This window comes from Triplophysa dalaica, chromosome 3 (genome assembly GCF_015846415.1).
Source record: "Triplophysa dalaica isolate WHDGS20190420 chromosome 3, ASM1584641v1, whole genome shotgun sequence".
Lineage (NCBI taxonomy): Eukaryota > Metazoa > Chordata > Actinopteri > Cypriniformes > Nemacheilidae > Triplophysa > Triplophysa dalaica.
The window spans coordinates 22905694-23113169 of NC_079544.1; the positions used below are offsets into that span (position 1 = coordinate 22905694).

At 38.8% G+C, this 207476-nt stretch overlaps 6 protein-coding genes across 11 annotated transcripts in view; 2 read left to right on the forward strand and 4 right to left on the reverse strand.

The window, feature by feature from the left end:
- LOC130418189 (junctional cadherin 5-associated protein) overlaps positions 1-19901 on the reverse strand; it is a 22593-nt gene extending 2692 nt beyond the window's left edge. The window contains exons 1-4 of one of the 2 annotated variants that reach the window (XM_056744186.1): positions 19650-19901; positions 14107-14599; positions 2417-7849; positions 1-1705 (exon numbers count right to left, since the gene is read on the reverse strand). The exon at positions 1-1705 is cut by the window's left edge and continues 2692 nt beyond it. In XM_056744186.1, the coding sequence (XP_056600164.1) occupies positions 1666-1705; positions 2417-7849; positions 14107-14471 (5838 nt within the window). In that variant the 5' untranslated portion in view covers positions 14472-14599; positions 19650-19901 and the 3' untranslated portion in view covers positions 1-1665. The remainder of the gene's footprint in view (positions 1706-2416; positions 7850-14106; positions 14600-19649) is intronic. The other variant, XM_056744187.1, reaches the window with a different exon arrangement.
- A 3174-nt stretch (positions 19902-23075) lies between these two features.
- On the reverse strand, positions 23076-36273 carry kcnj9 (potassium inwardly rectifying channel subfamily J member 9). 4 transcript variants are annotated; one of them, XM_056743781.1, is made up of 9 exons: positions 35740-36273; positions 30030-30442; positions 29543-29756; positions 28260-28461; positions 27237-27429; positions 26186-26383; positions 25957-26087; positions 25588-25885; positions 23076-23607 (listed from the first exon to the last, which is right to left on the reverse strand). In XM_056743781.1, exons 2-8 carry the CDS (start codon positions 30322-30324, stop codon positions 25610-25612), a joined length of 1509 nt encoding a protein of 502 aa, XP_056599759.1. In that variant the 5' UTR covers positions 30325-30442; positions 35740-36273; the 3' UTR covers positions 23076-23607; positions 25588-25609. The 4 variants fall into 4 exon arrangements, with proteins under 4 accessions (XP_056599759.1, XP_056599758.1, XP_056599757.1 ...); XM_056743780.1 differs by having other exon boundaries at positions 23076-25167; XM_056743779.1 differs by having other exon boundaries at positions 23076-25885.
- An 8606-nt stretch (positions 36274-44879) lies between these two features.
- On the reverse strand, positions 44880-56703 carry cdc34b (cell division cycle 34 homolog (S. cerevisiae) b). Its single transcript, XM_056743128.1, has 5 exons — positions 55994-56703; positions 53446-53532; positions 49166-49263; positions 47108-47242; positions 44880-46211 (listed from the first exon to the last, which is right to left on the reverse strand). The coding sequence occupies exons 1-5, from the start codon at positions 56177-56179 to the stop codon at positions 45992-45994; spliced, it is 726 nt and encodes a 241-aa protein (XP_056599106.1). The 5' UTR covers positions 56180-56703; the 3' UTR covers positions 44880-45991.
- Positions 56704-58283: 1580 nt separating this feature from the next.
- Positions 58284-67807, forward strand: abhd17aa (abhydrolase domain containing 17A, depalmitoylase a). 2 transcript variants are annotated; one of them, XR_008906309.1, is made up of 6 exons: positions 58284-58482; positions 59208-59639; positions 59848-60042; positions 63869-64048; positions 64289-64612; positions 64719-67807. XR_008906309.1 is itself a non-coding variant. In XM_056744292.1 (5 exons), exons 2-5 carry the CDS (start codon positions 59227-59229, stop codon positions 64506-64508), a joined length of 1008 nt encoding a protein of 335 aa, XP_056600270.1. In that variant the 5' UTR covers positions 58284-58482; positions 59208-59226; the 3' UTR covers positions 64509-67806. The 2 variants fall into 2 exon arrangements, 1 of the variants encoding a protein (XP_056600270.1); XM_056744292.1 differs by having other exon boundaries at positions 64289-67806.
- Positions 67808-71844: 4037 nt separating this feature from the next.
- On the forward strand, positions 71845-189335 carry sema6ba (sema domain, transmembrane domain (TM), and cytoplasmic domain, (semaphorin) 6Ba). The gene is made up of 17 exons (XM_056743689.1): positions 71845-72381; positions 122601-122714; positions 127675-127789; positions 130946-131006; positions 131128-131190; positions 138205-138303; positions 142811-142901; positions 143201-143320; positions 146071-146159; positions 147474-147691; positions 153767-153898; positions 154575-154724; positions 156705-156884; positions 159926-160066; positions 163052-163129; positions 165464-165522; positions 183729-189335. Exons 2-17 carry the CDS (start codon positions 122609-122611, stop codon positions 184655-184657), a joined length of 2631 nt encoding a protein of 876 aa, XP_056599667.1. The 5' UTR covers positions 71845-72381; positions 122601-122608; the 3' UTR covers positions 184658-189335.
- An 8030-nt stretch (positions 189336-197365) lies between these two features.
- Positions 197366-199753, reverse strand: gpr35b (G-protein coupled receptor 35 b). Its single transcript, XM_056743000.1, has 2 exons — positions 199537-199753; positions 197366-198235 (listed from the first exon to the last, which is right to left on the reverse strand). Exons 1-2 carry the CDS (start codon positions 199537-199539, stop codon positions 197366-197368), a joined length of 873 nt encoding a protein of 290 aa, XP_056598978.1. The 5' UTR covers positions 199540-199753.
- Positions 199754-207476: the final 7723 nt, after the last annotated feature.

Sequence of the window (207476 nt, forward strand, 5' to 3'; positions counted from 1 at the left end):
AGTGAGATATGCGATTTAAAATAATGCAATAATGCTTAATAGGGGGTGACACAATATACCAGCTTTGACAATAATGGAGATATTAAAAACCATGATTGTAGATATTGTGTTAAATCTGCACATATGAAACTATCGTTATTACGAAAATTAACCATGTTTTTTTTTTGTGGTACAAGTTTAGTAGCCATGTTATTTTTGGTGCATTGTTTACTTAGGGCAAAACCATAGTTTACTGTGGTTTTTACAAAACCATTTTGTGATAACCTTTGTTTGACTAAAGTAACCATGTTTTTTTCAATTTTATCTTTAGTAAAACCGTGGTAAATTTTCGTAAGGGTTGTTCAGCACTTGTGTTAATGCGAAAAAGGAGAAAACACAAATGAAACTAAATTTAAAATGAATTCGACTGACAGCTTATTTGTTTATAAAAAAGTATTTGTTTATAAAGTTAATCGATATCGTGATATATAAATTTGACCCTTGTTACCATTAAGTTGTGACAGCCCTACTTAATACAAATAAATAATTATTAATATATATTTCATAAACACAGGGTGTTTGTTCAAATCTGTTATTATGTCTAAAACTGTCTTGCAAACCATTACGAAATCATATTGCATATTCTGGTATGCATATTTGCAATATTTATGCCATTTCAATATATTGTGCAGCCCTACAAAGACCAATATGGACAAACTGCTTTTGCCTGGTTAGAACAGAGAGTGGTGACTGATTAGTAATATGGGTTTAACTCAACTTCAACGCTTCTAAATTAAATGATCTGTGGTCATAGTAAGAAGCGAAGCCAGTTGAACGATGAGGACGATGAGGACACAGCTATACACATTGCAAGGTTTTCGCAAACATTGGTGTGCAGAGATAACACTGTCTAGACGAAGGAGAAATTAGTAAGCGTAAGCAATGTTGGTGAGATGAAAGATTACGTAAGAAAACTGAGACTGAGGGGAACATGCAAATATGTAAGGAAGGGATTTGTTGAGTTGGTTGTGGCTGGTTTTAAACTCCACTGATTGTTCTGTCATCCTTTTTAGTCTGTAGTTTCTTGGAAAACACAGAGACTTCATACATTTTTGGTTATACAACAACAACCTAGCACTGTTGTTGAGTAACGCACCAAACCATATTCAATAAACCAACCTTTACATCATTTGTGGGGAAAGACCGCAATGGCGACAACTGACAGAAAAACCAGGACATGATGACAACAGTAACATATGGAGGGGGGGCATTGTTGGGAACTTGCCTCCTTCTGGCAGTGGAACAGCAACACTTAGAAAGCCAGCAGAGCTGGAACAGAGTGGGCGTGGAGTGGAGTTGATACACAATGCTATTGTCGGAATAGAAGGCCATTTCAGATGTCTCAGTGTGGCGAGGTGTTTGAATGTGTTCTGAATGCATGTGAGCGTCTGCGTACATGAGAATGAGTGTCCGTGTGTCTGTTGGGCGTGTCTATGTGACGTGTATGAATGTTTCTACAAATATTAGCATTGGAGACACATCTCTCAGTGTTTTCGTATGTGTATCTGCGTGCAAGTCAATGTCTGAGGATGTTTCGGTAGCATATGAGGATGAAGGCATTTTGTAGACAGCCAGGTCACAGTGCTGGAGGCTGGCCCTTAGCTGGATGACCTCTGACCTCTAGGATTAAGCTACGACCTCTCTGCCTGGCTGGGCTCCTGGGAGTCTGACAATGCAAATTGACAAGAGCACATCATGAAATAATAGAAAGTGTCTACTAATTTAAATAAAGTCACAAATAGTTTACAATATCCCAGAAAGATACAAATATATAAATATTAAAATGAGATGGAATGATTGATTTAACATTGATCCCAGGGCTCCCTCTGTTGGCTATACAGCATACATACAACAACCTAACTAGGTGTGTCAAAATGCAAGTTCAAGTTCACCAAACCTATAAATATCAAAAACATTATTAGATCCAGCCATTGTTTTACTACAAACATAATACTACAAACTTAAACATTTAATTTACAGCTCCTTTAGCTAAGAAAATTTGTTGTTTTCTGACATAGTGCGACAACGGGAAATGTAAAAAAACATGTCCATTGTGTCCACAGAATTGAATTATGCTCTAACCTAAGTGTTTAATTTATATTAAGATGATACCTAAACAACAACAATACTAATGATTTAAAGTTATTTGGATAAAAAAGGTATGTCCATTTATTTGAGATTTGCAAATGTGGTCAATAGCAATTGTATTATATCATTTAATTTAGTTTCAAGTATGTATTTCAGATCAGTAAATAAGAGAATCAACCTGGTACTGTATGTATGAATTGAACATATTAATGCCAAATTGCATGAAATCGGAATTGTACAATTTATTTTAAATAACATTGAACTATTCAAAACTATCCCCAAATGTCACCTTGAACTTTTCACACCTTCTGGAGTTGCCTGATCATTTGTAGATTCTTTAGGTTCACTGTTAACTGCAGGAAGGACATCTTCCTTTGTGATGTTTGAAGGTTCCTGTGAGCTTAGAAGGCGGATGTCTTCCTCTTTCCCGAACTCGACCCACCTCCCCACCCCCTGCAGTCCATCCCATGAGTCTGAGCTGCGAAGACTCAGTCGTCTCATTCGTGAGACAGTGTCCACCTCCCTCATGCGGGCAAGCCTCTCCTCTGAGCCGTGCCCGGGCGGGGCTATAAAAAGAGCCTCTATTCTTTGGGAAAGTCCACGGCTCCGTCTCTCTATACTTGAAAACTGACTCCCTTCTGGACCTCGAATCTGCCCCTTATCACTGCCCTCTTTAGCAGCGTCTTGTTTATGCTGCACTTTATCAGTGCTAGAGGCTGGGCTGCTACAATCTTCTCTAACTGTTATCTGTTTCATGTCCGAAACCTCCCTTTTGTCCCCAATGTCCTGTTTATTAGTATCCGTCTCACAGTCTGAATCATCTGTACCTTTCCCATCTATCCCACACCCACGCCAACCTCCCAGACCCAATTTTTCACCAGCTCCTTCCTGTTTGTCACCCCACGTCCCCTCATCAACACCCCATCGTTCAGCATCGAGAGACCGCCTCTCTTTGGACCAGAAGCCACCTTGGCCCAAACTTTCCCCTTCCCACCCACTTTTCTCCCAGTCCAGCCCTAGAGACAATCTACGATTAGTGGAAGGTAACACAGATAGGGGAAGGTGTTCTGGTGGAAATTCAGGTCGTTGCTCTGCATCCAAACCTGAATGAGTCCACATTGCAGCCTTATTCACCCTCAAAGTCACATCTGTTTCCTTCATTGTCTCTGTGATCTCATTACTCATTTGCTCGATTTCTTCAGCCTTGGTGCATTTGTTATCACATTTTTCCTCTGTTTGTGTCTTCTCTTTAGAGGTTTCCTCTGCTGTGACATCCTCTATCTTTTTAGGTGGTGAACTTTCAAGTTTTTCCAATTGGCTTATATCATTCTCTGGCACTTCTAACTGTTTCTGCTCAGAAGCTGCAAGATCATATTTAACATCACTCCCTACAATTTTGCTAGCTTCATTCTCGGCTGACGCACTGCCAGGAACATCTTTATCTCCATGAACTTTTTTTGTTTCATCATGGTCCTCTCCTGAACCCTCTCCTGTAATAAGTGTTGCAATATGTTTCTCAGCTAGCGATAGTTGCATCTGCCAATCAGCGGGTACCTCTGGATTAGCCTCTAAACCTGCTTTATCACCACTAGGCTTTCCAGTAGCAATGCCAGACAGTGCTCCCCTGTTATTATGGAATCTGTTAGACTGACTTGTTACCCTCCTAAAGCCCAAGCTTCTTTCCTCACTGAATAAAGTGACAGGCTCCTGTCTTACCTCTAATGCTGAAGAACAACATGGCTGCTCTGAATCTATGGGTGGCCTACCGGGTATGGGCACATGCTGAGGGGTTTCAATGCTCAAGGCGCTTCCTGGTTTGGATTTAACAGATGCTCGGCTGACAGCTCCAGACTCACGAGCCATTTGAAGAGTTTGACAGATGTGCTCATAGTCTGGGGGACTGGTCAGTGTGGACGCATCTTGCATGGGCTGTCTGTCTGCCCACGGGATCTCTGCTCCCAAGGAAGAGGAGGAGGCTGTTAGGACGATCAAATCCTCATCTCTTTGGGTCTCTCTGGAAGCTATCATTTCCAGCTTCACTGACCTGCAGGCTTTGCGTTGTGTTATCTGGGACATGACCGCTTTATAATCTCTGAAACCTGGTTCTGGAGGGGGAGGAGCAGGACAAATCTCCTCTCTCAGCTGTTTGCTGAAGCTAACGCTCTTCCCAGTCGATGGTCGGGAAAAGGCACTCTTCACCTCCCTGTATTCTGGGTCACTTCCTGGCACCAAGCTGGGGCGAAGTGCAGTTACAGGCATTCCAAGTGGATCTGTAGATAGCCTCGATTTGATGCGGTCAGGAATTTGCATGGAGGGACGGTTGGGAAGAGTAGGAAGGTTATTGCTGGCAGTACTGAGCTCCATTATATCTTTGTAGGCTTCATTAAGATCCTCAATGCACTGGTCCACGCTGGGTCGTTTACCTGCTTGATCTTGCATCTCTTTATTAATGGTCTCAAGCTCTTCAATGGCATCCCAAGGTCGCCGGCTTATTGGCTTCAGCAAGAACTGACCAAAGGCCTCTGGATTTGGGCCCGTGGCTGACTTTGCTTCTTCAGTCTGTTCTGATGGTGGGGACTGAGCTGGGGGCTGTGTTGGTGGGGGAGGTGGAGGTTGAGATGGAGGCTGGTTTGGAGGCGGTGGTGGAGGGTGTGGAGGGGGATGTAACGGAGGTCTGTGAGAACCTGTGCTCTTGGAGAAGGTACCTGTCCGTGAAAAGGCGCTGTTGCTGGATGGTTTTAGGCTTTTCTGGCCTTTCATAGGATAACCGTAAGGAGTGCTGGGGTCGGGAGCTCCTGAAGCTGCTGTAGCTGTTGGAGCTGGTGGACCTGATGCAATCGATGGAGCTGATGGAGCCCCTGGGGCACTTGGGGCAGCCCCTGGAGCCACTGTTGTACTCTCAGCAGGAGCTGGTACCTCTGGGGCGGCAGGAGCATCTTGTGCTTCTGTGTTTGTAGGACCCTGGATTGCATTGCTCTTTGTTGGCTCAGGGCTTGTCTGGGTCTCCTGATCACGATACTGATCCCCTGGCCAAGCCCCTGAATACCGCCTGAGCTCATCGTGCGGATTTGGCTTAATGATCCTGGAGCGCGAGTTCCTTCTGCGATGAGCTCTTCTTGTAGCTATGCTACTGGACCCACTGCCCAGTCCAGAAGAGCCTAGCGTGAGCGCTTGCAGCTCCAAGTCAGTAGAGGTGGTGGATGTGCTTTTGAGGCTTTGGTTTGGAAGGGAGCCGAGAGTGTTGCTGTTCTCGCTGGAGGAGCTTGGCGGAGGAGGGGGAGGAATTGGAGGAGAGTCTGGTTCTTTCTCTTCATTGTTGTTTTGATCTCTAGATTTTGCACCGGACTGTGAAAGTGGCACTGACACAAGGCAGAAAATAGTTTCACTGAGTTTCTTTTTCACACTCTTCTTCTCAGGTTCCTGAACTGGTTCCATCTTTACAGTAGAGGCACTCTCTGAAGAACCTTTATCTTTTCCAGACTTGTCAGCGTTCTTCTCTGCTTTTATCTGGTCTGCAATACTATCTGACTTTCCCTGCTTGTCAGCCTTACTCAACTTGTCAGAAAATTTGTCAGATTTTATCTGTTTTTCTAACATTTTATCTGCTTTAAGTTGTTTTTCTAGAATTTTATCTATCTTTAAGTGTTTTTCTAGAAGTCGTTCAGCTTTACTTTGCTTGTCTGAAATTCTGTCTGCTTTAACAGTCTTTTCAGGCATTTTCTCTAATTTGATTTCAGGCTTAATTTGTTTATCAGTATATCTGTCGGCCCTGACTGGATCTGGGATCCAGTCTACTTGTATAAGATCGGCTAATCTTTCCACCTTTAGTTGTTTGTCTGTGAACCTGTCAGGTTTGACTTCTGTAGGTTTTTCCAATTTGATTTGTTCTGCAACTCGATCTGTTTTCATTTGCTCTGTTCCTTTCACCTGATCTGTTCTTATCTGTTCAGTACCTCTCTCAACTTTGACCTGCTCTGTTATTCTCTCAACCTTTACCTGGTCTGCAACTCTGTCTACTTTGTTCTGCTGGTCTGGCACTGTTTTAATGATTGGTTGCAGGGGTCTGGATTGAAAGGCTGCGGGGTACTTGGCACAGCTCTGATCAGGTACTGCAGCGTCACTGCCTTTATTCATCCCCTTGTGCCAGCGGTTAGCATTTTCCTGTTCAGTGGGAGCCGGTTTGCTAGTGTCCATGCTAAGACTCTGTCCCTGTGAAGGGAGAAAGGCACTATCATTTGTGGATTGTCCTAAAGTTGCAGCGCAGGGAAGCTCTTTGTTGACGTGTCTGATCTTGTCTGCGTCTGTGAGAGAGTTTCCACAGGCCCCCCCTGAGACGTGCCTGATGCGTGGGTCATCGAATGGGACATACTGGGCGAGTCCCTGGCGACTTGGCACAACAGGGCATGGATGGACAGGCCTTCTCGGAACTACTGCCATGCTTCGGTCCTCACGGCGTTCTGACCACGACAATCCTGAAGTCCTAGAAAACCACTGTCCCATCTCTGCACTCACAGGCTCACGCTTCCATCGAACAAGTGCAGAGTCTGCTCGGTAGTTCTGTCCACTCCTGGGTGGCAGGAATCTCCTATAGGAGGGAGGTGGGATGTAACCAGGCGGCTCCATGCCAGTAAGTTCATGATAAAAAAGATCTGCCCTGTATGCTTCTGGTCTAAGAAGTTCTGCACTTTGGGAGTAACAAATGGACCTGTCACGAAGCAGTTCTGAGCTCTGAGAGTAACAAAGTGATCTATCCCTCAACAGGTCTGCGCTATGCGAGTGGGTGAAAAAGCGGTCCCGTAGTAGTTCTGCACTTTGTGAATGACCGAGAAATCGGTCTCGTAGTGGTTCAGCACTTTGAGAGTGGCTCATCAAGCGGTCTCGGAGTGGTTCTGCGCTTTGTGAAAAGCAAATGGACCGATCTCTTAGAGGCTCGGCACTCTGAGAATAACAGACAGACCTGTCTCTGAGCGGTTCAAAATTCTGAGAGAAGCACACTGGCCGCTCTCTGGGCTTGGACACAGGTTCAGACGAAAGAGTTTCCCAGCTCCCCTTGTTTTGCTGGTGAGTCTCATAAGACGGAGGTTTGACGGGGCGGCTGAACCGTGGCTTTGGTACAACTGCGGCAGGGCCGTGACTTTGTGTCTGACCGCTCCACCTATCCCCGGCTGGCCATTCATTGTGATATCTACCATATGGAGCAGAGCTGCTGCTTCTTTGTGTGGGGGGCTGATTTGGGGCACCAGTCTGAGGCAGTTCTCCATAGTGTGGGTCCTCGGGGGAAAGAACTCGAGGGAGGGATTGGGACTTGGCTCGCACTGCGGCAGACACACCGCTCTCTGCTGGCCGAAGGCGGTGTTGCTGCTCCAGAGACCAGTGTTCAGCCTCCCCATCTGAAAGCTGCCGGCCCAAGCCCACTGCAGGGCGCCACTCCTCTGTGCCAAGGCTCTGGCATTTGCGCTCCCCAGACACTCGTAAAGTCTCTGGGCCTGAGTCTATTTGTTCTCGTATCCATGGCCCTTCCTCCCACCGTGCCATTGGTCTCTCGGCTCTCAGCTCCTCGACAGCTAGCACGGGGCCTCGCCACAATCCCCCAGACACTCGGAGTTCCCTGGGATCAGCATAGTCCAATAGAGCACTAAAGTCCTGTCCCCTCCTTCTCCAGAATGAAAGATCCCTCTCATCTGCATGCTCAGACAACGTCAGGCTGGGAGCATCATAGAACCTAGAGACAGAGACAAAAATAGATCATTAAAAAAAGTAGATCATGTATAAAATTGTATTATTTCAATTAAAAGATAAAAAACATTACTTTTATCTTTAAAAGCATTTATGCACTTTACAGACATCAATGCCAATGTCAATGTTTTTAATAATAAAAATATCCTTTCCGGTATACATTTCCATACTAAAATGCAAAGATTGCGAACATTAAAGTGATAAGGAATAGGTGGACAATATGTATTCAATTATTTAGATCTATGAAGAAAATTTGAAAACATTTCTTTTTCAGATTCTGCTAATAGAACTGAAAAACTCAATACTATTTGTCCACCTTTTTATAAAGTTTGGAAAACATCAGCTTTTAAATCTCAGATTAACATCATTGTAGTAGAGTAGGCGGGGCGAGACCGTGGTTCGAGTCCGGTGAGTAATTGTGAATTAGCGCCAGCTGTGCGCACACCGGCCTCGAATCACGTAGGAGATGGGAGCATATAAAAGGAACGAGCGACCGGACCGTCGAAGAGAGAGGACCGGGCCCGAACTTATGTTATGTTTGTATTTATATTTATGTTCATGTTTTGTTCGCCGGAGGTCGTCCGTGAGGGGCCGCCGGCTGTTATATTAATTTATTAAATGTATAAAATGTCTTCCGGTTCCCGACTCCTTCCTTCGATTTTATTGAGATGTGTTACATTGGTGCCGAAACCCGGGAGGAAGGAGAGACAAGCTGTCGGAGAGTCCTCGCCGCCGAGTGGCCTCGCGGTGCCGGAGAGTTCGGGCAGCGCGGACGAAGGGCGTCCGCCAGTGGCTGCCCGAAGCGGTGGCTCTGGGAAACGGAAGTGCACAGTGCGGCCACCGTCAAACCTTCGGTGGAACGGCGCCCTTTGCTGCCGCGCCCCTGGGTCGAGGTGGGGTGGCTTTCGTCCAAGCGGGAGCGGGGGAGTTGCCGCCGTCCGCCCGAGGCCGGAGCCTGCGTCCGTCACCCGAGGGGGAGGAGCAGAGGGCGGAAGCGCCGAGTGCGGCCACCGCCCGCCAGAGGCCGGAGCCTGCGTCCGTCCGCCCAAGGGGGCGGAGAAGGGGACGGGGAACCCGCCCCGACTCCCAGATTAAGGAGGAGCCACCGCCGGCCGCCAGGGGGCGGACGGTCGAGCCGTCCACCGAAGCCCCAGGGCCACCGCAAGGCACCTCGAAAGAGTACTCCGGCTGGTTGAGGAACAAGCGGCAGCATGTCAGGGAACCGGACTATAATTTTTTTTTCCTCTCTCCCCTCTCTCTTTCCGGTCGCTCCGAGGGCTCCCGTCTCCGTTGTCTCGTCTCGTCGCTGCATACCCCCCACCCCCCCCGAAGGAGGGGGAGGGAGCTTGCACAGTCGCGGGGGTACCCCCGGCCTGTGAGGGGTGATGGGGGTATGTAGTAGAGTAGGCGGGGCGAGACCGTGGTTCGAGTCCGGTGAGTAATTGTGAATTAGCGCCAGCTGTGCGCACACCGGCCTCGAATGACGTAGGAGATGGGAGCATATAAAAGGAACGAGCGACCGGACCGTCGAAGAGAGAGGACCGGGCCCGAACTTATGTTATGTTTGTATTTATATTTATGTTCATGTTATGTTCGCCGGCGGTCGTCCGTGAGGGGCCGCCGGCTGTTATATTAATTTATTAAATGTTTTGAACGTTTGCCGGTTCCTTCCTTCCATTTTATTGAGATGTGTTACAATCATATTCTAACAATACTGCATACAATACATGTTATAAGAATAGTAGATTTTTGGTAGTTAAATTCATTTTCAGTAAAATTAAAATTATATCCATGAACCATGATCTTAAAATGTACTTTTTAAGTGTGTGTGTGTGTGTGTGTGTGTGGTGTGTGTGCATGCGTGTTTGTGTAAATGAAGTATGATACTATATGAAATATTACATAGGGACACACCCCTCTAACATAAAACTTTGCTTTTTTTATGAGGCAGTGAATTTGACCATAGTTTAAAATACATTTTAAACCCTAAAGAATGTGCCTTTTAGAAATGTAGATCCATCACTGGTGTCGTATAGCCAATAAGTGTATGGGAGGGTGTACAAATTGTTGAAATATACTGAATTTTAATACATGTAAATATCTATTTAATATATCTATGAAATATTTAATATCTATCTATTGTGATTTGTAATATTGTTGTTCAAAACTTGTATTAAATGATGTATGATTATACAGCATATTTACTGTTCACAAAAAAAGAGCCTTTGAGTGTTTTCTCAAACTCTCGTCTGAATGAATTTAGTGCTAAGGTATGGCTGAAATATTTTTTCTGAAAAATACAATTCATACTGTGCTAAAGATAAATACACATGAGCAGTTTCTTTTCCACATATACATGACAACAAACACTAGTGGTTTATTTACAATATAAATACATACTACTGTGAAAATACTGCATAGTGGCACACCCCATTTTAGAGGAACCATGAAACCTGAGCTTATCTAATGTTGTTATCACTAAAGCCATTAAAAAGTTAAAGCTATATAGAAAACGTATAAGAGAAACAGTCGTGTATTCATGTAAGTCTGCAGATGGTTACTACTGGAGGTTTATTTTCAACTCATGAGAAAACATTTGACGGTGACATAAACCAGAGATAAGCAGCAAACATTCTACAACCGTCCATCATAACAGCTCCTACAGTTGTTTTACATGAGCCATGGCAGACTGTCATGACTATCAACATGCTTGTTTTCTATTCGCTCTGCCTGCAAATCAGCAAATCATCGTTCCAGTGTCTCCTGCTTTTGGGATTTTAAAAAGATACATGATTGCTGCTTCCAGCCTTTTAAAAACTGTATGTCACTTAGAAATGAATAATGTCACTTAGAAATGATTTCTATATGGTGTAGAAAGCAAATTTAACCATAATATAATTGGCTTATGGACTCTTGTTTTTAATTGACAAGGCAGTTTGTAAATGTTTTATGAATTTTTCATTATTTACTCATCCTCAAGAAGCGGCATAAATGTCTTTCTGCTGTTGAACACAAAGACAGATATTTTTATGAATGTTAGCAACAGAGATTTCTTGGGCACCATTGACTACCATGTTAAAGGCGCAGTTTTAGATTTACAGCGGCCACTAGCGTTGTATTATAGATTTGCAACTAATCATGCAGGCATTAGAAAGAATGTAGAAAGAAAGATGTCTTATTTATTACATAAAATAAAAGGTATGTGGATTTTAAATATAAAAAGAAGGATAAAAGTCAGTTGGGTCTAATATTATAAAGGCTTTCCAGTAGAGATGCGTTAGGACCTGCTGAACTAAGGCTTTTAGCAGAGATACTCATATATATCTATGGAGATACTTTCCAGCAGAGAGTCGTTGGAGAAAGATCGTCTCAAAATCACCCCCCATGAGGTTGCTGCGATTCGGATCAAAATGTGAGTAACATAGTTTTTCTGTTCGTTAGAACCACGATATGTTTTTTTTTATATGAGCAGTTTTGAGCGTCATTGTTTATCTCGAACCACTTTAATATTGAACTTGTCCAGATACTGGAGAGAGAGAGCGAGAGCGCATTGGCGCTATAACTGTAGAGAGAGCACGTTTTACTCTCTTACACGATGATGAATAAACGTACATTTAATCCGCGGGTCACAAGTGTTCCGAACCATAGATTATGATCTGTCCGGATCATGGATCATCCGCAAACCGTTTCACCACTATACCGCAGGAAAGAGGGAGAGGAAAAGCAGGTGGTAGAGTTGTTTGTCCGTTAAGGCTTTTATACAAAACATGGTGGCGAATTCAAAGTATGTAGGCCCGTTATGTATGTAGATATAAACAGCTTATTTTAAGGTATTAAAAACATAATGGTTCACGATGTTAATGTTATACACCTCATACACCACATATTATATTGCATTTCTGTCAATAGATCCTCTTAAAAACCCTGTAGTTTGATCTTTAACACAAAATGAGAACTTTTGAAGAATTAACAAGAATACAATTTTTGAATACCCCAGAAATGTCGGTTGCTAACTTTCTTCTAAATACCTTTCTTTGTGTTCAACTGAACAAAGAATTGTATGCAGGGTTGGAACAACTTGCAGGTGAGTAATTTATGACAACATTTTCGTTTTTTGGGTGGAGTATCCCTTTAAAATAATTGTTTAAGGGATAGTTTAAAATGATCATCATTTATTCACTCTCGTATCATTCAAAAACTGCCATGACATGAAAAATAATGTATAATGAGAAAAATCTCAATGGAAAACCAATGGAAGTCAATGTTGTTTGGTTCACAACCTTAGCAGAAACCAAAATAGGCCTATCTTTTTTCTGTGTTTTGCAGAAGAAAGTCATACAGGTTTGAAATGGTTGGGCAAATTATGAAAGTTTAATTACAAACTGAAACTTTAAAGGTATTATTTAAAAACTGGGATGTCCAAATCGCAGTCATATGTGATACGTCATTGTCATTACGATGATGCAAATTGCATGTGCACATAAGTGGGTTGTGTTTCACTGTTATTCCAGATTGAGGACGAACACTTTAATAGCGCCTGCTGGGGAAAACTGCAAATGCAAGTAGACCTTACACTGGAAATAGACATGGTTCATCCAAAGCACATATTAATTGTTTCTGATTTTAACAGATAATAATTTATCATAAAAGGAACAGTTCACTCAAAAACATTTACTCACCCTCGTTCCAAATCTGTTTACAGTTCTCTGAACACGTAAAAAGATATTTGTAACCAAACAGTTCTTGGCCACCACTGACTACCATAGTAGGAAAAATTACTTTATAAATGTATTTGTTCTGTTGAGCACAAAAGAAGATATTTTGAAGAATGTAAAAGAGCAAACAGTTCTGGTGCCCTTTTGACTACCATTGTCATTTTTCCTACTATTGGTGAACTGTTTGGTTACAAGCATTCTTCCAAATAGCGCTCTGTGGGCCCTATTTTAACGATCTGAAACGCAAGTGTCAAAGCGCGAAGCGCAAGTAACTTTGTGGGCGGGTCTCGGCGCTGTTGCTATTTTCCCGGCGGGATAAATGGCTCTTGCGGCCGGCGCAAATCTAAAATGGGTTGGTCTAAAGTAGCTTCATTATTCATAGGTGTGGTTTGGGCGTAACGTGAAATAAACCAATCAGAGCGTCATCCAACATTCCCTTTAAAAGCGGGTGCGCAAGTTCCATTATGGATTGCTATTATTATGCCGTATTTACCAGGCGCAAAAATATGAGCACGCTCAACTTAACTGGTAAGTTGAAGACTAAGGTTTTTAATGTACTTACATTATGGTAAAGGTGATTTCACAGTCTTTTTTTTCAGTCTTTCAGTTTTTTCAGTTTTTCAGTCGATTTTTTTTCCTGGTTCTTGACGGACAAACCAATTTGTCAGATGTCCTTATATACATATATGTCTTATTGCCACTATTGGGCAAACAGGTCTGATCCTTAATTACTACAATTAGCCTGAATAATTTGTAAGCTAGATTTATGCCTATTTTTTCACATCTCATGTGTTAATATTTTTTTAGTGTAACAATTTATGATTTGCAAAAATAAGTGTTGCATCTGTGTAGATTACATGAGCAAAGTGTATGCGCGTTGTGCACGCTATACATTATGGTCAAGCATGCGCCCTTAAAAAAGCATAATGAACAACGCGCAACGCGCCAATGACTTTAGACTAGGTTTTTTCTGGTCAGTGGCGCAATTGTTTAATGGAACAGCAAAATAGCACCAGGGATTGTTTGCGCCGGAACACGCCTCCTTTTTTGCGCTGAACCGCCCAGGGAGCGCAAGTTCATTCACTAGTTTAGCGACGTGCTTCTGTGGAGGGAAAAGCGCGCTTTGCGCGGGTGCAAAATAGGAATGACACATGCGTCGGTGTCCAAAGTCAATTGCGCTGGGTGCAAGATAGGGCCCTATGTGTTCAACGCAACAAAGAAATTACAAAGGAACAACTCAAATGATGACAAATGATGATGGTGAACAGTCCCTTTAACATAATATCTGTCATATTCAGCTTCAATACATGCTAAAAATCATCTCTTTTATAAGGTTCTATCTGACATTTTTGTCAAAACTGAGTTAATCAGATATTCTTATTCTGTTGCAACTTCTTTACATTGTGATTTTTTTATTTATGTTTTTAAAAAAATAGAAAGGTTTTATCTACCATAACGGCTCAGAATGCAGTTAGAACCTTATAATTCCAAGGCGAGGAAATATATTAATCAAGTGACCCACACTCACCCGCTATCTGTAGCAAGAGAATCACCCAAAGGCTGCAGGTCACCAAGGAAAGCAATGGGAACCTCCAATCTCCTCTGAATTCTTTCATGGCCTTCAATAATGTTGTTGTTGTTTTCCGGATAGGCCTTGACCGGCGCCGGTCTGTACAACCCCGTGCCTGCTTCCGTCCGGCCGTCCGCTCCCCCCTCGGCCGTCCCGAATCCGTTCAGAGCGCCGCCAGCACCACCAGCAGGCCGGTTCTCTACGTTCTCACGGCGACATTCGTTGTTCCGATTGTCATAAGGCGCTGTGGAAGCGGAAGAGGCAGGGACACTCCTGGGCAGTTTGTATCCGTGAGAGATCAGCAGGTCCTCCACGCTGTACATGGTTGAGTGTGTGTGTATGGACAGTGTTGGAAAGGGAGGCTAAAGGCGTGTGTATGCGTGTATGTGTGTGGCCTATGGGTAGTGCTGGTGCAGCAGGCGGGGACACAGCTGCTCAGCAGAGGCCATCACTGAAAGAGAGAGAAAGAGAGAGATACATTAGACTCACTCCAAACCAATAACCATCTGCTCTGCAGAGTCTCACCATTTTCTTAGTTGAGCGCAAGAAAGTTTAAATCCATTCATTCTATGGATCCTGTGACCACCCTATCAGACTATTATACAAGCCATGAACATACAACATACATAGAAAACACAATGCTGTTCACATGACATTTTAATTCATTATCTAGGACTTTCTATTTTCTATCTATATTTATGTATTTGTTAAAGGGGTCATATGGTTTTTCTGTGTCTTTGGTGTGTTATAAGTTGCCCATGCATGTATTAGATATGAAGTTAAAGTTAAAGTGTCGGAACACAAGATGCATTCTATCTAAAAATGAATGCTCATCCAGGTGTACCTGTCAGTACAATTGCTTTAAACCTGATGTTCCAAATATGGTAAGAGGCGTTACATTCGTACATGCGTTACACAGTATTCGACCAATCACTACGCACTACTTAACTGGCCAATCATGTCACACCTCGCTTTTCAGAGCGATGAGCTTAGTAAAAAATCCACATGTGGGAGGCGGAGCAAAGAGAAGACACAGAGATGCACGGTATTTCGAAAATACAACATTTTTCAACCTTAAATCGTGTATACACATTGCAATACATTTGAAACGAACCATAATATTTGTTTTAGCCAAGTCATATGACCCCTTTAAGAAAAAGCTAAATTGTGATTTTGCTTTTCGATTAGAACACTAAATATTTGATCAAATTGTCACCTTGAAATTAGAAGGTTCTATATTCAATTTTTCTTAAACTGAATTCACATATTCTTATTTAGACCATGTGATCTTTTTTTTCTTTATGTTGTGTATATTTTGGGGTATTTATTTAGAAAGCAAACAATTGGAATGCAAATACTTTGACGCTCTATGTCTCGAAACCGCAGAACCTTATAATTCCAAGGTGGCGAAATGGCGGTTGCAATGAGCATAAACAGTTAACTCCTCCCCTTCAACTGTCAGTCTGCTTCCAGCTCCATTTCAAAATGCAACGGCTGTATTTGTACATCCAATCAATTCAAAGAGAAAGACGAAAAACACTGCATCTATTTTTCTCATAAGATATTCAATTTCTGCGTCAAAATACGGAAGTAAAACGATCGTAACTTCCGGTTCACAGGGACTTTAAAACATTGTTTTTTCTCAATTCCAAGAGCCCAAAAATGGCTTTGTGTTCTTGTTGAGACCGGTCTTGCGAAGCAGCCTTGAAAGAACGAACTTGGATGGACACAGTCTGGGACTTCAAGCAGATTCCGTTGGATACTTTCAAGCCTTCTCTGTTCTTGTGGACTTTGACGGTTATTGAAGACATAGAGTGAGGACACAAGACCCCCGAAGAACACATATTTAGAAACGGCCAATGACACATATTCCCTCGTCTACCATTGGTCAGACAAACAGATAGTCTATGTCAAAACTCACACAGTAATTGTCATGTCCGGCTGGAAAGCATGCACAGTGTATATTATTCTGGGGAAAAAAACTGTGAACCGCACAGAGTGTTGTTTCTATTGGGCTGTATTACAAAATTTGGCTTTAAATGTATAATTCATCCAAATGAAAATTCTGTCATCTGCCATACAGGTTTGAAATGTCAAGGGGGCGGGTAAATAATGATAGAATTTTCGTTTTAAACCAGAAACACTTTTAACACGTTTCAATCCTCAAAAAATGAAGAATATGTGTCTTTACAAATGTGAATGGCCAAAAATTATGTTTTGAAATATGAGATATTCAACCAGTTGCATCCCAAAAAATAATCACAAATATAATGTACATTTTCAGCATACTAACCCAACCCTACAACAGCATGTATTGCAGTAAAATTCTGATTTCTAAAAAAAGACTATCCATCCAAAAATATTTTATCCATCCGAAAAAGAGAGGATGGCAAAAAGAGGATAATTTTACATTGACTAATCCATAGAGTGCAGATGCAACAGCTCTATCATAAAGCAAAACAAGTGCAAAAAATGCCACTATTCATCGTACATAACACAAACCTGTACATTTAATGCTCGAAAGTAAAGATAAAATCCTACATACCCAGTAAATGAACAGATGATTTATTGAACAATTTGTAAACAAAAAAGCACTGCATCTGCTTTTGTGAGAAAACAAAGCTGCCTCTGTTCCCATGGTGACTTAAAATTACTGAGGCACACCTCAGTGCTAAATGCACCATGGTGGTAACCTTTGATCCCAACCGTGACCCTAACTTGCCCTTGAACCACGCTTAAAGCAAAACTGGGACAATGACCTTGACTCATACTCTAAGCTCTGTGCATCTTGACACGTGCGTGTGAGAGATTGCCTAAACACGGTCTTTTTTTTTTTATAATACTCGGATCGATTTGATGAGAGGCTAAATTCACAGCGAGACGTCCAATACCGGCAGCTATGCTTGAGGCTCGGACAAGATCCCTCTCTAACTAGGCAGATGTCTGCTTAACATCCCTTGTCAACACACACGCAGCTGACCTCTGTGTGACCTCTGCTCAAAATATGTGCATGTGTTTGCAAGTGCTTCTAATGTGTTGTGGGATTCCAGATTTAGCCGATGAAATTGTTTATTTTCTATTGTTCACAGTATCTTACACAACTACTGCACAAAGTGACATAAAAGATCCACTTCTGATCAGTTTGCTGATGGTGTTTTTTTATGTATCTTTGAGGGCTGATCATCCTTAATGCACCTTAAAAACCATGTATGCTTTTAAAAACAACATGAATCTCCTAAACGCAGTGTTGAAGTTACAGCGAGGATGAAAATACATTTCCCATGCCAGCTATCATTGTGATTGGTGTGCTGTAGGAGTGACATCATCACTGTGAGCAGCCAATCGCATTCATTTAAATGTGAGCACACGTCTATCTGTAAAAACTACTAACTAACATCCACATTAAAACACACCTGGATAAAATGAAAAAGAAATGCTATTTGATATACAGTTCCCTCTCTCTCTAGCTGCCTGTGACACAGTTAAAAGCAGCCACCTCCCTTCAAAACTGCATTCTGGTCAAAACGCATATAAATGTGGGTACTAACGCCGGGTGACTGTATCTGGCCCGCAGTAATGCTCCATATCCATCATAAAGATCACGAGGGAGCGACAGCACTAGTCAAAGTGTGATTTGACCATGACAACTGCTGTCAATGGTAGCACATCGGTGTTGCTGGGTAGAAAAAGGGGTGTTGCTGCATGCCTCGTGTTGATAGAATATGAAAGTACTACAGCATCACCACTGGAATGGAGGTTCATAATTACAACTATTGACTGTTTTCCAGAGGGAGACTCCTGAAAACACTGATATGACAAAAATCATCAGATCATCCTTTCATTCAGAGCTCTTGGGTCACACTTACATATTAATTTATTCTGTTCTTAGGGGTGCAATGTACAAATACATGTGACTAGATATTGGTTTTGCTTGCATAAGCTTTAATTTAACATTGCTCATTTAAATAACTTTTTAAGGTGTGTTATTTCAGCTAATATGACAAAATTCCATTAAACAGTAGCTGATACGGTGTTTGTTTAACTACTTTACATTTGGAAAGGATAGAACAACACATCTGCATTACAACCTGAATGCAAAAGCATGAAGACGGACCATAAATTACACATTTACTTAACATTTTGATAACAGCAGTGTATTTTACATTTATTTTAAAATGCTTAACATGACCATACACACACATCCATTGTAGAGGAAAAACACAAAAGCAATGTATTTATAAGAAAATGTTTCCCTGGTTAGTAAGGGAAAATAAACAGAGCAAATAAAGAGCGGTAATCTCATGGATGTCATCTCCTGAGTTTCAGAAGAGATCTCAACAAACTTGGCTCGGACACCAAAGAGTGCAATTTAGCAAAGATGTGTTTCTCAACAAATGTATCCAAACCAGATTATCGGAATGATCATCTTATGGTGTTAAACCTTAGTTGTCTCTCAGTCTGTTTTGATTTCTCTTGTGCAATTTTAGGAGAAACATGTAAGAACTTAAAAAAAAAGTGCAATCTCGAAGCAATAAAAAGAATGATCTGCACTAAGGATGTAGAACGTAGACTAGACAGGTAGCTTCTGTAAGCAGGTGAGAAAATCTATCACTCTCCCATCACTTTTGCAGAAGACGACATGAATGAGGGGCCGAGCTAAGAATATGAAACGACGACCATGTGCCGCTATACCAGAATTCATTAAGAACTTAGCAGAGAGAGAGAGGTGGGGTGGATGGGATGCAAGCAGAGTAACACCCAAACGCATAACCCATCTCTCCCCCCCCCCACCCCTGTGGGATCCGATCTTAACATTAAAGCAAGTATCCCAAGTCAAACGCAATTTCCACCTCGCACTTATTTCATTTTGTTGAAGATCTCCACTGCGCCACAGACACTCGCACGGAGAAGGTGCGTACGGGCGCGTAATGTGACCTACACCATCAGCAGCATCAGCAGCACAAACGTGCTATGCTGGCAAAGCCATACTGCAGTGTGTGTGTGTGTGTGTGTGTGTGTGCCACATTATACATCAAACAGGCCTCTCAAAAATAAGCTTTAAAAGTCAGCGAGCGATGCGCCGAGCCCATGCCAAATAGCGCATGCATACGCGACGCAACGCCGCAGGTACAGACCTCACATTGCAGAAAGTAAGCGCGCTGCTGTCAAAATCCCATTTCGATTTTCGCACATTCCTCCCATATCAACATAAACGCGCAAATAGCATATAGACTCGCACCATGAATCCGGTGCCCAGATAAGGCAAAGAGAATGATTTCTATCGCTTTTCGCTGCTGCGAGACGCATTTGCGTATCTAGCTTCAGCGTGTTTATCAAGAAGCGCTTCGCCTTAGGGGGGAAAACACACTCACACACGCGAACACGCACCGCTCCTTAAGAGAAAAAAAACGCATGCATGCAGGGGCTGTCAGCACATGTATACATTCGCTCGGTAAACGCGGAGAAACGCTCAGATGGAGTTGAAAATCCACGCGTCTTACCTGGTGCTCGTTTTGCGCGGCCGTCGCAGTTCGCCTGCGCCCGGCGTCAGTGGCTGCGAGCGGCTGCAACTGCAAGACCCTTCAGCTGAGCATGCCTACAGCGGCGGGCCGGCTCTCCTCCTCACCGAACGGAAGGAGGGGAAAAACAGCGTTGGCTAAATGGTTTCTTCCAAAGTGTGCGCGAAGTTTATGTTCCGCTTGCCTTGCAACATCGATGCGTTGAAGTCAGACATGCGCGCAGTTGCTGCTCGGTTTGCCGTTTGGTGGAGCTCTGGACGCGAGCGCTAATGCGGAGACTGCCATGGTGTCGAGTGCGCTCTGATGTCTCTGATGTTTGCGTTACAGTGAGCGCAATCCAGGTGCATGTGTACCATCCTGTAAAATCAAGGCTGCTGGTATAGGCTAACCTAAAAGTTGTTTTTCTCCTTATAGGAGTGCCTTGTGAAAGTCCCATAAAGAACTTTTTATTATGTAAATTTTGTTATTAAACCACGTATGTTTTCGTGCTTGGAAGAACCCAAAACACCAAGAACGTATGAAGTATCGAGAACTTTTGACTCTCCATTTATTTAGTTCATTTAAAACCCTATGCAACACTAAATGTTTCCTCGTTATAATTTAATGAGCATGTGCATGTTTCACGTAGTTTAGGATTAAATGAAATTTAAATTAACACTATTATACCACTTCTCCTACAGCTCAATCGGAACAGCAGTGCATTAACATCGAGGTCATGGGTTTGATGCCAAGGAAGCACAACATGCTTTGAAGAAAAACATTTGCTAGAAAAATTGATGATAATGCAACGTGACTCACACTGCATTAAAAGCAGCTTGTTTTATTTTCCCAGAATGTGTTTTTCCTGGGAATTAATGCCATGACCTTGATGTTACTAGTACAGTGCTTGCAAAAATGTTTTACTTATAAGATGGAGCGAAGCTTTATTTTTGGAGTTAATATACTCTTCTTTTTTCAGGTGTCTGTTCATTCCAGGTTCTGTGATTTTTAAAACTACACACTTGTGTGCATTTAACAGTGTCCCCTGCATACATTTTACACAGGGACCAGCCCATACACATACAGTAGACACAGAAATACACACATACACGTCCTTACAATGAAACACTGACCCAGAATTCCTGGAGCTCAGATCAGCACGGTGTGAGCACTATCCACAGTGACAATCCGTAGAGAGAAAGAAAGAGAGCCTATATGTTGTTCATGATCACCCAGTTTTATACACAACTTTGTTTGTTTTAATGCATTCTATGAATTGTGTCCTGTAAAGTAAAGAGAATCAAATTATAAATAGTTTGACGAATTACGATGCTTTATTTTTACCATTTCAATATGTCATGATGGCACACATTACTTGAATATAATGTGAATATAACGCTACGATTTGTTGCCGGAAGAAGAAGTCTGCAGATGTTTTGGGTTTTCCTATTTAGGTTTGGAAGGAATAACTGTGTGGGATTCTGCAGAATGAAGATTTAAATTGGCCCTGATTGTACTAAACTATATTTCCGATTGCTGAAAGGACATTTCCCCAAAAGACACAAAATGTGAATAAACAAACATTCTAAACAACAAAATAAACAAACATGAAAAAAGAATAAACAAACATGAAGAAGAATGAGTAGAACTTTGGGAATGATGAGCGTTTCAATCCTGCAGAGCTTTCTGCAGTGTGGGCCTGGATATAAGCCTCTCAAAGACAACCCTACAGAGCTTTGGGGGCTTAATACAGATCTGTAGGTCTGTTACTATGTAGAATAGTGAAATGATGAATCTCTGCACTGAGCCAAACTATAATCACTGCCCCCTGGTGGTACTGCCAGGCGCTGCGAGTCGACTAATCTCTGGACTGCAGAGCTGGTCATAAATGGAGAAGTGATTCAATAAGGTTCCATCTTAAAGAGCCCCTACTATGCTCATTATGTTCCCGCTAGAATACATTTACTTCAAGTAAAAATGCTATATTTTTCTTTCAACAGCATTTTGAAACATTCTGAGTGGTCAGATGGCTTAGTCTGTTGTGATTGGTCAACCGCATGCATTCATCGGTCATCAGCATATGTAAACCCTTCAAAGTTTTTTATATTTTCATAAAAAAAGATTTGCATTATAGTTCAAGGGTGTTTCTTATACAGCTCCTAAGAAAGTCATGGTAAAGCTGACACCAGTCTCTCTTTTGACTGCCGTTATCAGACTCTCTCTATATTTTTTTTCATTTTGTTGAAAGTAGTCAAAACATTTTTGTTGTGTTTTCCTTTTTTTTTTGATCAAATGGGAATGCAAAAAATATATAAGTGGTAGTCTCCCATTATCGCTATAGAAGTTTTCCCAACCATGACGACTTCCGCTGCTGAGCAACAAGGAACGTGAAAAAGGTCCATTGCTGTGTATGATACGTGAATGCCCAAGTCCTGAGCAAGAACTGTTGATTGTGGTGAACCTAAGAAAAGCTACTTATAAAAGACGTGTATTATAAACAATTTTGCTTGAATGAGTGTTGCCGAATTCCTAGTTAAACATTAGCAGGTTTGTATACAAGTTAGACGAGGAGATTGAGGACTACGTTTATAAGCAAGTCTCCACACTTCTTTGCTGACAAAGAGACCAGAAGAGAAAAAAATAAAGGTTTTACATTGCAAGCCAAACACTGCAGTGGACTTCAAACATAACCATTTGTAAATGTTTATATCTAAGGTCGTGATCATAGTGTTCATTTTATCCTGAGATATTTACCATCTTCCGCCTTTGGAAGTCCATACAATATTGCAGAGAAAAAAACCAGTGGCTTATTGACGGAGCAAAATCGCTGACTCAACTGTCTTTTGAGGGCGGGCCAAAGCAGCCAGTAGCATTATGCAAATGTTTACAGTGACGTAGACCAATGATAGAAATAATGGCCTGACTACAATCTACAAAACAGTGTTTTTTTGTTAGACAGAATAACTTATTTTGTGTGGACTGAAAACAAAGGTAAAATAAAAAGCGTATATAACATAAGCAAGAATAAACGCCCGTCCTTTAAAGAAAAAAATGCCATTTTAATAAGTTTTCAACGATAACGGCAGAAAAATGAAGATGAAATATTGAACTCAGCAGTACAGGAGGACAGAAGAGAGGGTAGACGACAGAGGACGAAAGAGTCAGGAGGTCGGAGAAAAGTCAATACTTTAACATTTACCCATAATCCCCCTGGGTCAAGAAGAGGACACACTGGTGCATGAGAAGTACCCGTGATTCCCGTGACTTGTCTAGGAAACAGGGAGGGATGGGGAATATGAATACATTTTTATTCAATATTTATTTTCAATATTTGAGCATGCATCTTACAATGAGGGCTTATATTACCCATAACCCTTTGTGCTATAGAAGAGGAGGAGCTCAAAAGGTTTGAATAAAGAATGTGAGACATTAGGATGAATATAGTTTTATTATTATTATTATTATACAGAAAAAGCGTAAAAGACAGATTTAAAAAATGTCAACAGCAGCAAAAGCAATATGAGAAAACCTGCATATGAGCAAAGTTTGTGCTTTTCATATGTGCTAAAGACAAACCACAGACACGACGACACAAAGTAAAAGACTACGGGGGAACACAAAGAGCTCCTCATGGCCTAAAAATAGTTATAATGAGAGTCGATTCATTTTCGGATGTTTCTAAATTTAGTTTAAACTCCCAGAAGTTTTTCTTATGAAATGACTAGATCAAAATCACAATGATTTAAAATTTCAAAGTGACATGCTGTAAGGGTCCAGACTGATTGTTTTTTCAACACACACACTACTGAAATACACAACTGAATTACAAAAACACACACTGGTGCTTACACATCGCCCATGAAGGTGTCTTTACAATAGGTGTCAAACTGCCGATCACAGGTTTTCAGTCGATTTCGTGTTAGTTGACGTGAATTGAATATGTCACCGATCCAGGATAAGTCTGGTTTCATCAGATTAAAGTTGGAATAGGAATGGAAAAAACAGTATTAAATGTAGGATTGTCACAGAGGAAACTTACATAAAACGAGATGTAATTTGAATAAATTATATTTACACATTTGTGTTCAACTGTTTTGGTTTCAAACAGACCATCATAAACAAATATAAACAGCGGCCTATGACCTCAAAGTACTGTCTCTCCTATTTTAATGATTTATTCAAATGTCAAAGATAACTCAAAAATGGTCCTTAATCCAAGAAAAGTTTGTAATATTCAGCAAACGTAAGGTCTAATTATCTTTAAACAGATTTGCTATTAAATATAGTATATAGTTCAATAATAACGCATGCAATAACACTTAAACTATTCTTTTGGCTGTTGGAAATTGTCACCAATTTATTCACCTAAGGCCAATAGACTGAAACCAGCTCATCTTCAACCGTCACAGACCAATGAGCAATTGCATTGTTGCTCTGGAAACGTTAAATCAAAGTAAACAAAATAAACAAAGAATATAAACGTGTATTTGTATTCAATCGAATATGGTGCAAAAGGTTCAACGATCACATGATGATGAGGTCATTTCCATATCAACTTCATTTGAAAGTTGGAAAGATGCGTTGACTTTCATTGTTGGGGATTTTTCTTTATTATTTAGATCCCCAACATGATGCAGTCGCAGTAAAACGCAGTCATGAGGACAGTGCTAATTTTAACACTGCCGAACTTTCAAAAAGCTAATGCTAAACTGTGCTGTGATTGTGCAAATTGGAATGCATTGTAACCATAGTAACAAGTTCACGTCTTTTTCCAGGTACATGTGAGTCTTACCAACGTGACTGTGAACAACGTGCGCAGACGTGTTCGAAAAGATTGTTTTAAAAATAGTACTGGTTTGCCAGATCTGTCAAAACTTCACTGGCTGAAGAAAGACATTAGAAACATTTAAAGGAATAGTGCACACCAAAATGAAAATTCCTTATATGATTACTCATCCTCGTGCCATTCCAAATGAAAATGGAAACCTTTTTTAGTTGAACACTAAAATAGTAAATATGACATAATTTGATCTTCCAATTTGGGACTCAAAATGTTCAAGCCTCAAAAAAACACACATGCTACATTCATCATTGAATATTCCGATTTTATGATTATTTAGCCAAGTTGAAACCAAAACTATATAGTGACATGTTGATAACATAAAATTCTTGGTTCTTTCATGTTTCGTGGCAAAACATTATACGACAACTAGTCACAACACATGCAATTTAGCTTAAAGTTTAGAAGGCATATGGGATGGCATAAGGGTGAAAGGAATTTTGGGAAATTTGTTATGTTTGACTGAACTATTCCTTTAAAACTGATAGATTACTTATATGATTGGTACATAAAATCAGACATATAGCTCAGTTCCACATCCTAGTAAGCTGCCTACCTAGACAGCATTTTAAGGCTTCATAGGCACACATAGAGATGTCTGTTCCAGTCCAGAACATATGGCATCACCTTTGTGCTTCCTATTTTGTCCAAACACTAGAAATGAAGCAATCCCAGAATACACTGCAATGAAGTTAAGAAAAAAAGTGTTGACAAAAATCTGAAAAATAATCTGTATAAATATACTATATTTGATTTAATACTGACAATGAATGTGGCCAAATGTGAGAAGCACTATTGTTGTGAGTCGCTGCGTTGCAAATCAATCACTTGAGGTTTTAAAAAATATGATACCTAAGGTAGCTTACTACGTAGACAGCAGTCCTCAAGAGTTTGGAACAGAGCTGATGTGTGAAAGAAAAGCCAGTGTCGTTTTTAACATCACGAGTTTAAACACAAGTTGAGACACAAGTATTTCCCCTTTGGGGAAAGTATTCTATGCTAGGCATCAGCGACTATACATTTAAAAACCTAACTTGAAGAAGAAAGCTCGGACCGCTTGACAATCCAATCGAAGTTAAATTGACACAAAATTTTCCATACCTCGGTACATTCTTGTATCCGTTTAAGCCTCAGACTCTGACTGGTCAGTCGTGACACTGCCGTTCTGCTCCCCTACGATTGATTGGTCCTGCGTATTTGAAACTCCACCCACAATAAACGTGGGCCCATCCCCCTCCCTTACAGATTCGGAATCATTGGACTTTTCCGTTTGCTCAGTCAGATTTGGCCCCTCCCATTTCTCTTCGTCCAGACGACTGGAAATCGACCAATAGAGATGAGCATCCAAGCGAGCTGCGGCCAATGCCAACTCTCTCGCCGAGCACGAGGGTGTATTCACCTTTAAAAAAACAATCATTAATCAACGTTACATAAACATGGGGAAAAAATCTGAATTGCGTTGACACAAACCTCAAACGTGTGATGAAAGGCTCCGTAGTCCACGTCAAAAAATCCATCAGCGAGTGACATCATAGGGCTGAACCTGTGACCCCATAACAGCTCCTCAGCCAGGTAAGAGCTCCGCGCCTGACACGTCATTCCTGTACATCAAACAGACGTGTCTATTCAATATTCATCCGAGCGTCACATCCTCGTCTAATATGTAGATGTGTGTGTGTGTGTGTGTGTATGTTTGGACCTGTGGCCTCCACCATCCCTTCCAGGATGACAACGATCTCAAAGTCCTCTTTCTCCAGCTGCGATTGTGACATGTCCCAGAACGGAGAGCGGACATCAATCTCATGAGAGATCACAAGTGGAGACACGAGAAACAGACGATCGTCTCCCGTCTCGAAACCCACGCTGATGTCTGTCTGATCCAAAGGAATAAATTCACCTAAGAGCCAGAAAGAGTCAGAGAACATCACCTTTAGCTTTATACTGATCAAAAAACACGTGGTGAATTTTGCATAAAATGCAAGTGTGCTATTTGTAAACTTATTTTGAACTAAAAACTAAATATATATATTTTGTACTTTTCAAAATATTCAATTCTTAGAAATATACTTAAAATTACACTTAAAAGTATAATGACTGAAAAGTATATTCGTCCTCAATCATACTTTTAATAAATTGATCTAGAAAGTATTTTAGGAATACCTGGGTTGTCATTGTGTTTCCTCTTTAGTATACATTTTTGTAATACTCTCAGAAGTAGTTTACTAAACATATTTGTTATGTACTTGAAGAGTTTATTTGCAAAAACAGATAAAAAATATGTTTTTAATATTGTACTTGATTGTGTTAGTTACCTGGTTTTTATTTATTTATTTGGACTTATTTTTAACTTAATCAAAACAACCAAACTGCAGTTTGATTGATATTACTTGGAATTCACAAAAAACATTATTATTGATTTTTCTTAAACTAAGTTATCTGTTGTGCAAATGAAATCTTTACTCTAATAAACTAAAAAATGTGCTAGTATTGAACAAGTAAACTATCAACGTACATATAAGTTCACTTGTAGTATAGTTGCAGTACAGAAAACATATTTGTAAACTATTGTGTAAACTAATGAACAAAATGAATCCACTTAAGATGTTTAACGTTTTAAAAGCACAATTTTGCTTGCAACATTAACCCAATGCATTACAATGTGTGACCACCAGGTAGCACCAAAAGTCACTAAATAAATCACTGAGGACAATGCTGTTGGAGATGAGGTAAATTACTGAATGCTGTCTTACCCTCTTGTGTCTGTTTGGATTTGATAAGTTTGGCTCTCATGTTGGCACCCACGATATGGGAAGATCTTAAGTCCCCCACTCTGAACATCAGGCAGAGCTTATCATCCCTCTGCGAGATGACAGAGTTACGGGAAAACACCAACGTCTCGGCACGCTTGTTTGGCTGTGAGATCTTCACAAACATGCATCCAACCTACAGTAGAGACAAAGGAACAAAATATGAAGTTGATTTTCACATCTTTAAGCAGTTTCTTACGAGCTAGAGCATAATACTAGTGCGATGTGGGTGGTTGCCGGGGCTTTGCTATGTGGTTGCTAAGTGCTTACTGACTGCCAATCAGTCAATCAACTCAACTGTATGTCTCTATAATAATCTGTCTACTAGATGTAGATTTTTTTGAAACAATATACAAAAATCCACACCCCACCACAACAAAATGTGCTGGAAAATGTGAGTTAGTTATTTGTTATTATTTAAGCTGTTTGTTCAAATGATGAGCAATAATACACATAAGTGTTACCTTAACAAAACGAAGATGAATATGAAGAAAAAAATGGGTTTAATCGGATCATGTAGAGTTAATAAATTCAGTTAGCAGAGAACATGGCATTTGTTAGAAGTGTGTGTGTGTCTGTCTCAGCGAATCACACCCCTGCGGGGAAAATTTTGACCCAGGACATGGAGATATAAATGAACTCGTCATTACCAAAACATAAAACTAGGACACAGAAAGAAATCAAAGATTGAAAGAGGGTCTGAATAAGGAGGAGAATTAAGACAGGAAAAGAAAACAGACCGATGAGTTAGAGACTCATTTGCTCCAGGTTATGGATGATATAACTTGACACACGGTTGAGCCATTTTGGCAATTTTTGAGCACAGACCAACAAATTCGAGCCATGATCCATGAAAACCTTTCGCAGTATGGCATGGCTCATGGGTTGATGGATTCTGTTTTATTCTAGTCTATCCAATATGAACGCGTTATTTAATTATTTTACGCTTGTTCCGTATGCACCTACCATAAAAGCATTGACCATAGATCCCAGTATAGCCTGCAGCAGGAGTAACATGGTGCCAACTGGACACTGATCTGTAATAACCCGGTGACCGTAACCAATGGTTGTCTCCGTCTCGATGGAGAAAAGAAAGGCAGAGACGAATCCATTAACATTATTCACGCACGGCGTCCACGACTCGTCCTCTAAATGATCCAGATCACCCCTGTTACGAGAAAGCGAGTGAATTAGACATCAGCAAAGGAGATCATGACAAGCGTGCACTTGTCCTATTATGGAAAAACATGTGCTTTGCTTTTTTGGCTCTCACATCTCACTGGGCAGGGAATACTTGTTTTCAAGTGTCCACCTACACATTACTTATATCTCGATTCTAGCGTGGACAGTCATGATAATGAGTGTAAACGCATAAAAAATCCATACAAATATCTGTAGGAGGGACAGTGCTGTATTTTTAAGGATTATAATATTTTTGGACAATGGCCGATTACCAATGTGATTTGGAACCAATGTTAAAGCGAAACTTTAATCAAGGATTTGCTACACTGCAAAACCAACCTTAGGATTTTGACGTAATTTTTTTGTGGTTTATGTAAAGTAAATTTAGCTTTTTTTAACAGTTTTTAAGTAAGTGTTACTTAATCTCACATTTTTACTGAAAAGACCTGAAGTAAATCTTACTTAACATATTTTGAACAGTGATGGAAAAGATCAAGTACCTGAGGTTCATTATCTGAGGTATTATGTAAACAAATAGTTCTAAGCCACCATTGACTACCATAGAAGAAAAAAATATATGCTCTGTTAAACACAAAAGAAGATATTTTGAAGAATGAAAAGCAAACAGTTCTGGGGCACTTTTGACACAATGATTCCATGAGAATAATGAAAGGTATACAGATTTGCAACAACTCGAAGGTATGTTATTGATGACAGATGTTATTTTTTGGGGGGGTGAACTGTCCCTTTATTGAAAAGACATATAAATAGTATAAAATACTAAAATAGTATGAAATACTTTATAGTACTAAGTAAATCTCCATCAAAAAAGACTGAGTACAACAATAAATATACTAAAAATATAAATATTTCTGTCAGTATATGTCGTATCTGAAGAAGTAGACTTAAAGCATAATTTGTTATTTTCATTTTAAAGACAAAGACAAATTGTTGTTGTTATTTAAAATGTAATTTGTGCATTCACAATATTTACCACCGCTTATCCTAAAAAACACTGCAAAGTTATACATTTTTCTTTAGAATGTGAAGGTTTATATTATTCCTACCTGCAGTATGCAATGAGGTACCATATTGCTCCAAAGAAGAGCCAGGTCACCGCATACGCCATGACGAAGACGAGGAGAGAGCAACGCCAGTTCAGATCCACCAGCGTGGTGAAGATGTCCGTCAGGTAACGGTATGTCTTCCTCATGTTCCCGTGCTGTACGTTACAGCGACCGTTCTTCTCCACGTAACGCTGCCTCCTACGCTTGCTGCGTCCTGTCAACACACATTTAGATGAGGACAGAGACAAATTCTTTGCAAGAAGAAAACCATCTTGATTAACAGCTTACCACAATCCATATTAAATAAAGAACATAGAGAGAAGTGAGAAACTTTCAAATGAAAGATTCAATTAACATGTGGTAGAACATCCAGATCCTGTCTACAGAGACCTCAGCTCACTTCAGTCTAAATCTCAGCTACAAGACAGACAATATATCCTGTGAGACATCTTCAATTACAGTCAGATCCCAAATGATTGATTCTTACCCCAGCCAAACCTGCCCCTCTCTTGCCCCGCCCCCTGAAGTTTCTTTCGGGGCTGATTGGCTTGTGCCTCCCTCGCAGCCATCTTGTCCTGGAAGGACATGTGGTTATTGGTTGTGGGCTGTGGAGGCGGAGCCGTATCTGTTGTTACCACGTGTCCCAGCTCCTCGGATGGGTTCTCTTCACTAGTGGGTGGAGCATCCTTTGGAGCCTCCTCCGCAGGCTCCTCCCCTTTCTCTGGGACCGGGAGCGACAGGGATTCAGGGCACGTGGAGAACCCTGTGTTGTCGAGTGCCATCTGTGTGTGTGTGTGGCTTTAGGTAGGAGTGGAACAAGTGTAATTATGTGCGTTAACAGCGTCTCCTCCAGAGTCTTATTCTTCGTCACAGAATTTCATTTGTGCCTTCGTCTGCTTTCTGCAAGAAAAGAGCCACAGGAGTCAGAGTGTACCAGCGTTGAAGCCAAAAAGAATCTAGATGTGCTAAAGGGTGAAATGTTTTTTGACATTTTCTGGGGACATTCTGGAGAATTTCAAAGTAATTCGCACCCACAGGGACGTGAACGGCTTCACTTTACTGTCGGTTATCGTTTAACATTCTATATTAGATTAACGTTCATTTACTTTCCACTTTCTGCATTAGGAATCCAATAAACCTACTTAAATGAATTTGAGCAGATTACATGGATGAGTTTGTGCAATTCAGCCATAAAAACATTTTCCACATCAAATGAACTGTTGATTAAGACAGTTTTAATCAAAAAACGTACATCACTTCTACCAGAAAAGATCTCAAAAAAACTCTCAAAAAACATGGCTCACTTCAGTAGTTAGAAAAAAAAAAAAATTAAAAGCGTATATATGTAAATAAAGTATAATTGTATGGCAAAAAATGAGGAATGCTCTGGGAAGGAAATGGAAGGACACTTCTTATTTACAACATTTTTAATAAACGTTAAAGTGCTAATAAACTCCTGCCAATTATTCAGCATCCAGCTTCCAGTGTCGTATCAAATCTCCATTGATTATTCTATACTCAAAAACATAGAGCAGATTTTAGCACGGCGTCCATCTGGACGTGAACAAACATCTGTCTCTGAGTCTGATCCCTTGTGCTGTGTTTACACAGTTAATAAGAGGGTGTGAAGTCCAGCGAGACTCTATATTTAGCTCTTATAGTCTGGCAGTATAGTAATCGCGCCTACTCGAAGATTGATCATCATGATCTCTCTTTATAGTCTGGGACACATTTAGACTCGTGAATGTTTCATGGATTGAGAGAATCTTTATGAAGATGTGCTCATGTGTCAAAGACACAACAGCATTGTAATGTTCCAGAGTCTAATAGAGGACTGTGAATAGAGTGGATATCTCAGCCTGCCATATTTCAGGATTTGCAGGGCTCAGCTGGTGACAAACAAACAAACAAACAAACACACACAAAAATCCATCCAAAAAGAATAAATGGAATACTGTAGGAGTACTGTAGGTTAATACATGTCCAGGAACAAACTGGATGCGTGTGTGTGTTCAGATTTGAATATAAATATAAATCATGTTCTCTACAACCGTTACGCTACAACTTTTCTTAGTGCCTTATTGGGCAATTCTCCCGGAAATGCACGCCCACAGCAAGGTGAAAGATATTGCCCGCCCACTGGTCAACCGACGAGCGATAGGATGACCCTCTTACCATCAAGATTGGCTGCGCCGCGTAAAGACTGGGTGCGCTGTGGGCCTGCAGCTGCAGCTCGTTAGTCCTGTGATAGAAGTGGACGTGTGTTTGTTTGTTAATGCCATTTCAGTGATGGAATTTATGTAAACGGTGGATATAACCCTGGATTTGCAGATTGTTTGAAACTGATAGATCGTTCGATTCCAGTGCTAAAAGATCACAAAAGATGTTTTGTTGGCGTGCATTGTGTAAACAACACAAACTCATAGTGAATCAATGCATTGATGTATTGTGTGCTTGTGATTTAGTTCCCCATAACAACCCGACCCCCGAAGCATTTTTACGGAAATAATCATACAGCTGTATCTCTCCTATATAAATGTGATCAAACGAAATACTCTTCGATGATACAAAGTATGCAATACTACTCTATGGGTACTCAAGATTAATATGACTGTGTTCAACCGTACCTTTAAATATTTTGATCTCCTCAGGTTTGTGTGAGTTTATTATCAGTGTGCGTTACTCTCTGTGTCTCTCCTGTATTTGTGTGTGTTTGTCTCTATGTTTTTGTGTGTGTTTGTCTCTGTGTTTTTGTTTGTCTCTGTGTTTTTGTGTGTGTTCGTGTCTGTGATTTTGTGTGTGCTTGTTTGTGTGTGTTGGTGTGGGTGTGTGTTTGTCTCTGTGTTTTTGTGTGTGTCTCTGTGTTTTGTGAGTGTTTGTCTCTGTGATTTTGTGTGTGTTTGTCTCTGTGTTTTTGTGTGTGTCTCTGTGTTTTGTGGGTGTTTGTCTCTGTGATTTTGTGTGTGTTTGTCTCCGTGTTTTTGTGTGTGTTTGTCTCTGTGATTTTGTGTGTGCTTTTCTCTGTGATTTTTGTGCGTGTTTGTCTCTGTGTTTTGTGTGTGTGCTTGTTTCTGTGTTTTTGTGTGTGTTCGTCTCTGTGATTCTGTGTGTGCTTGTTTCTGTGTGTGTGTTTGTGTTTTTGTGTGTGTTCGTCTCTGTGATTTTATGTGTGCTTGTTTCTCTGTGTGTGTGTGTGTGTGTGTGTGTGTTTGTCTCTGTGTTTTTGTGTGTGTTTGTCTCTGTGTTTTGTGGGTGTTTGACTCTGTGATTTTGTGTGTGTTTGTCTCTGTGATTTTTGTATGTGTTTGTCTCTGTGATTTTGTGTGTGCTTGTTTCTGTGTGTGTTTGTATCATTTTTGTGTGTGATTATTTCTGTGTTTTTGTGTGTGTTTGTCTATGTGTTTTTGTGTGTGTTCTTCTCTGTGTTTTTATGTGTGCTTTTTTTCTGTGTGTGTGTGTGTTTGTGTGTTTGTCTCTGTGTTTTTGTGTATGTTTGTCTCTGTGTTTTTGTGGGTGTTTGTCTCTGTGATTTTCGTGTGTGTTTGTCTATGTGTTTTTGTGTGTAATGTTTCTGTGTGTGTTTGTATTAGTTTTGTGTGTGCTTATTTCTGTGTTTTTGTGTGTGTTTGTCTCTGTGTTTTTGTGTGTGTTCGTGTCTGTGTTTTTATTTGTGTTTGTCTCTGTGTTTTTGTGTGTACTTGTTTCTGTGTGTGTTTGTATCAGTTTTGTGTGCTCTTATTTCTGTGTTTTTGTGTGTGTTTGTTTCTGTGTTTTTGTGTGTGTTCATCTCTGTTTTTATTTGTGTTTGTCTCTGTGTTTTTGTGTGTACTTGTTTCTGTGTGTGTTTGTATCAGTTTTGTGTGTGTTTTTGTGTGTGTTTGTCTCTGTGTTTTTGTGTGTGTTCGTCTCTGTGTTTTTATTTGTGTTTGTCTCTGTGTTTTTGTGTGTACTTGTTTCTGTGTGTGTTTGTATTAGTTTTGTGTGTGCTTATTTCTGTGTTTTTGTGTGTGTTTGTCTCTGTGTTTTTGTGTGTGTCTGTGTTTTGTGGGTGTTTGTCTCTGTGATTTTGTGTGTGTTTGTCTCTCTGAATTTTGTGTGTGTTTGTATCTGTGTTTTTGTGTGTGCTTTTCTCTGTGATTTGTGTGTGTGTTTGTCTCTGTGATTTTGTGTGTGCTTGTTTCTGTGTTTTTGTGGGTGTTTGTCTCTGTGATTTTGTGTGTGTTCGTCTCTGTGTTTATATGTGTGCTTGTTTCTGTGTGTGTGTGTGTGTGTGTGTGTTTTTCTCTGTGTTTTGTGGGTGTTTGTCTCTGTGTTTTGTGGGTGTTTGTCTCTGTGACCTTGTGTGTGTTTGTCTCTGTGATTTTTGTGTGTGTTTGTCTCTGTGATTTTGTGTGTGCTTGTTTCTGTGTTTCTGTGTGTGTTTGTCACTGTGATTTTGTGTGTGCTGATTTCTGTGTGTGTGTGTGTGTTTGTGTTTTTGTGTGTGTTTGTCTCTGTGATTTTGTGTGTGCTTGTTTCTCTGTGTGTGTGTGTGTGTTTGTCTCTGTTTTTGTGTTTGTTTGTATCAGTTTTGTGTGTGCTTATTTCTGTGTTTTTGTGTGTGTTTGTCTTTGTGTTTTTGTGTGTGTTCGTCTTTGTGTTTTTATTTGTGTTTGTCTCTGTGTTTTTGTGTGTACTTGTTTCTGTGTGTGTTTGTATCAGTTTTGTGTGTACTTATTTCTGTGTTTTTGTGTGTGTTTGACTCTGTGTTTTTGTGGGTGTCTCTGTGTTTTGTGGGTGTTTGTCTCTGTGAATATGTGTGAGTTTGTCTCTGTGTTTTTGTGTGTGTTTGTCTCTGTGATTTTGTGTGTGCTTTTCTCTGTGATTTTTGTGTGTGTTTGTCTCTGTGATTTTGTGTGTGCTTTTCTCTGTGATTTTTGTGTGTGTTTGTCTCTGTGATTTTGTGTGTGCTTGTTTCTGTGTTTTTGTGTGTGTTCGTCTCTGTGATTTTGTGTGTGCATTTCTCTGTGATTTTTGTGTGTGTTTGTCTCTGTGATTTTGTGTGTGCTTTTCTCTGTGATTTTTGTGTGTGTTTGTCTCTGTGATTTTGTGTGTGCTTGTTTCTGTGTGTGTTTGTATCAGTTTTGTGTGTGATTATTTCTGTGTTTTTGTGTGTGTTTGTCTCTGTATTTATGTGTGTGAGTTGGTTGCTGTCTTTCTTTGTGTGTCCGACCCTGTGTTTCATTGTATATTGTATGTTTGTCTCTGTGTGTCTCTGTGTGTGTGTGTGTGTGTCTGGGATTCAGTGTGTGTTTGTATCTGTGTGTGTGTGTTATTACCTGTTATTCACTGTGTATTTGTCTCTCTGTTGCAGTGTATGTCTATCTCTGTTCTTCTTTGTGTGTCTGTCCCTGTGTTCCTATTTTGGTGTGTGTGTGTGAGAGAGAGAGAGAGAGAGAGAGAGAGAGAGAGAGAGAGAGTCACAGTGTTTCAGTGAGTGTCTTTCTCTTGTGTTTGTTCTTGTGTTCGAGTTTGTGTTTATCCTCAAATTGCAGTGTGTTTGTGTTTATGTTTCAGTATTTGTTAGCTCCTGTGTTTCAGTCTGTGTGTGTCCTCGTGTTTTAGTGTTTGTTTGTCCCTGTGTTTCTTTATGTGTGTGTTTGCGTGGGTGGTTCACAGTTCTGATGGAAAGTGGGATTGTCATGTTTTCTAATTTTGGTCTTTTCAGAGAAAAGAGTGTCAGATGCAGAAACTAAGCAACATTTACACGTTGACATATTCCATATTCCAAACACGAGCAAGTCCATGCATTTACACAACCAGAGGCCTAGTCTGTGTGTTTTCATGACCACTGCCTGCTGTTTACATGCTTAAATTAGTGTTACAGCATCACTTGAATAAAAGAAAGTGTAAAACCTGATGTTTGTGAAACACACATAAACAATGTTACTTATCCTATCCGTCCAAAATAAACCTTCTTGAAGATCAATAATAATAAATGAAATATATATTTTATAAAAACAATTTTCAAACCTCCCATCCTTAACAAATGTTTTCATATATGTTTTGTTGGTTGTTTTTAAATTCACTTTCACCTAAAAAAATCGGAATGACGCAGAAAACCACGTAACATTCAGATATAGTGTTGAACTAATATCAAGCTTAACAGTAACCATCATAGAGGCTATAAGAAAACACACTGTACAAGTAACGCTTACCAGGCACCGGCCGCTCTCTTCAACCCGTCAACTTCAGTACGATCCGGAACGGCGTTAGAAACACTTCAAATTCGGACAGCCCGGTGATTTTGTTAGTCCAAATGTCTAACGTTGGGCAGCTCGATCAGTGCCATACCGGTGCTGGTGCTGATGCTGTTGATGATGTTGCTCTACAGCGGGTGGGAAGAGCGACGCAGCATCACTTCAGCATCATTGCACCCTCAGGAAACAAAAGAGACACGCATCCAATCCACGCAGTCTGCTTTTCTTACACCACACGGAGGGGAAGAGCTGGTGAAATATTCATCAAGTGCAGACGATGGGAACGGAGTCCTCTTTTCACTGCGGAGAAGCTTCTGGTTAAAATGGAGGCGATCTGAATGTCAGAGCGATGAGATGTTGGGAAGCGAAGCGGCTTCGGCGTGATTCACCGGCTCTGCGCAGGTGTTTGAGAAAGAGAGAGATAGAGAGAGAGAGAGAGAGAGAGAGAGAGAGAGAGAGCGAGAAAGAGAGAGTGAGATAGAGGCAGAAAGCGTTGAGAATTGTGTAATTAGAGGTGGGATGAAGAAGAGAAAGGGAGGGGCGTGGAGATGAGGTCAGTGTGGCATATGAATATGAGAAACCATGTGTTCATTTTTCTAGCGGTTCTTAAGCATCTTTTTTTTATTAAAACGTATTAAAACATTTATATAGTTACACTGAAATATTTTATTTTTTAACTAAATAAAATATATTTAATTAAAAATAATATTTAGGGAAGAAAATTCTTGAATCTAAGACATTTTTTTAACACAGCTTCAAAAACATTTAATTCGGACGTTTTGTTACAGTGTGTTCTTTTTAATAAATATAAAACATAATCAATAGCTCTCTAAAACGTAAAAATCCATCAAAAACGTTTTATTCTGTATCAGAAGTTGTATATTTTGCTATATGATTGTATAAACGTTTCTTTCTTCATAAGCAATGATCACGGGCTCTATTAAAACACATAGTCTATTTTTAGATTAGATTAGATTCAACTTTATTGTCATTACACATATACAAGTACAGTGTAACGAAATGTAGTTTAGGTCTAACCAGAAGTGCAATTAGCAAGTGCAGGATATACAGTGTGAATAAATACAGAATACAATATAGGAAAATACTATACAATGGGAATGTACTATGAAAATATGACAGTCGGTATGTACTATGAACAATATAAACAGAAGGATATATACTGTGAACAATAATGTACAGGAGGTTATGAACTGATAACAATATAGACTATACAATAGTGCAGGTGACTTGAGTGTGCATTTTGTGCTTTTATGGAGATAGATACTAAATGAGTTTTAAAATTGATATATTTACAATAATTAGACTAGAACAAATCCTGCCCCCTTCTGGCAGAATGCGAAACATACTTAACTGACTTGAATGACTAAAGAAAAGCTTTTCTGCTGATGGCGCAGTTTTGTTCAGAAATTCTTTGGGCCTGTCAGTGCAACATGTCACACACTGCAGTGTTTTGTATGCGTGCTCTCCTGTCGCAATGTGGGATACGGACGTTTTTAAAGGGACAGTTCATCCCAAAAATGAAAATGCTGTCATCATTTACTCACGCTAGTGTCTTTTTAAACCTGTATGACTTTTTTTCTTCCGTAGAACACAAAAGAATATATTTGGAAAAAGTTGGTAAGTGAACAGCACAGCATTCTTCAAAATATCTTTTTTTGTGTTCTGCAGTTGGAATGGCTGAGGTAAAACTATACAAAGGTACATTAGACACACAACAGATGTGTTGTATCACTCTGAAAGGTTAACATATGCCGTCCCTGTTAAGCTCTAAAACATACTTTTGTGGGCTTAGTAAATATCACAGAAATAAACACCTATATACACTTAGATCTTGTTTTTTAGTGGGACATATGAAAAAAATCCAACAGCTAATTTCTCTAAAATGTACATATATTTTAAAGGTGTATTTATTAAATATATAAATATTTAAATACACTTAATATTTTTTTAACATTATATTTCATCGATTTCAAAGCTTTTAAATGTACTACATTTTTTCGAGTGTGAATTGTTTTACCTAAAATCGCAGTCAAATGTATATTCTGTGTACTCTGTGTGCTATCTTATGTAAATGATCTGCGCACTATTCAAGCACTTTACCTGGGTGAGATGTCCTGTGTATATATAAATGTTCATAATACCACAAGAAATGTAAACATGTGAACCACTTATCGTTCCCCACCAATATGGTGCTTGTAGTGTGACCTTCCTTCTGATTGACTTTAGACATTTTCTGGAAACATACTATACATGAAAAGAAACTACCACTCTCTTTAAAAGCCTGGACAGGAATAATAATGGTAGTCTAATCTTAGCATGATGGCAAGAAAATGAAACACATGCTCTTGCAACAGCATCGTGCCAAGAAGTGGCATCTTCTCCTATCTCCAGCTTATTCGAGGCTATGTTTGGAATAGAGTACTGCTGCGTACTTTGCCGTTTACACTGCGTACAGCATGTTTTTGTTTAAAAATTATTAAATGTATTTGAACTATTGTCACCGTACTTTGTGAGGTGTGCAGCATATCATGTCTTTGTATGTCTTAACATTTTGGCAGTCCAATTAAACAGCAGTCAAAAAAATGCACAAATATGTTTTTGACTCTGGACCCAGTGTTATTAGTCAATTTTTCGAAAATTGAAAATTTTACATAATCTGAAAGCTTTCAATTATTTCAAAAATTAGCTTTCAGTTGTTGTATGAGTTGTTAGAATAGGACAATATCTGGCTGCGATATTAACATTTAAAACTCAGGAATCTGAGTTCAAAATATTGAGAAAATTGCCTTTGAAGTTTATATATATTTAAGGAAGGAAATTAACAAAATATCTTCATGGAACATGATCTTTACTTAATATCCTAATCATTTTGGGCATAAAAGAAAAATCGATAATTTTTGACCCATACAATGTATTTTTGTCTTTTACTAAAAATGTTTCCGTGCTACTTAAGACCCAGGGTCACATATATTCTACACATAAAACAAATGTTCCAGGGGGCTCTGAAATCAATCACGTTTTCCGACTTCATTTGCTGCATAATATCATCTAATTTTCATCATTGTAAGTGTGTGAGTGTTTATGTTTTTGGAGTGTATGAGTACTTGAGTTTATAATGGATGGTTTTGAAGCTCTTGATAACAAATGGGATGTGCGGCTTCTTTGCTCTGCTAATGGATCATTTACAAGTTGATTGAGTTTTGGCCTGGTTTCATTAAGCAATATTACTAAAAGGTTAATGAGTGCATCTGGATCAGAGATGAAACAGTGTCTGGTTTAGCTCAGATTGGACATCACAAATAAAAAAGTGTGTGATCTTACGCAGAGGTTTGTTTATAAGCATATTATCTGTATCTCTGTCTACATCTACATTTGATTTAGCTTTGTGGTCTGTGACCCGCCCTAAATGTTTTGTGATGTACACTCTTTGTATTTAGGTTCCTGAATAAATCTTGCTATGTTCTTCGGCATTAATGTTGATGGCATCATGTAGGTGGACTGGATCAGGTGGAGGAATCACTTCATGTTTAACCTGAAAGAGATACTGGAAGAATCCATCTGCCCTCAAAACACAATTTTATCAAGATTGACTTTGAACTATTATGAAGCAGGTTGATGTGAATTACAGATATCATTATTCATTCACTTCACAGATGTCTCGATGATTTTGTGTCCATACATTGGACATCCATTGGGTCAACGTTGTCTGTTTGCCATCATTCTGCAAAACATCTCCTTTTAATTTTCCGCAGGAAAAAGATCTTAGTCTCAGCCTCAGACGCACGCCCACTGATGCATATGGGCCACGTTTCTGGAAACACTTCAGCGCGTCAAGAAGTTGTCATCTGATTGGTTGAATTTCACAGGATTTCAGGGAGACATGAGTGTCGCGTTCTTCAACGGTTCGCCTGGAAACAACACAGCCTCTGATCTAAGAAGCTGTCGTGTTTACACAAATTCATCACGATCGACTAAACGTTCAATTCTTTTTTTAAAAGACTTGTTTTTAGCGTGTTTGCCTTTAATTGTACAGCTTAGTGAGGACCGGAAGCGAAGTGGGATAGAGAAGGGGGTGGGTTCGGAAAATGCCCTCGAGACGGAATCGAACTCGGGTCGCCCAATGCGCAACCGCATGCCCACTAGGCTATCGGCTTAATCGCTCAAATCTTAAAAATTCACAAAGTTCATGGCATAACTTTTGACACGTTCGTGAATTTACATCGGTCTGTTACTGTGGGGACATTTCAAAGCCTCTCAACATGACGAGGCACAAAACGAAACGTGATTGGTTGCTTTACCTGTCAGTCATATGGCCTCTTGGGTAGGCCTTTCCAAAGAAAGCAGCGACAAGTTCCAGACCTTCATTATACGCAATTTAATAAAGTTCTGAAATGGCATGAGGGTGAACTTTCCCCGAAGCTCTGGTTCATTGAAACAACCTGCAACTGAAAGGCATTAATAATGTATATCCTTTATCCATTGAACGGATTTTGAGAACCGCATGTTTTCAACATCCCAAGTATTATTCCACTCGCAGGCATTGATCTCTGCGCACACAAACAACACGAAGACTCCAGTGCCTTTTACAGCATATCCTTTAATACAATTGGCTTGTCACTTTACCCTTGGATTGTTCCGTTTATAATCAAGCCAGTTCCATATCTCTGCCAGTTGTCGTATTGATTCTCTGTAATGTTATACGCTCTTTAAAGCCCTGTCACTAAATCATCGAAAAAATACAAGAACGACGCCCGCTTAGAAGCTTAAAGTGATATCTATAAAAAGCATTTGTGTTTGTCATCGTCCTTCGTGCACCTCACCCATCACTAACATCACATTAATGTGTCATCAAATACTCGCGAAGGGAAAATAAATACTGCAGTAAACCTGCTATACATTGCATTTCAATAACAATATGCTACATTCTTGCTTGTGACATGACTATATTGCATCTGATTTATTTGTGAAACAGGAAGTAGGTCAAGACAGACGAGGTGGATTGTGGGATACAGTATTCTGGTACTTAAGTTTTGGGATCATGAGCCAATGTCTAAAGTGAAGCATAAGGTTAAGGGTTTGTTCAATCCCTAACCTTAAGTATGAACAATAGTTATGAGTAAATATAGTACAGTAGCTAAGCCAAAACATTGCTAGCCCCGGCGTCCTGATTCTGACAGCCTGTGGGGCTTGGATGAGGGCAGCTGGCCAGTCATCCCTTTGGCACGGGTGCGCACCCGCATGCAGGCACAAGGTTGGCTTTGTGTTTCCTGAAGAGATTCCACTAAACACAGAGAGAGGCTCAGTGTGCACACGTATGTTTTAGTAGAGGACAGATCTGTCACGGCAAGGCCAGCATACAAGTACAGGCCATTCACAGCTGTCACTCCAACACAGATTAATGAAGAGACTTCAGGCTCCGAGCTGAAGATATCAACGTGTTTTCTTTAACTGTTAAGGGTTATTTCTCTGTCTTTTCTACGCATTTCAAAATAAATAATCGGCTTTGTTTCTTTTTATTACTGGACACAGTAGACCAGGCAGCCATGGATGTGAGCGCTGGTGCAGACTGTAATGGAGAATTCTTCAGTGGCATTTTAAACTTCATGAAAGTAAATCCTGCTGTTGTGCTTTATGACTACACAAAGAGCAGATTACATCTCTCAAAGGACCGTCACTGTCTGTGTTTTTTGCACTCTGTCCTGAATGTTTTTAGGTCGGTCTAGCACAGCAGAACTAAAACTCCTGTGGAGTTCTGATGACTCAGCCTGTTAAAAGAATGAGACTGAGAGCTAAAAGTGATGCAGTCTGACTTCAGTGACAAAACACACCAACTCAGTAACACAATAAAATGTGACCCTGGACATCAAAACATTGTCTTATGGGTCAATTTTTCGAAATTGAGATTTTTACATAATCTGAACGATGAATAAATATGCTTTCTATTAATCTTTGAGTTGTTAGAATAGGACAATATCTGGCTGAGATACAACCGTCTAAAACTCTGGAATCTGTGAGTGCAAAAAAAATCTAAACATTGAGAAAATTGCCTTTGAAGTTGTTAATCAGGGGCACTGTGGCAGGACATTGATTTACAAAAATAAAGTCTTTATATATTTAAGGAAGGAAATTTACAAAATATCTTCATGGAACATGATCTTTACTTAATATCCTAATGATTTTGGGCATAAAAGAAAAATCAATCATTTTGATCCTTACAATGTATTTTTGTCTTTAACTAAAAATGTTTCTGTGGTCCTTAAGACTGGTTTTGTGATCCAGGTAACAAATCACTCAAGTAGGTTCAGACTGTGGCATTGTGCCTTATAGTTTGCGATGTACAGCCGTGGAAAATGATGTATTGTGGTCTTTTCAGTCCAGTGTCTGTTGAATTTCAACTAAATCAAACCTTGTGGCAATGTGAAAGACTAACAGCCTGATAAGAAACATGAAAACTGTGATAGAAATAATATTATCACACAAAACCAATCATTTTGAACTTTTCCTAAATGCATGTTAAAACTACCGTGAGTTGCTTAAAAGTAGATATAAACTTTTTTTCTTTGCAGTATTTGAGGTCAGAAAACACACAAAGAAACTTATCTGGTATATACGGTAGCTGTCTTTCCAGTTTTCTTTTTCCACCAGTACATGCAAAAACAATATTTTTATTTCGAATTTCGGAGAAATATTGCTAGTAGTTCATAGAATGTAACGAAAATAGTAATTTTACCTAAACACATAAAGTCAGGTCCATAATATTGGGACATCGACACAATTCTAACATTTTTGGCTCTATGCACCACCACAATGGATTTCAAATGAAACGAACAAGATGTGCTGTTTCGAACAGTTTGCATATGTGCCTCCCACTTGTTAAGGGACCAAAAGTAATGGGACAGAAAAATAATCATAAATCAAACTGTCACTTTTTAATACTTTGTTGCAAATCCTTTGCAGTCAATTACAGTCTGATGTCTGGAACTCATAGACATCACCAGACGCTGGGTTTCATCCCTGGTGATGCTCTGCCAGGCCTCTACTGCAACTGTCTTCAGTTCCTGCTTGTTCTTGGGGCATTTTCCCTTCAGTTTTGTCTTCAGCAAGTGAAATGCATGCTCAATCGGATTCTGGTCAGGTGATTGACTTGGCCATTGCATAACAGTCCACTTATTTCCCTTAAAAAACTCTTTGGTTGCTTTTGCAGTATGCTTTGGGTCATTGTCCATCTGCACTGTGAAGCGCCGTCCAATGAGTTCTGAAGCATTTACATTTAGGCATTTGGCAGATGCTTTTATCCAAAGCGACTTACATTGCTTTATCCTATACATTTTACATAGGTATTTGCAATCCAAACAGTTGTTTTGCCCGCGCCTAATGTTTTTGCTATCTCTCTGATGGGTTAGTTTTGTTTTTTAAGCCTAATGATGGCTTGCTTCACTGATAGTGACAGCTCTTTGGATCTCATCTTGACAGTTGACAGCAACAGATTCCAAATGCAAATAGCACACTTGAAATGAACTCTAGACCTTTTATCTGCTCATTGTAATTGGGAGAGTGAGGGAATAACACACACCTGGCCATGAACAGCTGAGAAGCCAATTGTCCCATTACTTTTGGTCCCTTAACAAGAGGGAGGCACATTTGCAAACTGTTGTAATTCCTACACCCTTCACCTGATTTGGATGTAAATACCCTCAAATTAAAGCTGACAGTCTGCAGTTAAAGCACATCTTGTTCGTTTCATTTGAATCCATTGTGGTGGTGTATAGAGCCAAAACTGTTAGATTTGTGTCGATGTCCCAATATTTATGGACCTGACTTTATGTATAAATGGTAAATTCAGAAAAACTGAAAACATCTTTGAAATGGTCTCTTATTTTTTCCTGCGGCTGTATATACATTCTTAACTGTTATAGTTCAACTAAAATTACATTGTTGAGAAGGAAATAAAATATTAAAAGATTGTTCCTTGGCAATAACAGTGGACATATTCAATTTATTTTCGTGGCCAAGATGAAGGTAATTACATAAAAACACCCTAAATTTGTAACAACTAGCCACAGACAATACATAAATATTATATTTTCTACAGTGTACTGTACTATAGTATACTACAGTTTACTACACTTTAGCTACACTTAATAAAGAAAAAGGTTTACTATTAAAAATGTTTCTACAATTTACAATTAAAAAATATGTAATCATATGGGCTAACACATCATCTATTATGCTTCCAAAATAATTTAGATAGATATACAGCAAGTAACGGATTACATATTTTTAAAATAGTGATCTAAGAGCATCTGGACCAACATTTACCTTACAAAGACCTGCATTACGATATAATAATCATCTCTGTATCTAAGCTTTCTCAGAGCTGTAACTGTATCTCAGTGGAGCCGCTCATTTCTGTATTTATGATGTGCCCTGTGTGTAGAGTTTGTCCGAATGAGCCATGAGCACTGTTTCCAGGCAAACCCTGAATGCCAGCTGGATGGTTGCCATGGCAACAGAGTTAGGCAACTACACTTCGGAAAGCCTGAAGGAGACCCTGAAAACTCCAGCTGAGCTAAATGTCTTATTCTGTAACCAACACTTTGTTGTTCTTTATATTTAAAAATAGCACGAAACCTGTGCGTCACATTTAAAGTGATGTACACTTTTCCAGTAAAAGAGCAAAACCATGACGCTGCCTTTCAGAGAAATAGACTCCGGTAAGCATACAAAGTTTTCCGAAAAGATTTCAACGATTTGAAAGTAATGATTCAATTTGAACTTTTTCCTCCACCAAATGATCCGAGCGAAAGTGCTTATTTATGTACTGCACATCCACAATTGTGCCTTTGGTATATTTTTACTTCTCCTTAGCAATTATAGAGGAAACATCTTGAAAAAGTTAATATTTCAATTCTTAAGAACTGAACTAGGTATTTTGAGCTATCAAAGTTAATTTGAACATTTTTGATTAGTTCTGCAAAAACACCCTCAGTTACAAAATGAACCAGTCATACGCCCTAAAGCTTTTTACCAAGCCTTATTTCTATTACGCTTTAAATAACAAAAAAAGAACAACGCTATTCTAATAAAGATCTTTATTCCGTTTTAAATAGGCCAACAAACCGTAAAAATACATACAGGTCAATTATATCATGTGCATCTCAGCTTCTTGGGATACGGTTGTAAATTGTCTTCAAAACAATATTGCAAAGATGGATGACTTGCAGGTGTGAGAAAAATACTTTTTTTGTTTGTGGGTTTTCTTCGTCCCGATTGGTTTATCCTGAGAGTCAGTCAGCATGAGTTCAATTTGAAGCGAGAGAGGCGAACCCCAACACACCTCCAGACAGCTTAAAGGAAAATTCTGATTGTGACATCATGACGCAGGATGTGTCATCATTTTACTGAGCGATAACGCAAAACAAACAAAGAAAGAGTCACCCTACATCCCAGAAAAAAAACACATGAAAAACAAACATCTATTAATAAAAAACCCTCACCGCAGATTAAATAAGATTCGGGTTAAGAGGACAACAATTTTATCAATGCTTTAGAAAAAAACAAAGACAACACATCCAAACACCAACCCAACCAGTTGTGTCCGACTATATCCATCTCTGATGGAAGTCCTATATCATGGAACTAATAAACACATCATTTCAATAATTTAAAGTGACACTATAAGTTAAATATTGTGTTGTGAATTATTTTCAATATTTTACAAGGTTTTATCAATTAACCATCCTTGAATGGTTTTCACAAATCCTTTTAAGGGCAAAAAAAAGTTAGACCTTTACCACTTCATTGCGGAATTATTCTAATGTGCTTAAAGCAAAGAAGTGAGCGTGGCTGATCAGAGTGATCATCTTCAAGGATTGCGGAAGATCAGAGACAAACACTTTTGTCTGTCAATGCACCCACTCTCTCAAATTTTCAATCGCACATGCTCACTTTAAAACAAAATGTCGAGCAAACCAGAGAATGATTCTGGAGAAAAGCTGAAGGTCAGCACAACTGACACCGAGGGAGGCAGCATTATGCTTTTATCACAAAAAAACAAACACATTTTTTGTCCTTTAGGGAAAGAAAAGGGCCATTTTGACAGAATGTTAATGCTAGTGCATGCCTTAACATTTCAACTTCCAAAGTAATGCTGATGGAGACGGGGATGAACGTGACGATAGGAATGTCGTCATGACTCCTCATTTCCTGAGTCGTCTTCGTCATAGCAGCAGTCCTCGTCGTCCTCATCCTCATCCTCCAAGTCTTCATCGTCATAGTAATCATCGTACAACAGGTCAGACCCCTCGTCAGGTGCGGGGGCACGTGTGCGCACACAGTACTCCGCCAGTGTGGTGGGGACTTTAACGCCGTCCCGTTCTGCTTCTGCTTTAGTGGCCAAAACCTGTTTTCTGTAAAAGACACATACGTGCTGTGTTGAGTTACACAATCCCGGAACATGAAAGGGGTTTAGCATCAGTGTAATGTCTTTGGGTTGCATGTCTGGCTGTAGTTTGGTAAGAAGAAAAGGGGAAGGTTTTAACATCTACTACTTATTTTTACAAGGATACCATAAATAGATACAAAAGAAAGAAGTTTAAGTTCAAAGAAAAATGCCATTTGCCTGCAGAGCTGTTAACATTACTCATTCCCCAAAATCAATGTCAGTATGTGACAGCACAGCTCAGACATCAAGTTAATAAATCATTGAAATTATTCATTTTAACTTCATTTTAACTCCTGCCATTATTTTTGCACGCAAATGTGTCTTTAATTATATGTTGTTTCTATTTGTGCTACATCACCCATCTCAGGCAGTGAGATATATTGCCATGTATATCATAATAGTTTTTTATGAGTTGTTGCTCAGGGGTGTTAGGAAGCCATACAGAGAAATAAACAACTCCTGAAGAGGGAAATGGATTAATCGTGATGATGCAAGTGTCCTCAAAATTTCCAAACTCACATGAGGACAAACACAGTCAAATTATGCAATGAACATTTGCTGGTCTGGCATAAACAGTCACTCGTGTGTCAGTGACTCATTCAACCACAGGAGGTCACTACTGATCGAAAAAATAAAAATCTTAAAAATGATTTGCCGAACCATTGTTTTTATTCCCATTTCTGATCAATATGGAGCTCCAAAACACTCTTACATGAACCTTAAAGGGCCACATACCACATTTTTATGTATCTTCAGCTACATATTTTTTATGATGGTCAAGATTTTCACCCAAAACAGTCATCATTCAGTTTACAAGCGTGATAATATGTTTATCATAATGTAAAAATTCCCACGAGTTACCTTATGATCTCTGCGTATTCCCTGTCTTTTCCTTTACTGTCTCTCCATTTGCGGTACATGACTGAGGCGTCGACGTTTGCTGGAGAAAATGTGTTTGGTTCATTCAGCAGAGAGATGACACTCAACAGGATCGTTCTGAAACACAGACACACACTTATAATGCAATTACCTAAATACTGCTCTGTCTCACAGATGCTCTTTTGATGCGTCTCCTTCTGTGAAAACTTCACAAGATTTAATGCGAGTATGTATGGCTAGGGCAACACCAGTGTTACTTAATGTACAATGTATACAATGCCTATACACGCGTATGCATTTGCTTTTTACCTTTTCTTTCACTATTGTATTAGTTTTAAGGTTTATCCTCTTGTTTGTGTGTGGTTTCAGTTTTCTTTTACAGCTGCTTTGATGTAATGTAAATTGTGAAAGGGCTGTAAAAATAATATCTAAATGAATCTTGCGTTTATTTCATAAATTTGTATGATGTGTCCTACACAAACTTATTATTACAAAAAACAATAATGACTAGGGATGGGTACCGATAACCGGTACCTTTTTGGACAGGTACATAATTGGGTCGATACAAGAGTATCGCTAAGCTTCATGACAAACGATACTGTTATCGATACTCGATTAGTTTTATCTCTACGTATGCGGGTGTGATACCTAGGGTCATATGATTTCCGTGATGTATTTGTAATTTGCTTGTTTTACGTGTTTATGAGTGAAAGAGTGGCATGGTTGCGCTTGTAGAGCTTTCACAACGAGCCGGAAGCTTCCGTCAAACACCCCAATGCTGCAACACGTCATAATAAAAGTCCTTTATTTGAGAACAAGTTATAACATTGTTTTTAATAATTTGGCCACGGGGTATATTTACTTACTTTAGTAAATTGAAGTAAATAAGCTAGGAAAATTATAAAAAAAAAGTACAAATAATAAATAAAGATTTCTTGCTTAGAAAATAGTACTTAATTTATGTAGACCTTAAAACCATAAAGGAAAAAAGAAATACGGTATACCAGCAAAATAACCATTGTGCTGTAAAGTAAATATTTTGAATTACATTATGATGTGCTCCTATGCACATGCTAATTGCCGTAAGTGGTATGCTAAGGAACACACACACGTTTTGTTACGTGGCATTTTCTGTTTGCTCAGAAGCATTTGTAAACTGCAGTTCTAAAGCTCAGCTCTAATAAAGAAGCTAAAAATGTTTAACATATTTTCACGTCATATGTTTTTGCATCAAATTACAGAGCGTAGTATCGATAACAGTATGGATAAGTACCGGTATCAATAAGCAGTATCAATACCGGTATTGATATCGATAAAATCTTAACGATACTCATCCCTAATAATGACCTCCCTCCCCTAACAACTGGCGCAAAAGCAGATTTAACTAAAACATACTAATGGGAATGTTCAAATTCATATCAACTTTGCACCTCAGAAAGCTGTTACGAACTTCCATCAAATTGTGTTGGATAAACAGTACGTATCCATAATATTATCAATGCAGGTCAACACTTCTAGATCATGCATAGTAGAAAAAAGGATCATTTGAGTTTCAAATGTGTTTCACAATCAAACAAAACAAAAAGTGCTGAGATGACAACAGTACGTGTTGAAACTGTCAAACAAGCAGCAGCATTCAATCTCGACTCACAATATGCCCACCTCACTGTGTACACCGACAGGTGTTCCACAACAGAAATGATAAACAAGGGCTTCCTGGAAGACATGAACTCTTCCTCTAAACCCGCAGAGCCCCAGTGAAACAAGATACCAGACTACACGAACAGAGTTCAGACTCCAGGGAGGAAAAACACAAAGATGAGATGTCCACCGAGATGCTTTCCATGAAAGCAAGCAACCGGAAAACTCAAACATAAAACCGGCCTGGTTACTCCTTCATTAAACAGACCCCTGTAATGGGAAAATAAATAATCACTCTTTGTGACAGGTGCTGGTAGATAAAGGTCCACGGGTCCCTGAAGGGAAATTCATGAGCGCAATGCTCCCAACATCATTATTTTAGAAGACATCACTCCATACCTGACGTTCTGTGTGGGATTCCACCTCTCAGATGGAAGTTCTCCGCTCTGTGGATCATCTACTGGAGGATGCAGAATGGAGATACACACGTCGCCGTTCTGTAAAAGCACACAGACAGATTCATCAATCGTAGCATCATAACTGGTAACTGAAGGAAAACAATCTACTTAGAAAACCAGTGTCCCCTTGCCATCACTTCAGAGTACTCTCAGTCTGAGAGAGAAATTTGTGAAAGTGAGATAAGGATAAGAAACAGGCTGTCAGAACTGAAGGATGCTGAAAGACATGTCTGGACTGTGGAAGTCCTTAAACATGCACTGCATTTAAATCTGAACATGCTGGAACAGTTAGGTAGGCATGTAACTACAATCCATATTTAAGGAAACGTATAAAAATGTTTCAGGCTAATAACATAATGCTATTTTTGTTGCGCTGCAAATTAATTTCATAAATAAGGTTTTTCCATCGCATTTAAATATTGTCTGAAGGAACCAACTGCGCACATAAAGGGTTAAATCTTAATGGATTTGATTCAAGATGTTTTTCATCAAACCCTTTTATATGCTTTCAGGCACAAGACGCAGACTATACGACGAGTCGTATGCTTTCATGTCCTTTCGAAGCAGCAGTCATAATTCGCCATTCCTTTGTAAAGAAAAAAAACAAAACACAAAAAATCAGCATATTCATTATGAGGTCAAAGAAAGTTATCAATATTTGAACAACATGAGGGAGAGATAAACTCTGTCATCATGTGATCACCCTAATGTCATTTCATACCTGTATAAATTACTTTGTTCTGATGAACACGGAGAAAGGTATTTGGAAGAATGTTAGCATCTTTCAATTCGTGACATCATTGACTGTCATAGTAGGATAAATTAAAATGGTAGTCAAAGGTGCCCCAGAACCGTTTATGTTCCTAAATTCTTCAAAATATCTCAATTTGTGTTCAACAGAACAACAAAATATAAACAAATCCTACTATGGTAGTGGATGATGTCACAGAACTGAAACTTGCTGACATTCTTCCAAATATCTTTCTTTGTGTGTAACGGAAAAATACATGTATATTATTAGGTTTTAAACAACATGAGGGTGAGTAAATGATGACAGACTTATATTTTTGTGTGAACTATCCCTTTAACTTTGGCCTCATTGATGCATTTGGCAGACGCTTTTATCCAAAGCTTAGATTGAAACATAAAATGTCAGAAATACGCAGAGTTATTTTCTTCATGTGGGTTGTGCTTTTTAACATCACTTTTAGAATCAATTGTAGTGTTTGATATCGCCTCGCGCCTTATGTAAACAAAACCTCTAAATATGGAAAATACCGCCTACCTTACATCCTACAAGTAACATATCTGGAACACGTCGTCTGAACACATATGATATCCAGTCCCTGCAAGATTTTGCGATCGGAGAATTTAAAGCATTATTAAACAAACTCCACAAAATTTGGCAACTTGCATAGTGTAGAGACAGCAACATTTGAATAAAATTTTTGGCAGCAGAAATCACAAAGTCTCTGCAAAATCCTGTGGGGACTGAATATATGCCACTTTTATTCTGACTACATGAAACTGTAAAAAAAAAAAATCACGATAATGACGTGTTACCTGTAAATGGAATCCTTTCAGAGGGCGGAAAGCAAACTCTCAAAATCCCTGTCGATATTGGCTTTTGCTTTAGCATGAAGCTGTCACTTTAGCTCTCCGGAGCGCGAGGTTACTTTGTTATTAGCAACAGATGATTCCCCAGATGTAATAAGCATCAGTACTTAATTCACATTTATGCTTTTGGCAGACGCTTTTATCCAAAGCAACTTGCATTGTAATATACTATACATTTGTTTTCTAAGTATGTGCAATCTCTGGGATCGAACCCATGACCTTGGCATGTAGATTCCCCAGATGATCACTTTTAATTAAGCCATCTAGATGATGATTTCAATTCAAAGCGACTGTTATAAGAATGAAGACTCTGTCATCCGCAGCAGTGCCGTCGCAGCGTCATCCACACACACGTGATAAACTAGCCGGTTCCCCTCCTTTTGTTTACGGACGTGATGTAATGACACAAAGAGGTACCCCCAAACTTATTGGTAAATATAAAAAAATCAAATGTTCTCCTAAATATGTATATACATCAGGGAGGTACAGTGCGAAATATGCTGATATAAGATTTTTTGAAGCACAGTGCGATACAGTTTGGCAGATGAATTGACACAGATATATGTGTTCATGTGAAGTGCGTTTGTCGCTGCGCTTGTTTGTGTGTGACAATCAATGGTGCACAGCTATTTTACGTAGTTTAAATCTAGTTTTTCGGCTGCACTGAGTCCATATAACTAGATGTGGACTCGCAGACGTGGCATCCTATTATTTAAATACATCATCTGGCTGTTCTGGGTGAATGAACAACACAGTTCAACCTGCTAGACGAGTGACGCTCATGGATTTGTCTGCATCTGCACTGTATGAGGATATAAACACAATAACTTTCATCTCCAGAGTTGCTCTGAGAGTTTATTTTAGACGCATTTTAATATTTGAGTGAACCTATCGTCAAGCAAACACTAACTCAGGCTTCTTCCCAATGACCCTTCAAAATAAATGTCCCGTTAGTCTGAAAATGTCCCGTTAGTCTGATCTCGCAGTGTAGTATAGTATTTGCTATAGAAAATTGTAGTACCCTTGTAGTAGATTGATAAACTGTAGTAAACACTGTAATATAAAATAGTAATGTTTAGGGCTGCAACAACGAATCGATTCGTTGTTTCGCGCGACGCGGAGACATTTGATTATTAACAAAAAACTTTATTTGAAACAAATATAAAATCACAATACCCATGATACTACATGTTAACAACGAGTCACTTTTTAAACATGTTATCCTGATTTATACTGCAACATCGTCTGATAAAGTCACCGTACATCGACTTTAATGTGTGGTTGTTATTTTCCCCTGTAGTGCACTGCCTCCTCCAACAAACTCTGTACATGTTCGTGTACCCAAACAAACAGTCAGTAACATTGACAGATGCTTAAATTCCGTGTTGTACTCGTTGATGAATCGCCCGAGTTTCAGTAAACTGAATGTTTAGCTTATTCGCCATACTGCACAAAATAGACTCTGAGAAAACAACCTTCTACAACTGAATGAAAGTTGTGCACCTTTTGTGGACTTTAGATATAGTTCCAACGTAACAAAAGTGTAACCGGTATGTTCGCAGATGTGTGTGACACGGGACCTGAATGTCAGGATCGGTGGCTAATTGAGGCGGTTAATGTTCACATCATGCCAGGTCACCAAAAATAAAACAATCCATGGGAAACGGCTTCGGCGTGTTAGTTGCAGTGTGTGACGCCCTTTGTAACAAGCTAACGTTAACTCGCTAACGTTTACTAGCTAAGTAATTTAATCGCTTACATAGCAGAATTCATGTAAAATACATCGGTAATCAGCATTTTTTGCAGCAACTAATTTATTAATGAATCAGCATCAACTACATTAAAGAGAATCACTTCATTTAAAGTGAATAAAATAGCCTTCTTACTAGAGTTCAACAACCACGGATGAACTGATCACATACCGGACTTCAATATGTTGCGCAATGCGAGATGAACGCGGAGAGCAGGCAGTGCACAATTAGTTTAGGTAAACATAAACGTATATATGACAATAGAGAATAAGAGATTAATTGATTTGAGGATGGGACAACCCTCGGATGTGGGGGGAAGTGTCCCCTCCGCCCCCCCCCGGGATTTACGCCCATGCCCCTGTGTGTTTTATTTGTGCGTGACAAGATTTACACACAGTTTGTGTCCTGTCCATGTCGTGCTTACCACATTTTTCATAAAAGCCGAAATGTGCACAGATGTCGGCTTTTAAAGTAATTGGAGCAATTTTGATTAAAGCACGTATGCGACATGACGTCAGAAAATCGTAAGTACGTAATAACCGGTTATGGTCTGTAACTGAACCGATACCGAATCGTCCGCGTTTGCAACGCAATGCATCCTAAAAACGATTTATTTCGACACCCCTAGTGAACCACACATGTTTGTGCTTCCTGGTGACGTTACAATGCTCTTCCTCATTTGCAAAAGCTCAATAATCAGTTCCTGTTTTAACTTTTGGCTGATTTGACTTTTAATAACCTAAACCTCAATGTCTGGATTTGTTGGGTACATAAACGAGAGGCTCGAACCAAAGTTCAGCAGTGGTGACAAACAACTTGCTACATTAGTTTTGACTGGCTTAAATAATCTTACCTCATAGATGTTGGGGTGCCACATTTTGGTGAGGAATCTGAATGTGGGCGGTGAATAAGGGTAGTCGATTGGGAACTTGATACGAGCCTGAATACAAGACAAAAACAGACCAATCAGAACACTCTGAAAGTGAAATGATGACATTTCCTATAAACTCTACTTTTCTGTACACATCAAGGCTATTTTGTTTGTTGGCTAATTTATTTTCACTTGTGCGTTTACTGCCCATCTTCAGGTTTTTCTCTTACTTTATTTACCAATGTCTCTTGAATGTTAAAAACTCACAGAAACCCGTATAAGAAACAGCCCATACGAAAATGTTCAAGTTTGAGTTCAAAACATGACTGTTCTGTCAGAGATTTCTTATTTACAAGAGCTTTGGAGGATTCTGTCTGTAGGGTGAGTTCGGGACAGCTGGTCTTAATAGGATTGAAGACACATCACATAGCTGTAGAAGAGTGCAAACTGAGGATGGAGAAAAATCAAGGAGAAAACCTTCATGCACTCCAGGCTGGAAAACCCAAAATTGGGACAAACCATTTTTTGGCACAATAACAAGTAGGTTAAAGAGTTGTTACGCAAGAGATATGCCCTCCATCTCAATTCAATATAGACCTAATTATTTTCAAATCTCGTGTCAAATATTAAATAAGCGCCCTTGAAACATTTTAAGCCGCTACTGTAGGGAGCAAATATATTGGCGCGGTGCGTTCAAGTGGGGAATATTTCTATAAAGGAAACATTCCTCCCAAAAATGAAAAATCAGTAATTTCTTGCTCAAGTGACGCTCCAAACCCCCCTGAACCTTTTCCATTGAACATAATAAATGTTAGGCAGAACTCACAAGCTGCTCTTTCTAATACAATAAAAGTGAACAGAGCCAAAGAATGGCAAACTTAACCAATTACAAAATCCCCATAAGCAGCTTGCATATTATGTCAAGTCTGAATCACGATTGTGTGAGGAACCAAATGTATGAGAAACTAAATCAGATGTGAGGGGAAGTCTTATTTTAATGGCTTTCTGATTCCGTTTGTTCATAACACAACACTGTCTTATATCAGAAACCATCTTCGTAGAAAACAAGTCTTACATTTTGCTTTTTTGTCATATTTTGAGCTTGATAGCTTGAATCTTTATTCACTTTGATTGAATGAGGGAAAGTCAACAATGTACTTAACTTCTGTTGTATTCCACCAATAAAAGTAAATCAAATTGTAAATAACCACAGAATATTTGGGTAAACTATGGCTTCAGAAATTGCCTAATCTTTGTTACTAAAGCAATTCTTCAAAATAGTTAGGCATGATGATATTCCACAGTAGCCTGGCTGGTTTGTTGGCTGCTTAACAGCTCTTGTAAACGTGCCAACAGAAAACCCAGAGAGGTTTAACACAGTTGTTGCGTAAAAAGAATAGTCTTCTTCAAACAATGACACTTAATGCAAATACACTGGTCCACCCCATAGCCAACAGCTGTTAGCTTCGAGAACTGACCCTTTGGTCTTTGACAGGCTCTGGGGCAAGATCTGTTCAGTTCTGATCTTTGTCAGGTCTCAACACCAGCTCAGATTTTAAAACTGTAAAACGGGATGTCACTGTATCTGTAATATCCACTGTCAACGTGTGTGTGTGTGTGTTCTTGGTGTAAACAAAGGCAAGTAGCTAGTCAGTGACCTACTTTAATTTTGTACACAACAGTGTGTACACTTCCTCTATGATCTGAAGAGGAACTACCTTGAAGTACACTTAATAATTTAATGAACTGTCTCACATTATTAAGGTCATGAATTAAAGACGGTTTTGAGTGGCGAGAAAGCTTTTGTTCAGGAACGGGTGAATCTGCTCTTGTGGAATGTGATTTTCCTAGTTTCCTTCGCTGTTACACCACCGTAATCTCTCCTTAATATTTCCTATTCTTTCATTAAGACAATACTTTGTAGTGATGCCGTAAGACCAAAACAAAACAAAAAAGATAACAGACAGGCCAAACGTGACGCCAACAGATACTATGGTCACATATTTTTAAAAGAGATCAATCTGGACAGAAGTCTGTCCTCTCAGCACTATTTGAAATTATTCCAAATATTAATTTATAACAGATCCTTGAGAAAATCTTACGTGAAGCTCTATAGTAAGAGATTTGCCTAAAAAGCATTAGTAAGAAAATAAAAACGCACAAATGAGATGAAATGTTGTCATATATAAATTTAACATTGATAATACTGTTTATAAGTGTGAAGCACTTCACCCAACATCCATCAGTATCAGAGTCAATGAAGAACAAAGAAACCAAACCAACACATGATCCTAAACAAAGGCACCATAATCTCTTCACTCCAAACTCTGGTGAAAAATAGGACATAAAATGTGAATTAAGATCTGAATTATATCCAAATGTCCCAAACGAAAACACGTGCACACATAAAAAGAGATGCTGTTATCCACTACCGTTTCCAGCTCTAAATATAGACCATCAGCCATCTGTTCCTAAAAATAAGAAAATTTTACCACCCAAGACACTTCTCGAACCTCTCTGAGCCTCTCACCTTGAAATACCCCCCTTCGTAATGAGTGTTTGGGGGTCCAAAGATCGCCACTTCCCAGTTGTAGAGATCAGCTTCATCCACTAATGTGATCTTGAAACCCTCCACCGGTTCCTCCTGCAGAGACTTCATCTCCAACATTAAAGCTTTTTGAGAGCTGGCGACCTGAGAACTGCTTTGTTGTGCCATTTCAGATTTATTTCTATCCAAATGACAATAAAAAAACGGGATTGGGCCGAAAAGTTGACGAGGCGACGACAAATGCTTTTCTTTCTTTGTTTGGAGTTGCTAGCTTAGCGAAGGAAATGCCAATATAACAAAAAAGACACTAGTTTAGATTGAATAAAACGTGTTTTTAGCTGTGAAGCATCATACGCATGATTTTAATCATCTATGAGATTAGAAAAAAATTCCTGAAGTATATGTCTGCAGTTTTGTCTGTCAGAAAAATTAAAATCGCTCTCCGGATTTGTTTTTTTTTTCGTAGCTTAAGGGCTAACGTTAGCCGTGGAAATCCACTTCGAATACACGCCAATCCTCTCTAGTGTGAGGTTTTCGTTAAATGTTAGTAAATTCACGTGTAAAAAAAGAAAGTATATGCTTGAATTTTTCGCAAGCTGACCTGCCGATGAGCGAAACTGGCGTGAACTACTGTGTGTAGGAGAGACGGGCGATTAATGAGTCGATGTCCTGGATGCGTCTTTCCTCAATTCCGATAGGGTCGCAGTGCATTCTGGGTGAAGCAGTTTTACATAGCCTGCACCACTCAAACAAAAAACAAGAGCAAGATTCAACAGTCAACGTTTCAAGTATATTACTAACACTAAGTCCTATAATTGTTTTAACCAACCTCAATTTATGTCATTGTAATTAGTTTATTTACTTGTCGATGTCCTGGATGCGTCTTGCGTATTTTGGTCGCGGTGCATTCTGGGTAGTGTCGTTTTAATACAACGCTCAGACTTGTAAACAGAAAAGAATGGCAACCCAGACAACATCCTAGCTGTCATACTAACGCAAAGTCTAATTTAGTCTACAATAAATGTAAATATAAATAGTAATACTTATTGTTAACTGTAATACTTATTTTGTTTGATATAGGCTATGTTATTGAAAATATAATATCTATAGGCTTACTTGTTCACAATCATTTTCAAGGATGGAAGGTTGTAGTGAATGTTCAGGGAAGTCTTATCAGTTACGAGGCACTTTAGTTTATATTTACGGTCTGTTCATTTTTAATCTCCCTTGCATAAACTAAATGACCAGCTGTTTACGTGATGTCTAGATAACTTTCCATTAACCGTGTTGTAATCTGATCAATGTAGACATATATCTGTTCGTGACCTTGATGCAGCATATTTATGACTATTTATGAAAGAACAGCTAACATAACAAAAAAATAGATGTCTAAATCTGAAGGTCTATTATATGTTTGTATGGCTCACTTGTTGAGCAGTGATAATTGAGCTCATGCTTTCATGTGTCAATAAAATTGGGTGTATATGTTTTTACATTTGGTCATAAAAACAGTTCTTAACCCTCAAGTGGAATATATTGTGTTAATCATACAGTATACAAAGGACATCATGGACTTCTTTGGTGAGGTGTGACATTATTTTGGAAGGTCAACAGTTAGGCACAATGGCTGGATATGACCTGTGGCTGCTATCTTGAAGAAAAACCTTATCCAGGCACAACTGTCATACGTCCATAATAAGTTATTTTATATCATTATAGCCAGAAACAAAACATTTTTTATTACTTTTTGTTCTTATGTAGCCTATCAAAGAACAATGATGGCAATACGGGGTTATGGTAAAAAGGCAATAAACAATTTTCTTTGTGATGGAATATTTGGGGATACATTTTATGGTACTGCGAGGACCATAGACCCACAATCTGGAAAATAAACTACAAACTGTGCAACAGACGTAATATGCTTACAAACATTTGTGTAAATATTAGGACCTAACATAATGCTTTGGCAAAGTATCCCTCTAATACTTATACTATATTAATTTTATTAATATTCTTTCTTAAATAATTAATTTAAACTATTTATATGAATAACGGTTTATTATTTATTCGTATATAAACTACAAATATATATATATATATACACACTGTGTATATTTATATATATTTTTAGTTTATTTAGCTTTATAATTATTTATGTTCCGTATTTATTTATAGACGTAAGCCTTATTTTGCATGCTTTGTACGTTGTCACCAGACATTCGCGTAGTTTCCGGTTCGATGGCTTTTATTATGAAATGCTGCTCTTCCGGCGTTGCCTTTCTTTCATGTCTGCCCGACAGATGAAAACATAAATTTTCATTTCTAAAGCCGGGCTGAAATCTGCCATATTAAGGAAGATGTTTCTTATTTCTTTATCGATTTTCAACCAATATAGATCGAACTGTTAACATCGTACATCTATTATAATTATAGATAGCTAGGGCCCAATTTGTACTGTAATTCCTTCTTTGGTAAGTAGTGGGTTTCATTTATCTGCACAGATGTACCTGGTCTTGGTATTCATACATATTCTTGTGATTATTCTTTGAACTATGATTATTTACTGGTTTTAAAAAGTGGTTTATCAAATATAAACACTAAATGATGTTATTAAGGCTCGCAATTTATAACGGTGGTGCAAAAAGATACGGTGTCTATTGTGTACATTTTTTATATGTTGCATGTTTTATAGTGTATATATGTGCTGTATATGTTTATATGACGTGTTTCTTGCTTTAAATATCTACTGTTTTTATTCTATGCTTGTTTGAATTAACCTTAATGTATTGACTTTATCCGGGCGGCTGTTGTTCCTCCACCCTGCCACCCCTTAATAAATAAGTGTATGCGACGGTGTATGAAGAAGACAGCAGTGTACTTTTTCTCTCTTAAGTATGCAGTCAGCAGCTTACCAGAATAATATATTTATAATGTAGTGATCAAGTTCATTAGTTGATGTGGTAAATGTGTTTGTTGTGGAGAAATCCGCTTTAACATATGTGTGTGTGAAGGCCATTTAAAGGTCTTTAAAGGTTAATCATTCTATTCTGAAATGATTCAAGCAACATTTCACCTTAACAGAAATGTCAGCTGTCCTATTCTCACTGTATGGCTGTATTTCTGTAATTAGTTTTCTTTGGCTTTCACAAATGATGTTAATGTATGATAATTAAAAGCTTCCAAACCTCCTCCATAGGTTCTCATAGCACCATAAAATGAACGGATTGTCCATAAGCGAGTTGTGCGGCCTGTTTTGTTGCCCACCCTGTCCGAGTCGAATTGCAGCGAAGCTGGCCTTCCTGCCACCAGAACCCACCTACACTCTTCTGCCAGACCTGGAGTCCAACTCACCTGTGACCTCTAGCCTCGGAGCCCCGGGTTTGCGTTCCCGGCTGAGTGGAGGTGGATCAGGAGCGGGGGAAGCAGGGGTGAGTGGAGCCGGTGCGAGTGGAGCTGTCGCGAGTGATGTAGAGTGCAGTGGAGAAGGCCGGTGGAAGCTACACCTCTCTGAGCGAGCAGAGTTTCAGTATTCTCAAAGGGAGCTGGATGGAACCGAGGTTTTTCTCACTAACTCCAGCCGGGGCAACAAAGTGGGATGCATGTACATCCGCTGCGCCCCGTCCGCAAGGTGAGGAAGTGAAATATTGGTTATATAGATGTTGCTTATAGTGAAAAATATATGTAATTGTCTTTTAAACATCTTGCAAATATACAACTTGATCTATTCTAAACTTTGCAGGACTGTGGTGTTCCAGAACCGGAGCAAAATAGTCATTCCTGATGTATAAATTTTCTCACATTTTGTCACATTTCTCTTCCTGTGTTTTTGGCTGCAGGTACACTGTGCTCTTTTCCCATGGTAACGCTGTGGATCTCGGTCAGATGAGCAGCTTCTACATCGGCCTGGGCACTCGCATCAACTGCAACATCTTCTCCTATGATTACTCCGGCTATGGGGTCAGCACAGGAAAACCCTCGGAGAAGAATCTGTATGCAGACATAGACGCTGCCTGGCACGCTCTGCGCTCAAGGTACATAATGTTTCATAAAACTGTATGTTGCATTATTTTATTTTTGACAGTGTAATTTCCCTTAACCCTTTATAGGGCACTCGTTAAAATACTTAAAGATTCCTAATTTCAAACCTGGAGTGTTATTAGAGGTTATAACAAGACTTTTGTTACTTAAAAGAAAAAAAACAGTTTGATGTTGAAAATCAAGGTCAAGGAAGTTACCACATATGGTTCCTTGCCGGTCTATAGTCATTCTTTCCCAAAAAGAATATGTATTTCAAATATTAAATACGTATATAAAATAGAAATCAATTCATAAAACATATATAAACTAAAAACACAAAAACACACTCAAAACATTGATAGTGAAGTGGAGATCTTAAAAACAAGGAGTATTGACATACAAATTGTAAATATATAATAAGAAAAATAGAACTTAATACTACCCGTGCAACTTATTTTAGCAGTAACAAGGCTCAAAGTAAAAATAAACACAAATGAATGTTATTTAAGTGTAATAAAAACTGTAATATGTTTACGTTTCCCACTGGATCACTATATAATGTAATACAAACATGTGGCAACATTCAATACTATTGCCCTACGTTATAATGCATTGTAAGTAAATGTATGGCTTACTAGACGCATCGGAGGTATGTCAAAAAATTGACATTTTGTCGCTTATTTGAATGGGGATCAAATATGATCACATCATTTTTCACGCAACAATGCTCACTAATTTCTAGAAATCCTACACAAACAACATCTATCTCAATATTAAACTTAACTATTGAACCATATAATGTGTGAGTTTCATTTAAGGGGTCTTATTAAACAAATATGTGTTTTTATGTGTCTTCGGTGTGTTACAAGTTGCCTATGCATGTAAAATTGTGTTGGAACCTGAATTGGACCTGTTAAGAGGCGTTTCATTTCTGTCACACGCTTGCAGTATTCGACCAAACATTAACCACTGGTTAACTGGCCTATTACAGCACACCTCGCTTTTCAGAGCGATATGCTTTGTAAAAAATGTGAGTGTTTCAGAGAGGTGGGGCAAATAGGAGATACAAACGTGCACGGTGTGTGGAAAATACACAGTTTTTGAACCTTAAATCGTGTATACACATTCTATTACATCTAAAACAGATGATAATATTTGTTTAAGTCGTGTCATATCACCTCTTTATCTTAATGTTTCCCGTTTACGTATTTGTGGGAGTAGGTAGGAGTGCAGATCCGTGTTCCACAAATTCCAGAATTACGCTGAAGTTTGAAACGCCCCTGGCAACTTCTGATTGGTTAGATGCCATGGTGTCACTATTTTTGATGTAGACTGTTCTCCATCAATTGGCTAGGAGACAACCATGTGCTTAAACAAGCTCACTGAGAGGCTTGGAAACGCCGTTGCGATTGGTTGATTAAGTTCCCGAATATGTTTTTATGCCTGATAAAGGGTTAAAACACTGCGTATTTTGTGGTATTCATTTGTTGTTTCTTGGGTTATTTCTATCAAAAGCGCATATTGTTGTTACATCATATAAATCATGTTTAAGCCAGTCTACTTTTTTGATTATCTTATTTTTATTGTACGCTCCTTATGTTTGGCATAAAGGCACAAATTTTAGGGTAATAAAAGTGAAAACATTTGCCCTTATGTGAGATTTAATGGAAAAAGTTAATCTCAAAATTAAATTGAGGCATTTTGTACTCACCCACATGACGTTCAACATGTTTTAAGACCTCCTGGCGTCTTCGGAACACAAACATAGATATTAAGGTGACATCCTAGACATTTCCAGGCCTCCTCATAGACATCATGGTTATTGTTGTTATCACTGTCCAGAAAAGCACTAAAGACATCCTTAAATTGGTCCATCCGCTCATAGTGGATCAATAATTTTTTTTAAGTCTAGTCAATTTAAAGTAAAGACTACAATACTTGATTTGCAAAATATTATTTGATTCCCTATCAACCAGTAAGAATTCTGGCTCCACAGATAATCAGCTTGTTATGTATATAAAAGATATCTGTATCTACAGAATCTGTATCTTCCATTTCAACCTCTACACCACCATGGTCCAGACCAAATAGGTTTCAAATGATGTCAGGTACACCAGTTAGCAAGGAAACCATTGGTTACACGCTATGCCACAATAGATTGAAATCCTGAAGCACCCGCAAGGTCCTCCTACCCAAGAAGGCCCGCCTGGCTCATCTGATGTTTGACAATGAACATCAAAATAATTCAGAAAAGGCTTTGAAGATAGTGCCGTGAGACCAAAATTGACTCCTGTTTTTGGAGGGAGAGAAGTGCTGACTATGACCCCAAGAACACCATCCTTACAGGAAGCAGTGTTGGAAACATTATGCTTTAGGGCTTTTTCTCTGCTACGGGTACAGGATGACCTCACTGCATTGATGCGCTGAGGGACAGGCACATGTACTGTAAAATGTTGGACGAGAACCTCCTCCACTTAACTAGATCAATGTAGATGATCATAACATTTAGCCTAGACAACCAAAGAGTGCTTAAGGAGAAGCACATAAAATTTCCATCCATTCTCTAGACCCTAGTCCTATAGAACATCTGTGAAGAAGACTAAAACTCCAATTTTCTGAGCGACAGCCAAGAAAACTTAAAGGAAAACTCCACTTTTTTTTGGAAATATGCCAATTTTCCAACTTTTGGAATGTATTCTGCCGATCTCCGGGTCTGGTAATAGCAGTTTTAGCATAACTTAGCACAGATCGTTGAATTCAATAAGACCAGTAGCATCGCGTAAAAAAACAAAACACTGTGCCTGCTGCGGCCATGTTACGGCAGCAAACTTCCTTGATTATTACGCTGTAATGGGGGTGAAAATGTTCTAATCAAATCGGCCTAGAAAATCACAACTTTTAATTTTCCACCTGTCTTAGTACACAATATAACTACAGAAGAGTTAAGTTTTATGTAGGAAAATTATTGAAACTCTTTGGTCATTTTTGAATGCGATGCTACTGGTCTTATTGTGTCTTATCTTTTTTTCATAGAAATGTCGTTTTGGTCGATTTAAGTTACCAAATATGTTTTTTCCCCCTACGAAGGGTTAAAACTAGGGATGCACGATACATTATCGGCCATATCGGTATCGTCCAATAAATGGTAATTTTTATGTTATCTGTATTGGCCGATAATAAAATGTATGCCGATATATTAACGCTGATGAATCTTAAATCATTTTCTCTGGTTAAACTACTTCATCTGCACGCTGCTCACAGTTAAAATACAGAACAGTTTTTCTGTCGTGATCGTTCTCTTACTGACGTTATCCAAACATTTCTCATCTAATGTAGCTGCAGTTTATGAATGTGTTAATTATAGGAACTAAAGCATTTTTTGATTATCTTATACAGCGTGCGTCTGCTTGTGAACAGAGTCGCGCTTCTGGGTTGTCAGTCAGTACTCCTGCATCTGCCCCCACGGAATGCACACTCGCCGCAGTGCGCTCGTGAACGCGCACCATAGACTGACCAGATAGAGGAGAATACGTTGATTAAAGTCTTTATTTTGTCACGCTTTTCGCACAAAGTATCGTCGTCCCTTCAGTAAAAACAATTGAGCAAAGGATGTCTTTAGTGCTTTTTCTGACCACCACTATAACCATGATGTCTATGAGGAGGCCAGGAAATCTCTAGGATGTCTCCTTAATATCTTACATTTTGTTCCGAAGACGCCGGGATGTCTCGAAACATGTTTAGTGTCATAAAACAAATGTTACTGATCTACCACTACATTCTGATGGACCTACATGTACAGATCTATGAGGCTTTAAAATAAAGATGTCCGTGTTATCTCAGGTATGGAATAAGCCCAGAGAATATAATTCTTTACGGGCAGAGCATCGGCACCGTTCCCACTGTGGACCTGGCGTCTCGATACGAGTGTGCCGCTGTGGTGCTGCACTCGCCGCTCACTTCAGGAATGAGGGTGGCGTTCCCGGACACAAAGAAGACGTATTGCTTTGATGCTTTTCCAAAGTAAGTTTACTCAGATGTCATATGTGAGTTTCATTGATATCAGTATGATCATATTCAACCTTTCTTATTGCTTTGATTAAACTGCCTCTCATTAACCCCTTATCGTGATCAGTCAACATGAATCCAGTTTCCTTGTTTTAATCAAATTTTTGAAAAACAATAAAGGCTTGAATTACCTTATTATCTCTTTCCTGAATTTCTCCCAAATTCATATTTTCCTTTTCTCTTCTGCTCTCTTAGCATTGAGAAGGTGTCTAAGATCACGTCTCCAGTGCTGATCATTCACGGGACGGAGGATGAGGTAATTGATTTCTCTCACGGTCTGGCCTTGTTTGAGCGCTGTCCGAAGGCAGTGGAGCCGCTGTGGGTCGAGGGGGCTGGCCACAACGACATTGAGCTCTACAGCCAGTACCTAGAACGCCTGCGTCGATTCATCAGCCAGGAAGTGGCTGCGCAGTAAATTCCTAGCAGGTCACCAATTCAGGAAACACCCTACCAACATCCCAACCGAGAATGACAGATCTTAAAGGCCCGGTGCACCTGGACACTTTGTGTCGGTATATGGTAGGCATATGTGTACTGTATATATATAAATGGAACACAAACAAACAGAATCCAGTTTCGGAAAGTTTGTTCTTCCGTAAACTCCTGACTCTTTCTCTCCTGTCAGCTTGGAGCTGAGTTTTGTACTCAGAAGTCTTCACATCTTCAGACTGAGTTGACAGAACCTGTGTGTGTGTCCGTCTCAGGAAGGGCCTTTGTTTGAGACACTTGCTTGCAGCCGATTGGTTGTTTTGGATTGTGATGTTTTGTGAACGGGACGAATGCAATGTCCTTTAAACTTGTGAAGGTTAATGTCTTTCCTTTTTTCCTCGGTCTCTCGTGGGTAATCTGTTTTACATATAACATCAACTTTAGTGAGAGAAGCTCTCTGCTGGACAGATCTTTTGTGCGTGCGTGTATGTGCGAACGTGTTTCTTATTGAAACCTTCCCATGTGTTAGTCATCACGCATCTGATATACATGACCAGTCAAAGTTTATGCGGCTCATCATCTTTGAAACCTTTCTTGATCTAAAGATTTGTGCTGCAAATGCACGAAAATTTGTTTTATAGATGAATATCGATTGTGCTTGTATGAGTTTTTTACACAAATCTAAGCAGATGTCCGGGATACTTGGAACCCCTAAGGTGCATCCCAGATGTCCTGTACATCTATAGACGTGTAATCTAGGCGAAGTTCAGTTACTTTTAACATGGTCAAATAGAAGATAACATGATTTTGTCATAAGGACCATCCTTTTAACATGCAAAATAGTAGAGACTCCTATTCTGATAAATAAGTGTGTCCAGACATTTGTCTGGTCATGTGTATGCCAAGAGATGCCATTTCTCCATTTTTCATTTTTTTAAACATCTGTACATTTGCTTCCCAGCATGTACAAAAATATGAACATGATGTTCTACCCAAAACACTGTTTTTGGGGACGTATGAAGCTGGGCTGCTGCAATGTATCACAATTCTTTATGTACTTTTGATACTTGTGTCAACATTTTGTACGAACGCATTCACAAAATTTCCTACAGCCAGAATTAGCAAAAAGTGTGTCACGCCTCTCCACTGAGGTGAAGTTCACAAGAGACATTGAAACAGATCCCTGGTCCAATTAATATATGTGTGATGTATGGCATTATGACGTAGGTTTTACAGTGTGTGTTGTATTGTGAGGTAGTTGGCGATACCCGGCTCTAAAAAGGGAACTTGATTTGTAAATATGCCTCCTTTATTCTACTTGTTTCCACAAACCGAAATGTGGCAGAGGTACTAAATTTTGCCCACTGTGAACATCCTACAATGACAGGAACCTTCACACTACACCCGAAAGTGGCACCAAAACGTACACGGAGCTACACCTGAAACCCTCACTCTTCCTCACGCGCACATTTTCCCCAGTGCTTTTTCTGTCATTTCTTTCTCTCGCTGTCACGGACATGTTACAATGTTGATGTAATGGTGCATAAGTAACCTCTGACCTTAACGCCCACGTCAACCCGGAACTGACTTGTGATCGACAGTTTTCTGAGCCATTTTTAGAACGGGGTCGTGATCTCCACCTATCGTTGACCTCTTGTCTGTGTTTATACGTGCGAGAGGAAGAACTGTGACAGATTTTAATACAACCGCATGACTTTTGGCTATTTCTAATGGCATCGCGGTTTGTATATTAAGCTATTTATAGCAGTAAGTTCTCTGGCAAACAACGTCGCTGTAATACATACGCGCCTGTGTGTTCTATGGGGTATTTAACATGAACTTTTAGATCTATTTTTATAAGGTCGAAAAATCTTTGCTATAATACAAACGAACCTTTCACTGTTTAAGAGACATTCATAAAGGCATTGTTGTGTCTGTGTAGGTTAGACACGTACAGTAGATTTACTTTTAGGAATTGTTTAGTCAAGAATGAAAATTCCGGCGTCATTTGCTCATGTCTTTTTTAAAATTGTATGTCTCCCCTTCTTCTGTGAAACATAGGAGTTATTTGTGCTTTCTTTAGTTTGCTTTCGCTTATACATACAATGTATACAGTGGCTGTCGAGCTGAAAAGAGAACAAAAAAATTATTCATATTTATGTGATTTGTGTGCTTTATTACAAGACTAAGACCAAGAACAAAGCTGTGAAGATGTCTCCTGGTCACTGTATGCTTTTGTTACATGGGCAAAAGCACTTTAACTCAATAATTCCCTTTTATGCCTTTTACAGAAGAAAGAGATTCATATACATTTGGGACAACATGAGGACAAGTATATGACAGTTTTCATTTTTTTGGGTGAAATGTTCCTTTAAAGGGCCATTCCACCTAATGCACGTGTTTTCTCTGATGTCTGGGGTTCCTAAGACATGTTTAATACACTGTTCCATGGGAAAGTGAAGTGTGTACTCAGGAAATTAAGTCACTTTTTAATTAATTTTATTAGTGGAAACATCAGCTGACAACACACCGCATATTTATTCCCTTAATGCTGCCAGTAAAATATGACACGCTTTTATTGGTCTTAGGAACCGCAGACGACAAACATATTCATGTTCTTCTACATACTGTATTTCCATTTGTGTCATAGCAAGGGTTAAAAAGAACTGGTTTGCCCCTTTTGTATGCATGTTATAGGTAGAATATGTATCGAAATGAAAATGGAGTAATTATAGTGCGGAAATATACTTGTATATTACGACTCTCCAAGATGAAGTAGTTAACTTAAGCCTAATATATGAAAAGGATGTTAGGATGTGTATTTCTTTTGCATTTCTAGAACTTTATGTGTAAAGGCTTCGTATTTGCATCCTAAACGATCCAGCAATAATGTTCAACCTTTGACTGTGAGAGCTGGTCACTCCCCCCAGATTCACACAAAACTGATCATTCAAAGGGTTTGTACTGACATAGCACAGACATACTGACTCACTCTAAATCAGCTGCTCTGAAATACTGTAGGACGATTTTGTATAGCGATGAAGCTGCGTCTATGTCAAGGTCTAAAAGAACATTACTGTATATTTCCTATTACACATCTGTATAAAGAGAATTATGGTGTGCCCTCCTTATGATGTAAGATGCTTTGTGTGTTTTGGGTAAGATGTGATGTACTGTGGTAATAAAGGTAATAAAGGAAAGATTTAAAGAGGAGTTTTTAACTGTGTTGTCAACAGCAGACTAGTGGTCGACATTCATCTACCCAAAAATTTGAGTAAGATCATTTACCCAAAAGGAAAATTCTGTCATTCGTTACTCCCCCAAGAAGAACAGAAATATGATATTTGGAACAATGTTTCAGGTTGGAGACATTATTAACCAACATAGTATTAAAACACATTATATTTATTTCAAAATGAGTTATTTTAAAGATTTTTGGAAAACAGTTCTTGGGCACATTTGACTACAATTTTTTTACTATGGTACACTGAAAAAAATAACTTTATTAACTTAATAGAATCCTAGTAACAATTTGCACAAGATATTTTAAGTATAATTGGATGCTGTAATTCTATTACAACTAACCAGAATAAAGTTCATTCTACTTATTAACGTATGTTACGTTTTTGTTAAAATAACAAGTGTAGCTTAAAGTAGACAAAAAAAATGGCGCTGAACTAAACCATGTGTCTAAATCAAACTTCATGGATTGCTAAGTTTCATATTGAAACATACTATTTTTTAAACATAGATGGTCAAGTGAGAAGATACTGGTGGTCTCTGTACTGGCATTAGCACAGTTATTGCTCAATAAGTGAGACAACACACTTCATGTTTAGGCTTGTGCCTCCCTCAGCCGAGGCACAAGCACCTCACTTCTGAACAACGATAGGCACTTAAAAACCCCAAACTTAAAAACAATACCAAAACGGATAGATCAAAACAAAACACGAACAAGTCTTTCTTTTTACTGACAAACACTTGACAGTTAATCTTGAAAATGAATTTCTTAAGATACAGTCAGATACAAAGCATGCTGGGAACTACAGATCAACTGCCAAGGTAGTTATATCTACAAAATAATTAATGTAGTCTCAACACAAAATAAATAGGTAAACTTAGTTAGACCAATTTAAATGGGATTAACATAATAAAATTGAGTTGGATTTACTTATTAATTTGTTCAAATAAAATTACTTTTCTTTCTGTTCAACAAAACAAAGTAATTTTATTCAGTTTTATTTTATTTTTGTTTATTTTCAGTAAATGATGACAGAATTTTTATTTTTGCCTGCACTGTTCGTCTAAAAGTATAGTTCACCTAAAAATACAAATGAAAAGATTTCATAATTTATTCACTCTGAAGACACTCAAAACATGTTTATGATTCTTTCTTCCATGGAACACAAAATAAGATATTTTGAGAAAAGTCTCAAGGGTTTGTGTCCATAAAATGGAATTCAATGGGGGCTAGTGTTGTTTTGGCTACCAATGTTCATAGGTTAATATTTTCTTTTGTGTTCTGCAAATGAATGACAGTCATACAGGTTTGGAATGACATGAGAATAAGTAAACCATAAAAAATCTGGAAACCTGTGTCACTGTTCATCACCACTAGATGGCAGAAAAGTCCTTTTGTCTGCCAACAAACAAGTCCCTTGCAGGCACTGCCTACCTCAGATAATCTCCAAATTCAATAATATAAATCTATTTGTGATATTTTTGAGCACCACCTCCAAAATAAAACATTGTATGTTGTATGCTGTGAAGCAGTTATGATTGTTTTCATTTTTCTATAAAATACTATAGAACTGTACATTATGTTACACATAAGTCGTTTAATTGAATGACTTTGAAGTGTGTCATTTCTAAACCCCTAGCCTAACCATGTAAAAACGTAAAGTATTTTCCAAACTTTCATCCAGCCTGGGAGACCAAACAGACCCTTCCTTCAGTCCATTTCTTAACTCATGCCATTGATAGGTCCAGGGTTGTTGTATCTGGCTGCTCAAGGTGGACGAAACTAACATAGCAATGTATTAACAGCATGACAAAAACACTGTTTTTAATGCTTTTACAGTGACTATAACATGTTAGTCTTGAAGAAGGAAAAATGTTTGTTTTAAGTAATTCATACGACATCTATCATAGAGTAGTGGAGATAGAGCTGAAAATCATGTCCTCCACCATTGCTCTCCAGCCACCATGTTTCACCATGTTTGACGTTAGTGCTGAAAATTATTTTTGGTTAATGGTTTTCACCGGTTTTGACTCATCCGGGTCGATTATGCACAAACAAAAGTGAGTTTTGAGATCAGGGCAAGAGAAACCGTTTTATTTTTGGTTGAACTGTTGCTTCAACACTGAATGGTGTTGGTCTTTTATTGTAATGTTCCACATTGAATTTGCTCACATAGGTTTTTCATTTTGCTAAATTCGCTTTCTGCAGTGGTTTGCCACTGACCTGTGTCCAATTTGTAGATGTCAGAATCGGATACTTTTTCCCTGTTTCATCAAAGAAGCATCTGTTTGACTGCTTGCCTAAAAATATCAGGCGTAATGATTTCCTGATGCTCATCTCCTCAGCACCAGCAGCCCCAGCGATGAAAACCTGTCTGATGAAAATATTACTGAAGTCTTCCCCTCTCTTACTTTCTCTCCTTCTTATGAAAACTGGGCATTAAGAACCTTGTGTTTTTGAGACTAAAGAGTGTTGCACTGCATGTGTAAGGCTTATTTCACTGTGTACTGAGTTTGTAGCAATTTGCCAAGTTGTCTGATTTAGTTAAGAGTGTCTGTATGACACGAAAAATGCTTGAGTTATACATGTGTTTTTGATAGTGTGGTTCACGACATGTGGTTCAGCCTTTGGAGGGTTTTAAACTTCACGATGTACTGGTGAATCTGTGAGTTGGACTTTGAACCTGATATCCCACACATCTGAGTTGTGAATCTGTTGAGAATCCATCTGGAAAATTGTGTGTGTGTGTGAGAGAGAGAGGCAGTATTGTCTTTAACCATAACTCAATGACCTACAGTGTTTAAAACCAAATACTGAAATTCACAGGACCGTTTAGATGTGCATTAACCTGATTCCATTCTTAATAAAAATGACGCTTTGTGAATTAACACGGTTTCTCCAACAGGTTGTTGGAACTGAAGGCTCATTAACGTTAAATTACATTTGGTAAAAAATGGGTCATTGTTGGGCTTGTGTGTTGGTGAGATCAAAGGTGAGGTTGTTCATTATTCTTCATGAAATGACTCGCTCTTCTGATGTCTGTTGTCTCTTCAGCAGGTGTGCCAGCCAAAAGCCAAACACAGATGTTGAAATGCATTGTGTCTATTGGCTCTTTGTCATCTAGGCTATGGTGAGGATTCATGCTTTAAATAAACAGAAATTCAAAGAATATGCCTATAAACGGACAGTAGTAGTCCACGGGCATTACATACGGTGATTATACAATGTCATAGACAATCGTGTATTTGTTAAGGTATGTGTGCTGCTCTTTACTGTCTTCTTATCAAGCACCATTTTTACTTGGTTTCCTGAGCATGTTTAGAGATTAGAATGTTAGGGGTTGAATTAAAGGATCTTCGGGTTAGTGTAAAAACGAAATGTTCTTTGTGGAGAAAAATGAGGCTTCATTCATTTCAAACAATAAAAGTCAATAGGTGGTTTACATCACTAGTTATATGCGAACCCAGAAATGAATGTAATTGTTCTTATATTGCTTCTTTTAATACCCAGAAGACTAAATGTAGATCTCAGATAGGTTTACCACATTTGTTTCATTGTAAATGCAATTGAATGAATATCATAAAGACACGAATGAAACTAAGATAATTAAAATCTATAAACTAAATGTGGAAATAGCTCATATGATTTGCTCTTGGAGGAATTTGATGAGAAAAGTTTATATTAAGATCTCAAGTTCTTTGGAAGATACACATGTGAGAGCTTCTTTTTCTCAGGAGATAAAGCGATGCATGAGACAAGCGAAGACTCGGGTAGATCTCTCATTTTAATGTCTTTCTAGACTTGAGACAATAATGAGATCTCATCTGTGATTTTGCTTTATGTAAACAAACCATGTATGTCAATGCCTTAGACTGAATGTATGCGTGTGTGAGGGAGGGAGAGAGAGATCCAGCCCCCCTCTTTGGTTGATTTTGAGACTGGTTAGATGCCTCAGACCAAAACGCGTGAATGATGCCCCAGGATACGCAGGACTCGGTGGCTTACAGTGAATGCAAATATCTGTATTCACAGAAACGCACAGCAGAACGCTCATGAGCATCGCCAAGAAAGCACCAAAGAGACCCTCACTGCACGCCGCGGAGGAGGATGCTTGCCATTATTAAGCATCTCCTGAATCATCTAAGGATGCTTTCATTAAAAGAAACATCGATATTTCCACGTGCATTTGAATCTGCTGCGTTTTAAAGCATTGTAACGGACGCGCGCCCGACGCAACGCACGGCTGCTCGTTTGGATCAGTGCCACGGTTGTCTGTCTCCGTCCGTCGCCGTTCGCCCAACCACACCTTTCCGTTATATCCTCACCCGATAACGGCATTCAGACGGACCCCGTTGCATGTGACCGAAAGGGACATTGTGCCGGTTGGAGGAACGCGGATACACAGCGCTATAGACTCCCGGTGCGCACCGGACCCGTTCAAAGACGCCCGTGTCGTACAGATGTCAGACCGGCGCGTGTGATCGCTTTGGTGGAGAGGCAGGTGAACAGAAGGAGGAATTTATTCGCCCGGAGGCGCGCACGGCTTTGTCCCGCATCCTGCGCCAAGAAGCAGCGCATCACCTTGAGGATTTAAACGCACCGACATCCAACTTGCCAGGTGAGCCAGACATATACGCATAAATAATAGCAATATCCTAATGCATTCAAAGAACTTTGACCACGGCCTTTTAAATAATATTAAGTTAATGAGATAGTCATAACACCTTACGCAATACGTATAATTCATTTATTTGCGTTTTGCTTTTTTAAAAAGAATGTGTAATCTTTATCAAAAATCTTATGAAATAATGGCTTGCATGTTAAAGGAAATACCATCCTTAAAGATTTAATTTAGGTATATTGAGAATGGTGTTTTTCTTGAAGAAAAATTCCCATTATGGTCTTTTGGAATCGGATACATTATTATGGGAATCATGTGGGCTACATTTTCCTTCAGGGCTGTATTTTTCAGGGAGTGTGTTTTAATAAAACAAGGTTTATTTATTCTCCTCCAGGGCTTGATGTGTGTCTTACTGATCTTGCATGAAGATCTATATTTTGCCAAACTGTTTTAGTTTGTAATTCACTCACGTGCAGGGCGCGGGAGACGGGCTGCATGCGATGCGCCTGTATTGGTTCATATCTATTGTTGTGAATACGTGCACAGCTCAGGTCTGCTGGTGCTTCATAATTCTGCGGTTACTGATAAACAAACCACTTCAGTGCCGGCCCTATGTAAAGCACATTTCATTTGTCAACAGTGTTTTTGAAGACAAAGGTATTTGCTTGGAAGGTAGAGGATCATGTCACCAATGTGTTTTGGGAACATACGTGCATGAGGGAAATGCAATCACCAGATGAATGAATCTTTTGTAGTTTAAGCTCTATATGTGATGATTGTTTGGGTTCATGCTGCTTCTGTGGGTATACATAATTTATTACTTCAAAGAAACGTGGGTTCGTTTATTTATGAAGCGTACAGACCTTTTATAAGTTTACATGTGCACAGACTGTGGTACCATAGTGGTTGATTCAAAGGCTTAACCATGGTACCCTTGTGAAGTTTACAACAGACCATCATTTCTGCCCAAGTACCAGGAACGAAAATTATTGTAACTACTCTCAATGCATTTTAAGCTGTTATATTTTGTGTTTCTATATTACATAAATATTATTAAGATAGGCCTATAGTTATATTACAATAACAAAATTACGTTGGTTGAAACTATATGATAATCTCTTATTTGGGTATAGCATTCAAATGCCTTGGTATTTAACTGGATAGTTCGTCTTGTTGTTAAATTATGAATCTATATCAAATGTAATGTTTGGTTTGTGAATGAGACTTGGATATTTACATTTACATTTATTCATGTACATCTATTCATTTGGCAGACATGTGGCATACAAATGAGAATCTGGAAGCTCTTTAGAGGTTCAGGTAGAAACTACAAGCAGAACTTGAGTCAGAGCAGAACATCTATCATTGAGACAGCTCAGCACCTTCCTATGAGAGACAAAACTGTCCTACATCAAGGTGTTGCAAAAACCAAGCAGCCCTGTAACTGCCTGTGTTTTTGCTGACGTTGATGTCTCTACCCTCTCGGGCGTTCAGTGAGTTATTTAATTCATCCATTTAGTTTTATCCATAGATCCTATGCCTTTGAAAAATAAAGATACGATTGTTGTTGATGCCGATTGGTTCAAAGTTGTGGTTTAGCTTAAAGAGATTTAAAGACTTTTTGAATTTACATGTGCACCTTCTTTGAGGAAAATGTCAGTGGTGTTTGCTCATGGAAAACTATCCATCATGATGCTCGGATGTTGTGGGTGGTTGCCAGGGTGTTGCTAGGTGGATGCCTATAGGTGTTCAGAGTGGTTTTTAGTGTGTTGCTGTGTCATTGCTGTGGTTTACAGCAATCGTGGTTATTTGTAACATTTTTATGAGCTGGCTGATTCGCACACTCTTATAATAAAGGTGCTTTATGATGCCTTAGATTCTTAGAAGAACCTTTTTTTGTCTAAATCGGCCATAAACACCCGATGAACTTTTCAGGTTCTTTGTGACGAAAAATGTTGATAAAAAGGTAGGAAAGAGTATAGAAAGGTAAGAAAGATGGTTCTTTAAAGTACCTTTGACTGAATGGTTCTTTGTCGAAACAAGGATAGTACTTGCCTGTATAAAGAACCTTTAAAGCACCTTTATTTTTAAGATTTTAAATGGTCAAATGTTTTGGTGTGTTCTGCTTTCATGCCAGAGACATTTAGAAGTGGAGGTTCACTATTGCCTTGCATTGAACAAATTCATACGAATTAGCCACTTCATAAAATGGTTAAAGTTTACCATAAGATCAGGCTGGTGATTACTAGGCCAAGGAAGAATAGTACAAACCCAAGTCTCTAAAAAATTCTAATCGCACTTCTAATCTCATACTTGCATAATAAACCTTATTTAATAACTAGTTCATCGGGCAGGGAAAAAAAGAAAGATAAAGCCAGGAGAGAAGTTGGATGTAGACCATATCAAATTCTGACTTCAATTGCTTGCTGTTTGCAAACAGTGAGATGCGCAATGTTTCAAACTGTAGTAATTGTTATTCACAAAATTGGAAGCAGTAACATCATTTTCTGCCTTCTTTTCCAAGATTTTTGTCCACAGTTTGCGGTAGACACGTCTTCAGAGTGAGTTTGTTAGAGGGAAATTGAGGGAAAACCGAGAAAGGGAACATGTCTGTGTGTGTCTGTGTGTAACACAAACACACATGCACTCACACACACACACACACACACACAGAAACTGAGAGAGGGTTGACTCTCTTCGACTGACTGCCTGTGAATAGGCCTCCTGTTATCTTGGCAGTGCACACAGACCGCAGCGCAGCGGGCCAGCCAGGCAGGTGCTGCACAAAAATAGCAGGTGTCTTTTTGGGTTAATACACATACGCGCCCCCCGTTACCACCCTCATTTCTACAGGGCCCGTGCACCCATCGCTGAGGCCCCCTCCGCCCCAAGCACGAGTGACCAAGGGTGACGTCTCTCGCACCTTGTTGTGTGTGACGGTTGGTTGTGTCCTTTTTCGTGCTCTGCGGACCGGAGGATTGCTCTCATCTATACCACAATGGGGAAGGATTTAGAGCTCAAGGTGTTTCTCGGATGTGCGTGTGTTTGTGTGTGTTCCTCAGCTCAGGAGAAAATTCTATTGCTCTGAGGTTGCTCTTTCATTGCTCACGCTTAATTGATTTCTGAGTTATGAATCATGAGTCAAGCAACTCTGTGTTTCTCTTCAACAATCTCTTAAAAGTAGAAACAAATGAGACAGTTGTTGGCATAAAGTACAAAATATAAAGCTTAAAAATGAATGCGGTAGCTTGGATAATTTGGTTTTGGGAAGGATTTAGGCTATATTAAAATATAAGAGTTATATTATAAATTCGTTTTTTTATCATTTAGAATACAATAATAATATCTGAGTACAGTTTGTGATGTCTTAAGATCTTAAAACCGGGCTCTTAAGGTGAAAAATCAGGGAATCTGGAGACTTCAACTCAAGTTTCAATTTTCTTTTTACTTATTTAAATTGCGATCTACACTGTAAAACTTTAAAATAGCTTTGGAACTGAAATATTTTTAAGTTAAATAGGCTTTACAAGCCACAAATTATGTTCATATTAAACTGACTTAAAAATGAAATTGGTAAACTAAAACCTATACCAGAAGTCATCTTAAATTGAAGTAACTTGTAAAGGCAATTAGATTTTCTTACAAATTTAGGCCATCTTTTGTATATACAGTGAAAGATAAGTAATTGTGAAAATAATTTTTAGGAAACCGAGGTCAGGTAAGCTTCCTTCCTCCGAACCTTCGAGTATTTTTGTAGCTAAAATCAAGTCTGATTTCTACTTTTTCATTGGTTGTCTGCTTTCATGTCAGAGGCCAAAATGTACTGGTTGCAGCCCGTATCAGATTCAAGTCACTAATGCTTGCCTACAGGACTATCACTGACTATCACTAACCCTTTCTCTCAACAGGTAGTGGTCTAGCTTTTGTTGAAACCAGTAACTTTGTATTGGCACCTAATGTATTATGGCTCCTGTATGAACTATCGCTTATTGCTCCTAAACTCTTTGTAAGTCGCTTTGGATAAAAGCGTCTGCTAAATGTAAATGTACTGATATTAGATCAATCTGTTATTGACAAAACCACAGGGTCAGATACAGAATTATGAGACTGTGTCTAACCCCTTTAGACACAATTCATTTGACACAGCATTTTCAAATTTCTCACTACTTCCTTGAGATAAGCCTGTAATATCTTCTCCTGAAATAGACTAGATGCCCAAACCTATGGGCATGCAAACACCACACCAGAATGTGCTTTTTATTTCATTTCAAACCATGCCGAGCATTCATATAAACTAGGTCCATTCTCTTGCTGCTATAATGGCTTCCTCCCGTCTGGGAATAGTTTTCAGTATGTTAAAACATTGGCTGTAGAGATTTGCTCCCATTCCGATACAAGAGGTCTTGTGATAGGAACTGACTTCTCATCGGTGTTCCAATTCATCTTGAAGGTGTTTAGTTGGGTTGAGGATTGAGTTCTTTCCACACCAGATCCGGTAAACAATTTCTGGGGCATTTTGAGCATTTGGGTTGCGCCAATGGACAGCTTTATACTTTATTTTATACACCTGTTAGTAACAGACAGGCTGAAATAGCCAACCCTGTTCTTTTGAAAGGGTGTATCCACAATATGCGTGCTCACGTCCGAATCCTGTTAGATCTGTGGAATATGTGTTCATCTTCACAATTCACAGTAGATGTATAGTCTAAGCTTCTGTTCAGAGAAGCGTTTCATACCCATTTGATGTTCTAAAAAGAGCATCCTGCTCGGCACTGTTGAGAGGGCTTCAATTATCTCTATCGCCTGTTTTGAAGTTCATGTAGGTCACCTTGAATCATCTGCAGTGCTAACAGTGAGCTGAATGTGAGCTAACAAGCCAAAGAAACTGATAATGTGAGCCAGTCCGATAAAAAGATAACATCACACCATAATGCATTGGAACACAATTTCTGAAAATCATACGGCAGAACAATCAAAAGAGGTCATTTAGTAGTTTCATGACCTGTGTCAGGAAGCATTGGGTCCGCCATTAGTTGTAGGTTCTATTGGCAGTTATACGCTAGTTATCCACCATGTTAAAACTGTTAAAGTTAGTCAGTGAACATTTGCGAGCAGGGTTACTGTGGCTTTACGCATGTATGAATGTCTAATGGGGTGTGCAAAGATGATTTCTTAAACTTAAATAATACAAAAAGATGAAAGTGCTTGCTCGAACAACAAACAGACAACTTTGGATAGCTGGTAGGGACCTGGTTCTGATAGTTGACTACGTTTCATATCAATTGTGACCCTGGACCACAAAACCAGTTTTAAGGGTCAATGAAAAGCAGAATAGCCTATGAATGGTTTGTCAGGATTGGACAATATTTGGCCGAAATGGGAATCTGAGGCTGCAAAAAAGCAAAATATAGAGAAAATGGCTTTTAAAATTGTAGATCAGAGGCACCGAAGCAGGCCGTTGCTAACAAGAAACAGGTTTGTTTTAAAGGATTCATTCGCCGGAAGTACGTGTTTTTCTTTTTCTGCAAGTGATGTGGGCGGTCTTATAAATCTCATCGTACCGTTGCCGGCGCAGCCTGATGTTCCGAATATTTGAAGAGGCGTTACATTTCCGTGCAATGTACAATGTATTGTTGGCTATTGCTACAGATATTCCCGTGCTGCTTATGACTAGAATTTTGGTCCAAAGTCACATTTTGTGGAGTTTTGTGACTTTTAGTCCATGTTTGGATCACTTCATCCCTTAGACAAATTAACCATGGTTTTATTATAGTCAAAGTTTACCAACTGTGCTTTGATAACATTTGTATTGGCATAGTTTTACTACTAGTACAATACATCTTAAAGTCGGCATGAAACGGAAGCACCTATTGTCAATTTTCCATATCGTATAGCCCAGTGAAACGAGTTCAGAAATGAGAAAAATATGTTGGGCGGGAGGTGATTTCTTCCAATGACAACTGATTGGACCGTAAAAGGCGAAAGATTTGAATGCCAGTTGCAATCTGTCAGTCATTGCAGCCCCGCCCTCGCGACTTTCCTTGTTACCAAAAGTGAAGAGAGGTCGTTTCGAGAGGTGGAGGAGGTTAACGTTTTTGATTAAAGATTACAAGTGCAAATGCATTTTTTTAAATAATGATATGCACGGAAATATGATTTATAATATATACTTCACCACTGTGTAAACCAATAAGAATCTTCATTTTTAATTTCATGCCGACTTTAAAAATAAAGATGCTTAAAAGGTTCTTCACAGCGATGCCATAGAAGAAACATTTTTAATTCCACAAAGAACCAATCTCTCTATTACCTTTTTGTAATCTTAAGAAAATCTTCTTGTACAAAGAACCTTGGAAGGTTCTTTAGACATTAAAGGTTCTTTATGGAAGCAAAGGTTCTTCTATGGCATTGCAAAGCACCTTTAATTTTGAGAGTGTAGTTAAACTATGGTTATTGTAGTAAGGGTCAATTTATGGTACAATAAAACCATGGTTTCCGTAGGCCTAGTCATTCACCCTAAGGGTTGTACACCGTGACATGTGCTGAGCATGTGCATTTACCGCTGCTATGGGCTCCGAAAATTACGAGCGTTCTGACGGCTTGTCAACATGACTAGATGCAGGGGAGCTTTTGCGTCCATATATCACGTACACACCCCAAAGCAGCACCACATGAAAGAGTTTCTGCAGGCCTATGAAATCAAATAGACGCAACTGGGCATAAGGGGCTAATTTAAAAGCAGTTAGCCACCAATTAGCTCCAAATTTCATCAGCAGTTAAACACACAATGTTCCGGAATTAGTTTCCCAAAACTCTCCCAAACTCTGTGTGCACTTCACACAACCTTCATTGTAATGTCACCCGGTGGGTCTACTTTTCATTGCTTATTTTCAAAACCCACATTATACATCACGTTTTTTAGTGGTCTCTCTGGAGTACTTGATTGCGATGGGTCTGTTGCAACATGTATTGTGCCACGGGGAACTATTACGAAGTGGCTTGTATGAATGTGTACTATGGAAATTGTACAAAAACGTCCAATAATTACTGGCTGGATGAACATTATATTGGACATAGAATATATCCGATTTGTCTAATCAGGGTTTCTACATTTTTTGATGGTAAACAAGGAGAATACAACAGCCTGCGTAAGTCTCACCTCCCTCTTATCTGAATATAAATTCATGCCGAGTTGCTGTCTGGCATTGGGTAAACAAATAAAATGCTGTTAAACGAAACCGTATACTGGCATTGATGCGAAACGAAATACTATTCTCTTGCCTGACTTCCCCGGGTGTCACGATACACATTAGCATGCCCAAAACTGCAGGTTCGAAATTGTTTTTCGGTTTCATCTATCAGGAAGTTTTCTCGGGTGCGTGTGCACTACGCTTCATACAGCGTGTGTTTGTGTCCAGGGTGCGTGTGACACACTCCTTTGCATTTCTAAATCGATTTCATGGCTAAAAGCGGTGGTATTGAATAATTTCATTGCTTTGCTGAAATTTCCGTTCATGCGTTTTATTGAAATGCTTGGCAGGGAGGTTGTTTACGACGGTGCCAACTGTACATGCACAGGATGAGATGAAAGCGAGGCATGCCAAGAGAAATTTTACGGATCGGAGGTCGCTCTTTCATCGCTCAGGAGACTTAATGGAGTTCACAGTTAGGCCTATGATTTTTTTTGTTTCTTAAGTATCAACGGTCGCAGATGTTCGGGTTATAATTCTTGTTGACAAATAAAAGCAGACGCAAATGAGTAAATGGTTGACATAAGAAATGACTGTAATGCTTATGTTTAATATAGATGTCATGCAGGCAGCATAGCTCTGAAAATTAGATTTTGGAGGATTTGAATGATAAATGTTGGTGTTTATTACAAAATGTAGATTTATTCTTCATCTCTGATGTTGGTGCTATAGTTCCTGATGAGGAAAAGGCTAAATAAGCTAAATGAGTCAACTGTTGACATATTGAAAGAGTTTAATATTAGATGTAGATTTGTAGAAAAATCATTTATTCACTTCAAAATATGACATATGTCTCTTTCTTCTTTAGAACACAAAAGAAAATATTTTGAGAAATGGTTAAGTGGTATTGTGTCCATACAATGGAAGTCAATGCTGGCCAATGTTGTTTTGTCACCAACATTCTTCATAAAATTCTCTATTGAGTTCTGCAAAAAAAGTTTGGTTTGAAGTGACATGAGGTTGAGTAAAGAAAAAGAGGTTCACAGAAATTTCATTTTTGGACAAACTCTCGCTGTAATCTTTGAAGCATGGATAGAGATATTGAAGAAATCTTATTAGTGATCTTTCTAATTGGCGGGGAACCAAATCTCATCACAGTTTTAATAAAAGAAGAGTATTGATGATTCCGTACTTATTCAATGTTTGATCATCAAACAAACCGCATGACTGCTTTCCAAAGCAAATATTGCAGTCCTTATCGTAAAGTTTCGTAAACTTGTTGTTTTGCACGAATCTTCTAAAGCATGCTTCATATGACATCGATGCAGTTATGACGAGCGAGAACGCTAGATGCCCCACAATGCTATTGTATGGCTGATAGAATGCGGGAATGCCCCTTTGAAAAGAGCCGGCAACGTTTCAGTATCTACGAAGACGCAGATCACACAAGCTCTGCTGGAGATGGGCATCAATCCACCGACCTGCTCTCCAAGACACCAGACACACAGGCGGCAGGGGGGTCATTCTTCATAGCACACATGGCAGAAGAATATAAAGGAACAAAACTTGGGTCGCTTTGATTCTGATGTCAGGTTTCGAGCCATAACTTGATTAATGAGCGAATCAGTTGAATGGGCCTATGGAAATAAACGTCTCGAAATTCATCTTTAGTTGTCAGATGTCCCAGGAGTGTTTAGCTTGGTGACTCCCCCCAACGGGGAAGAAAAGAAAACGAAAGGAATTAAAACTGAAGTGTGATGTTGTTTGGAGAGCAGGGACGGATAAAAGTGCTCGATGTGATTTCAGAGATGACACAAGTGACAGAACGACTGTCTACCTTTGGCTTTTTCACGTTCTCTGGCACAATCTTTTTGTTCTTCTTCGCTATTCATTTTTTGCTCTTTTGAGTATTTGCGTTGCTTTATTCTTTTTATCTTATCTTTGTGCTGCATGATGGGAAATCTGTCGGTGGTTGTCAATGCTGCAAATAGGAACTCATTCACAGTTTAATTGAAAATACCAAAACTGTACGACAAAGCAGAACCATCCAAAAGAATCCCTCCTTTGCCAAATCCTGTTGTGGTGATGTTCACGTTTAATTTCTCTATTTTTCTTAAATATACGGCATGCAGAAATACCTGGTACATGTCCACTTGTTGTTGCATAAGATGGTTTACTCATTACTTCTAGTTAAATTTGAGTTAATTTATAATCAGATTTTTTTTTACGTGTTTGACATGATTTTAAGGGAGCCTGTCACAATGCATTCTGGGATTTGCCGGCTGTCAAATTGGACGCTTAAAATGCAAATCTCATTGAGCATTTTTTTAAAAATACATGTTATGCATACAACAATTTTATCACGGTTGTGTGCCTTTGAAACAGAAATTGTACATCCTGTAACCAAGAGAAATTAGATTTTACCATTAAGTTGCCGCTGTGTTATATTTTAAATGCAACTTGTTTAAATATTGGTTCATTTATACACTCAAAAAAGTATTTGTTGAATTTACTTAAAAAAGCTGCGTCAAGTGGTTCCACGCAACAATGTAAAGTATTTTGACAAGTAACACTTAAGTTGTATGAACAAAATAAATGTAAGTAATGTTGACAAAACTTTTTTGAGTAAATCCAAACCATTGCGATTGTACCAGCAATTTTAAGTTAATTAAACTCGATATTTATCCTCCTCAATGGTTATTTTTGTTGTTGTAAATAAATCATATACAGACTTACAGTAAGTCAAAACACAATGAGAAAATCAGATGAGAGGCATCTCAGTACTGGCATTAGCACAGTTAAAGATCATTGAATGTACAATAGACTCTCACAGTCTAAGCATATGTGCCACTCTTCAAAACAATGGCAACCCTAAAACTAAAAATCCAACAAACTCTTGTTAACATCAAAGCTAAATGAACATTAATCACAAACAAGTCTTTTCTCTTTACTGAAAAACAATTAAAATAACACTAAATTTCAAAATCTACTCAAATCTTAATGCAGTCTTACGCAAAGCACGCTGGGAAGTGAAAACCCCCCTCAACCAGTTATGTTGAATTAACTTCTTTATATAAACTCAACAATAGGTCCAATATTTTAAGATTTTGCGTTCTACTCAACAATCTTAAGTTGACCATTCAAACACTTGTTCAGTAAAGCTGACAGAACTTACGATAATTCAGTTACTTGCATTCTTTATTGTGAACAAGGATGGGTTGAGTAAAACTAACAGCAGCGACAGTTCATTTTTTTTAATGTAACCAAACGGTCAGGGTAGCGGTGTCTGCATTCATTTGAGAACCACAGAGGAGACACTTGACCTTGATGGTTTTGCGAGAATATGACACGCATCTCAAAAGGAATCTTACTGAATCAAACCCCTGTCTAATCGAAACAGAAATGTCTCTTAAGGCCCGTAAAGACCCATTCATTTCATTTCAACTCAAATGAAGTCAAGGAAAGCTTTAAATGAATCTGGCCTTTTGTACAATCTGGTTCTGATGTTCACACGGCTCCCGATCAATAAAAGACAACCTCCTGTCCTGGGGTTCATGGAATGATAATTATGATGGATTTGATCTTTTGTCGTACATCATTTCGTATTTCACTTTCAGCTGCGTTTACAATATAAATAATATCAACAAGTCTATTAGTGCTTATTGGTTCAAATGAAGTAATAGTGTAAGTTAAGCGTCTGCTGCTGATATGTTTGGGACGTTGTTTGTTTTTAAATGACCAGACGTAAGATATTTGCTTGGTGAATGGTATAATGAGTGAAGAAAATAACGTAATGAATAATGAAAGCGAATTCTGAAAAAACGAGCACCACTTACATTTAAACAGAAGTGAAAATGATATACTATATTTATTATATTATCCTTTTACGTCCAATCCAAAGCAATCATAGGATTGGTCAGTGCTGTGTCTGGTATAGGCTCATTAATCATTTCATTGGTCTAACAGCACATGTGTTAAAGAGTGCAGGTGGATTACAATCAGACGTGTAATCAGCTCTCTCTCTCTCTTTGTTTTGGTGGACTCATGGTTGTACTCTAGTGCCTTATGCCTTGATTAAACCCATGATCTGGTTACCAATAAATTTTGCCCATGGCAGGTCTCTTGGGTTTTAAAACAGCATCCACTCTTGGTCATCAGTGTTGAGTTAACCTTCCCCCCTCAAGCCCTGCGGTCTGTGCTAATGTCTGCCTATTAAAACCCGGCTCCTTAAGAGAGTTGCAGGAGATGACATCTGTACCACTGGTCTAATTTGAATTTCCTGTCCCGTCTGTTATAGACAGAGGAGTTCTTGGTTGTGACTCATTCCACTCCAGTGTTCCCTATAATGTGAGTTTATCTCAAACACAGTCATGGACATTTATTACTAAATATGATAATCCCGCATTGATTGAAAATAGAAGTCATTTTCTCAGCCCTAGAAAATGCAGCATTCATCTATGCTGCTGAGGAAGGGAGCAGATTGAGAGTCGGCCCTTTACTTCAAACACTTGCTAGGAAGGTCCACCGCTCATGCACGGACACATTAGCGGGCAATTGTTAGGAGTCAGGCTTTTTTACAGCAAGTCTGCGTGTACCAGCGAGCCGTAGCTCAAACTCAGACGTATCTTGTAGCCCTCTGCAAAGACTAGCAGTGTTGCGCTTGTTGATAACGCCGATTTAGAGCACTGCTGACCTGACGAAGTTTCCTTGGCCCTGACATCCCTCTCTCTCTCTTTGTCTCTCGCCCTGCGTCTCTCCCTCTAGCCCCCCCTCTCACGCCCATTCTGTTGGCTTTCCCTCTGTTTAACTTTACACAGGCTGGAGCTGCTGCTGTTGGTTTTTGCTTTAAATGGAGCTTTTGAGATGACACTGTTTGTGGTTAGTAAATGCATCCTCTGTCCTCATCTCCAGGATTCAGCAGTTTTTACTTTCACACAAAAGCCTCGGAAAACAATTTGCATCATCCATCATGTGTGCTCATTGAGAGAGTAAGAACAAAACAAGTTATATTGCCAGTTTCTTGTGACCCATTACAAAATGTTGGTTCTGTGTTAGTGTTGCATATGAGTGGATAGCATAGTTTTACGTTTTTTTTATTTTAATAAGATGTTGTGATTTGTCACCTCTGTATGTCCAAAACCCAGCCACAGTCATTTTATAAAATTACATAAAGTTTACATTTATGGGTTTCAATCCTTAATTGAACCCATGACCTTTTATTGCGAATGCAATGCTCTAACATTTGAGCTAGAGGACTTTTTTATGCGTTAGACCCACCCAGATACAATTCCTTCAATAATAAAAAAGAAAAATATTTCAGAAGTAATAATTTATTTTAAAATAATAAAATATTTTAAAGATAGTGATTCGTTATCTGTAATAATTAAGGTAAATACTTCATAAAAAATATTTTTCTCATTATTTTCAACTATTTCATTTTTTTATTATTGAAGGAATTGTTTCTGCGTTATTAGTTATAATTGATTTTCAGGGAAATAATTACCTCAATTATTATTTTTAAGTAATTAAATAAAAAATATTTTCATTTAATTAATTGTTTCTGGGTGGGTCAAACCTATAAAAAGACTAATTTTAATTTTTAAACATTAATAATTCAAAAAAGTCTCTATGACTGGAGTAAACAGACTGCAAAAAACATTCCATGTTACGTGATATCTGCTGGGAAAGGATTCTTCATAATTATTCCCTTTTCTTCAAATACCATTTATTTACATAATAAAACTCTTTTATTCAAAACGTGCCAGGAAAATCTAGTTTTCCATTCTAGGAGTCCTTTAAAGTCCAGTTCAAAGTTAAATGAGTTTGGAAAAGTACTTGAAGGTCTATACGGAACATTGCACTGAGAAAATGTCAGAATATAGATCTACGACAGAACGCTCTCATCATCTGTAATGCTGTACTACGGCTCCTGCTCATATCCTTTAAACAGGATATGATGGATTTGTTTACTGTAGCGTCTCAGTGTGATAAGACCGCAGTGAGTCTCAGTTGTGCTGGCATTCACTTTGTGTGTGTGTATTGACGATCTTAAATCTCTCCAGTTTTCCTTCATCTCTGGCTCCTGACAGATCCTTTGAATGTCACGATATCTGTGGTTTATATCTCTGAAGGAGCAATCAGAAAAGTTCATTCATTTATTTTTTGTTTTCCCACTAACTGTTTAGGTTGTTTTTAGACAGAACAGCTGAAATGTTTTTCTTTACATCTGATTAAAGCTTATTACATCCCCGACAGTCGGAGCAGGCAATGTTTTTCACCAACCAGATTTCTTTAAGACGCTTTCGCTCTTCTTGCAATGTATGTGTTTATCTCACTTTCTTAACAAAGTCTTGGTGAATGTGGCCTTTATGCAAGATTAATGGATGTGGTTTATTGATCCAAAGGGGAAATTCATGGGCTTTTTAAGTACGCTGAACTCTGCTGTGAGGGTCTGGGAGTAAGTAGACTAACAGATCTGAGAGCCACCAGAGAGTGATACCAAAACTTTTGTCTTTTAACAACTCTAAATGTGATGTCTAACACTCTCAGTTCATTTGGTTAATTTAACAGATGCCTTTATCGAAAATATGTCATTTTCTTAAGATTTTTGGTGATGTCATTCCTACTAGGAATACTTGTAGTTTCTATCACTTTGTCTGGGATGAGTCACAATTAATTAAATCTTAAAAGTTTTTCACTTTTCATTCAGTTGATTTGTATGAATTATATGAAATGGATGGAATGAGGAATTGGTGGAGGTATGGATGGATGGACAGACGGACAAATGGATGGATGGATGGATGGATGGATGGTGGAAGGGATGGACAGATGAATGGATTTAATTACATGATGGACGGATGGTGGGATTAATAGACAGATGGATTATGAATGGACTAAATTATTTGATAGTTGGACAGATGGATTATTAATGCCCTAATTACATGATGGATGAATGGAGGAAGGGATGGGTGGATGTTGGAAGGGATGGATGGACAGACGGATGGATTATGAATGGACTAAATACCTTGATGGATGGATGGTGGGATTGATAGACAGATTGATTAAGAATTGACTAAATTACATGATGGAGGGATGGAGGAATGGATGGGTGGATGGAGGGATCAGTGGTTGGATGTTGGAAGGGATGGATGGATGGACACAGGGATTATTAATGGAATAAATTACATAATGGATGGATGGAGGAATGGATGGGTGGATTTTTGTTGGAAGGGGATGGATGGACAGATGGATGGATTACGTATGGACTAAATTACAAAATGGATGAATGAATAGCTGGACAGATTATACACGGACTGGATTACAGAATGAATAAATGGATGAATCACTGTAAAAAAAAAAAAATACAGAATTTTGAAACAGACTGCGAATGTACAACAAAACGGGGAAAGCCAGAAATTTTACTGCCAGATTTTTTTCAGATGGCAGATTTTTTTAACAATATTAAAGTTTTTACAGTTCAATTTTGAAATACGGTCAAAAACTGAACAATTAAAGAAAAAGACAGCAAAATTACCAGAAAAATGGGAAAGCAATGTATTATATCTCCTTATATCCTGAAATGGAAAATAAAACTGTAAAAGCTGGAGTGACAGAAATATACCGTGATAACAGTGTATTTATGGGTGGATGAAGGGTCAGATTTATGCTCAGACTGTTAGACGGATGAACCAGATTTCATCCGTATCTTAAACCCACAGGTGCCAGTGAAAACAGCGTGCGTCTGGTTTCGGGTTTGGAGGGAGGTGATTGCTGAATGAAGAGTTCACCATCTGTTTCCTGTTTATTCTGCCAAACTGCTGTGGTTGTGCGAAAATTATGAATATCAATTTAGCACCTTGCACTTCCTGTTTATGTTGTGTTTACGGTGTGAAATTGTCATGGTAAATACTCAGAGCTATTGTATGCGGCCAATATTTATGAAGAAGCTTCCACCTACCATTATAACCATTAAACCGGATTTTCCGCACGCTTCCAATAGGTGGTTGGCACTGCAGTCGTAGAAATCAATGACACTTGTTATAGGCGTGAAATAATATACATACTGTATTTCCCACAATTAAAAGCGGAAACTTAATGTGAACATTAGCCCATAGGCCATAAAAGACAACAGGAACACACATTCTATCCCCTTGCGTGTTTTAAAGACCCCCTATGGGGACCAGTCACCTTCACAGTGGAACACTCGGGCTAAATTTAGCCTCATTAAATAGGATTAAACACATAGAAATGTCAGTATATCTAACAAGTGTTTTTCCTATAATGCTTGAAGCAGGAACAGAGGACACTGGTTATGGTCACAACGAGGCGGGATGAACTCTGAAAATGGTGTTGCCATTGAAAAGACGTTTTTGTGTTTTCTGCAACATGGTGGCTTCATCTTAAATTTTTGCTTTGATTACGGGATTACGGAGGGATTAAGTTTAGCACTTCAAACGCGGCTGTGCCGCTTGCCGAGCATATGCGTGTTGCTGCGGTGGGGAAAAGAGAAAGATGGAGACAAACTTGGCAAGGTGTCAGACTCTAAATGCCAGCTTGTTCATAATATCTGTTTGGGGGAAGGCTGTTTCAGTTGGAGCTTGCACAGATAGATTCACTTTGATGATGTTTTTGTCACATGCACAAATGGGTTTCAAAGTTCATTAAAAACCTGTTTCGTTTAAGTCTTTGAAGGTTTGGATTCATTCAGGTTGGAGTAGAATGTCATTTTCCCAATGAGCTATGTGTCATTTTTTTAAGGGTATATTGAAAGAAAAGCAATATGATATACATAACTATGTCTTCAGAGGTATATAAAGACCTAAAATAATGAAGAGTTATGCTTTTTTTTACCTTGCAATGAGCAATTTCTATCTACATACACTGCGGGTCCTCTTACATGGTCAGTAGCTGCGCAAGTAGCCCTAAACGGACAAACTGATCTACAGAGCGTGTTTCGTAAATATGTGATCTCCTACGGCAAAGAAGTGAAAACACATCTTATTCCTGTGTAGTGCTTTGAGAGGGAGCCGTTGATTGCATTTCGCAACCACACCATTAGATTCTGGTAAATGTCATACACTGGACCTTTAAAGAGCTGGACCATATTTTCATTGTTTTAATAACTTCTCTTTAGTTTTGGCCCGATTAATGCAGTTGCTAAAATTCAACTGGTAATGCATTGCGCTAGCAACACAAAGTGTGTGCTTTTAATTCCCAGGCAACACAAATGCTGATCAAAAAATGTGTACTTTGAATGCAAGTCACTGTAAGCAAATGCATAAGTGTATGTATACTGTGAATGCTAATGTGTTTTGGCTTATTGCTAAATGCATTAAGTGTTTGCTAGGGTGTTCTGAATGGTTACAGTACGTAGGGGGCCAAGGGTTTTGTGGGTTTGAAAATACTTTAAACCCGCTTAATGCTTACAGACAATGCTTATGTCTTTGCAGACATCACTTATGTAAAATTAATCTGCGAATGCACAAACACATTTGATTTAATTTCAGGTCATTCACACCCTATCGATCTGAAACAGCCGGATTGAAGTTGAGCTCCGTCCAGGTTCTTCTGGGTGCACTTCTGCAGACACGACATCCATTAACCAGTGCTTTTAAATGGATGTTTCCGATTGCAGATTTAGGAAATCACAGATCCTGTGTACAGGTTGTGCCCTAGGGGACCGCTGGGTGGAAAGTAAGAGCCATTATCACATGCACTCTAAATGATCACAAGTTCAGCTTGGCGACTTCATTTCCAGCCCTTTAACGGTGGGGAGCTTGTGACTTGTCCAGAGAACGTGTGATGAAAAGAGCTCTGCCTGCTGTCTGCCAGCCTCTGCGGGGCAGATTTCGAAGCAGTTGTGACTCACGGAGAAGTTTAGCTGTTAGCCATGAAGCTCTGGAGATGAAGCGGTTGCCTGGAGACCGGAATATGAGTACGGCGTGTGTGCGCTTTGCTTCCAGTTTGAGCTCAGATCAGCTGCTGGTTTTCCTGCTCTCTGAGGAATTGAAGTTCATGAAAGTGTGAGACAGATATGCAAGGTCAAGGGACGCTGGGTTTAGGGGTGAAATGTTGGCGTTCACCTGTCTTGGAATTCAGTGCCTTTTAGCCGCAGTCTATTAAAGTGATTGATAAGATCTGACAGGTGAATGCAATTTATTGTATATTCTACAAGTTAAGCGTAGAAATTTGGTAGAAAATTGGAATTCATTTCTTTTGACCTTTATATTCATGCACGTGTAGCGGCAAGTGTTAGATGTGTTAGAGGGGTGTGTTGACTCAGTCAACAGTAGGCTGAAAACAGACATGCATCTATAGATTACATTTAAATTAACGTGATTCATGTGACTAATAAATGTTAATGCACGCTTTGTTTGCTTACATTTTTTGCTAGCTGAACTGTATTTAATATAATAATTATTATTTAAATATTTTTTATTAATATTTTTTATTTATTTAACAATATAAAATTATAATAAATAAATAAACAATAACAATAAATAACAACAATAATAATTTATCTTAGTTCTGTTTTAACTGACAATAAATTGGAACTTCATTTAATTTAGTACCTGCTGTCACAGTACACAATTTCACAATCTTAACCGTCTTTACGGGAAATCAACCTCTGAATGTCTTGTTTATGGGCTGTGCACAATAAACTGTAATAGGAGACTTGCATTTTAACATCACACTCTTATTTAAAAGTTAGCAGTAGTTAATGAGTCACGAATGTTTCTGCACACTGATTATAAAATTGCCAACTCACTTTAAAGCAGTTTTAGTCGGATAAACAGAGACACGCTCTGTAGTTTTCTGAGCTGTTGGTGTTTTAGAGCACCATGTTGATTTCCAGTCTTCCGGAACGTCTGACAACCGAGAGCTCAGCGGTTAATGAAGTGATTTTAATCCGTGAGATGCCAATCAATGAGTCAGACGGTAGATGTTCATTCGTCTGAGTGAGAATCAGCAGGAGATATTCTCAGGACTGCAGTCGGATGGATCATTTCAATGACTGCAGACTTTTTGGCTTCTGATTGTGTCTGTGAAGTGTTGGAGCGTGTAAAACAAACTCATCTTTTGCATCTGTTAGTCTCACATTTGCTGTACTCATATTGCTTTTTGTTGTAGAGAATTCTTAATCATAGTGAACGTTGGATGTCCTTGAGGATTCTAGAACGATGGAGGTAAATGATAAGACTTGAGAAAACTAAACAGAAACTTTTCAACTGCTGCAAATTAAGGGGCTGAAGCAATTCAGATGTTGGTGACCCTAAACACACAGATCTATTTTTTTCATAATTGTCATGTTAAAATAGTATTTAAAAGCCATAATATATGACTTAAAGGAATACTCCACCCAAAACGAACAATTCTGTCATCATTTACTCACCCCTGAGTTGTTCCAAATCTGTTTAAATGTCTTTGTTCTGATGGACACAAAGAAAGATATTTGGAAGAATTGACTACCATGGTAGGAAAAATGACAATGGTAGTCAGAACTGCCTTGGAACTGTTTGCTCTTTTACGTTCTTTAAATATTGTCTTTTGTGTTCAACAAAACAAAGAAATGTATCAAGCCATTTTTCCCACTATGGCAGTCAATGGTGGCCAAGAACTGTTTGGTTTCAAGCATTTTTCCAAATATCCTTCTCAGTGTTCATCAGAACAAAGACATTTATCAGATTTGGGACAAATTGAGGGTGAGAAAGTTAAGACTGAATTTTCATTTTTGGGTGAACTTTTCCTTTACATAAAATTGTCTTAAATATTGTCAGATTTTCCTGTGGATAATTTAAAGGGGTTCAACCCAACTTTGGTCCATTGCTCCGATGTGTCAATGGCCTGTGACAGTCGCAATTGTTCAGACCATAAAAGTACAAAGCCATTGCCATGGCCGCCATATTGGGAAGGGCAATACTGCCCTATATAAAGTGAATGGGTGAGCTGTGTTTTTCTTGTTTAATTAATCGCAAGGTTTACATTTTGCAACTCTTCTCAAGCGTGCGTTTAGACAATTCCTTATGACAAAAAACATATTGTACAATAAAGAAGTAAAGCATTGAAATCAAGAAATGTGTTATTCTGTTGTCTATCCAGAAAAAAACACAACCTCCACTGTTCAATTGTATGTGATTTTAGGCCAGTTTTATCTGTTGACATTCGATTATGCAGCCAAATATGACATGTACAGTACAGTATACATCAATGTCTGTCCCAATGTGACATGATAATCTGTAACAGCCCATCAGAACAATTGTGATGACCCTTTATCATTGTGTGGCTATTCTTTTATTATGTTCGCTCTGATGTCAGGGCCGTTTGAATGTTGTTACCTGTCTGTAATGACGGGCGTTTCCTCACAAAATGAGCCTGAGAGCGGCGTGATGATTATAGGTTCCGTAGCATACGTTAATATTCTCGTATCTCTTTCTTACTCTCTGTGTATGCATGTCTCTCGCTCGCCTCTCTCCCGCTGTGATTGTGTATTCATATGCACAGTTCTCCGTTCACAGTAATAACATACTGATCCAAACAGATCAGAGTGCAAGTAAAACAGCTGTTATGTTACTTATAGTGCAAATGTGTATCTCAACAAACAAACAAAGCCTGTTTTTATGGTTTTCAAGATTTAAGCATGAGGAATTGTCAATTGGATGATTTCACAGCTATGTAAGATAATGTGAAATCTTATGAGATTTATGGTTTCATGTGATGGTTTCCCAGATGATTTTTTTCTCTACCAAGCCTGACGCAGTGCATTCTGGGATTCCCTTCACTACACAAGACGGCCTACACGTGTTTTGCCAAAACAAGGCCGGACAGCCAAATAATCCCTCAAAATACTTTCTAGGTAGTTCACTAGGTTGCGGAGCAGAGCCTGACTGATGCTGCTTCCAGGAATAACGGCTATCCTCTAAAAATTGTCTGTTTGAAAAGCAGCATTTTGGTAAAGTGCTTTATATTGTTCATCTCTGTCCGTCTTCAGCCATTAGACAGACCAATGTTGCCTCTGATGGGTTACTTAAGAGTTTCCTGAACACTTATGTCATGGACAGCATGCACTTCTTTGTGATGCCGCAGCGGTTCAGCCCAGAAATGCAGGAGATCAGAAATACGAGGTCTGTCTGTTACTCACCAGGGGAGATCTTAACATAAAACTCAAAGACGTGCCAAGGATACCTTTTAAACGGATGACATTAGTCAAACGGGTGTGTGTTACAGCTCAGAGCCCTGAATCTGATGATAAATATGCAAATCGAGTAATTAAGAGCGCAAATGTTATGTTAATAAAAGTGTAGCGCTCTCCTCGGCCCTTTGGAGACTCCGGGGGCCACTCTCAGAGACTTTATACACTTTGAAATAGAGATTTTTTGTAGAAAATGCACTTGTTTATATGTAATGGCATGTATGTAGCTTTGTGTTTCTGTAGGTTTGCTAGGTTTTTGTTTGGAAGTTTTGGGATGGTTTCTAGATTGGGATTGTCTTGTTTTCTGCTGTGTTATTTTGATTGAAAGGTGTTGCTTGGACATTTCAATGTTATGTTACTGTGGAGCTCAGTTGGTAGAGCATTGGGCTAACAACTCAAGATTGTGGGTTCGATCCCAGGGAGCACATAATGGTAAAAAAATTACATTTATAGACCAATTGCACTATAAATCGCTTCGGATAAAAGCCAAATGTAATTGTAAATATTATTTTCATTTTATACCTATAATAAAGATATTTAAGCATGTATGTGAACAACCTATTATGCTTTTATTCCTTATGCCCTGCCAACCATCTTCCAATGGCCAGACCAACAGATAGTCCCCCCCAAACCCATGCCATTACTTTCACTCAATAGTTGCACTTTCTCTTCAATAAACTTGCAAGACGATTGACACACTTCACCAAATTGGGAGATATCAGAGTATGGCCGCCGGTATATTGTGTTAGGCTTGTGAAGAAAGTTAATTAAATGTAGATTGCAACTTGAATTAATACATTTATTCATGTAACACTTTAATTTTTCAAAGTTTTTATGATCACTGTTACTTGTGTCGTACGTGTCATAGTTGTCAGAATTTCTCACCTTTTAAATCAAGCTTTACATGTTCAGTATTTTCAGTGTTCTTTAATTAATTAGCAGCACCTTTACTTCACCTTCTCTCTTAATATTTCTCATCCTCCCCCTCACGTCAGCTTTATCTTCTAGTTGTTTAATGAGGTCTACTAGAGTAGTGTTCTCTTTTTTTCCTATTTATATTACTTGCAAAATGTTCTCCCTACAAAGATAAAGAAGTAACTTGAACATAGCAATTTTGTTAAAGGGGTCAAATTATTGTTTTGCATATACTCACCAAATTAGCCTCAACATGTTTCTAACAAAGATTATTTTGTTGACTGGCCCAACTTACAAAACAGTGTATTCTGAACAAGCAGTATTGCAAGAGTTTGTTGTTTTAGTTCATGCTGGCTTAATTTATGCTTCAATATCGTTTTTTCTTTTGGTTAATTGTTGAGTTTAGAGTTCTTCTAATGAATATTGGGTTTTTGATTGTTGCCATGGTTGAGATTTGTGTGTTCAATGTTGAGCTGTAAGTGCATGACACAACAGCAATGCCGGTTTATAAAGAATCAACACAAATTGTTTAAACGGTTATTTGATCCAAGTTTGGGTCTGTTTGAGCCAGAAAACATTTAAAATTGTAGAATTGAAAGGCAAATACATTTGTTTATTTTTATATTTAACAGTTCTTAAAGAGAACTTGGAATATTTCAATTTGCTAATTTAACTTTTTTCATCCACACAACAGAAATATATGAATTGCCTGACCAACAGTAGTTTGTGTGACAATGATATCTTTATTAGAAAAAAAGACAATCAGCATTACATAAACAAATACATTTAAGTTGGCTAAACAAAGTATCATTTCTTTGAAGAATTAAATAATTTACGTTGAGTCAACACAAAAGTCTTACTGCATCAGGTTGCCTAATTTTTTTACGTTGGCTAAAGTATTTTTTTCCATACAATTATTCGCGACTTGTTTTACAGCCCTACTTTGAATCATTATCACTGCAGTCATACGTTGTCAGAAGCGTGTCTATGCAGGCCATTGTTTCATATCTCACACTGTTTTTTACTGGGAACCCTGTAATTTAACTTTAATAAATGTATTTCAAGATGGCACCAGCCCTGTTGTACACATTTTTTGTCATAATGGTTATTCATTCAACTCTTATCTGACCCACATTGCAAAGCACATTCCTAGTATGTATGATATTGTTTCTCTAGTCTATCTGCAGACCCCATTTCATCACTCATTGTATTTTGATAGATGATCAGAATGTTTCTTTCTCTTTGACACGCAGGCTTCTTACTACAAGCCCTCTCCAGCGTTGTGGAAATGCAGGTTCGGGATGACATTATTACTGGTTGTGGTGATGAATCCTTCTACAAACTGTCAGTTTTTCTAAAGATCGATTCTGACACTTGGCTATCAATAATGAAAAACAAAGTGCTCATGTTTTATCTCAGGATGCAAAGTTTGTAAGGAACTGACTTGCTGATGTAAACGAAACATCATAAAAGGAACAGTTTTGGCCTTCAGGCGACATGGCACAAAATGAAAGACTTAAACTTCAGATTCTGCTTTTACAGTCCACTCTAAAACAAAGAGCGCTTTTCCACCAACATGCTGAACCGTTCTGGAACAGTTCCACTTATGTTTTCACGTGAGCCTCGTTCGAAATGGCACGATTACAAACAGTTCTCGGCTATGAATTTTGCTAATAGAATGCATGCAGAGACGTTATAGCTCAGTCTCATGTGCTACCAAGGCAGCGCTTGATGCGTTTGTGTTAACATTTTAAAGATTTCTTTTATCAGCCCCGTAGTGGAAAATGAAACCATTTATGTACTGCCTGGTCCAGATCGGCACGGAGTCGTACGATTTAGCAACGAGAACGATTCGGCGCGATGGTGGAAAAGCGCACAAAGTTGTGTTTTATTGAGTACATCCAAAGAAGAACGAGGTTTGACAAATTTTGTAAGGTTTTTGCAAGTTTTGTTGAAATTTGGTAGAAGTTTTTTTTTTCTCCAGAAGTTTCTCCTCTTTCATACCTACTTATCTCTAAACATCACGTTAAATATGCTGATGTTAGTCAATTCGACCCCTCTCTCCAAAACCCCAGACTCCAGAGACATGACAGCAAACCTGTCACTAGCAGGAACATTTTCTGTGGGCTTGTCCAAAAACACATTCACAGCATCTTTTAAAAGAAGCTTACTGTATTGTCACTTTACCTCATGTCAGTCAACCCCTTAATTGTCTAAATGGACCATTTTTAGCCAGAGAAAGCGGCAATATGGATCAGACTTGATGCTGAAATGTCAAGTAGTGTATGACATGCTTTAAGACACCCTGAGATGATTTCATTTTCAGTTTACCATGATGAGAGCATGAGGATTAGAGAATACAGCAAATTTCTCAGGGAAGACTAAAGAGAGATAAAATTCCGTTTTGAGTTGCTGTAAAAAGACCCTTCAGACACATTAAAGTGCCAATGAACTGGTATGGTTAGTGCAGTTTTATTGTATATTCAGGGGCGGGTCCTATTTTTTTCGTTTATTCTATAGCCATGGACATTATTTGCTGCTTTTTTTAAGAAGCATGGTAGATTTATGCATTTGGCATTTATAGTGCGTTAAGGGTGCATCAATATCCAGGGAACGTCTTTGGGTTAAATTCTTTAAACGTTCTCAAACAAAAGTGCATTAACATTGAGAAAATGCTCCTTTAACATTATGGGCCCTTTCATAAACTTGACGCAATGCAGTGCCATGCGCGACGCATGTGTTTTTTGCTTATTTCAGCCCAACGCAGAATTCATTTTCATGTCCTGCGCAGGGTTGTTAAAATAGCAAATGCATTTGCATCCATTTTTGCACCCATAGGTGGGCTGGTCTAAAAATGAGGTGTGGTCAGGGGCACTGTTGGAACTTTGCTATTTTGAGGCAACAGAAATAGACTGCACCACTGACCAACTGAAACCTGGTCTAAAGTGATCGTCGCAATATTTTATTTTTTTCAAAGATGTAAATATGTATGTTTGTAATATGTGCCTAAAGGCGAGTACACAGCACACGTACAGTCTGCTTAATACATATATAGTGATGTCCAGCAGCACTCAAACATGCCAAATATTAAAAAGATACCAATCGAAAAGATTTATTATTGTGTATATAAAGATACAAAATCTGGCTTGTACTGTAGATTGTCTGCCTGCGCGGGGCGTCCAATCTTTGCTCTCGCAAATTCCGCCTTGTAAATAGTGAATCCGCCTTGGCACGTGCGCTCCCAGCCTCCCAGGGAATGGGAGATGAGGCTCTGATTTGGTTTACTGCATGTTTTTCCCAAAACACAACCATGACTCATGAAGAGAATAGGGACAACCATTTTAGACCATGTGCCTGGCACGTCAACCGTTTTTCCCTTCCTTTAACTAGCAAAAGTGGATTCGGACAAACCCTAAGAGACCCGAGAGAATGCACAAAAAATGCATACATCCACTAAAAGAAATACAATGCATAGAAGTACACTAACAGAGATGTAGTAAACGCAACCAAACTCTGTTTTTATGTCACTGGGTCTTTAAATCCAGCAACAAACAGTTCTTATCAAGGATCTTTTATAAAACCTGCCCAGGAGAGTGAGGTGGAAGGGGTGGGTTATGCGGCCATGTTGAGCTATTCGTCGGCCCCTTTAATTACATACAAGGAGAAAGAGAGAGCAGAAAATCACCTGATCGCCCCGCCGCATGCCAGCCAATCTAATGGAGATGTACCCTCCTCATTAGCATATAAATTGGCCAGAAAATTGAAAAGTGCATTACGACATTTAACTTCCCCACACCTCAATAAAAAAATCCAGTCTCTTTACGGGGGAAATGGCCAGAAAGACAAGCTCTTAAGGAAAGAGCATATTATCCAATAAGTCCGTCTAGTTGATAAAATAAGGACGGAATCAGATTCTTTCACCAGCTGCTAATGTTGTGCGTGTTGGCAAACTATTTGCTCTCTGTATTTCTACATACACCAGGAGTGTCCAGTCTTTTTCTTTTTCAGGATAACCTTCTACTTAAAGGGATAGTCTGTCGTCCTTTACTCACTCTCTTGTCATTTTAAAGCGGTATGACTTTCTTCTGCAGGACACGAAAGAAGATATTTTGAAAAATGTTGTTCACTGAAAACGGCGGTACCCATTCACTTCTACTGTACAAATACATAAATAATGCAGGTCAATGGGCACCACACCAACATTCTTCAAACTATCTTCTTTTGTGTTCTTCAGAAGAAGGAAATAAAAGGTTTGAAATGACAAGAGGGTGAGTAAATGATGACAGAACTTTTTTGGATGAACTATCCATTCAAAGTATAGTTGTGGATGTTAAGACCTAACCTTTCAGAACCAAGACTGGACATATAGATGCACTCTACAATTGCGCTCCATTTAATCTCATCTTGGAGAAATTATTGAAATATTAATAAGATCTAACCTGTAATTCTTCTTTTGAGTGTAAACATTTTCTTTGTGTAACTGAAAGTTGGATTGAATATGCAAAATGGCCATATGTATCTGTATCCAAGGTGATATCTGGATGCTATTATTGCACATTGAACATTCAATGTACTGTGGTCATGTGATTTTTTTATAGTATGTACTATGCAGTGTATACTGCATAATAAGTAGAAAGCAGTACGCCGATTTCGGATCATAGCCAGTGTGTCTGCAGTCAGTTTAACTAAGCCCCATGTGTTCAGACAAACTAACAGAAACACTGTAACATCCAGTCTGTGGTTGGAAAGGATTCTGGGTTTGTTGTCCTACAAATCAATACGAAGAATTAGGAGTATGATAAATGAGCCCAGAACCTAACATCGGGGAGCCAGACAGCGCACATGTTTGTGAGTGCATGTGCTTTTCTATGTGTGAGTGTTTGGTGCAGGTGAAGGTGACCTGGATTATTATCCTTTAACTTTAGGGCCTCTTGTTTTATTCAATGCTTTAACTTCTTCTCATCTGAATATATATCGAGAGCGATAGATTGAGTGAGTGAATATTTATGTTGGTGTGTCTTTATGATGAGTTTGTGGGGGGTGAGGCAGACCGGGCGAGCAATAAGAAATGATAGTGTGTGTGTGTGTGCAGTAGAGCGTTCTTGAGCTGCCCTTAGCTGTCGCAGATATAAGGCATGACTGTAGAATACTGATTTCTCTCTCTCTCTCTCTCTCTCTCTCTCTCTGTGTCTTCTCTCTGTCTCTCTTCCACTCATGTCTGATTGCATCTCAGTTGTTGTGTGCACTGTCCACCCCCTTAAATGAAGCTGTTATTCAGGTAAACAGAGATGCATTGCATCTCTGCCGCTTTGAAGATTCACAAAAAGCTTCGGTTTTCTGAATTAGCAAACCGTGTGGATAGAGCTGCTCAGACAACCGTAATGGCCGGCCGAGCTTAGAATAAAGTGACAAGCTCTTTGCCTGAATATACAAACTTTTGGGCACAATTCATGGAAGGCATGTTTCACCAACACTCTGAGGTTCTTGTATGTTAAAAGGAAGTATGTCAATATTTGAATAGTGTTTTATGACAGCAAAAAAAAAACATATCATAAGAGAGATGTTTTATATTATACATATGACTGATAATAACAGAAAGTGATATATTATTAACAGTTTGTTTTGTAAAATAGGTACACACGTGTACAGTAGTCAGTTTCAAGAAATGTATGTAGCCAAAGTTTGTTACGGAAGTTGTGCCACTCGGCGGCCATTTTTACAATACTGCAATGGTGGAAGGCAGATGTGAAATGACCTGATTGCGACATTTTTGGCTCAGCTTAAATTGATCTTAAAATAACCCTTTTCACAGGCTGGCAATTGCGTCACAAGAGCTCTGCCCCAGAGAATCGTCAGCTTTTATCGATTGATGATGGGATCTGTTTACTGCAAAGCGGGACTTTCTTCACTAGAGCGGCCATATTGAGCGTTCCTCCCCATTCATTGTAATGGCAGTGGCTCATCTTGTTAAGATTGTGGATAAATGTAGAGCGGCAATCTGTAACTTTTGCCTTTCTATCGCCGTCTCTGTTTACTTTACGTTCTTATCTTTCGGGGGTAAAGATCAAATGATATCCTCTGTCTGAAATCTCAAATTAAAAAAGTGAAAACCCAGCTGAAGTCATTTTTTGGTTGTTGCATAAAATCATCCTACATCATGTAAAGAACATAATGTGAAAATAGAACAGCAGAATCTTTAATATTGACTGTGTAAAGTCATGTCAAAGACAAAAATCATGGTGGAATTAATGATCGAAATCAAACTTTGATGACTGTTATCTTATAATTACAATTGAAAATGTAACCTGGATTTTATAGAACCGATCATAAATCATTTAGCTTACTGCTGTGCACTGTCAGACAAAATGTTCAAAATTGTACCCAAGCTGTCTCTGGGATGGTATCCTTTCCAAAAGCATAACTTAAGACTATAAAAGTATTTGGTACCAAATGAATACTATACACAATGTGGTATCGGACCTTGAATTTTGTGTGGTGCCTAGATGCATTTTACAATATTAATGAATTCATATAAAACTCATCTAAGAATGCTGGTAATAGTGATCATTACAAAGAAATGCTCACAGCTACATTGAGTCATGTTTGGTGTTTTCTAAAACAAGCATCAATGTCTTAAAGTTTGGCACATACTTTCTCTCACATTGTTTGTGATATAGGGAGAGTGTTAACTCACATTGTTTGGCTCTTTGAGGAAATTGTGCACAAAAACAGCATTCGAGTGTTAGTTTAGTTATCTGCTGTTAAATCTTCTAAAACAATGTGACAATAACAAATGTGTTAAGGCACTACATTAGAAGATTATCACTGGATGACAGCGGAAGGCTGACTGTTTTACCCTTCCACTGCAGTTGTGCCCTTGACAAGACCTTTCATCTCTGAGCCAATTACTACACAAATCATCTCGCTTCCCTTTCACGTTAGTATGTACGACAGCGCTTTCCCATCTCCCTGTGTGGCTAAATAAAGCACAGACGCCAATATTTAATTTCAGAGTTGAATTCCAGAAGATTTCTCTAATCAACAGAACAGTGCCGAAGTGTACTATAGATAAAACCGTTTCTGGCTAGAGCTTTTATTGTTACTAAAAAAGGGACTTGTATTTTATTACTCCTTTAGCACAGAACCATATTACCCACCGTTCCCTGCAGGAGAGAGTTGATCCACTAACTGCGTCTGGAAACGGCTGCAGAAATGGCTGTAGGGTACAACGAATAGACGCACACACGCAGATACGCAAACAAACAATCGCAGCTCTTAACTAGACGGTTAATCTGACAGGCTGTCAAAATGACACATGCAGAGAGCGGGAGAGAGATGTCTTTGTTAAGAGGGATGGAAACATATCAATGCAGCACGATCTGCATGAAGCACGCTTTCTGAACCAAAAAGGCGTGATGCACATCTTATCGGTGTACGTTTTGTCTCACTTTGCGGTTGGAAAGTGGAATGTATTGGAAAGGTTTATAGCTATTATAACTAGACTTTGGCATTGAAGCAAGTGTGTCAATAGAACAATTAATATAACGGTATGTGAATATCATTTGCAATATTGCCATGTATTATGAACGGTACTTGCACATAAACCTACATTCAAATGTATAACCGTTATGCAAAATTTCCACAATTTACTTTAGCACAGACATTGCATATATTCTGTCATGATTCCACTATCATGTCATGGTTATTCTTGTCTTGCAGTGGAGTCATGGCATAGGTTCTTGGGTTTTGTGTGAGATGGACATGTCTTTGCTTACATATTGGCTAACATGCGCCTTCTCATGTCTTGTCTGCGTTTTCCCTACCCTCCTGTTTCCTAGTTTGTGTTGATCACCTTCCCATTAGTGTTTCATTACCCACACCTGTCCCTTGCCAATTATCCTATGTTCGTTTCCCTTTAAAACACCCTCTTGTCTATTGTCTTGTGCTCTTGGAGTGTTTGATGAATCATAACAATATTCCATACTTACACATCTCTATACCTTATACTTTTCTGTCTTCATCCTTAAAACATGTTTTACATATTTTTTTATATTTTATATATTCTCTATTTTTATTTTATTTTATTTCAGTTTTAGTTTTTTTTGTTTAGTTTATATATATATTTATTTTATATATTCTCTATTTTTTATTTTATTCATTTTAGTTTTTTTCATATACTTTTTCCCATATGTCTCGTTTGTTTAAATGTATTTTCTGTAAAGCTACTTTACCTACGCAAAACAATTTGCAGCAATGGTTGCTAAGGTGTTCTGTTTGAATGGTGTCCTGCTTCCTGGGTTAGCTGGTCCCAGTCACTTGTTCTGGTCCTTACATTGGCTTGAAAAATAGTAGACCTCTCCTCAACTTATCACATGATTTGAGATATCATTTAAATTATCCACAGAGTTTTGTGTCAGTGTTTTATTTTAGGTAAAACATCATGATCAAAAAAGAGTGACTTACTTTTGCAATTTTTTATCTTTAAGTGACAGCTTTTGATTAATTAAGATGTACCATTTCTAATCTGATTATAGTATTTTTATGATAATTATGTAACAATATGCATGATTAATCCTAATAAAGCAGTGATTACTGATTTAACCGATCAGCCAATCACATACTCGTGCTTTTAATAAATACCAATCAGTTCTTCGTAAACCGTAGCCAATGAAAAACCCCAGCATCGCTGATCGATTTCCATGCTTACATATTTGATGGTCCGAAAAGCAAATCGTCATTAAGCATCTCTGTGTAACACAATTAATTGTCGGCTAGCTCATGTATCTGTTAGCCTTATTTATCCCGCTGAAGCACGGCTCGGCTGTAATGACTTTTTAACGGCCGCAAAATGAAGTGCACAGCAACTAGCTTCAATAATGAGTTGTTTAAGAGTGCTTTTAAAAGCTTCTCCCCTGTTGACGTTTATGATATGATTTGATTTGACTCCCCTCACGGTTGCTGCGGGGGTCTTGAGATAATGAGTTGACGGTTGCCATGGTTTCGGTGGGCATCGGGTATCGCCAGCCATTGAGTAGCTTTAAGAGGGGAGTAGGAAAGAGCCACGGAGGTCTCGTCGGCCATGAAATGTAATTATGCAAAAGTATAATTATTTAGTGTGTGTGGGGGGGCGGGGGGCTGGATTGTTTAGAAGTGGGACTGGTGGAGGAGAAAATGTCAAATGTGTGAGGAAAGCAGAAGTAACAGCAGGCATTTTTAACGGGATCTGTGTGTTCTGGTAGAAACTGAATGTAAATCTATTGAAAAGAATAAATAAATAACATTAAAAACAATTTATTACATATTTTAATACATTTAAACATGTAGTTCTGATATTTTGACCAATACCAGAAGGGACATTTTTTTGCATTTTTTATTTCTTCATAATATACAGTAGGCAAAAATGTATACAGTCAAAATAATCAGATAGTAATCGATTGCCAAACTTTGCTATGTGATTTCTATACCATTTCGGTTGCTAGGTGTGATTCTGCATGGATGCTAGGTGGACACTCATTTGCCAAGTCGAATAACCTCACTCCTGAACTTCCGTGATATTCCAGTCCCTAGACAAAAGGAGTTTTATGAAGACATCATAAGTTCTCAAAACTCAGTCGAAACTTTGGTTACACGATCTGATCAAATCAGATCACGTATATATCTGTCAAACCCAAGTCAAATATTTGATCGCACATATGCTCTCAGTGGGTGAAAATGAGGCTGCCGGTGATATATTTCTCTCTTTTACCATCAGAGAGTCGGCCCTGTTGAACATCGCTTACTGTTTCCACGGCAACAGAAGCGGAGGGGAAGAATCAGTAGGGAGAGCAGGGTAGTCATGTTGAAAATTTTCATAGCGTTTTTTTTTCTATGATTGCTGTGCGTGTGTGTGTTTGAGAAATAGAACAGAGACTCTACGTTTGTGTTTTCCAAATATCCTTTTTATTATACTAATAAAATCAAATCCCTGTGTATCGGTTGGAGCTCAGAATCTAATATCTTTCTTCGGCCGGCATGCATATATGCGAATGCAGCAAAAGAGAGTCGGAGACTTGCCAAATTGAAAGCGTTGATAGACTTAAGCAATTAAGCAGGACATTAATTGCCTGCGAGCGGTCGATGAGATTGAGCCGTGCCTTCATATGCCTTTTGTTTCTGGCAGGGATCGAGAAATAAAGAAGAATGAATACGCAGCCTTTTTATTTTCCAGGTCATTGTCCTGTTTTAAATGTAATTCCGTCACTGGCAGATGCCCATCGTGATTGTATTGTGGTGAAATCTGCAACTGTCGCACGTCTTGGTGTCGGAACCCATTTCGCAGGTTCAGCTAGATATTTTAGCGGCGAGATCACTTGAAGCTGCCCACTCACCGTACCGTCAGCCAATCTGTTGCATCTCACAAGCTCAACAATGTGTGAGGGGTCTTCAAATTGTGGCTGGGCGTCTGTGAAACAATTACTTTATAAAAGTTCCTGCCATTTCTTTGAAATTACATGTTTATTTGACAGGATAGTGAAGAGAGGATGGGAGATGATGACTCAGACTTGTGGAATGTGTGTGTAATTTGGGTTCACACTGCTCGGAAATTTATTAAGATCTTTATGTGCGTATCTTGCTAAAATACCTCATTGTGTTATGTCTTGGATTACGGTCTGTCATCATTAATTTTGATGTGCTGGTGTTTCCATCAGACTTTTTAAACCGATAGTTCATCCAAAATTAAATGTATACTCACATATATATTACATATATGGACACTCCCCTTGCACTATTTATCTATAGTTTAACTTTCGCCTCCTTTCCCATCTCTATTTCTTATTCTATTCTATTCTATTCTATTCGGAGAGTCGAATAAGAATTTCATTGCATGTAATTCTATGTATGTTTAAGAATGTTCATTTTTAAGTGAACGATCCCTTTAAATTGAGAGCAAATGGAGACTGCTGTTGAGAAAAGGCCTCGGTATTCCCACATGTTTTCTGTTGAGAAAATGTCAACAGTGTCCAACAGATCTCACAAGATTAAAAAAGATCTCAATATGAACAAAAACATCACATTCTTACAAGACCGATTGTCCAAGGTCTGCTGTCCACAATAATTTTACACCTCTGTACATAGCAGGATAAGTTGATTTCGGGAAATACAGTAGAACTGAAAGTTTGCAGAGAAGTTTGTGCCTCAGACACTGCGGCACTTACTCTCTCTATCTCTCCTGCGCACACAGACACAACCCCCCCCACACACAGACATCTCATTTTATAGCTGCCCTCCGGCAAAGAACACTAGAAACAGAGTCGACTGGCTCTGCTGTCTCTGTCATCCTCTCCTTGTTTCTGCACATTCATGTTTATCAGCTTTGCTGCTGTTTGTGAACAGTCTGTGGTGTGGTGTTTTATTCTTTGCTTGGCTGCGAAGGAACGGCTGTATTCTCTAGTGAGTGTCTCTCGTTTTCAGAGCGGTGCTTCTCACCTGCAATTGCTTTGGACACATATTTAACATTTGTATTAAAGGACCCAGTCTTTGGCTGTTTCAGAGGCTTTGTTTATGTTTTTTGGGTGTTAAACAATGGATGTTCATGTTTCTAATTAAAAAAAAAAACTTTATATTTCACATATTTCAAGTCTATAGTTCATCGCTGTCCTACTTCTAACAAAACGACTGGACGTTCCGAAACGCTCTGATTGGTATAAGTGACCAGGTCTTTCATGATTGTCTTCCGCTTCACAGGCTGTTGTGATTGGTCGGTGCCCCTCTCACGTGGATTCATAAACTTTGGCTTTTAGCAATAAACAGTAACAATGGCGTCAACTTCATTTTATCAGTTAAAAACATGCAGATTGATTGAAGTGTATTGAAGGTCTATTAGTGCATGAGCAAACGTCAATCTTTGTTAAAGATCTATGGCAAGGGAAATGACACCAGACCGAAGGGGTCAGACAGGTTATATTAATTAACACTAATAACAGAGGCGTTAGTTTTGCCTTTTTATATTGGACCAGAGTTGGATAATAAAGCAAGCAGATTGACCAGGAGAGATTTGCAAGCAGGACTTCAAAGGACGTTTCAAAGAAGTGTTTAAGGGGTAAGCGCACACACACAATATCAGTGTATTACACAGAACAGCTTTGAAAGCTGTTATTTGACCGTTAGTTCTCTTAAAATGTGTGAAGCTGAATTCTTATTACCAGCTGTTGGACTGTGATGAAAGTGAAAGTAATAAAGCGGGCAGCTCAGTTAAATGTTTAAAATCTCTGATGACCGAACACTACTCCAGCGGCTCTTCCACTTCTCTAAGGAAGACCTCGCCCCTTTTTTGGCGTATTCCTGTGGGTGGAGGTTATACAAAAGCACTCGGAATGGTGACATCATGTACCCGGGAAGTAGAGGGATGTAGTCCGATCAAGCCGTTCTCTGTTGTCCTTGAAAAGCGAATTCTGTTAAAGACAATATCTCGCTTGGCACTAAACTTAGAGCTTGATCATTTTGCTGGTATTATTTATGCTCTAACAGCAACATTACACAATAACTTAATGTTGAAAAATGTGATTGCGGGGAACGTGCTCTTTAGAGGGATAACGTCAGGTGCCAGAAAATAAATGTTGTCAAAATTGATTTACTATGTCAAACCTGTATGTTCCAAAAAAAATATGTTTGGAGAAATGTCTCGCCGTCCATACAACGGAAGTCAGTGCTGTTTGGTTTCCGACATTCTTCATAATATCTTCTTTTGTGTTCTGCAAAAGAAAGAAAGTCATACAGGTTTGAAATGACAAGAGGGTCAGTAGATTACGAAAAAAAAAATTCGGGTGAACTATGCCTTAAAGGGATCATCATTTACTCACCCTCAAGTTGTTCAGCTAAACGCAAGGGAAGAAATTTGGAAGCATGTCCGTAACCAAGTAGGTCTCATCCCCCATTGACCCTCATAGTATTTATTTTTCCTCCTATGGCAGTAAAACAAAACTGCACATTTCAAAACACTTCAGAGGGTCATTAACATTATACAAGATAACCAAAGTCTGGATGGGAAATCTATCTTAATTGTTAAATGTTTTATACGTTTCACGTTCATTTTGCTATCTCAACTATGCACGGTATTGTTGCTTGCTATTTCAAATATTATTTGACAGTCATATTGTTATTGCATTGAGAGCTGGTATTGACAGAAACGCCAACGGATAGTTTTATCCAGGTATTATAGTCTTGATCTTCTTTGGTAAAACTAGACCGTTTTTAACTCAAAAGGAGACCCAGTCTGATGATTTCTATATTTCTTGACAGGATCTTTACGCAGCACCCATCAATGGACATTTCAAGCAGGTTCAAGCAGAAATGGTTAAACAATCACTGACACAGTTGTTGATTTTGTTGGTTGTCTCTGTGATTTGGTGAACTGCCCCGGCTGTTTGTGTTGTGGTAAGTTGCACTAATAGTCCCTGCAGTTTTGAGCCGAGAGGATTACAACAACACTGCGGTCTTCCTGTGGCACCATCATAAATCAACAGGCATTAGGCCGCAGCAGACGGACGTGTGTGTGTGAGAGAGAGAGTCAGAGAGAGAGAGCCAAACCTGCACAGCCAATCCATCTGCAGCAGTAACCGTCTCTCTTTCACTCTGCCCCTCTCTTTCTTCCTTATCCCCTTCTCTTCTCTTCCTTTGATTATTACATTAATGCCCTGACGGAGGATCTCACAGTCTCTGACTTTCATTGGGACCTGAGGGGAACGTTTCGGAGCGACACAGGCCTGCGCATTTATCACATTTAAGTGTCTGAGTGGAAAACTAGGTTTAAAGTTTGTTATAAGGTTATGGGATGTGGCCTCCTCGCGGCAACACTTATTAATGGCAAAGAAACTTAGCAAACTCAGTAAATGAGCCAAGAATAAACTTGATGTGAAAAAACTTATCCACCAAACTGTGAAAGAAAATGTTGGTTTTAAATTTTCTAGCAGAACGGGAAAACATTACAGATACAGTTTGTAACTTTTTACTTAATCAAATATCAGTTATTGAGTATTTACATGTTCCTATGTTGCCGATTCACAACAAAAGAGATGACTAGCACTGCACTGGTTCCCTCGACCGACCGCCTATGGAATTTTCCCATAGACTTTTGGAAGATTGCAAAAAGCAAACTCTGTGCCTAACAAAGATTTCTGATACACGTTTGTCTGTCAATGTAATCTTTACAGATAAACACAATCAACGGAGTAAAAAGCTAACATGATGCTATCAACAGACTACGGTCGCACGATATCAACGTCACCAACACAAGCTTCTGACAACTTTTTCAAACGTGTTTCCTGGTAATTACTCTGTGAATTAATCTCCATCCATGTTTTTAGAGATTCGTGTCCATGTTGCATCATTTGTGAGATTTCTATGCGTGTTTACGTTTAATGTCCCCGCGAAAGGATGCTGTCACTTTAAGCCACAATAAGGCTTTAAAAATCATGAGTGCGTTATATCTGGTGTGTTTTATGTCATAGAATAAAAAAATATTTAGAGGTTTTGTTCGACACATTTTGTTTGGCATAAAACCAAAAACCCATTGACATTGGGCCGATGGAACGATGGTCTTCCCCAGGAAGAGAGTTTCATTCCGAGCTGTTATGCTATAGTTTTCCAGTTAGTTTCCATTTCTCTCAGTTGCTTTTAATATTTGTGTTGTTTTCAATAAAAAAATCAAATACTTCCTCCAAGTCGAATCCAAGTCCGAAGTTTTTAGTCTCAAAAAGTTTTTTCAGGAAGTGAACACCAGTTTGGCATTTTACATTTTTGCTTTAAAATATCTAACTTTTGAGTTTATGTTTACTAAACATTGCATTGGGTTGTTGCTTTGTTTTCGCTTTGGTTTATTATTTTGCTTCTGGGGTTTGCATAGAAAAATACTTCATCTTCTTAGCGGTACTAAACACCGATATAAGGTATATAAGTACTATATAATGACTTTTAGATTGAACTGTCAATTTTGCTAGTTTTAACTTCAACCCATATAATAAGTAAGTAAAGTAACCTGAAATCTGTGTTTCAAACAGAAATGGCTATGAAGAGGCAAACCTTGCAGCATGAGTTTCTAGATGTTTTTAAGACATTGATCGTCTTGTTGCTGCAAAACTTCCCAAGAGTGAGTGTTTTGGGTGGAGGGCAATTCTGTCAGCCATGGCATGAAGCTGGGCTCACCACTAAGATCTTAGGGTGTCAGAGAAAGTAAAAAGCTAAAAGAAACAAAATTAAACACATCACCTTAAAGGCGGGTGTAATAAATCTCCATAAAATGGAAGGAAGGAGGCGGGAACCGGCAAACATTTAAACATTTAATAACAGAAATAATAAAAGCCGGCAGCCCCTCACGGACGACCGCCGGCGAACAGAACAAATACAAAACACAAGAGCATAAATATAACCTTAACATAAGTTCGGGCCCGGTCCTCTCTCTTCGACGGTCCGGTCGCTCGTTCCTTTTATATGCTCCCTATTTCCTACGTGATTCGAGCCCGGTGTGCGCACAGCTGGCGCTAATTCACAATTACTCACCGGACTCGAACCACGGTCTCGCCCCGCCTACTCTACTACAGCGGGGTATCCTTTTTCCGAATTAGGCTAGTCGGGCCGAGTACCCAAACAACCTTGTAGCCATTCAGCAGTAAGGTGCACAGTCCACAGGACAGCCATTAGTCGATCCGAGCGCTGACGAAAGCGAAAGATGGGGGTAGGGGTGTGTCTGCTTTGGTGATTTGAACATCAACAATAGCTATGAGAAATCGGACATCCCGCTTTTAACATAAACCTTTATAGCCACAGACTAGTATGTTTCAAGTAGATGTGTAAGTTTACCGAAAGCAGGAAAGCCTGAGAAATCCATTACGGTTGTGATAGATCACAGTTAAGCTTCCATCTCTTGTAGGACTTGTGATCTATGTTACACACAGAATGGAGTGTTTACATAAAGAGTATTTATTTGAAGTCTCTGTCGCCATCTAAGAGCGCACATCGCTTATCTCCATTCGGCTTTCTTTCTCTCTCTCTGTCCCAGCGTGTGTTCTGGTAATTAGCTTCTCTCATTAATTATTAAATGAAGTCACAAATCTGAACCTGTCTCATTATTTAAACATCACACTCTCCACAACATTTTCTGATGACACATAAATAGGAAATGGAAAAATCAACAGAGAGTTTTTAAAATAGGAACCAACAGCTTGCGTGTACTTGTGCGTACACAGCTTTTTCTTATCGCCGCATCCAACAAATCTAAAGACTGCAGTGCATGTGAAGTAGCTACAGTATGTATGAAGGTTCAACTCAAGTATAAACACAACTTGAAAATCCTTCATTGTTGTGATGGCATATCTATACCACAGATAGATTGTTTTATCGCCTTGTGCCTGCGTGATCATATTTGTGTCTCATATTCGTTTGACTTTTATGTGGAATGTGTGCATATTTACAGCCTGCTGCAGAACTTAAGCTGTCATAAATGCAAATGAAGCAGCACTAATGCAGATTCTTGGCTTTGGGATCAGCCTCTGGCTTTGAAATAGAAAACGCAACCGGTGTGTCTAGCGAACGGGAGCTTTAGGTTTGTGCAGAATTCTGCATTTTATATTTATGTGTCAATCACAGGTCGTGTGCTAAAAACAATGGCTGTTTTTAGGATGTAACACAACATCCTAAGTGTTGTAACAGTGTGCAACGACGTAAAGTGTTGTGCTACATTGTGACCTCGTTGTTACTTAAAGAACACTTTTTCAATAGTGTTTTCTTTCCAGATTTCCTATGTTCTTAGATTGTAGATCCAGTCACAACAGTTCAACAAGAATCCCTGGATTGAGATTGTTGTGGGGAGATCAAGCTGTCCACCTGGCCGATTGAAGTCTTGTCAAATTGCTGTTTTCGTCTATATTGATTGGTTGATTTTTATTAACAGGGATTAGAGATCTAGACTAAAATTGCTGTCTGATTGCTTTATCCATTTTGATTGCCTTTTGGTACGATTGGAGTTGTTTCATGGTGCACACACCTGAGATGTTAGGTGCCTCTGAAAGTTTGTGTTGCGTGTGATAACGCAGAAGTTTCCTGTTGCCGTGACGCCCAGAAGACAGCTGTATATTTTTACAGCCCTTTTACTTCAGCTGTAAAAAGGTAAATAAATAAAAAAAGACTTTCTCACACACACCCTCCTGCTATGCCTAGTAGCTATGTCTTTATGAAAGGGTATGAAAGTTTACCATGGATTTATTATAGTAACATTAGTAAGTACCGAGTAATAGATCTTGGTGAAACTCTCTAGGGTGGATATTTATTTTTGATAATCTATAATGGATGTTGGAGTTATCTACATTATGTGCTGAGGCCACTTGGTTGCCCTTTTTTACAGAATAGATTTATTGATCAGTTATAGTAAATAGCCATCTATGCTGGCGGTTTGCTGGACAGACCTGATTTAAGATGGAGTCCTGAATTCTTCTGGAGTAGCTGGTTGGCCAACTTGATAAGATGCCCAAAGCCATTAGACCAGCCAGATCAATGAAAACCAGATTGGCATCCAACAAAATTACTTTAAGCTTAAATATTTCTGTATGAAATGTCCCCTGTAGTCAAATGGAGGACAGTTATCCAACAATTTGATCAGAATGAATAACTACATTAAAACGTTCTCATGCCCCCAAATCTAAGATGAATAAATTGGATTTGAAGTGCTAAATTCAAGTGACTAGACAGCTATATCTACTCTCACAAATGCCTCATATGAAGTTGGCCTTTTTTAAATGCTAGGTATTAATAAATGATAGTTAGCAACAGTGACTATCAGTGACAGTGTCTGTCCCCGGGGCCTCTGCCACCCTCTATAAAACATCTCTCTCGTAAACCAGACTCATAAACACTTTTATTATGCTCATTTCCACAGCACAGCGCATTACTGCTCACAGGTCTTCCAGCTGTAGCAGAGAAATGAAGTTTTTAACCCGGCGTAACCCTGTTTCCGTCTGTTATAATAGTGTCTTGATGAGATTGGTACGGAGAGTTTTTGCATGAATGGCTATGAACACTTTATCTGGTCTATATTTTGCAGGTCCATTCCTTTATTTAAATAAGCCATACACAGAATAGTCAAGCGCAAAAATGATGTAGTGTACCCTCAATTTCTTTTCGTGAACATTTACCATACTGCGCATGATACTAGGCTGTTGCTTTATAGAAACATCTGATAAACGTCTTATAAAGGGCATTTTAAATCATAACCAATATAGCACACTCCATCTAGCTTACGTTTATTTGACGTCTGCATTCACATCTGCGAGACATCTGCAATAGTTCGCTCATCTGCAATACATCTCGGAGACGTCTGTAATACGTCTGTTTAAGATCTGGGCCCGTATTCTTAAAGCTTCTATAAGAATCCTCTAAGAATGCTCTTAATTTAGCTTAATCACTTTTACGTAGGAGTTGTAGGTTTTTCGTCGTTATGCAAGCTGCTGCGACAACAGTTTACATCTCCGATCAATGTAAGCGGTTTAAGTATCATCTGAATCTGTAACACTGATATTCAGTTTCTTCTCCAGCTGATATTCACTTTCCCCTGTATTTATAAGCATGTGGCGCCTTTGCCCTCAGAAACCAGCTGACACGATAAAAACAGCAGTGATTCATTTCTTTACTCTCTGTCCCCCAAGACCTTGCGCCGAGTGGGCTGTAAATTCATGTGCCAGCCTCACGTGCCGTGACATGCGGTTTTCAGATACTCCGTTCGACTGCATTGCTAAATTTACACAGGTTAAGTTATGGATGTTAGCGCACAAGGAGCTATGCATGAGGATAACAAGACCGTCCCCCGCCCAATGAAGGACTCGGACAGACCATTAAAATATGTTTCCATACAAAAATCCAGGAAATAGCTAAATCTTTACAAGTGTCGGTGAATCAGCTACAAACCTGAATTTCCTTGTATTTCATATTCTGTTCCATCAGATATATTGTTCATATTGGTGTAATGGGCAGGATTGCAATGATCGAGTCTCCTGTAGATCAAAGCCTGCACTCTTTGACGATTCACAAGGGGCCTTTGAGTAGCGCCAGCGCTAATGCTAATGCTAACCTTCACAAATTAGTCAATAAACACTGTCACGAGGATGTTCAATCAATGTGTTTTAGTAGGCCTTGTAGGTAGAGAGCTGTGAAGTCTAATTAGAAAGTATTGTGAGGGTGGAGAATGGGGTCTGTATTTTTTATGTAGGCCTATCTTAGACTTGTACTCTGTCGTACTGTACTGATGTCTAACGGCCTGTTTACACTAAGATCAATATGCAGATAGATATACAAAAGTAATTGTTCATCCCAAAATAAAACATCTGTCATCATTTACTCACCTTCTTGTCAAACCTGTATGACTTACTTTCTTTCGCAGATCACAAAAGAGGATATTTTGAAGAAGGGTGTTAACTGCCCCATTCGCTTGCATTGGTTTTGTGTCCATTCAAGTGAATGGGGGCCAGTGCTCTTGTGTTAACAACCTTCTTCAAAATATGTTATTTTGCATTCTGCGGAAGAAAGTAAGTCATACAGGTTTGAAATGTTGAAATGAGTAAATGATGACGGAATTTTTTTTTGGTTGAGCTTTCACTTTAACTCTGCGTTTACAGATTTGGCAGACATTTTATCCAAAGTGACCTACACAGGTACATTCAACCTATGTGTTTTAAGATCACTGGAAAAAGGTGTTTATTGTTAAGCATTTTTGCCTTGTATCTTGATTTAGTGGGTTTTTTATTCATATAAGAAAATATTTGCTTGAATTTTGTCAAAAAATTTGTCAAAAAACAAAAAATTATAATGTATGTTTAAAACACGAAAAAAATGGGGCAAGAAAAAAATAAGTAAAAGTACCTAAAACAAGAAAATACATATTTTTCTTACCCCTTAGGCAGATCGTTTTCTGATTTTTTATTATAAATGAACTTAATTCTTAAATTCTCTTTTATAAAACAAGACTAAGGGACATATTTACTAAGAGCTTGCTGCAGCGAAAACTCCACTTTTGGCGTGTGTTATTCCTAAGAAACAAAGCTGACTTGGGTTACTAGTGACGCTCTACAGGAAAGCAGTTTAAGACATATCAATCAAATGAAGATTGAAATAAAGGATGTAAAAAAATTGTCACAATAAAAGTAACCATAAAAACTTCAAGCTACATTGTTGTCAAAATACTTAACTACAGACAGGAAAAGGTAATCCATGTAATGTGCTTGTTGGTTATACCAGACAGTTGAGAAAGTCTAGACTGAATTTATTCATTTATCAGACCCAGTGGTGGCCCGTGTAGCATTTTCCATCATTGTTAATATCCGTAATGCGCTTATCGGGAAGTTTGCAGAATCTGCTGCGCTGTAAACGTTCTCTGGTTTATTGTATTTCTCAGACATATCCACCACCTAAAATGACAGGGTAGTTATTACAATGCGCTTCGAGAATGCAATATTACATAAAGTATATTAAAGAAGCTTACATAAGACACTCTAATCTAGGTTGTGAGCGATGCTGTAATATGACTTCATATATCATATCCGTGTCATATTAAACCCTGTGCAGTGTCTCAGCCTTGTCCCGTCAAATACAGAAGAGCATGCATAACCACATATGAATTTAGAGTATGACTGGAAGTTATTCATCTTAGCAGATACACAGGAAAAGGAGCCGTCGGGTACGATCTTCATCAAGACGGATGCAAATCAGAAAATGTTTACCGTGTGTATGAGCGTTAAATGAATAGAGATGGTCGTTGACTGTGTGTGTTTGTGAAGGTTGCTGCTCAAACATGTTTTAATAGATTCCTACAGCAGTAAGAAGCTAAAGGTGAAGCGGTGTGTTGTTGTCTACGCCTGGTGTGTACTGATGAGGAAAACTGTATTTGCATGTGTGTGTGTGTGAGGGAGAGACAGAGAGTTTGACAGGAAAACTGATGAGTTTCCCCCTGCATCTCTTCTCTTCATTTCTCTTTAGATTTTTTTTGCGCTTCACATATTGAATGTTTTGTTTTCGTATGCACTGCTATGTCTTTGACGACGTTTCTCGTTAGTGTCTTTCTGTATCAAAACATGAGCAATGATTCACTTGTGTGTTTGCTTCCCCTGCAAAAAGGATCTTGGTACTATGGTACCATAAGCGTAATTTGCGGGAGGGACATGTCCCCTCCACGATTTGGAAAAAATTAATAAATGCTTGCGGTTGCAGAAGGTGTGTATTGTTTAGGACGATAAACATGCAAGACTCCAGAAACGTGCCCAGTATGAAATGCGTGCATCATCCGCGCTCGCAGTGCTTGCTTGTGCATCCAGTGTCCAAGTGTAAAAACGTGTAAACAAATGAGCGAGTGACATTCTGAGTCATAGCAATAAACAGTTTTATGTGTAATGCACCGCAACAGCCAAGGACCTTCCCAAATGGGATGCTGGTCTTCCCTGCAAAGGCTATCAAACCACTCCAGCTGGTTCAGAACGCAACAGCACGCCTCGTCTTCCAACAGCCAAAAAGGGCTCATGTGACACAACTTTTCATCTCACTCCACTGGCTACCAGTTGAAGCCCGTATCAGATTCAAGTCACTAATACTTGCCTACAGGACTATCACTGGATCTGCACCGGCATACTTTCACACCCTCCTACACTCCTACACCCCATCAAGATCCCTGCGTTCAGCAAACCAGCTGCGTCTTTCATTGCCTTCCCATAAGGGCAGTAAATCGCTTTCCCGCTCATTCTCATTCACAACTCCTTCATGGTGGAACATTCTTCCTAACTCGGTCCAGTCAACCACATCTCTCACAACATTCAAGAAACTACTTAAAAACCCAACTCTTCTGTGAATACTTGACAGACAAATGAGAAAAAAACTAACCCTCTCTCTTTCTTCAACAGGTAGTGGTCTAGCTTTTGTTGAAACTGGTAGCTTTGTATTGACACATATTGTATTATTGCTCCGGTATGACATATTGCTTATTGCTCCCTGAACTCTTTGTAAGTCACTTTGGATGAAAAGCGTACGGCTAAATGTAAATGACAGTTTGGTAACCACATGCTGTGAGAGCTGGAGTCGAAAAGCAGAGTTGCCAATGGACGGACCGCCCACTATAATTGATAAATATTCCCAACGAGTTATTACAGAAACAATTTATTAAATTATTGTTTTTGTTGTCTTTGCACCCACTACTTTTCAAAACAAAGTTACATCATTGTAAGGTACAACGATTGTTTTTCATATTAATACCGTGGTAAGAGTCCTGTAAATGCTGTATTTAAAATAAATGTTGTAGATGTCCAAAAACAATACCAAACATAGTATTTGTACAAAAAGAGCCATGGCATGTCCAGAGGGTTTTGTTTACCCTCTTTGTTCTTGTGTATGATCGAAAGGACTGAGCAATGTCCTTCAATTGGAAAATGGGGGAAAATTGTCCTGCGGTTGGGATGTTTTTCTTTAAATTGACTTCGGTTGTACTAATTTTACTGCTTGTGTTTGCTAAATTGTATTAAATGGTTGTCATATGGTTGCTTGGGATTTTGGGGTGGTTTAGTTTAAATCATGATTTAGGAGTTTTAATATAATTCTTATTCGTCTTGTTTTATTGTCTGTAAGGGGAACATTTTAAGTCTGATCACCTAGAAAACTAAAAGCACACCACTCTCCAAGAAGCCGCAGGAAACCGTGGTACATTTTTAGTACTTATTAGTCTTTCATTCACATCTATAAACTTTCCTCTCCATAGTCACATTATCTAATCGTGCCTCCACCCATCTCTATTTATGAATGTATTATGAATGTATCTGGCTTTAATTTTGTGAGTTCCTGTTGGATTCCAGCAGGAGGTGAGAGACTGGTGGTAGAGAGAATTGTGATGAGCTCATCAAAGCGACTTGTCACATCCACAGCTTGACATTCTGAACAGTGATGATTCATATTGAAAGATGTATTCATGAATAAATCTGAATCAGTAGGTAGAGCAGGATAACACCCCATTTAGTTCACAGAAACGTCAGCTTCGTCATCATAACGCTTGTGTTCTTCAGAACCAACTTTCCTTTCATGCGATTCCTTTATGAGTACTAGAAAAGTAACTAAAAACCATTGATTATTTGATTATTTGTCTTGTTTTCAGTTTTATTGTAGTTTTAGGATTATTTTGAATTTGATTGTTACATTTTTTGTTTCCATGTTAATTTTTGTTTACCTTTTTGGCAACTTTATGTGCTTTTGTTATGGATTTTTTTTTTTTCTTTGTTCCTAAAAAATATAATATAAGCATGTTGCTTGATATTTATTTATTTAAAAAATGTCAATGTTTGCTTAAAACATATAGATTTTTTTATTATTAAAACAAGCATGTTTTTTTCCACCGTTATCATAGGTTTTTCAGTTTCTCCAACATTTTTATACAAAACCAAATAGCATCTTTTAATAAAAAAAATGTGATTTAAAAGCTTAAAAGTCTTTTTGCCAATTTGGGATTTAGTTACCTTGTGTAAATAATTTTTGTTTATATATATGTTTATATTTATACAAAGATGTATTGATTTAAAAACCTGTTACAAAAACACAAACATCATGCAAAGGTCAAATGATGTTGACCAATAGAAAAAAAAATGATGTCTGCACACTTAACATGGTGAAATATGTTACAGGACAGACAGTATACAAATCTAATCTTAAACTTTTACTGTGGCTAGAGAAAGTGCATGGCACTGTGTGGTCTAATCTGATCCGGTCCACTGTTCATATCGTTACCTTGTTCTTGTTGTTACACTATTTTCCCCCATCTGTGATATCTCACCAGGCCATCTCACTCTATCCATTATGCCTTCATTAAAAAAACAAGAACAAGGCCTCCTTCTTTATCCAACACAGAGTTGGGCTTGTTTCCACAGCGTTAAACCTCACCTACCACAGACCATGCAAAGAGGTCACCAGCAGAGAGTCTGGAGCATGCAGAGAGAAGCCTGAGATATGACATCCTGTGTGTATTTATGGAGGCACGGGAATGAGTCTCGGGGGGATGCCGTAGGAAAATATCGAGGTCTCTTGGTTTGTGTTTGAACGCCGTCCGGCACTCTCCGGATTATTTGTGGACAGCGGGGTGTCGGTGTGCCAGTCGCAGTAGTTTGTTTTATTTGTCTGACAAATGTTAATCTGGGACTTCTTGACCTGCGAGAGACGTGTTTTCAAAGATTTCAGACTTTTGCAGTGTTAAGCAAATAAACAGAAAGGGATTGTTGTTATTATCCAGAGGGCAAAGATATTTTGGTCTTGGGCATGTTTATTTAGCTTTAATTGTACCACTTCTGTCCAAATATGAAGCGCTCCATCAGATTCTTCTGGGCATCTTGAAATTTTAAGCAGGGATTCGATTATAGTCCTAATACGTCAAGGAGAAGAAGATTGTTAATTTATATTGTACAGAACTTGGCATCTGTGATTCCACAGCACTTCATCTTTGGAATCACAGAACTGCAGCTAAAGATAAATAAACACTTGACAAACACCACAATATCTTTTATCAGTGTTTATCAAGTTTTATTTGTCACATTATATCTAACAGTTAAATCATATTTAACAGTATTGCCTTGCAGTCCGTAAATTTTGCCTCTCTATCGCCATATCTGTATAAAACAACTTTTTTGTGGGTTGACTTCAAGACTGTCATTTCCAACCAAATCGTCAATTTATAAATTATGACCCCGTTTGAAATATCCAGGTTTAGATCGGATAATCCAGTTATGAGATTAAGCATCTAAATAGTCATAGCCATAAAATTGGTAATGTGCGTTTATTGCTGTAATTGATTATATTGATGATAAAATGACTTTTAAATACTGAAATTAATGATGTTACACACAAAACACATCAAACATTGAAGATGGGTTCCTAAGTATTGATTTCAGTATAGTATGCTGAATCTCAAAGCACTTGTGAGATCCTCAGCCTGGTGGACAATAGACAGGGTTAACCTCAGCAACATTCCTCACATTGTTTTCTTCAAAAGTAGTGACGTCATTAGCCCTCGATAGGCATTTTAAAGGGATTTCCATCCCTGGTGTCTCAGACTGCTGTTTAAAGCTTTCATTGTCACGGCTGTTAGCACTGTTAGCCTGCCAACAGAGACTTGGACCCGTTCAGTGTTATTCTCTCGTTGGTTGCTCAGTCTGTTAAAGGAAGGAAGTGAGAGAGTTTGTGAGGTGTGTGTTTTCCATTAACAAGGAACAATTGAGGTGATATCACTGCCTATTAGGTTCAATTTAGAGCTATCACAAAACTTAATGTGTCTCTGGCTTGGTCACGACCTCCCTAAACCAAATTATAGACGTTCTGTTTGAGGGACATGTTCTGCGGTGCACGACCCAGTGGGAGGATACCTACCCTGACCTTTGACCTTCCCTTTGGGTACAGGGGTTAAGACTGAGTGGAATGGGGGGTGAGGGAGATTAAAGAGAGAGAGAGGGGTTTGAAGGCTCAGGACAATGGATGGTTCTTTAGGAAATATAGTGGTGCATTTAGGAGCTGTATGTGCCCACCAGCCCCTTTTAGTGTCCCATCATAAACAGTCTGTAAACATATGGACACACACACACAGACACACTGTCTGTGAGTTTAAAGGGATCACATCGTGGATTTTCCTTCCTCTTTTTAAATTAAGGGATTGATTCACTTTACAAGGCTTTCTGAGTCTACAGACCTCCACTGTTCATCCAGAATAAAACTAAATGACACAGAATTGCTTGGAAATATGCATGGATCTGATTTGCATTTCAGCACAGACTGTTTGTAAACCCGTTACAATGTGACACAGACATTGGATCAGATAGGGAACCCGAAACCTGTAAGTAGGATTTTTTACTGATCTCATGTAAAGAGTTTATCCAGTCATTTACATAAATGTCGTAAAGGTACAGTCTGTTTTTAGTTGTAAGTGTACAAAAAAGGTTGTATAATAGCTATGATTCTTGTTTTAAGTAACAGTTAAAAACTATTTTGTCATCATTTATACACACTCGAATTTTCCAAATGTTTTGTTCTGATGAACACAGAGAAAGATATTTTGAAGAATGCTTGTAACGAAGCAGGTCTTAGCCACCATTGACTACCATAGTGGGTAAAACTTGACAATGGTAGTCAAAAGTGCCCCAGAAAAAAGTTGCTCCCAGACATTCTTCAAAATATCTTATTTTGTGTTCAACAGAACAAAGAAATTTATAAAGAATTTTGTCCTGGTAATGTACTCAATGGTGACCAAGAACTGTTTGGTTACAAGTGTTCTTCAAAATATCTTTCTTGGTGCTCATGAGAACAAAATATACAGATTTGTAACTGTGAGTAAATTAAGTCAGAATTTTAATTTTGGGGGTTTTAAATGTTTTATTTTGGAGAAAAAAATGAATATGTTTTATTCTAAAATTCATGAATGGTATTTTTTCTGTTTTTATAACAAATTTTATTTTTCTACTAACTATACTGCCTCAATTTCTTTTTAATTTTAATATTTGTCTATAATTGTCTGTTACTATAATGATTGTTGTTGTAATATACACATCCTATTCCTAAAAATGCATATACTTAAAAATAGTTTATTTTCTATGACTAAATATTTATGACTAAACTTGTTGCAACTGACATGTAAGTGGTCAAATTATGATATTTTTTTGGATTGTGTTTAAATCTAATGATGTTTTGAGATGTTTTTGGATCACCTGCAAGTCTTTAGATATGACTCGGGTCTATCTATCAGAGTGTAACATTTTTCCATTTGATCACCCGTGCGGCAAAAATAGTCCATCAATTTGTTGGGTACCATACAACCACTCATATCTATAGACCACTTCGCAAAATGTACACACTTTTTTTATTACATTTTTAAATCTTTCATATATAATTAAATTTAAAACAAATGTTTTATTTAAATCTAGCATACATAATTCAATCTTTAAAAAACATGTTTGTTTTTCAAATGTTTTGTTAGTTGCATTTTGTTCAAAGATTTGTGCAGTGCGAAAGCCTAAAAAAACTGAAAGTTCCCTTTTACGTCTTCTGAAGTGGTCTATAGCACAAACAGTGTATAGGGTTATACATCAGAATTTGTTAAACTGTTTGTTCTTGCCAAAAATATGAGCAAGATAAATATTGATGCCAAACACCCACCTTAGATAAGAAACTTTATATGACTCTTTTATAATAATATGTTTGGCAGTCTTGTTTGCTTTGTCTGCTGTGGATAACATTTTGTTTGCATGTGCTAATGGAGTAATGAATTCTCCCACTAAAGCCTTCGAGAATGATTTCAGGCTTATGAATTTGAAGCCTCAACAGGCATGATATTAATTTTGAAACTTTACACCCAAGGCATCCAGATCCTTTCAATTAGTTTGCCGTCTCCCTCTCTCCCTTTCTCCGTTCGATTCATCTTCTCTCTGTCCGTCCCAAAGGACCATCTTAATCACATCATTCATTGTTTCATCTCATTTAAGTGATAATAAATGTTTTGTTCAAGACCTGATGAATGTTGAGGGGTGTAATGGAGAAACTCCTTTGTGTCATAGAACGCCTCTGTACGATACAGATTAAATCACTTTATTAAGTTTTACTGATAATTTCATTTTACAGTCTCAGATGGCATTCCTAAATAAAATTGGTGAGATCATTCTCAAAACAGCAAACTCTGATATTAACAATTGGCTTTCCTATCAACTAGTTTGCGCCAAAAAACTGCACCAGATTCGGGCAGGTGGTCGTGCTCTGTAAGATCAGCAGGTCCTCCATCTTCATCCATGTTGTTCAGTCCTTATTTGCTGTCGCGTGTGTTTGTGTCACTAATATACTGAAATAAAGAGGACTGACACGCTGTCATAAATTATCCAATTACAGCAATCACGCTGCGAGAAAAAGAAAGGGGCATGCTGAAAAATGAGCATGGAAATGAAAAGAACAGATGGTTGGATCATTGTCTTCCTTCCTCTTTAGTGGCCGGTCACTCCTTCTCCTGTAGACTGAATGGAGAAGGTGCTCAAGATGAATTGCAGCGTGTGTCTTTGAGTGTGCGTGTGGTCTCGGGACTCGGCGGTAATTGTGGGTTGTCTGCGAATCAGGAGCTCCACAACTCTCATCTGGTTTCTGTCTGGAGGAAGAACTGATTGTCTGAGATGAAAGCTTTTGTTAAACGGTTTTATGTCCCACTTACACTCGCTCGTACGCTTTCCTCACACCCGTTAAAATCGTGAAAGTCTGCTTTGCCTCGCAGACAGGTATTGTGGTTTCTGTAAGAAGTCGTTTCCTCATAAAACGCTTAAATAAATGTCAGATGTCACAACTTCTGTTTGGCCTCACAGTCGTAGGGAGTCGGTTGGACAAGCTTTTGAAAATCGAATGAACTAAGAGAAGGCGAAACTGAAAGACTGCTCAGGTCGTCTTATACAGGATTGCACTCTTGTCTATGATGAATAATTTACATTTATGCCTTTTGAAAATATGTTTACCTAAGCTGTACGGTTTCTGTGTTTTCAACAGAATCCGTGATTATTTTTCGAGGTCTTTAATTCTTTTGAATTAGTTTGATCTCATTAGTACATTTTGGTACGCTCTGCTTTTACAACAGGATGTTAGGTTTAGTGGTGGGGCTTCATTGTTGTTTTATAATAGTCTTACAATTCGTTTTGTGTTAATTCATAGGAAATACCACCTCACACCTCACAATTGTTACAAATTTTCATGAGATCAGGTTCAGCTGGTGAGAAGCACTAAATGTTGTGTACTGGTGCCTATAAAGAGCGCTTCAATTAGAGTAAAATAAAAGCAGTATGCCAGGTCTTTCAATAAAGCTTGTATGCATGCTCACTGTCAATGTTTCTATACTGTAACTTAACATCATTTCTCTTCTCTTGTCTTCGTAGCTCCGGCCATGGCGTTCCTGTCCCCCTTCTTCTTACGGATTTTTGCTGTCCTCCAATTGGCTGCCTGTTCATTTCCAGAGGAACCTGGTCCTTTAATCTCCGCCCCTGCTGAGGGTAAGTGCACACCCGTCTCCCCAATTACAATGTAGTATTTAAAAAACAATCATCAGTGTAGTTTTACATTTTTAAGGTATGTTGAAAGACTAAAGCCATACTGCATGCAAAGCTTTGGGTTACATATCACAGATATTTAAAGACTTTTAAAAAATTAAAAAAGGTATATATCTAGTGCCACGATAAAACGTTTCAAAAATTGTTTTAGAAAAACAGTGGCCTCTCCTAATATTGGCACGCTTGGTAACTAGAAACGTGATGTTTTCCAGTCATGACTTCTTGTTTCACAGCAGAATAACATTAAGTAACATAAAGCCCACACCCCCAATCATTCATCACGATAGGTAAAACCAAAGAATGTAGTTCTGATGTGCAGCAAAAGATTGTTGAGCTACACAAAATAGAAAGTGGATTTAAAAGGAAATGGTTGAGAATAGTCTTTGGCCATATGAAATGACAAGTATTAGTTTTTGCCAGCAGTAACACAAGATAGGTTTGGTGCACCCAGGGATAAAACTGTGCACAGTGTCAACAGTTATATATACCACCAGATCTTCATTGTTGTTGACCTACTTTTATACCAGAGGTTCTGGACATCTTGTTCAGATACATGGCACAACCTGAGTTTCTCTGTTAGAAAGATTATAATGGGTCATGGTTAGATCTTCCATCTTCCATTGGTTCAAAACAAACATCCAAATCAACCAAAGATGTGTCACTTATCGCATAACCAGGATCCAGCCAAAGCCATCCCAGTTCCCTGACCTAAACCCTACAGAAAATCAGTGGGATGAACTGTGTGGAAGTGGGAGCACCGACATTTGATGGATCTGGAGAAATTCTGTATGAAGGAATGGAGTCGGATGACTCTCAATGTATTCTCAAACCTCAACAGACTGAAAAGAAAAAACTTTCTTATAAATTAAGGTTGCAGAATGTATTAAAAACAAGGGTGCCAATAATTGTGGGCAACATTTATGGTAGAAAAAACTTTTTTTACAATGTGATATTCCCCCTACTTCAAATTGTTTACCATCAATGAAATGTTGGAATTTTGTAGATTTTTTATATAAAAGATCAAAATGAGAAACAATGCACATTTATTTTTACAGCCATCTTTACTCATATTTACCAAGGGTGCCAATATTTATGAAGGGCACTGTACTATTGCTGTAAGAAGAGAGACAGAGAGATACATCCAGCACTATTTTCTGATTGGATGAGCTGGATTACAGGTGGTTTGGTACACATTTGAGCTCACAACAGTACGTTATGAAAATGAACCATGATTTTCCTACAAATAAAACCATGGGAACCACAAATCAATCTTAAATGGGGCATTCTACAAAACGGGTGCTTTTTCATCTCTAGAATTAAAAATAATTTTTCGATTTACACTCTTACCAATACTATGTGTTATTTCTTCAATATTAAATCAAATGAAGGTTATTTTACTTAATAATTTTAAATAATCAAAATGGCATTATTGCTGATAAGGGTAAGGTTTTTGGCCTGTCCCTATGATTTTTCTTTTTTAGCAAGACTTTTAATTTGCAAACTGAGGTCGAGTTATCAAGGATTGATACAAAAATATATAGTGTAGTCTCACTGTTGTTAAGCAATGTTTGTATACATATTTTAATATATAAAATATGAATCCTTAACATACACTCACCTAAAGGATTATTAGGAACAGCATACTAATACTGTGTTTGACCCCCTTTCGCCTTCAGAACTGCCTTAATTCTACGTGGCATTGATTCAACAATGTCCTGAAATCATTCTTTAGAAATGTTGGCCCATATTGATATGATAGCATCTTGCAGTTGATGGAGATTTGTGGGATGCACGAAGCTCCCGTTCCACCACATCTCAAAGATGCTCTATTGGGTTGGGACCTGGTGACTGTCGGGGCCATTTTAGTACAGTGTACTCATTGTCATGTTCAAGAAACCAACTTGAAATGATTCAAGCTTTGTGACATTGTGCATTATCCTGCTGGAAGTAGCCATCAGAGGATGGGTACATGGTGGTCATAAAGGGATGGACATGGACAGAAACAATGCTCAGGTAGGCCGTGGCATTTAAATGATGCCCAATTGGCACTAAGAGGCCTAAAGTGTGCCAAGAAAACATCCCCCAAACCATTACACCACCACCATAATTGCATTAATGAGAAATTGAACAGGTGTTCCTTATAATCCTTTAGGTGAGTGTATGTCCCCCAATTCATGTCAGCCCTGTTACTCTCACAAAAAACATACTCTTACAAAACAATAATGGTACATCCCTGTGACATAAAACCATCCCTGAACAGTTAAACCATGGCATTTGTAGTAATACCTTATAGTCTGCCAAAAAACGGGGATACAGTTTGCTAATAAACATGTTTGGAAGGGGTTATTTAACCACAGTTAAATAACAGTTAAAATGATATTTTTTCTTGTTTATAATGTATTTGTCTTTCTCCAGGTCTATATGTTAGGCTATATGGCTACTTAAAATAACTATTTTTGTAAAGCGGTTTGGAATTAAATTGTGGCTTAATTGCCATGTTGGAAAAATACGACAACATAGAATGTCTGTCAGTCAGTCGGAAATCAAGCATTTAACTGTGCTATCAATAAGGAGTATCTTAGCGCTTTCAAACAACTCTGTATCCACGAAAAGTGATTACAACTCAGAGTACACTTACACCCTGCTGACGCCTAATAGACGATCACGAAGAGAAGTCACAGGCACCTGAAATTACTATAGCAACGGTAGACTACTTTATTTTAGTACCGAGAAAAACATAAGTACTGTTATTATTTCTAGCTTTATTTCAGATTCACAATTATATACTGAAAATGAGCTTGAAAAATGTCGAACCCCTTCGAAGTTGAAGTCCATGTTTAATTCACAACTACTGTGCCTCCTCGTTTAGTGCTTTGCTAAAGCTTTTATGTTTCGCTCCACGAGCGTCATGCAGGCAGTTCAGTTGCCTATATTTATGTACATATGGCAGACACATGATGTGGACATGTCTCCCTGTTTTAAGTAATTTTAGATATTAGCGTTCACGGATGAATGAACCTCACCACATGGCTGTGATCTTTCTAAGAGCTTTTCAACATGATGCTGGAACAGGGTCGCAAACCTGTGTGTGTTGGAGAGGCTTTTATTCCCAACAGGTCTTATGGAGCCAGAATCATTGATATTGATGAACAGCCCCTCATGCATCTCTAATGATTCAGTAGAGACCGAAGGTTAAAGGACATCTAGCGCAGTGTAGTTTACACACCCGGAGATGCCAGCGCAGTATAATGTATGTGTGCGAATCAAAGTGATATAACGTGACCTTTTAAGGGTTTCCACAGGAAACTGCAGTTAATTGCTTTTTACTATGCACAAAAGCATTTACACCCTGTGAAATGTGTCCAAACAACCGGCGGCACAAAAACAAGCCAGAAGCAACGATATCACTATCCTACGCTTCTTATTAATTGCTAGTCCAAACAGTAAGAAATATTATTAGCATTCACTGTAAATATCTCCGCATCCTGAGGCTGGTCGGAGCAAATACCGGATACAGACTGTCTGAGTTTGGTTGGAGGACACGCTCCTGTCAAGTTTTGAGTCCTCATTTGTGCTCTATGTGTGTTTTGGAGTGTTTGAGAACCAATTTTCTTTTTCTGAAAGGCCTTTTGAACGGCTAACAACTCTTTTTAGTGTACTCTTTGGTGATACATGTGAGCGTTTATGTGTCTCCAGCAGGGGACTGGGGAGTATTTTACCGGCAGTATGAAGGACATTTTTTCTCTGTGGACTTATAGCAGCTCCGGTGTGCTTTTGTTATGCCTCTCACTTTCGACATTTGCTAACAACATATTTTTTTCAAAGGCTGACGTTTTATATAGAAGTTGGCACTCGTGAATAAGACGTGCACGAATTTGCAAATATTGAATGAACCTTTATTTTGAAGATTTTCGCAAAAATGGACGACGTTTATTATTCGTGGCAATTTTGAAGGTTTTGGTTTGGGTTTGCGTTACACAATACTGAACAAGTGTGCTGTTAGTATACTTCTTTAAGCTAAAATAATAATATATACTTTAGTCAAATTTTTGGGTATTCCGAAATATCTTATATTTATTTACTCATAAGAAATACTTTAAATGACACTTAAGCATACTTGACTTTTATTGGATAGTGAGTATCTTGATCAAAAGACTAAACATTTTAAGTATACTTGGCATGTAGCTGTGTTTACTCTTTTGATTGACTTGCTTATTAAATACTTTTTCATTACTTTAACTACAAGTGTACAAAAAGTGTAGAACTAGTAAAATGCCAGTACACCTGCTCCTACGGTAAAAATATAAAATGTCGTAAACTTGTTTTGTACTCAAAATTGTACAACTTGCAACTAAAAAGTGTGCCATTTATGTAGTGTTGAAAAAGTACACTTACAGGTAGACAATAAGTACATTAATATTAGTATACTTATTAAAATAAGTTTACCTTAATTATATATACTTAATAAACAGATTTTTTCGTGAGGGGACGTAACAACAAAGGACTCAATATCATTGGCTGTGGCTGATATATCGTTCTGTCACTGTTTGTGATTCCCGGAAAATCCATAGACGCCTCATCTGTGCTGCATTAACATTGCATTTAAATTCAGTGTTTGATGGCACAGTTTTTACTTCAGATGCGGTTTCTTTGCATTGAAACAGGGGTTATGGGAAGTTCTTGTGGGACAGTGATATATGAGTGCCCTATCTTTTTTTTTCAAGATCTTTGGGAAAGTGATGGACCAATTCCTGTCTGTGGTTTAGCGTCTCTTTCATCCATCTCTCATTTATATTTTGTTTATTTCTTGTGTCCTCCCATTGCAGAATCTCTTCACCTCTTTTCATCTCAACTTTCCACACTGTTAGAAATACAATCTGCATTCTCTGTTTCTTTGTTTTAGTGGTGAAAAGATATCCAGTGTTTATGGGACGGGCCCATCGCTCGTACACCCGCCAGGAGCCGCTCTACATCCAGACCGTCCTTAAAGTCAACCGCACGCTTTACATTGGAGCCAGGTAATGCCCAACTGCTCTTAACACCATTAAACACACACATTAGATTTACAATAAGTTTGTTTTTGTTAACATTACTCAATAGACTATGTAACGATGTGCAATACAGCATTTAATAATCTTATTTGATGTGAATTTCAGCATTTATTTGTATATTTGTTTTAATCAAAAGCTGTAACTGTTAACATTAGATAGTAAACTAATATAAACAATGGTGTTGCATTAAATAACAATATAAAAAAATCGAAAAACTACTTGTTGTTATTTCATCTTAATCAAATCAATTGACAAATATATTGACAAGTAAATACCTTATTGTAAAGTCTTACTATCGGATCATAAAGAGGGATAAAAAGGCGAGATGTTTTTTTTCTTTGGAATAACTTGATCTAATGATTTATTCATGATAAGTCCGTAATGTTGATAAGTCCATAATGTTGACTTCTTTACATAATATATCTACTTAGTTCAAATGAATGTTCTATATTTGTTCGGCACATTAATGTGTTTTTTTTTCCATCATGAGTTATTATAAAATGAAGGTCCTTTCTTTTATTAAAGCTTTTCCACTTCACTTAGCCGTCTCTGAACCTAATTGGTCTTAAGTGAAAATGACAAAATGGGAAAATGGTATTAAAGTCTCAGACCCCTCAAATCAACACCCCTGCAGGCCAAGAAGAATGCACATTTGTCTAAAATGAACGCAATTTTTTCCTCCGATCTGTACGCTCAACACCGCTAACCTGTGTGTGATGGATGTTTTGGCTGCGAATCTGTGTTCGTTTTGACGGCTGTTACATTTGGTTACATCTTTGAAATCTTTCACGTGGACGGCCCTTCAAAGTCAGAGCTGTGAGGATTTAGACTCCCGGGGGAGTTTGCATGTGGTCTTGGTTAGAAGGTGGTTGAAAGTTAAACCCCCGTTCGATGACCTTTAACACTACAGTCAAGCATCTTAAAAGCTTGGTTTCTATGAAGCGAAAGAACAGAGAGAGTCTATCTTGAGTTTCCGAGAGTCTGAATCACCCTTACAATCTCTCCTCCATGGTCTCTTATAAACCAGTTACCATCACCACAAAACTTTGTGGCTGACATCTCAGAGCTGCAACCAAGTCTAATTTAGGACTGTACCATTTCAAGATGTTTCTCAAATCACAGTTTAATCCTTTATGAACAGGTTAATTGATTTTCTTGATCAAATTCCTCTGCCGCGTCAGTGTACTTGGGGACAAAAATATCTCAGAATCCGCAGACTTTCTTATTATCCCCCTCCATTAGTCATTTAGGTTTTGGGCTGCATCCCATATTGCATATAGTAAGCTTTACTGTGCACTGAAGGTTTATAGCATACTACTGATGGGTTGAGCGAAAGGCAATATTGCGAGATTGCACAAAATTGTATCTGTGTATCAAAGATACTTTTCAGTGTACGCATTAACATCTAGCTGCAGTAAATGAATCATTTTATTACCTTACTTCTTGCTTCTATGCATTTAAAGCTGTTGTGGCAGCGTCTGTCTCACATTTATTGTCTGCAGATAAAACGTCAAAACAGAATTGTTATATACTCCTATTTTGTAACACAAAGCCCAAACAGCTGCTTATGAAAATTAGCCGCAGTTTTACTAAAGTAGTTTAACGATTGTCTTACTCAATTCAATTCAGTTCAATCAAATTTTATCTCTATAGCTTTTTTACAATTTTGCATTGATGCAAAGCAGCTTCTCACGCATATAGAAAGATAATGTAGAAAATGTGGAATACATGGTAATATTGTATTATTACAGTTTTCTCTATATGAAGTACTTGTCGAAGCTGAAGTTGTCTACATTTGTATTTGGATAGGGGTGTAACAATACACTCAGCTCACGATTTGATACGATACTGAATTCACTATTCCCGTTTTACAGTATTATGTTGTTTTAAAATTTTATGTAACTCAAATTACAGTTTTTTCCTGAAACATTAACAATTATCGGTGACATTTTTTATTTTTATTTAGTCATTTAACAGACACGTTTATCCAAAGCGACTTTCAGATGAGGTACACAATGGAAGCAATCGGAACAATATAAGCAGAACAAAAAGCATAATTGCAATAAAATACTGGTCTCATGTAGCCTACCACATTATACAGAGGGAAGTAATTTTATATATATTTTTTAATATTACAATACTTGTACATCTTTTATTTAAATTTTCTAGGGTTTAGATTTATATTTAGCTTATTATTTTTATTTTATATCTTTTATTTTATAGGCCTATTTAATTTTAATTAATTTACATGCAGACAGTTAAATTAAATCTGAAAGCTGTTACAAAATGTATCTACAGCATTGTTTGAAAATTATTAATATTGCATTATTAATATTGAACAAGTCTTATATTAGAATTTCAGACTCCTTTTGTAAATTTTAAACAGCTTTAACTAATTTATATCACAGTATACAGAGCGAAGTTATTTATTTTTTAGAGAAATAGAGAGAAATAGAGATTTTTTAGTAGAAATAAGACTGATCTGTCAGATGTTGACGGAAAGAATGTTTATTATTAAAAATTATACATTTTTTTATATTAAACTATATCACCATATCTTTATGCTACATATTCTAATAGCTCTTCGATAAAAATTTTTGCGCACAATATGCAATACTCGATATATTGTTAAGCCCCTTGAATTTTCTCTTTCTATAGAGCTGTATAACTTTTTTCATGTGACGTACATTAGTAATAATTATTTGTGATGTACATTAGTAATAATTATTGTTAACTAATTGTCTATTAGCTCGTTGTTGAAAGAAACTTAACCATGTCGAGCACACTAGTAGCGTTATTTTAATCTTGAAACTTTCAGTAAAACTGTGGTAAAACAAATTGTAATACATCTGTCAAAAACAGGGTTTATATTAAATCATAATACATTTTCTTAAAAGCATACATGGATTCTTAATTTACAGGCACGCCAGAAATAGTGATTTTTTTCACTGGCGTACTATTCTCGATCCATGCTAATTTGCCACACTGATTGTATTAATATATACTATATACCACAGTGCGCAAAATTGGGATGCAGTATTTGTGTTCATTGAAACCTGTTTCCCTTTCATTCCTACTGCTAATGATTGTCTGTATATGTGATGTGTGTGGTGTTTGGTGCAGAGACGACCTTTATCGAGTGGAACTGGACCATGTGTCTGGAGATGAAATGTTCTACAGCAAGGTGAGGCCTTGTATCTCTCTCATGCACACGCCCTCGCATATACGATTTCATACTGTATATATAAGTTCCGCAGTCCTCTTATGGCCGTTGGTAATGTTTGGCTTCTTTTGCCGTCCTGCAGAAAAGGACGTGGGAATCCAATAAGAACGACATCCGGATCTGTAGAATGAAGGGAAAACACGAGGTTAGTGCTCAGCGACACAAACATAAAAGATGTTTATGCCATTTTAACACTGTCTGAGCAAGAAAACTCATTCGGAACACTTGGAGTGATTTACTGTCGTTTCAAGCCCAAGGCAATGCTGGATGCAATCTCATACTTGGAAATTTCTCCCTGAGCGTATATAAGTGTATAAGTTGGTGAGGACGACGGCACACAAAAAAGGAAACAGCGTTTTTTAGTCTCTCTTTGACCATTTGTATCTGGACGATAAAGAAAGACTTCAGTGAGCATCGGAGGCTTTTGAGAGATGTGTATCCTGCCATGATTTTGGTTATTATGTGGTATCAGATAAATGTTACGGGCACACATTAATATATTAATGTATGCCAGTATGCCAAATAGATTCATTTGTCCATTTACGGTTTGATTTGTTTACATTTATCTTTTAGGGCATAATGGTTTATCACATTTAGCTTCAGTCCTTCAAAAGTGTGTGTTGCAATATAAGTCAAATTGAATTAACATAAGCACTTTTTTGAGACAAAAAAAGAGATCTCTGGAGGTAATTTTAAGCTGACATTTTTCTGTAGTGATTTGGGTGTTGCAGCCACACACATATTGCGTAATATACAATTTGTTTCTCTTCACTTAAGGAGACACGGCTTGTAAAGGAGCGTTGTGCATCACGGTATTCTTCAGGTTTAAATCACAGACTAAATGATGTCTTCCTTTGATCTTCTGTGACACATCTGCCATTACTTTTCAGTTTAAGGTCCAATGAGCTTTTACTTTCTGTCCACCTTCATAATGCAGCCCAGTCCTGCTTTTACTCTTTTTAGTAAAGCATCTTGTTTTAATAGATGCGTATTACTGCAGGGAAGAACTTCAAGGGACCGACTGCTGAATCTGGACAGGGATTATTGTTTGGCAAGAGGGTGCTTACAAATTAGACATGTCTGACACCCACCCACATGTTCGCAGAAATATGAGACATCAAACACACACCTGCGAGTTTCTGCCTCGGGCGCTTTCTTTGACAGGGTCTGACGCTATCTCTTCTGCTTTCTTTCACAGTTTCTTTGTGGCTTTATATGTTGTTTTTGTCCACAATCATTTATTTCAAAAAACAAGCATTTTAAGATGTGCGTCCAATTATTCAGCCTTCTGTTTTTCATGAAATCAGCCTACGTCCACATGCATGTAGAGATTTTATTTCATCTGATTTCAATGTAGATTCTCATTCATGATTCTGGGCTGCTTTTCCTGATAACGTTGTCTCTTAGCTTGCTACGTATACATTACAGGTAGGCTTCACCTTAACTCAAGTTATACCTTTTCAAGGCGTGTTCCCCTAACTATACCTTTAGAGGTAATCCTTCTTAAGTGCGACGTTAGGTTGATATCGGTGCTTCAAGAATCGATTGTCCGCTCTACCTAGCGTTCTAGAGTAGGTAAAGTATTGAGAAAGCAATGTTTATGTTAATGTTTAAGAAACACTTTTGAAGTAGTAGAAATTGCATTATCAGGGCTAACTGAAATAGTATTAAGAAAGAAAGAAATATGTGTGTGTATGTATTTATATTTTTGCAAGTGTCCGATCCCGCACCCTCACGGCCATACTTTTTTTGCGTTAACCAGATATATTAACTGGCTGTTTGGCTTCGCTTGTTAAAAGGGTAATTTATATTCTCATAGATTGCCATCATGTGTTAATGTTCTCCACGATCTGTGTTGATTCACATTATTGGCGTAAATCACTCATTTATGTAAAGGGATAAGTGTCCCATGCATAATGCCAATCACTCGTCTGAATGTTTAAACTAAACAAAAATACACATTCAAGGATAAGAATTAAGCATATTTTTATTTGGTGTCACAATATATTATGATACAAAGAAATCTTTGCAATATTGTAGTGTTATTTTTTCAATATGACAATAATATGTGTTTAAATTATATTGCTTTTATTTAAGTTTTCTAGGGTTTAGATTTATATTTAGCTTATTTTTATTTTAAATATTTTATTTTACAGGCCTAATTAATGTTTATTAATTTACATGCAGAAAGTGAAATTAAATCTCAATGCTGTAATGTATCTACAACATTTTTTGAAAATTGTTAATATTAAAGAAGTCTTATATTTGAATTTCAGATACATTTTGTTGATTTTAAACAGCTTAAACTGATTTATACTGTAACTGATAATTCACCAAAAAATAGGCCCTATAAAATTCAGGCCACATTTAAAAATGGACCAGGAAACACATTATTTTTCGTGTTGATCATTTAACTGTAAAATTTAGAATGTTGGCAAAATAGCTCAGACTAGTTTTCTCATAAAAATAAAATAAAATGAAGAATCGGTTCAGTTTCCCACCCTACATGCATCACTGATATCAGAGCTGAAGCTGAGATAGCAGATCTGAGATCAGGTTTATCCCTCAGCAACTGCTGTCAGGTGAAATGAGGAGGCACAGTTGCATTATATGATCTGATGTATGCACTCTCTCTGTAATTCTGCTCGTAATTAATCCTTTCTAGCGGCTTGATACGAGATGACACGATTTTATAATGAGGGAGGAAATTCAATATCCTTATTCTGAATCCTGTTAACACACATACTGTACAGTCTCTCTCACACACATACATTGCCGCATACTGTGAGGATCTAATTCAGCAAAATGCAAATCACCTTCTTCCCTCTTATCCAAAATGAAAAAAGTACTGTAGTATCCTTTAGTATTTACTAAAGTAAACCATACTCTATATAATAATCACAACTTTTTAATGTACGCTACAGTGTTTTCCATAAAGAGTTGATTAAATGGAGCAACACTGTAGAACCTTTTATTTTGACTATGGTCAGGTTCAAAAACACTAGTAGGGTTTTAACTACATTTGACCTACGTTAATACTAAAGTATACTACAGTGCGCGTGTCTTATGTCTTGCACTGTTGTATTTCTAACAGTTGCTTTCTCATGCTTCCTAATTTTATTCTATCACTGATGGTTCTGTCAGTCGTGTTATTTTAAAATGGCCAGAGAGATGTATGGTCGCTTCATTCTGTCGCATTTGATACTTACGCTGCTGTGAAAGTGACCAAATCTGATCAAAGACTATAAGACAGTTTCATCCTGTGGAGTATCGATGGCTGCAGAGAACACAAAAACATCTACACGTGTCCATAAATGGATAATTCATAATTGATATGAATGGTCTTCAGACACAGAAGTCCAATTGAAGCATCTGACTGTAACTTATACGGCTATGATTGACATTTATGAAGTGCGAGATAAACAGATTTGTACAGTAGCAATATCACAGTGAGTACAAGATCACATCTCCCTCCTAGAAATACTCTTATGGGAGTATATAAATGTGTTTGTGTGTGTATTTGAGACATTAACAGATACACACATGAGCCCTGTTCAATTCTTTACTTAATCTGTTCTCCCTCTATGAGCAAATTTTAGCTGTCATTTTAATGCCCTTCAATGGAGAGTAAGAGGATAACCCAAACAAGAATAAAAGCACATATCCAGATGATATTTAGAATCAAGCAGATCATTTTCCTAACACTCTTTATGGCTGTTACGTTTGTCTTGTTAGTCTTGTTTTACAATATAATCTAAAATCTAAAAATAAATCCAAGTATAAAGATACTTGACTTGACACCTCTATATTTTTTTCTTGTTCTAAGCATAAACTCAACTGTGATAATTTCTTAGCATCTTAAGTCATAATGTAAATAATCATAGAAATTTTTACTGGAAAACACCCCAAAATTATTTTTTAAAGTGTACGTTTTTCTCTCCATCTTACAGCGGCGTGTTTCAGTACGGAACACATTGTCACCCTTCTAACATATACGAGAGTCAAATGAAAGGTTGAAATTGGTGCGGAAGAAAGTAAAAAGCAATTGGATAGGGAGAACGGGGCAATAAGAGACACGCAGATTGAGAACAGAAAGTGGCAGAAAGAGTTAAGAAGAAAGAAGATAGGGAAGGTGGAAAACGGGAGAACACAGGCTTTGATCAGAGTAGAAAGTTATGGTGAGGTCGCCTGGGTTCGGGAAAATACACTGCGATGTCACACGCTGTAATCTGAAGGATAAATCTTGACACTTTCTTGATGGCGTTTCACAGTCACCAGAACCGCTTGTGCTATCCCAAAGAACGAAAGCTGCTTTTTACACCTCTGATGGCTGTATGGATCGACCTGCTCGCTAACCTGCATCTCTGATGAATTCAATTTTACAGTTTATGAAGCGGAACGTGAGATCTCCCCACCCCTGCGCAGGTTTACAGCATACTGATATCTGAGGTGTTTTTCCACACGTGCAGCATTGCACTTATGACTTCAGGTCCAAACAGCTTGATCCAGTAGCTCTTTGTAAGAAATAGAGGAGATGTTGAAGACAACAAAGATCATGAAGTAATGTCCCTGGTCTAGTCCATATTATTACGAAGACAGAAATGTTTGCTTGTATAATGCCTTTGAATATTTAATCCAGTCTTGCTTTGAAAGTTTGTCTAATCCAATAATGAGGAAAATGTTAAGGATCACAGAGGGTCAAATTGAGTGCATTGCATTGTGGGATACAGTATCCCAAGTAGTGTGCACTGGATATTGCCCAAATTGGCAATTGTAATTCCAGTATACTACAAACAGTTTCCATACTGCAGTGGTAATGAAGCATGCTAGGATGCTCCTAGTCTTTGAACACTTTTTCTGTTTTGTAGGCTGTACTGTTTTGTAATTGACTGATAATCAAAAGCAAATCGATGCTAAATTTTCCTGCCATTACATCATTGTTTTCAGGATGATGCAGAAATGTTCAGATCATTCACACAATCCAGGTGACAATACCCTGGACAAAAAGAGGCAGGGTTGCATCATTTTATACAATCATCACACAAAAACCTATTTGGCTGCAGGGCTCTTCAACTATTTCATTCATATGCCAATGAAAATGAATTCAAGAGGCAAGATGCTTTTTCTGATTTTCTCCATCATTGTTAGTTTTAGAGTAAAACACATTTAAACTTCAGTATAAAAATATAATTGGGTTGCAAAATCTGAATTTGGCAATTTACAACCTTTGGGTTTTTGCTTTCAAATTAGAAAATTGAAGGAAAAACGTTTAAAAGCTCTGCTAAAGCACATATTCATGATAATGTCATCCCATTTAAGTGGAACTGTCATTTTACATAACAATAATGTACAACCGGAGAATAAAAAATATATAATTTCCTTTCTTACATATTCTTGTCCAACACGTATTTAGATTCTTTCATCGTTTACTTTTCCTCTTGTCATTCCAAACCTGTATGACTCTCTAACTTCTGCAGAACACAAAAGAAGATAGTTTGAAGAACGTTGTAACCAAACGACACCGGACCTCTTTGACTTTTCATTTGAGACTTTTCATTTCTCAAAATATCTTCTTTTCAAAATATCTTCTTTTGGGTTCCACACAAGATACAGATTTGTAATGACGTGAGGGTGAATAAATAATGACATCATTTATATTTTGGAATGAACTGTCCCTTTAAGAACAATGAGCCAAAACAAACAAAACGCTTTTTATAGAAAAGATTTCAACTTCAGGTAATTGAGCCATATTTGCAAAAACTCCTTCTCCATGTGTGTGTGTGTGTGTGTGTGCGCTTAAATGACTGATTCAGTGTATGAACTGTCAGTCAATCATTCAGAGAGTTCTATACCCATAATAATGATTGAAGGGTCAGATTTGGCCTCCAGCGGAAGAGCTCTGCTTTAGCTTATCACACATAAAAAGATGTCTTTGTTCTCTTATTCAAAACAAGGAAACACATGCACACACACACTATGTTGATCTATCAGTAGGGAGTGAATGTTTACCACTCTGGGCTGCTTAAATGCATTTATAACTACACTCTGATCTCTTGTGCAAACGCACACGCACATCGAGTGAATGGTGAGCTTGCATCTGTAACAACATCCTCAGCAGTCTTGCTAATCACCTCAAAGAGCCTGACCTCGGTGTCGACCCCCTCGGGCTTCAGCTCCACCCAGAGGACCAGTCAAACTCGATGGGCAGAGCAGTGAATGGGCCTTGTGGTGGAGCTGCGTGATGGGGTCCTCCTGCAGCGATTTCAACAAAATACCACTTTAAAACGTTCCATTGATGTCCGTCAGTGAACAAAGGCATTCCTGTTGCATGAGTGTTCGCAGCTGGTTGTGCAGTGGCTTTCGGGGACTGCTTTTTGTAGCCTGACTCCCTCGCAACGCATTCAAGTTCCTACTTCCTGTTACTCTGCCACATGCAGCACCATTGTGCATTGACATTGACAGAACCTTTTAAAAATATGGACCAATTGGGACAATTTCAGGGTGGCACTTGGAGTGTGGGCTCTATGGCGGAGCTGCATGCTGTGGCCCACTCATCAGGTGTCTGTATTCATAAGTTCTCTAATACTAATAATAATGTCTGAGTAAATAAAATGATTTGTGAGGCTGTGTAAACATTTACATCATTATTATTTTGTCTGTTTTGTTCTTCCGGTGTACTTTAATTTCTGACCCTTATTCTGCGTCGTTTTTCTTTGTCTGGCTGGCACCCCTCCAGTCAAATTTTAATTAAGATTCAAATGGCATTGTTGAAATGACATGGAAGTCGCACGCTGCCAAGCTATTGTGATTTAAAGATCAGCCCAAGCAAAACAAATACACAGAGTCTGATAACATCATATCTGTTTCCGTAAAGTAATTAATGGGAAAATGATTTTCTATAGTGTTTATGCACATGAAGATAACATAATTAAACTTGTATTAATTAAAGCTGCAATGCGTAACTTGGGACTCTTTATCATCGTCTCTGTTTAAAACGTAAGATTGCGGTTTACTTTACGTAAGCCTATACTTTTCTTTGCATGGGACATATACATCATTGTTATAAGCTTACGGAATGGGGTGAATAAGACTTTATCTCAATACAAAGCCAGTAACGGATTGTTTAATAAAATCATATCTCCATTACTTTTTGCTGTAGGAGGAGTGTCGTAATTACATAAAGGTGCTGTTGAGCCATGATGGAGGGCTGTTCGTGTGCGGGACAAACGCGTTCAACCCACTGTGCGCCAATTACACGGTGAGTGTTCCCTGAATGCCCTGCAGCCTTCACTGTCTTCCCAGCGTTTTCCTGTGACATCAACTCCACGCAAAGTTTAATTATCCACAGTCATTAAAACACCACATTTCAAGTTCATAACTCTGTGTTGAGGACAAAATATTTTCTTATGTGAGATTTAGCACTTAGGAGATAGAGATAGGTCACCTAAAAATGTTGACTTTCTTTCATCTGTAGATGTTTTGATTGCATTATATAAAATATTTTGGAATGTGTTGGTAACCAAAATTCAATGTCTTTCATTGTATGGAGACAAAACCCCAGAGATATCTCAAGAAATCTCCACTTGTGTTTCACAGAAAAAAGAAAGCCATACAGATTTTGAATGACAAGAATGCATTTTCGATTCCTTCAAGATTCTGTTTAGTGTTTAACAAATTGTTTTCTGGGTTAATCTCCCAGGACACGCAACCCCAAATCAAATCAAAATGATATTTTACAAATGAAAATCCCCATGCCAAGATCTATTTTTAACCCCTAATGAAACCTTTTATTCAAAGCTTCCTAGAAGAACAATCTCCTAGAACATTTTTTACAACAACAAACCTTTAACAGAAAGGTTTTGTGGATGTGTAATGGTCGGTTTCATAGCAACAACATAAACAAGGCATACTGCCAGGCCCGGATTAAGAATTCAGAGGCTATTGGACACAACTACCACCCCCCGTACAAACACATGCTCACAATAAATTTTTGAATTGGATACTGTGTAGGAAACACCTCAATTTTATACAGGATTACATTGACAAGTAACAAACTATGATCTCGACCTGAAGGAAGATCTCACACCTGTACACATCCTCCATCATACAGGATTCACACCGCATGATTGCAACAATGCTATAACAATATCAAGATATATCCCTGCATACTGTAACTCACTGGCACATGCAAGCGGCACACACTACCACACCTCTACCAATTCTGTTCCCTTAGATTCTTCTTCTTCTTCATCATAATTCACACAAACATGCCGGATTCAAAAAATTCTCAAATATTTTCTTATTAATATCTATTTTCTAAGAATTAAGGGGCAATCTTTGTCAATGATTATACTATAAGTCAATTTATTCAACTTTGTTTGTGTAATAAGCACCTCGCGACAGACGTTCTTATATAATCGTGTAATGTGTTAAACGACATGAACGAGTATTATAAGTAGCCTTTACTTCTTTTGCCTAAATAGGCTACCTGTATTACGACATCATAATATGTGTGTGTGTGTAAACATTTTGCAATGTATCTAAATGCACTGTGGATTAGAGGCTAAATATTGGTAAAGTAAGCCAGACCTGATCACCATTATATCAATATAAATTAACCAAATACATCTAAAGACGAAGCATACCATTTGTGATTTAAGACAACCGTGAGGGTAGGCCTATTCTAATTCATAGATTATATTTACAACAATAAAGCTTTAAACTTGACATACTTTCAATTTCTATAGACAGTTCTGCTACACAGTAGACTTACTGTATAACGGGATATCGTCAAATCACCTTAAAGAGATTTTGGCTATGTTCTTTAAAACAGCCTCCGGCTATGTAACCATTTGCATATTTACAGACGAACTGTGTTTGTATATCCAAACATTCGATAACAGTGACAGGTTTTTGGAAACGCCATAAGCTACTCATTTCATTCAGGAGTCAGCTGTCGTATAGTGAATTAAATGTGCTGCTTCTTCCTGCCGCTCACTGTACAAAGTGATGCCGAGCAAGACCTTGCGCTCCAGGGCAGCACTGGCGACTTCCCCAGTAAATGAAATGTAAGGTTTATCCAAGAAGTCGCTAGATTTGACGCCATGCGTTTCTAAACAACAGCCGCTAGAGGGCTCATGAAAGTTAAATCAAGAGACAAACTGCGCACCACCATGTGCAAGGGCCAGAGAATCGCACGGCAGAATGAATTCAGTGGAAACAGTGTTTAGTGAAATTTAGCACGAATGGGCCCCTGGGCCTGGTCCCATAATGCCCAGAGGATAATCCGGCCCAAAATTCTGGTAACATCCGCCATTAGCTAGTTAAAAGTTTGTTTAAATGCGAGTAAAAAGTTAACACGACCCATTCAACAAATTTTTTATTCATAAAATAACTAGGGCTTTGATTAATCTAATTAATTACAAGATGTGGCGATTAATTCATCTAATAAATGTAATTAAAAGCCATTATAAGACAATACAGAGGTTCAGAAGCTAAACCAGCCATCGTTTAGTTCTTTATAAGATGAAATATTATTTGTATATAGGGTAATTATGGAGCAAAATAGTTTGGTTACCGATATTAAGAAATATCTTCCATTTCCCCAAAGAAATGGTAATTCAGGTTTAAGACGACATAAGGGTAAGTAAATGTAAACATGCAGACTTTTCATTTCTGGGCAAACTATCACCAATTTATTAGTGTTGTAATTTTAATATTTTTATTTTAATATTTGAATAATTTAGAAACTAAACCACACGCAACACTTTATGTAATATTTTCGTTAAACATTATGAAAACAGACAATGCTATAAAATATATTGCAATAGTAATTTCTTATTTATTTAACTGTTGTATAAAATCAACCTGACATGTGCACTCGTAGTTTTCTTGACAAAAATAGCACTCGTATGATTCATGGTTGAGTCCATAACTAAATAAATATTGATATAAAACATCATTCAGGTTCATCATTTTCGCACAGATATCTTTTATTTTGGGATCTTTGTGACAGTATTCTGTATGTTACATCACGCAGTAAGTTGTTACAAGCATCGTATTTGTCACCAATGAACTGTATGAAATGTAAGATGACCTACTTATGTCTGGGGTGGGTGCATTACATGCGTTAACATTTTTAATCACGTTAATTTTTCATAATGCATTATGTATAAACAACCCGTTAAATGCACAGCCCTAAAAATAACATACAAAAACATTCATCAAATTGTTTATTTAATATGACTTCAATATTCAATAAATATTCAATATTCAATAAAATATTAATATAAATTGATTAAGATATAAATAGTTATGTTATTAGCCACAGGCCAGACTGATTAACAAACAAAGACCAGAAGTTAACTTTAGGCCAGGTAGTGCGTCCTATTAAGCAGTCTTAAGAAACACATCCTGACAAGTATCCTTACATGTATTTTGTACCTTTAATTGTCATTAAAAATATTGTGAAAACCATTTGCTCTGAAAGGGGGCGTAACACATAGGGTTTCTGCCAATCTAATATTAATCTTGAGTACCTATAGAGTAGTATTGCTACGTCTATCTTCGAAGAGTATTTAGTTTGATCACATTTATAAAAGATACATACAGCTGTACGATTACTTCCGAAATCATACAGCGTGTGCGGGGGGGAGGGGTAGGCTGAACTAAAGCACATTGTCTACAAGACACAGACATCAGTTTCACTCACCGCATGCGGTTCATGTCCGGCATCTTTTAGCGCTGGGACGGCTCCATACATCAGTTTCAAACGATCTCCAAATCCAGCATTATATCCACAGTTTATGTAACATTCATCACTCAAATGTAGTGAACAAACAAATACCTGGACTTCACAAATATATGCTCTCTCTCTCTCTCTCTCTCCTGAACAAAAGTGAAAGTGACGTCTGCACATGCTCCTTCTCCTGCTCTCCATGCTGCCGTGTGGCTGTGCCGCGTGCTTTTCCGGGAGAGTTGTACAATAAGGGACTAAGAAAAATTATTACAAAACAGTTTTATATGTTCGAAGAAAACTTTCAGAAACCTGTACGATCACAGGGGAGTGTATCAAGCACAGAAATACTACGTAATACGCCCAACTCGATTTTTGACAAGTTGACCACGTTAAGCATGAGAAGACAGCACTCTTAACATTGTAAAGAAGTCAGAATGCATGACACATCGTTGCAGCACCCCTTTAAAATAGGCTTAATATTTTGCTTAAATTATAAAATCAAAATTTGAGAAAAGCCAGCATGTTTCTGTTTTACTGAGACAATTTGGATCTGCTTTAGGTGTGAGATAAATCCACAGACGCCACAAAGGTGTTTAAAGTGACTCCTTTTTTTAGACACACAAGCACACACACCACTGTTGCTTGAAGCGTGCAGGAATCATAGCAGCACTTGTGAATGTGTTTGGAGATATGTGTGGTTTATAACAGCTATCAGACTGTCAGAAAGTGTCACATCCCGTCTTTACAAGATGTGTGTGTCTGTGTTTTTATTTTACTATACTCTCTGCAGATCCAACTATATAAAATAAATCCTCACAAATACAGAACAACATGTCAACTAAGCCTTGCCAACACACACCTGCCAAATTACACTACAGTAGGCTATGTTTTACTTGAAAGAGTAATGTCTGAAAGGTTTTGTCAGGGTTGGGCTTCAGAGAAAGATCTGTAGAAGGCTGTGAGATGTCCTCATTGACAAATAGAGAAACAAACCTTTATGTGTGTGTGTGTGTGTGTGTGTTTTCAGAGAGACACACTAGAATTGGTCGGAGAGCCCATCAGCGGAATGGCAAGATGTCCTTATGACCCGAAACATGCTAATGTGGCCTTGTTTGCCGGTAAGCTGCTCATACCTTACGTTATTATCTCTCAACTGCAATTTATTTATTTCCTCATAGCTCTTTAATCTTTTCTAATAACTGCTTTGCTTCCAGCGAATGCACAACACCATAATGTTTAACACCGTTTCAATTATAGCTGTTTTAATTTTCCTCCATCGATGCACTTAACCGCAGCTTATGAACATCATTACGCTCAAGGACGTTTCATTTCAGCTCTTTGCATCATCTATCATTACGGCATAATGTCGATGTGCACTTCTAGTTATTAACCGCTGCTCTCTGCCCTTTGACCTCAGAGGGCAGCCTGTTCACAGGGACGGTGACTGACTTCCTGGCCATCGACGCTGTCATTTACCGCAGTCTGGGAGAGAGTCCGGCACTGCGTACCATCAAACACGACTCCAAATGGTTCAGAGGTATAGTTCTGCTTTGTTCTGGTCTTTCATCTTAAAGGAATAAAGAAGAAACCACTATGTTTAAACAGCTTTCCCCAAAACTTGCCTTTGTTTGGCCAGGAGGTGTTTACCTGTTGCTCTTTTATTTTATTTATTTAACCTTTATTTTTCAAAGAAGGTCCCATTGAGAAATCTCTTCTTCCAGGGAGTCCTGGCCAAGATGACCGTGCAAAAACTTCACATAAACATATAACACACAAAACAAATTCTAAACAGACAAAGCTAAAAAATATGACTCATGAATCAACAAATTATTTAAAACAGCAACATGATTTGTTGATTTTACACCGCAATATATTTTTAAACACATTCAATGAAGGAACTGTTTCTAGCGGAGTTATGACTTTTAATTCATTCCACAGCCATGGAACACAGTAAGAGAAAGACGATTTTCCGTGTTCTGAATGTACCCAAGGTACTTCTAATTTAATTCCGATTCACGATCTGGTGCTATAGTTTCTTTTACACAGACATAAAAGACTAGTAATGTAATTTGGTAGCATTCCCAGCAGTGCCTTTACTGTATATATTAACAAATGTGATTTCCTCCTTTGATATAAGGAGGTCCAACCCACATAATATACAACAAACAATGATAAGTACGTAAACAAGCATTTGTTATAAAAGGAAATGCAGCATGATAAATACAATCTAGTCTTTTCAGTAAATATATAGAATCATGCGTGTAAATAATATCACCATAGTCCAAAATGGGTAAAAAAGTACTTTTTCTTATTGCCGAAAGAAAAAACCCAATCTCGGTTTTAGTCTTTTCACTACGTAATCAATATGAACATTAATGCCAACTTCTCGTCTATCCATATTACTATATATTTGTAGGATGCTAATCTTTCTATATGCACATCATCAATAGTAAGGATAGACAGAACAGCAGACTTAGAACAGCTACATGAAAAAATAATATTCTTAGTTTTCTTTGCATTTAAAACTAATTTCAATTGTAATAAATTATTCTGAAAAGTGTTAAAAGAATCCTGGAGAATTTTAATAGCTTGGGACGAAGAGGATGCAGCTGAAGAAATAATTGTATCAGCAGCATAAAAAAAAGAATGCTCAGTTCTCAGTTCTGTATCATTTAAGTCTCAGATGTTTCGCCTAAGATTGCTAAAGGGAAATAAAATAGAAACAAATGAGACTATAATTTTGAAAAACTTGGAGTATGGAGGTGTAAAATGAATGTATATTGTAGAAGGTAAAATAATCTGGATTTGGCTAAAATTGATGAGAAATGTTCGAGATCATATTTAGATCCTCAATAATATGGACTTTTGATTGAAGGCTTGACAGATCTGAGCTCAGTTTGTGACTTTGTTGAGATCTCTTCTGAAACTGAGATTTCTGTGACTTTTTCCTCAGTGGAAATATCTGAGACGCAGATGAGACTAACACCTTATCTATACCAGATGCGACACGGCTTGTTTTAATGGGATTGTCGCATCGCGCCGCATCCAGTGTGGACAAAATTTAAAATTGTAATGGGTTGCAATGTTCTCTATTGTCATGTCGCGCCGCACCGCGTCCAGTGTAGACATAATGATAAAGGGATAGTATGCCCAAAGATAAATTCTGTCATCATTTACTCACCTTAAGATTGTTCCAAACCTGTAAAAATGTCTTTGTTCTGCTGGGCAATATTTGGAAAAATGTCAGTAACCAAACTCCCACAGTATTTATTTTCCCTACTATGGCATTACATGGGGGATGAGAGCTGTTTAGTTACTGACATTCTTCCAAATATCTTCCTTTGTGTTTAGCAGAACAAAGAACTTTATACAGGTTTGGAACAACCGAGGTGAGTAAATGATGAAAGAATTTTCATTTTTGGGTGAACTGTCCCTTTAACCAAACGTTTTCATTTGCTTTCCATTACATCACCTTGATGTCTAGGAGAATAAATTGAGATATTGAAGAGATTATTCTCATTACATAGATATTTTATTTGTCATTTGTACTGTACATGCACATGAAGTACAAGTGTGCAGGATTATTCATGTGATGCTTTTTTGTAGTTTTCACCAAGATATGAGAAAAGTTGAGCATATATTGCTAAAATATTCCTTTGAAGTTGTTTAGGAAGTTTGTTGCGAGATGTCACCTGCGATGTTACAGGAATCCTGTGGTGGATTTTAAAATAGCTTCAGGTCACAGCACCGAATTACGGGTGTTACAGCGTTATCAAAGCCAAATGAGATTTGAATTTTTGTTCTTTTAGATTTTTTTAGCCGAGTTGTCTTTTCCCAAAAATCAAAGACCTTTTTATCACAGAAAACTGAGCAGAATCTCATTAAGATGAGAATAAGTGGATGTATATAAGGTCGAGTTCTCTGTTTTTTTTTTCTGCAATATATCAATATGAGAATCCTTCAGAAAGTGAGACAGATGCAGATCTGCGTCTGCTTTATAAAACACATTCAACCAGAACCTCTAAATCTTCTCTCTTTCATCTTTTCTTTTTTTCAAGACGACATGCATGTTTTATAAAGACTATCTCAGCTTTGTTATCATTTAGTCACTGTGTCTCTCTGTCTTCCTCCCACCCTCCGGCTCTGTGCATATGTTGTTTGTTTAGATAAATGTTTTTATAATGAATGATGAGTGTTTACTTAGTCGAGCTGGAGTTTACTCTCCGCAGGAAAGCTCTTTGTCTGCTGTTTAATGAAGGCTTGTATGTATTCATGTTTTTCATACAGAGCCATATTTCGTAAGTGCCGTGGAATGGGGGCCTCATATCTACTTCTTCTTCAGAGAAATGGCCATGGAGTTCAACTACCTGGAGAAGGTGGGAAACATATGATATGATGATGTTCACAGTTTGCTTTTGAAAAATCCAATCACAGATCTCTTCCCCGTGGACCTGAGTCAGGGTAGAGGCCATGTGGACATGAGTTTTACAGAGCCCTTAGTAATAAATTGAAGCTGTGTGGTATAGGCTGTGTTCAGTATTATAGGGCGCTGTGTGATTTCTTGCCTTCAAAAATAATTGTAGTTTATAGTTAAATAATATGTTCTTAAAATAGCTCTAGGTTTCCTTGAACTGTCTACCATCTGGTGAATAGCTGGATGAACGGGTCATGTCAACCAGAAATTGTAATAATAGAAAAAATTCCAATTGTTTTAGATTTTTATTATCATTTCATAATAATTGATGAATAATTCCAAGTGCTGTAAATTGGCACACATGAAAAAGAAAACCATTTACATCCAGTGCATGAATTCTCATTGTGATATACCGTAATGTGCATAAACTATCATTCAAGTTTAGGATCGCTTGACTGAAATGTATTTTCTGATCTTAAAAATCATTTGATCTTGAGGGATTTGCTTATATGTTGGAAATTACTTTTGTAGCGAAAAACTGAATCTTCATTTCATTGAATAAAAAATGATTTGAAACGGATGATTTGGACTAAATAATGATGAAAGGGCAACCACTATAAGAGCCCATAAATGGTAACTACTTATGTTTTGTAGTTGTTTTGAAGATTATTATTATTATTTAACAAAATTATTAATGAGAGAGCAGTGTGGCATTTCAATCATTATAATTGGATGATTATTGTATAATGTATTCATCTGGAGAAAAGACACTGTGTTTTCAATCTAGGTACATAGATAAAACAGAATAAAGACAATTGTTTCTCAACCATCCTCAAGATGACTTCCGATTATAAAAAAGGACCAAACATTCATTAAAATCATCTGAACCAACTGAAACTCAAGATGCGAAGTGTTTTTATAACTAATATGTATGAATATTTTTCTATTCATGATCTAGAATCCTGTGGGGGACCTTTAGATATGGTTGTGGCCAATGGGGGTCTTAAATTTGAAAAGGTCTGTACTTATACAGATATCTTAAGGGTGTAGTAGCGAAACAACAGCCAGTTGAAATCTAAGCATCAGTAGATGGAACTTTTTTTTGATGGGAAACATTGAGGAATATCAAGTCACAAAGGGCAAAATAAGGCTCTTTTAAGATTTTTCACAATTGACTTCACAATTGAAGTGCTGAAAATCAGGTCTCCAGTGAATAACTGCCTTTGAGTCTGGCTGTGAATAGAGACATAATGTTTTATTTCTAAACCTGTGTTAGGTAATGGTGTCCCGCGTGGCGCGCGTGTGTAAAGGCGATCTGGGCGGCTCTCAGCGTGTATTGGAGAGGCAGTGGACGTCGTTTCTGAAGGCGCGTTTGAACTGCTCGATCCCAGGAGACTCGCACTTTTATTTCAACCTGCTGCAGTCCACCAGTCCCATCATACGCATGCAGGGCAGAGATGTCATACTGGGGGTCTTCTCTACACCTTCAAACAGGTACACACACACACACACACACACACACAGGGAACTGTGTGTGACTGATGAATACTGTGCAGAAATGTCTTTTAACAGCCCCTTCATTTGAAGAAGAAGAAAATGTTTTGAGGTTTTAATTTGTATATTATATTAAGAGATTTTAGATTCAGATAAATGTTGTTTTTTATATGTATATTTTTTAAATAAATAAAAATAATTTCATTCCAAACACTAATTTTAAAAAGTATAGCGATTCATTATTTAACTTATTTAATAGGAGTTTATATATCATGGTCATATTTCTTGTGCCTGATTTTAATTTATATATGCATAAAATTAAAATACTTTATTAAGTTACTTTTAACAATTACTTTAGGAAAAAGTGACCACAATAAAAATAAAAATTGTGCGGGTAAAGAATTTGTAAAAGGATCTAAAGCCATACCAACATTGAATGGATGTGGAAAAAAGTTTGACACACAAATGATTTGGCCTCTTAATAGTCAGCTTCGAACCTGAGCAGCAAGAATGAATCCAATTTCAAGGCAATGTGGATTTTATTCTTTTGAGATGGTCCCCAAAAAAAGCTTTTTACTTCAATAGAAGACTTGCACGAGTTTGATTGCCTTGTGAGAAATTCTGTTATCAGGGATGTTTAGAAATGAAATAAACATATTTCAACGATAGGCACAAAACTGACATTTCTGCAAGATTGGATGGAGCTCGCTTATTATGTTTTGCAAATTACAACAGGAGTTGTGACAACTGTCATAATGTACAAATAGGGAGAGAGAGAGAGTTGAGACCGAATGCTAGAAATATTCTTATGATATATCTTTATACGTTTAATAAAATGCCTTTGCATTTTCTGTGCAGGAAGATACCTACATACAGTATGCCGTATCTATACAGAGATGTCCTGTGAGAATTACATTTAATCTTGAACTTTAATAACTACTTGCCAACTGTACGCTCTGTAAGAACCCCTCTATCCCATATGATTGACATATCAATGCAAAACGTCTCCTTGGAAACCGGGTCCTATCACACAGCAGTTTAACAATGACAAAGCATACCTGCAAAGACCTCTGAAAGAAACATCACTGGAAAAATCATGAAAGCTTTGACGATTGAATTTCAGCCCGACTTGAAAACCTCTCGGTCATTCATAACGCCTCCTGGAATAAAAATAAGTCTGACTCCCCATAGAGGATAGACATTTACATACTGTGGACCAACAATAAAGCAGTTGGGGAAGCAAAGAAAGAGAGCGAGGTAGATATAGCAGAGACAAAATGAATTACCAATACCAATAAACTGAGCTTGTGGGTTTATGAAAGGGAAAGAATCAGTCTGTTCTGTCTGGAACTAAATGGATAAATGGGGTTGAGTACTTTAAAACCGGCCTAAACGTTGTTCCACCAGCCCTTTGCATTTGTCCCAATAGCTTGTTGCATACTGTAAGCGCATATGTTATACTTTAATATTAGAGGATGAGGTCTGCTTTCACAAGATTACCTCTTGTTGGGTTGTATAAGATTAGAAAAGAAGAGTTATCTCCGCTGTGTTTGATGTGTTTATGTTTTTACATTGAGAAGAGCAGTGCAATCTTAGAAAGGTGTGAATACGTTTTTTTTCTGTGTCTTTGGTATGTTATAAGTTGCCCATGCATGCATTAGAAACGTACTATTGCAAAAATGAAAGTGTGGGAACAAAAGATGCATTCTATCTAAAAGCGAATGCTCACCCAGACCTGCCTGAAACGCCTCGTGTAACAACACCCCAATAAATCTACATCAGTTCGTGGTCTCATTTGACTAAGACTACCCGAATGTATACGCATGTAAAGTGGGTGTACCTGTCAGTACAATTGCTTTGGAACCTGATTTTCCAAATATGGCAAGTGGCGTTACATTTCCGTCCCATGCTTGCAGTGTTCGACCAATCACTACGCACTGGTTAACTGGCCAATCATACCACACCTTGGTTTTCAGAGTTATGAGATACGTAAAATATCTGTGCGTTTCAGAGAGGCGGGGCAAAGAAAAGATACAAACATGCACAGTATAATAAAAATTCAGCGTTTTTTAAACTTAAATCGTTAATACACATTACGTCTAATACAAACAATAATTATCGTTTATGCCATGTCATATGACCCCTTTAAAGGTCCAGAGTGCCTTATTTGTAGGAACTATTTACATGCAATATTTATAGAAATAAAGGTGTAGAAAGACTGTACATAATGAAGCGTTATGTTTGTATTACCTCTGAATGAGCTGTTTCTATCTACAGACACAGCGGATCCTCTTTCATGTAATTCGCCATGTTGTTTGTACAGTAGCCCAAAACGGACAAACTGCACTACAGAGTGCGTTTCATAAATACGTTATCCCGAAACACGCAATGACATCTTAACCCCGTGTTCAGCCACCCTAATGCTTCGAAAGGGAGGGCTGGAGTGAGCCGTTGGTCACAATTCGCAACCTCACTGCTAGATGCCGATAAACTTCATAACACTGGACCTTCAACATGAATTTGAAGTTGGACATTTGTGGGGTGTCATGAATATGAATAAGGAACCCATTCACCTTTGCGTTTGACCTTTTGCTTTACATTTTATGGTCTTGTTAGAACAAAATGCAATCTGCACAAGAGGTCTGTTATAGTTTTTTTTCTTTTCTTGGGTAAATGCTTTCTTAATAGTACAAATCTTTTTTGTAGTTTTATGAAATGAAGTACAACTGCTGGATAAAACCTCAATTACGTTTTCTATTAATAGTAATTACAATTCTTCCAACAAGAAATATTAATTTCCCTAACTGCAGGATATTGATGTTGCCTAGCAACAGAGCAACGTTGCATGTTATTTAAAATAAAATACTACTCAAGTGGAATTGTAGGGTGCTTGTAAACACATACAATGTAAATTAAAGGCGACTTCAATTATGGTTCGTCCAGACAGATCGAAGACTAAAAAATGACTCTTTCTTTTTTCTCAGTAGCGTGAGATCCAAACAGAGGGCTGTCGGTGTCACGGTTTGTCAGTGCCAAAGAACAAACAGCATGAAGCCCCTCCTGCTTTCCGCCACGTCCATTTTTCTCATTTAGTCCTCATTTCTCAAACCCGCACGGCGTCCGTCTCGAATGGATATGTGCGGCAGAGCTTTGTTTCGTGAGTTGGATATGGCCCGTACACCTCAAGCCAACTGGGCTGGGCAGTTACAAAGGCACGGTGCCAAAAAGCATAGCGGGCGATTGGTGACCAGAAACAAGTGCGGGCAGGATAAAAGGGTGGAAGTATAGCTTGTTTGTCCAGCCAGAAGTTTACGAGTCTTTACGTCAGTGTATCTGACAGCTCATTGGCTGGATTCAAATTGAAGGCCACAAAATTCTGACAGCTTATTGGCTTCAGGGGGTCCTCCAAATGGCTCCCTCCAAATGGCTCCCTCTATAGCTGCCTGTCTTGCTTTTTCAACAGTAGCAGACAGATTAAAATCTGTGAAAAAAAACAAAAAAAACAAATGACTCTAGTGGAACATCGTTTCCATAAATTAAAGGAATAGTTCACCCAAAGTATTCACATTCACGTTGTCACAGACTTTCTGGGTAACATTACAGGAGGGCTTACAGTATTGAGGTTTTCGGCTTTACAGTGACATTAGTGTGAGTAAATAATGACAGAAATTTCATTTTTGAGTCGACTAACATTTTAAAGCCAAGAGGAGAGAGAGAGACACGGTGACATCCGATGACATCTCTGTTAGCCGTGTAATCTTTGGCACAGACGCCCTCCATAAGGGTGACAGGCGGCGGGCTCAAGCTGATCTTCAAATCAATCCATTAACACCGTGCCCACCGCCTCACTGCTGCCATCAATCTGCTCCTGTATTCCAAATTGTACAAATGGGACCCCTGGTTCCCAAAACCCTTCAATTACTCCAAAGGGCCTCATCCGGTAGCCCATCTTTAACAGAACAGAACCCCCCCCATATTCCCATTGTATCTACTAGTGGAGAATATTAGAAGAGAATTGGGCAGAAATGAAATGATCAGAATTGAATGAGCGGCCTTCATAATGTCTGAATGGGATGATTGTTCTGGAGCTGTCTTATCGAGTTTGGTTCTATTTAGGTGTGCGGATTCATCAGTTCAGTCATTTTATTCTCATTGTGCTCGGGATGTTGTAGCTTCTGTTCGGCTGAATTACAACCCCCGCCAAATTCCAAGCCCTTAACCACTTCGTTGGCTGAAAGAATTGTTTGTGGGTATTGCTTGATTGGAAATCCGAAATCTGTTTCTTAATCTATGCAGTAGTCTCAACCCATTGCCCTCCAGTATTGTGTTGCACATTGCACACTAAACTCAAATTGACCTCTACACACCTGCTACACAATGTTACATTTTTTTATAAGTTTAGTAGATTCGTTTTTATTTAAGGCACATATTAATAAGTTAACTCATTGACTCATTTTAATTCATTTCATACTTTGTTATATATTCATGTATTCTTGTATTTTGTATTTCGATCATTTCATCAGATATGATTGAAACATCAGAATCCATGTCTGGTAAACTTTTGCTGAGACATATGACAGCATAGCATGAATCATAATGCGACTGATGACAGCTCTATTTCATTTTGGGGGTGAGAATAGCTTATTTCATGCACATACAGCTGATAAACATTTAAATGATTTAACAGAACAGGATATATTCTAGTCAAGCCATAGATACAATTTTCCCCATGGTTTCCCTGAAAACAAAAATCTGTAAGATGGAAAATCATTCAACTGTCGATCTGACCCCCAACCGTTTGGAGGCGGAAGAGACAGAGGGACAAGCTGCCCTGGAACACATGGTGAACACCTGCAGACCAGAGCCGTACAATCTGCGCTCTTAACCAGATCCTGTCTGTTCATCTGACAGTATCCTTTTGTGTCTGACTGATATATGCTGTTCTTTTCCTGTTCTTTCCAAGAGTTGCATTGCATTAGTTGTGTTTTAGATGCTGTCCTCATAAGGCTTCTGAACCAGCTTCACCAGCAAATCACAATAAAAATAGATGAAAATTGCAGATTAATCTCTCTCTAATACAAAATAAAAGTATTCTATTTAAATTCTGTTTAAGATCCTGTATGGTATGCAAGTACAAAGTCTCATTACGCATTGATGTGCATTGATTTGTATATATTTAAGGCGGTTAATGTATTGTATTATACGGTTTCAGCTGCAACATAAATAAAATAACATATATAATACCAATATATAAATATACTGTTAAATGCTGTATATTTTGTAAATATACAACAATATTAATAATACACATATATATTTATATACTTAGTTAATAATTAGTAAATTAAATATAAATATATTATAATACATATTATATTACAACCAAACAATGTGCATGCATCCAATTAAAGATGTCTAAAGCAATTTTACAATATGCCACATGGAACATTGTGTATTGATTTTATGTATGTGAGTCCTGAGAGACGTAGAAAATAATGTAAGGGTTTGGAGACATCATTTTATAAAGTTTGAAACATCAGTAGGAAACACTGATGTATAGAAATACTATTGAGTTGTTTGTGTGTGCAATATTTTGTCCTGTATATCTTTTACTTATAATTTAAGATGAATTTATTCCTAAATAATTTTAAATGATATCACCAACATGTCATCACGGCTTGTTACTATAGTGAAGTGATACAGAATAGGAGATCGTACAAGTGCAGATTTAAGGATATGAGCTACTGGTTGAATACATTTCAGTGTTTAGTGGAACTGGTTGCACTTTCATTAACTTAAGTTGTAGTTGATGAAACTTAAGCTTATGTTTTTATGAATCCAGCGTGAATGTCTATTGAAACATTGTTATAAGATGCTGGTGAAACAGACTGGTCGATTTCTTTGTTATCTCTGGTAAATGAAAAGCCCTGCTGGGACACTTTGCGTTGACCTGGGGCTGTTGTGACAGTGTGTGTCATGTGAACATGTCTGGTTGTGTGTCTGTCTTTTGGTTTGAGGTGTGGATTGGTTCAGTGATGTGTCTTGACCCTGTTGTTACTCTGTGACTTTACCCAGCATCCCCGGCTCGGCGGTGTGTGCATTTGACATGCAGCAGTTAGCACGAGTGTTTGAGGGGAGATTCAAAGAGCAGAAATCACCAGAATCCATATGGACACCAGTGTCTGATGAACTCGTACCTAAACCCAGGTATGAAACTATTTTATGTTATGTTATGTTATGTTATGTTGTGTAATGATTTATGATGTGGTGCATTGTCTTATGGGTTGTGTTGTGTTGTAGTGTTCTGTTTTATGTTATGTTGTGGGTGGGTGGTAATGTGTGTTATGAGTCATTGTGCTTTGTTACGTTGTTTGTGTTATTGTATGTGTTATGTTGTTTCTTGTTGTGTTGTAATGTTATGTGTCGTTATTTTATGCATTATGTTGTTTTAATGTATATGTTGTTATGTGTTTTTTATTTGTTTTTTTTAGTTGTGTTCTTTTTTGTGTTATGTTTGTCTGTCTTGTGAAGCTGATGTTGCTTTTGTTTGCTGGTGACTTTATTTTTTCATTGCCTGAAGCTAATGTCCAGAATTTATAGCAGGCCTACAGATCCATCATTTCTTCTAAAAATAATCTGTGGATAGGGGCTTAAATGTGGGCCACAGGGGTCTTGCTGGAGAGCCGGGTGAGACGTGAAGGCAGACCTGTAGGGACTACACTCACCCTTTACCCTGTTCTCCTCCAGCCACGGGCTCCAAACTCTAAAGCAATCTCAAAGCTTTGCTCCTAGCTTTAAAACTTATTTGGGGGATGAGTGTTGTGTTTTCTCTGGCTTAAAATGCATGTGTGAGTCATTTCAAAATTGTTTTTTATATTCTTAGGCCCGGAGGCTGTGCTGTCCAGGGTTCAAGATTCAGCACTTCTAACACCCTACCCGATGAAGTGCTGAATTTCATCAAGACTCATCCTCTTATGGACGAAGCGGTTCCTTTGCTAGGACATAGACCTTGGATAGTCAAGACCATGGTCAGGTAGGATGCATACTGAGAAAAGACAAGTCATACGGCAAAACAGCGATAAATACCAAGATGCTTAAAAGTCCTTTGTTTGAAATTTAGCGACATCTAGTGGTGAAGTTGCGAATTTCAACCAACGGCTCACTCCACCCCTACCCACTTCCTTTCAAAGCACTACGCCGGCTCTCACAGAACTAAGATGTCTTCACCTTTTTGCTTCTTTGCCAGAGGAGATAACGTATTTGCTAGGGCTGGGACGATATATTGTGTAATTTTTATACTCAGCTTTTCAATGAATTACGGTTTAATGCTGCCACATCTGAAAGCCAGAGGGCGCTCTCGCGCAGAAACTCTGAATATGGGACAAAGAAGAACAACGATTTACACATGTCAGCTGTGTCCCAATTGACATTCTATGCACAATGCCATTAAACTATGCACGTTGCACTCAACCATGTAGAATATGAATTTCAAAAGAGTAGTATTGTCCCAAATGGAATTCTCAACCGATTCATATTAAACGGAAGTATATGGATTTCCCAGACATGCGCAAATGACGTCATGTGAATAAAAATCAATTTGTGCATTGTACATTTAATGTAGTTTTCATGTGTTTTGCCCTGCAATACTTTAGTCATGATCAGATTGAAGCGTTATCACTCTGCAGCAGTCTTACTTGAGGAACATCTGATAGCCCCGTCTCCCTTCCGCTACGTAACCACAGTTCTACACTTCATATTTTGGGTTGAAAAAGTGCTTCTTTTTTGAGAATTTTCAATGTGATCGCACTACTCACACTATTTATACTACAATATGGCGTAGAATAGTGCATAAGTGTGCAATTTGAGACGCTACTTGTAGTTCCAGGAATTGCCAATGGTCTTATTCTATCGCTGTTCTTCAAACCTTTTCAGGTATTTTCAAAATAATAGAGCATATTTATAATGATGTTTGAAAAATGCTGTTTTTTCAAATGCACGTTATAAAAGATTCGATCTCGTAATGATTTTAGATCGAGCAGTACTTCCTACTGATCAAATAGCCGTAGTTTACTTAGTTTAGTTCTTCTGTCAATAGATCCTCCAAAAAAATTACACACTGGACCTTTAAGATAAGAAGTGTATCTAAAAATGTGAAAGCGTATTTCTCAAGCCCTGACGCTCGGATGGAAATTGGGTGAGAAATCCAGAGTCACAGTGTGAGCTTTGCTGTGTTACGGCTAATGTTAGCACTTACACTCAATGGACATCAGTCTGTGAGCATTTCACTTCAGCACTGTTACAGTCTTTCTCCGAAGTCTCTAAAGGTTAGTAGGAAAACCTTAGTCAAAACATAAATCTGAACTCCAGAAATGGTCCTGTTGAGACCAAATTGCCTGAGGCCTTTAGACCCGGTGAGTCATTGTGCACAAGTTGTGTGTAACTATAAAATGCCTCACTTTTTAAATTTGGATTGAAATGGCCACAAGGGCCCTTCCAGATAACAACAGGTAAACTGTCGCAAAGGAGAGGGACACTTCAGACATATGACGAAAAACATTTCAGCTATATAGTAATCTCATAAACAATGTCTTAAAATGATTAGTCAGACTTGCAACAAAGTGAAAATGAAAAGAAAAGTTTATGGAAGCAGTAAATGATATTGGAGACTCTCTTCTGTATCTGCTTGCTTCAATCCGAATGAGCCTTTTTATTTCTCTGAAGTGATAAGAGAACTTAATCTTCTTATGTCGTAAGACAGATAGCGTGTTCATCTCAAATCTATCACATCTTCTTATCATTTTTCATTAGGCTGTATTAAAAATAATATGCAGAGAACATTGTTTAAGCTGAATATGTTCAATCTGATTGGATAAGCCACAATCAAATTCATTGTAAAATATACACAGACATGTGGTATAGAAAGAATAGTCATTATTGTAATGAATGGTACCATTGTGATAGTGCTGTTCTTAAGTAATACGTGTTTCTTACTTGATTTTACCTCACTTTTAAGGTACCAGTTAAACACTATGGTGGTGGACACTGAGGCTGGCCCCCACCGGAACCGGACTGTGGTTTTCCTGGGATCCACTAGAGGAACGGTTCTCAAGTTCCTCATAACTCCCAGCTCAGAGACGCAGTACTCCAATAGTAATATCTTTCTGGAAGAGCTGGAGGGATACAACCCGGAGAGGTAATGATTTTTTTTATAATCAAATGCACACACTAAGCGTTGGGCGTGAACCAGTGTTTGATTCTAATTGAATCCTTTTTACACTTTAAAAAAAATAAAGGTGCTTTAAAGGATTCTTCACAACAGTGCGATTGTTCCTCAAGGAACCTTTTTGTTTTTTTATTAACTCTTTTTTTTAAACTACAAAAAAGGTCTTACAAATAGTCTTTATGAAGGTGCACGAGAAGAACCATTAGATAGAGCTTATAACTAACCATTTCTTTCTTACTTTCATATAATGTAAAGAACATGAACCTATTTTTACTTTTTTGATATCTGCTGGAGGATAAAACAGTACGGACTCAAGTAATCGAGAATCAATAGATTTATGTATATTGCCAATAAAAAGAAATTGACAACTGAATAAGAACTGTGAAAAGTAACGTAACAATTTATATAATTTATTTCAATTTAACAAAATTCAAGCATTAAAAAGGTATACTGTATTTATATATTTAAATTCATGGTCCATTACAAATTTTCATTTAATCGGCCGTTTTAGATGCATTGTGGTCATTCAAGTCCAGTGTCTGTAGAATTTCAACAAAAACAAACTTCTAAAAAGTCATCCAACAGCAATGTGAAAAACTGACAGCATGAAAAGACACATAAAAACAGATTAAATTCCAGGTTATAACATAAAAAATATTTTGAACTTTTCCAAAGTACAAATATTACTTTTGTGTTGCCTAAAAGTGATAAAAATAAAGATGATCTTCACTGTTATTTTGACCGATTTCTCTAGCTTCTGCATATGGAAAAATAGTTTTATTTAAAGTTTGGGAGAAATATTAGTAGTTTATAAAATATAACAAAACTTATAATTTTGCCTAAACACATACCTATAAACTATGAATTCAGAAAAACTGAAAACTATTTTGAAATGATCTCTTAATTAAAAGGCGCCTCTTAAAAGGCGTCTGTATATCTTCGAAATATAAAGAGTGATGTAAAGTTTTTCAAGTTTTGCTACTGTACTTCCAGACAGAACTTTGTTTTATTTCCAAACATTTCTTTTTGATCAAGATGTTCCCTGCAGTTGTTTACGTTCACTGACATTTAGCCCTACATTCAAAACATGGTCAAATAAATCAATCGGAAAAGACAAATCTGCAATATATTCTAAAACAAACCACAGCGGCCTGGAAATGTCCACAAAAGCAAATGGAGACATTCAACAGGGCTTCATTGATCATATTACTGTGTGTTAGTGTTTGGGGGTTGCTGCCGTTTTGAAGATGAAAGGCATTACCTGTCTGAAGGTAGAACAGAGCGGTTCAGAGCGTTGCATGTTGGGAGATGAAGGCGAGTTGTGTGGCGGTTGAGATAAGGCGCTCAGCTGGACACAGCGCTCTCGCAGAGGATCACACACACACACACACACATACACCTGAAACAAAGAGATCAGTGAGTTCAGCTGACCTGCTCTGCCTTATGTGATGTCTGGATGACATACAGTCATTTTTCTCATTTAACTACATTTGGCTCTGAGCTCCAGATTGATGTCTGATATTTTTAGAAAATTCCTTCGGGACGTCGGTGTCGTCATTTGATCAGAGATGTTGCAGTAATGTAACGCCTTATTAGCTGCCTGACAGCTAATGTGATTTGGAGCTCTGAGTGAATCGTTTACTGGGTGTTTTTCTAGGCTTTTTGCCATTATTTATGATCAGAGACAGTTGAGACAGAACAGCTAGTTATTAGAGTGAAGTCAAGTGGGATCCAAACTTGCATTTTGTGAGCATCACCAGTAAGTATATTTTTGTGTTTAAGGTTTAAGTACATTTTTGTATACTTCGTAGCGATATACTTTTCCTATTTTTTAAATCAATTTTTTTTGTTAAACAGGCATAAATTACTTTTCCTTTCATTCTAAACCTTTTGTCCAATCCCTTCATTTTCTGCTTCGTTTTTAAATGACCTCTGTTCTGATTGGCTAACAGCTTGTGAAATGAGCAAAAAGCCTCTGTCGATTTGCTGATGTGTGTGTGTAGATATGTGTATTCATACGTGTTCAAGGTTGTGATGTCGTTACTTTGCCAATTTTTGAGTGAGGAGTATTCTTCGCATGTATTCAACTCATAATTTACTCACCTTCATGCCATCCCGGATGTGACTTAATTCCTTCAGTTCAACACAAATAATTGTATAAGAAATGTCGTTTTCTTATACTGGTCTCCATGTGTTGAAGTTCATAATCAATCATTAAACAAATCCAGTGGGTTTATAGATGTCTTATGAAGTAAAAACTCACATTTGTGAGAGAAATTAGCTCATTTAGTGAAACAGAATCCAAAACAAGCCCCTCCAAGCCCTAAATAAAAATATAGTGGCATGCTGAAAACAATACATCTCTTTGTGTCTTGTCTATTGAAAAGCAGTCACATGGTATTTTGTAACAAAACATGCAAGAACCAATGAGAAGTTATATAAATTTAAACCAAATGAACAATAAAATTATGTCCTGAGAGTAAATAAATATTTTATTAAAAAAGTCAATAAATTATTTCTACATTTATATCAAATGTTTTTGTTCAAGTATTTTGTCTTTATTTTGTCTGCTTGAGAATAATCCATACAGATTGTGTGCAAAGCTTCCAACCTGAATTTAAAAATATTATTTTAGCCGTTCACAAGTGTGACGTCTAATAAATACACCACATTGATTAAGTCATAATGTGCTTATAGATTTGACTTTAGTGACATCTCATCTGGTCTATTGACTCCATGGACTCAAATAATAGTGAACCAATAGATTATACAATTATTACCCCCCAAAAAATGTGATCAAATAAAAACAGCAAATAATATTATTCCCTTCCATCCAGCCCATACAAATATTAAAAAAGGCCAATATCATGCTGTTTTAATAGGCCTCGTGATGTACAGTATTTATACACAGTGTTCAAACAGTATACAAGTAGGTTGTCTTTTGGATTTTTTTGTATGAAAAGTATGCATACTGATGGCTTAAGTGTACGTGTGTTTGTGTGTGTGTGTAGGTGCGGCGATGACTCCATGCAGGCGCGTCAGCCTCTCTCTCTGACCCTAGACAAACCCAGTCACACACTCCTGCTGGTTTTTCACTCTTGTGTGGTGAGAGTTCCTGTCGCACGCTGCCAACTGCACTCCAGATGTATGAAGTGAGTACACACAAACACATTCATTGTAACAGAAATATATACTGATTCCACATATTGGACAAACAAATCTGTTACTCGTGCGCTTGTTGTATTCAGACTAGGTTGAATTAGGATGTAGCTTAAAAATATAGCTGCCTGTGTCGCCTACTGTGACTCACACACAAACCACACACACACTCATTTTCCATCTTAAATGTGCCACCCAAACACACGCTGCTTCATCAGTGGCTTCTGAATTACTGTAACCTAGCTTTACAATTTCCTTCAGACAACACACACACGCTCCTGGCTTGGCTCCTGTATGGCACATTTGGAAGTTGTTCCTTGTGAATTTGCAGTAAACCTCTGTTGTATTTCAACATGATTATGGACGTGCCTTTGATTGAGTCCATTGAGGTTCTCTCATCATGAGGGATGTGGTGCGATGCAGCATGGAGGTCTGCAGCGCCATGTGGACGGTCAAATGACTCTGTGATCTTACACCAGATCTTTTTTTCCATGGGTGGCAAACGCATTTTAAAAGCTATTCCCTCGGTATCCGTGGAGGGCATGTGTTGCTTTCAAGTCCTCTTTGAAAGTTTCTGTTTGAGAGTTCGGAAGTCAAAGTTTGTTTGATGTGTGTTTGAGGTGGAAAGACGGGTATGTTAAAGGAGTAGTACACATTTAAAATGTAAATTCTGTCTTTATTTACACGTCGTCTTGTCATTTCAAACTTGAAAATTACTTTCTTTCAAGAGAAGAAGATATTTAAAAAAAATGAACAGCACAGCCCCCAAATTTACTTCTATTGTAACCAATGCAAATGAATGGGGGGCTGTTAACATCACTTCTTTTGTGATCAGCGGAAGAAAATCATACAGCTTTGATGTAAATGAAGAAAGATTGTAATATTTAAAGTGAACTACTCCCATTACTAATGAAGTAAATTCATTCAGCTTATTTTTCTTGGAAAAATAAATATATCAAGTAATTTTTCTATGAAGTGCATTTTATATTTTTTTTGTGACCCGTATAATGATGGGAAGAGTAAATTTGTCATAAACATGCTAAAAGAGAATTGTTTTCAGGCAAAATGTATAGCTATTCGTAATCAACAACACATAATTTGCATAAAAACTAAATTGTACAGATAAAAACTTGCGACCAACACCAATTAGCTTCTGCTACGATTTTCTCATTGACTCACAACTTAGAAAGTCTGGGTTCAATTTAAACTCCCACCCACTGGTAATTACGACTTTGTGGTGGCGTTCATGTGCTCCCGTATTATGCATTCAGTCATTTCAACAGGTAACAGCAAACTGACTGAATCGGACTGACTAATATACTGAAGAACATAAAGAACAAAGAAAGTATAAAGTGATAAATAATCTAAAAAACAAATCAAGAAATAGCTATGAGAACTAAAGTAATTTTGGTGTTATGTTTTGCCGGCTGAAGTTTGAATCATTTTTTCAAAAGTGTTTTATTGCAGAAAAAAATATATACATCAAGAGTTTTGTTCCAAAATGAGATAACTCATGTCTTTTATTATGTTATCATGTTTTTATTGTGATTTATTTTGTAAGTTAACTGTATTTTTTTGGTTATTAATGACTAAATAAAAACGAACCACCTGCGAATTCGAATGCACTATAAAAAAACATGATTTTTGAAATGAGAGTTGTCTCATTTTGGAACCAAACTCTTCATATACAATATACCATATTAATTGTTTTAGACACCAGTTATTAACTAATATTATTATTATATAAATGAAAGATCCTTCCGCCATCCCAGTCTCCATGGCAGAACTTTTTAAGTGTGTATTGACTCTTTCTCACAAAAAAGGTAGTGGTCAAGCTTTTGTTGAAACTAGTAACTTGGTATCAGCACCTATTGTATTATTGCTCTTATCGCTTATCGCTCCCTGAACTCTCTGTAAGTCTCTTTGGCTAAAAGCGTCTGCTAAATGACTAAATGTAAATGTTAAAGGTTTGATGAACTGTGCTTGTTTATTGTTTCATGTGGTTATATGAGGTCTACTTATGACGTTTGCATGGTTTTTACATTCAAAACATCAAAATCAATAAGTAATAGGCTATTTTCTATCCAGATTTTGAGGCCAGCTCTGCAAACGCTCGGTTTTAATGGCCATCCCAGGCACTAATAATTATATTAATACTAGTCATTAATACATCATTTCATTTTACAAGGGTTTAAAATTAAAATGTTCTCTATGCTTTTAAGCTATGCTTTATTTGGATTGAATCATAGATTTTTTCATTTATTGCTGGGTTGCATACTGATTTTAATGATTGTATTTGCTCTGTGTTTTGTGCAAATTGAGAAATAAATCTGTGTGTGTTTGCATTTACATTTAGTCATTAAGCAGACGATTTTATCCAAAGCGACGTACAGGTGGGTTATGCAATGGAAGCAATTGGGACAGCATGAGGACAACAAAAGCATAAGTGCAATCAAAAAAGAAGACTGGTCTCATATAACCTAACACAGTATACAGAGCTCAGTTTTTATTTTTTCATTTTATAAAGAATAGAGATGAAATAGAAGTCAGAACTGATCAGTCAGGTGTTGATGTGTGTTTGCTCGTGTGTAGTGAGATGCGCATCATTCATAAAATAATGGCAAAACCCAACTCTAACATGATTTAACTTTATTTCCTTTAAAACCGAATGTGCTCTATAATATCGTTGGTTTATCAGCATCTAACATGTTTGTCAAAATTGATGTTTATTTATTCAAGAGTAAAATTATGTTACAGTGGAAAAGGTGACTCTCTCTTTAACCTTGTAGAGTTTAAAGCAAAGCTGGAAAGAGTAGTCAGATGTGAATATGAGACAAGAGTTCAATCTCTCACAAGAGTCATTTTTCTCTGTCTCTATAAATCTTTATAAATCAAATTTTCTTTTGCTCAGTTTTGTTTACTGTTATTGTCCTTTGTAATAACATTGAGAAACATTACGCGTCTGTTTGTGTGTATAGAAACTGCATTGCATCCAGAGATCCGTACTGCGGTTGGACCAGAGGAAGAACCTGCTCTCTCCTGAGGCCTGGCACCAGGTTAGAAAAATACAGTGATATATACAGGTTTTTAACTCTATAAGTTTTAATAAATAATGTCAGTATGTTTCATTTTGAGATCAAAAATCTATATGGTCTTGTATGGTTCATCCAAATTTGATGATTTTGTTTCAGTGAAGATCTCTTTGTGGGTCTGGCTTTGAGAGACTGTGTTTGGCAGTCATACAATAATTTATACACCCTAAAAAATGCTGGGTTATTTCTGTAAACACATTTTTGGGTTAATTGTGCTGGGTCATAATTTTGGGTTGTTTGAGGTACTGTAAACACACAGTTGGGTTGCTCATGCTGGGTCAAATGGACTGTAGGGGTTATTTCACCACTGAACAGCTGGGTTGGGTTATATTGACCCAACCGGTTTGTTCATTTTTCCACTTCATCGAACCTTCTGGATCCTTCACGCGTCTCCTTGTCAGACGGCAACGCACATCACAGCAAGCTGATTTTCTAAGGTAAATTAATATGATAATATGATTATTTTTAATAACTTGTGGTAAGAGCACACTGATTTTACTGTTTAATGCAGTATTTGATCTGTCTCTGTGCGGAGGAAGTGTTTTATTCTGTGATTGATTAACGTTAAGTAATTTAGCAGTTTAGCATGCTATTTTTTTTACAAAAAAAGGCCTTAACAATCGCTTTATCGTTATGTTATATATATGTGTGTACGTGTGCATATTTTTACTTTAAAAGGTTTTTATCCTTCACGTTAAAACCTCATGGAAATGTATGAACTAGCCTTAGGTCAGAAATACATGGTATAGTTCGGTTACTGTTTGCCTACTGTATGGCGTTGTAATGTTTAGTCAGAATTAGATAATTTCATACAAAACTTAATCTAAGGGGATATTTTTTCAAGTGTCTGCGACCTGCCGGATCCAACCAACTAGCAATAATTTAAAATGTAGCATTTTCGCGCTTTTTCCCCTCAGGTAACGTTACCGTTAGCTGCATTAGCTAAAAGCTAAGCCTCTTAATCTCACTGATTATTACAATTAATGACAAAAATAATGTTTGGAAAATTAAACAGAAATTTCCTTCTGACACACGACAGCAAATGATAGAAATAACTGACTTTTATTCCATTTTCCAGCTGGTAAAAATACTAGTGTTCTAATAGTTTTGGCCATCACTGTGTGATATATGTATATCCTCAGAAGTAAATGATATACAATATGAATGTAGTGAATGATGTAAAATACTAAAAGTGAAGTTTGAAGTTTTCTTCTAAAATTAGCGTTTTTATAAGGCCTCTGTGTTTGTTCATTAAATGCATTTTAACTTAAATTTTAGTTATGTTTTAAGACTAACTGTCATATATTTAACAGGTGGGGACTGTCATGGTGGAATACTTGCAAAATGCAGAGACCAGTGATGTAATCTGCACATTTTGTGCCTTTGGGATGAGGCAGCAACGACATCCCAGACCTTCGCCATTGTTTCGGGACATGCCATTGAAACTGACTTGTTGCTCAGTTGATCTGTTTCAAGTCCTTTTCTGTGCTTGATTTTAACTAAGCAGTCTCTTCCTACTTAGAAATTTCTCCGGCATGCAGTTTATCGTATTGATGGACATGAGTGAAGAGGGAAGTTTTTGAGGACACTTGTAACATGCTTTAAGCTGTCACATGTATTGTCTGTTGTTTTGAGTCTTTGTTTGGCTTAGTTTTAATGGCACACTGTTTGGACTGATTCTCATGTGCCAATAATATATTTTTGACTGTTCTAATGCTGCAATGTTGACATATAGAATAGGAATCTACAGTGCCTAATTAACCCAGTTTTGTGTTTTTAAAGAAACTGATCTACAAAAACTTGTTTTTATGTGTCTGTAGGTGTTGGATGAAATGTATGACAATTGCACCCATTCAATAAATGTAAAGAAATAAATTTAATAAAAATGCATATTTACAATTGCATTTGTTTTGTGTAATTGTATTACAGAAAAAATATAATAATTTTACATTCCCTTGAGATTATTTATTTTTATTGGTAAATATAAAAGTAGCAAGGCAATGGGAAAACATATAACCCAATGTTTAGGTTATGTTAACCCAGAAACACAGTTAACCCGACCCACTAGTTGGGTCAAACAAACAACCCAGCATTTTGGGTCAAATGGTTCAACCCAGCACTTGGGTCAAAATAACCCAGCGCGTGTTCTGTCCCATAGTTACCCAGCAGCTGGGTTAAGGTTGGGTTATTTTCTAACCCAGCAATTCTTAGTGTGTAAGATTTAACAATCAAGCCATTTGGCTCCTGATCTGTAAATATTTGGTTTACGATTAAATATGTTGTGTCATGTTTTCGCAGATTACCTTTCGTGCAGGATGTTGAATATGGAAACATCTCGCACCTTGGGGACTGTGATGGTGAGTTTGTGAACTTGCTACCCTTTTTACTTTCATTTCTTTTGACTGTTCGTCCCCCTCGAACCCCTGGAGAATTCTCAAGCTGCTTTTCAACAACACAGATATAAAAGCTCTGGTCTGGTTTGAAAGTTTAGATTTAAGCAGTCAAAGTCAAGACAAAGTCAGGAGCAATGTTGAGAGAGTGAGTGTTAAATCATTTCTTTTTAGAAATGAATTGATTTCTTTCACAGACTGTAATCGGTATGCCGTATCAGAAGGCATTTCTGGGCAGTGGATGTTTACTCTATTTCGAAACAGAAAATGCAGAATGAACTTTGGATCGGTTTATATTTTGGAACATTCAAGGAAGAATAAAGCTTAGATTCGCTTTCAGCTCTAAATGGCATTTGCGATGCTAGAAAAACAAAGCTAGCCTTCTCGCAGAATATGAAACACTCGCTTGCAATCTCTGTATATAAATATATATATATACACAGCCTCTTTGCAAATCAACATGTATTTATAGTATATCTTTTAAGCGATTCAAATATTATATATTCAAAATGATTATTATGTATTATAAATGTTATGAAAACTGACTCCCACTGAAAATCTCGCAATTGCTTAAAAGCCATCGAAAAAGTCAAGTTATTTTTTCATCAAGTTCTATATTTAATGATAAATAGCACAATTTTGCTTGCACGTTGACTTCAGTTTACTAAACAATAACAGTAAAAAATATACTTTGTGGTCCAATTATAAAAAAATTCAAAGGGGGTGGTGTTGTAAAATGTGAGTGTGTTATAACTTTTCCAAGTTGACCAGAGTTTTATTTTGACGGGATGCCGCAAAGAAGGTTTGTTTAAGTTAACTGGACTTTTATTTTGACGGATCGCCGCAAATGGTGTTTGTTTATGTGTTTGTTTCCTTGTATAGTGAAACGCTGGTGCTGAAAGCATAACACGTTCAGTAAACACCTAACCGCTCCACTCTTTCACAAACGCAAAACAAGCAGAATAGATATTTAAACAGTATCTGAATATTTTGTTAGCCGTTATGTTTAATGTTAGCGGGTTCAGTGTTAATTTCTTGTTAGGAAATAATACATTTGCCAAATTCCTTGCCATTCCTTGTCATACATCAAATTCTGTTTTTATGCCTGGATTCCTCGATTCGTCTGCGTTTTCCACATTGCGGAAATCATAGGGCTCTATGTATGTCACATAAGGTCTCGGTTTTTGGTATTGGTGTGTCATTACGAGAATGCGTAACCGTTACATGAGCTTGGTATCGGGGCCGATGCTGGAATCGGTGCACCCCTAAGCATAACCTAAAAAAGCAGATTCTCAAGTCTTAACACAGTTGAACATAACCCACGGTGAATCCACAAACAAAAGAGGTTATATCTCTGAAGCTGTACAGCTGAGTCACACAGGAGAGAAAGTGAGAGAGGGCAGAATGAATCAGAAAAAAGTTCATTGGCTGAGGAAGTTTTTACTTTGTACTTTCAAGCAACTTGACTGCGAGTTGCTCCCAAGATAGAAATGGAAAACAGCAACGTAATGCAACAGTCAAGTCTCTTTGGAGTGCTAATATTCATATACAGTAAAGTTTGAATAAGAAAAGCAATGACAGCACAATAAACAGCTTCAACAAAAATTATAATATTGGAATTATACAGTGGATGGGTTGATTTTAAACCAGCGCACCAAAAAACCCTATAGACAAATGCGTGACAACTTGCCCCGGTGACCCCCCATGATTTTTTACATGTGTTTTCTCTTTAATCCTTTAGGTTCAGTGAAAAACATTTGACCTATACAATGTTTTACGAAGTTCTCTATTATAGGACTTACACACGTCTGGTGTAGACAGAATTTTCTAATTCCTTTCTTAATTTAAATTTTATGGTCAAATTCAGTTTACTTTTCAGTGACAGGCCTTTTTAATATTTCTTAATTTACATGCAGAAGGTTACATTTTGTTAAAAATATTGTGATACAATTGTATCGTGAGCTTAAGTTAGAGTACAGTAGTCACAGAATAGAGTAATTTAGAGTAGGGGACTAAATTGTCCATGCAGACAGTAATGTATAATTGGACAATCCATGTCGCTGTATATAATTATTTTCATGTCACACCTGTGTATAAATATAGCCAACATCTGCTTGATAGAACATGTTGAAGAATGATTTAACGTCACTGAACATCACCTTTTTCTCACAGGAAGTGAGACATGAGTGTCATATTTTAATTTAACATGCAGTATTGCCATGAAGGTTGTAGGATGTATTTACAAACAAAAGAAAGTGAGAAAATCACAACATGAAAAGATCCTTGCGAGATTTCTAGAAACATTGAAATGATGGATGGAGGAAAATAAGACAAGATTTGTATCATTAGGAGGCGATCAGTCGGAATGTGTTTTTTGCTCTTGCGGCGCCTCTTTTTAATAGTTTTCATTCGCCGGGCACCACACATTTTTGCCGCCTGCTGCGCCTTGCGTCTTTGCCAGAGCACTATGAGCACCTGAAGTTCTCTGCCCTCCTCCGCTGGTCTCCCTGCGTTGTCTTTCGTCGATATTAATCAAAGTTTAATTTCAACAATTAAGAATAATCTTAATTTAAAGCCAGAAAAACAATCTGCGTGCACTTGGGACTGTATAACGTGTTGCTATAAATGGACTTGCTGCATCTGACATAATGCGGTTGCTAATGTCATTAATGTGAAGTAATTACCTCAGGGGTCACGATCGAGGGGGAGGAAAATCCTAAGGCTGATGGCTTTTTATTTGCCTGGTTTTATTTTAACCGAACTAATATTTTCATATTTTATTACACTTATTGATTACATACGTTATTTCTAATAATAAAAATTAATTCAAAAATTAAGTCGCCCTCGCGACTCCCCGGGGGAACCCCTGCTTTAGATGACATATTTGTGGGCACCATGATGCATGTCCCAGTCCCAAGAGACATGGAGAGGAAGAACGTGTTGATAAGTCTACAAGGTTTATGGCAGTAAATCTTTAATCGTTACACAGATTTTTGTTTAATACACAAAGAAGGAAACAAAGGCATAGAAAATCAACCCTGTATATTCTTTTATCTGATCTTTAAAATGAGGTTTAAATATGTAGCTTTTGCCTCTGTGCATAATTGCCATTATGGTTTAAAACAAAAATTTGCAGGTTACTTTATGTTCTCATCAAGTACACTTTAAAAAAAACGCAATTTTACGTTAAAAACTTGGGAAATTTCCATTTTAGTGTTTTTATTATTGTTTTTGAAAAAAGGTTAAAAAAAAGCATAAATTACAGAAAATATAGACATTTTACAGGAAAAACTGGAAAACATAATTTTACAGGGATTTTTTTTTATAATATTTTTACAGTTTATTTTAAAATACGGTCAAAATGACAGAGACAGCAAATTTACAACAAAAAAGGGGAAAACTATTTGTTGTATTTCATTATATATCCTGAAATTTACAGGAACAAAACTGTTATTTAATGGTTTTATATCTGTTGCTCCAGCTGACAAAGAAACTCAAACATCTTATTACAGTGTCTGTTGAAGTCATGATGTCTGATACAAACTGACATTTCGTATCAACAGAATGATGAAACCCAATGCAGCTTTTACATTTACATTTTACATTTTTGGCATTTGGCAGACGCTTTTATCCTATAAATTTTATATAGGTATTTGCAATCCCCTGGGATCGAACCCAGAACCTTGCGTTGTTAACGCAATGCTCTTACCACTGAGCTACAGTAAAGCTACAGTAAAGCTACAGTAAAGCTACAGGAAAGCTACAGGAAAGCTACACTGTTAACGATTTCCTTGTATTTTTCCAGTAAGTTACTGGCAGCACGGTTGCCAGCAAGTTACTGTATTTTGATTTACAGTGATGTACTGTAATACATTTAACAGTATACAAAATGTTACTGTATAGCTACAAAACAGTATTTTACTGTATTTTTACAATATCTTGTAATTTGGTCTATTTTTACTGTATTGGTTACTACATTGACACATTATTATTATTTGATTATTATTGGCATTAATTACAAGTATATTATGTCCGGTTTAGATATAAATCTATAGTTGTTAATATTATAAAACTATTATACTTGACATTATGATTGAAAAGACAATTCAAGCAATATTTGCATCAAAATTTATTTTTAATTGAATTAATTTTTTGAAACAAACAGTATAAACATATTAAAAAAATTCAATAACAACTGAATTATGACTATGTAAATATTACAACATTTAAGTGCATAAAAACATTACACAACAAAACAAACAATAGCGACAAAGTGACAGGTGTTATTTAACTATGGCAAAAAGAACACTGGTCTATAGTTAAAAAAATTCCATTCAAACTTCATCAAAGACTAAATTGTAACATATTTAAATCTGGCAAAGATAACACAGGCCCGTAGTTTAAAAATTTTGACTGAACAGTAATGCCTTACACTGCGGAAGATAGACCACTGGCCTTTAGTTCGAAGTCTTCAATTCAAACTCCGACAGGGACAGCATGAGACTGTTCACATGAGGGTTAATGGGCACCACCTTTCTCTGCACCACCTTCCCTGTCTTTTTGCTTACTCCCTCTCTGGATGTGCATTTTTTCCATCTTCAGGATTCTGGCCAGAAACCTGTTAGCAATATCATACACATTACTGTACGTCAACTTACATGCCTATATTATATTTACAAATATGCCATAGATTCTAATACACTGAACACCTATCCTGAAACCTTTTGCTCTTATTCTACTTTTCCACACCTGACTAAATTAGAATACAAAAAATGTACTTGCCTCTGAACAAACTACAGTGTACAATCAGCAGGCTCTTCGTACTCAATATTGAGGATGTAGTAGCTTGCAAAAAACACTGCTAAGACAGCTAGAAAGTTGTCATTGCCATCCAGCGTCATGACTATGTTTCCCTCAATGGACAACATCCACCATGATTAAATATCCCTGACAGAAAGTAAAATAGTTACTCATTTGGATACAATGATTTATTCAGAAAACAATCTTATTTTGTCAATTAAGTCCAGGGACACCTTTGTTTATTAAATTTCACTGCATTCTTATTACAAAATTTTGCATTTAACTTAAAAAAAGGAAAAAAAACATAACAGTCAAGCATATATAAATATGACAGAAAAAAACAATTGTGTAAGCAGTTCTCTGTGTGTCGTGTGTTGGTGTGTGTGCAAGTTGTGTGTGATCGTGTGACAGTGTTTTGTGTGTGAGAGTGTTGTGTGTGAGGGTGTTGTTTGGGTATGTGTGTGTGAGAGTGTTGTGTGTGGCTGTGTGAGGGCGTTTTGTGTGGCTGTGTGAGAGCGTTGTGTGGGGCTGTGTGAGAGCGTTGTCTGGGGCTGTTTGAGGGTGTTGTGTGTGGCTGTGTAAGAGCATTGTATGTGCCTGTGTGAGGGAATGAGGGTGTTGTCTGTGGGTGTGGGAGAGTGTTGTGTGTGGCTGTGTGAGGGTGTTGTGTGTGGCTTTGTGAGTGTGTTGTGTGTGGCTTTGTGAGGGTGTTGTGGGTGGCTGTGTGAGGGCGTTTTGTGTGGCTGTGTGAGAGCGTTGTGTGGGGCTGTTTGAGGGTGTTGTGTGTGGCTGTGTCAGAGCATTGTGTGTGACTGTGTGAGGGAATGAGGGTGTTGTCTGTGGGTGTGGGAGAGCGTTGTGTGTGGCTGTGTGAGGGAGTGAGGGTGTTGTGTGTGGCTGTGTGAGGGTGTTGTGTGTGGCTGTGTGAGGGCGTTGTGTGTGAGGTAGTGAGGGTGTTGTGTGTGGCTGTGTGAGGGTGTTGTGTTTGGCTGTGTGAGGGAGTGAGGGTGTTGTGTGGGGCTGTGTGAGGGCGTTGTGTGTGAGGTAGTGAGGGTGTTGTGTGTGGTTGTGTGAGGGCGTTGTGTTTGGCTGTGTGAGGGCGTTGTGTGTGGCTGTGTGAGGGCGTTGTGTGTGGCTGTGTGAGGGCGTTGTGTGTGAGGTAGTGAGGGTGTTGTGTGTGGCTGTGTAAGGGCGTTGTGTTTGGCCTTGTGAGGGTGTTGTGTGGGGCTGTGTGAGAGCATTGTGTGTGGCTGTGTGAGGGAGTGAGGGTGTTGTGTGTGGCTGTGTAAGGGCGTTGTGTTTTTTGCCTTGTGAGGGTGTTGTGTGGGGCTGTGTGAGAGCATTGTGTGTGGCTGTGTGAGGGAGTGAGGGTGTTGTGTGTGGCTGTGTGAGAGCGTTGTGTGGAGCTGTGTGAGGCCGTTGTGTGTGAGGAAGTGAGGGTGTTGTGTGTGGCTGTGTGAGGGAATGAGGGTGTTGTGTGTGGCTGTGTGAGGGAGTGAGGTATTATCTGCGGTGCCTCCATATCTGCCTGGGTCGCAGTGACCTCAGGGTCCAGTTCTTCAATCTTAAAACTAAAGTTAACTCCAAATGTTTTCATGGTGCTGCAGGCAAAAGAAACAATGGATGGTTGAGAAAAATAATACTTACATTAGTATTAACTTTACATCCTGGGAATACTTGCCTGGTTTAAAAATGACCAAATCCAATCAAACAATAAATGGTGAGACTGTAACACAAAAAGACACAAATAATAAAATATATTAGCCACGGAAATAAGTACAAATTGTGAAGGAAATAGTGAAGGAAATTCAGTTACACTTTACTATAAGGTTTAATTCCATAACATTTATTAATGGTTTATCTAATATGAACAAACAATGAACAATATATTTGTCAACATTAATAATAATTGATAATTCATTATGATTTATCTAATGTAAACAGAGATAAATTGATTGATTTAGAAATGTATGGCCAAATGTTAAAATGTATTAACATTCTATGTTAACAAATAAAACCTTATTATAAGTGTTATTAAAAAGTAAGTAGTAAAACCAAAAACAAATTGGAATAAAAAGGTGTATTATTATGGTCAATACTTACAGAAAACCCATAAACACAGGCTGTAAAAGTGGACCAAACTGTGAGCTGTGAGAAAAAAGATATAATGATTTGTTACTTGCTGAAATATTGAAACCATTTTGTTTATTACATATAATGAAGCAAAAATGTACATTTCGGGTGTAGCAAAATTCAATGTGGTTTGAAAATGCATTTTAAGCTGATCGCACTTCTCTCTCCGTACATCGTCATTAAGTAAAGGCGGAGCCAGAATTGCTTGTTACCAAAGAAACGTTACGTGCATTGATTTGAGGTGTTGGAATCTTATAAAGTATGTAATGCATTTTATGCGTACAAATATACAAATATGCTGCCTTACAAAATTGCCCAACTAAATGTAAAATACTCTAAAGAACATTATCTTTTGCGGACATACCTTAAATACAGTAATAATCACCGCAAAACCCTTTCATTCATCTGTTAGTGCCTTAATGAAAACAGCAGTAATCTGTATGACGCACTCATCGCAGTTAAATATTACGTTTCACTTGGTGCGGAGCTGTTCAGTAGTTTCTGTTATTTTGCATGAGATTTATTTGGGCCGAGTCTATTGGCAGACAAACTACGTTGATGTTCATATATCCAAACAGTATTTTTACATTAAAAGAGACGCAATTACCGATTAGTGATTAATTTTAATTTGAGTGTTAGTTCAATTGGTTAAAGATAATATTTTATTTGAACACAAACGGGAGTTTATCTTTTTGCCAAATACAAGTCATTTTACCTTGCTTTCCATTGTAAACGCACTTAAACAATTCGACGGAAAATAAAAGTCCCTAAGGGAACTTTCTGAGGGAGACTGCAACATTTGTTGGTGACCTTTTATCTCGCATTCCACGTTTAAATCAACATTGTTACAAACTGTAGTGCAAAATACTAAAACTAAATAATAGGTTTGCACAGAGCACATAAAAACCAAACCAAACCAAATTACCGAACTGCCAGAAATATCCAGAATATCCTCTTCCAGCAGCAGCTAGGAGTTGTGCTCTGTGTGATTTAACGTGATTTGACGTTGTGGCGCACTTTCGCTACAACAATTCTGTATTATTGCCTCGCACATTACAGCAAGGCTACAGCGAGGTTACAGGGAGACCAAAAAATACTGTAAAATTTTCCCGCTCAATCAAAATTACCCAGAATGCATTATGCACTGCAGTATTTTACTGTAATAGACACATGCAGTATTGTACTGTGGATTTTTACAGTAATGTGCTTCTAAATGTACAGCAACATCTAACAGTGTATCTTTTGAGATATCAGAGATTACATTTCATAATATAATATATAGAGTCCAGTGGAATTCTTCAAAAATGTCTGCTGTCTTGGTCAGTATGATACGATTTGGTTTGAACCATGTGTCAGTAGCTTATTAGACCAGCCACTCCTCCTACCGACGGCAAAGTATAGATCCTGCTCCAGTCCCCTGGTCAACCCTCTCTCATCTACATCTAACAGTCCCATGGACATCAAACGCCTCTACTCTACTAACTCTATCCTTCAAACAGAAGTTCGGTCATATATGAAACCGCCTGAGTTGAGTGAATAACCCTGAATGCCAGCAGAGAAGAGAGAGCAGCTTGTTCAGAGCACGTTTGAAAATAGCTTTAGGGGTTTTACGTATGTGGATTTAGAGGTGAACATGGAGGACACACAAGCATATTAAACTGCAAGCGTTTTACTTTTTCTTCAAATATTAAGAAAATGGTTCAGTTGCCCTGCTGTTTCCCTCTGACTCCTGTTATAATGAAGAAATTAATTAAAATCATTTTAATAACACAAAGAAGAGAGAGAGAGAGAGACAGAGAGAGAGAGCTTTGGGTTTTATGCTACAAACCTTTGAAGCACAAAGTTGATTTGATTTGCACTGATTTAACAGTAACCTGTGGGTAATTCTATGAGAATTAGTTGTTTGAAGAAAACAATTGTTTGAAGAAAAATAGTTTGAAGCACCTCACTGTACCATTTTAGTATTGCTATCTGACATCATCATTTTTGTAAGGGCTGCACACAATATTTTCTTTTTAAAACTGAACGAGCGATTCACCAAACAAGTTAAAGTTTGTCCGCCTTTCAAGACATGGTACTGAGACACATTCTGACAGCTTATCATTTGTGAAACCGCTAACAGCCCACACAAAAACCACTAGCGGAGAGATAGTCAGGTGAAGGAGAGAGGAACATTGCGGTAATAAAGGTTAAAACCAAGGACGTCTCACAGGGAAAAGCAGAAGAAAGAGTACAAGAAGTGCCTTGAGAAGAAAGAGAGAAAGTATTAAAGGAACATTATAATGGGGTTATAAAACATGAGTCACCAGCTCCAGGAATTGTTGTGTTCTTTGAATTTGCTAAATCTTTAGATCTGTCTAGTTATATTAATTCTTTATTCTTCACTTTAAAGACTTGAAAATCAAAAACCTGAATAGAACAGGTTGCTTTTGGTCATTCAAGAAAAGTGTTTGACCAGCAGTGTTAGCATATTCCTGGTTGTGAGGTCAGGACTACAAGTGCAGGGTACTCTAAGCTGCTACTCTAAGTCATGTTATACATTTTCTGTAAGAGCATTAGTTCAATTCAATTCAATTCAATTCAAGTTTATTTATATAGCGCTTTTCACAATGTGTACTGTTTCAAAGCAGCTTTACAGGGGCAAACAGGAAAAACAGATAAGTTAGAACACAGCACAGTGCATGGTGTTTATACAACGAGTAAGATCATTCTAATAAATAATATGTAATTTCTAAATAAATAAATAAATGAATGAATGCAGTCTCCCGGTGAGCAGGCCAACACTGCCCTGCTGTGGCGAGGAACCCAAACTCCAATGATTGATTAATGGAGAAAAAAACCTCGGGAGAAACCAGGCTCAACCGGGAGGGCCAGATCCCCTCTGACGTGTCATAGCTGCACTCAAGCTGCTGACATGTGATTCCAGTTTAGCATTTAATACCAGATATTGTAACTTCAGCATTAATAAGACAAATAGTCCGTCTTTGCTCTTGGTTGGGGATGTAGTGGTCTGAGCTGGGATGGTCTGATGGTCGTATTTCATCAGCATGTGTATATACTCTGTCTATCTGATCAACTGAACGAGGAGAGGCCGTAGTCAACAATCTCTTGTTTTGTGATCGATTGTTGGGGTTGAAATGTACAGAAACCCAATAAGCCAATTTAACACTGTTTCATACAGTAAGTGGAGATGAACTCCTCTCATGCTCCTGTAAGCAATATTTTAAAGTGTTGGCCCTCCAGGGCAGAATTATGTCAATGGTTGTGAATGTTAGTATTTTCTTTGTTATGTATGCTCTCTGCATACATTTATTTTATGTCCCCTACATACATGTTTTCTATATGCATAGCTAATTTATTTTGTTTATGCATTTTCCATATGCATGTTCTCTCTCTATAGTCTCCATGTGTATGTTATCTAAACGCATTCTCTATGTACATATTGTCCATGTCTATGTTATCCCAACATATTTTATCTATCCTATATTTTCTCTATATGCTTGTTCTTTCTTTGTATTCTATATATGCACTCTCTCTATATACAGTGGGTACGGAAAGTATTCAGACCCCCTTCAATTTTTGGGATCTCAAGGATGATCAGAAGAAATGGACAGCACCTGAGTTAAATACATGAGTGTCACAGCAAAGGGTCTGAATACTGTGATATGTGATATTTCAGTTTTTCTTTTTTAATAAATCTGCAAAAATGTCGACAATTCTGTTATTTTTCTGTAAATATGGGGTGCTGTGTGTACATTAATGAGGACTTGATGAACTTAAATAACTTAAATGATTTTAGCAAATGGCTGCAATATAACAAAGAGTGAAAAATTGAAGGGGTTCTGAATACTTTCCGTACCCACTGTAAGTTTGCTCAATATGTGTATCTTATCTATGTATTATCTTTATGCATGTTTTTCAGTATATTTTCTATATGCATGTTTGCTTTATATGTATTCTCTATATGCATGTTTTTCCCCATATATTTTCTATATTCATTTTCTATATATGGATTATCTACAGAATGCATGTTTCTTATAATGCAAGTATTGTCTATATGAATGTTTTCTGTGTATGTATTCTCTACTGTATATGCATTATTTTTCATATATTTTCTATATGCATGCTTTCTACTGTATATATGTATTCCACAAATGCAAGTATTTTCTATAGAGCTTGTTAATCGACGACATGCTGCATTGAATGTTGCGCCATCTTGGGAGGATGGCTGCTAGTACGTTCAGTGCAGTGTTTTGTTTTTCTTGTTTGATTAGGAAATATTACTATGGTAGGTCGGTCTTGCTGTGTTAAAAACTAGTAATACGCAGAATCGTTCAGGATAAGCCCCAGGTTCTTTCACTTTGGATTTATCCATAAATCAAACAAAACGTCTTGGTTACGTATGTAACCTCAGTTCCCTGATGGAGGGAACGAGATGTTGTGTCGAGAACGACAGATGGGGTTCGCCCTTGAGAACCAATCAACTCTGACTACTATAGAAAAGGCCAATGAAATTTGGCGAATGCAATTTGCATGCCGGGCTCCGCCCCCGGAAATCCGGTATAAAAGGAGGCCGGCGTGCAGCATTCACTTACCTTTGTTCTGAAGAGCCTGAGACCTCTCAAACTGCAGCAGAATACGATACGTGTTCGTGGCATAAGGGACACAACGTCTCGTTCCCTCCATCAGGGAACTGAGGTTACATACGTAACCAAGACGTTCCCTTTCTGTCGGTCTCTCGACGTTGTGTCGAGAACGACAGATGGGGTTGCCTATGGAAAACGCCACAACGCTGTATCGCGTCACAATCTCTAGCGAAGCGACGGTAACAAGCCTGGGCGTGTCATCTCGAAGCTTTCGTGAGACTGTAACCTTCCAGTGTGGTGGTCGGGGGGTTCCAGAGCTTTCTTGGAGAAAGATGGGTACAGCCCTGACCGGTAACTTTCACGGACGGGGCCTTAGCTCTCTATAGGCGAGAGGCCGTCCAGATCAGTTTACACCGGGTAAGCGCGACTCTTAATCAGAGAAGCGCTACAGAGGCCACCTCCTACCCGTGGGGAGGAATATGGTGGATATAGGTATGGTCTCGTCCTTGGAGGAGAACGCATGGAACGTGCGGACTGAGTAGTTAACGGCGAGGTGGAGGCCCACCTGGGGAAGCTCATGGGTTACCAGGAGTGGGAACCATTCTCATGAGGATACATCAGACGGAACAGCCCACGGAGGGGGTGTTACAGACGTCCGGTAGCACTAGGTCCGGTTAGAGCTATCTGTGATAGCTCACATGGTATCCCGGCCTAAGGGGGAAGGCTGCTCTGCCCAGCCAGCCCCCAGGGGGTGCTTGTTTGGTGATGGATGGAATGCCTATTCTTAACCAGTGTCTGGGTAAGAAGGGAGGCTGGTGAGGTACCAGTTTCTTAGCGATGTGTTCGGGTAAGAAGAAAAGGTAAATAGCACACTGACCCAACCTGTTAGAGGGTGGAAAGGTGCTTTCGCAGGCATACGCCCCCCCGGATGCCAGTCCTACATGTCGCCACGCAGGACGTGGGCTGACACCGGGTTTACGCGAAGGTTGTTAACCCTTGCGAAGGTGTTTGGGCATAGCCCAACCCGCAGCTCTACAGATGTCTGCTAGAGAGGCGCTTCTGCCAGTGTCCAGGAGGTGGCTAAACTCCGTGTGGAGTGAGCCCTCACTGCCAATGGGCATGGGAGATTCTGAGATCGGAATGCCGTCGTAACGGCGTCTACGACCCAGTGCGCCAGCCTCTGTTTGGAGACAGCCTTCCCCTTCTGCTGTCCTCCAACAGACACGGAGCTGGTCAGAGCTTCAGAGCTCTGCGTGCGGTCCAGTACGTACTGGACACAACACTAATCGGGTTGGGTCTTCCTCCCCTATGGGGAGCGCCTGCAAGTTCACCACTTGGCCCCGGAGGGAGTAGTGGGAACTTCTTGGGCACGCATCCGGGCCTGGGTCTCAAGATAACGTGAGAGTTTCCAGGGCCGAGTTTAAGGCAATCCAGGGACACGGAGGATGCTCGGTGGTCCCCTACCCTCTTGAAGGAAGTGAGCGCCGTCAGGAGGGCCGTCTTACTCTATGAGGAAGATCGGAACCTCCGAGGGGCTCTTTGGGGGGCCCTGAGGCTCCCCAGGACCACTTAGGGTCCCAAGAGGGTATGGAGCGGAGATGAGGCGGATTCCGCCCTCTCGCTGCTTAGGAACCTGGTGACCAGGTCGTGTTGCCCTAGAAACTTTCCACCGACTGAGTCGTGATGAGTGGCAATAGCGACTACATACACTTTCAGTGTGGAAGGGAGATGTTAGTCTCCAGTCTCGTGAGGAGGGGAACACAATCCTGATCAAGCACCTCAGTGGGTCTTTCTCGTTGAGAAAGACACCAGGACGAGAAGAGGCACCGTCTAGAGGCGTGTAACCGCCTAGTAGATGGGGCCCTAGCCTGGGTGATGGTCTCAGCCGTATAGGGGGAGTAGCCATCTTAGGATCTTCTCGTCCCGTCTAGAGACCAGACATGGGTGTTCCAGAGGTCTGATCTGGGATGCCAGAACGTGTCCTTCCCCTGAGAGAGCAGGTCCTCTGTCAGGGGAATGGTTCAGGGGGAGTCGCTGTCCAGAGCATCGGCTCTGAGGCCAAGTGCGGTTAGACCGGTGTGGTGTAACCAATAACACTTGGTGCTCCTGCTCCCTGACCTTGCACAGAGTCTGTACAAGAAGGCTCCTGGGGGGGGGGAAGGTGTGCTTCCGCCCATCCCGCGGCCAGCTGTGCGCAAGGATATCCGTGCCGAGGGCAGGGACTATCAAGCGGGCAAATGGTGGTGTTACGGGAGGTGAACAGGTTTTACCTGGGCCTACCCGAACAGCCTCCAAATGAGCTGGACTGCACGGGGGTGGAGTCGCCACTCTCCACGAGGCATAAACTGGCGAGAAAGCACGTCGGCTGTCTAGTTCAGTTTGCCCGGGGTGTGTGGCCTGCAGGGAACGAGTCACCTGTTGACTCCACCGGAGGAGGCGTCGAGCAAGTTGTGTTTAGCTGCTGTGTGCGAACGCCACCCTGACGATCTGTATTCGCTACAGCTATAGTGCTGTCCTCGGAACAGCACGTGCATGTCTCGCACGAGAGGCCGTAGCCTGCTCAGTGCAAGTAGCATAGCCCACAACTCTTGGCAATTGATATGCCAGCGCAGGCGGGGGTTCGTCCAACACCCCACCTGCGTGCCCGTTGCACACTACACCGCACCCCTGCAGGGAGACTTCAGTCGTCACCACGACCTGCCTCATAACCTGCTTAGAGGGACCTGAGTCCGTCGAAAAAGTCATAAAGACTAGGGGTTATGGTGCGTCGGCAGCAGGGCGGCATCACCATGCGCCTGCTGCCGGTGTGCCACGCTCTCCTCGGAACTCGACTCTGAAACCAGTGTTGGAGCGGTGTCATGTGCATCAACTCGAGGGGTATTAACCCGCGAGGACGCCATGTGTCCCAGGAGCCTCTGAATTGTTTCAGGGGGACCGCTGTCTGCCTAAAATGTTCATTTCAGACAGTTCAACACTGGTTGGGCACAACTGCGGACAGGTGTGCCGACATGGTGACAGAGCTGAGTTCCATACCGAGAAAGAGGATGCTCTGCACTGGGGAGAGCTTGCCCCTCTCTTGGTTGACCTGGAGTCCCAATCGACCTAGGTGCCGGAGCACCAGGTCCCTTTGTGTACATAACAGATCTCGCGAGTGTGCCAAGATAGGCCAGTCGCTGAGATAGTTTAGTACCCGCTCGCCTTCCTCCTCTCAGGGAGAAAGGGCGGTCAGGGACAGACCGAAAGGGAGGACTCTGTACTGATATGCCCGCCTCTCGCACGCGAACCGTGGGAACGGCCGGTGTCGAGGAGGATCGAGACATGAAAGTAAGCGTCCTTCAGGTCGATTGCCACGAACCAATCCTGACACCTCATAGATGTCAGGACGCGCCTCTGTGTGAGCACCCTGAATGGCAGCTTGTGAAGGTGCTCTGTTCAGGGTACGCAGCCTTTGGGGGCAACCCGCCGTCTTTCTTGGGAACGATGAAGTGCGGGTGGTGACCCACTGAACATCTTGGTTTTGAGGGACGAACTCGATGCCTGTTTTGCCAGAAGGGTGGTGACCTCTACCCGAAGTACGGAGGCGTCCCTGCCTCTGACAGAGGGAGAGATGATGCCCCGAAACTTGGGTGAGTCTCTGGCGAACTGGATCGAGTAACCAAGACGGACCGCCCTCATTAGCCAGCGAGACAGTGTGGGCAGCTCTCGAGCTCCCAGGGACTGTGACAGGGTGACCAAGGGGACGGTCTGCTTCATCATTCCCACGGGGGGTGGTTCGTCGGCTGGCGGAGCTAACCATGTCGCGGGGAGTCCCCGGAGGGAAGGTTTTTGCTCCGCCTGCTTACCTGCCTGGCGGGACAACGGCACGCACTGTCGGTTTGAGAGTGGTGACGGCTGTCGTATGTGTACGACCTCACGCCTCGCCAGGGTGTGAGGTCGGTTCGCCGAGCACAGTCCAGTGGAGTGTGCGATCGGCTGCAAGTAAACCCGGGGAGAACAGAAAACTCAGTGAGTAAGTGGGCGCCAAGCCCTAACAAGGGCCCGGCTTTGGTGACGAGGCAGGAATCGTCCCGTACCGACCGATCAGAGCCGTGGCTGTGAAGGTTCGGGCCCGATGTTGTTCTCCTTGGGGTCTTCCCGTCAGTGTCCCTTCTCGCGAGGAGGTTGCTGACGGGGTGGAGGTTTCCCCCTCGACCTCTGCTTCCGGGGTGCCGCCTGTGGGGGCACAGGAACCGGAGCCGATGTCGAAAGGGTCCTGGGTTGCAGGGAAGCAGACGTCACGTGAGATCTCGGAGGCCTGTAGGCGGCCGAGTCGCGGCGTGAAAAAAATGTGGTTAATTGCCACTGTCTGCTTCGCCGTCAAAAGACTGCTGAGCGCAGTCCTCGACGGTGTTACCAACAACCCACCCTGCGAGATGAGTGCATCAAGAAAGCGGACTTCCTTGCTGTCACTCTTCTGCACAAGGTATAGCCGGGGGTGTCTCTCCTGGACCACTACCGTGGACATCGTCCGACCCAGGGCCCGTGCCGCCGCCTTAGTCGCCCGTAGAGCGCTGTCAGCGGTGGCACAGAGATCCTGCATTATACCCGGGTCGGCCTTACCCTCGTGGAGCCCTCTCAACGCCCTGGCCTGGCGGACCTGCAGGATGGCCAAGGCATAGAGAGAGGAGGCAGCCTGGCCCGCAACATCGCAAGCCTTCGACACCAGTGATGCCGAAGTCTTACGTGCTTTGGACGGTAGGAGTGGTCGATCCCCCCCCAGGTGGTAGCCGTCCGCGGCACAGGTGCACCGCGGGCGGACGTTCCACCCGGGGGATCTCGACGCAGTCCTTGGCTGCCTCACCATCGAGGGAAGTAAGGGAGCCGGAGCTGGTTTCACTGGAACGGTCCGTGAGTGGAGCGTTCCAAGTTTTACACAGCTCCTCATGCACCTCCGGGAAAAACATGGCACCCGGGGTGGGCGCGGTTTGCACCGCGCACCGACCTCGGGAACCACGCATCCCCGGGTTAGCACGGATGACATCACTTCTGCTTCCTCCTGAACTCGACCGCTGGGGGTGGAGTTTGGATTCGGCAGAGTCGGATGCCAGTCTCCCTCCGATGCTGCGAGCGACATCTCATCTACGTCACACATCGTTTCCGAGTGTGTGCGTGAGGATCCGGACGGTATGCCACCGCCGGTTGGGGAACGTTTCAGAAGAGCGAATCGGGGTGCGATCGGCCCGTGAGCACTTGGCTGGCGGGTTTACGTTCGCAGAGTTCCCCGTATCACTAACGCTGCTAACGTGGGTGGTCATCGGGGCCGTAGCCACAGATGTCACAGCCCGGGTAGCAGACGAAATGGTGGCTGGTTCCCGTAGGAAGACAGCCACCCGTGACCGCAACTTCTGAATGACAATCTGCCCGCAGTGCAGGCAGATGTGTCATTGAACGCTGCTTCAGTGTGCTGGACGCCCAGACACCTAATGCAGCGATCGTGTCCATCCCCCTCCTCGATGAGGGTGCCGCACCCAAGAGAACAGCGGGACATGCCGCGCTGGAGAATGCTCAGTCAGTCCTGAAAAGGACTTTTAGAAAAAATCTCTAACACCTCCGGAACCGCCGAGACGCCCAGGGGAAGGTCGCTGCAGGAAGGGACGATCCGCTATAACACGTCGTAGCACCAGCGTGTAGTTGTAGAGGATTGAATCCTGAGTTGTACTCATGAGCGATGGCTCTGAAGAACAAAAGGTAAGTGAATGCTGCACACCGGCCTCCTTTTATACCGGATTTCCGGGGGCGGAGCCCGGCATGCAAATTGCATTCGCCAAATTTCATTGGCCTTTTCTATAGTAGTCAGAGTTGATTGGTTCTCAAGGGCGAACCCCATCTGTCGTTCTCGACACAACGTCGAGAGACCGACAGAAAGGGAACTAGTAACGATACATATCTAAATAATAACAGCAGTGGAGTATTATCCTCCGAAGATGGCGTCACCACTGCAACATGCAACAAAGGGCATGGCGTCAACTTCCCATTCTCTATATGTATGTTTTCTATATGTATTCTCTTTTTGTGTTCTCTATTTGTACCCTCTGTAAGTATGAACTGCTCAGTTCATGTCATTCTATTCTGTGCAAACACCTTCTTTTCATGCAAATGAAGCTCATCATAAAACCCAATTCCTGATCATCAACCCCCACAATTAACATTGCACTCCTACTGCCCAAAGGAAACAGGCGATAAATGGAATTTTATTTTAAAGGGATGTTAAAGGACGTGCAGTGTAGTTGAGCACACTTTCCAAACTCTAAAGAGATGCTTCAGGTGTCTGACTCGCATATATAATTATGTCAGATCTGGTAGTGTGCCACAAACAGAACCAACCTGGAAATTGGGGAATAGACTCATGAAAATTGCAATCAACACTAATTTTGTGACTGTCTTAGCAGCATTACTGTATTTGCATAGCTGTAATGAATCATGTTCATGGATGATATGTGCAAATAAAGAGCTGTCTGGGCGTTCTTTTTGAATTCCCATTTTGCTTTGTTCTGTGCTTGTTTTATTTTATGTAATTTGAGAGGTTTTATTACTGGAATTCTAATATATTTTGCTCTCTCTCTCTGTGTCTGTCTGTCTCCCTCTCTATTTTGCATCTCTCTTTCTTTCTCTCAGGCCTTGTACGTGAGAGTTTTATGGATGAACCTGAAAGTCTTGTTACTTTGAACCTATTGGTCGTCGCCGCAGTATCAGCGTTCTCCACCGGGGCGGCGCTCTCAGGTCTGGCTGTGTGCTGGATCATGGGCCAGAAACACCGTCATCGTTCTCACAGCCACACCCCATCCTCCAGCGGGCAGCGGAAGAGCGAGAAGGAACGCGAGAAGGAGCGTTGCATGATGGGACAAAGTAGGAGTGGCTCCGTAATGAGCGTATCCCGACACAGTGTTTCAGACCGTCCACGGTCACAGGGTGAGACTCTCTTCGTCATGCCCAACGGCTGGGTGAAAGCGGGCGACCTGGACCCAGGTCTACTACCCACGCCCGAGCAGACACCCCTGCAACAGAAACGCGGGTTACGCCTATCCGACTCCGGCTCCAGCTGGGATCAAAGTCAAACCTACTTGAGCTCTGTGGGCACCCAGTGCCCACCACCGCCTTCCACCCTGTTCCTCAGCTCTAAACTCTTACAGGGCACCGGCCGACGACACGAGGAGGCCATCGAGACCGGTATTGACCGTCAACGCTACGTTTCCCTCTCCAAGTACCGTGACCAAGGCATACGCCCCGGCACTCTTCTTCGCAAGTCGGCGGGCGAATACAACTACCCCATGACTCCCCAAGACTCTCCAGACCGACGTAGGGTGGTGTCAGCCCCGAGCAACCAGATGGAGTACAGCGGAGAGCCTCTTCGTTGGACCCACGAAGGATACATCATCAGCAGTCATGGGTTACCCCCAACGGGCCATCACTACAATCCAACTTCGCAGCATCCTGCGGGGCTGACGCGCTCCCATCTGCACGGGTCCCGAGGGTTTATCGACCTGGCAGAGTACAGCCACCTGCTTGGTAAGGAAAGAAGCGATCGGACGCCCACTGGCCAGTGAAGCGAGAGAAGAAGTTTGTGAGGAGCAAGGAAATGAAGAAGAAATGTGAGAAGCTGAATTCACATGTCGAGAGCCGGCACAGAATATGGCCAATCACGGTGGTTCGTTGTGTCTCTCTCTCTTTCTTTCTTTTTCACCCGCTTGTCATGTTGTTTTTTTCTGAGCTCAGTGTCCGGTGCTGCTGCCACAAGTCACATGAGAGGAGGACGAACTACTGTTAATGGACCTCGCTGACTAAGAGAAGAGCAGCCGTTTCTACAAATAGCCCCCCTCTCTCTCTCTTACTCGCTCTTTCTTTGACTCCCAATTTGATGTAGGCACGCAGCAATCAGAAAATGCTTTTCCCACCGGCTCTCACTCTTTCTGACTGACTGTGAGTGCGCTTGACCAAACATTACTGCGTATTTATCAGACAAAGGAAAATGGCAGCCGCTTTAAAGAATTGAGTTGGATTCACAATTGCAGGTTACAGTGGATGACAGGAAACTAACTAATTTATGTGCACAATGAAAACACGAAGAAACGCGTGCAGATTCTCATGACAGAGAAATGGCAACGTAAAGAAACCACTTGATGTTTTTTGCCAGGTCAATTGATCCAAATGAAAGAAAAAACTTTTTTATGGGGAAGGGTGTAATTTACATTTGTGTCACAGTCAAGGTTCATCCTTTTTGAAACTGCCATAGCCCATCACATGTATACGTTCCAAATGGCAATCAGATATTTTAGCGAACGAAATGGCAAAATAAATTAAAACATTGAAAACAGCACTACCTTGCTCACAGTATAATTTCATTATCTGTCGATCAAAGATGCGATTTCAACCCTGTTACAGACACCAGTGAGCAGAAGACTTTACCTTAGTTCACACATTGAATAAAAAGAGAGAGAGACAAAGAAAGAGAGAGTAAGAAAATATTGGTCAGATGTTTTCTGGCCTCGACTAAATGAATTCCTTTGTTCTGTGTAGCTCTGTGTCGTCGCTGAGTTTTATCAGAGAAATAAGGAGCTCTGAGAACTTCTGGTCATGCCGGAATCGAAATCTTTTTGGTCTGTTTTATTTCTTCTTTTTTTTGTACAGTGATTTTTTACACGATTTGACATGGAACGGAACACAGAATGGAGATGATTTGTGGAAAGACACAATGATGATCAGAGAAAGAAACTTGACAATTGAATTCTATTCTGTGTGATTATTTCCCATCTGAAGACACTAAAGACCATCCGTTTCACTTTTGTCAGTTCTGGACTCAACACAAGAATGAAACAATGAGAAGGAATAGCAGAGAGGAGAGAACTGAAGCAAACGAGAGGACTACAAATGATCATGTGACTTCAAACATAACTAACATGTGATGTCATCGGTTTTGTGTCTGTAAAGTAACCAATCGCATCGCTCTTTATATATATTCCAAGACACATTTCCCTAAATTTTTGTTTATATTTTCAACTTTTTTGTCATGAAACCCATCCTCTGTGATACACTTTTATCTTCCTTGATTCTGACTTGTAAAAATATCCAGTACGTCCCTATAAAAGTTCAACATCACCACTATATACGTTGAAATGGGGTCTATTCCTGCATTTGAAAGAATGTCTGTTTCATATGAAGATCAGGGATTTTGTTTGTTTCCCTTAAAGTCAACATTCATGTCTACAATGTTTCAAGAGAATACAGTCGGGAAACGTTCCAAACCCTAGTGAGCTGTTTACCTCAACAGTACTTCTGACAGTTGAACATTTAATATAAGGGTTGTTTTTGTTACCTTGTGACACCCTATTTTGCCCAAATTCCAAGGCAGAATTATCCTGCATGAATAAGACAAATCTCCTAATGCATTAGAACAAGCAAAGTGAAATTTTCCTCTAACTCCCTACCCATCACTGACAGGAATTTCAGTGTTTTTAACACAAACAAATTGCAACATAGCACTAGATGCCACTGATGTTCATTCACTGAACCTTTAATTAATACATCTTTTAAAAAGTGCAACACTAAAGGTCTTTGCACATACAGTCCGAAATTTTCGTATGCGTTTTTTTGTATTTGTCTCTCCTTTGAACAGTATTTCTGAATTGTTAAAAAAGCCACTCAAATTGCTTGCTACGGATGCGAGAAACGCAGAAAATCAAAGCCCAGTCCGGATTTCTTTTTGAATGGGGAAGATATCGGAGGCAGTGTGTAAATATGAGTGACACAACGTGAGGTCATATTTATATTTTAATGTGCGGAAATTTCGGATGCAAATTTTGGACACAATGGGTTTTACCCACGATTTTTATGGCTTTCTATGTTACAGTAGGGGGTGTGATTGATATCAGGTTCCAAAGCAATTGTACTGACAGGTACACCCACCTTACTTGAGTATACATTTGGATGGTCTTAGTCAAATCATACCACGACCTGGCATAGATTTGTGGGGATGTGGTTACACGAGCCGTTTCAGGCAAGTCTGGGTGAGCATTTGCTTTTAGATAAAATGCATCTTTTGTTTCCGACACTTTATTTTTTTGCAATTTTATGTGTCTAATGCATGCATGGGCAACTTATAACACACCAAAGACAGAGGAAAAACCTCTTTAATGTTGAATCCTGGATGCTTTTTAAACATTTTTTAAACATTATATTAAACGCTAAATTTTATGTCATTCATACAATCTAACATCATTTTTAGAAGATCTATCATTTTAATTTCTTTAGCTTTTAAAATGTCATATTTTTAAGTAAGCAGACTATTGGAATGAGCTGTTTGTTAGTCGAGTCTTCTGTTTCATAGTTCCTATCTACAGTATTCACCTTTACACATCTGGCAGATGCTTTTATCCAAAGTGACTTACGGTGCTTTTATGCTATACATTTTAACCAGATGGTTCCATAATGCTCTACCAGCTTCACATAGTTTGAATCAAGCGCTTAAAGGTTTCGTTTCCATTAGGATACTGCCGCAGAAGTTAGACAATGGGGAAGCACACTGGAGTTTGGAACATAGCCCCCCTCTTTCTCTCTCTCTCTCTCTCTCTCTCTCTCTCTCTCTCTCTCACACACATACTAAGTGCCCATCTCCAGATAGATCACCTAGTTTTGTTATGAAATGGTTAATAGCATCAGTGTGTGTGGCATTGAAAGCAGATGTCTGATTAGATGACTCGCCAACATGCATAATCGAGTACACAGGAATGCACATAATAATGGTGCTCCTGCACCTGCAACATCTTGCTTATTAAAAGCATGTGCTCCAATGTGCTTTTTAAAAACGCATCTCTTAACCGCAGCCGTCTAGAGACCCTGCACACACCTCTGCTAGTGCACGTAGCAAGCACACACGCTTGCAGTTATACGCGACGGTTGGTTGAACATTGATTAGCTCATAAATCCAGCTGAAAGGAGAGTCAACGTGCGTACGTATTTACATCGCCTCTCTACCGCAACGACTGACACACACCAGGCAGGAAATAGAATCTGGTACTAGGCAGGAAATGCATGGATGTTTCCGCTTACTTTTGGCTCAAGGGCACGCAAGCAGCCTAATTCAATTCAGGAAGTAAGAAATGCAAATGTGAAATCCATATGTGGAGAAAGACAAATGACCACATAAAAATCATTATCAAGTTTATTCAAAATTGCCTACATTGGTTGAATTGTGCCATACGTGCTTAATGTATACATTTACCAAATGATGGGAAATAGTAAGATACCAAAATATTAAATAGGGCGGGTCAGTATTTTTAATGATGCCATTGACCTTAGTGAACAGCCACTGCTGTTGTTTTTCGGTTTGGATTCAAACCCTGTGTTTTACTTTGTCATGCGACTCATTCTGCACATCTTGTTAGTTTACGATCACAATGTAGGCCTAGATCCCTCTTTGAGGCCTGAAGATTCACAAACTGCCTTGAATGAAGACAGCGAAATTCAGTGCCTAACATCCCTCTTTGTAAATAAAAATGGCTTTAAATATCAACTTTTCCCCTCACAATATTTATACTTTTTTGTCATTATTTCTATATTTTCATCTGTTAAAGTGGCGTTGACTGACATTGATTTTCACACAGTGTCTTATGAGTTAATTCTGGTATATTTTTGTCAAAAGAAAGTGTTGAATGTGCTGTGAATGTACATGCTGTTACAACTAAGAGGTCTCTTTCATCACGAGCACAATATTGTACAGTCATGGAGGCCAGATTCACGTTATGTCATTTATTTGACTCTTTCATCGTGTATTTCCTTGAACTGTTCCACGAATGTTCACATTTACTGGTTATCAAAGACTCTGCAAAGAAAGAAGGACTCTGGATCTCTTGAAACCGGACATTTTGTAAGACTGTATATGGCGACACAGATTTGCCTTCGTGTTGAATGGCTCTGTGTGTGACCGAATCAGTATTACGTTGAGTTAACGCTCAGCTGCTCTGTATATAGCTCAAATACTGAGTTTGACCCCATCACTGGCGATGATGTAATGTCCCTGTGTATAGAAGACGGGGGACGTATAGAGTGAAAATTGTTTTGTTTGTTTGTCGCATTTTAAGTAATCACACATGTATAGATATTCACACTTATACACCCAGTATCAGAAATGTACAGGACACACGACACAATTCTGGAGCGCACACTTATTTTCAAAAGCCGATCGACATGGAGATTTTATCATTCTAATAAACACATTTGACTGTTTGATCTCCGGTCTCTTTCATTTGTCGAATTAGAAGATTGGATGTGAACTGTAGAAATAGTGTCGATTGTAGATGTAAATAATCTGGATTTGATGGGAAATATTTGAGTTTGTATCGAGATCTTCAATAATATTGACTTTTGATTGCAAACTTGTTGAATCTGAGCTCAGGTTGTAACATTGATGAGATGTCTTCTGAAACTTAATTTCCAAGATAAATATTTGAGACACATGCAAAAGTTTCCATTTGCGCTCCATTTATTCTTATTCATATCTAGAAGAAATAATTATGATAGACTGTGATTTTCGTAGACAGTTTCTTTTTGTTTCTAATTCGCAGTGGGTGCACTTGGACGACACTCTCCACTAGAGGGCGCTAAACAGAATGCACGTTTAATTTCACAGAGCATCTCTCTGTTGCTATGGAGATCCCTATCGCCATGGCAACATCTCAGGAATAGATTAAGAATAGTGATGTTGTTTTGAAGGATCATTACATGGAGTTAATTAGACATATCAACACGTCAATTACATCATACAGTTTGCATAAATATAGTTTCATTTAACATGCCTTTTTTAACTCTTTAATGTGTTTACTAATCAGTCACGTGGAACAGTTTCTGCAATAAAAAATGCATTACAAACAGCCTACAATCTATTTTATAGTAATCGTGTTTTCATTCTAATGCATTAAATCAATCTGTTTAAATAGTGATTGTGAGAAATGGGATTCGACCCTGTGACTACAAATCAAAATGTTTAGGTGACTTAAAACAGGCTTGCTGGCTTACTAAAATGAAAAAAAGAAGTACGGATACCATGATACTTTATTTAAGGCACTTTGAGGAATATAAAGATATGAGAAACAAAGCCTGAATGTTGACCCATGAAAATGACGAAGCAAAATACAGCCCTTGACACATTTAGAGAGATCATTTAGGAGGACCGCTGGTTTTTTGATGATAAAAAGTCCCATTGTGATGTTTGGCTGCTTTGTGTATAACAAAACTGCATAGGTATTACCATCTAAAAAAACTATAAGAAATCTTCAAGAAGTTTCCATTTTTCTTTGCTATAGGATTTGGTATAGTATTTGTTTTGTGTAATGGTTTGTTCGTTTGTATTTACAATCCCTGTTTATCTTTGGTGACATACTGAACATTAATTTCACTGTGCGTGTTCTACAAAACACAAGATGACCACAAGAGGGCAGACAGCCCTTACATCTGTGTTTCTCGCAACAAGTCCTCCAACTCATACACCACACAGTCTGGTTTCTCAAACGGGGCCAGAAACAACTAGAACTCCAAATAACCCCACTTCCATGACGTATTTCCTGGCCCAAGTGTTCAAGTGAGCATGTAGTATTTCTAAGGGCTGCCTCCAAATACCCCCACTTGCGGCCTTTGCACTTCACCACTTCCTCCACTACTTTCATGATGTATTTCTTGTTTTTGGCCCTAGTGTTCAAGTGGGAGTGAAGATCACAAGTGAGCATTAAGGCTGCGTCCAAATACGCCCACTTGCGGTCTTTGCCATTTGAAAGTGCACGCACACGACGGGACGGAAGAGCGCAAGTGTGTCCAATGTCTTTAAAATGTTAAGGGGCAGTGTGCTTAACGCATACTAAACCCATGCTAGCTTGAATACCGCTGAAAAGTATCAAGGCTAAGCGTATCCCATCATGCATCATGTTCTCGATATGAATCATGAGACTTTCTGCTCGGGTCTTGTGAGATGTTGCAGAAGGTTTTCCAGTGTATGTTATTCTACTACTTTTTAAGGTTATATCTTTAGTTATTCTATGTTTGGCTAACATGAGTTTTTTCTTTTGTTTTTTGGGTACAGCCGCTTTGATACAATACAAATAAAGTGCTATAAAAATAAATCTGACTTGACCATCCCTTACAAAATATCCTGTGGTATTCCGTGTGATAAAACATCAAATGTATCACACAAAGCTTGTGTGGTAATTGTGTGGTATTCTGTATATTTTTGGGATGCTTTACCACATTCCTGTTATATTCTTGTGATACTTTGTGATATTACTTTCATATTTCTGCAGAATTTCCCACAGGATTTTCTGTTGTACGGTATATAATATTCTTGTAACGCTCCTGTGGTACTTTGTGGTATCACTTTCATATTTCTGTAGTAATATCTGTTAAAGAGTGGCTCTCTATGCGATTTTACAATCATATACAGTTGAAAGAAAAAGTATGTGAACCCTTTGGGCTTACTTGGATTTCTTCATTAATTGGTCATAAAATGTGTTCTGATCTTCATCTAAGTCACAACAACAGAGAAACACAGTCTGCTTAAACTAATACCGCACAAACATAATACGTTTTCATGTTTTTATTGAACACAACATGTAAACATTCATAGTGCAGGGTGGAAAAAGTATGTGAAACCCTAGGCTAATGACTTCTCCAAGAGCTAATTGGAGCCAGGAGTCAGCCAACCTGGGGTCCAATCAATGTGATGAGATTGGATGTGTTGATTAATAACAATAAAAAACACACACCAGTTTTGAGTTTGCTGTTCTGAAGAAGCGTTGTCTGATGTGAACCATGCCTCGCACAAAAGAGCTCTCAGAAGACCTACGATCAAGAATTGTTGACTTACATAAAGCTGGAAAGGGGTACAAAAGTATATCTAAAAGCCTTGATGTCCATGTGTCCACGGTAAGACAGATTGTCTACAAATGGAGAAAGTTCAGAACTGTTGCTACACTCCCTAGGCGTGGTCGTCCTGTGAAGATGACTGCAAGAGCACAGCGCAGAATGCTCAATGAGGTGAAGAAGAATCCTAGAGTGTCAGCTAAACACTTACAGAAATCTCTGGCACATGCTAACATTTTTCTTGACAAATCTACAATAAGGAAAACATTAAACAAGAATGGACTTCATGGGAGGACACCACGGAGGAAGCCACTGCTGTCCAAAAAAAACATTGCAGCACGTTTGAAGTTTGCAAAAGAGCACCTGGATGTTCCACAGCACTACTGGCAAAACATTCTGTGGACAGATGAAACCAAAATTGAGTTGTTTGGAAAGAACACACAACGCTATGTGTGGAGAACAAAAGGCACAGCACACCAACATCAAAACCTCATCCCAACTGTGAAATATGGTGGAGGGGGCATCATGGTTTGGGGCTGCTTTGCTGCCTCAGGCCCTGGATGGATTACTGTCATCGATGGAAAAATGAATTCCAAAGTTTATCAAGACATTTTGCAGGAAAACTTAAGACCATCTGTCCGCCAACTGAAGCTTAACAGTGGATGGACAATGCAACAGGACAACGACCCAAAGCATAGAAGTAAATCAACAACAGAATGGCTTCAACAGAAGAAAATACGCCTTCTGGAGTGGCCCAGTCAGAGTCCAGACTCAACCCGATTGAGATGCTGTGGCATGACTTCAAGAGAGCGATTCACACCAGACATCCCAAGAATATTGCTGAACTGAAACACTTTTGTAAAGAGGAATGGTCCAAAATTTCTCCTGACCGTTGTGCAGGTCTGATCTGCAACTATAGGAAACGTTTGGTTGAGGTTATTGCTGCCAAACCACAGTGACTGCAGTTCAACAATGTCAAGTGTACTAAACACACTTTACCACAACATTTACCATGCTTTATCTGAGGAACTAGTTTAACCTTGTCAAGTGTACTAAACGCATTCAAATAAGACACAATATTACACATATTATATATGTTTATTTACAATGCAAAAACAATTACGGTATAAGTCATTATTTCCTACAAACTTCAAGGTAAATACATTGAAATTTAAAATTGAAACACAAAATTAAAGTCTCACAACAGGCTTGACCCTTTATCTTATCTGTTGAGAAGTGACTTTTTCAGGAATCATGTTTTAATGGCAAGAAAATCTAGAACAAAAAACAGTTTAAGAAAAATGACTTATGAACAGCCTTGAAGTGAATTGAAAACATAGAGCACATTTGCAGACCAACCGTTTAAAACTCAGTGATTTCAGAACATTTTACATTTGAAAAACCCCATTAAAGACATAAATAAAGCTATACATGATAAAATACAATTGCAATAAATCGATTACATCAATTTTACGTTGAAAATTAGCAATTGTGACAGTCAAAACTTTTGGAGCTCTGTTAACCAGCAAATTAAATTTATTTAATGTACACGAAACAAAACACGGCGATGTAAGTTTGACAATACTCACCAGGAAAACGATTGCGGTGACGCACGGTTTTCCTCAGGGCCTTTAAAACATCAGTCCGTGGAAAAAAAATGTCACTCGCACAGTAGTTCTTTAAAGTCTCGGAATAATTTATATCGCGTTATCTTTATAAATATATCAAATAAACAGTGCTGCGGGTCATTAGCAGTTGCAGGCCAGACTGTGACAGGCATGTTCAAACACAAAAGAGCGGCAATCGTAATGACGTAGTTAACTGCATCTTGTAGTACATTCTTGTGATAGTGTACAACAGAAAGTGCAGTTCTGTTTGGATGTGTTGTATAACACCACAAAGGAAGTCACATAAATACCACAGACTTCATCTCAATGTAAATTCTTGTGATTCAACAGAAGATGCTGTGGTAATCCTATAATAATCAGACGTTGTGATATTTTTATATTGTACAACAGAAATACCACAAGTATTCTCTGTAAGGGATATTATGACATATTACATATAATTTTGTAGTAACACTTAGTGTTACATATTTTATTGGTGAAAACTCCAGAGTTATGTATTTTGTAAAACTGCTTTTTATCTCATAATAAGAAACACCACATTAATTGACGTTATATGTCTGCACTTTCTAAGTGTGTCCCATCGGAAAGTGTGGGTTAAGTGTGCACTGCACTTTTTGCGTTTTAAGACAATGGACACATTTGCGCTCTTACTTCCTGTCGCGTGCACATGTTCTCAAGTGGCCAAGACTGCAAGCGGGGGTATTATGGCGCAGCCTGGGCCTCAAGATGACTTAACGTCAGGGGCGATTCTAGGTTTTCAATATTAGGGTGGCTCAGCCTCCAAAGAGGATATTTATATACAGTCAGGTCCATAAATATTGGGACATCGACACAATTCTAACATGTTTGGCTCTATACACCACCACGGTGGATTTCAAATGAAACGAACAAGATGTGCTTTAACAGCAGACTGTCAGCTTTAATTTGAGGGTATGTACATCCAAATCAGGTGAACGGTGCAGGAACTACAACAGTTTGCATATGTGCCTCCCACTTGTTAAGGGACCAAAAGTAATGGGACAGAAAAATAATCAAAAATCAAACTTTCACTTTTTAATACTTGGTTGCAAATCCTTTGCAGTCAATTACAGTCTGATGTCTGGAACTCATAGACATCACCAGACGCTGGGTTTCATCCCTGGTGATGCTCTGCCAGGCCTCTACTGCAACTGTCTACAGTTCCTGCTTGTTCTTGGGGCATTTTCCCTTCAGTTTTGTCTTCAGCAAGTGAAATGCATAATCAATCGGATTCAGGTCAGGTGATTGACTTGGCCATTACATAACAGTCCACTTCTTTCCCTTCAAAAACTCTTTGGTTGCTTTTGCAATATGCTTTGGGTCATTGTCCATCTGCAATGTGAAGCGCCGTCCAATGAGTTCTGAAGCATTTGGCTGAATACGAGCAGACAATATTGCCCGAAACACTTCAGAATTCATCCTGCTGCTTTTGTCAGCAGTCACATCATCAATAAATACAAGAGAACCAGTTCCACTGGCAGCCATACATGCCCACGCCATGACACTACCACCACCATGCTTCACTGATGAGGTGGTATGCTAAGGATCATGAGCAGTTCCTTTCCTTCTCCATACTCTTCTCTTCCCATCACTCTGGTACAAGTTGATCTTGGTCTCATCTGTCCATAGGATGTTGTTCCAGAACTGTGAAGGCTTTTTTAGATGTCGTTTGGCAAACTCTAATCTGGCCTTCCTGTTTTTGAGGCTCACCAATGGTTTACATCTTGTGGTGAACCCTCTTTATTCACTCTGGTGAAGTCTTCTCTTGATTGTTGACTTTGACACACATACACCTACCTCCTGGAGAGTGTTCTTGATCTGGCCAACTGTTGTGAAGGGTGTTTTCTTCACCAGGGAAAGAATTCTTCGGTCATCCACCACAGTTGTTTTCTGTGGTCTTCCGGGTCTTTTGGTGTTGGTGAGCTTCCTTCTTTTTAAGAATGTTCCAAGCAGTTGTTTTGGCCACGCCTAATGTTTTTGCTATCTCTCTGATGGGTTAGTTTTGTTTTTTAAGCCTAATGATGGCTTGCTTCACTGATAGTGACATCTCTTTGGATCTCATCTTGACAGTTGACAGCAACAGATTCCAAATGCAAATAGCACACTTGAAATGAACACTGGACCTTTTATCTGCTCTTTGTAATTGGGATAGTGAGGTAATAACACACACCTGGCCATGAAATAGCTAAGAGGCCAATTGTCCCATTACTTTTGGTCCCTTAACAAGTGGGAGGCACATATGCAAACTGTTGTAATTCCTACACCGTTCACCTGATTTGGATGTAAATACCCTCAAATTAAGGCTGACAGTCTGCAGTTAAAGCACATCTTGTTGTTTCATTTGATCCATGTGGTGGTGTATAGAGCCAAAACTGTTAGAATTGTGTAGATGTCCCAATATTTATGGACCTGACTGTATATATATATATATATATATATATATATAGAGAGAGAGAGAGAGAGAGAGAGAGAGAGACTCTAAATACCACATATTGTATAAATTACTAAAATAAATAATTAAGAAAGAATATGCAGAAAAGCATAAATACAAGTTATTGTTATTCAAATGAATATCACATTAATCGGTCAATCTGCAACATTTATGTTTCAAAGTGACAACAACAGCCACAAATCCATAAAATAAATGTCAAAATCAACTGCTGAATTATTATTTAGTAAAAATAACTTGATGTGTTTCCCTGACATTCATTCTGATTAGCATGAGTGCTGTCTCTCCTCTATTACCTCCACAATATGATTCAATAATAATCAAAATACTGAAGCGTCTGAAAAACGACTAAGAGCTTCTAGGTTCACTTTTATTTGCTCGGAACTCAGAACAATGAATAACATTGCCGCGCCAGGCTGAACTACAGCAACTCTTTTCCCATCGTCTTTCCGGGGCTGTCAAAACCACCGTCAACTCTCTGTAACTTGGGTGCAGAAACATCAAATAGCATATCAACACGAATGACACATTTCTGTGCGCTACAATATCATAATGATCGTTTTCTAACGTGAAGAAAGGGTCCTGTATCGCTGCCGCATCATATTAAGCTGCATTTATAACAAAGAATGGCAAAAATCCAGATGTAATGTTAATGCACACACATTGTAACGTTACTCTGCTATTGACGTTCACTCCAATGTGCTACTGTGTGAAGTTAAGAATGCGCTTAATAACGCAGCTTAACGCCGTTTTCATAATAAGAGTTTTAAAGGCGACTATAATTATTACTCACAATATTTTAGGGGGGCTAAGCTAGATCTTTAAGTGAGCTTTAGCTCCCCCAAAAAGGGCCTAGCAATGCCACTGCTTAACTTGATAGATCATCCAAAAATGAAATGTACTCTTCTTCATGTCCAAACCTGTATGACTTTCTTTCTTTTGAAGTGATGTGAGGCCAAGTATGGTGTTCCAGTGTTGTTAGATTGTCAACAGTCTTATAAATATCTTCTTTTCTTTTTGCAGAAGAAAGAAAGTCATACAGGTTTGGAATGACATGAGGGTGAATAAAGAATCTTAACTTCTAAATGAACTACCACTTCAAAATGAATTAAAATAAGACGAAACATGAATAGTATGAAATATCAAAATATTTTTATTCAGAGCTATTTTTGTAACAAGTATACATGCCAAGCACTACAATATTGTTGTGGACAATAAAGGTGTTAACACCTTCCATATCCATGACACCCAGAGCAAACTTTATAGTCAGATGTTGAGGACATTTTCACACATTAGTTTTTATAATTCTTGTGACATTATTTTCTTGAATCAACATAGATTATGGAAACTCGTTTAAGCAGAAAATAATACCCAATTGAATCTAGACAGCAGTTGGTTGTAGCTATCCACTCCGCCACATTCAAAAACCAAAGCAATACCTTATCTTTTGATAAATATTGCAACAAAAATCCTATGTGAATAGGCGTAAAACAAACAATGAATGTGAACATGTTAGCAGAGATCACAGCGGCAATAGATTTTCTTTTCATCCCTTCGATCTTCTCAACATTTTTAATAGACTTCACCAAGTTGTGAATGGTTTGTGTGGAGCACAATATGATGATGGTTAGTGGAACGAGATATCCAACTATCTCTAAAATAAGAAAAAAGGTCAAATTGAGCTTTTTCTCCTGTTTTCTGTTATAACAGGTTGATAAATCATCTGGGGAAAGATCTGTATGAAATATCGCACAGATTATCGTGATTGTCGTCCAGATGAGGATACACACCGAAACTGCAATCTTCTGACGTTTGGCCATATCTGCTCTGCCCAGAAATGGGAATCTGACAGCTAGGAATCTGTGCACGCTGATGGCTGTGATGGTGCATATACTGCAGTACATGTTGGAGAAATGCATGCACAACAGAATTGTACACAACTTGGTCTTATCCAGTGAACAGAAAGTCTCCAATATTCTGAATGGTAGGAAAATAATGGCCAAGAAGTCTGCGATGAGCAGGTTTAGCATGTAGATGTGGGTGTCGTTCCAGCGTTTGATGCGACTGAAGATGAAGAGAACCGTGATGTTTAAGACAAGGCCAGCGGAAAACACAAGCGTGTAGCCCACTCGTTCAAACATAATGAGCGGCGCTTCCGTGTGGTTAGGCTTTGCGCTACAGTTAAACTAAAAGAGAAAGAAATACATGTAAGAATGATGAGCGGTTATTTCAGATAGGAAACATCTTGAAGAGGTTTCACAAAGGTAAAGACTACACTTACAGGACCATGTACAGTGATGGCAAGAATCTGAGAATGCTTTTCTTTTCTTTTCTTTTTTTTGGCTGATTGAATCTGATAAAGTTTTTGCATTGCATGTGCATAATCTGATAATGCATCTCAACATTATTTGAAAATATTGAGAGGAGGCCATTCAGACTTTTACATTTTTCAGCATGGTTTGCTCACGTAGTGTCCAATCTGTGCTTTTCGTTTTAACTTTTTTAAATTCTAAAACTTTCTGTTTATTTTCAGATTTATTTGTAATGAGATTTCAGACATTTTTATGCTTGATGCCTCTGAAAAGCTTTCATGCACAACGATCATGCAGAAACCACGTCTACACTGGTTAAAATGTCTTAAACTAGAGGATGGGAAGTGGTAAAAGTGTATGAGCCACTTCCTGAACTTTTATTAGATGCAATAGTTTGGAATAGATGAATTTTAAATTATTTAATTTTCCAAATCATTTAAAATAAATACAAAGCCCTTAGTCAAACGAGTAAACTATTTCTTATTTAGTAGCATTTTTGATGTTTTAAGAGCCCCAAAGGGTATCTGGACTGGACACGAAGTCACCACAGTGTTTTAATGCGTTTAAATGTCTTGAGATGTGCAAAAGTTTACAGAAAGCTTGCAATTCATTGTAATAAACGTTGTGGTTATTTTGTTAAGGCACCTGTGTGAACTTGATAAGAACTGACAACAACAAAAAACTGGAAACCATATTGACTAGACAAAAGCATTTGCTCAATAAAGGGAAGTTATTTCTAAAGAAACGCATCACTTCTTGCAAAAGCCACTTTTCATAATTTTTGAAGTAACATTTATACATTTTTATGCTTTACTTATACTTAGTGTAGAATACGTAGAATTATACGTAGAATTATTATAGACTATATAATTGTATTTTATGTGTAGAATTGTAAATCCCATATAGAAAGCATTTTCAACTGTTATATGTGCCAAGATCAATAAAAACGACCAATACTACACTGCTATTTAAACAAATTCCCAAGGCTAATACATTTACAATACTTACAAAATCTGTAAACTAAAATACAGTTCAATCCTCACAGATAGTATGTTATTTGAATAAGGTTGACTGCTAAGCAAACAGTTTTTGTAAACTGAAAAACACTTTAAATTGTTAAAATAAAGTATCTTGATATACTTGCCTTAATTTCATTGACATGCAGAATAACTCACCATATTTGTAGTTGATCTCTTTACTCTGCGAGTCTTCGCACTTGCTGATTTGAACCGTGTTGTGTTTACTAAAAGAGGAAAGTGTTGACAGTAATCTGCTACAGCCTACTGTGTCTTCATGAAAAATAATTGAACTTTTGACATTGCTGGCGGTCTTCTCGCTATACGTAGGTGTTAACGGCTTTGGGTGTAGTTGGTTAAATTGTCAAAAAGGGTCTTGCACATAGTTATGGTCTTTCAAAGGGTATGTTAAAAAAGAGCTGAATGGGGAGTTGCACATAAATACACAGGTGTAAATTGGGTCAACGTGTTGCTATGTGGTTTCAAGGGTGTTGTCGCAATACTGTATATGATGATGATTGATGTTACGAGTTTCTAAGCCACTTTCTTGCTTCTTTCTGAAAACCCACTGAAACTTTTTCAGAGGCTCCTGGGGCACATGGCATCCTAGACAGCAGTCATGCTGCTCGAGTAGATGCATTTGAGACCGCTTCAGCCTTGGCTTCAGAGTCGTGTTCCCTGGAGAGCGTGGCACACCGGCACGAAGCGTATCTCCATCACGCCTCACTGCCGTCGCACCCTAGCCCCTTGGACAGACGTGTCGTTTCTCTGGGCTGTAGTCCCAATGTGGCAGGTCTCGAAGTGCATTTTTTGTGATGACAGATGCATGGTTGTTTGACTGGGGTGTTGTGTGCAATGGGCATGCAGTGTCGAGTTGTAGTGCCCCCGCCTGCAGTGGCATATCAATTGCCAAGAGTTGCTGGCCGCTTGGCTTGTGGTTCCTTGCCCTCATTTAGGGCAAGCACAAGCTGATCCGCTCGAACAGCACGGCTGCCGTGGCGTATATCAACTGGCAGAGTGTCATTCGCTCACGGCAGATGTCCCAACTCGCCCAACACCTCCTTCTCTGGAGTCAGCAGGCGGTGAAATCCCTGTGGGCCACTCATATCCCGGACAACCTCAACCAGACAGCCGATGCGCTGAAATGACGGTCCGTGGAGAGTGGCGACTGCACCCCAGTGCTGTTCAGCTCATTTGGGAGCAGTTCTGGCAGGCATGGGTGGGCCTGTTCGCCGCACTGGACACCTCTCATTCCCCACTTTGGTTCTCCCTGACCGAGGCCCCCCTCGGCATGGACGCCTTAACGTACAGCTGGCAACGGGACAACCAGAAGGGGACAACCTTCCTCCCAGTGAGCCCCTTGCACAGGTCTTGTGCAAGGTCAGGGAAGAGGAGCATCAAGTCCTGTAAGATGGGACCTATTGGCCCAGCCAGACTTGGTTCTCAGAGCTGATGCGACTCCGCCCTGGCCAATTCCCTTGATGAAGGGAAGGGTACGGTCTGGCAACCGAGACCAGACCTCTGGAACCTTCATGCCTTGCTCCTGGATGGGACGAGGAAATCTGAGTGACCTGCCTCCCACAGTCATGAGCACGATCACCCAGGCCAGAGCTCCAGCCACAAGACGACTTTATGCCTACGAGTGGCGCCTCTTCTCATCCTGGTGTTCTTCCCTCGGAGGAAGATCCGCAGAGTTGTGCGATCGTTGTCGTGCTGTCCATTCTCCAGGAAAGGTTAGAGAGCAACATCTCCCCCTCTTCCCTCAAGGTGTATGTCGCTGTTTCATTACATGAATCCTCCCGGTCTGCGCTAACCCTTTTGGGACCTCAATGTAGTTATCATGGGCCTGGGAAGGGCCCCATTTGAGCCCATAGGGGAAGCCGCTCTACCTCATCTCACAATAAAGATGGTTCTCCTAGTGGTGCTTGCCTCCATCAAAAGGGTAGGGGATCTGAATGCACTCTTTTCGTCCAATGAGTGCCTAGAGTTCAGGCTGGCTGACTCTCATCTGGTTCTGAGACCCCGGCCTGGCTTGGTCCCCAAAGTTCCCACCACTCCCTTCAGGGACCAGGTGGTGAACTTGCAGACGCTCCCCCCTGGGGAGGAAGACCCAACCCCTGCTGTGTGGTGTCCAGAATGCCCCCTGTGCCTCTACTTGGACCTCACACAGAGCTTCAGAAGCTCTGAGCAGCTCTTTGTCTGTTTTGGAGGACAGCAGAAGGGGAGAACTGTCTCCAAACAGAGATTGGCGCACTGGATCGTGGACGACATCACCCTTTCATATATCCCATCCATCACTAAGCACCTCTCTGGTTCTAAGCACCTCTCTGGGCCTGGCGGAGCGGCCCGTATTCCAAGCCCAGTATAGATAGAGTGCCTCTCACCAGGTTAACACCTATACCTGAGCTAGTATCTCATCTCTAGAGTAGGAAGGCCACTGCCTGTAAGGCCGTTGGTAAGAGCCTCTCATCATTGACTCACTTAAAGTAATGCCTTACTACACCACTGGAAGGTTACGATTTGAAGTAACGTTATCTTGTGACTCGACAAGGCCATTCAGTGTCTCTCCGCTTGGAAGTCGTGACGCGGCTCAGTGCCCTGGCATTTCTTATAGGGACCCTATTCTGTCTCGACACAACTTCCAGAGACCAACAGAAATGGAACGTCTCGGTTACGGATGTAACATTCGTTCCCTGATGGAAGAAACAAGTTGTTGTGTCCTTAATGCCACACACTTGGCCATCCACTGCAGCAACCGAGAGTGCCACTAAGGTTCCTCAGCCCAAAAGGTGAATGAATGGAAACATCATCTTCCTTTTATACGAGTATGCACGGAGCGGAGACTGGCATGCCATGCTATTCGCCAAGACTGACCTTTTAAAAGTACAATCAGAGATGATAGGTTCTCAAGTTTAAACCCCAATTCTGTCTCGACACAACGTCTAGTTCCCTCCATGAGGGAATGGAGGTTACATCTGTAACAGAGATGTCATAACTTCTTTAAATCAGTCACATAAAAATGTAGATTAGAATTAAAATAAAAAAGTAAGACTTATAAGTACTAAATTAACTAATTGCTAGTCAGTGAGACTAGTTGTTTAGATACAATAAAAAGTAATTTGACAAAGAATAAAAATGAAACTACCAGCATTACATTGAGAGAATCATAACACTGGCGCACCCTGCTGGTCGTATGAAGAATTAAAGCCAGAAAACGGCTTCATTCTATCTCTCTGCTAAATTGTTTCCCCTGTCCCTTTCTCTGTTTGCTTTCTTTATCTTCTATACTCCATTATAGTCTGAATGCAGGGAATCAGAGTTGTGGTTAATGTCCCCCCTCAAATCATTCATTCTATTCTATTCCAAAATTGTTTTTATGCTCGTCTTTAGAATTCACCAGGGGGAAAATGTACCAAATTATGATGGCAGTCCAGGGTCAGAGTCCAGGGCTCTGTGATTGAAAGAGGGTAAAAATGGATGACCGATTTCTATTATTCAGAATGGGACTGTATAGGTTTTTATCAGGACAGAACAAATGAAGTAGGTCAGCTGCACACTTCTTTTAAAAATCAGGTGCATTTGACTGCCTATATCTTCATCAATGTGACATTGGGGTTTAAGGTAAGTATGTCAGTATGTCATTCTAAAGGTGGAGCAGCTCATTCTGAACTGAACACTTGGGAATTGTCAGGCTGTCAGTAAACTTTTAATGGATAAAATGTATTTGTCCCTGCCCTAATATCTGTTTGGATGAGGCATGTTGTATAAATCCACCTTTAACAATGCATCAGTTATGAAATATCAAAGAGAAAACTGTTGTAATGAAAATCAACTAGGCTTTACACAGTATTTGGTATTTCAGCTCTTGATGTCAGAAATGTTTTAAAATGAGTTGTATTATTAGTTTAGATGTTATTTGTATGTTTTTCGCATTCATTGTTTTGTTAAAAACGCGTAATTTTACAAAATGTTTTAAAATATTTAGTTTTGTTAAATGTAACAAAAATACATTTTACTGTTTTTTTTACAGAATTTTGATGTATTCTTGAAATATGTTCAAAAAATGTAAAATTACATGAAAATATAGAATTTTACAGTGAAAACCGTTATTTTACGGTTAATTTCTGGTTAAGTTTTTTTTTCACAAGATTTTTTTTATTTTTTAAATTCAGTCAAAAAATTATATTGAAAAAACAAATTTGAGATGTACTGTTGCATATGATAATGGTAAGACTGAAATCTAGGTCCATATGATGAATATTTTCTATAAATCATGAGCACATGCATTGCCCACTGTGCTACGGCACTGACTGTGTCCTGACCGTGCCACATTATTTATATGGATAATAGATACAAATTTGAACTTTTGAATGAACTATAAAACCGTCTTTTTTATTTTGAACAGTACACAGGTAAAAAAAAATATTATATTAACTTCCCTTTTTTGCAAACAACAAGTTTGTTATTTATGCTGCTTCTCTGTTTTGCATGTACATTTTATACCACTTTACACCTTTTTAACACTGTTCACATGCACTCTAATACAAAATGAGTGAATATTATCTAGCTGTTTTATGAATCTGTCACTTTACTTGTAGCCCAACACGCCCGTGCATGACATCATACCGCGAGCTGCTATCATTTGACATGTAGAATAAAACAGGTTATAATGTTAATGAGCGACAGATTGATATTTTACAGTCTGCAGATTCACTGTAATATTTGTTTTGCTTGTGCACCCCCTGCAGTGTGGGCATGCTGCTGAAAATCACAACAGCTCATTTTCATAAATAAATGAACAGCAGGATTTCTCTTCTGCCTTCTCTGTATTAGATTTCAGCAGATGGATTACATTATCAATGTGTCCCTGTTCGGCTTGTTTGCTTGAAAGCATTACTTACATTTATTGACAGTAATGTTTAACTTGCTCAGAAGACATCACAGACATCTTGTAGAAGAATAGATTTTAAATGGTTCAATCTATCTGTCTATCTGCTTGCCTGCCTGCCTGCCTGTGTGTGCCTCTGTCTGCCTGTCAATCAATCAATCAATCAATTAATCTATCATGTCATGTCTTGTCGTCTTGTCTTGTCTGTCTGTCCGTCTGTCCACCTGTCTGCCTGTGTGCGTGTGTGTGCGCTTGTGTGTCCTTTCTGTCTCTCCGTCTGTCTGTTTATCCATCTCTCCGTCAGTGTATCCATCTGTCTGTATGTCTGTCTGTCTGTCTGTCTGCTTGTCTGTATGTATGCGTGTGTGTGTTTGTGTGTGTTTGTGCGCGCCTTACTGTTTTTCTATCCATGTCTCCTTCTGTATGTCTGTGTATGTGTGTGTTAGTGTATGCCTGTCTGTCTGTCTGTCATTCTGTCTGTCTCACACACCATCATGACCCCATATGTGGTTTCATCTCCTGCTAACACACTATAAATGTTTCTCGTTTTCTGTCTGCTCACTGTCACAGAGGTTTTATGTGGCCTTGCTTCATGGGCTGCTCGCTGAGAATACTGATTCGGAGATTTACATCAGCTCCGGTGTTGAATGTGCTAAGCCAGCACTCCCACTGCAGAGAGATGTTGCGTAAGCTCAAAGCAGCAAGACTCATTAGACCTCTCTGTTTTCCACCGATGCCTTTATTATAAAATGAGTCAATCCGATAGTGGGCAGAGAACGAAACAAATCGGTTTAACCGCTGAATGACCTCTGAAGTTTGAGAAGGCCAGAGCGAGAGACCATATGCTGAAATGTAGAGTCTTGTTTGAAAGCAATCGAAGCCGGGAGAGCCGTAACCATGGAGACGGACAAAATGGAAGGATGGAGTGCTGTTCTATGAAGGAAGGACAGTACTGAACAAAAGGTGACTGAGGAAGAGAGAGCAGAAAAGAGACAGAAGTGGTAGCCGGACAAGATAATGAAAGAGAGATTTGGAATTGATCAAAAGGGAGAGAGAGTCCATGTTGCCCTTTTGTGGGGCTGAAATCGTGTCTGTTGGAGGTTACAGTTAGTAGGCCACCATATGTAGACAGAAATAGAGAAATGCGTCATGTATTGTGAAAGTATCTCTGTTTTTTTTTGAAGCAGAGGCTCAAGCTATAACTATGCACCAGAATCTCATGGATACTGTACTTTCCATTTTGTTTTTTTATGGGTTAGGAACCACACAAAACCCTTGAAAAACAGCAAGGCAACACTTCCTTTACAATTGAATATCAACTCTTGAAAACAAACAGGACACCATCATAACAACATGCTTAAAGGGATAGTTCATCCAAAAAAATATCTCTCACTTATTCCCCTTCATATTTTTTTCAAAACCTGTTGAAGACTTTCTTCAGTGGAACACAAAAGAACATATTTTGAGAAATGTCTCAGTGGTGCAATGGAGGTCTTAGTCCATTGATTAATTGGTTTATAGTAAATCCATAACGGGCCAATGTTGTTTGGTTACTAGTGTTCTTCAAAACATCTTCATTTGTGTTCTTCAGAAGAAAGAAAGTCATACAGGTTTGAAATGACATGATTGTGAATAAATGATAACACAATTCTCATTTCTGGATGACTATCCCTTTAAGGCACTCAGAACTGTTAAGCATCATCTTCAACACTCTAGCATCACAGTTTAGACTATCGCAAGTATCGTATCACAGCGCTTACATTTCCAGATGAAATGTAAAATAGATTTTTTTTCTGATCTCTCAGCTTTTTTCTAATGCTTCACACAATAGCTGTATACTTCTGCAATTCTCTTTGAAAATGGGTCTAAAAGTGCATCGTTTTGAAAACGACAACATTATCGTTTCAGTGTAACTTTAAAACTATAGACGTTCAGTCTGTAGGAATCCTCGAGAACCCCAAACAATAATGGTGGCCACTATGCTCTATGTTTGTGCTGCATGATATATTATCATTTCTCCAGCAAAAAGTAGATTTACTGCACCTCTACAAACAGCGGAGACACAGTATTTATATGCACAATACTGTAAACACACATACATATCGACAAAGTTAAAAAACGCTTTTAGATTATGTCTGTATATATTATTATTTACTCCCTGTCCTTAGTGTTTTACCCCTTGTGGGTCTTTGTTCTGTGTTTATTGTAGATAAAAGTTTTGTTTTGCCACTATTCTGCTCTTAGTTTCTTCTCTCCGTACCTGACACTAAACATACTCTTACAGTGACAGACAGACAATCATTCTCTTATGAACATAAAAAAATTACTTTACACAAACATCAGACTAGTCATGCAACCCTACATAACTTAAAATGTGGTGTATAGATCTATGCGTTTTGGCTACACGGCCTTCTTTAGGATACATATCAATTGTACAAAAACACTTTTATACAATTTGGTAGGCAATCGTCAAAGACCACTGGTTAATGGGAGTGGCTAAGGCTCTCCTCGTTTTGTGTGAAAAGCATTATATGTTTTATATATTGTTTAATTGACATAAAGGTTCTTTTGACCTATTAGGATTGGGAAACAAATATTAAGGCTGTTCCCATTAAGCGGGAAGGTGAAGATGCCCTCCACAACCCTCCAGTTTTGAGACTTTTGAAGCCTTCAGTCAGAAGCTTGAAGAGGCCAAAAAATAGCAAGAGCTTCATGTTAGAACTACTAAACAATTTTATTTTAAAAGATACAGTTGAATTGATCATTTATTAAGTGAGCAGCATAATTAAAACATTGAAGCCTTGTATCTTTTAATTAAAATATTCTGTATGTTTTTATCAGGTAAACTATCTCATCCATACAATGGCAGCTCCAATATAGGTGAGATAGAGAGACGGAGACTAAAAAGTATTATGACAGACAATGTTGTCAGTCTGTACACCCGGACAGGGAAAGATTGGAAGAAGGTGTTGCCACCTGTGTTGCAACCTGTGCTCCTGACATGTTTAAAAAGAAGGTGTATAAGTTGTGGTTTGTGCATCTGAACACTACTGTAGAAAATGTTATGTCAAGAGCAGTTATTGTTGGTAACTTAGTGCTCTTTGTGCTTCAGGATGTGTGATGTCTTTTCTAACGCAGAAGGAAATGAAGTCGAAGAAGCAAATATTTGTGATAAGAACTACACCAGAAGCGGAATGTTTTTGCAAAGTTT

Coding starts and splice junctions, on each gene's coding strand:
- kcnj9 (XM_056743781.1), bottom strand. CDS start 30,324: ATGGCACTCGACAACACAGGGTTCTCCACGTGCCCTGAATCCCTGTCG. Junction 28,462..29,542: donor TACCTCATTGCATACTGCAG/GTAGGAATAATA, acceptor TTCTCGTAACAG/GGGTGATCTGGATCATTTAG. Junction 25,886..25,956: donor CCTTTCATCACACGTTTGAG/GTTTGTGTCAAC, acceptor GTTTTTTTAAAG/GTGAATACACCCTCGTGCTC.
- cdc34b (XM_056743128.1), bottom strand. CDS start 56,179: ATGGCACAACAAAGCAGTTCTCAGGTCGCCAGCTCTCAAAAAGCTTTA. Junction 53,533..55,993: donor ACGAAGGGGGGTATTTCAAG/GTGAGAGGCTCA, acceptor TCTTGTATTCAG/GCTCGTATCAAGTTCCCAAT. Junction 46,212..47,107: donor GAATACGCAGAGATCATAAG/GTAACTCGTGGG, acceptor TGTCTTTTACAG/AAAACAGGTTTTGGCCACTA.
- abhd17aa (XM_056744292.1), top strand. CDS start 59,227: ATGAACGGATTGTCCATAAGCGAGTTGTGCGGCCTGTTTTGTTGCCCA. Junction 60,043..63,868: donor TGGCACGCTCTGCGCTCAAG/GTACATAATGTT, acceptor GTGTTATCTCAG/GTATGGAATAAGCCCAGAGA. Junction 64,049..64,288: donor TGCTTTGATGCTTTTCCAAA/GTAAGTTTACTC, acceptor CTGCTCTCTTAG/CATTGAGAAGGTGTCTAAGA.
- sema6ba (XM_056743689.1), top strand. CDS start 122,609: ATGGCGTTCCTGTCCCCCTTCTTCTTACGGATTTTTGCTGTCCTCCAA. Junction 127,790..130,945: donor ACGCTTTACATTGGAGCCAG/GTAATGCCCAAC, acceptor TGTTTGGTGCAG/AGACGACCTTTATCGAGTGG. Junction 154,725..156,704: donor ATAGTCAAGACCATGGTCAG/GTAGGATGCATA, acceptor CTCACTTTTAAG/GTACCAGTTAAACACTATGG.